At 44.5% G+C, this 250,328-nt stretch overlaps 2 protein-coding genes and 2 long non-coding RNA genes across 4 annotated transcripts; 2 read left to right on the forward strand and 2 right to left on the reverse strand.

Annotated features, from left to right (window-relative positions):
- Positions 1–13,909: 13,909 nt before the first annotated feature.
- On the forward strand, positions 13,910–41,676 carry ube2n (ubiquitin conjugating enzyme E2 N). Its single transcript, XM_033039418.1, has 4 exons — positions 13,910–14,084; positions 38,344–38,590; positions 38,708–38,848; positions 40,596–41,676. The coding sequence occupies exons 1-4, from the start codon at positions 14,046–14,048 to the stop codon at positions 40,643–40,645; spliced, it is 477 nt and encodes a 158-aa protein (XP_032895309.1). The 5' UTR covers positions 13,910–14,045; the 3' UTR covers positions 40,646–41,676.
- Positions 41,677–64,323: 22,647 nt separating this feature from the next.
- Positions 64,324–137,076, reverse strand: nudt4 (nudix hydrolase 4). Its single transcript, XM_033039419.1, has 5 exons — positions 136,687–137,076; positions 90,838–90,948; positions 76,234–76,278; positions 72,504–72,588; positions 64,324–66,510 (listed from the first exon to the last, which is right to left on the reverse strand). Exons 1-5 carry the CDS (start codon positions 136,783–136,785, stop codon positions 66,305–66,307), a joined length of 546 nt encoding a protein of 181 aa, XP_032895310.1. The 5' UTR covers positions 136,786–137,076; the 3' UTR covers positions 64,324–66,304.
- Positions 137,077–143,782: 6,706 nt separating this feature from the next.
- Positions 143,783–167,868, reverse strand: LOC116985054. Its single transcript, XR_004415200.1, has 3 exons — positions 167,848–167,868; positions 150,857–150,859; positions 143,783–143,899 (listed from the first exon to the last, which is right to left on the reverse strand). It is a non-coding gene; the product is annotated as an uncharacterized LOC116985054 (long non-coding RNA).
- A 26,437-nt stretch (positions 167,869–194,305) lies between these two features.
- On the forward strand, positions 194,306–201,277 carry LOC116984926. The gene is made up of 3 exons (XR_004415170.1): positions 194,306–194,462; positions 200,780–200,785; positions 201,242–201,277. It is a non-coding gene; the product is annotated as an uncharacterized LOC116984926 (long non-coding RNA).
- The last annotated feature ends 49,051 nt before the right edge of the window (positions 201,278–250,328 follow it).

Raw genomic sequence — 250,328 nt, forward strand, 5'->3', positions numbered from 1 at the left:
GTACGTGTTGCGTGTGTGATACTCCAGAAGGCTTGTGCATCACGCCTTTTGACCTTATGACCTTCCGCGCAACCCCTCTATTTAAATGCGGTCCTGCCCCTGACGTCACCCGAAGCTGGTGCCCGCCCGCCCGCTGCGGGGCATTGTGAAGGGGGTTGAAAGATTTCCCGTTTAAAAACTTGGTTTTGGTATTTTTTAAACTGTGTAACTTGTGAAATATAGCATGAAATGTGAAGTGAAGCAGTTTATTTTGTCAACGGGGTTAATGTGATTAATAATCTGTGAAAATCTCTGCGCTAGCGCGCGTCGTTTTGACGAAGGTAGAAAGACACATACGACACAGACACACGTATACATACATTCAAGATGAGACTTTTAATAGTATATAGATTGTGAGGAAGCAACTGGAATTAGTCATAGTGTGAATAAGCACTTCAGCAACTACAGGCAGATTGGGCAGATCTATTTTGACATAGTTAATGCACAAGTCACGTATGACTAATCTGATTTATTCTGTTTAGACAAATCACTAATAAGGTAGATAACAACGTGGTGTTGGGTGTGTACAAGTTAGCAACGGAGAAAGAACTTCTTCCTGTCGGGGAATCATGTGACGCATGATCTTACATTTAAAATCAGCCCATTCAGGAGAGCGCAAAACACAAAGTGCTGACTGGCCTATTGGGAAGCAAGTATTGTCTCCTCTTGATCCCATTGTTCCTGCTTTCCAGTTTCTAGAAAAAAATATTACTATCTGCATAGGAGCATTCACCCAGATAGTTGTGAATAGGTCATCCAAATTTCTTAAATATAAGTAGAATATCATCAGGGCATTAAGACTAAAACTAGGCCTTGCTATAACTAGAGCCAGTTATTCAGTAGTTGAGGTCCATTTGAGATGTCCAATGTAAGGTTACAGGGCATGATTGCTGGTGAATAATAGAAATATACTGTTCTGGACATCTCCAGCAATTCATATGGAATCATTTGGTACAAAGGTTTTCACAAAAACAAATCCATGTTTGTTGATTCTGGCCAAATTGGAGATGCCAAGACACTAACATTGAGTAAAGGCTTCTGGGCTGCTCGGCAATTTGATCAATTTAAATGTGCCTTCTGCAGAAATAGGACAAGCTGCTGAATGGTGCCAGTTTGTCTAGAGCCTAGATAAGAGCTGCAGGAAAAGAATAAAACATCTGCAGACCCTGACAATTATGTACAAATTGCATAGGATGGATTGGATGAATGCAAACTAGACATACACATTGTATATAATGTTGCAAAGCTTTACTTTGCTAGATGTTGATTGGATTAAGTATTGAGCCTTGTCTGGTTTTCTTGATTATCAAGGCATATGTTGCGATGTTTGCTTCCTTTCAGGAGTTCCGTTTGAATACAATGTATTAGTCACTGTATTATTGGGTTGGGGAAATGTTTATCATATACTGTGTTAATTGATATCTGTTATTGGACTGTAAAGAGACCACCCCCATGTGGTTCGGCACCTCAAGGTTCGGGGACCTGTAAAAGACCGCTACCACGAGGTCCTGTGTCGATCTTCTGGGAGAATGCTTGGGACTGCGTGACCTTCTGGAGTGTCTGCTTGAACGAGGCTGAAGAGGGCTTGATCAGGCAGATACGAGGATCGAACCCACGGTGGTTAGGTCCAGTAGTGGAACTGTAAATGTGTTTTGTCAAAATAAAGATTAGTGCGCAAGTGCTTGACTCAGTGATTTTTGACTGAAACTAGACTGGGGGGAAGCTTAGAACGAGCTATTTACATGTTTAGTGTACCATGTTAACCAGCCTAAATGACAATGTCAATTGTGAATGCAATTACCTGATAACATGTTTAGAAGTGGCATGAGTCTTTGGGGTAGTATTCTTTGCATGTACTTGTACATAGCAACATCTTTGTTTGCTGTCTCCATTTGTATAAGGCGATCACCAAGGCACATCGCCATATCTTGAGCATCCGAACAGAAATGAGCTGATCGACATGCCAGGCTGTAATGGACTTACTGATCTAGGATCCACGGAAACTTTGGGAAGCAATCTGGGCCTGTGCTTTTGTAAAAGCCACGATCAAGAGGTCAGACTTGAGACACTGACTATCTTTCCAGCACTTTTCCTCTTTGGACCTGAAATGTTGTCTGTCCAATACCCAAGTCAGAGATTCCCCCAGAGCTTCTACGCTTGTTATTTTCCTTTGGCAATCTTTTATGTGCAGGAGACATTAGATATGGCAACCTAAGACATAAATGGTTTATATGACTAAATAGCCCAATATAAGGCTTACATGATGTATGATAATGGTTGTGTATCACAATTGGATATGTCAGAAGCTGTATAATTCTTACAGCCGTTTCTCTCGTTTATAACTATAACTGCCATCTTGTGTTTCCATGCAGACTTCAAGTAGTCTGATGGAGGGTGTCGACCCGAAACGTCACCCATTCCTTCTCTCCAGATGCTGCCTGTCCCGCTGAGATACTCCAGCATTTTGTGTCTATCTTCAAGTATGGGGTGTCTTCTCTTTCTAGTATGCATGCAATGCGTAGCAGTTATGGTGAGCATCAAGAAAACATGTCATCCTGTGGCAACTACATCTACACTTGTTTGAACGCTGTATGGGTTGAGCTTGAAGAAGTCGTGTTGGGTCAGCTCAAGTGCAAATTGAACACTTTACTGACAGATCCATTCTTCATCACCGCTTGGTCATTTGAACGTCATGTATGTCTTATTAATGAATGACGATGTGGCCATTGTTTGCACCGTGTGTGCAGCCATGTCATTTTGTACTTGTCCTCTTACGTAAAGTTCATGATTGTAATAAATAAACTGTGTTCAATGCTATTACACAAGAAGAATCTTCTTGCTGTTAATCCCCAATCATAAGGGGCTTGAAAAGAGTTTATGAAAAGTTGAGATTTACACTTCTTGATGTTGAGAACCAGAGATCATAACCTCAATGCAGAGGTCAGTCATGCAGAACACAGCTGGGAACAAATATCTTCACTTTGCAATAAATCTTTGGAATTCTCTAGCCAAGAAGGCTGTAGAGGCTCAATTATTGAATCTACTCAAGAAAGAGATTGACAGATTTATGGATTTTAAAGAAGAAATATGGGGTTAGAGAAGGAAAGAGATAAAAGATCAGCCATGATCTTACTGAAAGGCACAAGGGGTTGAATGACCTAGGCCTGCTTCTCCTTCTTATGTAACTAGGAGATGGTGATGGTGCAGGGGTTGTTATGACTAATTCAGAGGCCTGGACTTAGACCAGTCCAGAGTTCAAATCCCACCGAGGAAACTGAATAATCTGGAATTTTAATGAAGCCCAGCTGTGATCACGAAAACCCTTAAAGGGTGAAAATCTGGCCTACATGTGGTTGACTTTTGCTCTCTGAAAAGGCCAAATAAGCCACTCAGTTGCAAGCTCAAGGCCTTGATTATGAAAGGCAATAGAAATGTCCAAATATCCAACTAATTACAAATCAGGCTAATTACAAATCAATAACATCAGCCAACTCCAAAACACGAAGTGCTGAGCATTGGGCTCCAGACATCACGGACAACTGGCTTCAGTTCCCTCTGGCAGTGCTCTCTGTCTGAACCAGGGGCTACGGAGCGTTTTTGAAAGTTGGGAGGCTGAGCGATCACTGATCACTGGCCTTGGGGGTACCCAGCAACGGAGTGGAGCAACAGAGTGGGGGGAGGGTGTGGGACTGTAGGGACTTTTTGAAATTTGATGTATTAAAATCATGTTTTAGTGCATTGTAGTATGATTTCAATGTTTTTTGTTTGAAGTATTTTTAAGAGGTAACTTTTTAAGGGGTTACTTTTTCCACACATTGGGTGGTGGGTGTATGGAACAAGCTGCCAGCGGAGGTAGTTGAGGCAGGGACTATCCCAACATTTAAGAAACAGTTAGACTGTTACATGGATAGGACAGGTTTGGAGGGATATGGACCAAAAGCAGGAAGTGTAGCTGGGACATGTTGGCCAGTGTGGGCAAGTTGCGCCAAAGGGCCTGTTTTCACACTGTATCGCTCTATGACTACATTATACCTCCACCATGCATGAATGCTTCAAAATCAAGTGGTCGAGTTTTCTTGCCATATGCTCAAGCATAGAAACATAGAAAATAGGTGCAGGAATACGCCATTCGGCCCTTCGATCCAGCACTGCCATTCAATATGATCATGGCTGTTCATCTAAAATCAGTATCTTTCCTGTTTTTTTCCCCATACCCCTTGATTTTGCTAGCCCCAAGATCTAAATGTAACTCTCTCTTGAAAACATCCAGTGAATTGGCCTCCACTGCCTTCTGTGGCAGAGAATTCCACAGATTCACAACTCTCTGGGTGAAGAAAGTTTGTCCTCATCTCAGTCTTAACTGGCCTACCCTTTATTCTTAAACTGTGACCCCCCTGGTTCTGAACTCCCCCAACATTGGGAACATTTTTCCTGCAGTTGCTGTAAGTGAAAATCTAGCAGGCAAGCAGGATGCTTTCTCCAACCACCTCCATTTGAAGGCCACAATCTTCCACCGTTTTTCCCCAGTGCTTGGTATCTACTTCCAGCAGCCAATGGTTGTCCTCCAGGATGCACCGAGCCACAGCCTGATCTATGCCAGTCACTGGGTGAATTCGGGACTCTTGCACTGAGGCTGCTCCATAGCCGGAGCTGCAGCGACCAACTCGCCAGTCCGGAAAACACTCGCCAGCCCCGCTCCCCGTCTGCATCTGTCCCCACTGCTGCTTCCATCCCTCCCTCAGCCCCGGCTCTCCAACACCCACAGCCCATGCAGTTGATATGAGTTTTGAAATTCTCGTTGATCACAGAATTTCTCCCGACAGAGCGTGAGAAATTTGTGATCAGCGTGAGAATTTGGCAAAATGTGTGAGTCTCATGCTCAATGTGTGAGAGTTGGCAGTCCTGACATGTATGCTACATTAACTGCAATTCCTTCATTGACACACACTGCTACTTCATTAAAAAACATACTGGTTTTCTCTAATAATTTACACATATTCAAGTGATGGTTAATCCTAAACCTGATTATGGTTTCTGGTCTTTTCCCATCTATGAGGTTAAACAGACTGGTGTGTATTTGCCCATTCATCTCTATACATGGGTGTAACCGTTACAATTTTCATGGGACAAATGCACCCTGTGTTCAATATATACCCATTATCAGCAGGTTCATCCTTTGATATATGAGACTCTCAAATATGTGTGAAGCCATATGTATGATGTTCGTTATGGATATAAAGTGCAAAACTTTGTAAAAATAAGAATGAAAATATCTCTTCCACTTGCAGCTGGTGATGTTGTCACAGATATTGATCCAGATCTTTTCAATTGAATTGAATACATTTTATTAGCCAAGTATGTATACATACAAGGAATTTGTCTTGGTGCTTTGCTCGCAAGTAACAACACGAATATTCAGTAGATAATTAAAAAGAAAACATTATAATTTAAACATGTGAAGAATTAAATAAAATACCAGAGCACAAAGAGGCTACAGACTTTTGGCTGTTGAGTAGAGCTACTGCTTGTGGAAAAAAACTGTTTTTATGTCCGGCTGTGGTAGCTTTGACAGTCCGAAGTCACCTTCCAGAGGGAAGTGCTTCAAAGAGTTTGTGGTCAAAGTAAGAAGGGTCAGAGATTATCATACCCACTCACTTCCTGGCCCTTGCAGTGTACAGTTCGTTGATGGGGGGAAAGGTTGCAGCCAACAACCTTCTCGGCTGATCAAACGATGCACTGCAGCCTCTGGATGTCGTGCTTGGTGGCTGAGCCAAACCAGACCATGATGGAGAAGGCGAGGACAGACTCGATGATGGCAGTATAAAACATAATTGCCTGTGGCAGATTGTGTTTCCTCAACTGCCACAGGAAGTCCTTTTTGACTATGTAGTCAATGGTGGCCGCCCATTTATGGTCCCTGGAGATGATGGTTCCAAAGAACTTAAATGACTCCACAGATGTGACTGTGGTGTTGTTGATGGTGAGTGGGGGGAGGGGGAGCTCTCCTAAAGTCTACAATCAATTCCACTGTCTTAAGAGCATTGAGCTCCAGGTTGTTGCGATAGCACCAGGACGCCAGCTGTGCCACTTCCTGTCTGTAGGCAGATTCCTCCACATCCTGGATCACTCCAATCAGGTTTGTGTCGTCCGCAAACGTGAGAAGCTTGATAGAGTCTGTGGAGGTGCAGTCATTGGTGTAGAGAGAGTAAAGGAGAAGGGAGAATACGCAGCCTTGCGGCGCTCCTGTGCTGAGGGTCTGAGATGTGCTTTCCCAGCCTCACATGCTGCTTCCTGTCTGTCAGGAAGTTGGTGACCCACTTGCCCTCCACTTTCTTTTTGCTCTCTTCCCTGATCCAGCAGTCCCCCAGAAGCTTGCCAAAGTATTCAGTATGCAACAGACCTAAACAAAGTAGGATACCGACTGGCCAGACAGCTGAAATGGCGTTGACAGCAATTTGGTAGTGTCTACCAACTGCGTTTATGTGGGGATGGTCAGCTGTATTGATTGGTGAATCCAGAAGGACATCCATCCATCCATCTGTGGAGTGCATCCACTGAAAGCTATTACAGCTTTCAAATGAATAAATCATAAGATACTGATAATTAAAAAGCCCCAATTTTTGAAGTGGAGCTTTAAGAGTTACATGAATGCAATTTATGAATAGTGGAAAACCCAGCAATGCTGGGAAATCCGTTCTCTGCTATGTCTCCCCTTCTGAGCTGAATTAAGAAAAACCCGAGGAAGTTGTGTTCTTTCAGATTTAGTACATCAGCAATCTTTGTACTAACATGGTAAGTAGCAACTATAAGATAGGTCAGCCATAGTTCTCTGGAATAATCGTATGGTTAGGAAGATACCGATCTCTCATTTGTAAACCATAGCTCGTGAGCATACTGGCTATTTGAGGGCTCAAAATAGGGATGGATGCCTATGTGGATCTAATAAGCATAAAGTTTTCAGTTATAAACTCTTCTATGTTCATTCCCATGAGGTGTGTATTTGTCTGCAGACACTCCAATGTATATGGTCCAGTGGCTCAATCAGCATCAATGCCATTGCCAGATGCAGCTGGTGGAACCACTGTCTCACAGCACCAGAGACCTAAGTTCGATCCTGAGCTCAGGTGCTGTTTGTCTGGAGTCTGCATGCTCTTCCTGTGACCATGTGGGTTTTATTCAGGTGCTCCCATTATATCAACATCCCAATGATTTGTGGGTTTGTAGGTTAATTGGGGTCTGTGAAATTGCCCTTAATTGTGTACATAGTGGGAAAACATAGAAGTAGTATGAACGGGTGATGAATGGTTGGCAGGCCCCAGTGGGCCAAAGGTCTTTCTTTACATCCATTGCACCATCCAACCAATACATTCTAGAGTCATAGAGTCTTACAGCGTGAAAACAGACCCTTAGGCCTAACTTGCCCACACTGACCAACATGTTCCATCTACACCAGTCCCACCTGCCCGTGTTTGGCCCATTTCCCTCTAAACCTGTCCGATCCATGTTCCTGTCTAAATGTTTCTTAAATGTTGCGATAGCAACTACCTCTTCTGGCAGCTCGTTCCATACACCTGAAAAAGTTACTTTTATAACTACTAAACCAGGTTCGCTTCTCAATAAACAGACACCACACAAACTGTTTGGTAGACCAGTTCAAAACTTTACTTAACATCGGCCGATGGAAGGGAGCGAGAATTCCAGCTAAGTGACCAATATAGACACTCGACTGTCCTCGGTTCCCTTCTCTGAACAACAGAATTACATCGCATTATATAGTGTTTCTTTGTCACATTAGCACATTCCACAGACATTAGTCATGGTCAGAGGTACAGGAAAAGGCATCACATCAAAGGCCTTTTGTTTACAGGTTATGATATACTAAAAACATTGGCCATTTGTTTTAAGTCATTTTATCTTTCTACTTCCCTTGTTCCTTTCTCGTCCTTCATAAACATTGGCTATTTGGATAAGGCCATTTTATCTTCACAGAGATCACCCTAGCTCTTTCGCTGCTTCCTCTCTGTCATTTGGTCCCTCATAAACATTGGCCATTTGGTTTATGGCATCTTACTTCACAGATATGACTAGCTGTTTCTCTCTTCCTTTCTCGCCTCCTCCCCCATAACATTGGCCACTTTGTTTACGGCATCTTACTTCAAAGAGATCTAGCTCTTCTCTGCTTGTCACTTGGGAGACAATGTTGTGGTATTTATTATCTCACACACCCGCAACCTAAGGCAAGCCTAATTTGAGACTAAATATAAGCTGTAAGCTAGCCCAGAAGCCAATTTAATATCTTCTTATATTTTAACTAAAATTCAGCTTCATAACACCTAGCAACAACTGCATGAAAAAATTACCCCACAGATTCCTATTAAATCTTTACCATGTTTAACATGTTCTTGATTCCCCAACTCTGGGCAAGCAACTGTGTGTCCACCTGATCTATTCCTCTCATTATTTTATACACCTCTATAAGATGACATAAGATTTTATTCACAATGTATCAATCCCATTTGTGTTTTCTCTTTTAACAATACGCTGATGAAACTCAATTGAATATTGCCCAGCAATGAAACCAGGCCCAACACCAGGAACTGGTAGACCTTTAGCATGTAGTTTCACTTGGTGTTTGTGTACTTGCATATTATGCACAGCTTGATGCAACCACATAAAAAGGTGGCCATCGGGACAGGTACTATGTTGGAGTGTGTGGGAAAGAACTGCAGATGCTGGTTTAAATCAAAGGTAGATGAGTATTTTTACAATACTGGTGAGATTTTGAGGAACAAGACTATTATTCAGATTTTTACACCAATATACTGTTCTTAACAAAAATCTACCCATCATGTGAGACCTTATAAATAACAGATATAAATTAGATAACTTCAAGACTGAAAGTCAAAAACTTTTTTCATGACAAGCAAATTTTCATCATTTTACCACCAATTTGGACACCAAAAATGTGACATTAAAAACTCTGCCACATTTAGTCATGAATATTTAATTCATAAATAAACTTCATATGGCCCCTCATACATATAGGTTTTGATAATGCTCTAGGGAAATATCTTCATCAATATCAGGAGAAAAATACAGTAACATGTCTGGTACTCCGCCTCACGAAGATCCCGTAACGGTCGTTGTGCTTGGTGTCCATTGTCACAACGACCGTTATCGAGGTCGGTATCTCCGTAAGTTAAACCACGGAGGCTCCAAACCTCTACAGCTTCACACAAAAACTCCAATGAGGTATCCTATGGTAGTAGTGATTTTTGGGCGAGTTAATTTTTTTTCTTATATTCACATTTAATATGTCAAAAACATCATGGTGTTAAAAACACAACGACCGTTTATGATATATTTTCCGACCTTTTAAAGTCAATTAAAAATAAATTTGGGACATAAATTGGTCATCAAAACTAAGAAACGGAGCCAATCTTCAATTTGGCAACACACTGTCTCGTTTACCTTTCGTACGGACCAACTAAAGTCGCCAACTTCATTCCTTCGCGTCAACCTCCAGAAGCTCCGCAACGACCGTTATGGAGACATTTAACTTACTAAAAAATCCCAAATCAAACCCTCTGACGAATCATCGGCCATCGATATAGCTCAAATCCATACGGTAATGTTTTGTTTTTTCTATCTATGGATATAATTTGGTTTTCTCTAATAATGTAACATTAGTTTTCTGGGACATCAACCCTTTTAGTGTCCACCGCATCGTACGTTTATGTGTATGATCGTGTAACGCGCGTTGAGGTGTCCACTCAGATGGATGCAGTATTCTGCTACATGATCAGGTGAATGAAGTGGAAACGGTGTTTGCAATTTTATTGCTCCATGTGGTATTCATAAACATAGAAAGGAATAAGAAATACGTGCACTTACTGTGCCAACCAGGTCACTGGTGGACACCACGTGACAACCGTTACACAAAATGTATTTGTGTATTCTGATGCCATTTTCAGAAACTTGTCATCAATATGCTATCTTTTCTTATATTTTTTGTTGATACTATGTTAGTCATGAACCCAATAAAATGCCTGTCAAGTTTTTGGAAGGAATTTTGTGCCAGTATTGTAAAAAGACACATACAAAATGCTGGAGTAACTCAGTAGGACAGATAGCTTTCCGTAGAGAAGGAATGGGTGTCATTTCGGGTCGAGACCCTTCTTCAGACAGATGTCAGGGGAGAGGGCGGTGCAGAGATAAAATGTAGACTGTGGGAGACCTGGGAAGGGGGAGAGGATGGAGAGAGAAGGAAAACAAGGGATACTTGAAGTTGGAGAAGTCAATGTTCTTACCGCTGGGGTGTAAGCTGCCCAAGCAAAATATGAGGTGCTGTTCCTCTAATTTGCGCTGGGCATCACTCTGACAATGCAGGAGGCCCAGGACAGAAAGGTCAGATTGGGAATGGGATGGGGAGTTAAAGTGCTGAGCAATCGGGAGATCAGGTAGGTTTAGACGGACTGAGTGGAGGTGTTCAGCGAAACGATCGGCGAGCCTGCGCTTAATCTCGCCGATGTACAGGAGTCGACATCTGGAACAGCGGTTACAGTAGATAAGTTGGAGGAGGTGCAAGTGAACCTTTGCCTCACCTGAAAACATTGTCGGGGTCCTTGGACAGAGTCGAGGGGGGAGGGAAAGGGACGGTTGCATCTCCTGCAGGGGAAAGTACCTGGGGAGGGGGTGGGAAGGGTGGGAAGGGACGAGTTGACCAGGGAGTTGCGGAGGGAACGGTCTGTGCGGAAAGCAGAAAGGGGTGGAGATGGGAAGGTGTGACTAGTAGTGGGATCCCGTTGGAGGTGGCGAAAATGTCGGAGGACTATGTGACAGCTGATGGGGTTGGAAGGTGAGGACAAGTAGGACTCTGTCCTTGTTGCGAATGGGGGGGGGGGGGGAGAGCAAGAGTGGAACTGCGGGATATCGAGGAGACCCTAGTGAGAGCCTTATCTATAATGGAAGAGGGGAACCCCCGTTCCATAAAGAATGCAGACATCTCCGATGATCTGGTATGGAAAATATCCTGGGCACAGATGCGGCGTTGACGGAGGAATTGGGAGTAGGGGATAGAATCTTTACAGGAAGCAGGGTGGGAAGCTGGATATAGTTTTCCCTGTATATCTCTGGAGACTGTACATTACAACCTATTGGGCACTGAATCTTAAGTGAACTGGAAGGTGGCTTGGGTGACAGCCACAGTACAGGAGTGGGGTGTGGCCCACAGGTTCTCATCGTAATCAAGAAGGTGCTACTCCAAGTTTTTGTTTAACCTTAGTTATGGGCGCCTTTCAAGAGTCTCAAGGACACCTTACAAAAATTTAGCAGGTAGAGGAAAAACATGTAAGGGGAATGAAATAAATAGTAGAGACATGACTAGTACACAAATTAAAGACAGAATTCAATTCAAAACACAATATGAGGCAATTCATGCACAGATGAAAAGGGAGGGGGACGTGGGGCTAAGGATAGGCAGAGGTGAGGAGATGGGTCTTGAGGCGGGACTGGAAGATGGTGAGGGACACGGAATTGCGGATCAGTTGGGGGAGGGAGTTCCAGAGCCTGGGAGCTGCCCTGGAGAAGGCTGTCCCCAAAACTGCGGAGGTTGGACTTGTGGATGGAGAGGAGACCGGCTGATGTGGATCTGAGGGACCGTGAGGGTTGGTAGGGGGAGAGGAGGTCAGTGAGATATGGGGGGGCCAGATGGTGGAGGGCTTTGTAGGTGAGGACCAGGATTTTGTAGGTGATCCGGTGGGAGATGGGAAGCCAGTGAAGTTGTTTGAGGACTGGAGTGATGTGATGCCAGGATTTGGTGTGGGTGGATCTACTCCAATCAATTCTTGCTGCACAGCCTAGCTCCTCCAAAACAATGTGATCTGGTTTCAGAATAAACTGAACTGTTGAGCAGTTGCAGTATTTTCTATAGGGAGGTTTCACGGCAGTCAGGTCACGACCCATGACCCGTACTGTTGCTACGCTACTCCAAATGGAGTACACGCGATGAACTGCAGGTAAGCACTTACCATTGTTTCCAGCGTAGCGGGCCCGTTAAAACCCGCTGAAAATGTCAATTTTTGCGCTGTAAATAATTATGGAAATCGGGATAAGCGTGTGAGACATTTATCCTACTTCAGAATTCCAAAAGTGAGGAGAAATTACGGTAGATAGAAGCGAGAGCTGAAGGGACAACAACAGCCAGTGTGCTTGGCGAACATTGGCCGTTCGCTTACTGCATTTCATCAATTAAGGCATTATTTGCGTTTTTCTTGATTCCTTTGGCATCTAAAAAGTTTCAGAAGTGATAAATCTGTCTGTAAATTTTTTTAATTGCCCTCATGTGGGTTTTTACATACAAAATGAAAACGCCTGAAGAAAAATTTACAGCCAGATTGATCACTTCTGAGACTTTTTAGATACCAAAGGAATCAAGAAAAAACACAAATAATGCCTTACGATGAAATGCAGTGAGCAAACGCGATAATTCCCAATATTTTCAATTCCGATATCTGCACAGCCAATGTTTACCAAGCACTTTAGCTGCTGTTGTCCCTTCAGCTCTCGCTTCCCTTTACCTTCATTTCGCTTCACTTTTGATTTCTAAAGTTGGGTACATGTCTCTCGCACTTACCCCGACTTTCAGCGCAAAAATTCAACATTTTGGCGGTTTTTAACAGGTAGGATAGTACGCGTTTCTTGCATTAATAACATATACCGGAAGTTACGGATGTCCTCCAGATGGATTGAGCGGCTCCGTGCATCAAATCCTATGACCCAGTGACCTTACGTGCAACCCCCCTATTATTTAATTACAAAATGTCAGCAACTTTTGCACTTTTGCTTTCACTTCCCAGCTACCACAATGTACTCACTTTCATTTCCCAGCCGCATATAAAAAGGCACACACAACAAGTAACCCTTGCTTTTCCCCTATCCTTCCCTCCCCCACACTCGTTCTCTGACTAGTTTCACTGTCCTGATTAATTTTACTGAATGTATGTCTCGTTGTCACTTTCCCCATAGCTAACAATGAACCATTGTACATTTCATTGATCATCGTCTGCTCGGATCTGTCATTTTCACATTTCCATATCTCTAGTCTCCCTCTTTCCCTGACTCTCAGTCTGAAGGGTCTCGACCTTAAATGTCACCCATTCCTTCTCTCCGGAGATGTTACGTGTCCCGCTGAGTTTCTCCAATATTTTGTATCTATTTTCATACTTCTAGTCTCCCTCTGCCTTGACTCTCATCAGGAAGAACGATCTCGACCAGAAACATCACTTATTCCATTTTCTCCAGAGATGCTGCCTGTCCCGCTGAGTTACTCTGGCATTTTGTGTCTATCTTCAGTGTAAACCAGCATTTGCAGTTCTTTCCTACACACTCCCCACCCCCAAAACCTGGCTTTACCTTACCGAATAGTGAAAGGCCTCGATAGTGTGGAGGATATTTCCACTTAGGGAGAGTCGTGGACCGGAGGTCACAGCCACAGAATGAAAGGGGGTACCTTTGGAAAGGAGATGATGAGGAATGTCTTTAGTCAGAGTGTGGTGAATCTGTGGAATTCATTGGCAGCCAGCTGTAGAGGCCAAGTCAATGGATATTTTATAAGGCAGAGATTGACAAATTCTCAATTAGAAAGGGTGTTAGGGGTTATGGGAAGAAGGCAGGAGAGTGGGGTTGAGAGATAAAGATACATTGGACATGATTGAATGCTGGAGTGGACTTGACGGGACGAATGGCCTAGTTCTGTTCTGCTCCTACAACTTAATTTATGGACTAAAAGTGAAGGAAGCCGCGCGGCATCCTGGGAGTTGTAGACACCCGCAGCCAGACGTCAGAGTGGGACTACATTCCCCGTGAGCCCGCGCGGCAGTGGCGCATGCGGACGTGGGGGGGGGAAAGGGAGGGAGGGAGCAGAGAACTAAGCCGCCGCCGCTGCTCTCGCACTTCCCCGGGAAGACAAGCAGAGGCCGGAGAGTTGGTGCACGGCGACGACGAGAATGGCAATGGCGAGCGGACTACCAAGACGAATCACCAAGGTACGTGGTCCGGAAAACGTGTTTGTTTTTTTAAATATTAAAAGGAAAATACCTGTTATTAATAATTCCGTCAGCGTTTCTTCTCCTCTGGCGCAACCACTTCCCCCTTCAGCGAGCGAAGCCCGAGAAGAGAAAAAAGCCTCATGGCGTCAAGATGGCGCAGGGCCGTGCAGGGCGTTGGGGTTGTTGGGGGGGGGGGGGGGAGGACGTTCGGTAGCCGACCGTCGGCTCGATGGAGGAGAAGGGCCCGAAAAGGCCTGGCGAAGGATCGCCGCCGCTTCATTGAGGTGTGCCGAGGGAAGGAGGCCGGCGGAGAGGGGATGGGGGAGGCAGGGGTGGGGAGAGGTCGAACGGCCCGGGCGTCGACTAACAAACCCGGGGGGGGGGGAGAGAGAGCTCGGTGCCGGTTGGGGTTGAGATGTGGGGGGTCCTACCAAGCACTGAGGGGAGGCGGACTGAGGGAGCGGCTCGGGCGGAGCGCGCCGCGTTTAAATGGGCGCTAACGGCCGAGGCCCGCAGCAGTCCGCCGTCGCTGACGTCACTGCCGGGGCTAGCCGCGGTGAAGGGGCCGAAGGGCCCGGGGAACTCATGAGGTGCGGCTAGCGCCCGCCTCCGTTTGCCGTCCAACTCCTCAACCGAGTGAAGGCCGATGGCGGCGGCGGCCTCCAGCTTATGGGGGTCCGTCGTGGCGAAGTATTTAATAACCAGGGGCGTGGATTCCAGGGGCGTAGCTGCCGCTTCAAAGTTAGATTGAGTGACATTTAACAGTTACTGGCTGCTACTACATAGTTTTACTGCTCAGGAAGCTTCTAGAAACAACAAGTCCAGTCTTATTTGCTTGTTTTTGACGCGAGTTTATTTGTTTCCTGGTTTATTTGCCCGGTCGCAAATCTAGTTTCGAGACGTGGGTTCATATGACAGCGATACTGGAAATAATTGTTGAGGATGATCATGATGTTGCACAAGAGGAAAATTTGACTATTAGTGAAAAGCTGTAAATAATAAACAAGCAGCTGATTTTTGTATTCCGCGATTTCAGTTTCTGATCAATTCAAAATCAACATAACATTAATCCCGTGTGAGCTGTAGCATTATATTTCAGAGATTTGGGGGAAATCCAAACTGACAGGCTACCAAGTATTAACATGACAGTTTATTCCATGCAGAGATCTTTGAAAGTACCTTCCCTTACATCGACTATTGTACGTTGGAAAGGCCCATCTGCAGTCAGCATTTTAATGTAATTTTATTCATAGAACGGGGTGATCTCACTATGACATACAAAATTCTTAGACGTGACTGGATGGATGCTCTCTGGGTGTGATCTCGGCCTTAAGAGAGGGTTAGCCATTTAGAATCAATGAGAAAAATATATTTTCCCAGGGAACAGTGAATCTCTGGGATTTACCAGACAAGATGGGAATGAGGCTTAGATGTGTTAAAACCAGTGATTTTTTGAGATATAGGATTGTGCAAGGAAGTGGTGCTGAGGAAAAATGTCAGACGTGATCTTATTGATTGCCTGCTTTATTGCTTCCATTTATGTTGTCTGCAAGGATGGAGCACGAGTGAGTGTTCCTTTTCAGCTGAGATTTTAACTGATTCTGATAAGTACAGAAATTTGAAAGCCTGTGCATGGAATGGTGGAGGTGATTAGTGTTCAATCTGATTGTGAAATAGTTTTTAAAAACGCATCACATGAAAAATAAAATTTGTTTCCTTTAATCTTTCAAAGTTGATAACCTTGGATCAATATGAGCGTGTTAAATAACATCAAATACACTAATCAGAAAACCTAGATAAACCAGCCTGCCAAGAATAATGTTTAAGAAAGAACTGCAGATGCTGGAAAAATTTGAGCTAGACAAAAATGCTGGAGAAACTCAGCGGATGAGGCAGCATCTATGGAGCGAAGGAATAGGTGACGTTTCAGGTCAAGACCTTTCTTCAGACTGGTGTGGGGGTGGGGGGCGGAAGAAGAAAGGAAGTGGCGGAGACAGTGGCTCCCACAGCCCACTGTCTCTGCCTCTTCCTTTCATCCTTTCCCCCACCCCCACACCAGTCTGAAGAAAGGTCTTGACCTGAAACGTCACCTATTCCTTCGCTCCATAGATGCTGCCTCACCCGCTGAGTTTCTCCAGCATTTTTGTCTACCTGCCAAGAATAACCATCGAATTGTGAAGTACAGATCAGCATCACAACAGCAGGATGGTTGGATTAAGATGACATTGAAACAGGGAAAATTGATAGAATAGTACAGATTTGAGATGTAATGAGTAATATTTGGAGAAGGAGACAAACCAAAGTTCACTAGCTGCAGGACATTATTTGGGCCTTTGCTTCCCTGTATGATATTTTGAAGAGTTGTCCACTTAGTCATTATTGTCATTTGTCATGTCATGCCATGTCGTTTTCACCAACGTTGCTTACAAATATTTATCCAACTTTCTTTTGAAAATTGCTTCCTGTTTCAGGTTATGCAATCCTGATCAATTACTGTATAATTTAAAAAAAGCCCTGCTTTTTTAATGTTGTAATTGATGCAGTTTTCTGCTTACAATGAATTTTGACTTCTGTTCAAATGTTTGGAACACACAACAGGAATTGAGTTGTACTGAAGAACTGAAGATTGCAGAAGTTATTTTAAAAATAGAAAAGGCAGATGAGGTTTGATGACAGCAATGCACCTGTATTGACTGAAAGTTAATGTTTAATGCGTTTTGTTAGATGTTTTGAAATAGCCTACTGTGAACTTCCTACTTAGTTTTCACAAACGTCACTCTTCCTGTCCCCCCCTTCCCCAGTTTAGTAGGCAGTTTGAATCAAGGAGTCTCCTTTGAAACTAGGCCCTTCATGATTGTATCAGAAGGTATTACTATATTAGTACTGGGAAATACACTAAAGGTGGCAAATCTGAACCTTGTATTTTTATTAAAGTGACTAAATAGTTAAAATCCTGTTGAGCTGATTGAATGTCAGATGGTAATTCTTTGGTTATACTTCATCTTAAGTAGCTTGTCCTGTTCTAGTTGCTAAGAAACATGAGTATTATCAGGTGTCAGTATCTAGATGACAATATCATATATTTTACCAGTATATCCTGAACGGAACACCACTCTTTCAAAGGATTGAAGATGAGTTTACCCTGCTACATATAATTTTAGAGATTAGCATCTCTTGATTGGCGATTAGTTATTTGTGAAGGTTTCCTGGTAAATTTTATTACCCGAGTTAGAGTATCCACAAGATGTAATTGAAGAGTGCAGTTTATCGTTTCAGTGAAGGAATGAAACCCAAATCTAATGTGCTGATTAAATGCATCAAGTTATTTTTGTTACTGAGAATCTGCTATGCACAAATGGGCTTCTCTGACTACAGCTTTTTTGTAGAAACAAGGAACTGCAGAAGCTGGTTTGGTAAGGAAAGACACAAAATACTGGAATAACTCAGAGGGTCAGGCAGCATCTCTGGAAAGCATGGATAGGTGACGTTTTGGGTCAGGAAGTTCATCTTTCAGCTGTTTCGTTTTTTGTTTGTCTTCTTACCTAAGCCCATCTTCACCTATACAGTTGAAAGATTTCTGTGCTATTTCCCTCATCTATTTTGTGCAGTAGCCACACCCACATGTTAATGCTTCCAAAAAAAACGTATTCCAGCAGGGAAAGGCATGTTAAACATAAGGCGTAATTCGCGAAATGCCAACCTTGTCCGTGTATCCTGGCTGCTTTCTTTGACACGTCTTCTGATAATAATCCTATTGCTAGAGAATTATGCAACATTTACATGACAGAGCTGTTTAGCCCAGCACTAAAACAACCTTCCTGTAATATGACAATCTGAGTTGTGTGTAGTATTCAACCTGTGTCTAAAATTGGTTTGTATGCTGTTCTGGCATATCTTCTCTGTTCTTGTATTCATTTTATTCATTTAAGAAGGGCTGCAAAGCTAAGGAACTAAGGACCAGTGAGCCAAACATCAATGATGGAAAAGTTACTGGAGGGTGTTTGGAAAAACAGGATCCTGCTGTGTTTGCAAAGGCAAGAACTCATGAGGCACAATCAGCATGGCTTTGAGATGAGAAATTATATGCAACAAATTTGTTTGAGTTTCTAGAAAAGGTGACCAAAAAGATTGACGAGGACAATCTATGTGGAGTTTAGCAAGACCTTTGTCAAACCAGTATGGTGGGCTAGTCTGGAAAGTTAAATCACATGGGGTAGCCCAGGGGTTCCCAACCTTTTACGTCCCGTTTACCCCTGGCAACTTTTCGAAAGTAAATTTACCCCCACCCTGTTGTTCAGTAATTTGAGTTTACATTTCTACCATAATAAAGCAACCGTCAATGGGGATATTTTAAAATACTGTTATTAACATTATTATTTTAAGTTCCATAATCAACAAATTTACCTCCTGGGGATGAATTTACCCCAGGTTGGGAACCCTTGGGGTAGCCGATCAGATACAAAATTAGCTTGGTGGTAGTGGAAGGCTGTTTTTCAGATTGAAGGCCGGTGACCAGTGATGTGCCACAAGGATTATTTGTTTGCCATATCTGTAACAATCTGGATGTAAATATATTTGGCATGGTTATTTTTTTTTTTGTGGATGACACCAAAATTGATGGCATATTTGATATTGAAGGAGGTTATCTCAGATTACAATACAATCTAAATCAACTGGGAAAGTGGGCCAAGGCTTGGCAAATGCAATTTAACTTGGACAAATGTCAAATGTTGCACTTTGGTAAGTTAACCCAAGGGAGGACCGACACAGTAAATGGCAATGGTCTAGAGAATGTTGTAAAACAGACAGACCGAGAGGTGCAAATAGCCTGAAAGTGGTAGATAGGGTGGGGAAGGTGGCATTTGGTGCACTTGCCATCATCAGTCAGAGCATTGAGTTGTAACTGTTGGGGGGACCACTGGAGGAGTTAGAATGATGCGAGGTGTGAGGAGTAGGGTGGGGGAAAGGGGGTTCCAGTGGGAGCAAGATGTGGGTGATGGGTGATTGTAATCTACAATCCAATGGCGTGAACGTTTGACTTCTACAATTTCAGCTAACCCACATCCCTTCTGCCCATTTCAGTTTAATTTAGAGATAGAGCGCGTCGGCCCATCGAATCCGCACCAACCAGTGATGATCCCCGCATATTAACATTATCCTACACACACTAGGTACATTTTTTACATTTACCAAGCCAATTAACCTACATACGTGTACGTTTTTGGAGTGTGGGAGGAAATCGAAGATATCGGAGAAAAGCCACGTGGTCACAGCGAGAGCGTACGAACTCCGTACAGACAGCACCCGTAGTCGGGATCGAACCTAGGTCTGCGGTGCTGGAAGCGCTGTAAGGCAGCAACTTTACCACTGCACCACCATGCCGCCCTCCCATCGAACAGCTCCTTTCATACACCCACTTCTTCCCACAATGCCCCCAGGCTCTCTAACCCTGTTTCATTTCCACCAGCTCCAAATGCTCAAAACTGACTCGCTCCTCCCCTCCTGCTCCTCTCATCTGCCATAACCCTTCCTATTTGGTTCCACTCTACGCCTTCCTTATCCATCAGATTCCAGAATCTGTGGCCTTTTGTTCTCCACTTATCACCTCTCAGCTTCTGTCGCTTTGTCCACCCTTCCCTCTTCCACCTGATTAGTATCTGTTGATCAAATTCTCACGTATCTATTACTTGCTATCTGTTGGCCCGCTGCTCCCTCTCACCTCATTACTTTTCCTCAAATCTTTCAGTGTAGATGAAGAGGCTCGACCTAACACATCAACTATCCATTTTTCTCCTGCTGTTTTACTCCAACAGTTTTTTTTAATGTTGCTGAAATCCATGTAGATTGCACCAATGCACTGTCCTCATCAATCCTTGTAACCTGCACAAGAACTCAGGTTGAGCTTGTCAAAAGTGACCTTCCAATAACAAATCTATGCTGGCTGCCCTTGATTAATCTGTATCCTTTCAAAAGCAGATTAACATTGCAAATTGGAGTAGGCACTGCATACCTGCTCTGCCATTTGAGTTCATGGCTGATCATTTAAGTTAGTGCAATTTCTAGCACAATTTCCATATCAATTGATTCCCTTGTTGTCCAGCAATTTTTTAAAATCTATCCTGAGAATGAAGCAAAGGAAAACTTCCAGGTTGGAAAATTCCAAAGCCTCGCTGCCTTCTGGGTTGATTATTCATCTTGGTTTTGAGCACCCTGTCCCTTAGTCTGAGACGGTCGCCTCTGGTTTTATGGTCCACATCCAGCGGAAACATCCACAATGGATCTAGCCTGTTAAGCTCTGGAGGAATTATGTATGTTCCTAATTTTCTTGAACTCTTGGGTAAACTAGGCCTGTATTCTTCATATGGCAAACCTGCTGTCCCTGGAAGCAGACTTGTGAATCTTCACTGCACTCCTTTGGCGAATATATTTCTTGGGTAAGGAGACAAGATTTTTTACCCACTCTGGTGTGATTTTTACCAAGGCCCTTTACAATGAAGTTATTATATAATTAATTCAAGGAATGTCAGCTTCACAGCTGAGTCTGAATTTAATTACCCGTCCCTAATTGTTGTTAATAAAGATGATGGCGAGCTCCTTTCTTGAACTTCTGCAGTCCTTGAGGTGTGTTTCAGCATAGTGCGGTTGAGAGAGTTGCAGGATATTTTACCCAGGGGTGGTGAAAGAATGGCAGTATATTTCCAAGTCTGGGTGGTGTGTGGCTCAGAGCAACTTCCAGGTGGTGGTGTTCCTATGGTTTTGCTGCCCTTGTCCTTCGAGCTGGTAGAGGTCTTGGGTTTGGAAGGTGCTGTTTAAGGAGACTTGGCGAGTTGCTGCAGTGCATCCTGTCTATGGTACTTCCTGCTGTATATAAACCCTCTTGTATTAAAGGTTAATAAGCACTTGCCTTTCTAATTGCTTTTGAATCTTTATGTTGACTTTGAATTTGACCTCTACATGCACATCTAGATCCCTTTTAACATGAACAAGGCCAATCTCTCCATAAAAGAAAATACCATATTTTTCTGTTTGTGCACTGAAGTGCGTGACCTTGCGCTTTATTCCATCTTTCATGTTCTTGCCCTTTAGTTTGTCTATACCTCTGAAGTTACTCCATCCTCTGTACCCTTGGTTTATTGTCATTAGCAAACTCGGTAATATGACAAGACGACACAAAATGCTGGAGTAACTCAGCGGGACAGGCAGCATCTCTGGAGAGAGACGTTTCGGGTCGAGACCTTTCTTCAGACTAGTCCGGGGACCCTTTTCCCTGACTGATCTGAAGAAGGGTTTCGACCTGAAACGTCACCCATTCCTTCTCTCCAAAGATGCTGCCTGTCCCTGCTGAGCTACTCCCGCATTTTGTGTCTATTACTGGGTTTATCTTGCCTTGAAATAATGGTACGACATTGGCAGTCCTGCAATTCCCTAGCACCCTTTCTATGGCCTGGGAGGATTAAAAAAATGTAGTCTGAGCCGTAGCAATTTCCTTTCTACTCTTAGCAGCCTAAAATATATTTCAAACAATGTTCAATGCACTGTTACATTGCTCAGTACGTAATTGACGCTCGTCCTTGGGAATGTATCCTGAGTACAAATTATATCATGAAATATAGAGATGCGTATTGCTAAAGTGGTGCTGTGCTGGGAATCACTGCCCAGCAGCTACTGCTCCAAGAGTTTAGAATGAAACCTACAATAAATACCTATACGGCTTGACGTGGAGAGATTGAGTGCATGATGAGTGTTTGTCATTCCTGGGGACTGGCAGCAGCTGCTCTGTATGGTGACAATATGCCAGGATCCTTTGGCCTCTCATTGCCTTCTATTGGATGTGTTGGAATCTGCATTGTTTCCCTATCGTTGTTTGGGACACAGTTAATTTCATTCTGGAGATTTCACCATGATAAAAAATTGTTCCAGCCCAGAGATTTATCTATGGCAAAACAAAAATCAATGACCACCATTGAGCTTCTTGCTGCAGATAAATCTCGGAGCTGGAGAGGTGGAGAGCTGCAGGTTGCATGCCGACAGATGGGACAATAGCAGCTTGCATCACATCCAACAGGAAGATCTGAAATATTGTAGGTTCCACATGATCAATCCACACGTTTCTGCAATGCAGCAAAGAAGCACTTGCTATACTGACAAGGGTGATTCCCTGAACTCTCATTCCAATGCTGATTGGCTGCACCACCTGTTCTGTCTACCCATTATCAGCCCTCGGAGGCAGTCTCTTCAGCAATCGATCGTGGGATTTGCATCAGTCACCTGACACAGCAGCATGCAGCCTGAACACTGCTCGTCGTGGGAGCAGATGTGGCATAGATGGAGAAATTGAGAGGAAAGATTGATGCGCTTGCAAGAGGTAGGGTGGGAGAAGGTGGTGTCATGCATCACAAAGTCCGATCAAAGTGCAAGGATGTTGTGAGCTAGATTCCATTATTTTACGGTTCTATGTAAACTGAAACAAGTTGCATGTTGCTGGCTGAATGTTTTTTCTGGTTTGGAGATTTGGTCTAGATTTGTCCAATTCTTTGAAGGGCCAAGATGTGTGTCTTTTCAAGGAGTTAAGATCATTTTCGAAGAATTAATTTGCGCCGTGTTAATTGCTTATGTGAACTGCAATTAATTGAAATGCTAAATCAGTACAAAATAGAGGGGAACAATTTAATTAAATGCTAATCATTAATATATCATTTTAATCAGCTACTTTAATTTAACATCAAGTTAAATTAACCTAATTAAGGAACATGGACCTTAAGTAATTAAACTTTTCAGAATATAAAATAAAAAATATGAGTTTGCGTAAGATGCTCAGGTTCTCAAGCATGTCCTAGTATTATGTTTTATATAGCCTCAACTCTACTTTTCTGCTTATAACCTGTAATATCCAAAAGACAATGACAAATTTTAATTCAGGGTTACAAATACATTTTGGGGAAAGAGGTTCACCGCTTCAGTGGAAATCATTCTTCATTTTGGTCTTAGGGAAGCATTACTTTAACCAAAAACAATGCTCCTAATTCCAATTTCCCAGCGAGGGAAAACATCCTCACAGCATCTACCTTGCCCAGTCCTCTTGGAATCATGTATATTTTGATAAGATCACAAAATATAGAACAGTACAGTATGAGAACAGGTTCTTTGGCTCATTGTGTCTGTACCAACCATGATAGAGTTAATATTTCAGGTTGATGACACTTTTGTTGTCAGTGCTTAAATATCTCATTGATGTTTACCTGGTCCTATTTTATTTGCATATTGACTGGTTATTAATTACTATTCTCTATGCCTCGTACAAAAAACAAATAAACCTAATAGAAATAGCAGGAAAGTGGTATTACTAAAGGATTGAGGAAAATATCAAATGATGAACTATAAAGAAGGAATAAGGACAACCTAAATGGTCAGGTTGGATAACATAGCAAAATTATCATTAACAACGATATTGTTTGAAAGTGATATGGATGAAATTGTCATAATTCGGGAGGGCATCTGCTTAGGCTGAAATATGAAAAAAAATGATTGTTAAATATTGCAGGATACAATGCATTTAGGAAGGAGAGGTAGGTTACAAAATTGGCAGTAGGGATAAACTGGTAACCAGTAAACACATTGGATGTAAAATAATTAAAAATAAAAGTTAAGGAATTGGAATAAAGCATGAATCACAATGATTGTGCCAGATTATGTAACCTGCTACTTGCAGAAATTCACTGCTTAGGTATAACATGTATTGCCACTCAGCTTTTATGCATTTGCCAAACTCTTTCATGAAGCAAATATTACGTATTGGTCTGTGGCATCTGTGGAAAGACACCATTAATGCACCTGCAGTGATTTTCCCCACTTTTCCAAGAGTTCTTGAGTTCAATGAGCTGACCTAGTGGTGGCTTCAATCCTGTTTGTATGGGGAAAGGCTGCGTGACTGACCCTTCTGCGGCGGTATCATAAATAAAGCCAGTGACCTTCCCATCTTGCTTGCCCTGCTCACTGCAAGGCGAATCATATGTACTAGAGCTATTGCTTATACAACAAAAGGGATTTATCAGCCAAATTCTTGTATAATTAAAAGTGCTATACAAATGTAAAAGTTTAATATTGAATGATTAGGTGTGGAATTCCTTGCCCTTGTACAATTTTCTGTTCCACCTTAACTTTATGATTTATGTTGCTAGGCCAGCCAACCCAAGGTAATAATCTGGAAAATATTATTTCAAATCCTATTATGAGAATTTGGAAATTGGTTAAAACTATTTCATCATCCTCAATTGTCCACTGTCAGATGGTGAATGGCCTGGAAGGGGCTTGTGGCAATAATTTATCTGAAAGATATTGTGCCAGCAAGAAATAACTCTGCCCCACCAAGGATTGATAATTTTACAATAAAGAATTGGTCTGACTGGTTTATAATATTTTTGTTGAAAATGTGTTTATTAGTCTGAACCTGAGAAATCTGACTGACTTAATCTCAAAGTGAACTGTAAAGTGCATTTTAATAACCAACAATAACTACGATCATTCCTGTTGAGACATTTTCTGGAGGTTAACAATGAGCACACACCTAGAATGGAGTTTGTTATTCTTTCAAATGTTGCTATGTGCAACACAGCTGAGTTTATCCCTGTAAGTTAAGGGTTTCCACAGCAGAACAACTTGCAACGCTTAAATTGAACTCGTTCTGCAAAGCCTTTTCGAGATACCTGAGATGATAAAATACATTACAAAAACAGGATAAGAATGGAATTATAAATCTCAAACGGGGTTACAAATAACAATTGAAGTGCAATGTCAGCATGCTTACCACACTCTGCTCAATTTAAGTTCAGATTTTAAAATTGAATTATTTTTCACTTGGAAGAAAAATGTATTGATGCAAGCAAAGGAAGAGACCAAAAGGAATCCCACCTATCAATCTGAAAATAAGTTAATATAAGCGGTTAAGGCAGTAATGGGTTGGAGGAGCCAACCTGGTGAAACTGGCAGCAATTTAGGGGCAAAATCCATTGATTTTAAAAAGAAAAGGCAAAGGGTTCAATGTCCAGCAAGGAGTATAATATAAATCACAAAATAGCGAATGAGAATTGTAAGGAATATGCACAAACACAATATTATAATGTATATTAAAAATATATAGGAATATGCAATGAACTTACGATATCAGTAAACGTCCCAACAAGTTGGAAAAGAAAGGCACGTTGACGTTTGCTGTTGGAATCCATTCTCACTCATCACAAAGAATCATCAATCATGATATAGGAACAGAAAATAACCTTGGTGGGGATGGAGAGCGCACATAACGAGCAGTTTACACAAAGGGGTAATATTGTGCCAGGTCTTTAATTTTCAAATGCTTTTTCATCCATCGCCCAGAGGTTGCGTGTGTACTTCACAAATGTTAAGCCATATTAATAGTTGTGGCAAATTATTGGGAACATTTGGCGGCTATTGTAAATTAATAGTAATGATAATGTAGTGGTCATTTACATGGAACAGAAGCCCTTATAAAATTACACTCTATTAATGAAAGAGCCTACCACTGATAGTTAAAATTCAGTTATTGAATTCTGAAAATTAAAAATTAATGATAGTAACATTAAGACTGAAAAACTATTGTATTATTGTTCAAAGCAATAACCTGGTTCACTTTGTTTCAAATCTGTCCTCCTTGGTATGTCGAAGATAGACACAAAATGTTGGAGTAACTTAGCAGGTGAAGCAGCATCTCTGGAGAAAAGGAATGGCGGACATTTCGGGTCGAGACCTTTCTTCAGACTGATGTCAGGGAAGGGGCGGGTCAAATATAAAATGTAGGCGGAGACAGTAAGACTAGTGGGAGAACTGGGAAGGGGAAGCGGGACATCAACCGCCTCAAATTTTCCTCTCCCCTTACTCACTCTAACCCCCCCACCCCTGAACGTACAGCCCTCCGCTCACTCTGCAGCAACCCCGACTCTTCCCCTATGCAGTTTGCATATCGGGCCAGTAGATCTGTGTATGATGCAGTCAACCTGGGCTAGCACTTCATCCTACAGCACCTAGACCGCCAGGGAACCTATGCGAGGATCCTGTTTGTTGATTTTAGCTCTGCCTTCAACACCATTGTGCCAGAGCTACTACACTCCAAACTTTCTGAGTTGAACCCCCTCTGTCAGTGGATCACCAGCTTCCTGACAGACAGGAAGCAGCACGTGAGGCTGGGAAAGCACATCTCGGACCCGCAAACACTCAGCATAGGAGCAAGGCTGCGTACTCTCTCCTCTACTCTCACTACACCAACGACTGCACCTCCATAGACACATCTGTCAAGCTTCTCAAGTTTGCGGACGGCACAACCCTGATTGGACTGATCCAGGATGGGGAGGAATCTGCCTACAGACAGGAAGTGTCAGCTGCCATCCTGGTGCCATCACAACAACTTGGAGCTCAATGCTCTTAAGACAGTGGAATTGATTGTAGACTTTAGGAGAACTCACCCCACTCACCATCAACAACACCACAGTCACATCTGTGGAGCCTTTTAAGTTCCTGGGAACCATCATCTCCAAGGACCTTAAGTGGGGAGCTACCATCGACTCCACAGTCAAAAAAGCACAATAGAGGATGTACTTCCTACGGCAGCTGAGGAAGCACAATCTGCCACAGGCAATGATGGTCCAATTCTACACAGCCACCTGTTCTCACCTTCTCCATCATGGTCTGGTTTGGCTCAGCCACCAAGCACGACACCTGGAGGCTGCAGCGAACCGTCCGATCAGCAGAACAGGTTATTGGCTGCAACCTTTCCTCCATTGATGAACTGTACACTGCAAGGGCCAGGAAGCGAGCGGGCAAGATCATCTCTGACCCCTCTCACCCTGGCCACAAACTCTTTGAATCACTTCCCTCTGGAAGGCGACTCCGGACTGTCAAAGCTGCCACAGCCGGACATAAAAACAGTTTTTTATCCACGAGTAGTTGCTCTACTCAACAGCCAAAAATCTGTAGCCTCCCTCTGACCTGGTATTTTGTTGGTTCATATGCTTGATCAATGGTGTTTTATTATTATTATTATTATTATTATTATTATTATTATTATTATTAATGTTTAGTGTTTTCTGAGTCATTCAAAACTGTCACTGTATGTCATATTGTTACTTGTAGGCGGAGCACCAAGGCAAATTCCTTGTATGTGAATACTTGGCCAATAAACTTACTTACTTACTTCCCAGTTCTCCTGTCCCCTCCTCTGACATCAGTCTGAAGAAGGGTCTCGACCCGAAACTTCGCCCATTCCTTTTCTCTAGAGATGCCTCACCCGCTCAGTTACTCCAGCATTTTGTGTCTACCTTCGATTTAAACCAGCATCTGCAGCTCTTTCTTACACACTCCTTGGTATGTCTTTGACTGCAGACTCTTATTTGTGTAGGTGACTCTCAAGTGATATAACTTGCTGTACTACTTGCTTTACTGGCAGCTACAAATAGGCATTAAATAATGGTATTTTCAGTGTATCAGGGACATCTGGCACAGATTTGTACAGTAGTTGTCTGCATTTAGAGGCTAGTTCCATTGATCCAATGTATGAGCAAGATGTCTCAGGGTCCCACATAGCAAACTACCAAAGAAGAGTTGGACTTGGATTCTCCATCAGAAAATGACTGGAGAATTGTACGCTGTGGATTTCTGAACGGAAATTTGTTCTATGCTTTTTTTATGGAATATATCAATGATTTAGGTTTAAATGTAGAAGCCATGATTAAACCTTTTGCAGATACCTTTACATGAAATGTGATAGTGAAAAAGAAAGCTGTAGTTTGCAGGATGCAGATTCATTGGACTAGGTGGGTATCCAGTAAAGACTGTCAACCAGGAGTTGAGCCTGGAGAATTAGCGAGAGCATATGACAGGAAATGAATATAGAAGGAATTTGAATTGCATAGTCACAGATAAAATGGTTCTTGGTTTTCCAGAGGAAAATATACAGGTGAACCTCTTATGCACTGGCCAAAGTTCCATTGTGACCAGCTGTTGGACAGCTATTTTTCTATAAGTAGACTAAAACCGTTGAACTATTATTTGTAATAGTGTGAATAGTGCTAGAATCTTTTTTTGCAAAAGTGAGTAATGAATATCCAGATGGCAAGTATTTTGAAGTGAAGATGGGTATAATAGATAATTTGGAATCTTGAACTAATAGAAGAAATAGGGTTATAGAGTACATTTATTTGAGATTTTAGAAGTCTATGTAGTAAAATCATGGTAGATTGGGGGTTTTGAATTAAGAAGCAGATTACTGAATGTAAAGAAAGAAAATAGGAGCAAAGGTTAGCTGCTAAGATTATAAAACACCCTCTTATTTTCTTGCAAAGGATTGGTTCTCAATACCTATTCATCATGCATGATGAAATTTGAGCCTGGAGGTGGTAAAGATTGTTTGGCATGCCACCCTTCATCAGTCAGGGCTTTGATTACAAGAGTTGGGATATTGTGTTACACCTACACATGTTGCAAACTTGAAGCCCTGTGTGCAGTTTTGCTCATCTAGCTCAAGGAAGGAAAGGGTGCAGAGAAGAAGATTCACAATGTTACTGGGTACTGTAGAGACTGGGTAGGCTGGGCTGTTTTCACTGGAGCTTAGGGGATTGAGGAGTGGCCTGTTAGAGATATATAAAATCATAGGGGGTGTAAATAAGGTGGATGGTCAGTCTTGTTGCCAAGTTAAGAGGGTCTAAAACTGGAAGGCCTACTTTAAGGTGAGAGTGGAAAGATTTAAAAGGGACATGAGGGTAAACCCAGAGGGTGGTGGTCAGAGGACGTCAAAGAGGCGTTACAATAATAGCAGTTTTTTAAAATGCTTAAACCAGTACTTCGATAAAGGTTTATAGGGATATGGGGCAAACACAAGCAAATCGAACTAGCTCAGATAGGTAGAGAAACAAAGAACTGTAGATGTAGATTTACAAAAAAGAGACAAAGCGGTGGAATAACTCAGCGAAGGTACACAAAAATGCTGGAGAAACTCAGCGGGTGCAGCAGCATCTATGGAGCGAAGGAAATAGGCGACGTTTCGGGCCGAAACCCTTCTTCAGACTGATGGGGGGTGGGGGGGAGAAGGAAGGAAAAAGGGAGGAGGAGGAGCCCGAGGGCGGGGGAATGGGAGGAGACAGCTCGAGGGTTAAGGAAGGGGAGGAGACAGCAAGGGCTAGCAAAACTGGGAGAATTCAACGTTCATGCCATCCGGACGCAAGCATCCCAGGCGGAATATGAGGTGCTGTTCCTCCAATTTCCGTTGTTGCTCACTCTGGCAATGGAGGAGACCCAGGACAGAGAGGTCGGATTGGGAATGGGAGGGGGAGTTGAAGTACTGAGCCACCGGGAGTTCAGGTAGGTTATTGCGGACTGAGCGGAGGTGTTCGGCGAAATGATCACCCAACCTCCGCTTAGTCTCCCCGATGTAAATCAGCTGACATCTAGAGCAGCGGATGCAGTAGATGAGGTTGGAGGAGATACAGGTGAACCTTTGTCGCACCTGGACAGTCAGCGAGTCAGGCAGCATCTCTGGAGAACATGGATAGATGACGTTTCTGGTCCGGACCCTTCTTTAGTCTCGGGTAGATATTTTGGTTGGCATGGATGAGTTAGGTTCACCTGCCCTTCAACTCCTTTGTGTAGTCTTCCTATTGTCTACTAGACTCTTTCACCCTTTGCATATCGCATCCTCTGTTCTGCTTCCTGATGCAGGATCTTAACTTGAATTGTCAACCATTCCCTTTGCTTTCACAATGCTACTTGACATACTGAGTTTTTTTGCTACTTATTCTAGCATCTACATACACTCGTGTCTCCGTTTGAAACGGTCCTTTTTGGCTTCTGTATGATCGTGTCAGGGCTCCTTTAAAAAGGGTGGATTTGCAGTGAATCATAATTTTGTGTGGGTTGGCACATTGGACAATGTTTTCCATTTAAAGGAGAATTCGGGTCTGTAGGTCCAAAGCAATAGCTACCGTATTTCCCGGCAATGAAGACGCTATTTTTTACCCAAAAATAAGGCACGAAAATTTACCTGCGTCTTGGAGGCCGAAGGTTAGGTTGTTAGCCAAGAAAGATAGACTTGGCTATCCCTCAGTACAGCAACATCAAGAACAATGTTGCTGTACTGAGGGATAACCAAGTCTATCCCTCATGGCTGGCAGCTGATGGGAAGCGGCTGTGAAGTGGGAAGTAAAAGGACAGTGCGGCTGGGGGGGAGTTCCTTTCACAGCGTGAGTGCGATCAAGGGACCAATTGAGGTTGTAATGTTTGAGACCACGTAAGGCCCTGTTGTGACTAGCACAAAGGACAGGTCCACACCGGGTTTGTGTTCCAGAGCAAGCGCTGTATGTATATGTAAATGCCAGTGCCCCTTTAATATAAAGGGCTGTGCCTCGTGATCGAGAGCAGGTGACCTTGGAGAAGTGTCCGTGGGTGGGGCAGAATAAATCATACTTACAAGATGTCGGACGTGTTTTCCTTCTGCTTGTGCTAGTCACAACAGGGCCTTACGTGGTCTCAAACATTACAGAGGTTAATCGCGCTGACACAGGAGTAAGCTCCAACGCCCGCTATCCTGTTATCCATTACCCGCTCCGTTCTATTATCTTTGCCCTTGAGCTGGTCCCCTCACTGTCTGGTCTACATTGAAAGACACGGACCGGGCAGTGAATGCCATACAGTGTCACCCAGCGCAGCAAGTAAGGCCATGTCCTGCTCCCGGCGACAGTCGGAATTTAAGGAACGACGGCTGCTCGCAGCCACCAGGGCTATTTCCCTCCTCGGCCACAATGCAGTGGCTCCGCGCCCGGAGCGCCGTGGCAGCGGTGAGTGAGTTGCTGGCATGATCCCCGACCCCCCTCCTTCTCAACGCTCCTGCCTGTGCTGACCCGGGCCAGACTCCCCACACGCTGTGAAAGGAGCTCTCCCCCCAATTTGTCCCTTGAACTAGTGTCATTCAATAAGATAACAACTGATTCTTCCAACCTTCTCTCCACCTGCCGTCACCCTCCACCCCCCAGTCATTCAGAATGGAGGAGATCTGGAAGCCTTGGACAAATTGAATTGTCACTCTATTTATTTATTTATTATTTTGAGCATGAGAAATTCTATGTCCCACCAGCCTTTTTTCAAAATTTAGCAACTCAAAATGGGGGTTCTTCTTCGACGCAGGTGCGACTTCATTGCCGGGAAATACGGTACTAATATTTCTAACATAGAAACGAGAGACATTTTACCTGGAATTATTGGAATTTGGAACTTATTTGACGAAGCAGCTGCTTTAAAATAATCTATTTTCCTTGTCTTTGTATACTGATGGTGAAAAGTAGTTAAAAAGGGAGGAGGTGCCATAAACATTATTTTGGGATAATTGGGTCTAATAACCTGATTTTCTACTGAATATAATTTTATCCCGTGTAACAGTTTACTGTTTCTTTTAATCCGGTAATAGACTGCAGAGATCATATTGCTCTGCCTTACCATTTTCCCCAAAGACTCTATGTATTTATGTGAATTTGGAATAGGAGTGTAGTCATAGTTTTGTGTTCGGAGTTGGAAGGATAACTTTAGGCTTCTCATTGTTGTGGCCAGCTAAGCTCCAATTTAGGTTATTCTCTAGTCCTGATGGGTCAGTTATGCTTTAGGGCTGGGTGTAATATAGCCTTCATGTACAGGATTGTAAAAGATGTTGGCTGTTTCATGTTTGGTTCCTGTTTGTAACTTGCTGTTTATTACTATAAAAAGTAAAATGCATACAATTAGGGTTTGCCTTGTCCTCAATAATGTATAGAATGAGTGAGGCAAGTAATTTCATTTTGTTTACGTTTTATATGTAGGTTTATTTGCTCAATTGAGTGACTCTTGGGTAAGTTATATACCTATTTTCATTTTTTAACGTTTTCTTTACCTTTGATCTTCATATATGGTTATTTCATGCAATGAAAAATGTGACTTTGAATTTGGATTTAATAATATTCTGCTAGCACTTCTGGGCACATCTTTATAATGTTTTGCTTTGTGCCATTAGCTTTTCTCAGTTCTGCTCCTCTAGGTTTATTCTCCACATCTTCTCTGCAATTTAAACCTATAACATTTTTCATTTTGATGAAAGCTCATGAAATATTAAATGTTCTTGTCCACAGATATGCTGCCGTACCTGGGCATTTATCACATGCTTTGTATTTTAATTTTGAATTTCTGACGTTTATTGTCCCTTTACCATCTGCAAGGTGCACTTTGCTCAACCTGGCCATGATTTTAGCAGCTACATACAATGACACCTAACTTGCCTTCCCATTGTTTCAGTTACCAGTTTGTTTATTCAAGTTCAGATTCTGGGTGAGCTGCAGTTTCCTATGTGAAGACCAAAGTTATCTGTGCTGCCTCACAAACTCCATAACCTTGCTTCACTCCCCTTCTAATCATTGTCTCAGAATTGTAAAAGGACCCATTTGACAATTGTATCTGTGCTGTCTATTAGTTCAATCTATTTTGATCCCATGTTCATCTTTGTTCAAAGTCTGGTACAAATGGCTCTTCATTTGCATCCTTCACCACACTTGTTTTGCAAAAATCTCTTAATTTCCTTGATTCCTTCTGCTAGCTAAGACCTGGGTTTCTTGATTTCTATTAGGCGAAATGGGCTCTACCTAGGCCCCTCGGTTCTATACACAGCAGCTGACTTTCTCCTCTATGACTAGCACAATCGAAGTCCCTTGGCAGTTGGAACCACAAGCAAGATTCTAACCATGGGTAACTGCCATCAAGAGTTTTGCATTGGCTCCTAACTGGTGTGTGCCTTGGCTAGGGGGAGTTTCAATTATGCCACCTTAACTACCTTGTATACCTGCCCCGGTATTCATTTTTCTCTATTTTGCAGCACCTCTTGGTATCCAACTCTTGATGAGTTTCTGAACAATTTAGGTAGGCATGATTTAATCCATGAAAATCAAATACCAAGTACCAGTCCCAGTACAAAATTTCAGTTTCAACTGAGCTGCAACGTTGGCATCTGCGAACACCCACCCCCCCCCCCCCCCCACCCCAAATCTCCCTCTACCACCCCACTCAACAACCCATTTCACTCATTCTCCTTTCCTCACTCCCATTCCCTGCCCCAGGACCTACTCCTCCCCCTCCCTCTCCTCCCCCCCTCTCTCCTCCTCCCCCTCTCTCCTCTCTCCCCCCCTCCTCTCCTCTCTCCCCCCTCCTCTCCCCCTCTCTCTCCCCCCTCCCCCATCTCTCCCCAAAATTAGGCCATTCATTTTATCTCTATTTTATCCCTCAACCCCATTCTCCTCACTTCTTCCCGTAACCTTTGACACCCTTGCTAATCAAGAATCTATCAGTCTCTGCTTTAAAAATACCCAACGACCTGGCCTCCACAGCCGTTTGTGGCAATCGATTCTAGGTTCCTCCTTACCACTAACTCAACCTGCAAATTTACCTTTTCTGATTCCTGCACCAGCACTCCCCAGTACCTTTGCACCTCTGCTCTCTGAATTTATATTTAGATAGTAGTTTCCTTTATTGCTGCTACCAAAGTGCATAACCATATAGTTTGCTATCCTATATTTAATTTGCCTAATCTACTCACTCTCACAATCTGTCCCAAGTCCTTTTGTAGCCTTCAGCCAATTAGTTTAGTTTACAGATACAGCGCGGAAACAGGCCCTTCGGTCCAACGACCAGCGATCCCAGCACATTAACACTACCACACACACACGCTCTTGTGACGATTTTCCATTTACACCAAGCCAATTAACCTGCAAACCTGTACGTCTTTGGAGTATGGGAGGAACGAAGATCTCAGGGAAAACCCATGCAGGTCACGGGGATAACCTATAAACTCTATACAGACAGCACCTGTATTCAGGATCGAACCCGGGTCTCTGCCGCTGTAAGGCAGTAGCTCTACCGCTACGCCACCGTGCCGCTTCTTCTATCTATGCCAGTACCCTGCTTCTAATACTATGGGCTCCTATCTTGTTTAGCAGCCTCTCATGTGGCACCTTATCAAAGGCCTTCTAAGATTCCAAGGAAACACCATCCACTATCCTGCATGTTAACTCCTCAAAAAAAAACTCCACAACAGATTTGTCAGGCAAGATCTTACCTTAAGAAAACCATGCTGACCATGGCCTATTTTATTATGTGCTTCCAAGTACCCCAAAACTTAATTCTTAATAGCAATATATCCTGAAACCCCATCCTTTATAATAGGTTTTCTCTACGGACTAAGGGCATCATGTGGCTGACGATAGTATTCAAGTTCAGCATGTGAATCTGAAGGCAGTGTTGGTCATCTAAACTGTAAAGTCCTCCCATCAGCCAGAAGTTTTCTAACTTTTAGCTGATTGTAAAAGGGCAGAATTCTGTATTTGAATTAAGATCCCACTGTAACACAAAACAAGAGGAACCTGGCAATATTACTTGTGCTGGAAACGCACAGTTAATCTTCCACACAATATTGCTACCTATTTCAGAAAACCTATCACATCATTGAATGTTAAATTTACAATCTTTTCTGCTCCGATCTACATCTAAAGTCAAGAATGTTTAATTGTCATTCATACCGGCAATGGAACAATGAAATTCTTATGTCGTATTCTTATGGGGCACAAGGATTGTTGTTGTGTTTCTTGTTTTTTTGTGCCACTGTGGGACTTAAATGCAAACATGCTCATATTTTAGCCAAAAGTAGGAAAGGCTATCTTTGATTTGTGTGGGAATATTGCTGAGTTGTAAATATCTTCTCTGCTCGGTATGTTCGCTGAATTAAAACCTACTGCTATCCTTGTTTTTAAATCATGTCTGAATTTTTACGATTCTATTTCTTCAAACCTCTGAATTATTCCTAAACCTATTTTAAAAACTTGCAGGTGTCAAGTTTGCAAAAAGTGCTGCGATTTTTAAGTCTGGGTATTCATCTGCACTTTGTGCTGACCTACAAAAGTCTTCACTTCTGTTTATGCTCTGGTGTCACTTTGCATTGCCAAGCCATCAATTCTTGTTAACCTTATCACTTGGAGACAAGTCTTACCCATAAAAAGGGTCAGGAAAGCGTGACAACTATCCAGGCCATACTCTGACTTAGCCAGACATCTGGTTTAAATAGTCCATACAGCAGTGAAACAGGCCCTTCGGCCCAACTTATCTATGTTTGACACTTGGATATACCTTCCAACCTTAATAATAATAATAATAGCTTTATTTATATAGCACATTTTAAGTCAACTTGCATTGACACCAAAGTGCTTTACATAAATTAAATAATAAATTTACATACAAACCATAGAAAAAGGTTAAAATTAAATAAAGAAAGAAAATGGACACAACACATTATAGAGTCCATTAAGTGTTCAAGCTATTAAATTATTGAATGAATTTATCATTGTAATACTTGGTCGGGTGTATTCAGGTAAAACTGCCTATTAAAGATACGGTTTAATGGCAGATGTAACCAGGCACAGATGGTTGGGATGGAGGTAAATAAGTGCAAGTGCCAGAGAATGGCCCAAGATCCAGTTTGAGTACTATTTCAAAACTTCAGTTTTTTAAATCAAACTGGATTTGATTTATCGTGCCATAAGCGTTTTTATTTCTCCTTTTCAGTATTTACCAAAAACTTATCAATAATTTCTCAATGAAAAATGTAATTAAAGAGATGGAATGTACATATTTGAAAAAATTGTCTGTTTTTGCTTTGGATTGTGTAAACTAACTTTTGAACAGATGGAATTAACCTAAAACAGCATTTAAGGCAAGTAGAATGAATGCATGCTTTCTTCACAAAACATGCAACATTTCATGTGCTTAAGGTGTTTGTATGCACAGAGTCTCCTGTTTCATACTGTGTGTATGTTGAAAAAACGCTTGCTCTCCTGAAGATTTCCTCACTAAGCCTTAAAACAACAGCTTTGAAATGTGACCACCAGCATTGTGTTGGCTGGTTCAATATGACTGTTGGGACCATTTGGAGTGAAAAGATCTAAAGTATGTAGTTTTATCCATGTCACAAAGATGTACATGTGGTTTGAGACTTGTGTATGTGGGATAAATTACATACAGACTGCTGGGAGGTAGTGACCATAATATGATACATTTTAATCTGCAATTTGAGAGGGGGAAGGTTAAATCAGAAGTGTCAATGTTTCAGTTGAACAAAGGGGACTATGAAGGCATGAGAGAGGAGCTGGCCAAGGTCGACTGGAAAAGGATTCTACCAGGAATGGTGGCGGAACAGCAATGGCAAGAATTTCTGGGCATAATCCAGAAGATGCAGGATCATTTCATTCCAAAGAGGAAGAAAGATTTTAAGGGGAGTAAGAGGCAACTGTGGCTGACAAGGGAAGTTAGGGATGGAATAAAACTAAAAGAAAAGGTGTATAACATAGCAAAGAGTAGTGGGAAGCTAGAGGATTGGGAAACTTTCAAAGGACAACAGAAGATAACAAAAAGGGCAATACGGGGTGAAAAGATGAAGTACGAGGGTAAGCTGGCCAAGAATATAAAAAAGAATAGTAAAAGCTTCTTTACGTATGTTAAGAGAAAAAGATTAGTAAAGACAAATGTGGGTCTCTTGAAGGTAGCAACATGTGAAATTAATAAGGGGAACAAGGAAATGGCAGAAGAGTTGAACAGGTACTTTGTTTGTGTCTTCCATAGTGAAGACAGAACCAATCTCCCAGATGTACTAGAGGACAGAGGATCTAGGGAGACGGCAACTGAAATAAATTTGCATTAGGTGAGAAATAGTATTGGGTAGACAGATGGGACTGAAGGCTGATAAGTCCCCAGGGCCTGATGGTCTCAAGGAGGTGGCTCTAGAAATCGTGGATGCATTGGTGATCATTTTCCAATGCTCTAGAGGTTCAGGATCAGTTCCTGTGGATTGGAGGATAAATTTCATACACTCTAGGTAACTCAAGGTAAAGGAACTGCTGGGAGCTAATGTTATCCCACTTTTCAAGAGAGGAGCGAGAGAGAAAATGGGGAATCATAGACCAGTTAGCCTGACATCGGTGGTGGGGAAGATGCTGGAGTCAATTGTTAAATAAGTAATAATGGCGCATTTGGATAGCAGTAAAAGGATTATTCCAAGTCAGCATGGATTTATGAAGGGGAAATCCTGCTTGACTAATCTGGAATTTTTTGAGGATGTGACACGTAAAATGGATGTAGTGTATCTGGACTTTTACGTGCACAACTACTGCCGGCTGTTCATGACACTACATCTTGAAGATACTGTTCTAAGAGGGTACAGTACAGATTTACCCAGAGTTGAAGAGATTAAATCATAAGGATAGAATAGATAAAACGACCTTGTAATATGTATAGAAAATATAAATGATGATGTAAAGCATTTATGCTTAACTGTTTCTTTCCTATTAACTTCTCCAAAATGTGTGAACTTGCCAATAAGGGATGTTCAGCATTATTTCTGTAAAACAATGCTCAGTTTTCACGACTCTGCTATTGCTGAATGTAGATGTTTGTTACAATTGCTAAACTGATGTATAAACTTCTTATATTGTGCAGGCATGTTTTGTATTGAACTTTTATGGTTTATAACTGCTGACGACAATTTTTTGTTCGCTCAGATAAGGAAGAATATTTTAAATGCTTTTATGACATAAAACACGAGTTTTAAAATTTAGCTGCCATTTTACAGAATGGTTATAGTGCGCAAGGAGGCTGTTTGGCCCATTATGTCCATGCTGGTTCTCTAGCAGCACTGCTTTGCAGTTCTACCTACCAACTTTACAATTTTTTTATTCCTATCATATATTTATCCAGTTCTCTCTTGAATATTACAATACACCACATTGACATGCAATGTGGAAATCAATTTATGCACAGCCACAAGATGGGGAAAAAATCCCCACAGAAGCTGTTCACCAAAATAATGTAATTGGATCACCCAAAGGCCGTGGAACCATGGTTCAACATCTTGCCCAAGAAATGGTATTCGACAGTAGAAATCCCACAGACCAGCACTGAAGTCAGTTTGAATAGGATTTTTACAGTGCAAATAATGCTTTTTATTTTGGATGAGTTTGAAGCATGCACTGAATCAGTAATTAATTCCATGAACAATTTGCTCTTTCAGTAAACAGAATTGTGTAATTCAAAACTTTGGGTTTAATTTGGGAATTTCTATGGGTAATTTAATTTGGGTAGTTCAGTTGTGAAAGTGTTATTTGGATGCTTTACTAACAGTTGTCCTTTTAATCATTTTCAGGAGACCCAACGTTTACATGCAGAGCCAGTGCCTGGTATAAAGGCAGAAGCAGATGAATTCAATGCACGCTACTTCCATGTTGTTATAGCTGGCCCACAAGACTCCCCATTTGAGGGTGGAACTTTTAAACTTGAACTATTTCTTCCAGAAGAATATCCAATGGCAGCCCCAAAAGTTCGCTTCATGACCAAAATATATCACCCAAATGTAGACAAACTGGGCAGAATCTGTTTAGATATTCTGAAAGGTAATCATTGCTTTCAATTTTTCAGTTTTATTTAACGTTCCATATTAAAAACATCTTTAATGCAGTTTCTGTAATGAGAGCTCTCATCTAATGTCTTGTAATGTTTTGATGCCGTAGATAAATGGTCTCCAGCTTTGCAGATCCGTACAGTACTGCTTTCAATCCAGGCATTGTTAAGTGCACCAAATCCAGATGATCCATTAGCAAATGATGTAGCTGAACAATGGAAAAGCAATGAAGCCCAAGCCATAGAGACAGGTACTTGATTGATTTGATGTTTTACTGCATGGGGAAAATGTAGAAATTAGAAAACTAATGGGGGGACCTATTCTGTAGTGCGTCATCTGAAATTTGTTTGACGTCTAGAATCTATTTGAATGCATGTAACATTTCAAAGTGATAATGAGTTGACTGTACAGATTGTAACAAAGGAATATGATCTAGAGTCATACAGCTTAGAAACAGGCCCTTCGGCCCAACTTGGCCACACCGACCAACATGTCCCATCAACGCGTCTCACCCCCCTCATTTGGCTCATATCCCTCGAAACTTGTCCTATCCATGTACCTGTCTAAATGTTTCTTAAACATTGCTATAGTACCTGCAATCTAATAGTCATTATGGAGACTGTTTGCAGATAGACTGTGGGTGATCAATATTCCAGATTGTACCTTTATCCAAAATAATAGGGGAGGGGCCACAATCTAAGAATAAAGGGGAGGCCATTTAATACTGAGATGAGAGAAAACCTTTTCACCCAGAGAGTTGTGAATTTGTGGAATTCTCTGCCACAGAAGGCAGTAGAGGCCAATTCACTGGATTAATTTAATAGAGAGTTAGATAGAGCTCTAGGGGCTAACTGAATAAAGGGATATGGGGGAAGGTAGGCTTTCTTACTGATGATCGGCCATGATCACAATGAATGGCTCGAAGGGCCAAATGGCCTCCTCCTGCAGCTATTTTCTATGTTTCTATGTAGAAGGGAAAGGAGGCAGGCAAGCATTGTTGATCTAGTGGTGTCGAGTGCTGATAGAGGTAGAATCAATTTGGGTGGAATGGCAACAAAAAGAAGATTGGGTATAATCTATCAGCCCACAAGGGAATCCTTCGATACGGTGGAGAATAACTTGAGCACCTATGAACTACAATTGTCATGGGAGATTTTAAGTCTCTAAATTGGATGAAGCATCGTGGCAAGGGTTTTGTAGAAGAATTGAGGAATGTGCCATGGATTGCTGTTTAGTGCAGAATGTCACGGGACCTGCACGGAATGTGCCACTTTATATTTTGTCATGCGTAATGAAGGATTAATAAGAAATCTTCTGGTGAAAGATACAGTGACCACTGAATGGTACAATTCCAGATACAGCGTGAGGGTGAAAACCACTGGAGCAAAACCCACTGTCTTCAACTTAAATGGGGACAGTCATAATGGTGTGAAGGTTTTTAACACATCTTGTTTGAATTTGTTTTAAAACTTACTAAATTCTGCAAAGCAGAAGATTGGAAAACAGCTAATGTGACTCCATTATTCCAAAATGTAGCAACACAGAAGATGGGAAACCATAGGCCAGTTAATATTGATTAATAACTAGTAACATGCCAATAATCAAAGAGGAAATAACCAATCCTTTAAGAAAGCTGATCATTAAACCTAGTCAGCATGATTTTATAAAAACAAATAAAGCTTGAAAAACTTGCTTGAATTTGAGAATGTGGCAGGGAAAATTGACAGGAGAATCTGCAAATATAATGCATTTGGGTTTCCAAAAGGCATTTGTCAAAGTGCCATATAAGAGGCCTGTGCACAGCTTTGAGGCCAAGATATTGGAGGGAGTGTGTTATGGTGGACTGAAAACTGGCTGTTGTGTCGAAAACACAGTTGGAAATAATGAGATTTAATTATTTTTGTTGTTATGTGCAACTGGAGAGAGACAGTAATGTGTAAACTGATGTCAACTGCAAGTATTTTCTGCTTTAAACAAAATATATTTTTATCTTGCAGCCAGAACATGGACTAGGCTATATGCCAGTGGGAACAGCAAATCGAGATGAAGTTGATGCACCTTACAGTTCTTGTAACTCTGCCAAGATCTTTCCTTGTATTCAAAGAACTGTCTTAGACAACTGCAAAATAAACCCAGACAAATAAAATTCTTGGTGTTTAAATGCATATTAGAGACTATTTGTCATGTTCAGATTCACTATTATAGCATGAGCAGAGTCTATACTACTTTGCTTTTTCTATTCCTCCTTAGTTAATTTGAAAGCAGTGGTGCACCTCAACAACATTTTTTCTTAGCATTGTGAATGAAAATAGGCTTAATTAGCTGCTTTATTGTAAGTTTTTTTATTTTTGTGATGCTGAAAGCATTTTTGAAAGCAGCTAACGTACACAGTAGATCATGCCCTTTGCCAAGACTAGCTTTTTTTTAGGTGCAGTAGATTAAGCATTATAGCTGATATAGTTCATCCAGTCAGTAAGGAGAAAGGAAAATGCATCATTATTGTGACACAAATATAGATCCTGAAAAGCTTGTGACTTTGTATAGCTTGTCTGGGTAGGGAATAAGGGAGGGACAGGAAAGGGGTGGTGTGGTTTTGGGGAAGAAAAGACTTCTGTAAGACTTTGATTTAGTAAACTTTTTTTGTTCTGGCTGGCTGTTGTACTGTGTTAATCTTTCTGCTGAGAACAATACAATTTAAAGAAAACAAAATCAATTTTTAGTCATTTGTTTTCTGTTCATTAATGGAAATACCTTTAAAAAGATGCGGTGTGTTTTCTTTTTTCATTTCAATGCCTCTAGTATCATGTTCAGATCTTGCATGCAAACACGATGAATAGACCATTTAAGAAGTGCTCCAAGACAGCGATTTTGTAACATTGAAACTGCGCGTGTAACCTTCTTTCGAGCTGATTAGCCTTTATTAATGGAGGGTTCGTATAATTTCTTCCTGTGAATTTGACCATTTGTTTTGGACCTGTGATCTGTCAGAGCATGTAAATATGTTGTCTATTTTGACTCTGTTACATATTAAAAAGGAAATTCACAATGTGAGAAATAAAAATTGGGTTTTAGAAAGTTTGCAGTGGTACATTGTTATTTGAAAGCAGCAATTTGTAATGTTTCCACACAAAGGGCCAGAGACAATGAAGCATATGTTGGGCAACTGTGGAATAGTCTGCGATTGTGAAAGGAAATGCAATACCAGTACTTCTGCTACATCGCAATAGTTACTTTCCTAAAAAAAACTTGTGTTATAAAAATATTATGTCAATGCGGAAAAGAGTTGTAGAGGCTAACGTTTCAGGCTCGCAATACGTTATTTTTCCTGCAAGATCTTCAAAATTAAAGTGTGTAGGAAGGAACTGCAGATACTAGTTTAAACCAAAGATAGACACAAAAAGCTGGAGTAACTCAGCGGGTCAGACACATTTCAGCCTGAAGGTTTCGACCTGAAACGTCACCTATTCCTTTGATACTGCAAGTTAAAAATATCCAATGCTCTCTATAACATTGTTTAATCGAGTATCATTGTGCGTGCCAATAGAAGCAATTGCTGGTCATTTTCAATGGCCACCCTTAGTGAAACTACAGAGGCTGCGTGGAGACTTTTTTTCTGTTTGTCAATTTCAAAATTAACTTATAAGTGGTTCTCCAGCTCTCAATCAAAATTTCATTATAACCAATTCTGCCTGCGTAATACAAATAGTGTTCCGTTCTGTCATGTTATAACTATTTAGTGTTATGGAAAACTCGCGTTATACCAGAGCTACTTGCTTGCACTTTAATCAATAATGGATTTGCTAAAACTACAACATTTGGGTTTAATGGATTGGTCAGTGACTTTCATGCAGGTTACAACCAGGATAGGTTATGGGGGGAAAAGTGAGAGCTGAGAAAGCTCCAGCCTGCTTTCATGTGGCTAGTTACTTGAAAGAACAATCTTCAATTTATACTTGTTGGTTTTAAATTTTAATTTCTAACCCAAGGGCCAACTTTTTCCACACATTGGCTAGTAGATATAGCAAACTAGCTGCAAGATTAAGTAGTTAAGGCAGGTACAATAAACATTTATAAGACATTTGAACAGGAACATGTATTTGAATTGTTTGGAGGGATAAAGACTAGACTGACAAATGGGACTAGCTTAGAAGAGGTATCTTGGAAAAGTTGTGCTGAATGATTGACTCTATAAACTCCAAAGACGTACAGGTTTGTAGAGTGCGTGCTGACCAGCCATCCACGTGCACCAACACCATTCGATACACACTAGGGACAATTTACCAAGTCCATAAACTTACAAACCTATAGATTTTTGGAGTGTGGGAGAAAACCGGAGAAAACGCATGGGGAGACTGTACAAACAGCACCTGTAGAACCCAGGTCTCTGGCCTGTGTGGCAGTGACTCTACCTTTGACTGTAAATTAGCCCAAGTGCTGTTGTACAAAGATCGCTGGTCAGAGTGGGCTGAAGGGCCTGTTTCCATGCTGTATCTCTAAACTAATCATCAAGGGCATAAGGGTATCCATTGGCCTGATAAATCCAGAAATGATGGAGATCAGAGGCAAGGATTGTTCTCTGGAGCTGAAACCCAATTATGAAATATTTTAGAGCACGCAGGGAAAATAATTTCCTGAGTCAAGTTGATCAGTATCCAGGCAGCCTGGATTTAATATGGCCAGAATAATTGGTGAGGATGTGAAGATTTTCTTCATGGCATTGATTGCTGTGATCTGGAATTCGCCATCTGAACATGTGCTGGAAATGTTTCTTTGCTGGTTCTGGGTGATGTTCTGTGGAAGTGTGTTTCCATATTTTAAGTGAATTCTGTAAATTTTAAGTGATTGATAATGACAGCATTCTGCTGCAATTAATATCCCAGTTTTTCGAGAGAAAAAATGGTTTTGTACATATATATCCAGATACACACACACTTGGTGTCTACCCTCCTATTCAGTTGCTCTGAAATTTGATTGGGTTTGAAATATCCCCAAATCATCTTACAAAAATTTTGCATAAGGATTGGACTGTACGTTACAGGGAAGACTGAATTGACTATATCTGAAATGAAGGTGCTGCAGTGCCCTGGGAGTATTTGGACTGAGGCTCTTTTTGATATAAAAACCTGCCCTTGTGGATAACACAGAAGGCTACGTATTAGGCCTTTACCTAGAATATTAGATTTGTGGAAGAGAAGAATTACTTCCCATTCTGACCCTGCACGTTTGGGAAACCGTCAATGCTAAATGACAGCGATGGATTGCAGGATGCTCTGCAACCGATTCAGCTTGGAAATGAACTTTGTACCAGCACTCCCAAGTCCCTTCGCCCCTCCATTTCCTGAATTCTCTCCCCATCCAGCGGCTCGATGGTGTAGCGGTAGAGCTGCTGCCTTACAGCGCTTACAACTCCAGAGACCCGGATGCAGTGCTGGCTACGGGTGCTGTCTATGGAATTTATACGCTCTCCCCGTGGCCTGCGTGGGTTTTCATCAAGGACTTTGGTTTCCTCCCACACTCCCAAAGATGTACACGTTTGTAGGTTAATTGGCTTGGTATGAATGTAAAAACTGGCCCTAGTGTAGGATAGTGTTAGTGCAGGGGGATCGCTGGTCGGTGCAGATTCAGTAGGCCCAAGGGCTTGTTTCCGTTCTGTATCTCTAAACTAAACGAAGCTTACATTTAGAAAATTGTTTATGCCTTTATTCCTATATTTGATGCTGGAATTTTGAGCAAAAAATAAAGTTCTGGAGTAACTTGGCAGGTCAGGCAGCATCTGAGGAGGGAATGGACAGATGATATTTTGGGTCAGGACTTTTCTTCTAACCTCCTACCCTTAATGTCATGTGTGAATCATAGGGCAGAGGTCATTCCTCAATTGCATGCATAACAGAATGGATCATGGACTTATTTATAATACTTGTCTGTTGATAATTAACTTCCAGTCAATCACTTTAGTTTAGATATACAGCACAGAAACAGGCCCTTTGGTCCATTGAGTCCACGCCGACCAGCGATCCCCGCATACTAACACTATCCTACACACTAGGGACAATTTGCAATCTTTACCGAAGCCATTTAATCTACAAATCTGTACGTCTTTGGAGTGTGGGAGGCAACTGAAGTACCCGGAGAAAACCGACTCGAGTCATGGGGAGAACATACAAATTCCCTACAGACAGAACCCGCAGTCAGGATCGAACCCGGGTCTCTGGTTCCATAAGGCAGCAACTCTACCGCTGCACCACCGTGCCACCCTTGAACACTTGGTGTCAACAATTTCTCCAACCTATTATCGATCAGTCTTGTGGGCCAGTCTTGTGCAAAACATGAAGAGACATGGAATAAAGTGAATTAAATGGAGTTGAATTACAGATCATCCAAGAGATGATTGAAGTGAAACATTATTAAAGGGTGAAGCAGCCACCCCATACTTGCTCCAGTCTCCTTCATCAGCTTCTAACTGTTTCAGAGTATCTGTTTGGTATAGAACATAGAACAGTACAACACAGAAACAGGCCCTGCAGCCTACAAGTTCTATACCAAATGATGCCAAGTTAAACTAATCTCTGCCTGCACATAATCCCTCTATTCCCTGCATATCCATGTACATATCTAAAAGCTTCTTAAATGTTACAAGCCTGTCTGCTTCTATCACCACTGGCAGCACATTCCAGGCATCCACCACCCTGTGCGTGTAAAAATAATTACCCTGCACATCTCCTTTAAACTTTCCCCCTCTCACCCGAAACCCACATCCTCAAGACCCTGACATTCCCACCCTGGGGACAAGGTTCTGTCTGTGGTAACGTTGATTTTCAAATTACCTGCGGCTCCTTGAACCGCAAGTTGCTACCAAACTAATATTCTGGAAATTAACTACTTTTGTTACCAAATATAATGACAGTTTCCTTTCAATGTAATCTTGTATTTCCCATTTCATTTCCAAATACCTCACATTTCCTTATTGACACACAGTAGCAGTGATTGATTACTTCTTTGTCCATTTAAAGAATTGGTCTTGCAGAGTAATAGCGACCGTACCCTGGCATCTGGGAAAGGGAGAGGAGGGGGCGTCTGCCTCATGGTCAACTCCGCGTGGTGCTCAGACGTGGCAGTCCTGTCCAACTCCTGCTCTCCACACCTCGAACATCTGGCGGTGAAGTGCCGTCCCTTCTACCTCCCGAGAGAATTCACCTCCGTTATCCTGACCGCGGTCTACATCCCACCCCAGGCAGACGTCCGTCTGGCACTGGAGGAACTGCACGCCGTGGTCAACAAACACCAGACGTCTTACCCCAAGGCATTTACCACCATTGCTGGGGACTTCAATAAGGCGAACCTCAAGATATCACTCCCCAACTTCCACCAACATGTCTCCTGCTGCACCAGAGGACCTAACACCCTCGACCACTGCTACACCACCATTAAGAATGCCTATCGTTCTATCCCTCGCCCTCACTTCGGTAAGTCTGACCATACCGCGGTGCTGCTTCTTCCTGCCTACAGGCAGCAATTGAAGAGCGCACCCCCAGAAGTGAGGACAGCACAGAGCTGGTCGGGGGGGGGGGGGGGGGGGGGGGGGGGGGGGGGGGGCAGAAGAACAACTTCAGGACTGTTTGGAGTCTGTAGACTGGGCAATGTTCAAGGACTCGGCAACGGACTTGAACGAATATGCCACAATCGTTACAGACTTCGTAAAGAAATGTGTGGAGGACTGCATCCCTACAAAAACCTTCCGAGTGTTTCCCAATCAGAAACCTTGGATGAACTTTGAGATCCGCACTCTCCTGAAGTCCAGACACAGGGAATTCACCTCCAATGATACAGTGGCCTACATGAAGACCAGGTACGACCTTGGTAAGGCCATCAAAAAGGCCAAAAGGGACTTCTGCTCCAAACTGGAGGACGAGACAGATGTTCGGCAGCTGTGGCAGGGCCTGAATGCAATCACCTCCTACAAGGCGAAACCAGGAGGCAGCTCGAATGTCGGTGTAACATCACTCCCTGACGAGCTCAATGCGTTTTACTCACGCTTTGACAGGGAGAATACTGATGTGCCTTCCCGATCCCCCATTCGCTGTGATGGCATTTCAGTCTCAGTCACAGAGGCCGATGTCAGGAAATCCTTCAGAGGGTTGAACCCCCGAAAAGCACCTGGTCCTGATGGTATACCCGGTCGTGTTCTAAAAACCTGTGCGGACCAACTGGCGGGAGTTTTTACGGACATTTTCACCCTCTCACTTCTGAGGTCCCCACCTGCTTTAAAAGGGCATCAATTATACCGGTGCCCAAGAAGAGTAAGGTGATGTGCCTCAATGACTATCGACCAGTGGCACTAATGCCGGTGGTGATGAAGTGCTTTGAGAGGTTGATCATGGAGCAAATCAACTCCTACCTCTACAAAAACCTGGACCCACTGCAGTTCGCATACCGCCACAACAGATCAACGGTGGATGCGATCTCGCTGGCCCTCCACTCTGCACTGGACCACTTGGACAACAAAAACTCATATATCAGGCTGTTATTCATTGATTACAGCTCGGCATTTAACACAATCATCCCCTCCAAACTGGTTACCAAACTCGCAGAACTGGGTCTCTGCGCATCCCTCTGCAACTGGATCCTCGACTTCCTCATCCACAGACCACAGTCTGTTCGTATTGGTGGAAATGTGTCAGCCTCGATAACAATCAGCACGGGAGCACCTCAAGGCTGCGTGCTCAGCCCCCTGCTGTACGCACTCTATACCCATGACTGCGTAGCGAACCACAGTGCGAACTCCATCATCAAGTTCGCTGACGACACCACTATTGTGGAGCGTATATCTGATGGGGATGAGTCAGAATATAGAAGAGAGATCGAGCAACTGTCCATATGGTGCCAGCGCAATAACCTGGCCCTCAACACCAGCAAAACCAAGGAACTGATTGTGGACTTTGGAAGGAGTAGGAGGGGGACCCACAGCCCCATTTATATCAACGGGTCGATGGTTGAAAGGGTCAAGAACTTCAAATTCTTGGGCGTGCACATCTCTGAAGATCTTTCCTGGTCCGAGAACACTAACGCAATTATCAAAAAAGCTCATCAGCGCCTCTACTTCATGAGAAGATTACGGAGAGTCGGATTGTCAAGGAAGACTCTCTCTAACTTCTACAGGTGCACAGTCGAGTGCATACTGACCGGTTGCATCGTGGCTTGGTTCGGCAATTTGAGCGCCCTGGAGAGGAAAAGACTGTAAAAAGTAGTAAACACTGCCCAGTCCATCATCGGCTCTGACTTTCCTTCCATCGAGGGGATTTATCACAGTCGCTGCCTCAAAAAGGCTGGCAGTATCATCAAAGACCCACACCATCCCGGCCACACACTCATCTCCCTGCTACCTTCAGGTAGAAGGTACAGGAGCCTGAAGACTGCAACAACCAGGTTCAGGAATAGCTACTTCCCCACAGCCATCAGGCTATTAAACCTGGCTCGGACAAAACTCTGATTATTAATAACCACTTTCTGTTATTTGCACTTTACCAGTTTATTTATTCATGTGTGTATATATTTATATCATGGTATATGGACACATTTATCTGTTTTGTAGTAAATGCCTACTATGTTCTGTGTGCTTAAGCAAAGCAAGAATTTCATTGTCCTATACAGGGACACATGACAATAAACTCACTTGAACTTGAACTTTAAGGGCCTGAGTCACTTAGGTGACTTCTTTTGCGAGTGCAGGCGACTGTCATAGTCTTGTTGAATCGCCGAAAAAGTGAATGTATCAAACGCACCCTACGACTATGTAGAAGACATCCTATGTAGGACAAGCTACGACTATCTATGACTTAATCGCCGATGGACTTGTGACAATTGGCGACCCAATAGTGGGGACTGAAGACGACCGCCTTCGACTTACAGACAGCTACATCCACGATCACAGAAAGCAAGTTACGACAAGCTACGTCTCTATAGTCGTACAATCACTTAAAAAAATGTTCTTTTAAATTCAGTGCATTGCTTGTTTTAATGTTAGATTTATCGAGGTGTATAAAAATAAAATCCTTTTAAATGCAGTGCATTTGAAGTGCTTGTGTCTTTCTTCATCAAAATCAATGTGAAAAGTCAAACATTAAATACAATGCATTCCTTCCTTGCGTTTGTGTGTGTTTCAACGACCTAAATATATGAGAAATGAAATATGAGATATAAGTGATGACATGAGGGACTACTATGAAAAAGAATGATATTCATACATCAATTTGAGGTGAAAAAGTCAGGGATTTCCTTTATTGGTAATGAAACATACAAAATTCATAAACAAACAAATGTTGATAACAGGCTGGTGGGTGGTGTTGAGGGTTGTGCCCTGCCCCTGCGCTGAAGCCTTCTATTTGGAGCCATGTCTCACACCGACCGTCTGATCCACGGAAAGAAAAATTGCACAATGACAGTGCATCACGTGCTGCTGTTTACATACCTTTTTTTCGCAATGAGCCAATGAAAATGGCCGGTTAGCAAAGGTGATTAACTAAGCCTACCTACTACCCCACTACGACTAAACCTACGACTACAAAAGTATCGATTTTCTCCATGGCGACTAATTTTTGACATGTTGAACATTTTTCGGTGACCATACTGAGGCCGCGACTAGTTCCCAGAATGCGGGAACTCCTCCCGACCATGAAGGAGAATCACCTGCGACCATGTGGCGATCTTGTGGCGAGCGCAGAATCTCCTAAACTCGCCAAAGGAGTCGCCTAAGTGGGACAGGCCCTTTAGTGTGTATCATCCTAACCAAATGAAAATAGGGAATGCTGTAAACAGGCCAGGCCGCATATGTTGAGGGAGTAAAAGTTAATGGTTTGAACTGGTCTCGTTTTATTTCAAATTTCAAGCACCTATAGTTTTATTTAAAAAACCATTCCTAACATCTGAGTATAGGTTGAGCATAGAAGTTGGGAGGTCACGTTACAGTTATACTAGATGTCCGTGAGGCCACATTTAGAGTATTGTGTTCGTTTTTGGTCGCCATGTTATAGGAAAGATGTCAAGCTTGAAAGGGTTCATTGAAGATTTACCAGGATGTTGCCAGGACTCGAGGGACTGAGCTATAGGGAGAGGTTGAGCAGGCTTGGACTTTATAACTTGGAGTGCAGGTGGATGAGTTGTGATCTTATAGAAAATGTATAAATTCACGAGAGGAATAGATCGGGTAGACAGACAGAGTCTCTTGCCCAGCGTAGGTGAATCGAGAACCAGAGGGCATAGGTTTAAGGTGAGGGGGGTAAGATGTAATGGAAACCTGATGGGTACCAGTGTGGTGGGTGTATAGAACCAGCTGCCAGAGGAGATAGTTGAGGCAGGGACTATCGTAATGTTTAAGAAATATTTAGACAGGTACATGGATAGGACAGGTTTCGAGGGATATGGATCAAACACAGGCAAGTGAGACTAGTCTAGATGGGACTAGATGTTGGTCGGTGTGGGAAAGTTAGGCTGAAGGGCCTGTTTCCACGCTGTATGACTATCTGTAATTTCCCTGAACCCATATCTCGTCCGTACTCAATGCCAGTTCGTATTGCAAAGTGCAAGACCAGCTGATGTACGTCATCCTCCAGCAGCCACAGTGTGATCAAATCCGGGTAGCGTCCGGGTAGTGGCACGACTCGGCGCTCCGGTGAGGGCGGACAGCGCGGGGCTGAGACACTCCCGTGCGGGCGGCACGGCTACCGGCTGGAAGGCGCTCCCGTGTGAGCGGCCTGGGTCCCGGCTGGAAGGCGCTCCCGTGGGGGCAGCCCGGTGCGGGGCTGAGACGCTGCCGTGTGGGCGGCCCGGTGCGGGGTGGAGACGGTGTTCCGGCGGCTGATGCGGCGTTCTGGCGGCGGCGACCTGGATCCGGGGCTCAGCGGCGGGCCAGTGGATGACAACGTCGGGAGCTCGCAGGTCACAGGCTGGTGCCTGTTTTCCGGAGCTCCCGTTGCAACAGCTGCGTCCACTGGACTGGAGGGCGGCAGCTTCGACCACCCCCGGGCCGTGGAGCTTGAACCGCGGGACTGATACCATCGCCCGGTGGGGTATCGCCTCGGCGAAGAGGAGGGAAGAGACATTAACTCTAAGACGTTTGCCTCCATCACAGTGAGGAGGTGTTTGGTGAACTCACTGTGGTGGATGTTAATTTGTGTTTATTGTGTGTTGTTATTATTACATGTATGGCTGCAGGCAACAACATTTCGTTCAGACCGAAAGGTCTGAATGACAATAAAGGAAATCTAATCTAATCTAATCTAATCTAATCACTAGTCACAACTACCCATCCCCTCTGCCTCTCTGTGTGGACCACTCTCACATCGACTCTGGTCCACTCATCCCACCCACAGGCACTTCCCTCTGCTACCGTAGGTGGCGGAACAATTGTCTTCTTACCGTCCGTTCCACCACCATCCAGGCTTCTACACAGCCCATGCTGGTGAGGACCCATGAACCTCTTCTAACCTCTAAGCAGGCTTCTAAGCAGTAGAGTAGCTGCCTTACAGCGCCAGAGACCCGGGTTCGATCCTGACCATGGGTGCTGTTTGTGTGTTCTCCCCGTGACCGGAGTGGGTTTACCCTGTGAGATTCGGTTTCCTAAGACATACAGTGCATTCGGAAAGTATTCAGACCCCTTCACTTTTCCCCATTTTGTTACGTTACAGCCTTATTCTAAAAATGTATTTAGATTTTTTTTTAAATTATCGTCAATCTACACACAATACCCCATAATTTAAAAAGCGGAAACAGGTGTTTACAAATTTTTGCAAAGTAATTAAAAAGAAATAACTGAAATATCACTTTACATAAGTATTCAGACCCTTTACTCAGTACTTCGTTGAGGCACCTTTGGCAGCGATTACAGCCTCAAGTCTTCTTGGGTATGACGCTACAAGCTTGGCACACCTGTATTTGGGTAATTTCTTTCATTCTTCTCTACAGATCCTCTCAAGCTCTGTCAGGTTGGATGGGGAGCGTCGATACACAGCTATTTTCAGGTCCCTCCAGAGATGTTCGATCGGGTTCAAGTCCGGGCTCTGGCTGGGCCACTCAAGGACATTCACAGACTTGTCACAAAGCCACTCCTGCGTTGTCTTGGCTGTGTGCTTAGGGTCGTTGTCCTGTTGGAAGGTGAACCTCCGCCCCAGTCTGAGGTCCTGAACGCTCAGGAGCAGGTTTTCATCAAGGATCTCTCTGTACTTTGCTCCATTCATCTTTCCCTTGATCCTGGGAAAATGCTGGCGTCAATTATAAAAGATGAAATAGCAGCACATTTGGATAGCAGTAACAGGATCGGTCCGAGTCAGCATGGATTTACGAAGGGGAAATCATGCTTGACTAATCTTCTGGAATTTTTTAAGGATGTAACTAGGAAAATGGACAAGGGAGAGCCAGTGGATGTGGTGTACCTGGACTTTCAGAAAACATTTGATAAGGTCCCACATAGGAGATTAGTGGGCAAAATTAGGGTACATGGTATTGGGGGTAGAGTGCTGACATGGATAGAAAATTGGTTGGCAGACAGGAAACAAAGAGTAGGGATTAACAGGTCCCTTTCAGAATGTCAGGCTGTGACTAGTGGGGTACCGCAAGGCTCGATGCTGGGACCGCAGCTATTTACAATATATATTAATGATTTCGATGAAGGGATTACAAGTAACATTAGCAAATTTGCAGATGACTCAAAGCTGGGTGGCAGTGTGAACTGTGAGGAGGATGCTATGAGAATGCAGGGTGACTTGGACAGGTTGGGTGAGTGGGAAGATGCATGGCAGATGCAGTTTAATGTGGATAAATGTGAGGTTATCCACTTTGGAAGCAAAAACAGGAAGGCAGATTATTATCTGAATGGTGTCAAGTTGGGGAAAGGGGAAGTACAACGAGATCTGGGGGTCCTTGTTCATCAGTCACTGAAAGTAAGCATGCAGGTACAGCAGGCAGTGAAGAAAGCGAATGGCATATTGGCCTTCATAACAAGACAAGTTGAGTATAGGAGCAAAGAGGTCCTTCTGCAGTTGTACAGAGCCCTAGTGAGACCACACTTGGAGTATTGTGTGCAGTTTTGGTCTCCAAATTTGAGGAAGGACATTCTTGCTATTGAGGGAGTGCAACGTAGGTTCACATGGTTAATTCCTGGGATGGTGGGACTGTCATATGCTGAGGGAATGGAGCAGCTGGGCTTGTACACTCTGGAATTTAGAAGGATGAGAGGGAATCTTACTGAAACATATAAGATTATTAAGGGTTTTGACACGCTAGAGGCAGGATACATGAGCCCGATGTTGGGGGAGTCCAGAACAAGGGGCCACAGTTTAAGAATAAGGTAAGCCATTTAGAACGGAGATGAGGAAACACTTTTTCACACAGAGAGTTGTCAGTCTGTGGAATTCTCTGCCTCAGAGGGCGGTGGAGGCCGGTTCTCTGGAAACTTTCAAGAGAGCTAGATAGGGCTCTTGAAGATAGCAGAGTCAGGGGATATGGGGAGAAGGCAGGAATGGGGTACTGATGGTGGATGATCAGCCATGATCACATTGAATGGCTGTGCTGGCTTGATGGGCCATATGGCCTACTCCTGCACCAATTGTCTATTGTCTATTGTCTGACTAGTCTCCCAGTTCCTGCCGCTGAAAAACATCCCCACAGCATGATGCTGCCACCACCATGCTTCACCGTAGGTATGGTATTGGCCAAGTGATGAGCGGTGCCTGGTTTCCTCCAGACGTGACGCTTGGCATTCAGGCCAAAGAGTTTAATCTTGGTTTCATCAGACCAGAGAATCTTGTTTCTCATACCTTTTGGCAAACTCCAAGCGGGCTGTCATGTGCCTTTTACTGAGGAGTGGCTTCCGTCTGGCCTCTACCATAAAGGCCTGATTGGTGGAGTGCTGCAGATATAGTTGTCCTTCCGGAAGGTTCTCCCATCTCCACAGAGGAACTCTGGAGCTCTGTCTTGGTCCAAGGCCCTTCTCCCCCGATTACTCAGTTTGGCCGGGCGGCCAGTTCTATGAAGAGTCCTGGTGGTTCCAAAGTTCTTCCATTTACGGAGGCCACTGTGCTCTTCGGGACCTGCAATGCTGCAGAAATTGTTTTATACCCTTCCCCAGATCTGTGTCTCGACACAATCCTGTCTCGGAGGTCTTCGGACAATTCCTTTGTCTTCATGGCTTGGTTTTTGCTCTGACATGCAGAGTCAACTGCGGGAACTTATATAGACAGGTGTGTGCCTTTCCAAATCATGTCCAATCAATTTAATTTACCACTGGTGGACTCCAATCAAGTTGTAGAAACATCTCAAGGATAATCAATGGAAACATGATGAACCGAAGCTCAATTTTGAGTGTCATAGCAAAGGGTCTGAATACTTATGTAAATGTGATATTTCAGTTATTTATTTTTAATTATTTTGCAAAAATTTATAAACACCTGTTTTCGCATCTTCATTCTGGGCTATTGTGTGTAGATTGATGGTAAAACAAATGAATTTAATCCACTTTAAAATAAGGTAGATTGATGGTAAAACAAATGAATTTAATCCACTTTAAAATAAGGCTGTAACGTAACAAAATGTGGAAAAAGTGAAGGGGTCTGAATAATTTCTGAATGCACTGTACAGGTTTGTAGGTTAATTGGCTTGGTAAAATTGTAAATTTCCCCAGTACGTGTAGGATAATGTTAATGTGCGGGGATCTCTGGGCATTGCGGACTCTGGGCCAAAGGGCCTGTTTCTCCATGCTGTATCTCTAAACTGGTCTACCTCATTCGATATCAGTGGTATCTTCTACACTGGTGAAAACCAACGTAGACTAAGTGACCATCCTTCTGAGCACCCGCACATGGCCATCTCCACCTTCTGGGTGCATGTCACTTTAACCTTCCTTCCCACTCCAATTTGTATGTTCTCACCCTCTCCATTGTTTTACTTTAGACTTTAGAGATACAGCGTGGACACAGGTCCTTCGGCCCACCGAGATCAAGCCGACCAGCGATCCCCCTGTACACTAACATTATCCTACACACTAGGGACAATTTACAATGTTACCAAAGCCGATTAACCTACAAACCTGTCCGTCTTTGGAGTGGGGGAGGAAACCGGAGCACCCGGAGAAAACCCACGTTGGTCACGGGGAGAAGGTACAAACTCCATACAGACAGCACCCATAGTCGGGATCGAACCAGAGTCTCTGGCGCTGTAAGGCAGCAGCTCAACTGTTATGTCACAATGCCAGTGTGGCCAAGTGCAAATTGGAAGAACAACATTTCATATTCCTCTAGGGTAGTTTGAACAATAGTATAAATAATGAATTTTCCCAATTACAAGTAACCCGCTCCACTGGTGTTCTTCCCCCACACCCACTCGCTTGTCCACCGGTGTTCTTCCCCCACACCCACTCGCTTGTCCACCGGTGTTCTTCCCCCACACCCACTCGCTTGTCCACCGGTGTTCTTCCCCCACACCCACTCGCTTGTCCACCGGTGTTCTTCCCCCACACCCACTCGCTTGTCCACCGGTGTTCTTCTCCCTTTGTGCATCGCATCCAATCCATTCCCTCTATTCATCAACCCCTGCCCATCCTGATCCACCCATTACCAACTAGCCTGTAACCCACCTTGTATCATCTACCTATGGGGTGGAAGATTGCAACCTTCACGTGGTCCGCCCTGTTTCGACGAATGCAATCAACCCGGCGTGCACAATCAAATAAGATCAAATAGAACAAGTTGAACTACAACTTTAGGCTGTGCACGCCATACGCAAGAAGATCTACCTATAGCCCCTTCCCCCTCGTTCCACCCACCAACAACTCTGTCCCCTTGTGCAGCTATGTACTAGCAATCTTCCCCATTCCATTTCAGTCCTGAGGTAGTGTTTATACCCAAAACATCAACTTGCACCTTTTGCCTTCACAGATGCTGCTTGACCCGTTTCAGCAGTGTTCTGCGACACACATCTGTCTGGTACCAAATTAACAATGTCAATATATTTCTCCCAGTCTAAGTGTGTGAAGATCCACAGCCAGACCAGGGCAGGTCTGGAGTAGCAAGAGCTCAACACTACAGACAATTTCCATCTTCTACACTTCCGCTCCCACCAATCCCAGGAGAGGACTCTCCTGACTTGTATTCCTCAATGATTCAATGGTTCATTGTTTGGGGAACTGCACGGTGAAATTATTTTTGCAGAGATCACCCACGCGGGCGCTGCCACGTTTTGGCGCCGTTATTCAAAGTCCGGTCGGCATGCGCGCTCGATGTACTGGAGCAGTTCCCTCGAACTGACATCCCTCTCCTCTCCTGGCCCGGCCATCTTTGTGTCCCGGAGGCACCTCCTGCAGCCGACATTGAAGGCGCTGGAGGCATTACCCCTGTTCACCCTCCCAACCGGCCCTTGCTCCTCGGGCTAACATCTCCAGCTCCCTCCCGGTTACGCCGACCGACCGACGCGCCTTCGGGCGGATTCCTGGTCCCCTATCCATCGACTTCACATTCGCTCCGTCCTCCTCCGCAATTTGATGCTGTGGGAATAGAATCACTCAAAGCAGCCGTGGTAGTCGGGGACTCCATCGTGTGAGGTACGGCCAGGGGTTTCTGTGGCAACAGGCGGGATTCAAGGATGGCGTGTTGCCTCCCTGGTGCCCGGGTCCAGGATGTCACAGACCGATTGCTGGGCATCCTCAAGGGGGAAGGAGAGCAGCTGGAAGTGGTAGTACGTGTCGGCACTAATGACGTCGGGAAGAAGAGGAAAGAGATTCTGACTTTAGAGCAAAGATTATCGAGCAGATATAATCTTTATATAACCGCTCTATATAACCTCTCTAGAATAATGCTCTATAGAACCGCTCTATAATCTTTGCTTTAGAGAGCTCAGAAGAAGGCTGAAAAGCAGGACCTCCAGGGTGATTATCTCCAGTTTGCTTCCAGTTCCTCATGCTGGCGAGGGCAGGAACAGGGAGATAGCGGATCCGAATGTGTGGCTGAGGAGCTGGTGCAAGGGGCAGGGATTTAGATTCTTAGACCACTGGGATCTGTTTTGGGGTAAGGGTGAATTGTACAAAAGGAACGGGTTGCACCTTAACAGGCGGGAGACCAGCATTCTGGCAGGCAGGTTTGCCACTGCTATACGGGTGGGTTTAAACTAAATAGTGGGGGGGGGGGGGGGGGGGGGGGACAGGCAGGTGGGCAGAGGAGGTGGGGTAGCTCTGTTGGTGAGGGATGAAATTCATTCCCTTGTGAGGGGTGACATAGGGACTGATGATGTAGAGTCGCTGTGGATAGAATTGAGGAATTGTAAAGGTAAGAAGACACTAAATGGGAGTTATCTACAGGCCCCCAAATAGTAGCCTGGATATTAGATTAGATTAGATTAGATTATTTAATGACCACACAGTCAAGTTGGTGGAATTCAGGTTCAGTACAGGATGTTACAAGGTAGGCTGATTCCCGTCAAACATAACATAAAACACAACATCATACAATATACAGTACATGCATGGGGAGGATATGTGCTGTTATCATAGTGTGTTCAGAATTCGGATTGCGTGTGGGTAAGAACTGTTTTTAAATCGAGATGTCTTGGCGGGCAGTGAGCTGTAGCGCCTTCCTGATGGCAGCAGGTGGAAGATGTGGTGAGCTGGGTAGGAGGGATCAGAGATGATTTTCTTCACTCTTGACACGGACCTTTTGTGATGGAGTGATTCTATTGATGGAAGGGGAGTGCTGATGATTTTGGATGCTTTGTTAACTATGCGCTGTAATTTATTACGGGAGTGAGTGTCTAAACTGCTGAACCAGACTGTAATTGATGAAGTGAGCATGCTTTGGATGATGGCTGTGTAGAATCGGATTAGGAGGTGTTTCCTTACTCTAAACAAGTTGCAGCAGGAGTTCAAATTGGCATGTACACAGGTAATGCCATTGTGGTGATGGGGGATTTCAATACGCAGGTACACTGGGAAAATCAGGTTGGTTCTGGACCCCAAGAAAGGGAGTTTGTAGAGTGCATCCGAGATGGATTCTTAGAACAGCTTGTACTGGAGCCTACCAGAGAGAAGGCAATGCTGGATTTAGTGTTGTCTAATGAACCAGATATAATAAGGGAACTCAAGGTAAAGGAACCACTAGGAGGTAGTCACCATAATATAAGTTTGCAATTTGAGAGGGAGAAGGTTAAATCAGAAGTGTAATTGTTGCAGTTAAACAAAAGGAACTATGAAGGCATGAGAGAGGAGCTGGTCAAGGTCGACTGGAAATGGATTCTAGCAGGAATGATGGTGGAACAACAATGGCAGGAATTTCTGGGCATAATCCAGAAGATGCAGGAATATTTAATTCCAAAGAGGAAGAAAGATTCTAAGGGGAGTAAGAGGCAACCGTGGCTGACAAGGAAAGTTAGGGATGGAATAAAACTAAAAGAAAAGGTGCATAACATAGCAAAGAGTAGTGGGAAGCTAGAGGATTGGGAAACTTTCAAAGGACATCAGCAGGTAACAAAAAGGGCAATACGGGGTGAAAAGATGAAGTACGAGGGTAAGCTGGCCAAGAATATGAAGAGGGTAGTAAAAGCTTCTTTAGGTATGTTAAGAGAAAAAGATTAGTTAAGAAAAATGTGGGTCCCTTGAAGGCAGAAACAGATGAAATTATTATGGGGAACACGGAAATGGCAGAAGAGTTGAACAGGTACTTTGGTTCCGTCTTCACTAAGACATAAACAATCTCCCAGATGTACTAGAGGACATAGGATCTAGGGAGACAGAGGAACTGAAAGAAATTTGCATTAGGCGAGAAATAGTATTGGGTAGACTGATGGGACTGAAGGCTGATAAATCCCTAGGGCCTGATGGTCAGCATCACAGGATACTCAAGGAGGTGGCTCTAGAAATCGTGGATGCATTGGTGATCATTTTCCAATGTTCTAGAGGTTCAGGATCAGTTCCTGTGGATTGGAGGGTAGCTAATGTTATCCCACTCTTCAAGAAAGGAGCGAGAGAGAAAACAGGGAATTATAGACCAGTTAGCCTGACATCGGGGGTGGGGAAGATGCTGGAGTCAATTATTAAAGAAGTAATAACAGCGCATTTGGGTCGCAGTAAAATAATTGGTCCAAGTCAGCATGGATTTATGAAGGGGAAATCCTGCTTGACTAATCTTCTGGAATTTTTTGAGGATGTGACAAGTAAAATGGATGAAGGAGAGCCAGTGGATGTAGTGTATCTGGACTTTCAGAAAGCCTTTGATAAGGTCCCACATTGGAGATTAGTGGGCAAAATTAGAGCACATGGTATTGGGGGTATTGGGGGTAGGGTATTGACATGGATAGAGAATTGGTTGGCAGACAGGAAACAAAGAGTAGGAATAAACGGGTCCCTGTCAGAATGGCAGGCAGTGGCGAGTGGAGTGCCGCAAGGCTCAGTGCTGGGGCCGCAACTATTTACAATATATATTAATGATTTAGATGATGGGATTAAAAGTAACACTAGCAAATTTGCAGATGACACAAAGCTGGGTGGCAGTGTGAACTGCAAAGAGGATGCTAGGAGGTTGCAGGGTGACTTGGACAGGTTGAGTGAGTGGGCGGATGCATGGCAGATGCAGTATAATGTAGATAAATGTGAGGTTATCCACTATGGTGGCAAGAACAAAGAGGCAGATTATTATCTCAATGGTGTCAGATTTGGAAAAAGGGGAGATGCAACGAGACCTGGGTGTCCTTGTATGCCAGTCACTGAAAGTAAACATGCAGGTACAGCAGGCAGTGAAAAAAGCTAATGACATGTTGGCCTTCATAATGAGAATTTGAGTATAGGGGTAAAGAGGTCTTTCTGCAGTTGTACAGGGCCCTGGTGAGACCACATCTGGAGTATTGTGTGCAGTTTTGGTCTAATTTGAGGAAGGACATACTTGCTATTGAGGCAGTGCAGCATAGGTTCACGAGGTTAATCCCTGGGATGGCGGGACTGTCGTATGAGGAAAGACTGGGCTTGTATTCACTCGAATTTAGAAGGATGAGAGGATATCTTATAGAAACATATAAAACTATAAAAGGACTGGACAAGCTAGATGCAGGGAAAATGTTCCCAATGCTGGGGGAGACCAGAAGTAGAACAAGGGGCCACAATCTAAGAATAAAGGGGAGGCCATTTAAAACTGAGATGAGAAAAAATATAATATAAATAAATAAATAAATCACAGAGAGTTGTGAATTTGTGGAATTCTCTGCTGCAGAAGGCAGTGGAGGCCAATTCAATGGATGAATTTAAAAGAGAGTTAGATAGAGCTCTAGGCGCTAGCCAGTGGAATCAAGGTATTTGTGTAGAAGGCGGGCACGGGTTACTGATTGTGGATGATCAGCCATGATCACAATGAAGTTCAAGTTCAAGTGAGTTTATTGTCATGTGTCCTTGTATAGGACAATGAAATTCTTGCTTTGCTTAAGCACACAGAAAATAGTCGGCGGTGCTGGTTCGAGGGGCCAAATGGCCTCCTCCTGCACCTATTTTCTATGTTTCTATGTGAAGTGCCACTAACACGATCCCGTATCTGTGCATCCTGCTAATAACATGCACAATTCATAACATGCACAGTTCTCATTAAAATATCAATCTTCTTTGAGTGATGATGGTAGCAGCAGTGCATGGTCCTCAATACATATCTGCTCTGCAATCTGAAAATGCGTCCTACCATAAGTCGTAGGAAGGGTCTGCAGATGCTGGTTTATTCCGAAGATAGACACCAAGTGTTGGAGTAACGCAGTGGGTCAGGCAGCATCTCCAGAAGTAAAGGAATAGTTGACATTTCGGGTGACACGAAAAGTCACCTATTTCTTTTCTCCAGAGATGATGCCTGACCCGCTGCGTTACTCCAGTACTTTGTGTCTATCTTCTATAAAAAGGCCACGGAAAGGGAACCCAAGTGGATATCACACCAACCAAACCCACTGTAAAAGCAACAAGTTCCTCTAATTTAAGCTGATCGAAGAATCTCTGCTGCTCCACATGAAGTTACTCAAGTTTTCACAGAGTCAACCTGTGGCAGATGCATTTGTCGACGAGTGTGACAATCGTGATTCCTTGTGAAAATAAAGTCCAATCTACACAGTAAGGATACATTCCATTGTTAACAGATTGGCATCTCATGGTGCCAGAGGTTATGGGGAGAAGGCAAGAGAATGGGGTTAGGAGGGAGAGATAGATCAGATTCAGATTCAATTTTAATTGTCATTGTCAGTGTACAGTACAGAGACAACGAAATGCATTAGAGACAACGAGATCAGCCATGATTGAATGGCAAAGTAGACTTGATGGGCCGAATGGTCTAATTCTACTCCTGTTCCTTATGACCTTATTGTACTGTACAAAGATTGGATTTTGTCTGGTCATTACGCTGTCTTTCCTTAATTGTAAGACCCGTATCCACAATGCACACATCATTTACAGTCGTTGCTAGAAACTCATCAAATTGCATCCACATACCACCTCCAAACACTACTTGGTGCCTTCTTAGCAACCACAGTACACTCAGCTACACCTTGCTTCATAGTACTGTTCTGTTTAAAAGTGGTGGAATAACTCAGCAGGTCAAGCAGCATTTCTGGAAAACATGGATAGGCAACGTTTCAAGTCAGGACCCTTCTTCAGACTGCGGCATCTGCAGTTCCTGGTTTCTACATTTCGACTGCTTCGCTGTGAAATCTTCTCAAGGTATGCAGACTTTGTAGAAGTTCTTCTCCTCTCTGCCTGAAGGGTCCAGATCCAAAATGTCATCTCACCATGTTCTCCAGCGATGCTGCCTGACCCACTGAGTTACTCCAGCACTTTTGTGTCCTTTTGAGGTTGTAGACTCTGCTGACTGTTTTCCATCTAAATAGGAAAGATTTGGCACTTGCAAACTGGGTAGCTGCAAGCTGTTATCGTCTACAGGCAGCACAATCATATTCTAGTACAATCTGTGACTTGTCGGTCGGGCATAATCCTCTCTCCATCACTAACATTATGGCAGTGGGCTGACCCTGACTCAGAGGGTGGAGAAGGGCAAATCACATGTAAAATGAGATGCCAATCTGGTAAAGCTTCCTACAATCCTGTGGCGTGGGACATTTTGCAACGTTAGGTGCACTATAAAACTGTGAATGATGTTTAGTTTTAGTTTAGTGATATAGCGGGGAAACAGGCCCTTCAGCCCAACCAGCGATCCCCGTACACTAACACTACACATAAACTAGGGATCATTTACAATTTTACCAAAGCCAATTTACATACAAACCTGCGAGTCGTGGGAGTGCGGGAGGAAACCGGAGAACCCGGAGAAAACAAGCACGATGGTCACGGGGAGAAGGTACAAACTCCATACAGACAGCACCCATGGTCGGGATCGAACCAGAGTCACTGGCGCTGTAAGGCAGCAACTCTACTGTTATGTCACAATGCCAGTGTGGCCAAGTGCAAATTAGAAGGACAACATTTCATATTCCTCTCGGGTAGTTTGAACAATGGTATAATGAATTTTCCCCAATTACAAGTAACCCGCTCCACTGGTGTTCTTCCCCCACACCCACTTGCTTGTCCACCGAGTATTCTTCTCCCTTTGTGCATCCAATCCATTCCCTCTATTCATCAACCCCTGCCCATCCTGATCCACCCATTACCCACTAACCTGTAACCCACCTTGTATCATCTACCTGTTACCCCTTCCCTAGTTCCACCCACCAACTACTGCTTCAACTCTGTCCCCTTGTGCAGCTATGTACTAGCAATCTTCCCCATTCCCTTTCATAGAAACATAGAAACATAGAAATTAGGTGCAGGAGTAGGCCATTCGGCCCTTCGAGCCTGCACCGCCATTCAATATGATCATGGCTGATCATCCAACTCAGTATCCCGTACCTGCCTTCTCTCCATACCCTCTGATCCCCTTAGCCACAAGGGCCACATCTAACTCCCTCTTAAATATAACCAATGAACTGGCCTCGACTACCCTCTGTGGCAGGGAGTTCCAGAGATTCACCACTCTCTGTGTGAAAAAAGTTCTTCTCATCTCGGTTTTAAAGGATTTCCCCCTTATCCTTAAGCTGTGACCCCTGTCCTGGAAGCACCGTCCTGACCCACTGAGGTAGTCCTGAGGTAGTGTTTATACCCAAAACATCAACTTGCACCTTTTGCCTTGACAGATGCTGCTTGACCCGTTTCAGCAGTGTTCTGCGACGCACGTCTGTTTGGTACCAAATTAACAATGTCAATATATTTCCCTCAGTCTAAGTGTTTGAAGATCCACAGCCACACCAGTAGCAAGAGCTCATATCAGTAAATCATATCACCCTACCGCTGCGCCACCGAGAGTTGATGTTGTTCACAGTCAGGAATGAGATGTCTATCTGTGAGCAGCAGTTCTTGCCCGTCTACAAGATGCTGAGCAGATGCACACCAGGTGCTAACCATCTTAGACAAAGTTGCATATGGGACAGCGTGTAAAATGGTTGGTTCCAAAGTAAAGTGTCAATTAAACATAGTCCTTGGTCAGGTCCAAATTGGAGTATAGTATGAGCCCTATGGGATCCTTTCAACAACAACAAGATCACCCTGGAGAAAGTACAACGCCGAGCAGCCTGCTTTTGTATGTAATGACTACAAGCAAATCAAGCGTGAATAATATGCTGACTTCTCTCGGATTGGATACGCTTGAGTTCCGCAGAATCAGGCTAATGGGGCTGTCCCACTGTACGAGCTAATTCAAGAGTTCTCCCGAGTTTCCCCTGATTCGAACTCGGAGAATTACGGTAATAGCCACTCGTAGGTACTCGGGACTATCGTGGACATTTTTCAACATGCGGAGTTGAGGCGACGTTCTGGCGGCGGCGACCTGAATTCAGGGCTCAGCCGCGGGCCAGTGGACGACATCGTCGGGAGCTCGTAGGTCACAGATTGGTGACCTGTTTTTCTGGAGCTCCCGCAACTACAGCTGCGACCGCTGGACTGGAGTGCGGCAGCTTCGACCACCCCGGGCCACGGAGCTTGAACCGGCCCATTCGCAGAGCTCACCATCATCCGGCAGGGCACAACAACGGAAGCCTGGATCGCCTTAGCGCAGAGGGAGAACAAGGAGGGAAGAGACAGAGACTTTAAGACTTTTGCCTCTATCACAATGAGGAGGTGCCTGGTGAACTCACTGTGGTGGATGTTAATTTGTGTTTATTGTATGTTTTGTTATTTATTATTATATGTATGACTGCAGGCAACGAAATTTCGAAAGGTCTGAATGACAATAAAGGAATCCAGTCCAATCCAATATCAGGCCATCAAATCTCCCGTCATCCCAGAGCAGCAACGGCCATGAGACAAAATAACAGTGCCTGCATCATCAACTCGCTAAATTTCAATAAACTTTGCTACCAATATTCCCTTTACCCAAGGACGATAAGGGAATGGAATATGTTACCACCCAACACACGTCATTTAAAAAGGGGATTGAGCAACTGGATCTCCTCAACTTGGTCAAAAAGGCCCACTTCAAAATTGAATCACTACTCTATTCACTCCGACCTGCGCGAGATAACCACTGATGAGGTGTTTGCGCAGTAATCAACCTGAACCAGATTACACCCAGAATATTGAAACTTTCATGAAAACATTCAATCAATTCTGTTCATTCTCTCCCCTTGCTCAGAGGGCACCTGTTCACACGTGCATACATGCAAGTAAATCAAACCACTCACAGAAGCAAGTGACATTGTTCAAAATTCAGTTTTATTCAAGACTATTAGTCTCATTAAGAAAATGATTTTTTTAAAATCAAATACAGTAGACTCTCTCAAATGGTGTCTTTGGGACCGTACAGAAAGATTGTAAGGTGATGGGTTTCTAGGACAGAGGTAGAAATCAACCGACAGTGAGGCACTGCAATGAAATGAAGCAATATTGAAAACTCGAAGACTGCAGGCTGAGAGTGGAGAAGGCAGATTCATTCCCAGAAGTGATTTGGCTACTGTTTGCAATCACAATATTACAATTAAAATGCTTGTTGGCCACAGCGGAGATGGGCGTTTGGGGAAAGTAATGGATTATTTCCATTGATACAAACCGGGATAGTGCTACATATTAGAAGGAATCTCTGCAAATCAACAGTGCTCCAGATACACACTGATGACAGGGCAAGTCTGTACTCCAGGCCTTTACTTCATTGGAAACACTCCACCTCCATTTTAATGGGGACTCCTGTAACCAGGAGGGCAGGTTGCTTGGGTCTGGATTACGATAATCCATAAAAGACAACTGCAAAATCTGCAGCATTGCCTTGCTTTTTCAAACAAACAAAAATAAAAATCTTCCTAGCAACTGTTGAAAACAAAAAAGAAAACGATACCCCAATTCGTCCAAGCCACTTTAGCCAATTCCTGGCAAATCTAGCCTCCTGGAGTGTTACTTTGTGTAAAACAGACCACCACCTTTTGCAATGAGCAAGGTACATGCATGTCAAATACAGACTTGCAAGCTTGCAAATTTAAACAAGACACATGAAAGGGAATTGAATGTTCAGGCGAAGGATATTTGAGGAACTTCCATTTTGCCCAGGCAATAATTAGATTCCATTCATCTTCTGAAGCATCCTCCACATAACAGGGTGGCAGTTCTTTCATTCAAGAGGCAGAGAATATTTATAAAGACAAGCTGGACTTCAAAAGGAAGCAGCAATTTTTGCATCGCATGGTGAATTTGGTATGGGATAATTAGTTTGTAGAGAAGGCAAACAAAATAAAGAAAGCAGGAAGATAAAAAGGGGGGAAATTTTTTTTAAAATAAAATCTACGCAGTGTAGAAAGTTACAGATTTGGTACAAAAGCCAAAGTGGCTGTTATTTTATGTGTAGGAAAGAACTGCAGATGCTGGTTTAAATCGAATGCAGACACAAAATGCTGGAGTAACTCGGCGGGACAGACAGCATCTCTGTCGAGAAGGAATCTTCTCTGCAAAGATGCTGCCTGGCCCGGCTGAGTTACTTCAGCATTTTGTGGCTGCTATTTTAATTAGTAATAGGATTGGAGAGATGAACATTGCAAATAATCGCTGGAGATATTTATATTTTCAACTGCAGTTCAGTGAAACCTTGAAATGAAAGCCCATTGCTGCATCACATCAGGTCAAGGATTCAAGCATTTCATTTCAAGATGATTTTAGTGGGGATGGTGAAGAAATAGGGTAGAGGAATTCCAATCAGTTATCCAAATAATTAAAAACGGGCAATTCATTTCTCAAGGCATACACTTTGAAATCGAGTGTTGAACAAAACCACTCTTAGTGGATCTTTCAGTGTTTATTCCGAGCCTTTCTCAGAATTTAAGTGGAGAAACATTCATCAGCTACCACATTACCATTGTAAAGCACCAATGGAGAAAGTAATTTTCACATCTGTGGCTTGTTATACATATTAAAATTGAAACAGGATTAAAGATATTCTCCTGTGCAATGCAATCTTAAAACATTTAGTAGCCTGAAAGGCACGTCTAACAAAATGATGCTAACATAAATCAATGTATGGCTTTGGTTTTCAACACTATCTTACATATAAAAAGTATCATATCAACACTGCAAGTATTCATGCAAAAGTATTTATACATGTACAACCTAAACTAGACCACTCTGCTTGCAAAAGCAGAGTGCAATCGATTAACGCGCTGCACCATCTGCAAGGCCACGCCAATGTCCGTTTCATCTGAGGTCAGACGGCATTCCTGGAGACTGCGACGAGGTCACGTACAAAGTGGCTGTGTCGCCTGTGAGTGTGGAGACCACCGAGTTCCCGTTCGTGCTGGAGCAGGCCAGTTTCAGCTTTTCCAAGTACTCCGCGTGTACCGGCTTGTGACACTGCAAGATCTTGATGGCATCTTCAACTTTAAACCATTCCCTTTTCCTTCCTGCAGAGGTAGGGAAGCAGCGACAAATGCAAACGTTACTGGCGGCAACGCAAGGGCATCCAACATATTTGTCAACAAACCACCATTGAATTCTCCAATTTTAGGTCATCCCCGACAATATGATGATCGTTTAACGGCACTGGGCTTGTACTCTCTGGAGTTTAGAAGAATGATGGAGGGGACTTCATTGAAACTTTTCAAACAGTGAAAGAGTTGGATAGAGTGGATGTGGAGAGGCCGTTTCCACTGTGGGGGACCAGAAGTCATAGCCTCAGAATTAAAGGATGTTCCTTTAGGACGAGGAGGAATTTATTTAGTCCGAGCGTGGTGAATCTGTGGGGTTCTTTGCCACAGAAGGCTGTGGAGGCTGTCAATGGATATTTTCAAGGCAGGAATAGATAGATCCTAGATTAGTATGGGTGTCAGGGGTTATGGGGAGAGGCAAGAGAAAGGAGGGAGATTTAGATCAGCCATGATAGAATAGTAGAGCAGACTTGATTCTGCTATCACTTATGACCTTATAACAAATCCCCCCCTTTCTCTCCCCTCCTCTGCACACCACCTAGACTCTCACTCTCCACCCTCCCCTCATGCTACTCTGGCTTCACAATCCTCCCTGGCCTTTGTTCTGACTATCTGTCTATCAAAAATTGGTGTCTACCATTTGTGTACAAAATCATGAGAGAAATAGGTAAACGCACAGTCTATTGCCCAGAGTAGGGGAATCGAGATCTCATTTACTCAATCACATGCTAGGCAGTCAGATAAATATGAACCTTATCTCAACCCATGATCTTATACTGACAGCTCTGAGATCCAACCGTTTTGAGTTTGAGATATTATTCACAGTATCATACCTCTCACAGCAATTAAATACAAATCAATGCAAGTCAAAGTGACCCACAGCACGAAGATCCCTCCACAGTTGTTCTTGTTTAAGGCGGCACGGTGGGGCAATGGTAGAGTTGCTGCCTTACAGCGCTAGAGACCTGAGTACGATCCTAACTACGGGTGCTGTCTGTATGGAGTTTGCACATTCTTCCGTGCGACTGCGTGGGTTTACTCCGGGTGCTCTGGTTTCCTCTCGCATTCCAAAGACATGCAGGTTTGTAGGTTAATTGACTCCCTAAATTGCCCATAGTGTGTAGGATAGAACTGGTGTACGGGTGATCGCTGGTCGACGTGGACTCGGTGGGCTGAAGAGCTCGTTTCCACACTGAAGATAGACACAAAATTCTGCAGGACAGGCAGCATCTCTGGAGAGAAGGAATGGGTGACGTTTCGGTCAAGACTCTTTGTGTCTATCTTCGATTTAAACCAGCATCTGCAGTTCATTCCTACACATACCGTTTCCACACTATATCTCTATTGCCTAAAGACCAGGGGAACTCAGTCCCTTCTACCAGTACGTTCAGGTCCTAAATATATATCGCAAACAGCAGAGGTCCCAGCACGGATCCCTGTGGAACTCCACTGGTCATGGACCTCCAGCCAGAATATCTATCTTCCACCTCACCCTCTGTCTTCTATGAATAAGCCAGTTCTGAGTCTACATGACCAAGTCATCGCAAATCCCGTACATCTCTTCTGGATCAGCTTACCATGAAGGATCTTATCAAAAGCCTTATATCCATGTATACAACATCCACCGCCCTACCTTAATCAATTCCCTTCGCCACCTCCTCAATAAAAATCAAGTTAGTGAGACATGACCTGCTCTTCCAAACTCTTCTCTACCTCGAGATAGACAGATCGAGAAATGAACGTGTCAGAGATGGAGCAAATAAATGAGAGCAGTTGACGGCAAATGTAATGAAATTCAAGTTCTGTAAAGATGCAAGATGCCATACCAATGCAGTTGGCAATGTATCAGAGAAAAAGTTGGGGGAGTGGTCCCACAAGAGAACGTTCTAAGCATCTGACAAAAAGACAGTTTAACTGAAGTTCCCATAGCTACATCTCTATTCTGGAGAAAGGGAACAAATAGGAGAAGTTGTGAGTACAAGAACAAGTTCCAGGAATTGAATGCGTGTTTAGTTCAGAGATACAGCATGGAAACAGGCCCTTCGGCCCACTGAGTCCGCACTGACCAGTGATCCCCATGCATTAGCACTTTCCTACACTAGGGACATTTTTTACATTTATGCCAAGCCAATTAACCTATAAACCTGTATATCTGGAGTGTGGGAGGAATCTGAAGTTCTCAGAGAAAACCCATGCAGCTCACAGGGTGAATATACAAACTCTGTTCAGACAGCACCTGTAGTCTGGATCGAACCCGGGTCTCCGGCACTGTAAGGCAGCTACTCTACCGCTGCGCCACCGTGCCGCCCCCAAACAATGGTTGGCGGCACGGTGGCACAATGGCAGAGTCGCTGCCTTACAACACCGGAGACCCGTGTTTGATCCAGACTACGGATGCTGTTTGTACGGAGTTTGTATGTTCTTCTTGGTGTATGTGTAAATTGTCCTGAGTGGGTAGGATAGTGTTAATGTGAGGGCTGATCACTGGTCGGTGCGGTGTCAGTGGGCCGAAGGGCCCATATCCACACTGTATCTCTAAATTAAACTCCGAGTGTGTTGCAGAGTGGTTAGGCCTACGTTTGAGGAAAAAAGGGAGGGCCTCCGATCTTTCTGATGTGGGATGGAGGTGTAAAGGGAGTGAACATTACGATGAGCCAGTTGGGACCAGTGAATCGGAAACTGTCAAAGGTCATCGGGAGTATCACGGAGGGTAGAAGGGACTGGACCTTGGAAAACAGGATCGAGTCAAGGCAGGAAGTTTGCCAGGGCAACAGTAGGCTGAAGCAACGGGACAATGCTGTATATGGACCTCAGGTAGGAGGTGGAGCAGTCAGTGCAGAATTGGGGCACCACTAGGCTGATTACCTAAACATTCAGTCTGATCAGCTTTGATCCAAAATGTTAACTGGCTTCTCTTTCCACAGATGCTGATTAATTGACTTGAGATTTAGTTTAGAGATACAGCACTGAAACAGGCCATTCGGCCCACCGAGTCCGCGCTGACCAGCAATCCCCGCACATTAACATCATCCTACACACACTAGGGACAATTTTACACATACACCAAGCCAATTAACCTGCACGTCTTTGGAGTGTGGGAGGGAACCGAAGATCTCGGAGAAAACCCACGCAGGTCATGGGGAGAACGTACAAAATCCATACAGACAGCACCCGTAGTCAGGATGGAACCCGGGTCCCTGGAGCTACAAGGCAGCGACTCTACCACTGTGCCACCAACATTTCTGACTTGTTTCACCAGGAGCATGATCCAGACTACGGAGTAGTCTTTAAGAGTAGGAAAGTCATTAAATTCAAAAACTTGTACCTAGGACCAGTAAAGTGCAATTAATTTGTCTCCATCTCCACACATTTCTGGCTGAGCCAGTTCCATCTCAGGTTAATGATCTCACCGCACAATACTGGCAGGGAATTCAACAACATTCATTGTCTTTAACAAGCAGAGGTTGTATGCATTGTCGACTTAGAAGGTACTGCATGCAGGTACAAACTACTATTAACTGAAGCATTTAGAATGGCACTGTACAGTTCCCAAACGAGCCACCACACTTCACTATAAAATGGAGGGAAGTTCATCGATGACACAAGGGAGATGCTTGTGCTAAGATTGTCCTTAATAGGCGAGTCTTTCAAGATGTCACACGAAGAAAAATAAATCAGGATGGAATAATTCATTTCAAGCTCAATCCATCAAATCAATAATCTTTCATTGGTGTCTTCGGACCTTGCTCTCATTATCACTGCTAAATTATATTATGCCAAGTTCTGTTTTAATTACAGCCCAATAAAAGGCTAAGCGAAACCTGAAGTTTTGAATGTGTAGGAAGGAACTGCAGATGCAGGTTTAAACTAAAGATAGACACAATGCTGGAACAACTCAGTGGGTCAGGCAGCATCTCTGGAATAAAGGAATTGGTGATGTTTCGGGTCGGAACCCTTCTTTGAAACTGAACCTGAAACGCTACCGATTACTTTTCTCCCGAAATGCTGGCTGGTCTGCTGAGTTACTCCAGGGCTGTGTATCTATCTTGAACTTTTGAATGCTTTTAAATATCCTTAATAATTTCACAACCCACTTGGTATTACAGAGTGCAATCAACCAAAACTATTTGGGGATCACTTTACAAGGCCAAGATAAAGCCATATTTTTTGTGGGCTTCTCAAGTTTCATCCTGAATGCATTATCTTTTTGATAGCAGTTATTTTTACATACGACCCCCCTGAATACAACTGCTAAATACTGAAGTCTAGGATGGTTTGGAAACATTATTTAGGTAGTCACCAGCAATACTGCTACAAGCTGGAAATTAGCCCAAAAGAGCACTTCCTTTCAGTGTTAGGGAGATGGTGGTAGGAAGAGCAAGGTTGCTGATCATGTCAAAGAGCAAGTTTGCTGCCTGATACTTTGGCCAGTTATTAGGTAGGATTTTATCGCATTAGGTTCTGTGCTTTTGAAACTGTGCCACAGATAAACCAGCACCTTGATCATCTGCACTTAAAAAAACACAGCACTAAAACAAATATGATTGTTGAGTTTAGTTTCTCACGCTTTTGTTGCGTGCTAACCAGTCAGCGGAAAGACAATACAGGATTACAATTGAGCCACCCACAGTGTACAGATACATGATAATGGGAATAACATTTAGTGCAAGATAAAGTCCAGTAAAATCCAATTAAAGGTAGACTGAGGGTTTTCAATGAGGTGAACAGAAACTCTAGTTGGTGATAGGATGGTTCAGTTGCCTGATAACAGCTGGGAAGAAACTGTCCCTGAATATGGAGGTGTGCGTTTTCACACTTCTGTACCAGTTGCCCGATTGGAGAGGGGAGAAGAGAGCATGGCCAGGGCTTGATTACGCTGGTGGGCTTGGGTTGCATCAAAATCAGTGATGTTTTCTCCAGGTAATAACTTGATTTAACAAGCTGCTTTAGGCAAGTTCATAAGAAATCGGAGCGAGCTACATGGCTTAAGCTGAAGCTTGCTTCGCCATGCTACAAGGTCAAGGCAGATTTCATCTTGGTCTCAGACCATACCACACTACAATACAGGCACACGCTCTTTGGCCCACAATGTCTGTGCTGAACATGATTCCAGGATAAACTAATCTCATCTGCTGCACATGATCTTTCTTCCACTTTTGTAGCGCTCCCTGTAATCCTTTGACTGCCACAGTCTATTTTGACCCCAAATCTATCGGTAACTCAGCTTCCACAACTCTCAGGGATAGTGGTCCAAAAACATATGATTTAATAATTTACCCCCCCCCGTCCATTCTGAACTTTTATCCTGAAAAATGTGGCTTCCCCTTACGAGAGGGAACATCCTTTCAGCATTAAAGCTGCATCAAAACCTCATGCTTCAAAAAGATCACCTCTGATCTGTTTTAAGTCCAGTGAGGTTAGGCTTAACTTACTCAACCCTTTCATCACAAGACAGTTCCAGGAATCAACCGAGTGAAGCTTCTCCAACCATATCCCCCCATATTCATCCTCCAGAAAGAGGATCATGATGACTGGGTTTGAATTGAACTCGGGGATTTTTCTTTGTTCCAAGGTTCTGCATTTATTTCTGCTGAAAATCCATCTAGCACACCGCCTGTGGATGCGATATTATTCGTAAATCAACCACGTTATCTTGGAGAGCGGACACAAAGTGCTGGATTAACTCAGCGAGTCAGACAGCATCTCAGGAGAACATGGATACATGATGTTTTAGGTCAGACTGATCATGAATGCTCCAGGGATGCTGCCTGACCCACCGAGTAACTCCAGCATTTTGTGCCCTCTTTTATAAGCCAGCAACTACAGTTACTGGTCTCTAATCTGATCTAGGAATGGTTTTCTGGAGGGCTGTATGTGATATCTTGAAGCTTGGAGGTACAACAGCTCCAGGGTTAATGTATGATTGTCTGTTGCATCATCAGCTATGATAAAAAATATTTGACACTTACCAATATTAACCGAATCTTCCCAATCTTCTAGAATCTCCGTCACTATGAGAATATACACGTAGGTCCTGTGCTTTCGGTCTCTATTCTATTGGAGAGAAAGACAGTAAAGAGCAATCGTACAGAATCTACACATCATATGGCCAACATGCTGCTAATGTTTCTCTGTGCATCTGAGAGCCAAGTCTCGATCTCCAGTTACTGAATGCCTACATATATAAAGATGCATTTTGTAATCAGATTATACTGTCTTCAAACATTGGTCAGAAGAACTGATCTAAAAAAGAATAGGGCATGAGGAGGGGAGAGAGAGAAGAACAAAAAAAGTGAAAAATGAGAGCAAGAGGCAGCAGTATTTGTCGATATATTTTCATTCGCACATCATTTTAAATTTGATACGAGTCAGTGACAGATCTGCCCCATAATCACTTCAATCATGGAAAGTCAAGCCAAATTACTTGCAATTGTTGTCCAAGTTCAAGGATAAGGGGGAAATCCTTTAGGATCGAGATGAGAAAAACATTTTTCACACGGAGAGTGGTAAATCTCTGGAACTCTGCCACAGAAGGTAGTTGATGCCAGTTCATTGGCTATATTTAAGAGGGAGTTAGATGTGGCCCTTGTGGCTAAAGGGATCAGGCGGTATGGAGAGAAGGCAGGTACAGGATACCGAGTTGGATGATCAACCATGATCATATTGTATGGCAGTGCAGGCTCGAAGGGCCGAATGGCCTACTCCTGCACCTATTTTCTATGTTTCTATGTTTCTAAATGCAGAACTCAAAATGTTTGTTGTGCAAATGGACACAACTAGGTAATAGTTTTCCACAAGTAGGTAGTTATACATTGCTTTTCTGAACATACGCTTCTTTCAAGGATTTGATAGAATTCTTTGAACATAAAAAGTTGACTAGAAAATAACTGCACAAAGTTAACAGAAAAAAGGGAAAGAGACATGGATGCAACAGTTCAGAATATTATTATGGAATAAAAGTGATCATGTTATTGAAAAAGATTTCAAGTTGAAAGAAAGAAAGAGGTCTTAGAATTAACATCTTACTATCTTTAGATAACTAGGGCACAGAAATGAAAACATGGAGTCTCCAGATTCAGATGGTACACACCTCAAAATAATTAGAGACAGCAAAAGCCAAAAACGCCAGCAATCTGACAATTCGAAAGAAAACACAAAATTGAAATAAGTGAGATGTTCAATGCAGATTTTAAAAAGGCAAGACAAAATTGAAAATAAAACCTGCAGATGCTGGAAATCCAAAATAAAAATAGATAATGGCGGCACGGTGACAGCGGTAGAGCCAGAGTCTCAGGTTCGATCCAGACTACAGGTGCTATCTGTACAGAGGTTGCATGATCTTTCTGTGACCGCATGGGTTTTCTCTAGATGCTCTGGTTTCCTCCCACACTCCAAAGCCATGTAGGCTTGTAGGTTAGCTGGCTTTGATAAAAATTGTAAATTGTCCCTAGTCCGTACAGGGGATCACTGGTCAGCACAGACTCGGTGGGCTGAAGGACATGTTTCCGTGCTGAACCTATACTCTAAACTTTGCTGGAAGTGCTGTGTACCAGGCAACCTCCATTTCTCTTTTCACAGATGCTCTCTGACCTGCAGATTGCTCCCAGCATTTTCTGCTTTTAAGGGGTAGAATTGTTGATTAGATGTTCCAAAAGAACAGTTGCAAGGATTGATGGGGGGAGGGGGAAAGGACAGGATTGTTTTGAATTTTGCGGTAATTGTAATCTTACTACCACATTCAGAAAAGAGGGGCTGGCCAGGTTTGTGGCATTAAAGGAGTGGGTAAAAAATAAAATAAAAAATGATGAACGTGTTAGTACAACTGGCAGATGTGATGGAAATCTTAGCATCCGATATCCAGAAAAGTTATCAGTACAGTAAACCCTCGTTATAATGGACCAGGGGGGAAGGGGGTGGGGAAATTGCGATTGTCCACTATTGCCTAGTGAGGGATTATCATTGTATGTGGTTGAAACAAAGAACTGCAGAGGATGGTTAGTCTCCCCTCCCACCCATCGCTTTGTCCGCTCCACTGCCGCATCCTCCTCGGTGGAATATTTCAGTAACCCCGGGGACAGAGGGAAAAGCAAAACAAAAGATGCCAAGTGGACAGAGCAACAGGAGACGGGGAAGGTGGTGGTAGAGAAGAGAGTGGCAGAGTGAACAAAGTGTCGGGAGAAGGGGGAGGAGGCTGCAATGGAGAGGCAGAGGACAATGCGATGACCAACAGAGAGAAGTGATAGGGGGCGAGAGGGGAGGGAGCCCCACGATGCCCGAGCCCTTCCCGTCAGAGGCGGCGGCCTGAAGAAAGCGCTGTCCCCAAGGGCTACAATGCGAGCCGCAACAACAGCTGCATCAACTGGACCATGCGGCGGGGCAAGAAGGGCTCGCTGGTGCACCATGCGAGCCTGAGGCGGTGTCAGAAGCCAGGGCTGGACAGGCCGTGCAAGACGGGGATGGGTCAGCAAGTCCGTCCACTGTGGCCAAAATCCGTTATAAAGAGGTCCATTAAAACAAAGGTTTATTGTACATTGATTTTGAGAGCTTCAGCGAGTGACAGGAAGGAGGTGGTTGCAAATAATTTTACTTTGAAGAATGTGAATATACAGTTTATTACAAGTGTTAAGGCAAGGAAATTAATGGACATATTCTGAATGATTTATACCACATTGATGTGCAGTAATGAAATCAATGTACAGACAGACTAAACCGAAAACGCCGGTAAGGCAACAAATGAGGTGATGAAAGAGAATCAAACACAGATGACCGAGCAAATGCAATGGCTTGGTATTAAGAGAACAATGTGATTACTCTGCAGTTTCTGCTTGCTGATGACAATGGTTATTACTCCTACTATGTGCGTTCAGAATGACCACGCCGAGAACAAGTTCCCTTGCATCGCCTGCTAAATACCAAGGCAAGATTTGGTAAAACTGAGCAAAATTAAACATTAATACAGTGACTGCTGAAAGTACAAGGGCACCCAATGACGGTCACAAGGTACACATTAGAGAAAAATCTTTGAATTAAGAAGCTGGTTGTTAGGATTTACGAATGCTTTGGTGCGGTTAATGTTCTGGACATTTTTTTTCAGCAAATGAATATTGAAGTTGGGAGGTCATGTTGCAGTTATACAAGACGTTGGGTGAGGCTGCATTTAGACTATTGTGTTAAGCTCTGGGCACCATGTTATAAGAAAGATGTTGTTAAGATGGAAAGGGTACAGAGAAGCATTACACGAATGTTGCCAGGACTTGAGGGTCTGAGCTATAGGGAGAGGTAGAGCAGTAGGATGAGGGGTGATCTTATAGAGGTATACAAAATCATGAGAGGAATAGATCAGGTAGATGCACAGAGTCTCTTGCCCAGAGTAGGGGAATTGAGAACCAGAGGACATGGGTTTAATGTGCAGGGGGAAAGATTTTATAGGAATCTGAGTGGTCATTTTTTCACACAAAGGGTGGTGGTTATCTGGAATGAGCTGCCGGATGTGGTAATTGAGGCAATGACTATCACAACGTTTAAGAAACATTTAGACAGGTACATGGATAGGACAGGTTTAGAGGGATGAGGGCCAAACGCAGGCAGGTGAGACTAGTGTAGATGGGACATGTTGGTCAGTGTGGGCCGAAGGGCCTGTTTCTAAGCTGGTATGACTATGACAAGATAAATGCAAGCATTGAAGAATAACAAACTCACCTCAAATATCCCCAGTAGTCTTCCCAACTTTCCTGTTACTCCAGCCTGCACAATTAAAACAAAAAGTTGAATTATCTGTATCACAGGCCCTCTAAAAACATATTTCACAAATTCTGCATAGCGAGAATGTATAAATCTAAAAAACATTACAGTTTCCAATAAACTAGATTCACCTGGCAACGCTGGACTGATGATCATTTACTGACTTTGAAAGGGATGTATATGATATAAGTACGCAGTTACTGTGAGGTAATGGGATGGGATCAAGATATTCACTGCTCTGGAAGTCTCTGCTTCAGTGTGCATGTTGTGCCAACTCAGAGAGGCTTTGGCTAGTCAGAGTCTTATAGCATAGAAACAGACCCCATGGCCTAACTTGCCAACATGCCCCATCTACACTAGTCCTACCTGCCTGTGTTCTGCCTATATCCCTCTGAATCTATCCTATCCGTGTACCCGTCTAAATGTTTCTTCAATGTTGCAATAGTTCCTGCCTCAACTACCTCCTCCAGCAGCTCGTTCCACACACAAACCACTTTGTGTGAAAAAGTTACCCCTCAGGTTCCTATCAAAATCTTTTCTCCCTCACCTTAAGTCCATGTCCGCTGGTTCTCAATTCCCCTACTCTGGGCAAGAAACTGCGCATCTACCCCATATTCCCTCATGAGAAGAGATGGGGTATTCCTCTCCTTTCATTCCTCTCGTCACACTCTACAATGCCCAATAACTTTCTTTCAGTTCACTTTTGGATCGTACATTTGAATTTACCTCCACTACTACTGCAGCCCCAAGTTTGCTTAGATTTAAAAAGTTTCCTCCTGTTATTCTTGGTTCTATAGCCAAAAATCCTTCAACCCAAGATCTCCAGTTTGTAAACCCTTGTGCCTAGATGAGTGGTTTATTTTTATCCCCCATCGAATCAAAATCTGAGCAACTTCCTGCGTAATCCAGCATTACCAGGAGAACCACCCTCACCTCTCTAGTTTACTTTTGTTTATTGTCACGTGTACCCTGGGTACATTTTGGTTAATCTGCACCCTGTCCAAGGCTTCCATATCTTCCCCAGTGTGTCGCTTAGTATAGTAGTAGAATACTAGCGGCCACAGTACTCCAGTAGCAGCCAAGCAATTGTTTTACACAAGTCATACATTACATTGTGCAGGAAGGAACTGCAGATGCTGGTTTAAACTAAAGATAGACACAAAAAGCTGGAGTAACTTAGTGGGTCAGCGGAGAAAAGGAATAGGTGACATTTTGGGTCGTGACTCTTCCTCAGCCTGAGAGTCAGAGAAATGACAGATTATGGACGGCACATAGAACAAATGAATGAAAGATATGCATTGCTCATCGCAGCTTCCTTGCACTTGTCATTTACACCTTTTTATAAATCCATAAGCTTGTGTTTAAAAAAAAAAAAAATTCTCGATCAACCCTACCAATTTTCATAGATGAACATAAGAACATATACCCCACAGAGGCTGTGAGCAGTGCGGCTAGTTGAGGTGCTGCCTCAAAGCTCAAGCAACCTCGGCTCAACCCTGACCTCTAGTGCTGCCTGTGTAGTATTTGCACTGTCTGAAGAAGTCTCTCTGAAGAAAGTTCCTGACCCGAAACATCACTTATCCATGTTCCCCAGAGATGCTGCCTGACCTGCCGAGTTACTCCAGCCCCCGTCTTAAAAAAAAAATACAAACCAGCATCTGATGTTCCTAGTTTCTCCATTTGCACTTACGTGTTTGCACAGATCCAAAGGTACTTTATTGTCACCTGTACCCTAGAAGAGTTCTTTTTTTACATACTGTTCAGAGACAAACTGTTTGGGGGGGGAGAGGGGGTGCTTAGGTGTTGCAATACTTTATAGCACTGTATGCAAGTGTGTGTGTGGGCGTTGCGACCGATGTTGCAGCGGCCTCTGCAGTCCGTCTGCATTTTTTAAATTAATTTTTGTCCCGTTGAATGTAGTTTGTTGTGGTTTTTATATTGTTTTTAGCTGTGTATATGCGGGGGAAACTTTTAATCTCTTCCCTGTACGGGTGACCCAACCTTTTCCCTGTCGGGTCTCCATTGTCGTTGGGGCCTAGCACCGTGGGGCGGCCTCCAACCGGAACGACCTGGGGGCGCCAGTCGCGGAGCCTGCGGACTTACCATCGTGGGGCTGGCCGGCTTCGGAGCGGGGAGAGCTGTGGTGACAAGACTTTGCCTTCTATCACAGTGAGGAGGAGATTCACTGTGATGGATGTTTGTGTAAATTGTGTTGGTTGTGGGTCTTGGTTCTTTTCTTGTTGTATGACTGCAGAAACCAAATTTCATTTGAACTTCATTTGAGGTTCAAATTACAATAAATAAATTGTATAAGAGAATTTCACTGGGTGCTAGCACACGTAACAATAAAGCACATTTGACAATCCTATTATACATTGGGCACAATCATACCAAGTATAAGAGAGTAAGAGAGTAGACTACAGAGTCCATGCACAAGAGTCACCACGTTTGGGCAACATCTTACATGGATGTTAGCTTAGTTTATTGCTGGTGTATCGTGGTACAGTGAAAAGCTTTTGTTGTGTGCTAACCAGTCAAGAGAAAGATTACAATCGAGCCATCCACAGTGTACATGCTCGCCCCGCCTTACCTCTCTGAGCTGCTCCACCTATATGCTCCTGCCCGGTGCCTCAGGTCAGCTGATCAGCTGCTCCTTGAGGTACCAAGGTCCAAGCGGAAGCTCAGAGGGGATAGAGCCTTTTCTGTTGCTGCTCCGGCACTCTCGAACACCTTGCCGCTGCACATCAGACAGGCCCCCTCACTGTCCATCTTCAAATCCTCCCTAAAAACACATTTTTATTCCTTGGCTTTCGACACTGGCTGAGGCATTGCTCCTGTTTTTAGTGCTTTTAATGTCTTTTAATTTTTAGTGTGTTTTTTATAGTCCTTCGTTTTACGGTTTTTAATGGTTTTTAATTGTTTGTAATAGCTTTTTGTTCATGAGTTCTCATGTACAGCACTTTGTGGCAACTGCAGTTGTTTAAAGTGCTTTATAAATAAAGTTATTATTATTATTACATTTGCATGATAAAGGGAATAAGTTTTAGTGCAAAATAAAGTTGAGTAAAGTCCAATTAAAGATAGTCCAAGGGTTTCCTGAGAGATAGATAGTAGCTTAGGACCACTATGTAGTTGGTGATACTATGTAGTTGGTTCAGTAGCCTGATAGTAGCTGGGAAGAAACTGTCCCTGAATCTGGAGGTGCGCGTTTTCATAATTCTGTACCTTTTGCCCCAATGGGAGAGGGGAGAAGAGGCTTCCCTCAGGTCCTCCAATTTCTCTCACATCCCAAGAGGTAGATTGTTAATTGGCCGTTACATTTATACCCCCACCCTTCCTGCAGGAGGGTGGTAAAATCCGGTGGAGATGAGGAGAATAAAGTGTTGTAGTGTTTGCCAGGACATAGACTGAAGGGGCCTTTTCCATGCTGTGCAACCCCATCATAATCTTTGCTCCTGCACAATTTTAGATTTGTCCACCAGCATACATTCTCTGTTCAAATCCTTCCGCCCACAAGGCAAAAGCCCTGTCCCACTGTACGAGTTCATTCAAGAGCTCTCCCGATTAAAAAAAGTCGTGGAAGCACGTAGAATGTATGTAGCGGGTACGTCGGAGCTCGGGGATGTCTCTTAGCAGCTCGTAACGCTAACGTCAAGTACTCGGGAAACGCGGTAAGCTCGGGAAGACTCGTGAAGATTTTTCAACATGTTGAAAAATGTCCACGAGAGCCCCGAGTACCGATGAATGGCCATTACCGTAAATCTCCGAGTTTGAATCAGGGCAAACTCGGGAGAACTCTTGAATGAACTCGTACAGTGGGACAGGGCTTTAACACTTCAAAACATTGTTTCACCGGCCACCTTTTTGCCCAACCTTTACAAAGATTCAGCACCAGTGAAGAGGGATGCACACATTTAGTACCTCAGCTCTGCCCTCTATCTCCACAAGTACATTTATTTTGGTCTCCAACTTGCCATACCTCACTCCTTACAGTCCGTTTAATTTCCTTCATATATTATTTGGAATTCCCTTATTTGCATCTTCTACTAAGTTCTCACTTTACCCATCATTGGCCTTTTTGGTTCCTCTTCAAACTTTTTATATCCAGTCAGGGTACATACTAAGTGTTACAAACTCTTTTCACTCTGTATCTTCATACATGTAGCTCCAGTTATCATTTTCCCCCAACTCTTCCCGCTTTCACACAGAGAGTGGTGAATCTCTGGAATTCTCTGCCACAGAAGGTAGTTGAGGCCAGTTCATTGGCTATATTTAAGAGGGAGTTAGATGTGGCCCTTGTGGCTAAAGGGATCAGGGGGTATGGAGAGAAGGCAGGTACAGGATACTGAGTTGGATGATCAGCCATGATCATATTGAATGGCGGTGCAGGCTCGAAGGGCCGAATGGCCTACTCCTGCACCTATTTTCTATGTTTCACAAGCTGAAATATTTCCCCATTGTTCAAACACTAAGCTTTGATTACAATTTATCCAGGACATATCTGTGCAGTCAGGATCGTACCTGGGACCCCGGCGCCGCCGAAATGCTACTGGACCATCCCTGTCTGCCCCTTCCCCCCCGCCACTCGAATGTCCCATCCCTGTTTTGGCGACAAGTGCCAGTTCGCCCACGGCCTGGCAAGCTGCGCTCCCTCAGACGCCACACCAAGTACAAGACGGAGCTGTGCCACACCTTGCACACCACTGGCTTCTGCCCCTACCGTACCCACTGCCACTTCATGCACAACCCCGAGGAGGAGCGAGGGCTCTGGCCTTGCCTGCACCAGAGCGCCAGCCTGGGCTCGTCCTCCTACGGCCCGGCACTCAACTGGGCCCCGCTGCGGGCAGCCTCCAGCCCCGACCTGGAGTTGGAGCTGGCCCGGACACTGGGCTTGGGGCTGGGCAAGGGAGGGGGAGGAGGTTGCTGCTGCCGCCAGCACCCCCATCACCAGCAGCACCAGCAGGCGCCCACCTGTCCATGGCTGGCAGGAGACAATCCGCAGACTCTCTCTCCGACCAGGACGACTCCAGCAGCAGCGGCTCCGAGTCGCCCGTCTTCGAGCAGGGCTGGCGGTTGCCCATCTTCAGCAGGATATTGGTGTCGGACTGAGGGGAGGGGGATGCAGGTGGAGGGCTGCCGGCCAACCCCGCGGGACAGGCAGAGCTGAGCTGGAGCCAGCGGTTGCAGCACCAGCTGCAAGTCCGGGGCCTCCCCACCAGCCCAGGGCCACCCCGGACAGGAAACCCAGAAGGGGACGGGGACGACCAAACAGCAAACCAACAGTGCCCGCAGCGCCAGCCCCGACCCCAGACAAAACGCAAGCCTGCACACACCATTACTGAGACTGTTTATAGCGAGTGACTAACGACCTGGGCATGCGTAGTCGGAATACTGAACTCGCTTTCACTTGTGTAGGAAGAAACTGCAGATGATGGTTTAAACCAAAGATAGACACAAAATGCTGAGTATCTCAATGGGACAGGCAGCATCTCTGGAGAGAAGGAATGGGTGACGTTTCGGGTTGGAGCCCTTCTTCAGACTTCTGTCATTTGATCTGATATCCAATGCTGAGCAAAGATTACAGTTAGAATACAAAAATAAGTAGACGTTGGCAGTACAGAATGTGTAGGGCCAATGTTGTTACTTACCAACCTATTAAACCTGAAGAGAAGTGTCTTCACATCTGCCTTGAAGACAGTCCCTTTATTTTGAAACTGTGACCCATGGTGCTAGACATTCCAACATCTACCCGGTTAAATCCCATCAGAATTTGTTATGTTTCAAGGAGACAATCCAATTCATTGAACTCAGAAGTATGGATCTGATCTGATCAACCTATTTTCATCGAACAACAGCCTCCCCCCACACCGGCAGGAATCAAATCTTCTTCTAGACTTGAGGTACAGGATGGTCCAGTGGCACTATGGGATGGTACAATGACACAGCGGTAGAGATGCTGCTCTACAGTGCCAGAGACGCGGGTTCCATCCGGACTACAGGGGCTGTCTGGACAGAGTTTGTATGTTCACCCTGTGACCGTGTGGGTATTCCCCAGGTGCTCCGGTTTCCTCCAAACACTCCAGTCACATGCAGGTTTCAGTTAATTGGCTTCTGTTAAAGGCAAATTGTCCCTTGTGTGTAGGATAGTGCTCGGGTGTGGGGCTATCGGGTGTTGGGATGGAGGTGGTGAGCCGATTGGCCCGTTTCCAAGCTGTATCTCTGGAAATAAAGCATGGAAACAGGCCTTTTGGCCCACCGAATCCGCACCGACCAGTGATCACCCCGTACACTAGCACTATCCTATACACAAGGGACAATTTACAATTTTACCTTAGACAATTAACCATCAAACCAGTGCGTTGTGTGTGGGAGGAAACCAGAGCACCCGGAGAAAAAACGTTTCATATGTGTCTGAAGCAGTTTTTAAATCCTTCCATTCTAAGGATGTCTACATAGCCTTTTACAGATTCACTCTAAACATTTTCTTAAAAATATTTTGGCACTCACAATTAACTGCAGACACTAATAAAATCCAGTGTACATAATCCAAAATTGCAGCACAGAAAAGCTATTTTTAGCTATCACATTTACATCAGCTGGTGGAAGGTTCAGTACCTTGCAGCCCTTCAGCTAGTTACGTTTAGTTCTTATAATTAGTATCCTCATCTCTAGAACTAACAGAAGAAGCATGCTACTAATGTGGCACAAATATTATGTCAACTGAAAAGCTGAAAATCAAAATACATGACGCACTATACACAATGCACTCACGTGTAAACATGTTTGTAATAGATACAAAGATTCGTATTTTTGTTGTACTATGTTTAGTAAAAAGACAGGGCGTAACCAAAGGATTTCATCAACATTTTATCCTTGTCGCACACCCCTCTCACCTCCCTTCTGTCACAATTCTCAGAATTCAGGGCTACCTTTCTCACTTACGATTCAATTGAGTTATCCTGGTGATTAAGCCAAAAAGTATGAGGTTTTGCACTTTTTACGGTCAAATAAGAACAGGGCACTGATAGTAAAAGGTAGTGTCAAGGGGAGTGTTGACTGACTAAGGGTGGGATTACAGATCAGTACATCCCAGAAATGGGTAGCATGTCAAGAGAGTGGTGTAGGAAGCACATGGGGTGGGATGTTTGTATTCTATGCCACAAGTTATGAAGGCAAGAACAGGAACATAATTTTTCAACTATTGCGCAGTTCTGGGTGGCACACTATTTTATGGAGAGGAGATTCACCGGGTCCACGTTGCCTGATATGGGGTGTTTCAATTATGAAGCGAGATGAGGTTGGTTTTCCTTGCAGAACAAGAGTTGATGGTATTCATAATTAGAAGGAACGATGGAGATTAATCTTTTTCCAATTATGGGAGTGTAAAAACAAGAGAGCAGTGGTTTAAGAGATAGGTTAAGAGAGGATTTGGGGGCTTTTGTCTCCCCTGGAGTGTTTAGAATCTGGAATGTGGTGCATGAGAAAATAAAGATAAAAGGCTAAGGGGGCACAGAGGTGCAACGGTAGAGTTGCAGCCATACAGCGCCAGAGACCCAGGTTCAATCCTGACCATGGGTCTGTCTATATGGAGTTTGTACGTTCTCCCCTTGACAGCATGGGCTTTTTCCAAGTGCTCCGGTTTCCTCCCACACTCCGAAGACGTACAGGTTTGTAGGTTAATTGGCTTTGGCAAGTTGTAAAAATTGTATAATTATCCCTAGACAATAGGTGCAGGAGTAGGCCATTCGGCCCTTCGAGCCAGCACCGCCATTCAATGTCATCATGGCTGATCATCCTCAATCAGTACCCCATTCCTGCCTTCTCCCCTTATCCCCTGACTCCGCTATTTATAAGATAGGTATGTTGCAAAGCCTACCTGAAGCGTCGTTGAAAATCTGCCGCTGTGGGTGTGCGCGATTTTGGCGCCGTTTAGAGGGGGCGGGTTTAAAACGCGATTTTCTCTAGGCTGTTCAAATCGAAGATGTTCAGCCTAGTTAATTATTAACGAAAAATCGCTGGAAGACCCCGTCGCAAAAGCTATTATTAGGTTTAAAGGCCTTGAATAATAGTTATAGTAGTTTAAAAATCAATCTCTAAACCCGCGACCGCCAGCAACCGCAGGGTCTCATAAAGCAAACCACAGAAGATATGCTGTATATTTTTACATTAAAAAGGGCTTCTAAAGATCCCTTTATACAAAGTTTAATATTGCGAGTAGCTCATTTTGGGCCCATTATATCCCGCAGTATTTTTCTGGGCATTTGGGGCACAAATCTACCGCAATGTGAACGTTCTAAACCAGCGCGTTCCACGGGGACCCACTGGAAAGCTGATTTAAAATGGGCATTTATTTACAGCAATTAAACACTGAATTCCTTCCATTTGGTCTATAAATTAATGTAAATGAGATTTAAAAATCATGTTTTATCGTGAATTATTTGTGAATATTATTTGGACATTTAGGCTATTTAAAAATGTTAATCATTTATTAAGAAATGGATAGATGTTTAGATCTAGTAATTGAAGTCTGAAATTAGCTACAATTAGGTAACTAACTAATTATATGCTTTAATTTCAGGTCATACAAGTAAGATTATTTTATATTTGTTTCAGAATGCTTCAATCTATGATAACTGAAAATGTCATTCAGTTCTCTTAATTTTTAAGAAAGTTATGGGCTTTTGACTGTTCACGATCACAGCTTTTTTGTTATGTCCATAGAAAATCAATAGGGAACAAGATGCTCATTTCCGAGTATGAAAATGGCCATAACTTTTTAAATACTTGAGATATGAAAGTGAATTAGGTGTCAAATTAAACTTATTTTTATGCTTTATCTGATGGGATAAATTACAGACTTGATTTTTAAAATCTCAAAATTTTGTAACATTGCTATATAAGAGCCCTATCTAGCTCTCTCTTGAAAGCATCCAGAGAACCTGCCTCCACCGCCGTCTGAGGCAGAGAATTCCACAGACTCACAACTCTCTGTGAGAAAAAGTTCCTCGTCTTCGTTCTAAATAGCTTACCCCTTATTCTTAAACTGTGGCCTAGTGTGTGCAGCTTCGGGATCGCTGGTCAGTGCGGACTCGGTGGGCCGAAGCGTTAGTTTCCGCACTGATCTTTAAAGTATAAAGACCATCACAGTTTTAGTATTTATACAAGCACTTGAAGTGGCCAATGTATAGTCGGCAGCAAACCACATGACGACAAATAGGACTGGCATTGTTAAGTACAATGATTGGCATGGACATGGTGGGCCGAAGGACCTGTTTCTCTGCTCTAGGATATATGGAGAAGGTAGGATCATGTTTCTAAAATGGATGAGCAGCCATGATCACAGAATGGTGGGATGGCCCTGTAGGACCTGCTCTTTCCCCCCCCTATATTTATGTATTAATAAGTTTCCACTAGTGGCATTCATCTAGCATCAATGTTAAGGGACAAATATATTCAGCATATTTGTAAATAGATGATGGAATAGAAAACTAAGTTTCAAAGTTTGCTGGTCATACCAGAAGAGATTATTTTACAAGCAGAATTGATAGAAATTGTCTTTCCACTGACTGGTTAGCACGCAACAAAAGCTTTTCACTGTCCTTGAAATAAACTCAACTCAATGTTAAATTATTGCGAGAATGGGTAAAACTGTGGCGTCAATGGCAAACGCATGGTCGCTCATTCTGGATCCAAAGAATAGATCGGCATACTTTTTAAAATGTTGTCACTTTATCGATGCCAGAAACAAAATCTGGTGTCCATGGACAGATACAGAAATGAACCAAAAAGGCCCTAGAAAAATAACAGCACTTTAACATCTCCAAGGATTAACAGAGGGATAGATGCTCCAACCATGCAACGTTAAACTCCCTCCCTCCAAAAATAAACTTTACTGAGAATAAAAAAATGTACAAAACAAGAACTGTGCAAAAGCTCCTCCGACATTCTCAGCAGCTATACATACATTCATTAGTGCTGACAAAAACTATCTTTATACCAGGCTCACTTGGCCCCCCAACCGGTGATATCCATTCCCTTGTTTAAGGGGCATCTTTACCTACCCTGCCCCTCCAATGTCCAGCTACGGAAGGACCCTAGACTGTGATCCTCCCCCACAGAGCCTTAGCTTTAGCGAGTCCCTCAGCACGTACTCCTGCAGTCTGCAGCGGGCCAGTCGGCAACATTCCCCGACGGACATGTCGCTCTGCTGGGAGGCCAACGTGTTTCGGGCAGACCAAAGAGCTTTTCACCTAGTGAATGACCTTCCAGCCGCACTTGACGTCTGTCTCCGAATGTGTCCCTGGGAACAGCTCGTAAATCAGAGAGTCCTCTGTTACAGAGCTGTTCGGGATAAACTGTGACAGGGACCCTTACATCCTTCTCCAGACTCTCTTCGCAAACCCACTCTGAAGAGGTGGGCAACCGTCTCCTCCCCATAGAATTAAAGGACGTTCCTTTAGGAAGGAGATCAGAAGGAATTTCTTTAGTCAGAGGGTGGAGAATCTGTAGAATTATTTGCCAGAGAAGGTTGTGGAGGCAGTCAATGGATATTTTTAAAGCAGAGATAAATTCTTGATTAGGGGTTATGGGGAGAAGGCAGGAGAATGGATTTAGGAGTGAGAGATAGATCAGCCATGATTAAATGGTGGAGTAGACTTGATGGGCCAAATGGCCTAATTCTGCTCCTATTACTTATGACCTTATAGCAGCCATTTTGAGGGCAGCGTGCACTGGTAGTGAGGTTCCGACGGTACAGGAAGGATCTGACTGGAAGGGCCCTTTTCACCGCAAGTCAAGCCAGGTTTTGGTGCTTGTTGGTGAGTCCTGGCGATGAGGCATTTAGCCAGACAATCTGGGCAGGCTGCTCAGAGAACTACGCCACAGGATCCATGAGTCCTTGTCCTGCCTTGCCTGTAGGATGTTCTGTGCTGACAACAGCCCAATGGACATGCGGTCAAAAGTGTTGGTCCGGAAGAAACTTTCCACAAAGGACAGATAGTGCAGCAATATCCAGTTGACTGGCACAGGCCCACCCTTCGCAACACTGAGGACAGGTGGAACCTCAGTAGGTAGTGACGCTTAGTGCCCACATGCTTTGTCTCTACATAAAGCCTGATGCAGCCACATACGAGCATGCACTGTCTAGCCACATCGATGATATAGTTGTCTGCAGCAGCGGTGGAGGCTACTGGAGGACGACCAGCCATTCGCTCCACATAGATAAGTGACACTACAGCCATCTTAATTTCAGCTGGTAAAAGGAATTAGGTTGATCACCCAACTAGCATGGATCCATGTCCAACTCAGAAAACTGATTCGAATAGATGGTAGCATTGAAGGCATGGTCCATGAGAGGACCCAGTGATCCGCCTTTTTGATCACCCCTCAATTTGACTTGTGCCAAGCACACCTTGGGAAAGATAATAGAAACACGAGTGGCCCTAATGGTTCATCAAGCCTGTTTCACTGTTCAATAAGGTCATGTTTTCAATACTTACCTCCATCTTCGAGATTAATCGTGGACTGGATAAAATAAAATATTTCAGCACAAATTCCTGCAGTTGGTTTCTGCAATCAGCAGAACCCATACTTTTTCTATTCATCCAATACATTTCATCACAAACGGGATACCCTGTTTTATTCCCACTGAAGTGAGCATACAATTCAGTAACACCCCGTGCAGTATCTTCAATTACAATCATTCCACACATTTCCCTTTTTACCAAATAGCAGGAGCCGATTAAATTAAATCCTTTGCAGCAGATCTTTCTCAAATCTACTAAAGTCAACAAATCATCCAGCCCCACGAAAGCTCTGGGCTAGTCCGTGATCACCAAGGTTCCTATAAAATTGCAGCAACTTTAAGTTCATAAGTGACAGGAGCAGAATTAGGCCATTCGGGTCATCAAGTTTACTCCGCCGTTCAATCATGGCAATCCATCTTCCCCTCTCAATCCTATTCTCCTCATAACCCCAGTCACCCTTAATAATCAAGAATGTATCCATCTCTGCCTTAAAAATATCCATTGACTTGGCCTCCACAGCCTTCTGTGGCAATGAGAATTGCACATGATAAATAAATACTCTTGATATTTTGAAAGCAATGACTGATAATGAGAAGGAAAGGAATAGATAAACATGATTATAGGGCGAGGTAAAGCCATAAAATAAAATCATGGATAGAGATTAATGTGCACTATTAGAGCAATTAGGCTGCAAGTCGAGTCATTTTTAGTTTAACAGCGCGGCCAACAGAGTCCGCACTGACCAGCAATCCCCATACACCAACATGATCTACACACTAGGGACAATTTTTACCAAAGCCAATTAACGAACAAACCTATAAGTCTTGGACTGTGGGAGAAAACCAGAGCACCTGGGGAAAAACCACGCAGTCACAGAGAGAACATACAAACTGAGCAGACAGCACCCGCAGTCGGGATCGAACACTGGGCTCTGGCACTGTAAGGCAGTAACTCTACCGCTGTGCCACCTGTGTTGTATACCATATGGAACATCACATCATCTATGTCTTTCCCAGTTTTTTCCAGCTACCCAATACTCTCCATTTCAATAAAAATTGGAAAAATAGGAAGTAGTGATTTGGTTGTCACTTACAATCATGGTGGTATCATGAACTATTTTTGCCTGTTTGCACTTGAACCTTAAACTTTCATTAGCAAGTTAGATCCAATAAATCTACTTCCTCAAAACAAAAGATGCTATCAAATTCCTTAAGATTATGAAATACACACTTCCTCAATAATAATCCTGATATCAAATTAAACAAACTTCCTGGTTGAACTTTAAGAAAATCTAAAACTTATCAGCAAACTTCTGGACCTAGAAGTCTGCACCCCACCCACCTCTGCAACTGGATTCTCAATTTTAGTTTAGTTCAGGGATACAGCGCAGAAACAGTCCCTTCAGCCCACTGAGACCATGCTGACCAGTGATCCTCACAAACCAAGACTATCCTACCCACACTAGGAACAATTTATAATTTCATCAAGCCAATTAGCCTACAAACTAAACCTGTATGTGGGATAAATCAGAGCACCTGGAGAAAACCCACGCACGTCACAGGGAGAACGTTCAAACTTCGTACAGACAGCACCCACAGTCAGGATCGACCCGGGTCTCTGGCGTTGTATAGCAGCAACTCTACTGCTGTGCAACCGTGCCGCCCTTCCTGACCCATAGACTACAATAAATGAGGATAGACGTCAAAACATCCTCCATGATGATTGCCAACACTGGTGTCCCGTGAGGATGTATACTCAGCCTTGTACTATACTCCCTATACACTCACTACCATGCAGTTAAATCCCGCACTAACCTAATTTAGAAATTTGCAGATGACACCATTGTAGTGGGCTGGATCTCGCACAATGAAGGGATGGAGTACAGGAAGGAGATAGAGGGCTTAGTAAATGGTGTAGACTACCTCTCCCTCAATGCCAGCAGTACAAGTGACAATAACAAACCTATACCAAGCTGCATTTTCTTTATAAAGTTCTTTGTAAATGAAAGTACACCAAACTACTGACATAAAATTTCAAAAGGAATTATGTTTAAATTGTTGTTAGAGCATTTTGATCCAAACCAAACTGTGGCATGGAAATAGTATCTGGCACAGCACTCTGTTTACTGAAAATAAATAATTCGGCCCATTTTAATCTTTGTCAAAATTACAAATTTCAAGAAATATTCTAGAAATAGCACAGATTTTGGCCAATTCATATGGTGGAGCACCGAGAAATTATGGAATGATTATTACAATCAAATTATAAAGAGTCCTGTAAACGTCAATGATGCTTGTGGGAAAGTAGGATTTAACGTTGAAAAGAACGTGCATTAAAATGAGAGGCAAGATAAATAAGTGACAGATTTATTAAAAAAGACCTCGTCGAGATTTGGATTAAAGCATACCACCAATCCATTCTTGATTTCATCACTCAAAGATTTAAGGGAAAGCCTACACCCTTAATGTAGCCATGATAACACTTACCAAAAAAATGGTCATTAATAGCAATCAGCAAGATGGGTGTAAATAGAACTTCCCATGCAGGGCAGTTAATCCCATATCTTGACACACTGCATAAACTAAGACAATGAAACAACATTGTCACTGCATCTGACATGGGTGGTTGTTGATGTATAAGACACACCCATTTTAAAATGAGCAAATCTTTCCCACACGTTTCAGTCAAAGCACATCTTTAAACACCAATTATATGATCAGACAGACTAATCTTTCAAATCAATTCTGATGGAGTAGTCTTCAAAGACAACCCCCGTTTATGCAAGGTTTTTCAGGAAACGACCGCATTGCCACAGACGGCTGTGGAGGTCAAGTCAATGGATATTTTTTAAGGTGGAGATTGACAGATTATCGATTGGCACAGGTATCAGGGATTAAGGGGAGAAGGCAAGAGAATGGGGTTAAGAGGAAACTATAGATCAGCAACGATTGAATGGCAGAGTAGACTTGATGGGCCAAATGGCCCATTTCTGCTCCCATAACTTAAGAATTTGAGAACAATGGAAAATGGTACCAACCTCTTCATGGACTTCTCTCACAGCGGCACTGCCTGGTTCCTCATCAGGTTCCATTCCTCCCCCTGGCACAATCCATTGGTCTGGATGGCGACTACTACTGACTAACAGCACCTGTGGAAGGAGTAGAAACAGACAATGACTACTTATGCCCGGGAACAAACTGCAGCATTCCTATTACGTGTGCACACAAAGACTGCTATGTTTTGCAGAATCCTGCGTGGTGAAATGCATGAAACACACACAAATTGAATGCCTTGAATAAATACACACTTGGTGGTCAGTTTGAGCAAGAGGGGAAAAGAAAACTTTCCAAGCAACGCTCTGTACTGGGACAGAATGTTCTCAACCAAACATGCATTTGAAAGGCAGCTTCTGCGTTAACCACTCAATGAATCCAAGATTTAAAACTACAATTCTTTCAGCTCCAAAATAATAACGCACAATTTCAATTTCATTTCAAATGCAATTCCCTCTGTTAGCACAAAGCTAACATGGTTATTAAAATGCTTGATGTTGCAATTATTTCATGGTATGCCCACAAGGAGCAGGAGATGGCAAGGTTGAGGTGGGTTGGGTGCAAAAGGAGAAAATAAATTCAGAATAGCATGTCTGGATAAATAATGCATGAAAAAAATATCCATGCAATTCTGTACGAATGTAGAAACTGCAGATGCTGGTGAATACACAAAAGGACAAAGCGCTGGTGTCACTCAGCAGGTCTGGCGGCATCTCTGGAGAACATAGGTGATGTTTGGGGTCGAAATCCTTCTTCTGAAGAAGGGTCGCGACACAAAATACTACCCATGTTCTCCAGAGATGCTGCCTGACATGCCAAGTTACTCCAGCACTGTGTCCATTTCTATAGTAAAATGATGCTGGTCAAGAGTGGCACTGATGGAGTGTGCAAATTTGTGGGGGGGGGGGGGGGGGGGGGGGGAGGAAGGAAGGAAGAAGAAAAAACACACACAAAAAAAAACTTTCTTCACAAAATTCCAGTTGTTTACAGGAATTACTAAATGACCAAATCAATAACTGATTGAGCTGGGTGCCTTGGAGAATAGTACCACAATGCAGAGGATAGTTAAAAGCACTTGACGATCGTACGTAGAGCGATATAGCAAGGTCTGCACTTAACGACAACCCAATACAATGAAAACAGAATAATTGAATGACAGACTAGCAGCACCAAAATCATTGAAGACAATGAAATAAAAGAAAAATGGATCAGAATTCTTGAATTTAGAAGACTGCATAGTAAAGGAAAAGAAGAAGAAGGAAAAAAAATGTCATAAGCTACAGCAAGTGGGGGTCAGTCATAGAGCACAGAAACAGGCCCTTTGGTGCAACCAGTTCAAGCTGAGCAAGATGCTCCATCGAAGCTAGTTCCATTTGACTGCTTTTGGCCCTGTAAATCTTTACTATCCAAGTGTTGTTTAAATGTTGTTATAGTACCTGCCTCAACTTCCTTGCCCCCAGTAGTAAAACATGTATTAGGTTGTGTTGAAAATAAGCAGTTCGGTACTTAACATATGCAATATACACCATTATTGTGTAGCCTGCTATGTTGGATCAACAATTACAGAACAGAATACCAGACAGATTTTATACAGAAATGATCTGGAGAATCAGTCTGAAGAAGGGTCTCGACCCGAAACGTCACCTATTCCTTCGCTCCCAAGACGCTGCCTCACCTGCTGAGTTTCTCTAGCATTTTTGTCCACCTTGGAGAATCATTCCAATGGATAATTCAGAAAAATGGCGCACATCTTAATCTAGTCCATAAATTAATTTTGTCAAAGCCTCAAGGTATTTCTTTTATACATGTAAATAGTTTGGACTTTGGTAGAATTTTAAATGAAGGAGCAGTGGGAGTATAGATACTTTTAAGAACGGATGCACAATGTGGCAAGTTTTTTGATACATTGGTGGACATGGCCTTGGTGTTTATTGAGATTTTACAGACTTTGTGCTGTTGGCTGTCTGTAGAGAAAGCAACAAAAAAAGAAACCCCAGACACCACAAGGTGCGATGGAATGAATACACTCCACTTGTCCGGAGGAGAACAGCTCCATCTCAAGAAGCTTAACACCATCCAGGACAAAGGAGCCTACTTCATTGACAGCCCAGCCACCACCAACACTGTGGCTGCAGTTTAGTTTAGTTTGGAGATACAGCGCGGAAACAGGCCCTTTGGCCCATCGAATCCGCATTGACCAGCGATCCCTGCACATTAATACTACCCTACACACACAATTTTACATTTATACAAGGCCAATTAAATCAATTAAAGTCTTTGGAATGTGGGAGGAAACTGAAGATCTCGGAGAGAGCCAACGCATGTCACGGGGGGGGACGGGGATGGGGGAGACGTACAAACTCCGTACAGAGAAGCACCCATTATCAGGATCTAACCCGATCTCTGGCACTGCAACTCGCTGTGTCCAAAACACATTACTATTACTTCCCTTGGTTACTTCTTAAACCAGAGATTTCTACGACCAACAACAAGGGCAGTAGCATGTAGGATACCAACACAGATTAGATTAGATTAGATTATTTAATGACCACACAGTCAAGCTGGTGGAATTCAGGTTCAGTACAGGATGTTACAAGGTAGGCTGATTCCCGTCAAACATAACATAAAACACAACATCATACAATATACAGTACATGCATGGGGAGGATATGTGCTGTTATCATAGTGTGTTCAGAATTCGGATTGCGTGTGGGTAAGAACTGTTTTTAAATCGAGATGTCTTGACGGGCAGTGAGCTGTAGCGCCTTCCTGATGGCAGCAGGTGGAAGATGTGGTGAGCTGGGTGGGAGGGATCAGAGATGATTTTCTTCACCCTTGACACGGACCGTTTGTGATGGAGTGATTCTATTGATGGAAGGGGAGTGCTGATGATTTTGGATGCTTTGTTAACTATGCGCTGTAATTTATTACGGGAGTGAGTGTCTAAACTGCTGAACCAGACTGTAATTGATGAAGTGAGCATGCTTTGGATGATGGCTGTGTAGAATCGGATTAGGAGGTGTTTCCTTACTCTAAACTTCTTGAGCTGGCGGAGGAAGAAGAGTCTTTGGTTGGCTTTTTTGTAGATGTGATTTGAATTGATTTTCCATTTGAGGTTATTGCTTATGTGAGTGCCAAGAAATTTGAATGAGTCAGTGGTGGATATGGGTTCGCCTGAGATGAGTAGGGGGGGTCTTGGGTTGTGCCTTACGTCTGAGATCAATGATGAGTTTGTGTGTTTTTGATAGAACATGCCCACCCATCGCACCTGGAAATATGTATCACCGTTAAAATTTCATTACTAGCTCTTAATGCTGGGACATGGCCCAGCAGCAATCTGAGAGTACTTTCATCAGAAGGACTACCTTCTCAAGGGGAATAAATGCTGACCTTGCCAGCAACACTGGCATCCCGAAAAATAAGATTAGACCTAGCAAGCTTCGACCCAAATTTAATGATAGCTTTGAGGTGAGAGAAAAGCGCACATCAGTGGTACAATGGGTTAGCAGCAGGTTCTGAATGCAGAATGGAAACCAGGTATCTGATAAGCCATCTGTGGGCTATAGTGACAACAGTACATCCAGTTGCCAAACACTAACTCCTCCTCCCATTCTCCTACTCACCTTTCGGTCCTGGGCCTCCTCCACTGTCAGAGTGTGGCCACACAAAAATTGGAGGAACAGCACCTCTTATTTCGCTTTAGCATCTTACAACTCAGCGGTATTAATATTGATTTCTCCAATTTTAATTAACCCTGGCATTCCCTCTCCCTCCTCCACATTAGATGTCCTGTTCGTTTTCCCTCATTATCACCTCCTACACAGCCAACAATGGAACATTGTGAGCTCCTTGCCCATCGGTGCCAGCTCTCATTGGTTCTGTCCCTTTGCATACCTCTAGTTTCCCTCTCCAGACTCTCAGTCTGAAGAGTCTCAACCCGAAAAGCCACCTATTCCTTTTCTCCAGAGATGCCGCCTGACTTGCTGAGTTACTCCAGCATTTTGTGTCTATCCTCGGTTTAACCAAAACTCAGGCCTGTAACTGCTCCTCTGACCAGGCAGGAGGATCATTGGATCAGAGAAATTTAAACTTGAACAAATACCACATTTAGATAGACACTTAAATAGTCAGAACACAGAAGAATACAGTACTCCTGCAGGTAACTAGGATTAGTGTAGCTGGGCAAAGGTCAGCATGGACAGGGTGGGCCAGAAGGTACATTTGTGCTGTATGGCTCTGACACAGTACATATTGTACTGTTTAATGAGATATTGTTTAGTTAAGAAAACAGATGAGTTGAAAACCGAGGGAGACCGTACGGGTTACTCTTGGCAAAATCAAGTGCAAAACTGAACATTTTACTGAAATGAGAGCATAAAATTCCTCTATCCATTCAATATAGATGCTGAATGAATTGAAAGCACAAAGCAAGTTTCGTATGAATATACAACATATTCTCAGCCATCCAGCAACCATGGGGGATGGCAAGAGCCGGATGCGTGAGAATTGCTTAAACACTGTACATACCTATAAATTAAAGTGAACCGTATATCCTGCCTTTTTATAACATACAATTGCATAGTAAAACTATTACAGCTAAACAGTTTTAATGCAAAATACAGCCAAAATCTAATGACTATCACATGTGGCAAAACTTCAGAGGACATTATTACTAGTTAGCTTACAACCACACAGTACTTTTCTATAAAAATGTCCTTTCACACTTATTTTGTATAGTACATGGAAAAAACAATCACTTAATTAAGTGATTGCTTACCATTCTTAGAATTGTTACCGGCTGTATGAGAACTTTGGATGCAAATAAGAATTTACTGTAGTTGTAAATACAACTAAGAGAGCTGTAGGTTTATAGGCATATAAAAATCCAATTGTTCCGGTCCTGTGCCAATGATAATTAATGTCCCTCAACCATATTATAGTTGTGTTTATAACTATAGTAAACTTGTTTATCTGCAAGGAACTGGCAAAACACTCAGAATAAATATTAAGCAATTACAAATAAGCAAGTGATTTTTCAAGTATTATACAAAATAAATGTGAAAAGTCAGTGTTAGTGTATATTTATACACAAGGATTGTGCAGTTACAGGTCAGATATAGACAAGAGTCAAGAGTGTTTTATTGCCATTTGTCCGAAATGAAAGAGGTGACAATGAAGGGATTCAAGGATGCAAACAGTGGAACCAGGACGACTAGAGAGGTGGAGGGAAATGGAACGCAAGAGTTACTTGAAATTAGAGAAATCAAAGTCCATACCACTGGGTTGTAAGCTGCCCAAGTGAAATACGAGGGTCTGTTCCTCTAAATTGCTTGTGGCCTCACTCTGGCAGTGGAGGATCAGGACAGAAAGGTCAGTATGAGAATGGGAGTTAAAATGTTCGGCAAGCGGGAGATTGCGTAGGCCAAGAGTCATATAGCATGAAAACAGGCTCTTTGGACCAGAATCCCCACCGCTGCCAATCTACACCCATCCCACTATTCCTCCCACATTCCCATCAGCTCCTTCATTTACAAACACTCACCCACCCACCCACACACACATATATACAGTTGGGGCAATTTACAGTGGCCAGTTAACTTACCCTCACTGTGATGCCCATCAACAGATTCTTAGACAATCGCGATGAGGGTCAAGTCAAAACAGATGGTGATACATGAGCAGCAGAGAAACAGGGCATTGCAAACTTGATGGCCTTCATGACCAACTTTATTACAGATTGAGTGAGCTCCTGTATTATTCTATCATGGACGTGCCAGATCATTGAAAGAGCGAGTTCCATTTTCTTGCACTTGTTGCAGTCCTGTGGAATATCTTCCACTCATACAATTTCCTTTTAAGCGATACCACCAAAACATTTTCTACCAACCTTTAAAAGCTGTTTATTTTGGATCATGAAAACCACCTTGAACACAATGTTCTTTCCTGCAACAGCTGATTCTTTTGTCACTCACCTTATGGTCAAAATTAGAACGATACAGCAAAGAAACAAGCCCCTCGACCCTAATCATTCACATCAGCCAAGGTGTCGATCCAAACGAGTCCTAACGAACTGCACCTGCTTCACATTCTAGTTAAACCTTTCTATCAATGTGCCTTTCCAAATGTCTCTTAAACATTGCCCTTTTAAATCTTCCCCCTCTTGCCTTAAAGCCATACCATCTAACTTTAGACATTTTGGGTTTGGACCCATCTTCAGACTGAAAAGTCTTCTTCAGTCTGAAGAAAGGTCCCAAACCCAAATGTCACTTATCCTTTTTCTCCCAAGCCACTGAGTTGCTCCAGCACTTTGTGTTTATATTAACTGCTGGCTGACTTCAGAAAGGGGAAAGCTAGGAGACCACATACCAGTTTTCATTGGCATGTTGGCAGTGGAGAGAGTTAGCAGCTTCAAATTCCTCGGTGTTAACATCGCAGAAGACCTATGCTGGGTCCAGCACATACATGAAATCTCAAAGAAGGCATGCCAGTGTCTCTACCAAAGATACTAGAGCACTCTATGATCTTTGGTCTCCACGTACAATATTGAAGAAATGTTGTATTTCAATGAATTCTAACCAACTTCTACAGATTTAGTTTAGGTTTGAGATACAGCGCGGGAACAGGTCCTTCATACCACCGAGTCCATACTGACCAGCGATCTCCTCACATTAACACTATCCTACACACACACTAGTAACAATCTGGAATGTGGGAGGAAACCGAAGATCCCGGAGAAAACCCACACATGTCACGGGGAGAGCATACAAACTACGTACAGACAAGCACCCGTAGTCAGAATAGAACCCGAGTCTCTGGCGCTGTAAGGCAGCAACTCTACCGCTGTGCCACTGTGCCGCCCTGATGCACTGGAGAAAGTAACCGGACTGGTGGAAGGATGCTTCTCAGAATGGAGGCCTGTGACTAGTGGTGTGCCTCGGGGTTCGGTGCTGGGCTCGTTACTGTTGGTCATCTACATCAATGATTTGGATGAGATCATACAGGGCAAGATTAGCAAGTTTGCTGATGATGCAAAAGTTAGTGGTTTTGCAGATAATAGCAGGATCCGAATCGATAGGCAGGGTGGGCAGAGGAATGGTTGATGGAATTTAATACAGAGAAGTGCGAGGTGTTGCATTTTGGGACATCGAACAAGAGCAGGACCTACACAGTAAATGGTAGGCCTCTGGGCAGTGTTGTAGAGCAGAGGGATCAAGGAGTACAGGTACATGGTTCCATGAAGGTCGAGTCGCAGGTAGATAGATGGTCAAAAAGGCTTTTGGCACTTTGGCCTTCAGTCAAACAATAGACAATAGGTGCAGGAGTAGGCCATTCTGCCCTTCCAGCTAGCACCACCATTCACTGTGATCATGGCTGATCATCCACAATCAGTACCCGGTTCCTGCCTTCTCCCCATGCCCCTCGACTCCGCTATCTTTAAGAGCTCTATTTAACACTTTCTTGAAAGCATCCAGAGAATTGGTCTCCACTGCCTTCAGAGCCATAGAATTCCGCAGATTCACACCAACCAGCATACCTAGCACCACTGTGCACTTGTTTTTTTTAATTATGTATTTTGTACCAGTGTCTGTATTATTCCACAAGTTATTTTTTCTTTAATTTTTTTTGCAGTATGTGTGTAATTCATGCACAATATGAATTTTGCATTTTCCAAGTCAACCTGTGAAGCTGCTGCAAACAAGATTCCCCCTCCCCAGGTGCTCTAGCTTCCTTCCACAATCTAAGACGTGCAGGTTTGTAGGTTAATTGGCTTCAGTAAAGATTGTAAATTGTCCCTTGTGTGTAGGATAGTGCTAGTGTACGGGGTGATCGCTGGTCGGCACAGGCTCTGTGGGCCTAGTTCAGTGTTGTATCTCCTAACTCTAACCATGCAAAAACCTCTCAAATTTCTGAGCAAGCATTGAAGATTTTTTTTTTTGAGACTGCATTCATGTGCTGGGCACAGGACAGGTCAGAGATATGTACGCACGGAATGTTGAAGTTGTTGACTTTCTCCACCACTGTCCCATCGATGAAGACAGCGTCATGGACCCTTGGTTTTGCCGTCCCTGAAGTCAACAATCAGCTTCTTGGTCTTGCTAACGTTGGGTGCAAATTCATTATTCAGGTATCATTCAACCAGATTATCAATCTTCCTCCTGTACTCTTGACTCATGGTTAGCTGTTATTCACCCACCAAATCATGGTACCTTCAGTAAATTTAAAGATGGCTTTGCATACAAACACAGTTGTGGATATAGAGAGTAGAGCAGGGGGCTGAGTACACAGCCGAGCTGTGGTACCATGCTGATGGTCAGCACAGCATAACACAATGTGCTGATGGTCAGCACAGCATAACACAATGTGCTGATGGCCTGGTACGCCATCCCTCACACTATAAACAACATTCCATTCCTTACAGGACCTGCATGCTAACTGATTCTTGTACAAGGGCACCCAGATCACAGAACATCAATATTTAGTTTTGAACCATTAAAAAATGCCATTTGATAGTTCTTCCCCACAACTTGGATCACTTCCTATAGCCTTCACTATACTCCACTCTTGTACGCTGCTTGTAAATTGTTTCTTCCTCACTACCTACTTTGCAGCCACTTTTATAATATTAATTTTAACTGTGGACTAGGCATGTAAATGTATCAGTAAACAGAGCGGCACAGGGGCGCAGTGGTAGAGTTGTTGCCTTGCAGCACCAGAGATCTGGGTTCGATCCCGGCTACGGGTGCTGTACGTATGAAGTTTGTGTTGATCTGCGTGTGTTTTCCCCAGATGCTCCGGTTTCCTCCCACATTCCAAAGACATACAGGCTAGTAGGCTAACTGGCTTGGAAAAAGTGGAAGTTGTCCCTGGTGCGTAGGACAGTGTTAGTGTGTGGAGATCGGTGGTCGGCGCAGACTCGGTGGACCCGTTTCTGCAGTATCTCCAAATTAAAATACTTAGAAACATTTACACTCATTCCCAGGTCATAATCAATTGCAAAGAAGGTCACAGAAATGATCCCTGCTGCACCCCACTAACTACAGCTCGCCAACTTGAAAACGACCTAGGAAATGTCACGGTACATTTTTACGACATAAATGGAAGTTGCTTATTCACCAAAATTCCATCAACAGGAATCGAGGCCCAAGACAGCAATGTTTAGTTTGCGTTACTGAAATAGAAAGCAACCAAAAGCGTGGCGGTATTAATTGCACCAGCTGTGCTGCAGTGGTCCTGTATGCGTCAGAATGGACACTAAAATAGTCACGCCGTTTATAGGATACATTAATCCACATGTACGCGAGGAGAGTCACAACCACACGCACACCCCTTGACTCTTTGGCCTGTAGCGCTGGTAAATGTCAGTCATTAAACAGAACCACCAATTGCTATTTAGTACAGTGTTTTTGTTTAGAGATACAGCGTGGAAACAGGCCTATCGACCCACCGAGTCCACGTCGACCAGCGATCCCCGCACACTAACACTACAAACACTAGGGACAATTTTACAATTGTACCAAGCCAATTAATCTACAAACCTGTACCTCTTTGGAGTGCGAGAGGTAACCGAAGATCTTGGAGAAAACTCACGTGGTCATAGGGAGAATGTACAAACTCTGCACGGACAGCACCCATAGTCAGGATCGAGCCCGGGTCTCTAGCATGGCAAGGCAGTAGCTCTATCGGCACGCCACTGTGCCGTCCTAACAATTTAACTAGCAGCATGTTCAGCTCTTCTACACAGTCATGACCAGAGGCCCTGATATTGTGCTTTATTTGTTGTGGACTTATCAATGCAGTCCCGTGGAGTGCCATCTTGCAGCGATTCCTCAACATTTACTCGACCACATTGATTTTCATACGGATTGTGGTGCAAGGTTGAGTGGACAGGCAAGTATGGAAAGTTCTTTCCTTAAATGTTCAAGTATTTTTAATTTTCCAAACCAAGTTTTAAAATAGTTTAAATTTTTTTTTTAAATCAAAAAATATTTCTAAACGTTAGAAGCAATATAGAAGAATTTATCTTAGAAATAAGAATATAAACATAATTATTGGAATATTTGAGAGAAAAATTGTTAGCGTTTCACTGTGATGGCGAGTCATCCAACGCATTTTTGTGCAGACATACCGTTGAGTATAGTCACCCATCTCAGTCTTTATATCAGATAACTGCAATATTTTGCTTTTAAAAGGTACCATCCCCTGCTTGGTAACTACAATAAACAGCGAGAGCTAAAATTTCCCATAGAACAGAGTGCTGGAGTAACTCAGCGGGTCCAGGCAGCATCTCTGGAGGATACGGATGGATCCCGGCACGAGTCATCATCTATCCACGTCTTCCACAGATGTAGTCTTGATCTGCTGAATTACTCCGGCACTGGTGTTTTATGCAAAATTCAAGTATCTGGGTGGCATGGTGACGCAGCGAGTTCATGGTGACGCAGCGATAGAGTTCATGCCCTGCAGTGCCAGAGTACTTGGTTCGATCCCGACTACGGGTGCAGTCTGTATGGAGTTTGCACGTTCTCCCCGTGACCTGTCTAAAGTTTCTCCGGGTGCTCCATTTTCTTCCCACACTCCAAAGACATACAGGTTTATAGGCCAATTGGCTTGGTAAAATTGTCCATAGTGCGTGCGATAGTGTTAGTGTGCAGGGATCGCTGGTCAGCCCACCCAGTCCACGCTTAAATCTAAACTAAACTAACCTGCAGTTCCGTGCCTCTGCACTGAACTAGAATTTCTTCCAGATATTGAAATCTGTGCCCGACAAAATTAAATAACGTTGTACATTTGTTGCACCACATCAACCACAAGGACCAAAATTCCATTTCAACATCTGCAGGAATAATTCTTCAATCCTGTTTTTTTGTATATAGAAGGCACAATTTATATGGAAATGCCATGCATGTAAAATTAGTGAGTAAGAAGCATGTGCAACAGATAAATCTGTGTGCATGTTACTTGTGATGCACAGACTATAAAACGTCTAAAGTAACTTGTCTACACGCGTGTGATGCAGCATAAAAATTCAGTTCTCCAAACCTGCAGCACTGTAGGTGAAGAGGGCACAACCAGTGAATCACCTCAATGCACGCTGTCATAAAGCATTATTAAAACACACAGATAAGCGTAATCAGCAACAAGGCTCAATAAAGCCTGTGCAAACCATTCGCGTATCCGCCACGGATTTTTTTCCCCCCTATTCTGAATGCAGTGACTCATTCTGGTTTAGGGATTGGCAGAAGTTTCTCAACCTCGCCCAACAGCAAGCACATCCTTTGAAATTTGAAGTGAACATCAGATCGTTTATCAAAACGCCCAGATCTGCTCCCATCCTGTGCCAAAGTCAGAACCACAATTTTCTGAGTAGGCACAGGAAAGATAGACAAACAGAATCCGAGACGTTATTAGGAAGTCCATGTTTAGTGCCGTCATTTACTGCACTTGCACCACATGGGGAGAGAACAGAATGGTAAGGTACAAATCTCTACTCAGGGTGCAATAAGCGAGTTCGGTATCTCGCGCGGGCAATGAATCATGGGATTTGTCAAAGGTAATTCGGGATAATCTTTGAGATTTTTCCCCATCTTCAAACTATTGAAACATTTTCTTTGGCATCAACACAAGGATGTATTTCACAAATTTCAGAGGGGGCTTGGATACTTTCTCACGATATATTTCAATACCCACACTACATGTCTGTTCTCTTCCGATTCTGCGGTTTACTAAATAAAGGATATTTATTGACAACACTGTGTTACCCAATGAGTGGGAGATATTGCAAGGCATAGTGCTCTCGATCAATGGTCTACTAGAGAGGAAATTTACGCAAGAAAGTTATTTTGAAGGTGAAGGGAATGGGGTTGAGTCCGGCATCACCTGCCAAATCACTGCAGGTGGTCACTGAGTAATCACCTGGCTGCCTGGCTCCGGCAGCAACTATCGCCACAGTGGCCAACGTCAGGCAGCAACTATCCCCACTAGGGAGCCTACAAACACCACCCCCCGCAACCATGTGCAAACGTGAACAGCTCTGTGGGGCGAGGGAGGGATACAACACCCTGTCCATCTCCACACGCTGATCATTAGGTTCAAAGTCAACGAGGCAAAGCGGGGGGACCTGTGACCTGGGTTGGCAACCTTTTCTGCCAAGGGGTCAGGACATATGTCTGTGAGCGGATGGCGGGCCACATCTATCACGTGTACACATAGATCCCGCCCCTTCGAGGAAGCCACCCGGAGCACCGAGCTCAAATATCACACTCACTTGTCCCCGGCCTACTGACAACCCTGATAGTGAAACCCAGACACAGAAGGTGCACAGCCGTGCCGGCGGCTTTGTGCAGGAAGCTGTACAGCCAAATCACCTTCCAGGTACCGTAGGTAGAAAAAAAAATGCTGGAGTAACTCACTCCAGCATTTTTTCCCCTCCCTTTGACTTTTCCAGCATCTGCAGTTCTTTCTTAACCATTCCAGGTACCGGAGATGACAGAAGTCTGCAGGGTGGATGATTGAAGGGAAAAAAAGAGAGAAAAAAAAAAAAAACACGCCTGCAGGCCGGATGATTATGGGTTACGGGCCGGATTCGGCCCGGGGGCCGTAGGTTGCAGACCCCTGGTCTAAGTGGCTCCCATGAGAGTGGAAAAGCGGAAGCAAATAGTAAGTTAATGTAGCAGTTAAGTCTCTGGGAGCAGAGCTCATTCTCCACATCTGTAAGCTCCTGCTGATTGCTTGCCTTCATGGTTAAATATTTACTCTGCTGCAGCAGCCACTGTAGGTATTAATCAGAAGTCCGTGTGATTTGCCCAACTAATTTTCTTCCAAGTCTTGACCAGCCCTAAGCTAATTGTAGCCAATCAGCTGATTAGTCAGGAGACTCGTGACTAAGTTTTGTACTACACAACTTTACTTACACATGTACATGCTGAACTCATTCAGAAGTCAACAAACGTGTACACAGCCCGTGGACTAGTATAGTAAGAAGTGAAAACCCCACAAATACTTTTCATATTATCTATTGATAGCCAGAGCAGAGAAATCCTACATTTCATTCTCCCCCCCACCCTCCCCTTAAAACTAAAACAATAAAAAATGGTTGTTATTCATCGTCATGGTCTCGCTCACTCACCAAAGTGGGCCAGCAAGCACCCAAGGAAAAGCCAATAAAACCACGAAAATCATCGTAGTTTTGTACAAATGAGCCATAAATACACCTAGTTAATGGTTTTGAAAGCAGTATTTTCTTACCTCGTAGAAGCAAAACTGGAAAATACTTATGAAACGCAGGTCAAAACAATTATCGATCGTAATCAGCTGGCCAGAATGTTTATCCCAAATGACCCATGACCTGGGCAAACTCACACATGCACAGTTGTAATACCGAACTCATTTATAAGCACCAAACCTGCTGTTACTCTCAGAATCCAACATACGCTGCCCCAAGAGGCCGCAGTAAAAGCCAGGCGACACAAGAGACTGCAGATGCTGGAAACTGGAACAAAATGTACTGCTGCAAGAACTCAGCAGTGTCTGTGGAGGCAAAGGATTGGTTGACGTTTCAGGTTGAGACGTTACATCAGCACTGAGTGTAGAGGGAATGTAGAAAGTACACAGAAGTGAGAAGGAATCTAATGACTTGGGGCAGGAGAATAAGTGCAACATGAAGAATTGGGAGGTGGGTGTACTGAGACAGAGGCTTGTAGCCAATAGATGGAAACAAAAATAATATTAGGCGGGGAAAGGATAGAGACAGAGGTTGGTAGGTGAAAGGTGGAGACATAAGAAAGGGATAATGACCAGATAGAACCAGATGAGGGAGAGCGAGTCTGAGTAACAAATGGAGGGAGCAGGATAGAAAGAAGGAAAAAGGTGAAGCGGGAGAGAATTTGGGTGGACTGGTTGGAATGAGAGGGGATCACCAGGTCCAAAGAGTGGAAAGCTCAACACTCATAGCACTGGGTTGTCGGCTACCCAAGTGGAACAAGAGACGTTGTTCTTCTGGTCAGCGTTTGATCTCACCATGACAGTGTGATCAAATGCTGATTAGAGGATAGACTGTTCAGTGGAGTAATAGGCGAGAATTGAAACGACATACAACGGATGTTTAACGCAAAGTGAAGGTGCTTTGTGAAATGGTTGCCTCATCTCCACGTGGTCACCCAATGTAGAGACCACCATAATCACACAGCGTGGAAACAGGCCCTTTGACTCAACTTGTCCACACCGACCACCATGTCCCAACTACATCAGTCCCACCTGCCTGTATTTAGCCCATATCCCTCTAAACCCATCATATCCATGTACCTGTCTAAATGCTTCTTAAACGTTGCATGTTCCAAGTAAAGCATGTATGACACATGACAAATGCCTGCAGACCACATAATTGGACCAACCGCCAAACAAACCTCTCAGTTACCCTTCCTTGAAGTCTCCACCTCGCTGGACTCTAGAGCAAGTGAGGCAAACCCTTTTTCTTAAAGTGTTTTAAAGGATTCATTCTTTAAGTAAATCCAAAACTGAGATCAAGTGATTTCAGTACACCAAAAGAAAGGGGGCATGAGGACACTGGAGGAAAGGAACTTGCACGATGCACCATGATGTTACTAAATGGCACATTATCTCCAAGTGTTGCGTGGCCTATTCCCATTTCCGTTTTGTTTATTTTAAGCTTCCAAAATCTTCAATAACTCTGGCTCTTTCCTACACCAATTTTAAGGCTCTGGGCTAAAAATAGTTATCTGCTAAAGTGAAGTGGCTCAATAGCTATTTAATGTTCTCGTAGAGCAATAAATCATACATCTGTGTCTAAACACTGCCTGCCCCACCCTTTAGGCCAACATCTCCGGTTCACAAAACTGGCAGCCGAACAGATTTAATACCAGGATGTTGGCATCAGATGCGACTTCTGGCATGAGAAAGATCTCATAAATTCATGTGTCATAGGAGCAAAATTAGGCCACTCGGCTCAACTCTACTCAGCCATTCAATCATGGCTGATTTGTCTTTCCCTCTCAACCCCATTCTCCTTCCTTCTCCCCGTAACCTTGGACACCCTTACTAATCAAGAACCTGTCAATCTCTGCTTTAAAAATACCCAAAGACATGGCCTCCATAGCCATCTGTGCCAATGAATTCCTCACGTTCGCCACCCTCTGGCAAAATAAATTCCTCCTCCTCTCCTTTCTAAAGGTACATCTTTTTATTCGGAGGCTATGGCCTCTGGACCAAGACTCTCCCACGAGTGGAAACATCCCCTCCACATCTACTCTATCTAGGCCTTTCACTATTCCATAAGTTTCAAGGAGGAAATAAAACCTGGAGAAATCCCAAGCGATATCTGGAGTAAATGCTCTTCAGTGCTTGTGCCTGCAACCTTAGTGCATGCTAGATTGAGCAGAGTCATTAGACGATTTTGAAATGGGTAGCCAAATTTCACATGATATCCAAGTAAATAGACACCAAATATGAAAAACAACGCACGGGCTACAACGTGCGATCGATTGTTGCGTCCTGGCTACTTTGCTGTGCTTTCATTTTCCATCATGTTTCATAAACAGACGTAGTCACCCTATTGTTACCAACTGATTTTTCCCCAATGCAAGTAAAAGAGCATACTAATAGTGTCTCCTTTTAGATTAGTTTTTAATTTGCATGCGATGTTCAACCCTCACACATTATACCAGGCTTTAATTTGGCCTGGCTCTTAAATGACTGACGCATTTTATTTTGAAATGGTGGTGTTATCTCAGTGCTTATGAAAATATTAATACTTGAATTGTAAAAGTAAATATGCAAATAAACCACAAATTTAAAGCACACATGAATTCACGCCTGAAAGGGTTAGATCCCAATATTTGCTTTAATGACTTGAAACTAAACATGTGCACATACAATTGATGCATTTATCCAACATGTCCCAGTCGATTACAATAGCTGGAAGTACAAAAGTCAAGTCAAAAAAGAGTGCTGAAATTATCTAAGGCAGGCAGTATTTTTTTTGGGGGGGGGGGGGGGGGGGGGGAAAATGTTTCTTTCATCAACACTCAAGAAAGATCAACTTAAAACAAAAAAGACAAAGTGCTGCAGTAACTCAGCACTCTGGAGAACACATATATTTCAGGTCTTCAAATGTCACCTATCCATGTTCGTCAGAGCTGCTGCCTGGCCCACAGAATTACTGCCGCACATAATGCAGTTTTTTGTGCACCAGCATCTTGTTCCTTCTTTCTTCAAATTTAAGTAAAATCCATTTCTCACTTCAGAAAGTATGATACCTCCAGTATTTTAAGTAATTTCAGCTACAGTCTAGATTAAATCCAAATGGCCAAATACTGCATACATAGATTCTGCACTGCAACTACCGGTACTTCTCATACTTGTGAGTTTGCCTGCCTGGCTTAACCTGTTCACTGCCACCCCCAAGTATACTCGGGTCATGGCCAATAGTGGGGGGAAAAAAACAAACCTGGCAGCAAAAAGGCTCATTGTAACAATTTGACAGGATAAATTCGAAGTCCCACAACAGAATGGAAAGATACAACCTAGACTGACACAGTGCTAAATTAGAGACACAGTCCTTCTGACATAAAAGGCGAAGCAAGAAGGTTGTGTAGCAACCTACACCAAAAATTACCCATCACATTACAGTTTGTGACCTTACTATGCACAGAGTGTCATGTTTCCCCATGTAGCATCAACAGTCTAAAAGGTACTAATCATCTAAAGACATGCAAAGCACTATCAGCTCGATTCATCACTGTCACATCCAAGCTGCAACCACTCCAAAGCCTCTCATGGCACAAGATGCCCATTCTTGAATTCCCTGTCTATTAATTAATGGAAGCACCACCTCCACTGCAACAGTTTCACTGAGAGCCAATTATCACTCTAGGGATGAGCAATAAATGAAAAGTCAACATCCTGGATCAAATGGAGAAGCAAGCACAGGTATTAACATCAGCTTTGTATATTGAAGGACAGGTCACACAGAACAGCAGTGTAATTCAATTTGCTGCAGGAAACACGTTAATAACCAAAATGCCAGTTTTTTCAGACAACAGCTGCCAACCATTCTTGCACCTTCTTCCTTACACAGCTTTAACATTTTAAATATCAATGAGCAGCATACCTTTCTTTTTATGAATTGAATATTAGACAGTGCCCTCCATAATGTTTGGGACAAAGACCCACCATTTATTTATTTGCCTCGGTACTCCACAATTTGAGATTTGTAATAGAAAATAAATTGTGTTGTTAAAGTGCACATTGTCAGATTTTATTAAAGGCCATTTTTACACATTTTGGTTTCACCATCTAGAAATTACAGCTGTGTTTATACATAGTCCTCCCATTTCAGGGCACCATAATGTTTGGGACAGATGTTTGTGATTGCTCAGGTGTGTTTAATTGCCTCTTTAATGCAGGTATAAGAGAGCTCTCAGCACCTAGTCTTTCCTCCAATCTTACCATCACCTTTAGAAACTTTCATTGCTGTTTATCAACATTTTGTTTCATTGCGGAGCAGGGCAAACCCATGCCGGGGTCACCAGAAGGTAGTGCTCTTTAAGGTGGTACAGGTGCACAACCTTTTATCCGAAAGCCTTGGGACCAGACACTTTTCGTAATTCGGAATTTGTCGGCCTTCGGAATGGAAATTTTTTAGCGTAGATTTTAATGGCTGGCTCAGTGGTAGAGTGCTCGGCTCATATCCGCAAGGTCGCGAGTTTGCGCCTTGATCCCGGCAGTTCCTCGGTCGCGAGTTTGAGTCTTCAATGTAGTTTTTTCTTGCAGAATAAATGTCTGTATGAAATGCAGTGTGTTGAATGAATTCCTGAATTTGTAAATGTGACCACAGCATTGAATCACCTCTCGCACTCATGTCACCCTAGCGGGGCTACATGCCCTTAGGCGGCCTAAGGCGACATTTTCACACTCTTATATCCGTGTGCAGCAGAGGCGACGTGCGTTTGGCGCCAAACGTGAGCTTTGGTGTGCAGACGACATCCTGAAAAAAATGTCCGGTTTCTTCCAGGTAGGCGATATACCCTCCCGGGCAATATACCCTCCACTTCTCTTTTATGAAGGGGATTTAGTTCCCCTTTCTTCCAGGACCGACCGGAGGTTCCGCTGTCACCTCTGCGGGCCGCCCTCGGTGAACGTCCTGTCTCCCTGTCCCTGGGATAGTAGGTGGCGATCAAACAGCACAATACCCCCCTCCCCCTCCAACTCCAGAGGAATCCGCTCCCCGATGGGCCGCTACGGCGACAAGTGGCAGTTCGCCCACAGCCCGAGCTGCGCGACCCCAAGAACAAGACGTACCTTGCACACCATCAGCTTCTGCCCATACGGGGTGCATGTTCCTCTGTAGTTGGAGCGGGGCTGGAGTTGCTGATCTGGGATCTCCGTGCTTGCAGTGGGCCTGGGAGTCGGTGTCCCGATGAGGGGGCACAGCTCGGGCTGTGGGCGAACTGCCACTTGTCGCCGTAGCGGCCCATCGGGGAGCGGCTTCTAGTGGTCCTGACGTCTCCGGCCAGTTTGCAGTTTTCCTCTGGAGTTGGAACGGGTCTGGGCTGCTGCTGGCTGTGGGTCTCTGGGATCTCCGTGCTTGCAGTGGGCCTGGGGGTCGGTGTCCCGTTGGTCCTGGCGTCTCCGGTGACTGGCACTGACCTGCTAGCATTGCCGACGTGAAGACAGTGCAAAGCCCCCGCGCCGGTGCAATGGGCAGGGAGCTGGAGCGGGGAGGGAAGGGGTCACACACATGGCCGGGAAGCAGAGGGGTGTAGGTGGGGTGAAACTGAAGGGAGCGACAATCTGCTGCTGCCTGCCCGCTGAGTTAAAAAGTTCCCATGCAAGACTCACGATACACTGTGTATCGTGAGTCTACCGTGGGAACTTTTTAACTCAGCGGGCAGGCAGCAGCGTATTGTCAATTATTAACCCTCCCGCGCAATATACCCTCACCTTCGCTTTTATGAATGGGGATTTAGTTCCCCTTTCTTCGAGGACCGACCGGAGGTTCCGCTGTCACCTCTGCGGGCCGCCCTCGGTGAACGTTTTCAAGGACCTTTCTTCAAGGACCGAAAAAATGTCCGCTATTCGGAGGTTTTCGTTATTTGGATAAAAGGTTGTGCACCTGTACTTCCATTAATTGATAAACAGGAAATTCAGGAATGGCCTTTAATAAAATCTGACAATGTGCACTTTGTCACAATTTGTTTCTACTACAAACAACACAATTTGTTTCTACTACAAATCTCAAATTGTGGAGTACAGAGGCAAATAAATAAATGATGGGTCCGTCCCAAAGATTATGGAGGGCGCTGTAGCTGAAACAGTTGAAAGGATTGGGTTCAGGAATAATTCAGCCATAAACCCATCAGATGCAAATCACCGGGTGGCACAGCGGTAGAGTTGTCGCCCTACAGCACTTGCAGCTCCCGAGACCCGGGTTTGATTCAGTCTACGGGTGCTGTCTGTACGGAGTTTGTATGTTCTCCCCGTGACCACATGGGTTTCCTCCCACACGCCAATGACGCAGATTAATGGGGGGAGGTGTGTGTGTGTGTGTGTGTGTATGTGAGAGAATGAGTGTGTGTGAGTGTGAGTGAGAGAATGAGTGTGTGTGAGAGAATTAGTGTGTGTGAGAGAATGAGTGTGTGTGTGTGTGTGTGTGTGTGCGTGTGCGCATGTGAGAGTGAGTCTGTGGTCTTTGCCAATTCATACAATGGAGATAGCAATATGAAGAAGCGCTGCTTGAGTATTCAATACCAACTGGCGGCAGTACTGGTATAGAATAGAAAGTTTTTTTTCCCACCTTCAGGCCTGCTTTAGGTGGCATTATCCAATGTGCATCAATTATTGCACATTCTTGGCATTGACAAGTGAAAGGTTCATTCTGAGAGATCAAATCAAAAACGTTTCCAGATCTTGTGAATAAACAATACCACGTATGTGTATTTTGCATCTACTTCAATCTGGGGAGAACATTTAAGCATTCCAATGTCATCATTTTACAATGATAAAACAGAGGGAACTATTAGTAGCCTCCATTATACTAGAACATTCAAATGAGCCAAAATATTCTGACATTAACATTTTTGGGCTTCAAACTATGCCATAGTACTTACAACAATTCTGAAAATTAAAAGTATAACATTATTTCTTGAGAAAATAGAGATTCAACACAATTATTTTTGGATTGCTATTGATATGGTCTCTGAAACAAATATGCTAACTATCTGAATTTGCAAAGTGTTTCACTGCAAGCAGATGCATTGAGAGGACATACTGTATTTCCTGGCAATGAAGATGCTATTTTTTTTTTAAAACCTAAAATAAGGCCCGAAAAATTACTTGCGTCTTGGAGGCTGAAGCAGGTGTGTCAAACTCATTTTAGGTCACGGGCAAAATGAGACTTCATGACCACTCTGGCATCGGGGAAATCATCCCGCGGGCCGGATTGGAATCTTTCGCGGATCGGTTGAGGCCCGCAAGTTTGACACCCCTGGCATATAGAAAGCATTTCAGTACAAAAGGGCAATCCAATCAGAAGCGACATGCATTCGCATGGGGATTTTCACCATTTTAAACACCTGGTCTAGGTAGGAGCTGTGTAAATTCTGCTTAAGTTGTTTAACTCTGTAAATTGTCGAACAGCAGTAATGATGCTGATGAATTACCTGTATTATGCTTTCAAGATTCGGATGACAGTATTGAATTTTTCGGATTTGAAGATTAGAATGCTTTCAGTTTTTGTAATCTCTGTAATCTTTGTTCCGTGCACAATTAAATGTTATTTTATTCCGAACGCTGTATTTTTTTTAATTACCGCACCGGTGTATACATTATCTGTGTTTTGCATGGGAAATGGCGGTGAATGGAAATGACCGCCACCACAGTGAATGTCTGTTTATTTTCCAAAATTTTGAGACTCAAAATGGGGGTTGAGTCTTCAACGCAGGTGCGTCTTCGTTGCCAGGACATACGGTAATAACCAATTTTTTCTCAACATATTTATGTTAAATCAACCCTGCTTGCAACTGCTAAATGCAGTGGATCTTATAAGCAAATACCAACATTTTCAGAATTAACACTTTGGCTGTAAATGCCAAGAATCAGGAATAATGGATTCAAAATTCTGTCCTCTTACTTTCCCCCTTTCCCACCATTTCTGATCCCAAAACAATCTTTATTGGGTGAAGTAACAATTCACTTCCACTTCATCCAATTTAGTGGCACTCAATTGTGTGTTGTAAGACAACTGTAGACCAGTGGATTATTTTGCAGAATATCTCTGCCTAGTGCACAAGGACAAAGCCATAAAACACGAGTAGAAATTAGGCCATTCAACCCATCCGCCATTCGATCACAGCTGATCTAGTTTCCCCTTCTCAATCCCATTCTCCTGCCTTCTTCGCATAACCTTTGATGACCCTTCTAATCAAGAAGATATCAATCTCTGCTTTAAAAATAATCAATGACTTGGCTATCACAGCCATCTGTGGCAATGAATTCCTCAGATTCACCACCCTCTGGGCTAAACAAATGTTCCTCATCCCTCCTTCTATTCTGAGACTGCCCTCTGGTCCTAGATTCTCCCACTACAGGAAACATCCTCTTCCCATTCATTCTGCCTAGATTTCACATCCACTCTGCCTTTCATTATTCAGTCGATTTCAATGAGATTCCTCCTCATCCTAATCTCCAGCGAGTGCAGGCCCAGAGCTATCAAACAAAAACCCAATTATCCACGGGACCATTCACATAAACCTTCTCTTGTCCCTCTCATCACTGACACATCCTTACTCAGATATGAGAGCCCAAAAGTGCTCACAAAACTCCAAATGTGGCCTAACCAACATCTTATAGAACCTCAGCATTTTACCCTTGCTTTTATATTCTAGTCCTTTCAAAATAAATGCCATCATTGCACTTGTCTTCCAGATGTTCCAGAGCAGAACCTGCATCCTTGGCTTTCTACACTGTTCACATATCAGCATAGGGTGGCAGTGGTAGTATTGCTGTCTTATAGCGCCAGAGACCCGGGTTCGATCCGGACTACGGGTGCTGTCGGTTCTCCTTGTGACCGCGTGGGTTTTCCCTGGGTGCTCCGGTTTCTTCCAACACTCCAAAGACGTGCAGGTATGTTCATAAATTGGCTTCAGTAAGTTGAAAAATTGTCCCTAGTATGCAGGATAGTGTTAGTGCACGGGGTGATCGTTGGTCAGAGCAGACCCAGTGGGCCAAAGCACCTGCTTCCACATTGCATCTCTGAAATTAAAAATCTATTCAAGGAACAGCTTTGCCTTCCACCCAGACAATCTGAAGCTCCTGGGACTTAATGATGAACTCAATCAATCAAATCAGTTTTATTCGTCACATAGACATATAAGTGCAGTGAAATGAATTGGCCAGCAGCGGTACAATCAAAAATAAAACACACAATACACAATAAGATTTAACACAAAAATCCACCACAGCATCCTTTACTGTGGTGAAAAGCACAAAGTACAGTCAGTCCTCCTCCATTGTTCACCCGTGGTCAGGGCCATAAAACTCCACAGTCGCCGCTACGGGCGGCCGCATGTACAGGTCCTCTCGTCGGGACGGTCGAACACACTCCGCAGCTTGGAGGTCCTGAATCAGAGCTTTCCTACCGCAGACCACGGCTTCAGGATGTTATAGGCCGTGGGCCGGCGGTCGGAGCTCTTCTCCAGGGATCCCCAACGAGGGATCCCAGGCTCCAGACGCCGCACCCGCGGCTAGAAGCTCCACAGACCGCGACTTCAGGACGCAACAGTCCGCAGGCCAGCGATCAGAGCACTCCCTTCTGGCGACCCCGGCAAGGGCTCGCACGCCCCACGATGAAAAGTCCACGCTGCGCCCGCTGTTGAAACTCCGGGCCCGACTCCGGGAAAGGCCGCTCCAATCCATGCTTTTAAGCCGCGAGGGAGGCGACATGGAAAAAGTCACCTCTCCGTGGAGGAGGCAACCAAAAGCGGTTCCCCCCTCACCACCCCCCACAAAAGACACACCGAGACACTAAAACAAACATTTGGACACACTAAATAATGAACACGCTGCTGGCAGGGCAGCAGTCTCACAGCGCCCCCACTGACCACCTCTTCCCCTCTCAATAGTTTTATGCACCTAACCTCTCTTGTTTGTACAACAAGCCAGACAGGGTTATCCGCTCAGGTTTTTCTCTCCACAGATGGTTCCTGACTGCAGAATATTTCCATCAACAGTAGTGTTCTGGATCTCACTATTGTAACATCTTTTGGCATTTTTTCTGCTCTCATTTATCTCACTCCATTTACCTCTTGCAGGCAGATCAGCCATGATTAGCAAGCTTTCATCATCCTGCTTTTAGGATTCAATGCTCTAAAGATAGGTCTTGGACCAAAAGTGTTAACTGTTGCTCTCTGCATTGATGCTGCCACTGCCATTTCCAAAACACACATAACACTTTGCAAAGTGAGCACGGCGGGGTTGATGATAATGTCAGGGTTGATGCAGAGTGAGAGGAGGGCTATACGTTCAGAGGGGGAGAGGTTAGGGTAGGTAAGGGGAGTGGACCATTATGTGCTCCACTTTTTTTTGATCATCATCATTGCTCTATGCACATCTTTCATTCATTTGTTCAATGTACCTATATCTCTCGATTCCTTCTCCCGACTTTTCTCTTGGAAAAGTCATAACCCAAAACGTCACTTATTCCTTTTCTCCAGAGATGCTGCCTGACTTGCTTAGTTGCCCCAGCTTTTTGCGTCTGGCCTGGTCCTTCTTGTCAGCTTCTCTTGCTCATGTAAAAAAATCTACCTTCCTTTCAGTAGTTTAGTTCAGAGAAACAGCTTGGAAACAGGCCTTTCGAGTCCACACCAACAAGCGATCCCAGTACACTAACGCCATCACACTAGGGGCAATTTACAATCTTTCCCGAAGCTAATTAACTTGCAAACCTGTGGTTTGTCAGAGTAATAATTAATGCTCATCTGTCTGCTCCATAGAGACTAGGCTCAGGCAGCTCTCCAGAGCATCCAGGCCATTCATAATCTAGGAATTCTGTCATTGCATAATAGTCTTACAGCATGGAAACACGCTTTTTGGCCCAACTTTACCTCCCCAGCCAACATGTGCCATCTATACAAGCCCCACTTACCTGCATTTGGCCCACATCCCTCTAAACCTGTCCTATCCGTGTACCTGTAAACATCTTAAAACGTTGCGATAGTACCTGCCTCAATTACCTCTGGCAGCTCGTTCCATACACCTACTATCCTCTATGTGAAAAAGTTACCCCTCAGATTCTTATTAAATCTTTCCCCCTTCACACGAATCCTATGTTTTCTGGTTCTCTTTTCCCCTACTCTGGACAAGAGACTGCGCTTCGACCCAATTTATTCCTCTCACGATTTTATAATCAAGCTGTCACCAAAATCAAAATTTAAAGATGGTTATCTGGATTTGCCACTGTGGCACCAATTATAAAACCTATACTGCTTTCCTGACCAAACAATTGTGTGCAAAAACCATGGGCCTTGCTCATTTGCAATGCAGAGTTTAACACCCCAGGCAATTCTAACAGGTTTTCCCAAACATCTATTATCACATAAAAATTAAGATTTACATTTACTCCAAAAGATTACATACAAAAATGTTGATTTTCATGCTTTTATGAAAAAAAAGTACGAGGAGGAGCAAGTAATGTATTTCCAGTCTGTGCAATTGACATCAAGATGGAGAAGCAAGATTATCTGAAGTGTACTGTAGTAAATTAGTAGTTAAACTAAATTACTGATGTTTGGAATTGTCATTACCACAAACATACACTCACCAACAGAAGATTATAGGATTTTACTTCACAAATTTTGATCTTGAGCACAGAGGGTTTTTAATTAGGATGCGGAATATTTGGCTTACTTGGTTTTGCTTAAAATGTTACAGATCAAAATAGCTCAGATTGTGAACCAAAGTCGATTAAAACATTACCAACAACTGGTGAATTTTAAACTAGAGACAGACACAAAGTGCTTGAGAATAGGATGGGTGACGCTTCAGGTCGGGACCCTTAAACGCCACCCATCTTTTTTTTCTCCAGAGATGCTGCCTGAGCCGCTGAGTTATTCCAGCACTTTGTGTCTATCTATCTTTGGTATAAACCACCATCTGCAGTTTCCCCCTACACACAATTTTAACCTAAACTGCATTTAAGAGATAAGCATGTAGACATTCAGAGGCCACAAGATCAACTGTGGATAAGAAATACAAGGAATGCAGATGTTGGTTTACACAAAAACAAAGTGCTGGAGTAACTCAGCGGGTCAGACAGGACTGCTGGAGAACATGGGTAGATGATGTTTTGAGTTGGGTCCCTACTTCACATTCCGACTGCATATGGGTGGAGGTGGTGAACATACGCATCTAACATTGCTCAATGTTCACCCTGCACTCAAATTTACTTGGACCATCCCCGACACCTCCCTAGCCTTTCTTGATCTCAGTCTCCATCACAGGAAATAGACTATTGACTGACAACTATTACAACCCTACTGACTCCCACAACTATCTCGACTACACTTCCTCACACCGTGCTTCCTGCAAAGACTATCCCCTACTCCCAATTCCTCCGTCTACAACGCATCTGCCCCCAGGTGTTCCATACTAGAACATCCGAGATGTCCTCATTCTTTGGGGAACGGGGGTTCCCCTCTCCCATCAAATATGAGGCCTCCATTCATGGCTCCTCGGTACCCTGCAGCTCCGCCCTTGCTTCCCCTCCCCCTAGTCGCAACAGAGACAGAGTCCCTAGTCCTTACTTTCCACCCCATCAGCCGTCGCATACAACACATAATCCTCAGAAATTTCCACCACCTCCAACAGGATCCCACCATGAGCCGCATTTTCCCATCTCCACCTCTTTCCGCCTTCCACAGAGACCGTTCCCTCTGCAACTCCCTGTTTAACTCATCCCTTCCCACCCAAACCACCCCCTCCCCAGGTACCTTCCCCTGCAACCGCACAAGATGCAACACCTGTCGCTATACCTTCTCCCTCGACTCTGTCCTGGGACCCCGACAGTCTTGTCAGGTTAGGCAGAGGTTCCCTTGCACCTCCTCCAACCTCATCTACTGTATCCGTTGTTCAAGAAGTGGACTCGTACATCGGCAAGACCAAACGCAGACTGCGCGATCGTTTCGCAGAACACCTTCGCTCAGCCCGCGTGAACCAACCTGATCTCCCCGTTGCTGAACACTTTAATTCTCCTTCCCATTCCTACACGGACTTTTCTGTCCTCCGTCTCCTCCATTGTCAGAGTGAGGCTAAACGCAAATTGGAGGAACAGCATCTCATATTTCACTTGGGCAGCTTATAGCCCAATGGTATGAATATTGATTTCGCTCACTTCAGGTAGCCCTGGCATTCCCTCTCTCTCTCCCTATCCCTCCCCTACCCAAGTCACACTAGCTTCTCATTTTGACCCTACAAACAGCCCATTTCCTTTATCAGCATACTTTTTTACATACGTTTCATTCATTGTTCTTTATCTCTCCGCATCACCGTCTATATCTTTAGTTTCCCTTATCCCTAACCACTCTGAAGAAGGGTCTCGACCCAAAACGTCACCCATTCCTTCTCTCCAGAGATGCTGCCTGTCCTGCTGAGTTACTCCTTTGTGTCTATCTTCGTTTTAAAGGTCATCTAGTGTATGGAGACGTGTTCCACCCCACCTTAAGGACACTAATCAAAAATTCCTTCTGGCAAGCAAGTCATCCATAACCCCTAATCTAATTTCCTTTTTAGAAAAACTTATTTATTTATTTATTTTTTTATAAACAGACAAAATTACTTTTGAACCTATAATTTGCATGCAGCACATTCAATGAAGTTCTAAAAAAAGTATTTAAACCAATAGCAATTAATTTTACATGACTGGAATGAGATATTTTACCTCAAGATTAATATTTTCTACTTGCAATAAATCATTGAAACAACATAGTTGTTCTGCATCCCTGAGAGAAATATAATCCATTTACGTTGTTCAAGCTGTCAAAAGGATAGTTACCCCCTTGGAATTTAAAAGCAACCGTACCAACAGTATCTCTAGTTTAGTTTATTGTCACGTGTACAGTGGTAGGGAAATGCTTTTGCTGTGTGCTAACCAGTCAGTAGAAAGACAATACATGATTACAATAGAGTCATCCACAGTGTACAGATGAGATACATGATACAGGGAATAACGTTTAGTGCAAGATAAAGTCCAGTAAAGTCCGATTACAGTTAGCCCAAGGGTCTCCAAAGAGGTACGCTCTCGGGGTCGCTCTCTAGTTGGTGATAGGATGGTACAACTGCTGGATAGTAGCTGGGAAGAAACTGTCCCCGAATATGGAGGTGTGCGTTTTCACACTTCTGTATCTCTTGCCTGATGGGAGAGAGGAGAAGAGGGAGTGGCCAGAGTGAAACTAGTCTGTGATTATGCTGGTGGCCTTGCCAAGACAGGATGAAATGTAGATGGAGTCAATAGGAGGTTGGTTTGTGTGAGTGTCTGGGCTGTGTCCACAATTCTTTGCAATTTCTTACTCCAGCATGAGACTATCTGGTGCAAGGGAATCTTTCACAGTGGCATCTAACTCCATACAGTGTCTGGATATAATTAAATGTTTGAGTATTCAGAGTCAAGTTTTATTCCATGTATTGACCAATGTTTTTTATTGCCAATCCAAATCCACACACTTTCTTTTGATAATGGCAAAAGTTTAACATCTAACTGCTGCTGATGATCGATAATCAGTTTTAAAAAAAATACATCTTTAGACTTGAGATACAGCACGTAAACAGGCCCTTCTGCCCACCGACTCGTGCTGACCATCGTTCACCCCATACACTAGCATCCACCAGGGACAATTATTTTTTTTACAATAGGCAAATAAACCTACACATCTTTGGGGTGTGGGGAAGATGCTGGAATCAATTATAAAAGATGAAATAGCAGCACATTTGGATAGCAGTAGCAGGATCGGTCCGTGTCAGCCATTTACGAAGGGGAAATCCTGCTTGACTAATCTTCTGGAATCTTTTGAGGATGTAACCAGGAAAATGGACAAGGGAGAGCCAGTGGATGTGGTGTACCTGGACTTTCAGAAAGCATTTGATAAGGTCCCACATAGGAGATTTGTGTGCAAAATTACAGCACATGGTATTGTGGGTAGAGTGCTGACATGGATAGAAAATTGGTTGGCAGACAGGAAACAAAGAGTGGGGATTAACAGGTCCCTTTCAGAATGGTAGGCAGTGACTAGTGGGGTACCGCAAGGCTCGGTGTTGGGACCGCAGTTATTTACAATATACATTAATGATTTAGATGAAGGGATTGAAAGTAACATTAGCAAATTTGCAGATGACATAAAGCTGGGTGGCAGCGTGAGCTGTGAGGAGGATGCTAGGAGGATGCAGGGCGACTTGGACAGGTTGAGCGAGTGGGCAGATGCAGTTTAATGTGGATAAAATGAGATTATCCACTTTGGTGACAAAAATAGGAAGGCAGATTATTATCTGAATGGTGTCAAGTTGGGAAAAGGGGAAGTGCAACGAGATCTGGGGGTCCTTGTTCATCATCACAGAAAGTAAGCATGCAGGTACAGCAGGCAGTGAAGAAAGTGAATAGCATGTGGGCCTTCAGAACAAGAGTTGAGTATAGGAGCAAAGAGGTACTTCTGCAGTTGTACAGGGCCCTAGTGAGACCACACCTGAAGTATTGTGTGCAGTTTTGTTCTCCAAATTTGAGGAAGGTAATTCTTGCTATTCAGGGAGTGCAGCATAGGTTCGTGAGGTTAATTCCCGGGATGGAGGGACTGTCATATGTTGGTAGAATGGAGCGGCTGGGCTTGTATACTCTAGAATTTAGAAGGATGAGAGAGATGAAACATAATATTGAGGGTTTGGACACGCCAGAGGCAGGAAACATGTTCCCAATATTGGGGGAGACCAGAACCAAGGGACGCAGTTAAAGAATAAGGGGTAAGCCATTAGGAATGGACATGAGGAAAAACGTTTTCACACAGAGGGTTGTGAATCTGTGGAATTCTCTGCCTCAGATGGCAGTGGAGGTCAATTCTCCGTATGCTTTCAAGAGAGTTGGATAGAGCTCTTAAAGATAGCGGAGTCAGATAGGGGATATGGGGAAAAGGCAGGAACGGGGTACTGAGTGTTGATGAGCAGCCATGATCAGTGAATGGCAGTGAATCGAAGGGCCGAATGGCCTACTCCTGCACCTATTGTCTATTGAAACCAGAGAAAACCCATGCAGTCACAGGGAGAACGTACAAACTTCATACAGACAGCACCCGTAGTCAGGATCAAACCCAGGTCTCTGGTGCCGTAAGGCAACAACTCTACTGCTGCACCACCATGTCACTTAATCTCTGGACTACTCATTTGTTTACCAGCAAGATGGATACATATACAAATAGAGCCACAGTGAGAAAGATTAGGGAAAATACTCAGCGTAGGATTTCAAAACTGCCTAAGATGCAACTGTAATACTAGTCAATATATTACTATCAAAACGTGGGGAAATTAGACTGCTCAGTAACATAAAATAGAACCTAAATTCTTATTTTATCCCCAAATCTTTAGTTGCTGGTGACAGTATTCTGCACCCTTTCTGACCAGGAGCTACAAAATCACATGCTAACTGAATCGTTGAAGTGAACAAATGACAGTGTGTCTCTTACAAGCTGCAATTGCAGAGGAAGACTCAATCTGGAAAACCTCCAAATTTAGTGTTGCATCAACACGATCAAGGTGAAGCAGAACTAACAGGATTATGCTGGAATTTTGGTTCTGGTACAACAAAGTGCAGCATCAGAAGTGCAGTACTACCACGTCATCACTTTCAACACAGACTAGATTTGGATCACGTAGTTTACTACTTGGCAACGAACAATCCCATTTTAAAACAATCTAGCACACCAACTAATTTATCTCTACCGTTATCTACTTGGACAAAGTAGTGCTTTAAATTGAATTTAAAAAGCTCACACCGTTAAAATTTAAAGCTTCGATAGCACGGCCAAGGGGATTTAAAAAAATATTGGTGGATGCAACTTCTGACTTTAGGGATACAGGGCGGAAACAGGCCCTTCGGCCCACTGAGTCCGCACAGACTAGCAATCACCCCATACACTAGCACTATCGTACAAACGAGGGACAATTTTACCAAAGCTATTGAACCCACAAACCTGTACGTCTTTGGAGTCTTCTGCCGTCAAAAGGGGTACAGTACAGAATCCACAAATGCATTGCAATCTGCTATTTATTCAAGGGCATTTTATTCAGACAGCTTTAGTTCAAAATAATGAACAGGCTTCATTTGCTACCCAGAAGCCATTTTCTCTGATCAAGGAATCAAGAACAAGGTGGCACACTTTCAAGATTACTAATAGGTGGAAATTCATCCTTTCACAAAAGGGGGTGTAGGTTTAGAACTAGACTGAGACAGTTATTTACTGTGTGTTCATGCATTCCATGGCATTTTATCCAGGATTTTTCAGATTTTATAGAAAATAAGAACCTAATTCTACACCTTAATTCTGTCTGAAGCCCTTCACCAAATTTTCATAAACCAAGCTGTCAGCTCGGTATTTTGGCATTCCCCCAAGTTTTATCCATTACTGACATTTGAAATGCAGTATAGCATTTATCATTTATCCCTAAAGTGTTTGTTTAACTTCCAATCCTCCAAAATCTATTAAGATTTGAGACTTCAAATTGGCTCCAACATCATTGTTCATCATTATTAATATTTCTCAAGATTCTTTTATATACTCAACAGGATGCATTTTACCCAATTTATCATACAATTTCCTTTACACTGATTTATCATCTCAGAAGCCTCAAATCATGCTCCGAAAGGATTTACACCCTCCGGCCAATTTATCCTTTCAGGAAAAAGAATTTGATATACACAAAAAATGTCATTGCTCCCCCTACTATCTCCAAGTCACTCGATCCCTCCACCTTCACATTCCCAATAAATTCCACAAAGTTTAGCATTCTTCTGCACTTAATCCACAGTATACATTGGTCCCTTACATTATTTTATTCCCTCAAATCACTCTTCCTAAACTTGGATTAGTTATCTCAGCCAATATACTTCAACCTCTTGATCAGACTTGATTGTTGATCTTAATATTTACTGTTATCTTTCCCACTCAATTTGTTATTCATTGCTCTATAACTGCCCTTGCACAACTGCCCAATAAATTAAATGGTATACTCATTAAATAAAAATAAAACTCCCAATAACAAGTAAAACATTATTTATGTTACTGTTTATAAAGCAAACAAGGGAGCTGTTGAAGAGTTAAGAGTTGGTTTTAGGTAGACATTTTGACTGTATTCAATAAAGAAATTAATTTTTCCAAATATGCCATTTTAACCCATTTCTTAGCAAGTGCCATTTTTCCATGACTGCATTTTGACCTTCACATCTTCAGCTCAGGCGATTTATACCTTGCATCTTTTTTAGTTCTTTAATTCCCCATATCCCCCAGCACTCACTCGCTCCCCTTTCCCCTCATCTCCTCCCCCACCCTCTCCTTTCCCCTACCCTCAGTCACTCACTCCCTCCTTAACTCCTCTCCTATCCCCCTCACTATCCCTCCTGACCTCCCACACTGCCCTCCTCTCCCTCTATTCCCCACTCCCTACCTCACTACCCCCTCCTCTCCCACTATTCCCCCTCCTCCTCCACTCTCCTCACCTCCCTCACTTTCCCCTTCCTTAATCCTCCCCACCTCCCCAGGATCTTTTTCCTCTCCTCCTCTCCTCCGTCATTCCCTCCCTCCATAAAAAGCAGCATCTGCCGCTCCTTCCTCCACACGTCATTCATTGTCAGCTGTGGTTCAGATCCCGTTCATTCGACGTGTGTGTGTGCTCGGCCACTCTGAAACCAGACTCTCCCTCCCTTCCTTCCTCTGCCCACTCCAGCTCAGCCATCGCTCGGCCCGTCCCTGCCCACTACTGCCGCCGCTCGGCCCTTCCCCCCCCTGCCCACCCACCCACTGCCGGGGGGGGGGGGGGGGGGGGGGGGGGATGGAGTCAGTGTTCATCATAGCGGGCACCACGAGTTTCAATGAGCCGGTGGGAAGATGTCTCCCGAGAAGGCCGTGAAGGAAAGTTACCACAACGGCGGCGGCGGGTAGACGGGACCGCCATTGCCGCAGAGGGCAGGCAGGGGAGAGGGGTGAGTGATGAGGGAGAGAGAGACGGGACGAAGGCCTCCACTGAACCACCCCACCCCCCCGCCGGTGGTGGGGGAGACGATAGACAAGTTACTGTAAGGAGGGGACAGAGAAGTTTGTGAGTGAAGCGGGACAGGCTGCCGCCAATGGGGCAGGAAGGGGCGTCGCCATCCTGGCCGTGGCATTGACTGACAGGAGAAGAGACAGATCTGCGTGACACTGACTGAAGGAATCTGTGCACGTGCGTTTTTTAAGATTTTTAAACCTCGATAACTTTTACAATATGCCACCGATCGGAACGAAACTTGTTGCACTTGCGTTGAGTAATCTGGCGAAAAATCATAGTGCTATCGCATACCGTTTAGCTCAAATTGAAAAACTGCCAAACCACAAGAGCACAAGATATGTTTTAGTTATGTTTAGATTAATCTACTTGTAATCTCCAGACTACCATCCCCTCTACATTAATTTCCCCCATCTTAATTTATTATTGTTCAAGAAGGAACTGCAGATGCTGGAAAATCGAAGGTAGATAAAAGTGCTGGAGAAACTCAGCGGGTGCAGCAGCATCTATGGAGCGAAGGAAATAGGCAACGTTTCGGGCCGAAACCCTTCTTCAGACTATTATTGTTCTCCTTTTAGGGCAGCTTAATTTACCACAGGCCATTTTTCATTCAATTCCCCAAATTTCTTTTTCCATTTATGAGCTGGAAAGGCACATATAGGTTAGCCTGGGGAAGGGTGGCCAATTTTCTCCCACAAATGCCAAACCACGGGGTTTTTACAATGTTGCGGTAGTCTTGTGGTTATAACAATTAAAATCAGTTTATTAATTTCAAAAGTAAACTTTATTTGGAATAAATATATACAAAACAAAAAAAACAATACATTCAGTGTCTATAAATTCAATATTGCAATATGCAGTAAATTTTAGCAACTCCCATTTTCCTAAAAAATGTAGCATCATTCCCACTGACGAGTTTAGTTTAGAGATCCAGTGTGGAAATAGGCCCTTCGGCCCATCAAGTCTACAAGTGGGAAGTGCACAACTGCTCGGCAAGTGCAGATATACACAAACATGCAAATTATTATAACAAAAACAAGCATTAAAATTTTATTTTCAATTGAGGGGAGAGTAAAAGATGGTAAATTTGACTGAAATAAAATATGTTTGTTTAGTGCCAGGTCTGCCTCATGACCCTTTTGTTGATAGGGAGAACAACAATCAGCTGGTGTAGGCCATGCTGCCTTGAGCTTGCCCTGAAGACGCTAGCTGAGATTTTTACCTCAGCCTCACTTTCCAACACCGACCCCATATCTCACGATTCCCTCATATCCAAGGATCACTGGTGATTTTGAGAGGGCGGTTAGATGTGGTTGGTGAGAGGACAGGCTGCTGTCCAGTGTTATGTCACTTAGCAGTGATGATGAAACAATTCTAATGTGGGATTGGGGAAATGCTGCTTGTGTTATACTTTTATCCCATTCCAGTTTCCCTACAGCTTTTTATTTTGTTCAAAGACTAAAGGTAGAATTTGCTGTGAAAATATTCTATATTGCATACAAATCACACAGGTGCTGAAGAATGGTCTTGACCCGAAACGTCACCTATTCCTTTTCTCCACAGATGCTGCCTGACACGCCGAATTACTTCAGCTTTTGATGTCTATCTTCAGACAGGTACTTCAGCTCACCCAGTTCAATGAGAAACTGTCAGATGGGCTGCTCTCCAGGAAGCTGGGTTAAAGTGACATTTTGCCACATGGTAAGGCAACTATAAACCAAACTCAACTCAGCTACTTTAAAGAAAAATTAAACACATACACCACATGTAATGTCAAAAGTCTTAATGACTGCTATGACTCGAGTTGAAATTAACTTCCAATTGTAAAGTTATCTACCAATTATTGAAAATATTATTAATAATCTTTTTCCAGTCCAACTTTTTCTCCTCTTTTCTATACTTTATTAGACATTATACGATTCTAAATCCCACTATAGTACTCCTTACCAATAATTTTTTGACCTATTTGTTTAGAAGACTTGCAAAGTCATTTTCTTTACACACACAGATCCAAATACCCTTCAGACAGTGCCTCACCATTGACCTTTCATTAACAACTTGCTGTGCAAAAGCTAGTGGACATTAAACAGGCAAGAGGAAACCAAGTACATTGCTTTTCTTTGCATTTCCTATTGCCGGTTGAGCATGTATGTGTACTTACCGCTCTTAAAACTGCAGATCTTGTGCACTACTATACTGCAGTCTCTAGTTTCACAGTTGCAGCGTTGATTTTGTTCTAACCACAAGACCAAACTACAGTCATTCTTTTGGACTACTTTTGCCAATGCCTCACTAAATATTGAGAAAATGGTTCTGCTTAAATTTGGCATTTCAAACTGTCTTCTGATGATAAGGCAGCTGTCTTTTGACAATGCAACTCCAAGAATGTTGTTGTTTTGCAACACTATAATATACAACAAAGATACTTGGCATCGGATAAACCTAACTTAATGCAACTTCATCTGTAGCGCACATCAAGATGTCGAAGAACACAAATAGAAGCGTGAATTTAAGATTTTTTTAAAAAACTCGCAGCAGATAGAGTGTAAAGTTAGATGGTTCAATGGTACTTTGTCACATGTACCTAGGTATAGTGCCTTTTTTTTTTTGCACAGTTCAGTAAAAATTTTACCACACACAGCAAAGGCCAGGGAAAGCAGGGGAGCGCCGTCTGAAATTCACACGGTGCAAAGCCAAGGTGATACCCTCGATGAACAGGAAGGTAAAAGACGGCTGGCACAGTGGAGAAGGGGGGAGGCACTTTTAAGACGCCAGACAACTTTTAATAAAGTTTAGTGGGCATTTAAGATTACCGGTCGGTTTTCCTTGGTTCTGAAAATTCGTGATTACGTTTTCTTTCCCCAATGAGCCAATTAAAATGCCCAGTCAGCCAAGGAGATTGCCTATGGCTACCTCGACTACATGGCGACCCCACTACCACTGCACTAAGAGTTCAAAAGAACCATGCCGACCAATTTTTACTCGCGGAAAAATTTTCCTCGGCCAAACTGAGGCCACGGGAATGCAGGAACTTCTCTCGGGCATGAAGGAGAGTAACAGTGACCTCCTAGGACCATGTGCGAGTTTGTGGCGAGCGTAAACTGTTCATAACTCGCAAATTAGGACACCATAGTGGGACAGGCCCTTCAGTCTGAAGAAACATAGAAAATAGGTGCAAGAGTAAGCCATTCAGCCCTTCGATATGATCATGGCTGATCATCCAAAATCAGTACCCCGTTCCTGCTTTTTCCCCATATCCCTCGATTCCATTAGCCCCAAGAGCTATATCTAACTCTCTCTTGAAATCATCCAGTGAAATTGCCTCCACTGTCTTCTGTGGCAGAGAATTCCACAGATTCACAACTCTTTGGGTGAAAACCAGAAGAAGGGTTCTGACCCAAAACATCACCTATACCTTTTTTTTCCTACAGAGATTCTGCCTGACGTCAAGTTACACCAGCATTTTGTGTCTATATTTGGCATGAAGCAGCATCTACAATTTCTTACCATGGAAACGTAGAAAATAGATGCAGTAGGCCATTTGGCCCTTTCAGCCAGCTTCACCATTCAATATGATCATGGGTAATCATCCAAAATCAGTACCTCGTTCCCGTTTCCCCCCTATATCCCTTGCTTCCTTTAACCCCAAGAGCTATATCTAACTCTCTCTTGAAATCATCCAGTGAAATTGCCTCCACTGTCTTCTGTGGCAGAATTTCACACTATACATCATGTTCCCTCATTAATTGTCTTCAATCTCATTGACAACATTGGTTTTGGCAGCAATACCAACATCTGAGCAGACCTACTCCTAAATGAACATAGCTGCAGAATGGGTGGGCTACAAACCATTAAGGAACAGCATTAATCTACATGTTAAGAGACAGCCGAGTCTCTGACATCTTTAAGGAAGAGTGATCATCACAGAATTTTTGAAAACATGTTGGCCTGTCCACACCGATCGCTTCATGAGCAATACCATAATGCTAAAGTGGGACCAGACACCAAATGCATTTGGCAGCTCAAAACTGAACACTCAGGGGAAGTACTGTGGACGGCCAACGCAACATCTGAAACCTGTAACCTAATGGCTCAACCCATTCTCCACTCCACCATTAGGACTAAACAGGGAACGGTATCTGGGCCCCATCAGGTACAGAAACAAATTCTAGGAACTGCACAAAGTGCACCCAAACATGTGGTGCTTACCTCGCAAAGCTGCAGAGGCTATATCCCTGCTAAAGACAAGTGAACACCAACAGGAAGCAGCAGCCCCAAGAACAATCATCTTCAATGGTGGGGTTCACCATGCCAGCAATAACATTACAAGGGAATATTTCCAACCATACCTAAACAGAAGTGCCCACTTGAGGAGCCATCTTGGCCTCCTCCCAAAATCCCCATCCTCACAGAACCCAATCTTCAGCCAGTTGGATTCACCAGCTGCACTAGTGGCACCCCCAGCCAAAGGTATTATAACACTGGCAGATATCCAACAATGTGAAAAATTCCATGGGTATATTCGGTTTATGAAACACAAGACAAATCTATTCCATAAAATAATCACCGGGTCTATTCCCAATATGAAAAGCAATGGAAGATATTGTCAGTGTTAGCAAGCAGCATTTATTCGTTGTGGCTATTCCTCGAGGTCAAGGATGATGGTCTACGTTGTTTTTATGGACTCTCGGGTGGCTTAAGAGTTCAATCCTAGCAGAGTTTTGTGCTGCTTATAGAACGAAGACGCGTGTTTGTTTAACGTGTACTTGATGTTGCACTCCAAGAAGCACACGGTCCAACTCATTCCAATGGCAAGGAAACTAAGACGATTGGAGCCAATAGACCTGTTGCAGCCTTCATCCGCCATTGAGTTCAAGATAGCTTCGTCCACACGGTCGGCCGTTGATGTCTTATAGGTTGGATCGTTCTTAGTCTGGACCCTCATCCTTGACCTTACCGCAGGCACGTGCCGTCAGGGTGGGCAAGGTAGGCACTGCCTACCCCGACTAAAATTATAACATGGTAATTACTAAATATAAATAGTAAAGGCATGGGAGAATTATGCCTATCTAAGAGATCGATCTTTTAGATAGGCATAATTCTCCGTGCCTTTCATCCGCAGCGCTTGTAACCCTTGAAGGTCTGTGCAGCCCACGTGCCGTCAGCGCTGCTGGAAGCCGTCAATTTCAAGCGGGGCTGAAGGCAGCTGAAATTCTGCCTTTGCAGCACTGCACAGCGCTAGTTTCTTGGCGGGATTTTCAAATGCGGATTGCCATTATTTTAAGTGTATCTCAGGAAACAGAGAGAGAAGAATAGAGCTCGTGTACCAATGATATGGTAAGTACATTTCTAGATGATGTTTTTAAAATACCATATTTCCCGGGGTGTGGGGAGAGCCCCTTTCACAGCATTTGGGGAGTCTGGCCCGGGGTAAAGTTGCGGGGAGGGTAGGAGCATTGTGAAGCAGGGGATCTGGATCATACCAGTAACCTACTTGCGTCGCTCCTTGCACGGAGCCACCGCATTGTGGCCGGGGGGGGGGAAGAAAGAAGTAGCTCGGGTGGCTGCCAGGCCGGACAGCGGAACCGGCTGCCACCTCAGCGCCTTCTGCCGATCCCCGCTCACCTCTGGCAGCTCTCCGTCTAAAAACCTCTCTCCTGCCGCTGTGGGAATTTAAGGATTTGCAGGAAGCGACTGACATGAGCGAGGTGTTCAGACGGAGAGCACTGCCAGAGGTGAGCGGGCCAGCAGAAGGCATTGAAGTGGCGGCCAGTTCTGCTGTCGGGTCCCAGCGGCCGCTCGCAGCTCCCCGAGCTGCTTATATCCCCGGCTACAATGCGGTGGCTTCGCGCCCGGAGATCTGCAGCAGCGGTGAGTGAGTGATTGGCATTATCCCCGACCCCCTCCTTCTCAACACTCCTGCTCTCCCCGCATCTTTACCCCAGGCACAGACTCGCCACACGCTGTGAAAGGAACTGTCCCCTCAATTGGTTCCTTGAACAAGTGTAGTCATTCAATTAGATGACAACTGATTTAACTTGTCCCTGAGCTCCCGTTTTTCCCACCCTCTCCACCTGCCATCACCCTTCACCCCCCCACCGTTCAGTAATTCAGAATAAAGGAGACTAGGAAGCCTTGGGAAAATTGAATTGTTACTGTTTATATTTTTATTTTTTATTTTTACGGAGAGAACAATCTGCGCATGCGCTGTTTAATTTCTTTATTTTTTTATTTATTTATTTTTTTTTTTAAGCCGACTGCCTACCCTGAGTAATTACTCACGGCACGTGCCTACCTTACCGCCATGGGTGGCCCTACCAGAAGCTGGTGCTTCCGACGGCATCGCTCTCGGAATCATGGGGTCACGCAAGCCTCTTCACCACGACAAGGTAAATGATCACCTACTTACTCATCAATACACCATTGGTTGCTTGCCAGGCACCAGATCTTGCAGCCTTGATCCCAACAAGAACAAGCAGCTGAATTCAAGAGGCAAAGATAAGGCAACAATTCCTCGTGTGACATCCAGGAGCATAGGGAAAAGTTAAGTTAAAAGCTTCAAGGAGAAAATACTCCTTTGAATGTAGTTGTGTATAAAGAAAGGAGATTGATCACCCCAGCCCTAGGACATCACTGCCAGAATTCCCTTGGGTTGTATTCTGATCCCACAACATCATTGCCAGAGTTCCTCTGGATTGTGCTCCAACCCACAATCTGTATTCACGATTAATGACAATCTTGCCTCACAAGGTCAAAAGTCAGGATTTTCACTGATAATTGCGCAACATTCAATTTCATTTGCAGAAATGTGGCAGGTAACATTGCCAAAGTGCCACAGTTCACTTCCAACCAGAGACTAACCATCCACTTTTGACATCCAAATGCATTATCATCACTGAGTCTCATGTCAACATCCTGTATTGACCAGAAAGGGAATTGGACTAGCAAAATACATAAGAAGATTATTACAGCAGGTCAGAGGCAAGTGACTCACCTCTTGACACTCCAAGATCTTTTCACCAGCCACGTGGTACGTCAGGCTAGGCAACACACTGCTTTCTGACATTTTGGAAACATGTTGCCCGAGTGATAAATGCCTCTTGATAGCACCCAGGACAATGTAACACTCGTTTACTGGCCTACCTACCACCAAAAACATTAATTCCTTCCACCACTGTCACATCATGGCTATTGTATGCATAGTTACTCAACAACATCTCCCAAAGCCACACCCAGGACCACCAAGCAAGTACATGGGTTCGCCACCACTCGCACATTTCCCTCCAAGTAACACACCACCTCGACTTGGGAGCATGGCTTCATCATTGGCCAGATCCTGGAGCTCACTGCCCAACATCAATGTAGGAGTCTCTTCAATATCTTTCAAGATGGTTCAGAAGATTTATTAGATTGGGAGGAGAGGATTGTCATTTGATAGGAGATAGAAGAGAATGGTGGTGTCTACAAAAGTAGGAGACAATTTCATTGCAACGTATAAAATTCCCCAAATGATTTGGATGGATAGATGCACAGAGCCTGGTTGCCCTGGATGGAGAACCCAAAGCGACCCTAAAGCAATCCTGGGACCTCATCTCAGCAGGACAAAATTACTTCACTCACTTTGGAATTCAACTGAAGGCTATGGACCCAGTCAAGGAGTACATTAACAGTCAAGGTCACCTGATTTGAGAAAACTGAAGGGTGGCATTATGTCAAAGCTCACACCAACTTTATTGCATCCCATTACAGACTTCATAGCCTACCGCATTTCTTAAGTTCCAGACAGAGTGCTTTTCTTAAGCTTGATATTGGTTTAGCTGAATGAGACCTGCTTATCTTGGGTTCCCCCCTCCCATGCCATAAACAACTTGTCAAGGTGAAGATTAACTCCACACAAAGAATTCATTTTCAGACAAAGGAGGAGCATGCTTCTTCACTGGCTGTTGTATGGACACGATAGTCAATCTCTCACCACCATATGGACTCAAGTCAAATCCTTGGCTGCACTAGAGAAAAAGTATTTGTTCTTATACCTCATGCCCAACTGATGTCTCAGCTCATGCATACAACTCAATTTGCCACAAACTGACAGCCCAAAGGCAGAAAAAGCTTAGTTTCTTGATACTTACGATGCATTACAAAAGCTGATTAAAGGGATGGCATGGGTTAAAATGGTCTCAGTGTTTTACTTGATGAGATTGTCACAGTAACGCCATTTGTCAATAGCTCCTTGTTTAATGTTTCAAAATCATGAGGTACAAATTAAAAGGCAATTCCTGCTCTTTCCTCAGGCAAGCCAGTAATTTATAAAAAGGTCAATAAAATGTTATCAAAGTTCAAGGAACAACTTCTGAAATCTTATCTAGTGTAATTACATTGTAAAAAAGCTTCTTTGTGAGACTATAATCTTTCATGATCAAATGAACCTGGATGGTTAAAAAGGTCAACTGACAGTAAGGTACTTTAAATAAATAGCTATACACTTCGTACTCCTGAAACACCCATGCATAAATCACATGCCAGTAGTGGATGACATGAATAAAGACATTCATTGCCATAAGTTCAAACCATATTATACCTCTTGGTCTTCAAGATTGATGCCAGTCCTGGCTTCGTCTTTTCCTTAAAGGACAGGTGCTTGGATGCATTCAACAAAATGACTACAAATGAGTGAGCAACTGAAGCACAAACTTATTAAAAAAAAAACAAAGTGCTGGAGTAATTCAGCAGGTCAGGCAGCATCTCTGGAGAACGTAGAAGCTTTTTGGGTCGGGGCCTTTATCTTACAGCTCCATGATCACCAAAGTTGATTCTGTGCCACTGTTTAAGTTTAGAGATACAGCACAGAAACAGGCCCTTCGGCCCACTGATTCCACACCGACCAGCAATTCCCATACACTAGCATTATCCTTCACATTAGGGACAATGTACAATCGTTACTGAAGCCAACTAATCAGTACGCCTTTCGAGTGTGGGAGGAAATTGGAGCACCCGGGAAAACCCTGCACGGTCACGGGAGGAACGTACAAACTCCGTACAGACACCATCCGTTGTCAGGATCGAACCTGGATACCTGGTGCTGTAAGGTAGCAACTCTACCGCTGTACTGAACATTTGAATTTCCTCCAATGGGCAACAGCAATAACCACAATGCACTTTTCAATTAATCAGACATTGCTCTGCAATGATGACAGCTTGCCAAGCTGCCACACTGGCAGCCAGAATTACTAAAATAACTGGACCAAGGACAGCAGAATGTTGCATGAAGTGCCAAGCACACAACATGTGCAAGTCTTGACCACAACTTCAAATCTACAATTACTGTTTAAAATACAATCAGATGTCAACTGCTCACAACATTTTCATGTAACCAAGAAAACATGACAGTGACTTGATCAGTGCATAGCTTGATTGTATTCACGTATAGTCTTTTCTTTGACTGGATAGCACAGTAAAAACATTTCACTGTATCTGATAACATGTGGCAATAACAATAAATTAAACTAAAAAAACTTCCTCAGAAGACAAAAGAATTCAGCATGTGTCAATAGACTGACCAATTTCTACAGATGCACCACAGAAAGCATCCTAATACATATGCACCACAGCTTAGCTCTGCCCAAGAGTTGTGAACAGAGCCCAATCCATCACACAAACCCATCAACATTTCATGTCGTCTGGAGAAAGCAGCCAACATAATAAAGGACAACAAAAACTCCAGTCACTCCCTATTCTCCCCTCTACTGTCAGGCAGAAGACATTGAAGTGTGAAAGTAGGTAGCGCCAAATTCAAAACCAACTTCTTCCCTGTTTTTTTATTATCAGATTCTTGCTTGGACCTCTCATATGCTAGGGATGAATTTCCCAAACTTCCTCGTTGTGGTTCCTTTTTACTAATTTGCACTTTTTCTGTAGCTGTAACACTATATTCTGTACTCTGTTCATTTTCTCTTTGGCGCAATTTTTTATGACATTAGCATGGAAAACACAAAACACGGTTTTTCACTGCATCTTGGGGCACATGACAATAAACCAATACATCCACACAGTTACCAACTTCAATGATAAGAACAAATAAATGGAAATAGTATAAACAGGGACAGGATTGTGCACTCAGTGGTCATAAAGAAACCACCTACTGCAAACCTATATACAAGAATGGTATTTGAACAAGCACCATATCAAAAATAGGGAAAAGCATTTGGTAGCAACATTATCCAAGATATCTAAAGTGGTAGAATCAGAGTCAAAGAGCTAGACAGCATGCAAATAGGCTCAAAATGCTGGAGTAACTCAGCGGAACAGGCAGCATCTCTGGATAGAAGGAATGGGTGATGTTTCGGGTTGAGACCGTGTCTGAAGAATGGTCTCGACCCAAAACATCACCCATTCCTTATATCCAGAGATGCTGTCTGCCCTGTTGAGTTAGTCCAGCACTTTGCTTCTATCTTCGGTGCTAACCAGCATCTGCAGATCCTTCCTTTGCAAATAGGCTCTTTGGCTCATCTTGTCCATACAATACAATACCATTTATTTGTCATTTGAACCTCACATGAGGATCAAACGAAATTTGGTTACTGCAGCCATACAAGAAAAGAACCAAGACACACACCAACACAATTTACACAAACATCCATCACAGTGAATCTCCTCCTCACTGTGATGGAAGGCAAAGTCTTGTCTCTCGCCTGCTCTCCATTCTTCTCCCGATGTCAAAGTCAAAGCCCCCGGCAGGCGTTAGCAAGTCCGTGGCCATTTAAAGCCACGCCGGGCGATGTAAGGCCCTGCTGGTTAGCATTCTGGGCTAGTCCCATTTGCAGCATTGAGCCCATATCCCTCCAAATCATTCCTATATAAACCCAGTCAAATGTATTTAAAAAAAGTCATAATTGTAACCGGTTCGCTAGCTTCCTCTAGCAGCTCATTCCAGATGGGTTCTTCTTAAATCTTTCCCCTCACCACAAGCCTATGCCCTCTTGTTTAAGCCTATATATCTTCTACCGTAGGAAAACGACTGAGCTTTCACTTTATCTATAACTCTCGTGGTCTTGTACACCTCAACAAGATGACCTCTTAGCTTCCTACCAGCAAGGAAAAAAGTCCCAGCAAGCTCAAGAGTGATACAAGATAGATCCTTGCCAGTTTCTATATTTGCAAACACTGACAGAACAGCTCTGTATTCCCAGCAATTATAGGTAGAAAATTATCGGGCAGATTTTTTTTCTCCCACTTCATCTTTGACATTGAATCTGTCCAAATTCAGCAAACTACCACTATCAATGTGTTTCAGAATGGTCATTAGGTGACAGGTGTCAGGAAGAAGGTACAGGAGCCTGAAAACTTTAACGTACAGGTTCATTGAAGCAGCTTCTTCCCAACAACCATCAGACTATTAAACATAACAACCTCCAATATGCTCTGAACTACGTACACTTGGGGGCATTAGTTATGTCTTTTTGCATGATTATTGTTTACTTGTTTTTTTATGTGTGCGTGTATGTATATAAATGCGAATATGTACTTGTGTATATGTATATATGCACACACTGAACTTTTCTCTTGTGTATATTGTTTACAGTGCACTGTTTACATATTCTGTTGTGCTGCTGTGAGTAAGGATATCATTGTTCTATCTGGGACATATAACAAAACATTCTTGACTCTTGAGGTTTAAGATGAAATAACTCACAGGTACAGCTAGGAATTACTCACCTGAAAGCAGCAAACTGTTTGCTTTTGGATTGATGAGCAGTGTTGACATTTATGGGAGACGGTCATTATTAAATCAGGACTTCTTGACGGTGATGATGTCCCTGTCCTTGTAGGTAACAAAGACATTGGGTTTGACAGGCATTGCCAAATAGGCCATTGCAAGCTCCTTGTAATTGATACACACTGTAGGTGGCAGGAGTGATTGTTTGAAGATTTGGATGGGATAAGGCCAATAATGGTCAATCTTTTTCCAGGGTAGGAGAGTCTAACATTAGAGGAAAGGCTTAAGACAGGACCAAAAATATTTAAGATAGGCAGGGTTTTCCACATAGGTTGATAGGTATCTAGAACAAGCCACCCGAGGAAGTTGTAAATGCAGATTAAATTCCTAAGTTTAAAAGATATATTTACAGGTTCCTGGACAAGAAAGGTTAACAGAGATATTAGCCAAATTTAAACAAGTGGGTCTGGCTCGTGAAGGCACCTTGGTTAGCATGGATGAGTTGAACCAAAGGCTCGGTTTCCATGCTGTAAAATGATGATACCATGAGCCTCTCCCTGTAATTCAAGCCTGCAATTTTAGGGATCATCCTGGTGGATCTCTTTAGCACACTTTAAACTGTCAAATTTCTGAATATAGCCACCAGTCAGATTTCATTTGTTAACAATTAGAGGGGCAAAATAAAATATGCCAAGTTTTAAATGTTGACCAATATTGAGAATGCTGACAAATTCTCTCTATGTATTAATGCACTGCAATTTCCATAAAATTAAAAGACAGGCACTGACAACATAAAATCCTCACAAGTTACCACTGTCAGTAGGTCAAATTGCATTCCTCTAGTTTCTCAACAACAAGCGGCACAAACTAACAGATCCCACTTTGTAACATCTTCAATCGCTTGTGGATGCCAAAACGGAGTTACTTTCCTCCTTTACTTTTTTAAACCGACATCTGCAGTTTCTGGTTTCTACATTTCTCCTGTCCTCCTCCAAGCGAGCTTGACCACCGTCTGTTTTACAATGAAATAATTTGATCCCCAAGTGACGCAGAGGTTGATTTTACTTCTATCTGACTCAATTGACACCCATACAATGCAGCGTTACTTTCGATCATCCTTCCAAAGTAACGTTATGACTGCTACTATAGAAACGGGTACATCGGATCACACGATTTAGAGTCTGAATGAGACAGGATTAAGGGACAGAACTCAGCCCAAAGCTCTCGCTTTGTTTCCTGCCAGGCAGAATCTACTGGAAATAACTTAGCAGCTGGAAATACCTCAATCTCTGACGTGGAGATAACATCAATTGCACATTATTATCCGGAGTGCTAACAGGGACTCGTGTAGCCACGTTACTGGAGCCAACTGCCCTGTGGCTGAAGAGAGAACCCATGGGGAGGGAGATTAGGGTGCCCTTCGGCCACCGCCTCATGGCGGGGACAGGGAGAGAAAGAGAGGGGGAGAGAGAGAGAGAGGGAGGGAGGAGAGAGAGGGATGAGCGTTTTGGCACCCCACAACCAGGCCGAATCGCATTCACTCCCAGGGCAGCGGGCGTCAGACGAAGGAAACAAAAGATAATCAGAGAGAGAAAGACAAGAGGCCATCGGGGATAGTGGCTGAACGGTCCTCTCTCCATACAACCTCCATGATGGGGTGTGGGTCAGTAAAAGCGGAACCAGCGGGCGGCCGGGAGGGAGGGGAGTTGGGGAGTGGGCACCCCCGGGGTCAAGGCAACGAGCGGCGGCTGCGATGGCGGCGGGATCTCTCTCCACCCCCCCTCCCCAGACACCGTCTCCACCTCTCCTCCCTCACCTCCTCCTCGCGGTCGTTCTTGAAGCACAGACACGCCGCCCGCTTCTTGTAGCCCTCGCCGTCGTAGGTGCGTGTCTGGTTGTCCTTAATCTTCATCATCTGGCTGCGGGAGGGCGGCCGCCGGCGACACTTGGCGCGAAGGGTGAGGAGGAGCGGAGGAAGCGAGCGAGCGCACCTCAGTCGCAAAACGTCTTAAATAATCACTATTTATAAACAGAAGCGACGGGCGCTCCCCATCCACGCAGCCACCTCGCTAATGCTGCTGTTGGCGCTGCTGCCGCCCACTGTGTCGCTCCGAGCTACCGGCTTCTCCTATTTAAAAGGAGCCGCATTCGTCCCGCACGCCTCCGCCATCTTGTAGGCAGGACGCCCCCGCGGCAGGGGCGCATGCGCGGCGCACTGCGGCATGGGAAATGTAGTCCCAATGTCAACCCCCCCCCTGCTGGTCATTTCAATGATGCTCTCTGGCTACAAGTGTATGTTTGGGTCTGACTTCATCCCTCCCCAGTCTTGCTTGCCCTGCCTGCCCTGTCAGCACTGACAAAGTGAGAGGAGGCATCATCTAATCGCACATCATCTGGCGCCTCTTGTGTGTACTGCCTCTGTGTAAGCCACTATTCTTACACTCTTGGACTTGGGTGTGATTGTCCTATTAATTAATAGCCTTGAAGATAGACACACAAAGCTGGAGTAACTCAGCGGGTTAAGCAGCATCTCTGGAGAGAAGGAATAGGTGACATTTCAGGGCATAAACATCACCCCGAGTTCCCCGCCGAGTTACTCCAGCATTTTGTGCCTATCTTTGGTGTAAACCAGCATCTGCACTTCCTTCTTACGCATAATTAATAGCACATTGAATGAATTCATGAATACGTTTATTGGCCAAATATATTCACATACAAGGAATTTGCCTTGGTGCTCCACCCGCAAGTGACAACATGACATACAGTGACAGTTAGGAATCACACATAAAACAATAAACATTAATAATAAAACATTATTGATTAAACATGTGATTTAAATAAAATACCAGAGCAAAAGGAGGCTACAGATATTTGTTTTTTGAGTAGAGCTACCCCCTGTACTACTCGTGGAAAAAAGCTGTTTTAATGTCTGCCTGTGGCAGCTTTGACAATCCGGAGTTGCCTTCCAGAGGGAAGTGATTCAAAGAGTTTGTGGCCAGGGTGAGAGGTGTTTCCTCAGCTGCCGCAGGAAGTACATCCTCTGTTGTGCATTTTTGACTGTGGAGTCGATGATGCCCCCCCCATTTAAGGTCCTTGGAGATGATGGTTCCCAGGAACTTAAAAGACTCCACAGATATGACTGTGGTCTTGTTGATGGTGAGTGGGGTGAGGGGAGGGGGAGCTCTCCTAAAGTCTACAATCAATTCCACTGTCTTAAGAGCATTGAGCTCCAGGTTGTTGCGATGGCACCAGGTCCCCAGCTGTGTCACTTCCTGTCTGGTTTGATGCTACATGTGACAATAAAATACGGTTGAACTACAACGTTTATTAATCAGACAGTGACATCCGGTGAAAATAATATTGTTAGGAATGTACTCTGTTTGAGAACGAATGACACATAGAAAATGTTTGGGATTGACCTTAGAATAAGAACAGCGCATTTGTGTGGATGATCAAGTTCCCTACACTACAATACCTTTACAGTGTAACAAGTTTTACCCATGCTGCCTGTACAACTAATAAAGGAACTAAAGTGCATTTTCATCACAAAAAACAAAATCATAATATCATTGTTTGCAATGACATTCACATTTGAATGTTCAGGTGATTCAAATTGATTCTATTATTCAGTTTGGACATACGGCGTGGAAACAGGCCCTTTGGAAAACCGATTCCACACCGACCAGCAATCCCCATACGTTAGCACTATCCTACACACTAGGATCAATTTACAGTTTTTATCAAACGCAAATAACCTACAAATCTGTACGTCTTTGGAGTGTGGGAAGAAACTGGAGCACGGCGGGGAAAACCCACGCAGGTCACGGGGAGAGGGTACAAACTCCGTACAGGCAGCACCTGTATTCAGGATCGAACCCAGGTCACTGGCGCTGTAAGGCAGCAACTCTACCGCTGGGCCACCATGCTGCCACAAAGTTGAAAGTTATACCATTCACTGCTGAACAGACGATACGTTCCATTTTGCACACATATGGAAGTTTGGGAATAGCCTCGATTTTTGGCACATGACTGCTCTTGGATCTATTGGAATCGGGGAACACTGTGAGAGAGAACAGTCTTTTTTTTTTCTTTGCTCCAAATGTTATGTATCTCTGAAATGTGTGCTAGAGCACTCCTTAGTTTAATCTTCTCCAAAGGCTTCATGATGGAAATATCTTTCAAGAAAATCCATTTCGTAATTATGTGATGTGCTGTCCCTAAGTATTTTCCAATTTCATGAATAAAGCCAATGTCCATCTAAATATGTCCACAGGCATGATGCTTCCTATTGTCACAGTGCAATGATGTAGCTAGTGGGAGAGTCTAGGACCAGAGTACACAGCCTCAGAATAAAAGGACGCACCTTTAGAAAGGAGATGAGGAGGAATTTCTTTAGTCACAGGATGTTGAATCTGTGGAATTCATTGCCACAGACGGCTGTGGAGGCCAAGTCGATGGGTATTTTTAAGGCAGAGATTGACAGATTTTTGATTAGTGAAGGGCCTGTCCCACCAGCACCTAACGTGGTCGCTTGAGCCATATGGCCTCGCGGGGCTGGTCCCACTTCGATCGCCGGAGCCGTATGGAGTTGTGTGGGGCTGGTCCCGACATCGCGCGGGGCTCTGAAAAACTGACACTGTCCAAAAATTCCGCGCAGCAACGGCATGTGGGGTTACGGGGAGAAGGCAGGAGAATGGGGTTGAGAGGGGGTGGAAGATTGCAAACTTCACGTGGCCCGCCCTGTTTCGACTAATGCAATCAACTCGATGTGCACAAACGGAAGATCAAATAGAACAAGCTGTCCAACAACTTTAGGCTGTGCACGCCACACGAAAGAAGAAGAAGGGGTTGAGAGGAAAAGAAAGATCAGCCACGATTGAATGGAGGAGTAGACTTGATGGGCCGAATGGCCAACTTCTGCTCCTATGACATGGATATATGATGGCTTTATGAACCAGTAGAGCTGCTCTCTCACAGGATGATTCAGACCTCAGATGATTTCTGTGTGGAGTTTGCATGTTCTCACTATGGCTGCATGGTGCTCTGTTTTCCTCCCACAACCCAAAGATACATGGGTTAGTGGGTTAATAAAACTACTGTGAATTGCCTACTGTGGAGGTGAGTGGTAGATTCTGGAGGGAGATGATGTGAACATGGGATTAGTGTAGGATTAAAGTGAATGGTCGATAGTCAGCATGAAATGGGTGAATCGAAGGTCCCTTTTCCATGCCGTGCCTCTATCTTGAATTCCCAGTGATCAATAATATCTTGTGTTGGTGAGTAACGCGTAGTTCATTAAACTCTGAGGGTGTTGGTCTATCTATGAAAAGTCAAGTCATGATTATTAATCTGTCACGCTTTCCGCTCGCAGGAATACTACTCAATAATCTGCACACTGCCGTCATTACACAAATAAGCACCCTATTGATAACCTTCAATATCTCACTACAATAAATGCGGTGATGTCACTTCATCACAGGAAGACAGGAGAGTTAATTGGGTGGAAATTATTGTCCAGTTTCATTCAACAATGCTGAAGGCCATCTCAGTCTTCAATTAATAGAATTGTACGCTTTGAATAATTATATATGAAACTTACGTATTAGATGCATGAAGCGTAGGCATGTTCTGACAAAAGGGTTTTTGATTTTTTTTTCCTTGAAATTTGAAAACAGTTCAATTTATTTTATTGTCACGTGCACGTTATTTATTGCCCATTTCCTGTTGTGAAACAAAATAAGTACCGAACCCCTCTTCCTTTGAACCATGAGCAAAACACAAAGTGCTGGCGTAACTCAGCAGGTCAGACAGAATATGTGGAGGAAATGGATAGGTGGTGTTTCGGGCTGGGACATTTCTTTATTCTGTCTTCTGAAACACAGTCTGTCCATTCCCTCCACAGATGCTGCCTGATCCGCTGATTCCTCCACTGCTTTGTGTTTTGCTCAAAATTCCAGCATCTGCAGTTTCTTGTGTCTCCATCATAACCTTTAATGTAGTTTCCTAATCATTCTCGTCTCGAGTCTACGCCTTTGTAATTTGTTATTGTTTTGCATTTAAGACCCTTGTTTCAGACAAGTATCATAATATAACTTTTCAATTTTACTTTAACATTTGCTCATATTATGGTCATTCTTCTCTTGAAGCTCTTGGGGCGGCACGGTGACGTGTCGGTTGAGTTGCTGCCTTACAGCACCTGCAGTGCCAGAGACCCGGGTTCGATCCTGACTAGTGGTGCTGTCTGTATGGAGTTTGTATGTTCTCCCCGTGACCTGCGTGGGTTTTCTCCGAGATCTTCGGTATACTCCCACACTCTAAAGACGTACAGGATTGCAGGTTAATTGGCTTGGTTTTGTATACTTGATATGTGTAAATTGTCCCTAGTGTGTGTAGGCTTGTGTTTGTGTGCTGGGTCAGTGCAGACTCGGTGGGCCGAAGGGCCTGTTTCTGCGCTGCATCTCTAAAACTAAAGCTTCACAATTACAAGATTATTGATTAGCCCCTTCTCAAAGACCAGAACACCTCTTGACCTGAAACTCCTTTTCTCTCCGCAGATGCTGCCTGATCTGCAGAGTCCTTTCTGTGTTTTCTGTTCATGTTTGAGATGCACAGCATTGAGTTTCATTGATTCTCACAGTATTTCCAGTAGATGAATAAAAAACCTAACTGTTGCATCCAGTAAGATGTATTTTACACCAGAGATGCTGCCTGACCCGCTGAGTTACTCCAGCACTTTGTGTCTATCTTCTGTGTAAACCAGCATCTGCAGAAAAAGGGTCTCGACCCGAAACGTCTCCTGTTCTTTTCCTCAAGACCCGCTGGGTTACTCCAGCCTTTTCTGTCTATCTACAGTTCCTTCCCACACAAGATGTCTTCTAATTTTGAAAAGATTCCTTCTTTGACTATATAATAATAATAAATTTTATATTTAATGGGCGCCTTTCATACAAAATCTCAAGGACACCTTACATAGTAAACATATAATCGGAATATAACAATAAGGACATCACAGAGACACAAATTAAAAACAGGATTCAATCCAAAAACAGAAAATCAAAAACACAGTGTGAAGAGGGAGCAGCGGCAACCAAATCGCGCCAGCGTTCACTCTCTCTTCACGGCAGCCATCTTGGACACAGACCTACAAGACTACAAATAGACAAAAAAAATCATCCCCCCACAGTGGATAGCACTGTGGAGGAAGGCACAATGTCCAGTCCCCACCCCATGTTCACCTCAAAGTCAGGCCTATTGAGGCCACCGCAATTGCCTCTACGGAGGCCCGATGTCCCTGGCCGTTCTCACCGGGTGGTCTTGCCCCGGCGTCGGGAGAGTTCTCTCGGCGGCTGGGCCACCTGGAACGGCCGCTTCCTGGTTGGAGCCCGCGGCTGCCGAAGCCGACAAGGCCGCGCCGGTTTGGAGCTCCCAGGCTCCCGTTGTTGAAGTCGGCGCCGCCTCTACGCTCCGCAAACCCGCAGCCCGGAGTTATTGCTCTCGGCGGTCCAGCTCGCCAGAGCTCCAGCGCGTCGCCCCAGGCAAGGGATCGCCCGCTCCACTCCGCTCCGCTCCAGCGCTCCGATGCTGTGCCGCCGCCGAGGCCGAGGTGCTGGGCGGTTCCCGCCAGGAAACGGCGCTCCAAGCCCGCAGGTAGGCCACGAGGACGGATCGACGAGCAGCCCGGAGAAGAAGCTGCCTCACCGACCAGGTAGGGACCTAGAAATAAAGTTGAGACCTACCCCCCCACATTAAAAAGTCCATATCCCCAACAAACGAAAAACAGGACTCACTAAAAACTATTAAAAAAAACGAATTAAAACGGACGGCTGCTAGCTAGCAGCCGTTCACCAAGATGGCTCCTCCTCCATATAGTTGTGTTTTGCTCAAGATTTCAGCATCTGCAGTTCCTTGTATCTCCCTTTGAACTATTCTACCTTGTGTGAAAAAATTACATCCACTGGGTTCTTAACTTCACAACTTCACTTAAATCCTGGGAAAAAAATGTGGATTGGAGGAGATTGTGGAGGTGATAGTATTGGTAATCAAAATTAAAAATATTTCAGATGCAGTATACTGCAATGTTGTATAAGACGTTGGCGAGGCCACATTTGGAGTAATGTGTTCACTTCTGGACACCGTGTTATAGGAAAGATGTCAAGCTGGAAGGGTACAGAGAGGATTTACAAGGATGTTGCCAAGACTAGTGGGTCTGAGCTATAGGCAGAGTTTGAGTAGGCTGGGATTCTATTCCTTGGAGCGCAGGAGGATGAGGGGTGATCTTATAGAGGTGTATAATATCATGCGAGGAATAGATCAGGGAGATGCACAGAATCTCTTGCCCAGAGTTAGGTGAATCAAGGACCAGAGGACATAGGTTTAAGGTGAACTTTAGGAGAGCTTTAGCAACTTTAAGGAACTTTATGAGCGCTCCCCCTCCCCTCCCCCCACCCACCATCAACAACATCACAGTCACAACTGTGGAATCATTTAAGTTCCTTGGAACCATCATCTCCAGGGACCTTAAATGGAAGGCCACGATCGACTGCACAGTCAAAAAGGTCCAACAGAGGATGTACTTCCTGCGGCAGCTGAGGGAACACAATCTGCCACAGGCAATGATGGTCCAATTCTATACGGCCATCATAGAGTCTGTCCTCACCTTCTCCATCATGGTCTGGTTTGGCTCAGCCACCAAGCACGACATCCGGAGGCTACAGCAAATCGTTCGATCAGCCGAGAAGGTTGTTGGCTGCAACCTTCCCTCCATCGGCGAACTGTACACTGCAAGGGCCAGGAAGCGAGAGGGTAAGATCATCTCTGACCCCTCTCATCCTGGCCACAAACTCTTTGAAGCACTTCCCTCTGGAATGCGACTCCGGACTGTCAAAGCCGCCACAGCCAGACATAAAAACAGTAGCTCTACTCAATAGCCAAAAGTCTTTAACCTCCTTTTCCCCTGGTATTTTATTGCATTCTTCACGTTTAAATTATAATGGTTTATTCTTAATTGTTTACTGTATATCGTGTTGTTACTTGCGAGCAAAGCACCAAGGCAAATTCCTTGTATGTGTACATACTTGGCTAATAAAATGTATTCAATTCAAAAATGTATTCAATTCAATTAAATTCAAAAGATTTAATAGGAATCTGAGGGGTAACTTTTTCACACAAATGATGGTGGGTGTATGGAACAAGCTACTAGAGGAGGTAGTTGAGGCAGGGACTGCCCCAACACTTAAGAAGCAGTTAGACAGGTACATAGATAGAACAGGTGAGGAGGATATGGACAAAATGCAGGCAAGTAGGACTAGTGTAGCTGGGACATGTTGGCCGGTGTAGGCAAGTTGGGTCAAAGGGCCTGTTTCCACATTGTATCACTCTATGACTCAATACTGGAAATCAAAAATACAAACAAAAAATGCTGGGAGACTTCAGTAGGTAAAGCAGGTAAGGCAGCATCTATGGAAAGAGAAAGATAGTTAGTATTTCCGGTTCAAAATCCATCAAAAGAACTGGGAAAGAGAAAAAAAAGTCGTTTCACTTTGCCACAAAGATGTGGGAGAAAAGTTTAAGGTAACGGGTAAAGTTTAAAGGTGATGTGCAGGGCAAGTTTTTTTATGCAGAGGGTGGTGGGTGCCTTGCACATGAGGTCAGGGGTGGTAGTGGACACAGAGATGGTAGTGGTATCAAGAGGCTTTTGGATAGACAATGCAGGGAATGGAGGGGAATTACAATATGTGCAGGCAGATAATAGTTGGTCTTGGCATCATGTTCTGCAGAGGCATTGTCGGCTAAATGGTTTGTTCTTATGCTGTACTATTCTATGAATAGGGCAAAGAGAATACCTGTGATAAAGTGAAACCAGGATTGCTGTGGGCTATGTTTAGTTTAGTTTAGCTCTACAAAGCCGTGAGTGCACTGGGCATCAACGGAATGGAGAGGAGAAGAGCCATCAAGAACTCCACAGAGGCAACGGAGAAATCCTCGAAATGGCTCTGGATCAGGAGAGGAGGTCCATGGGGAGGAGCGATTGCCACCTGAACACAAGTCGTGGTCTGATCAACCACGCCTGGGTCGCCTGGGTGAGGGTGTCTGATGTTGAAAGACCCGAAACACCCAATGAACCCAGCTTACATCACTGATTATGTGTTCATCAGCATCAAGAGATGTTTTTTAAATTAAAAAAAAGAGATACAGCGTGGAAACAGGCCCTTTGGCCCACCGGGTCTGCGCCAACCAGCGATCCCCGCACACTAACACAATCCTACACCCACTAGGGACAATTTTTACATTTACCAAGCCAATTAACCTACAAACCTGTACGTCTTTGGGGTGTGGGAGGAAACCGAAGATCTCGGAGAAAACCCATGCAGATCACAGGGAGAACGTACAAACTCCGTACGTCAGATCGAACCCGGGTCTCCGGCGCTGCATTCGCTGTAAGGTAGCTACTCTACCGCTGCGCCACCATGACCACCCCTTGTAGAGATTCTCCAGCCAAATTAGTTAATAGCCGTTAGATTATAATTATTATTAGCCAAAGAAATGTACCATGCTACAAGTAGTTGGGTTATGGAACATGACCAGCAGATCAGACTGTACTAAAGGACGGAGAAAACTAAGGCTATATCATCGATGGGTGATTAGAGCTGTAGGAGCCTGTTCTAATACAGCGAAGGTTAGGTGCCTGAAGTAGAAGATATTGGTCTTGAGTCCAGAAGGCTGCACCTTGCCCAGATGGAAGATGAGATGCTGTTCCTCAAACTTGGAGGTTCGGCCACGGGCCCTGTGGACGACAACATCGGAGGCCTGGATTGCTTCAGTGCAGAGGGAGAACAAGGAGGGAAGAGACAAAGACTTGTTATTTTATTATATGTATGACTGCAAGGCAACGAAATGAGAATAAAGGATACTTTTTTTGTGTTGAGCCTCATGTTAACAGCATAGGAGAACAGAAAGAGAGAGATCAGAGTGGGATGGAGAATTACAGTGGCAGCCTGGGTCACCCCTGAACATCGGTGTACAGTGGCCAACCAATATGAGTTTGGTTTCTCCAGAGGAGACCAAGTTATGTATGCTGGGTTGGAAGAATTGCAAGTCAATCACTGCCTCATCTGTGAAGATTATTTGGCCGCCTGCATGATGGGAAGGGCAAAGGAGAAGGAACAAGTATTTGTAACTTCAGTGGTTTTATGGGGAAATGCCATGAGTTGGAGTGTAGGTGGTGGTGAGGGAAGGTAGTCATAAAGAGAATAGTTGCTCCAAAAATGGTGAAGAGTTGGCTTGGGGAATATAACCCTCAACCGCTTGAGGACAGGCGTCGGACTATATGGAGTAGCGATGAAGAGGTGGGGCCTCGCGGACAGCGCCTCCTGCGAGTGCGGGGACCCAACACAGACAGTGGAGCACATAGTTATAATTTGCCCCAAACACCGGCCACCGAATGGTGAACGAGGTCTGGTTGACCTGGACGATGACACGTTGGCCTGGCTCGCCTCAACGGAGCTGCAGGTCTAAAAGACATACGACAGAAGAAGGGGAATATGCAACTATTGGTGGAATACCATGGAGCTGGTAGAAATTGCAATGGATGATTCAGTGGGTGGGATGGAAGTAAATGATCAGAGGAACTGTACATTGAAGAAAGGTCCTGACCCTACGCGTCACCTATCCATGGCCTCCAGAGATGCTGCCTGACCAGCTGAGTGCCCCCAGCGTTTTGTGTATTTTTTCTTGAAAGCCAACATCTGCAGTTCCTTGTGTGTCTACACTGAACTCTGCACCTCCTCTGCACAGGAGGAGAGGCGGTGAGAGGAGAGGTGCAGGAAATGAATGGTTTGCGGCCAAGGGCAGAGGAGAAGTCACGATTCAGGAAGAAGGAAGACATTTTAGTAGCACCTGCACCGATCATTGCTTCACCAGACCAAATAACAATAGGGAAAGAGGAAGCGGAGAGTGGAATGGAGTTCATACGGGAGGCAGGGTGGGAGGAAGTATAGTCAGGATAGGCGTGGGAACTGAGTTGTTATTGATGGTAGTACTCAGCTTTTTAGTTTAGTTTAGTTTATAGATACAGCAGTTAAACGGGTCCTTTGGCCCATCGAGTCCGCGCCGACCAGCGATCCCCGCACAATAACACTATCCTACACAATAACATGAGGGACAATTTACATTTTTTTTTTACCAAAGCCAATTAACCTACTAACCCGTACACCTTTGGAGTGTGGGAGGAACCCGGAGCAAACCCAGACAAAACACACGCAGATCACGGGAAGAACATACAAACTCTGTACAGACAGCGTCTGCAGTCAGGATCGAACCCGGGTCTCTGGTGCTGTAAGGCAGCAACTCTACCGCTGCACCACCGTGACGCCCTCTCTCGCCTCATCTATTTATTTCTCGCCAAATAGAAAATCCTCTTGGATCTACAGTAGTTCCACGCATTGATCTCTATTTTCATTAGTTCTGCTGATGAAATGAAAACAGAAAATGGTGGAAACACTCACCCAACCACCTGTGGAAAGTGGAACCCAGCTAACACTGGTTTAGAACCCAGCTAACACTAGGAGTAGAAGATCCTGCAAAGCCTTTCTACTATTTTCTCTTTTTATTTCAGATTTCCAGCATCTACAATTTTTTTTAAATTTTCTTTTATCGTGCAGTTGCCTCTGTTGGCTATCCAGACGTGGGACTCATGCGTCTTGGTGGAGATGCCAAGGAAAATGTAATGCATTGTTGCTATGCATTCTGCATATATTGCACAGTGCAGCACAGGAGGATGTTGAAAGGTTCAATGGCTCTTCATTTATTTATTTATCTATCTAGTTATTTATTTATTTTATCACCATTTTAAAAAAAAAATTATTAAAAAATAATATTTACCCTACAATAAAACAAACCAGAACCCACCACCATAATACAATACAAACTACCCCAAATAAACTACCATACAGCTATGTTACAATCCTTATTGAGGATGCATTCAACACCCTGCGGTGCCCAGCGGTCCCGAATATCCCCAAGGGTGCCCGTGGATGGGGCGTATTCCCTTTCTAACCACATCCGGAAAAGGGGAATGGTTCTTTATTGTCATCTATGCACTGCGCAGTGAAATTACTTTTTGCATAGCTCACACATCATGTACAGTCGCTATATTTGAGTGCCATTCACAATGTCCACTATGCGTATGCTGGATGTACTGGAGCACCAGAGGAGGTAGTTGAGGCAGGGACTGTACCAACGTTTAAAAAACAGTTAGACAGGTACATGGATAGGACAGGTTTGGAGGGATAAGGACAAAACACAGGCAGGTGGGACTAGTGTAGCTGAGACAAGTTGGTCAGTGTGGACAAGTTGGGCCGAAGGGTCTGTTTCCACGCTGTTTCACTCTATGACTCTATGACACCCTTGGTCCAGGTAAGCCACAGGCTGCTGCAGGGGCTCCTCCGTCGCCCTTGAATGGCTCGGCCCGCCAACCAACGCCCCTCCTCTCGCCCGACCGCCTCCCGCAGCCAACCTTGAAGGCGCAAGAGGCAATACTGTGATCCCTCTACTGCCTGCCCAATCCTCACATCCGCCATCGCCACTCTCTCCCTCCTCCTCCACTCTCCGGTCTTTGGGGCCGAGCTCGGTGGCGTCTGAGCTTCCCCTGCAGGTGGGGGCTCACTGGGTCCTGCTCTGTGGTTGCAAACCAGGCCTGTCGCCACATGTGGCCGTGGGCGACCCACGAGGTCTATGTACTCAGCTGCCAATGGTCTGTCCTTATTCCCAGCAGCCCGCCAGGTCCTTCAGCAGCTAATGTACAGCAGGTATACTGTATTAGCAGCACTGACCTCAAGGTCCTAAAGGTCCTTCTGCCCTGTAGACCTATTGCACCTTTAAGCCAGTGCTGCTAATATACCTGCTGTACATGTGATGCTGTACTAAGTTTCATGTTAGACAGGTGAACATCATTTCATCTGATGTTACACAGAGTTGTGGCAACAGTTCAAGAGAACCAACGAGGGAAAGCTAAGACCGTTACACCTCGTGTTGGCTGCTCTTGTGCAATAAGAATGTAAATACAATTGGGTAGATTGTAGAGAGATTCAGTAAAATGAAACATGGTGATTCAAGTCTTCTGCTTGGAGGAAAGATGATAAAAACCGGGGTCGATTTGCTGGAACGCACATGGTTCAAACGAAAGGAAATGGACGTTCAAACTTACGAATGGGTAACAAAGTGAAGAGAGACAAAGCTGAGATGGACATACTAGGTCAAATGGTATCCTTCTATTATGTGAAGCTCTTTGACCTCTTACTGCTATGAAATACTGAAATGTATGTAAAGATTGTGTATCCATTTCTCTCCATAGATGCTGCCTATCACTCAGTTCCTGCAGCAGTGTGTTTGTTTCAATTAAGGTATAACACATGTTTTAAAGGTGACATCCTTTCATTTATTATCATACTAATCACTACCTTGCAATGGAAAGAACCATCTATGTCCTATAAAGACGAGCGGGCATAGCTTTAAGGTGGGAAAGGCAAAGTTTAAAGGAAGACACAAAGTGCTCAGGGTTGTGCTGGAGGCAGATACAATCGTGGCATTTAAGAGGGTTTTAGATAGGCAGTGTATATACAGGGAATGGAGGAACATGGACCACGTGCAGGCAGAGGAGATTAGTTTAACCTGTTATCATGTTCAACACAGACATAGTGGGCCGAAGGGCCCGAAACGTCACCTATTCCTTTCCTCCAGAGATGCTGCCTGTCCCGCTGAGCTACTGCAGTATTTTGTGTCTTTCTTCGGTGAAAACCAGCATCTGCAGTTCCTTCTGACACTCTTATGTTGTACTGTTCTATGTGTTTTAGGGGCATAACAGGACATTTATACAAATCACTTAATTAATACATTGATTAGTACAGGTGTCAGGGGTTATGGGGGAGAAGGAAGGAGAATGGTATTTGGAGGGAGAGATAGAACAGCCATGATTGAATGGCGGAGTAAACTTGATGGGCCAAATGGCCTAATTCTGCCCTTATCACATGACCTTATGACCTTAAATTCAACAGTGACACAGATACGCAGGGCTGAAATGAGACACACTTTATCCACTATATAAGAACAAAAACGGTCTTGCAATCTATGTGCAGTACCACAAGCCACAATATCTTCATTGGACACTAGACAACTCTCTTGAAATGAAAATCCTTGGTCAAGGTCCAGGGACATTTTTGGTGGCATTTTCTACTTATTTGACTATCAATGAAGGTAAGCAGTGCAAGACCTTGAGCCATTATCTGAGCTAACAGAAGATATCTAGTCATGTCCTGACTGAACAATTTGGAAAAGGCAACAACATTGCACAATTGATCATTAGTGGATAGAAGGTAAGATTCAAAATAATATAACAGGCCGCTGTGCCTGGATGGGGGAAATCAAACACCTCAACTCAAAATACAAAATACTCAAATTGCTAAGTTCCACAGAAGATTTCTTTTGTAGAGATACAGCAGGGAAACAGGCCCTTCGGCCCACCGAGTCCATGCAGATCACCCATCCCCACCAGCTAGCACTATCCTGCACACACTAGGGACAATTTACAATTTTACCGAAGCCAATTAACCTACAAACCTGCAGGTCTTTAGAGTTGCAGAGGAAACCATTGTTCCCGAAGAAAAACCTACGCAGGTCATGGGAAGAACGTACAAACTCTGTACCGACAGCACCCACTGTCAGGGTCGAAACCGGATCTCTGGCGCTGTAAGGCAGTAGCTCTACCGCTGGTGTGTACAAGATGTCCTCCAAGCACATCATACAGGTTTAGAAATAACTTGCCTTGCAGGATTTAGGATCATCTCAAAGCAATTTGCAGCCAATGAAATACTCCTGAAGTTTAGTTTAGTTTAGAGATATAGTGTGGAACCAGGCCCTTTGGCCCACCAAGTCCATGCACCAGCGATTCCCATACACTAGTTCTATCCTGCACACTAGGGACAATTTTACACAAGCTAATTAACCTACAAACCTGCGCATCTTTCGGGTGTGGGAGGAAACCGGAGCACCAAAAACGGAAAAAAAAGAGAAATTGCTGGAGTAACAGCGGGTCAGCAGAATCTCTGGGGAATGTGGTTAAGGCAACGTTTTGGGTCAGAACCTTCTTCAGAGTGACTGTAGTGCACAAGGAGAAAGCTGGAAGAGAGGTTTGGGGCGGGCCAAAGACTGACACAAAGTAAATAGACACAAAATGCTGGAGTAACTCAGCGGGTCAGGCAGCATCTATGGAGAACATGGGTAGGTGGCGTTTCGGGTCAGGACTCCTCCTCAGTCTGTAAAAGTGTCCCGACCCGCAACACCACTTGTCCTTGTTCCCCAGAGATGCTCTCTGACCCTGCTGAGTTACTCCAGCATTTTGTGTCTATTTTTGTCACTTGCCAGCCTTTGTCCCACCCCTACATCTTTTCTTAGCTTTCGCGCCCCTACTGCAATTGGCCGGAAGGATGCTGACCCAAACGTCATCCAGAAATGCTGCCTGATCCGCTGAGATGCTCCAGTACTCTTATTTTTTGCAAACCGGTATCTGCTGTTCCTTGTGGTTACATTTGTTACAAATGAACAGTTGACTTTGAGAAGATGTGGTGGACCTCCTTCTTGAGCAGCTGCAACCGATGGGCCAGACATCTTACCACAGTACCATCGGGTAGTAAGCTCAGGGTTTAGACACAGTGACAGTGAACTAAGATACACACAGAAAAGCTGGAGTAACTCAGTGGGATAGGCAGCATCTCTGGAGAGAAGGACTGGGTTGTAGTAGCCATTTAGCTTAACTCAGTACCTTTATATTTTATCTGCCTGTAATTATGTGGGTGGGATTTAGTACTTGGTCGGAGGCGTGTTTGCGGCTGGGATTCTCACACAGACGCTAGTCGTTTTTAGTTTGAAGAAGAAGCATGGGGGAGAGGTCACAGCTTTCGACCATGCACGGGTTCCACCATACATGATTTGACGACAAGTAAGATCAAAAAGTACTTAAACAAGAAGAAGTTTGGATGAATTTCTTACGGTTTTTACTACGACAATAAAGAAACTGGTAATTAAGAGACTGTGTTTTGAAGATTTATTTTTTGATGGCATTGAATGTCTCGTGGAGAGCTCGTGGATGTGTATCGATTCTTATCTCCTTACCCCTGTCTTCACTCATAGTGGCTAGAGGAAAGATTCCTTGAACGATATAATAATCTGCCACTACATGGGTGACGTTTTGGGTCGAGACCCTTCTTCAGTGAAGTAATTGGTTTTGAGGTGGCGTCAATGAAATGAGGCATTTATTGCTAATGCTACCGCAGCCCCCTCCCCCCGCACCTTCTCCCCCAGCTCTTCCCTGTACCCCATGCAGATGAGGGGCTGGTTTCTAACTTGGAGCAGACCGTGTTGGATGTGGTGCTGTGGTGCAGCCACTTCTCTTGTTCTGCCAGATCATGGAACCACAGGTTTGGAAGGTGGACGGGATAGACCAAATAGCCACTAACTGAGTGAGTCATAGGGTGACACAGTGCCGAAACAGGCCTTTCATCCCAACTTGCCCACACCAACCAACATGTCCCATCTACACTAGTCCCACCTGCGCATGCGTGTCCCATATCCCTCCAAACCTGTCCTATCCATGTACCTGTCTAACTTATTTCATATTTTCTCCCATTCCATTTATATTCTGCTTAGCCATCTTCTAGGTTGGACCATTTGTACCAAAGATCCTATAGCGGATGCTATAAGATCTTTGATTTGTACAATCTCATTACTTGTCTTTTTACGTTGGTTGTTTAATAATTCAGTTGGGCTTGCTTTACGTGCCTGCTAATTGAGTACTCCAAGTCAAGTCAAGTCAAGTTTATTCGTCACATACACATACGAGATGTGCAGTGAAATGAAAAGTGGCAATGCTCGCGGACTTTGTGCAAAAAGACAAACAAACAAACAACCAAACAAACGACAAACAGAATGTAACAGAATCACATTCCTTTTCATATTAAATATTGTGGGCGGAAGGAAAAAGGGAAAAAAACAGCAATTAAAAAAAAAAGCAGTAGTGGTACAGTACAGTTAGTCCCTGGTGAGATAGGAGTTTAGTCCTAATGGCCTCTGGGAACAAACTCCTTCTCAACCTCTCCGTTCTCACCGCATAGCAACGGAGGCGTTTGCCTGACCGTAGCAGCTGGAACATTCCGTTGCAGGGGTGGAAGGGGTCTCCCATGATTTTGTTGGCTCTGGAGTTGCACCTCCTGATGTATAGTTCCTGCAGGGAGGCGAGTGAAGTTCCCATAGTGCGTTCGGCCGAATGCACTACTCTCTGCAGAGCCTTCTTGTCCTGGGCAGAGCAATTCCCAAACCAGATTGTAATATTTCCGAACAAGATGCTTTCCACAGCCGCTGAGTAGAAGCACTGGAGGATCCTCGGAGACACTCTGAATTTCCTCAATTGCCTGAGGTGGTAAAGGCGCTGCCTTGCCTTACTCACAAGTGCTGCGGCATATTTGTGTCATATCCTCAGAGATGTGGATCACCAGGTATTTAAAGCAGCTCACCCTATCCACAGTTTCCCAATTTATCCTCAATGGTGTGTACGTCCTCGGATGATGTGCCCTCCTAAAGTCCACGATCAGCTCCTTAGTTTTTTTGATGTTCAAGTGTAAAGAATTATTCTTGTATCACGAAGATAGACACAAATTGCTGGAGTAACTCAGCGGGACAGGCAGCATCTCTGGAGAGAAGGAATGGGTGACGATTCGACCCAAAACGTCACCCATTCCTACTCTCCAGAGATGCTGCCTGTCCCACTGAGTTACTCCAACATTTTGTGTCCATCTTCAGTTTAAACCAGCATCTGCAGTTCATTCCTACACATTTATTCATGTATCACAGTGTATAACAACATCATTGATCAGTTCGAGGCTTACTTTGGTCCTTAATTCTAACGTATTGGTGCAAAGCAAGCTACCAGTCCAGGGGAATGATTATTTTTAGTTAGCTATTTATACCAACAAATTGTTGGACTTGTTGAAAATAAGCCTAGCATCTTCATTATCTCTCCAGCAGACTTGGAGGAATGCATTCCCTTAATGGAAAAGTGGCAATATTAGATGGATTGTTGAGTGAACTGGAGGGGTTGTGGGGTGGGCAGGGGTTGTGGGGGGAATGGTGGGAGGGGTGTTGGGAGGGGGGATATTGCTTTATTCTTCACAAAACCAGTCTTTGCCAAAGTCAAGGAATGGGAGAACGATGGGAGCGGTGCCAAAATGAAATGAGAGTCAGAGAGTCAATAATGTGGCATTCGACACGCTGCTTTGTGGCTGAAACCACAGATGGGAAATTGCATCTTGTGGTGGGTCGGCATGCACGGCTTTGGTGAGGAGAGATTGAAAAATGTCAGCTGCTGAAGGAACTCTGTGGGTCAGGCAGTATCTGTAAAGAGAAATGGCCAGTCGACGTTCCGGGTCAGGACCATTCACCTGGAGTGCTAAGAGAGATGTCCTGCTTAACACTCCACAAGTTCACAAGTTATAGGAGTAGAATTAGGCCATTTGGCCCATCGAGCCCACTCCGCCATTCAATCATGGCTGATCAATGCCTCCCAATCCCATTTTCCTGCCTTCTCCCCATAACCCTTGACACCAATTCTAGTTGAGAATTTGTCCATCTCTGCCTTAAAAATATCCACTGACTAGGCCTCCACAGCCCTCTATGGCAATGAGTTCCACAGATTAACTATCCTCTGACTAAAAATGTTTCTCCTCACCACCTTTCTAAAAGAGCGCCCTTTAATTCTGAGGCTATGACCTCTGGTCCTACCAGTGGAAACTCCAAATGAATGGCCCTGAGCTGAAACATCAACTGTCAATTTCTCTTTAAATACACTACAGGAGGTCCCAATGCCTCACCAACAAACAAGTGGGTTCCAAGACTTGGCATCGGGATGGGTAAGAGGATGGCACATCATATGGAATCTGGATTCACACAAAGTTGGGTGGCAGTGTGAACTGTGAGGAGGATGCTACGAAGATACAGGGTGACTAGGACTTGTTGAGTGAGTGGGCAGTTGCATGGCAGATGCAGTTTAATCAGGATAAGCTGAGGATAATGAAGCTCTCCCGGGAGAAAAATGTGCCCCTTGAGTACAACAGAGCTCGGGTTCATATCTACCCGGACTTCAGCGCTGGTCTTGTCCAGAGACGCCGGGAGTATGATGCGGCTAAGAAGAAGCTACGCGACCGTGACATCAAATACGCATTGATCTTTCCCTGCACACTGAGAGTTGTCCACGCTGGCAAGACACAGTTCTTTCGCACTCCTGATGAAGTTGAGACATTTCTTGGTGAGCTCTCCTCCATTAACTCCTCCATGGACTCTGATATAACAGCCTAATGTTGGTGGCCAGTGGCTGGTGATAGCGTTAGCACAATAATGTTGTCTGCCGATGAACTTTGTGTTTAGCTGGTTTTTGTTGTATTTTTTCTATAATTTTCCTACTCAACTTTTGATTTTGATAAAAATGATGCCGGCAGCTCCTCTTGTAATTATTTAACCGCTGGACCAGCATTGATTTTTCTGTCTTATTTGCAAAGTTGTAGCTGGCATGAGAGTTGTTATGATTGATGCTGCTTTACTACTGTTGCCGTAAAAAGTGTCGCAATTGCCGTAAAACGTCGTAACACTAAGAGTTGAATTTTCTTTTTCTATACGAAATGTAAAAGGTTGTTTGAATGGTAAAGGATTGGTCCCTATAAACAATTGATTATAATCAATTACCAATTATTTGAATATTGAAATTTGATAAATTGACAATTAAAGGCATATGAAGTTTAATCTAGATTTTTTATTTTCATTTTTTATTTTTTATTAACCATATGCGATAATATGAGTTGTTATTTTGGGCTTCATAATGCCCCATTAATTTAAACATAAATGGTCCAGGACCTCATACTTTGATCTATTTGCATAAATATGAGCTATGCAGACTGAGGTGTGTATGCTCGCTTTTTTTTTTCTTTTTCTCTCTCTCTCTCTCTCTCTCAATGACGCAGCCTGATCTTGTGTGCTTTGTCTGTCCTGTCTTCTGTGTGTGTGTGTTTGTGTCAATCTGTGTATGTGGCTCTCTCGTCCCCTTTCTCATGCTATTTCCCTGCCCCACTCCCCCAACCTTATCTACACCCAATTGATCCACAATTGATACAGCTAAAGGCCTAAAAATCATCCATTTGAACATTAGTAGGCTTCTTCCAAAGATAGATTTAATTAGAGTTTGGATTGCACAGAATAAACCTGACATAATAACATTTTCAGAAACATGGTTACATAGTGAAATTTGTGACAATGATATTCATATTGATAATTTTGCATTATATAGAGCAGATAGGCCTACGAGAGCTGGAGGTGTGGCTTGTTATGTGTCAACTCGCTTTATATCTGAACCTGCCATCCCTAAAGTAACCTCATCTCTCTTTGGAAGCCTTTTCATTAGGTTAAAACTTCATGAGAATAAACATCTAATTATCGGCACTCACTATCGATCCCCCCCTGTTCATCCTGACTCAACTAAGTCCCTAATTTCCACTCTCACCTCTATTGAACACCCATGTGAATTAGTGCTTCTTGGTGACTTCAATAAAAACTGGCTCGATCGCTCCTCTTCTAACGACAAAAACTTGCTTAAAAGTATAAACCTGACCCAGTTAATCAACGAACCTACCAGAGTTCATGGCAATTCTACATCACTATTAGATTGGATTCTTGTTACCCATCCTGACCGAATCTTAACATCTGGTGTTTTGTCAGATTGCTTTAGCGATCATTCTGCTATTTTCTGTGTGTGGAAGATTAAACCTTCCCGTCTCCCTCCTAAACATATCCGTGTTAGACAATGTAGAAAATTTAATTATGATAATTATATGCATGACCTGATTGCAATAAACTGGGACAGGTTTCAACTTATACCAACTGTCGAGGATGCCTGGAATTATTTATACACTGAAGTCACAAGAGTTATCGATAAGCATGCCCCCTGGAGAGAAATAAATGTCAAGGGAAAACATTTACCATGGATTAGTGCTGATTTGATCAACCTTTTTAATGAGCGGGATAAGTCTGGAAGACTTTCAGGGAAACAAAGGACCCTGCTGATTGGGAAAAATATAGGTCCTTAAGGAATCAGTGTATGACAAAAACATGTAATGCTAAATCAAGTCATTTTAAAAAACATCTTTCTGAAGACATGCATAATCCAAAAAAGTTCTGGAAAAGACTAAATAATGTTCTTAATAAATCAAATCAAAATATCAGCACTCAGATTCGGGTCAACAATGACATCATTCAGGACCCTGCTGTTATATCCAATGCTTTCAACCAGCACTTCTCCACTGTATGTAGCTCTACTGTATTTGACTCATCTATTATATGTGACTTTCCAGCTACCTCTACATGTAGAAGCTCTTTTTCTTTTCAAAAAATATAACCTGTTGACGTTCAACATGCTATTAATGAATTAAAGGATGATTGTGGATCTGGACCAGCTGGTATTGAGACTAAATTCATTAAGTTAGGAGCTAATATTCTAATGTACCCACTATGCAACCTGTTTAATTTGTCCTTCTCAACTTGTACCCTCCCTTCCGCATGGAAGTGTGCCAATGTTACTCCACTGCATAAGGGAGGCGACCCACACGATATTAACAATTACCGCCCCATCTCAATTATCAACTCGGTGGCTAAAATCCTCGAGAAACTAGTGTTCAACCAGCTATCACATTATGTCTCAACTTTCAACATTCTATCTCCATGCCAGTCTGGGTTCAGACCCAATCACTCCACAACTACAGCTCTGTTAAAACTCACCAGCGATGTGTTCACTGCTTCTGAGGATGGTAAACTCACCGGTGCATTCTTTCTTGATTTAACCAAGGCCTTTGATGTTGTTGACCACTACCTACTGCTTGATAAACTTTACTCTAATGGTCTTTCTCAAAACAATCTACTGTGGTTTAACTCATACCTTCATAACAGACGCCAATGTGTCACCTTTAATGGAAGTCAATCCAATTCCTTAATTGTTGAGAAGGGGGTCCCGCAAGGTTCGTCTTTGGGACCACTCCTTTTCTCTATTTTCATAAACGACCTCCCTAATATCTGTTCTGACTGCCAAACACAACTATATGCCGATGATGCAGTGCTATATACATCTAGTACTAACAAGTCTGAAATTGAAAGATCCCTTCAATCAGATCTTACTTCTGTTCAGAAATGGCTATTATTTAACAAATTAATTTTAAATAAAAATAAATCATGCAGTATGTTATTTGGTACCAGACAAGGCCTTGGTAATTCTGTAGATCTGACTATATCATTTAATGAAGGATCACCATTAGAACAAGTATTGAACTTCAAATATCTTGGTGTTTGGCTCGACCCAACGCTTTCATTTACGCAGCATAGTGAGACGATTACTAAAAAACTCAGCTGTAATCTAGCTATTCTTTACCGCCATATAAATTGTTTCACCTTTCAGATGAGAAAAAGAATTGTCTCTCAACTACTACTACCAACACTGGATTATGCTGATATTGTCTATCAGAATACATTTGATACACATCTTCAACCCCTCAATGTAGTTTATAATAGTCTTTGCAGATTTATTTTAAGGTGTCCATATATAACTCACCACTGTTCTATGTACGAAACTCTAAACTGGTTATCCCCCCCACGCTCGAAGATGCTACCACTGGTTCCAGTTCATCTTTAAATGCATCCATCTCAATTACCCTTCTTATTTAAAACAAGACCTATTACCATACACACCCTCATATTCACTAAGACATATTCAGCAACCCTTCTCTTTCATTCCAAGAACTAACAAAGAAATTGGGAGACGTGCATTTAAATTCAAAGCTCCTTCTGTCTGGAACACTCTGCCTAGTACCATAAGAACTATTAGCTCATTTCGTCTATTTAAAAATACACTTTTACCCTTCCTTATAAAACCATGTACCTGTTTCTAGTATTAGAATCTTCGAGCTCCTTTATCTAGCTTGCTCTGTGTGTGATCATTTGGCATAACTATTGTATATGCATGGCCATTACACTTATGTATTATTGTATTGCATAGTGTAACAAGGTCTTATATTGTATTATGTCACAATATCATGAAATAATATATCATGTAATAATGTTGATAGTATGTATTAACGTACGATGTATGATAGGTGGTATATGGTATTATGCATCAACATTATGCTGTAACACATAACTATTATTATTATTGGATATGTAAAGCCAATTAACAATTGTTATAAACTATAACAAGTGGGGATGGAGAGGTTTTGGGATTGGTGTGTGGGTAGGTGGGTCAATGAGAGCCTCTATGTATGTTATGTCTTGTGCTGTATGTTCTATGTTGGACCCCCTCGAAAACGAGATGACTGTCCATCTCAAGGGGTTATCCATGAATAAACTTGTTTCAAATGTGGATAAATGTGAGGTTATCCAATTTGGTGGCAAGAACAGGAAGGCAGATTATTATCTGAATGGTGTCAAGTTAGGAAAAGGGGAAGTACAACGAGATCTGGGTGTCCTTGTACACCAGTCACTGAAAGTAAGCATGCAGGTACAGCAGGCAGTGAAGAAAGCTTTTGGCATGTTGGCCTTCATAACAAGAGTATAGGAGCAAAGAGGTCCTTCTGCAGTTGTACAGGACCCTGGTGAGACCACAACTGGAGTATTATTTGCAGTTTTGGGCTCGAAATTTGACGAAGGACATTCTTCCTATTGAGGGAGTGCAGCGTAGGCTCACGAGGTTAATTCCTGGGATGGCGGGACTGTCATCTTTTTTTTTTTTTAATTAAAAGCATTGTACATACATTTTAATCATAATATGCAATATAATACATTTCGTGTGCAACTTCTCTTTTTTTTAAACTTTAAGCTGTAATAGTAAAAGAGAAAAGAGAAAGAAGAGAAGAATAAGGATAGTGGTGAAGTGTAGTCTGCAGTAATTGCCGTTAAATGAATGATGATGTCTAAATAAACTGCGTGTTTGAGAATGTGAGAAGAAGAAAAAAAAATGGAAAGAAAAAAGAAAAGAAAACAGGCCCCAAAGAAAAGAGGGCCTTAGAAAGGGAAATGAAATAAGTAAAAAATCCAAAGAAGGTAGAGCTAAACAAAAAAGAAAGGGAATGTGCCTAATTCATAACGATTCACAAGCATCACCTAGTTCTAAAACAATTCCTTTCCAGGGTTGTGTTGCACCATATTACACTTGTAATAAATCAATAAAAGGTGACCATATTCTTAAGAATTATTTGTTGTTTTCCTGCTAGAACGAGTCTCATTTCCTCGAGATGTAGTATTTCCGACATATTTGTGATCCACATTTTAAACGTTGGGATAGGAGCATTTTTCCAGAATTTAAGTATGTTTTTTTGCCGATATCAAACCATAGTTTAGGAAACATCTTTGAAATATAGTTAGTTCGGAACAGTCTTCCCTTGCTCCGAAAATAATCAATTCTGTATTTGGGTCCAGTCTTAATTTAAATATTTTTGAAAAGCTTTCAAAAATTTCCTTCCCAAATTTCTGAAGTTTTGCATAGGAAACAAATGAGTGTGCTATTGTTGCCTCTTTAGTTAGGCACTTATCACAGATGGGAGAGACATTTGGAAAGATTTTATTTAGTTTTGTTTTTGAGGAATATAATCTGTGTACAATTTTAAATTGGGTCAGTGTGTGTCTAACTGGGCTTCTATACACTGGAATTTAGAAGGATGAGAGGGTATCTTATTGAAGGATTAGACACGCTAGATACAGGAAACATATTCCCGGTGTTGGGGGAATCCAGAACCAGGAGCCACAGTTTAGAATAGGGGGTATGTCATTTAGAATGGAGATGAGGAAAAACGTTTTCACTCAGAGTTGTGAATCTGTGGAATTCTCTGCCTCAGAAGGCAGTGAAGGCTGATTCTCTGGATACTTTCAAGAAAAAGTTAGGTGGAGCTCTTAAAGATAGTGGAGTCAAGGGATATGGGGAGAAGGCAGGAACGGGGTGCAGATTGTGGATAATCAGGCATGATCACAGTGAATGGCGGTGCTGGCTCGAAGGGCTGAATGGCCTACTCCTGCACCTATTGTCTATTGTCTATTGGTTTGATAGAAATACAAAGCATTGGAGGGATTGTCCACATATTAAGTTGTTCAGCGTGGGTACTGTGTGTCCCAGATGGGACAATTAAATTCTTGCTTGCTGCAGCACAACAGAATATTTTAGACATAAATACAGAACAGATCAGATCAGTGTGTCCATATACCATAGAATATATATATACACACATAAATAAACAGATAAAGTGCAATAGGCTGTTATAGTTCAGAGTTTGTTTGAAGTTGTGTTTAATAGTCTGATGGCTGTGGGGAAGTAGCTGTTCCTGAGCCTGGATGTTGCAGATTTCAGGCTCCTGTACCTTCTACCTGATGGCAGCGGTGAGATGAGTGTGTGGCCAGGATGGTGTGGGTCCTTGATGTTGCTGGCAGCCTTTTGAGGCAGCGCCTGCGATAGATCCCCTCGATGGTAGGGAGGTCAGAGCCAATGATGGACTGGGCAGTGTTTGCAACTTTTTGCAGCCTTTTCTGCTCCTGGACGCTCATGTTGCCGAACCAAGCCACGATGCAACGGGTCAGCATGCTCACTAAAGTAACAATGCAGCAAATGACTGGCTGCCAGGTGTATGGCACCTGAACTACTCCAATGTGTCAAACGACACTGTTGCTTTTCACTCCAAAAATCCAAATGACATCTGGTTATGCCCATTGTGCGATGTCATCAACCTTGCTAGCTCATTTTTTGACTCGTCAAACGACCATACAACTATGCTCAACTTGAGCAATTCATTTGAAAGTCTTACATCTCTGAGTGAGGACTCTGATTGTGACGTATGGAATCATGAGAATTTAAGACCATCCAGCCCAATTTGTGCTGGTCACTTACCCAAAATAACGCTTTAAAAAACTGCTTCTGTGTGGTCTTGTGCAACGACATCCAAAGCAGGGAAAAACCCTCCTCCGTTGAAATGTGTGAAGGCAAAGGATGGCTGGACCGTTGTTGGGAAAGATGATAAGAGTAATACCCCCGATGATGACAATTCCCCGTCCTCCCCCTCCACCAGCTCTCGCCACCATCATAGAAACATAGAATCATAGAAAATAGGTGCAGGAGTAGGCCATTCGGCCCTTCGAGCCATGTTAATGGACGAAGAATTGTGTGTAACGGTGATGCTCAAAATGAGATTCATGGTATCAAAAAAGATAGTGATCGCAATGATATCAGCAATAAACATGGGTTCAAAATTGCTGTGCGGTATAAAGGAAAATCTGCTGTGATAAATTTATTTATTGAAACTGAAAACCCTGATATCCTTATCGTGTCCGAATCTTGGCTAGACCCATCAGTCAAATCTGCTGGGATTTTCCCTCCTCATCTCCAATTTTTTGGAAAGGACAGAAACTCGCATGGAGGTGGTGTCTTCATCGGAGTTAACAATACCATTCCTTGTTTTGAAAGAACTGATATAGACAGCAACTCTTTTAGATCTTGGATCGAACATCTCCAAAATTAACGCCTCGCCTCTTATCATCCTGGGGGGGTGATTTCAATGTAGATTGGTCTGAAGGCACACAAAGAGAATTAAATGGGGCTCTTCAGGAAGCCCTAGCTGGCCTTATTCTGGAAAATCACCTGTCCCAAAAAGTCACTTTCCCAACCAGGCGTGATGAGACAAGTGGCATCGAAAATACTTTAGATTTATTGTTGACTACGCATCCAGATTTAATTTCGGAGGTTTCGTCGTGTGCTGGAATCAGCGATCATTTTATTATCCAAACAAAACTGCACACAAAGATTAAAGTTCCTTCAAAACCACCGCGTAAAATTTCCCTCTGGAGAAAAGTGAACAGCGAGGAATTTTATAAGACTTGGCAAAAAAACTGGGGAAAGTTTTCTTCAACCTGCAACCAGATAAAAGAGCTGTAAAAGGCAACTGGGTGTGACTGAGAGACTTTTTAAATAACATTGTTACAAATCATGTTCCTCAAAAACACATTAAGGGCCGTATGCGTCCTCCTTGGTTTTCGGCAAAACTGAAATGCCTCTGCAGTAAGAAAGAGAAGTTTTATATCCGTGCAAAAAAAGGGGTACAAACTCTTCACCGACCACTGCACACCTGTACATGGCACTAACACCATCATCAAGTATTCAGATGATACAATGGTGTTTGGCCTCATCAGCGACAACGATGAGTCGGCCTATAGGGAGGAGGTCCAGCTCCTAGCCGCATGGTGCGCTGACAACAACCTGGCCCTTAACTCCAAGAAGACCAAGGAGCTCATTGTGGACGACAGAAGGTCTAGGGGCGGCACGCACACCCCCATCCACATTAACGGGACGGAGGTGGAACATGTTTCCAGCTTCAGGTTTCTGGGGGTCAACATCTCTGATGACCTCTCTTGGACCCACTATACCTCAACACTGATCAAGAAGGCTCACCAGCGTCTCTTCTTCCTGAGGAGACTAAAGAAGGTCCATCTGTCTCCTCAGATTCTGGTGAACTTCTACCGCTGCACCATCGAGAGCATCCTTACCAACTGTATCACAGTATGGTATGGCAACTGCTCTGTCTCCGACCGGAAAGCACTGCAGAGGGTGGTGCAAACTGCCCAACGCATCACCGGTTCCTCACTCCCCTCCATTGAGTCTGTCCAAAGCAAGTGATGTCTGCAAAGGGCGCGCAGCATCGTCAAGGACTACTCTCACCCCAACCACAGTCTGTTTACCCTCCTCCCATCTGGGAGGCGCTACGGGTCTCTCCGTTGCCGGACCAGCAGGTTCAGGAACAGCTTCCCTGTGGCTGTTACCTTGCTTAACTCTGCACCTTGGTGATTGGCAATCACCCTCTCCCCCCCCCCCCCCCCCCCCCCCCCCACCACCTTCCCCCAGTGACTGAACTCCCCCCCCCCCCCCCCGCCCCGAAAATTGCACTACATACAGTATATATATTTTACTGTTCCATTATTCTGTGTTCGCACTTCTGGGTGAGATGCCAACTGCATTTTGTTGTCTCTGCACTTGTACACTGCACAATGACAATAAAGTTTGAATCTGAATCTGAATCTGAATCTGAATCCAAACTGGATTGGGACAATTTTACGAGAGTGCGAAAGCAAATTGATCGTGCTATTAGGAGTGCTCATAAACAACATGTTTCTTCTATTCTTGGTGGAGAGCAACCCAAGGCTTTTTGGAAACATGTGAAATCTAGACAGACAGACAACACTGGTGTCCAGATGCTTAAAGTGAACAACTGTCTGATCACTGAGGACCAGGCAAAAGCAGAAGCTCTTGCAAACCAATTTCAACACGTTTCACCCGGGAAGATACAGAGCCTTCATCATTTCCAGTTCTACCGCCCAGCCCGTGTCCTGATATGCCTGCTATTAAAATTGAGGTTGAAGGTGTCAAGAAGTTATTGCTCAACATGAATACAACAAAGGCTATTGGACCAGACCAGATGCAGAATCAAGCCCTCAAGATCGCGGCCGAAGAACTGGCTCCTGTTTTGCAGTTCATTTTCCAACAGTCGCTTGACTCAAGTGATGTTCTGCTGGATTGGAGGAAGGCTAACGTCACTCCTCTCTTTAGGAAGGGTTCAACCACCAACCCGGCGAATTATCATCCTGTTTCATTAACAAGAACTTGCTGCAAACTGCTGGAGCATTTAATTGATAGAATTTGATGAGACACTTTAGCAAACATAACATTCTTGCTGCCAAAACAAAGCATTTACGAGGCATAGATCATGCTAGTCTCAGCTTATCCTGACGACAAATGGCCTGGCCAAGAACCTAGATGGCAATGTCATCATGGATTTAGTAGTGCTAGACCTTTCTAAAGCATTTGATGTCATTCCACACCAGAGACTGCTTCGGAAGCTTGACTTCTACAGTGTTCGTTCCAACACAAAACGATGGATTTCCAGTTTCCAGTGTGAATGGAAAAAGCTCTGATCAGTGTTGAGTGGTACACCTCGAGGCACAGTACTTGGCCCACATCTGTTTTTGCTTTACATTAATGACATCCATGAAAAAGTCAAGCACGACCAGACTATTCGCTGATGATTGTTTGCTGTACCGTCCAATTAAGTCAGCTGATGATAAAGATGCTCTCCAAAAAGATCTTGATACTATGGTTGAGTCGTTACAACTATGGGCCATGCAGTTCAATCCATCCAAATGTGAAACTATGCGTGTCACCAGGAAAAGGAAACCAGGTGAAACATCATACAATATACTTGGTGCCACCCTTGAAGAATCCAAACAGACCAAGTATCTTGGCATCAAATTACAGAACGTTCTACGTTGGAATGGTCAGACTCATCATGCAACGGTGAAAGCAACAGGTGTCCTAAATTTTCTGAGACGCAACTATCATCATTGTTCAACTTCTATCAAGGAGAAGTTATACTTCACCCTCATTAGACCACATTTGGACTACGCAGTTGCAGCATGTGATCCATACACAAATAGAAACATTTCTTCCATCGAACGAGTCAAAGACAGGCAGCTCAATTTGTTACAAATACCTATGAGAAAGAAGCAAGTGTTACCAAACTTCTGAATTCACTGGGGTGGAACCCTCTCCAAGACAAACGTAAAGTTCACCATTAGACCTGTTTTTACAAAATGTTAAATGGTCAGTTCGACATAGATTACCAAACCCAAACCTATTAGGAGCAGACGAGGGCATTCGATCCAATTTGAGATACCAGCTACCAAAACAGATGTGTAGACAATAGACAATATACAATAGGTGCAGGAGTAGGCCATTCGGCCCTTCGAGCCAGCACCACCATTCAATGTGATCATGGCTGATCATCCCCTCTCAGTACCCCGTTCCTGCCTTCTCCCCATATCCCCTGACTCTGCTATTTTTAAGAGCCCTACCTAGCTCTCTCTTGAAAGCATCCAGAGAAACTGCCTCCAACGCCCTCTGAGGCAGAGAATTCCACAGACTCACCACTCTCTGTGAGAAAAAGTGTTTCCTCATCTCCGTTGTAAATGGCTTATCCTTATTCTTAAACTGTGGCCCCTGGTTCTGGACTCCCCCAACATCGGGAACATGTTTCCTGCCTGTAGCGTGTCCAATCCCTTAACAATCTTACATGTTTCGGCAATTCATTCTTCCCCCGCACAATTAAAGCATGGAATAGTCTTCACCCTACCATAGTTACTCAACCAGATGCAACTAAATTTAAAGTAGCTCTTCTTCTCCAACAATCCTTTTTTGCTTAAGTTCACCCTCTGCCACCTCCAGTTTAAATTCCATTTGGAATATTTTGGAGGTCCAAGAACCCGGGATCGATCCTGACTACGATCCTGATGTTTGTACGGAGTTTGCACGTTCTCCACGTGACCTGCGTGGGTTTTCTCCGGGTGCTCAGGTTTCCTCCCACACTCCAGAGACGTGCAGGTTTGCAGGTTCATTGGCTTCGGTAAATAGCAAATTGTCCCGAGCGTGTGTAAAATAGTGTTAGTGTGCGGAGATCGCTGGTCGGCACGAACCCGGTGGGCCGAAGGGTCTGTATCCACACCGTATCTCTAAACTAAACATGCTGAATTTCCTTAATCTTCTGAGGTAGTAGAGGCGTTGGTGTGCTTTCTTGGCTGCAATGTCAATGTGGTTAGGTCAGGGCGAATCATCGGTGATATTTACGTTCAGGCACTTGAAACTCTTGAGCATCTCCACTTCAGCACCATTGACGTTGATTGGGGTGTGTACAACTCCCATTTACTGAAGTCATTGACTATCTCCTTGGTCTTGTTGACACTGAGGGAGAGGTTGTGGTAGTTATTGTATTTATCATTACTGTGTGTTTACAGTCTGTGAGATTCGTGTGGGAATGTAATTGTTCACATGAATGGTGCATATGGTAATAAACAAATCCGAGTTTGAACCTTAATCCACATCTGATGCCACGGCATCAATGCAAACTTCTGTTGTTAGATACGAGACAAACATAATATCTTTAGTTAACTTGTATCTGGTATTTAGATTCCTTGGTGCAGGTCAGTTTATATACATTTATATAGGTGCGGCACGGTGGCGCGGCGGTAGTTTTGTTGCCTTACAGTTCTTACAGCGCCAGAGACCCAGGTTCGATCCCGACTATGGGTGCTGTCTGTATGGAACTTGTACATATGTTCTCCTGTGACCTGCGTGGGTTTGATTTGAGATCTTCGATTACCTCCCACACTCAAAAGACATTACAGGTTTGTTGGTTCATTGGCTTGGTATAATGTAAAATGATCCCTAGTGTGTGTAGGTGAGTGTTAATGTGCGGGATCGCTGGTCGTTGTGGAGTCAGTGGGCCGAAGTGCTTGTTTCTGCACTGTATCTCTAAATTAAGCTAAACATTAATATACAGTACCACACAGTGCGCAGATTATTCCGATCTGTCTGTCTTTACACTTAAAGCTTTAGTGCAAACAAACATAAGCGAGGTATCACTTTCTAAATCTAACGAAAATGTGAAGTCTATTGTACATTGTAATTGCTGTCGTTTGTTTATTGAATGTTGAATGCATTCTGATAAAAGCCCATTTCACCTAAAGATCTTGTTGATCATTGGCAGCAGATTCTTCAAAGAGAATGCGTCATGCTATACTTAGAGTATTTTATGACATTTGCACTCTCAAGGCCAATCTACTCATTATAGATAATAATAGCACCTTGCCTTTGGAAGGTGAGTCAAATAAAACTGCTTGGATGTTACTTTTAAATTTCTCAGAAATCTGGATGAACTATGTGTATGTAACCAAAGAAAGGGTAAAGTTCAGCTAGGGATAAACCGGAATGCCTGATTACTGTGTGACAGTCGTTGAGAAATGACTATGGACAATAAAATGGGGACACAAGGAACTGCAGATGCTGGAATCTTGAGTAAAACACAAAGTGCTGGAAGAACTCAGTGGGTCAGGCAGCTTCCATGGAGGAAATGGAGAGGCGACGTTTCGGGTCAGGATCCTTAGTTTTGTTTAGTTTAGTTTAGTTTAGAGATACAGCGTGGAAACAGGTCCTTCGGCCCACCGAGTCCGTGCCGTCCGCTGATCCCTGCACATTACTACACACACTAGGGACAATTTTACATTCATACCAGGCTAATTAACCTGCAAACCTGTACGTCCTTGGAGTGTGGGAGGAAACCGAATATCTCGGAGAAAACCCACGCAGGTCACAGGCAGATCGTAAAAACTCCGTACAGACAAGCACCCGTGGTCAGGATCGAACCCAGGTCTCTGGCGCTGCAAGGCGGTAGCTCTAACACCACCTTCAGACTCAATGAAAAGGGACGATCCATCCAACTCTTGACATCCATCTTATACTTTTCTCATATTCAGTATTCAGGGTGTGAGCATTGCTGGAAAGGACAGCATTGTTGCCCATTGCGCAATGTCCTTGAAATGATTGGAATGCCCATCATCATGAAGTTACATTTCAATATCGTTGCGTTGGAAGTTACAGGATTTTGACCCAGTGATGAACAAGGTGAAAAAGTTTTTCCTCATCTCAGTCCTAAATGGGCTATCCCTTAGTCATAAACTGTGACCCCTGGTTCTGGACTCCCCCAACATAGGGAACACTTTTCCCGCATCTAGCCCGTCCAATCCTTTAAGAATTTTACATGTTTCTAAAAGATCCCCCTCATCTTTCTAAATTCCAGTGAATGTAAGCCCAGTCGATCTATTCTTTCATCATATGTCAGTCCCGCCATCCCAGGAATTAACCTGGTAAACCCACGCTGCATTCCCTTAATAGCAAGCATGTCCCTCCTCAAATTAGGCGACCAAAACTGCACACAATACTCCAGGTGTGGTCTCACCAGGGCCCTGTACAACTGCAGTAGGGCCTCCATGCTCCTATACTCAAATCCTCCCGCTATGAAGTGGTTCACAACCGCTCTCTAGATGTCGGTAGGGTGGTTCACTTGCCTGATAACAGCAGGGAAGAAACTGTCCCTAAATCTGGAGGTGTGCGTTTTCACACTTCTGTATCCCTTGCCTGATGGGAGAGGGCAGAGAGGGAGCGACCAGGGTGTGACTCGTTCTTGATTACGCTGCTGGCTTTGCTGAGGCAGCGTGAGGTGTAAATGGAGTCAATGGAAGGGAGGTTGGTTTGTGTGGTGGTCTGGGCTGCGCCCACAATTCTCTGCAATTTCTTGGGGTCTTGCCTGGAGCTGTTCCCAAACCATGCTGTGAAGCATCCCAATCAAATGCTTTCTACGGTGCATCTGTAGAAGTAGATGAGAGTTGTTGGAATTACATTATGTACATCTCTATACTTATAAAACTCTGATCTTGGATGTGTATTTATTTGTGTGTTTGTGCGTAATCTTATCTTCGTGAAAAAGCGACGCAGTAATCTCCGGTAGAGATTTTTCCCGTGGAGTCCAAAATCGCCTTATCTGAAAATTTCATGCCCTATTTCTCAAGTTATTAATGAAAATGTTAACAAAATCTGACTAAACTTTGAATTTAAAAACGACTGTCTTTCACTGATGACGTCACAATGGGTCTGCTCCCCGTGCCATCTTCCACAAGCTGTGAGTGACGTCACCCCATGACCACTCACCCCCCCCCCCCTCCCCGGTTATTCAAAAGACGCAGAAAGAATGAGCAAGTAGGACCCTGTACTCGCCTCGGGCCGGCGCATGGTGGGGAGGTTGCTGCCGCAGGCAGAGCCCGCTGACTGGACCTGGGCAGAAGCGGAGCTGGAGCGAGGGAGTATTGCGTTTGGGAACCAGCCCCCCCTGTGACACCGTGCACCCCCCCCTCCCCATGCTTCTGCCCTCTGTCTCTGCCCCACCCTCCCTCTGCCCCCACATTCCCTCTTCCCCCACCCTCCCCCTCCCTCTGCCCTCTCTCTGCCCCTGCCCTCTCTCTCCCTCTCCCTCTCTAGCTGCACCTGCGAGTTGGGGGTTATGCGTGAGTGGATAGGGTGGGGGATGGGGTAAAAGGAGCGAATGAATAATATTATTATAATATCAAGGGGGGTGGTTAGTGTGTGTGTATGGGAGGTGGTCAGTGTGTGTGTGGGGGGTGGTTAGTGTGTGTGTGTTGCAGCAGGCCACCCCCCCCCCCCCACCCCCCCAACCATGCGTTGAGGGTACGGGACCCAACGGCTCCCACTTGGTCTATTCCCCACTAAAGGCCTGACCAAGGGTGGCCATTTTCCTTCCCCAATAGGCATTAGTCGACCACACAAGTTCTTACAAGAAGAATATAGAGGTTTTAAGGTTATCAGTACTAATAAGTCATATAGAAATGAGATGGTTCCTTTTAAATTCCAGATTATTTACAGAATCAAAAATCCGCAGGAACCATGGTGGGATTTGAATTTAGGTCTCTTGCTTGTTTATCTGAGTCTCTGGTTTCCCTAACTGGTACCTTTGCCACTATTTCCTTGCTGGGGTAAGTCCTGCCACTTATTTGAATCCCCGCAGAGTTAGTCATTGATTACCCATCAGGGTCTTTTCCTTATACGAGACTGCAGCCTTCACTCTTCACTGCGAGTGGATAGATTGTGAGGGAATTAGAAACTGAATCACTGGTGCAAAAATCAGGACCACCAGAGATTAGTTCAGGTCTCTGTCAATTTATCAGTTCAGTTTATTGTCACGTGTACCGAGGTACAGCGAAAAGCTTTGGTTGCGCGCTAACCAGTCAGTGGAAAGACAACACATGATTACAATCAGCCTGAAGAAGGGTTTCGGCCCGAAACGTCGCCTATTTCCTTTGTTCCATAGATGCTGCTGCACCCGCTGAGTTTCTCCAGCATTTTTGTGTACCTTCGATCTTCCAGCATCTGCAGTTCCTTCTTGAACACATGATTACAATCGATGCCTTTTACAGTGACTGTCCTGACTCTAGGTCCGATGGACATTAGTTCACGGCCTTCTCTAAGGACTTGAGCACAAAATACAAGATGGCTCGCCTGAGTAATACTGAGGGAATGCTGCACTTTTGGAGGTGGCATATTTCTGATGAGAAGTAAAGGGCCTGTCCCACTTGCATGCATTTGGTGCGACGAAATGGAAGCGGAGTTCGTGCTAAGTTCGCGGTAAGTCCGCGCTAAGTACGCGCTAAGTACGTGCTAAGTACGCGTGACGTAGTTTGCGTCATACTTACCAATCAGCTGGGCAGGAGATGGGCCGACTGAATTTGGGCGTCGCACGGCGTCGGGTGGTGACGTCATCACGCAACGCCACGTGCTGTCCAGACGCTGCATACGCCGTCAAGATGCTACGTACGACCGCAATGCGCCTGAATGCCGACAGGCCGTTGGCGCGCAAAGATTTCGAACACTGACAGTTTTTCGGAGCCCCGCGCGATCTCGGGACCAGCCCCACACAACTCCGCGCTTCTACGTGGGACCGGCCCCGCGCGGCCATACGGTGCCCGTACGCCTCAAGCGACCACGTTTGGTCGCGTCAGATGCATGCAATCGCATGCAAGTGGGACAGGCCCTTAAGGCATTGCTTGCTTTCTTGGATGAATGGACATGTTCCCAAGACAGTATTGTGAAGAAATTATCAAAAGCACTGTACCGTATGCTTGGCACTGAAATAACACAATTTTTAGTTTTGCCAAGACCTGCTGGGTCTCCTGGTTGCGAACCATTTTATCTCCCCTTCCCATTTCCATAGTGACCTTTGTCTCTGGCCCCCTCCACTGCCCGAGTGGGCCTCACACAAAAATTAGAGGAACAACACCTCATATTCTGCTTGGGTGGCTTGCAACCCAATGGTATGAACATTGAATGCTCCAATTTTAATTAGCTAATCAACAAATACCCTTTTCCCCAGTCCTCTTCCACCGATATCTGGCTTCACGTTTTGTGTCTCTTCCCTCCATACCTCACAGCCTTTTACTTTATTCCTATCTCTGGCCTTTGTCCATCCATCTGCCATTGAAAACCCCTCTCACCTGCATCAACTGCAGAACACCTGTGCTCAGTCCGCCTTGGCCTACGCGATCTCCCGGTTGCCAAACACTTTAACTCCCCTTCCCATTCCCACACTGACCTTTCTGTCCAGGGCTTCCTCCATTGTCAGAGTGAAGCAATATGCAAATTGAAGGAACAGTACCTCATATTTCGCTTGGGCAGCTTACAAACCAGCGGTTTGATAATTGATTTCTCGAACTTCAAGTAAACCTTGCATTCCCTCTCTGTCCGTCCCTCCCCCACTCTAGTCACCAAACTAGTTTCACTGTCAGTCTGATGAGTTTCACTGTTTGTATCACTCGTTATCAACTTCCTCACAGCCAACAATGGACCATTGTGGGCTCCACCCTTCCTTGATCATCATTGCTGGCTTTGTTCTGTATTTTTGCATACCTTTCTTTAATTTGCTCTCTATAGCATTTCCTATCTCTTGGTTCCCTGTCCCCTGCCCCTCTGAAGAAGGGTCTCGACTCGAAACATCACCTACTCCTTTTTTCCAGAGATGCTGCCTGACCTGCTGAGTTACTCCAGCATTTTGTGCCCATCTTCTTTGTGTCAGTCTTTGACCTGCCCCAAACCTCTCTTCCAGCTTACTCCTTGCGTGCTTAAGTAACTCTGAGAAGGTTCTGACCAAAAACGTTGCCTTAACCACTTTCCCCGGAGATTCTGCTGACCCCCTGTTACTCCAGCAATTTCTCTTTTTTTTCATTTTTGGTCATTTGTCCTGAAGTTTCTCGTCTTCGCTGAGTGTTCCCCACTTACAACAGTTGTTTTGTAACAAATGAACCCATACTTAGAAGCGTACAAAAGAGAGCCAATGGATAATTGCACATTTAGTGCTGGGGATGAAGGAACATTTCTAACTCATTATAAGTTAATTAACTGGTCATTTGGGAGTTTTGCTTTGTGCAAATTGCCTCTCATGTTGCTATATTATAGCCATGGCTACACAGTTGCGGCACGGTGGTGCAGCAGTAGAGTTGCTGCCTTACAGCACCAGAGTCCAGTTTGATCCTGACTATGGGTGCTGTCTGTACGGAGTTTGTACGTTCTCCCTGTGACTGCGTGGGTTTTCTTCGGGTGCTCTGGTTTCCTCCTACACTCCAAAGACATACAGGTTTGTAGGTTAATTGGCTTCGGCAAAATTGGAAATTGTCCCTAGTGTGTGCAGGATAGTGCTAGCGTGTGGGGATGGATGGTCGGCGCGGACTCGGTGGGCCGAAGGGCCTGTTTCCCTGCTGTATCTCTATTAAAAAAATCTTCTGTGGAACTCAGCAATTTGAGTATTTTGTATTTTGAGTTAAGGTGTTTGATTTCCCCCATCCAGGCACAGCGGCCTGTTATATTATTTTGAATCTTACCTTCTATCCACTAATGATCAATTGTGAAATGTTGTTGCCTTTTCCAAATTGTTCAGTCAGGACATGACTAGATATCTTCTATTAGCTCAGATAATGGCTCAAGGTCTTGCACTGCTTACCTTCATTGATAGTCAAATAAGTAGAAAATGCCACCAAAAATGTCCCTGGACCTTGACCAAGGATTTTCATTTCAAGAGAGTTGTCTAGTGTCCAATGAAGATATTGTGGCTTGTGGTACTGCACATAGACTGCAAGACCGTTTTTGTTCTTATATAGTGGATAAAGTGTGTCTCATTTCAGCCCTGCGTATCTGTATCACCGTTGAATTTAAGGTCATAAGATCATGTGATAGGGGCAGAATTAGGCCATTGCATACTGTAGCGAGTCTTTTAACTTACATTGCATACTGTAGTGAGTCTTTTAACTTACACTTGAATGCAATATTTATGCTTTAAATTGGATTGGCTATGAATAAGGCTAGACTAAATTACATTCCTAATTACATTCCACAGTAGGGCCAGGCTCTGATCAACAGGTGCAGCACATGATGATCTTAGTGTATTCATGTATGGAGATCAGATTGTAATCAAACACTTGGCCCATGTTGACCAACCTGGGTCTCACTGCACACCTGGTACTACTCCTGACCCTGATTCCAGTTGCATACCTTCTCTCATTCCTGACCCTGAGTCCAGCCTTACACCTGGCCCCCTATTCTAAGCTGCTTACCTGCTTAGGTTCCCAGTGCTGAACACTCCCATTGTCCCAGCATTGACTGCACACCTAGTACTATTCCAGACCTTGACTCTGGATGCACACTTTGCCTTGCTCCTAGCCCCTCTGCACTGACAATATATCTGGCCCACACATAAAGCCGCATATCTGACACCCTGGACTTAACCTATTACGTTCAAGTTCACAGATGCTTATCTATTGCGGTATCTTTTATGGGGCACTTCACAGACCAAATTTTGTATAACAAAATTTGCTACATCCATTGGCTTCCTTGTTATCTAACATGCTAGTTACTTTGTCAAAGAAGTCATCAATTGGTTGAACACAATTTCTCATCCATAAAATTATACTCACTCAGTATTCTGTTACCATTTCCTTCATTTTCTAACAAACTGTCCTGAAGTCATTTTCATCCCCAATATTTTCAGTATTTTGCTGTCTTCGTCTCAGCTGGGACTTTTCTGAAATGCAAAGTCAATAACTATATATTTAAGCAATATTATTCGATTAAATGTGATCTTGAGAGTACATAATATTGTCTGTGGTATTCATAACACAACAATGATAAAAAGATCTTTGTTTTGATTGCACCTACCAACATGCATACATTATTATATTACAGTTAATATGACCCGAGGACAAATTTTTGTTCCATTGCTCCCCATTCCCAATTACTTTTACATTGAAGTGATTGAAATCAAGTGAAGTTTAAATGGCATCAGAAAATAAAACCTCCGGAATGGATGATATTTATTAGGTGGTTGGTTGGAGTCAGTATCAGCACAATTAGTATATTAAACTTTGAATCTTCAGATGTCCTGGTTCAAGCTAAAACTAAAACGAAAAATGACCTCCTCACACATTCCCCAGCAAATATCTCTGTCACTCCTTTAAAATATGCCCCTTCTTTGAACAAGCTCTTAAACATTACATCTGAATCCGTTTCCATCTGATTACACTCCTTGATGATGTTCATCTACATGTTCAATTAATAAAATATTAATAAAATATGGATGGGAAAGGAATGGAGGGTTATGGTCTGAGCGCAGGTATATGGGACTAGGGGAGATTATGTGTTCGGCACGGACTAGAGGGGTCGAGATGGCCTGTTTCTGTGCTGTAATTGTTATATGGTTATATGGTTATTATTAAAACAACGAGATTGGGGACATCTCTATTCAACCTGTCAAAGGAATTTGGGGGGGGGTTAGAAATAGTCAGTGAGGTAAACAAACATAATAGTTGAGTGGCAAATGACAATAGTACTACCTTCCCAATATTTAACTGAAGGAAATAATGGGTTATCAAGGCTGTATGTTGTGACAGACAGCCTGACACCTTGCATGTCATTTTAATATTACACTTATCCCATCACCCTGGATATTCCGGATTAATAAATTAAGGTTTTGTCAACTCATTACAAATCAGGCTAATTACAAATCAATAACATTAGCCAACTCCGAAACACGAAGTGCTGAGCATTGGGATCCAGACATCACGGACAACTGGCCTCAGTTCCCCGCTCACATCTGACAGTGCTCCCTGTCTGAACCAGAGGCCACGGAGCGTTTTTGAAAGTGGGAGCCTGAGCGATGACTGATCACTGGCCTTGGGGGTACCCAGTGAGGGAGTGGAGCAACCGAATGGGGGGATGGTGTGGGAGGGAGGTGCTTTTTGAAATTTGATGTATTCAAATCATATTTTAGTGCAATGTAGAAGTATGATTTCAATGTTTTTTGTTTGAAGTATTTTTAAGTGGTAACTTTTTAAGGGGTTACTTTTTCCACACAAAGGGTGGTGGCTGTATGGAACAAGCTGCCAGAGGAGGTAGTTGAGGCAGGGACTATCCAAACATTTAAGAAACAGTTAGACTGATATATGGATAGGACAGGTTTGGAGGAATATGGACCAAAATCAGGTAGTGTAGCTGGGACATGTTGGCGGGTGTGGGCAAGTTTGGCCGAAGGACCTGTATTCACACTGTATCACTCTATGACTACATTATACCTCCACCATGCATGAATGCTTCAAAATTGTGGTAGAGTTTTATTGCCATATACTCAAGCATAGAAACATAGAAAATAGGTGCAGGAATAGGCCATTCGGCCCTTCGAGCCAGCACTGCCATTCATGGCTGTTCATCTAAAATCAGTACCTCTTTCCTGTTTTTTCCCCATATCCCTTGATTCCGCTAGCCCCAAGAGCTAAATGTAACGCTCTGTTGAAAACATCCAATGAATTGGCCTTCACTGCCTTCTGTGGCAGAGAATTCCACAGATTCACAACTCTCTGCGTGAAGAAAGTTTGTCCTCATCTCAGTCCTAACTGGCCTACCCTTTATTCTTGAACTGTGACCCCTGGTTCTGAACTCCCCCAACATCAGGAACATTTTTCCTGCAATTACAGGATGTGAAAATCTAGCAGGCAAGCAGGACGCTTTCACCAACCACCCCCATTTGAAGGCCACTATCTTCCACCATTTCTACCCATTCCTTGGTACTTACTTCCAGCAGCCACTGGTTGTCCTCCAGGATGCACTGAGCCGCAGCCTGATTCATGCTGGTCATCTGGGCGAATTCGGCACAGAGACTCTCACAGCAGCGGCGCAATGCTTCCTACGCCTCTGACAGCCCTGAGGCTTGCACTGAAGCTGTTCCATGGCCGGAGTGCGAGCCTCCAACGGCTCTGAGGATTGCACTGAGGCCGCTCCATGGCCGGAGCTGCAGTGAACGACTCGCCAGCCCGGCAAACACTCGCCAGCCGGGCAAACACTCGTCGGCCTGGCAAACACTCACCAGCCCCGGCTCCCCGTCCGCATCTGTCCCCGCCGCTGCTTCTGCTTCCATCCCTCCCTCAGGCCCGGCTCTCCAACACCTGTGCACTTGATATGAGTTTAGAAATTTTCGTTGATCACAGAATTTCTCACGACAGAGCATGAGAAATTTGTGATCAGCGTGAGAGCGTGAGAATTTGGTCAAATGCGTGATTCTCACGCTCAAGGCGTGAGAGTTGGCAACCCTATAGTCACTATATCTGTGTCGGACATGATACCAGGTTAAACTAATCTCCTCTGCCTGCACATGGTCCATGTTCCTCCATTCCCTGCATATACACGTGCCTATCTAAAACCCTCTTAAATGCCACAAGGTAGTGATTAGTATGATAATAAGTGAAAGGATGTCACCTTTAAAACATGTGTTATACCTTAATTAAAATAAACACACTGCTGCAGGAACTCAGAGGGTTAGGAAGCATCTGTGGAGAAATGGATGGAATTTTTATATGCATTTCAGTATATGATAGCAGTAAGAGATCAAAGAACTTCACATAATAAAAGGATTTCATTTGGCTGAGTATGTCCATCTCAGCTTTGTCTCTCTTTACCTCGTTACTGATTCATAACTTTCAATGTCCGTTTCCTTTCCTTTGAACCATGTCTGTTCCAACAAATCATCCCCGGTTTCTATCATCTTTCCTACAAGCAGAAGACTTACAATACAATACAATTCAATTTATTGTCATTAAGTGGGCGGCGCGACTTTCGTCAGCAGCGGCCTCTGCAGTCCGTCTGCGTTTTTATTATTTTATGTCTATGTTTTTATGTAGTTTTTGTTATTTTTGTTGGGGTATGTGTGTGGGGGGGGGGGGGGTGGGGGTGGTGTGGGGGGGGAGGGGGTAACTTTTAAATCTCTCCCTGCACGGGAGACCCGACCTTTCTTTGTCGGGTCTCCGTTGTCGTTGGGGCTGCAACGAGGAGCGGCCTCCAACAGGAAGACCGGGGGCTGTGGTGCCGACTACTCACCTCACCGTCGCGGAGCTGGCCGAGTCCAGAGCGGGTGGAGCTGTGGTGGACGCTGCTGCGGCCCGACCTCCGGAGATTCGGTGGCTGCAACTGCGGGTTTGGCGGACAGTGACACCGGGAGCCCGCGGGTCCCTGGAGGGAGACCGCTTTTCGGGGCTTCCGCAACGGTGATTTCTCCCGCCCGAGTTGCGGGGTTGAAGAGCTCCTGGAGCGGGGCCTTACATCATCGCCCCGCGCGGCTTGGAATGGTCGCGGGACTGCGAGCGCGCGCCGGGGGCTCTAACACCAAGACCCGGTGCGCGACCTTGCATCACCCGGCGTAGGCTTTAATGGCCACGGGACAATCGCCATCGCCCGCCGGGGGCTTTGACTTTGACTCTGACATCGGGGGGGGGGGAGTGCAGTGGAGAGATAAGTTTTTTTGGCCTTCCATCACAGCAATGTGATGGATGTTTATGTAAATTATGTTGTGTCTTGGGTCTATTTGTTTGTAATGTATGGCTGCAGAAACGGCATTTCGTTTGGACCTCAAGGGGTCCAAATGACAATAAATTGAATTGTATTGTATTGTATTGAATTGTATTGTAACTTGATGTAAGATCAGATGAAATGATGTTCAACTGCCTGAAAAGTAGCCTGGCACATTTAAAAAAAAGTTTTAAATGTTAATAACATAAAATATAACATCAAACTGAACCAAACATGATACAAACCACCACATGATAATTGTGAGCAAGTTGGTCCAAAAATTGTAGCGCTATCGTATACCGTTTTGGCGTATTTTGAGGATACCACCAAATCAGAGATCACAGACACGCACAAATAGAAACAAACAAGATAAGAGTTTTAGTAATATACTAGACCAAATGGGACCTGTTGGGTCCCTGTCACACGGGAGGCCTGATCCCCCAACGCAACCAATGCAATATTCCACCACTCGCCCATAACCCCCACGGAGGCCTGGTCCCCCAACGTAACCCGTTCTCCAAGGCAATATTCCACCACTCACCTGTTCCCCCAATGCAATCCGTTCTCCCAACACAATATTCCACCACTCACCCATAGCCCCCAACTGCGCTGGGGCAGCTCATTTCGACGTATTCACCCTCACTCATTTTAAACTTGAAAGAAAATGCAATTGCACTTGCTGGGCTGGCAGGACTCAGTGTCCTGCGATAGAAAGCAGGGCTACAATCCCATTGTGACATCATAGCTGTAAGTGCCAATGCAGAGGGGAGAATGTTTTCTTAAATTGCGATTTTGTAAATTAAAAAATGTGAATAACTTGTACAATATGACATCATCTAAACGAATCTTGATACACCACACCACAGGACAGGTGGTGAAAAAATTGTAGCGCTATCTACCGTTTTGCTGTAGTTCCGGGATCACATAGGCACGCAGACAGACACAGACACAGACACACATAGAAAGAAAAACAAGAGGAGAGTTTTTGTAATATATAGATAGATGGGCCAAATGCTGGCAAACAAGACTAGCTTAAATGGGGCAATTTTGTTGAAAAGGAAGGGTTGGGCGGAAGGGCCTGTTTTTGTGCTATATGACTATGACTCTACTGTTCAAAATATAACTGCTTGACTCTCTGCTTATCGGACACCTCAAATTTAACTGTGCCCGGTAATATTGTAGCTCGGACACCTACAATGTAGGAGAGGTTTAGGGGGATGTAGGCCAAAACGTGGGCAAATAGGATGAGCTTAGATGGGGCATCCTGCTCGTCATGGACGGTTTGGGCTGACGGGCCTGTTTCCGTGCTGTATGACTCCATGACTCAATAACAAGAATTCCTGTTACAAGCAAACCGAACAATTCTCCATTTGTGACCCGATTTACTCAGTATGAAGGTTATATCCACTTGATCCATTACTGGTGTCATGAAGCTGTTGAATGCAATGTGTTGGCAGATGATACTCACAGCGTCAGCACTTTTACATGCCATACTCCATGTTGTAACTGGTTAAAGGGTATATACTGTGACCCCAGTGTCCTTCTTCCCCAGGGTGATCAATGGGTAAGCAGTTTAAAGAGGTTTGTTCTATGTGTTTGTATCATGTCTGGGTAATATCATTACTTATAGTCGCACTGAAGTCACCAGGAGATAATTACAATCTGAAATCACCCAAAGACTGTACATCGTAGACTATTTATAATTCGTGAGTATACTTGCAGAGTTTAAGTGATTCCAAATAGAGTATGTTGACATTGTAAGTTGTTATATTTATTTGTGACTCCTGCAGTGAGGCGTGTAACGTACACTGACCGATATACAGCCATAAAAGCCCCGCAATTCATACGCAAGGTACTGTTTCAACAGCACCTTGTAAATGTGGAAGGGTTATCTCAAGAGAGGAACATGACGGCGATGGTTTGCAGGGTAAGTTGCGGCACTCTGAAAATTGGACTGGACGTTTCCAGCCACAAACTGTGCTTGCTCCAACACAGATCACAGAGTCACAAGTGATACGGATAGAATTAGGCCATTCGGCCCATCAAATCTATCCCGCCAATCAATCATGGCTGATCTATCTCTCACTTCTAAGCCCATTCTCCTGCCTTCTCCCCAGAGCTTCTGACACCACCGTACTATTCAAAAATCTATCTATCTCTGCCTTAAATATATCCACTGACTTGGCCTCCACAGCCTTCTGTGGCAAAGAATTCCACAGATTCACCACCCTCTGACTAAAGAAATTTCTCCTCACCTCCTTCCTAAAAGGACATCCTTAAATTCTGAGGCTATGACCTCTAGCCCTAGACTCTTCCACTAGTGGAAACATCCTCTCCACATCCACTCTATCCAAACCTATCACTATTATGTATATTTCAATGAGGTCCCCCCTCATTCTTCTAAACTCCAGCGAGTACAGACCCAGTGCCGACAAACGCTCATCATAGGTTAACCTACTCATTCTTGGGATCATTCTTGTAAACCTCCTCTGGACCCTCTGCACATCTTTCCTCAGATATGGTGGCCAAAACGGCTCACAATATTCCAAATGCGGCCTGACCAGTGCCTTATAGAGCCTCAGTATTACATCCCTGTTTTGGTATGCAAGCCCTCTTGAAATAAATGCTAGCATTGCGTTTACTTTCTTTACTACCGATTCGACTTGCAGATTAAATTTTTGGGAATCCTGCACCAGCCAAGTCTCTTTGCACCTCCAATTTCTGGATTCTCTCCCCATTTAGAAAATAGTCTACGTCTTTATTCCTACTACCAAAATGCATGACTCCACACTTTGCTCCACTATATTCCATCTGCCACTTCTCTGCCCATTCTCCCAACCTGTTCAAGTCCTTCTTCAGATCCCTGCTTCAGACATAATTCCCCTGACCACGATGTTCACGAGCCTTGCCCAGATTAGGAGAAACTGCAGATGCTGAAATCTTGAGCAAAACACTGAGTGCTGGAGTAACTCGGCAGTCAGGCAGAATCTGTGGAGGGATTGGATTCACAAGTTCACGTTATAGGAGTAGAATTAGGCCATTTGGCGCATCGAGTCTACTCCGCCATTCAATCATGGTTAACCTCTGCCTCCTCATCCCATTTTCCAGCCATCCCCCTCATAACCCTTGACACCCGTTCTAATCAAGGACGTGTCTATCTCTGCCTTAAAAATAACCACTGACTTGGCCTCCACAGCCCTCTGACTGAAGAAGTTCCTCCTCACCTCCTCTCTAAATGAACACCCTTTTATTCTGAGGCTGTGACCTCTGGTCCTAGACACTCCCACCAGTGGAAACATCCTTTCCACATCCACTCTATCTATGCCTGGATCATGGTGCTGCTCTGGTATGAGCTGGTGTGAGCCTGGATCTGGAATCCACGCTATTTATCACACTCGATGAGTGCACAATCTCGAAGTTTATTGCGCCTGGTGCGCGAGCTCATTGTCGTGGAAGCTGCGATCTCACCTATCAAATGCCATGGCATGGTTCCTAATTGACCTGACCACCATGTAAAAGGCCTTGCCCACTGTGATGAACCTATGCCTCAGTCTCAAACGTTTTCACGTATATGTACATCAGCTCTCACGGAGACGTTCCCTCTGGTGTCGGGGGCAGAGCAGGGTGGAATCACAGCCCTGGTTCAGATGCTCCCTGTCCCCTCTGGGCAATGGCAACTGTCCACATCCCTGGCAACTTCCCACGACTGCCTCTCTGAATTACCCTTCACCATCAGTGAGCCGCACTGTTGGAGCTGGTGGGTGTGATTGCCAGATGGAGATTGGATCTGGCATAAGTTCATTAATTCATATGATAGGAGCAGAATGAGGCCATTCGGCCCATCAAGCCTGCTCCACCATTTAATCACGGCTGATCTACCTTTTCATCTCAACCCCATTCTCCTGCCTTCTCCCCCTATCCCCGGACACCCGCACTAATCAAGAATCTGTCAATCACTGCCTTAAAAATATCCACTGACAAAAATATCCTCCACAGCCGCCTGTGGCAACGAATTCCACAGATTCACCACCCTGAGACTGAAGAAATGGCTTGGAGGTTGGGAGTCCAGGAGAGACGTAAGGAAAGAGAGTTTCTGTAAAAGTGAAGGGCATAGATACGGTAAGTAGGCAGGGAAGCGAAAAATACAGTGGATGCAAACTATCAGATTCTTATCAGACAAAAGAAAGTATGAAGTATTGACAAAATTGTATTGGTATTGGTGTATTATTGTCACATGTACTGAGAGATACGGATAAACTTTGTTCTCTAGAGTGCCAAGAGTTAGTGGTGTTTAATTGTCTTAAGGGCCTGTTCCACTCTACGAGGTAATTCAAGAGTTTTCCTGAGTTTTCCCCTGATTCGAACTCGGAGAATGTCCGTGGCAGGTCTGTAGGAGTTTGTGCATGTCTTGTAGTGGAGGAGGAGCCCGAGGGCTGAGGGAGAGCTAGGAAGGGGAGGAGATAGCAAGGACTAGCAGAATTGTGAGAATTCAATGTTCATGCCACCAGGATGCAGACTCGCCAAGTGGAATATGAGGTGCTGTTCCTCCAATTTCTGGTGTTGCTCACTCTGGCCATGGAGGAGGCCCAGGACAGAAAGGTCGGATACGGAATGGGAGGGGGAGTTGAAGTGCTGAGCCACCGGGAGATCAGGTTGGTTATTGCGGACCGAGCGGAGGTGTTCGGCGAAGCGATCGCCCAGCCTGTGCTTGGTCTCACCGAAGTAGCCTACTAACTGTGCAACTGTACTGGAACATGACGGCGATGGTTTGCAGGGTAAGTTGCGGCACTCTGAAAATTGGACTGGACGTTTCCAGCCACAAACTGTGCTTGCTCCAACACAGATCATAGAGTCACAAGTGATACGGATAGAATTAGGCCATTCGGCCCATCAAGTCTATCCCGCCATTCAATCATGGCTGATCTATCTCTCACTTCTAAGCCCATTCTCCTGCCTTCTCCCCAGAACTTCTGACACCACCGTACTATTCAAAAATCTATCTATCTCTGCCTTAAATATATCCACTGACTTGGCCTCCACAGCCTTCTGTGGCAAAGAATTCCACAGATTTACCACCCTCTGACTAAAGAAATGTCTCCTCACCTCCTTCCTAAAAGGACATCCTTAAATTCTGAGGCTATGACCTCTAGCCCTAGACTCTTCCACTAGTGGAAACATCCTCTCCACATCCACTCTATCCAAGCCTATCACTATTATGTATATTTCAATGAGGTCCCCCCTCATTCTTCTAAACTCCAGCGAGTACAGGCCCAGTGCCGACAAACGCTCATCATAGGTTAACCTACTCATTCTTGGGATCATTCTTGTAAACCTCCTCTGGACCCTCTCCAGAGCCAACACATCCTTCCTCAGATGCCCCGCTCCCTGCCATGGATGCCCTCCACCGAAAACGGTGTCTGAAACGAGCTGGGAAGATCATTAAAGACCCCTCCCACCCCAACCATGGACTGTTTGCCCTCCTCCCATCAGGGAGGCGGTACAGGAGCCTCAGGTCTCGTACCAGTAGGATGAGGAACAGCTTCTACAATCATACCGTTGCATTGCTGAACTCGGAGTCCCGCCGATAGGTTCCTCCGATCCCTCCGTCCCCATTGTTTAATTATTCTGTATTTTTTATTATTCTGTATCCTCTTTTTTTTTAAATTTCTATATTGCACTACTACGGACTGACGCAAAACTGCATTTCGTTGTACCCATACTCAGTATTTGTGCAATGACATTAAAGTTGAATTGAATTGAATTGAATTGAAATATGGTGGCCAAAACGGCTCACAATATTCCAAATGCGGCCTGACCAGTGCCTTATAGAGCCCCAGCATTACATCTCTGTCTTGGTATGCAAGCCCTCTTGAAATAAATGCTAGCATTGCGTTTACTTTCTTTACTACCGATTCGACTTGCAGATTAAATTTTTGGGAATCCTGCACCAGCCAAGTCCCTTTGCACCTCCAATTTCTGGATTCTCTCCCCATTTAGAAAATAGTCTACGTCTTTATTCCTACTACCAAAATGCATGACTCCACACTTTGCTCCACTATATTCCATCTGCCACTTCTCTGCCCATTCTCACAACCTGTTCAAGTCCTTCTTCAGATCCCTGCTTCAGACATAATTCCCCTGACCACGAAGTTCACGAGCCTTGCCCAGATTAGGAGAAACTGCAGATGCTGAAATCTTGAGCAAAACACTGAGTGCTGGAGTAACTCGGCAGTCAGGCAGAATCTGTGGAGGGATTGGATTCACAAGTTCACGTTATAGGAGTAGAATTAGGCCATTTGGCGCATCGAGTCTACTCCGCCATTCAATCATGGTTAACCTCTGCCTCCTCATCCCATTTTCCAGCCATCACCCTTGACACCCGTTCTAATCAAGGACGTGTCTATTTCTGCCTTAAAAATAACCACTGACTTGGCCTCCACAGCCCTCTGACTGAAGAAGTTCCTCCTCACCTCCTCTCTAAATGAACACCCTTTTATTCTGAGGCTGTGACCTCTGGTCCTAGACACTCCCACCAGTGGAAACATCCTTTCCACATCCACTCTATCTATGCCTGGATCATGGTGCTGCTCTGGTATGAGCTGGTGTGAGCCTGGATCTGGAATCCACGCTATTTATCACACTCGATGAGTGCACAATCTCGAAGTTTATTGCGTCTGGTGCGCGAGCTCATTGTCGTGGAAGCTGCGATCTCACCTATCAAATGCCATGGCATGGTTCCTAATTGATATGACCGCCATGTAAAAGGCCTTGCCCACTGTGATGAACCTATGCCTCAGTCTCAAACGTTTTCACGTATATGTACATCAGCTCTCACGGAGACGTTCCCTGTGGTGTCAGGGGCAGAGCAGGGTGGAATCACAGCCCTGGTTCAGATGCTCCCTGTCCCGTCTGGGCAATGGCAACTGTCCACATCCCTGGCAACTTCCCACGACTGCCTCTCTGAATTACCCTTCACCATCAGTGAGCCGCACTGTTGGAGCTGGTGGGTGTGATTGCCAGATGGAGATTGGATCTGGCATAAGTTCATTAATTCATGTGATAGGAGCAGAATGAGGCCATTCGGCCCATCAAGCCTGCTCCACCATTTAATCACGGCTGATCTACCTTTTCATCTCAACCCCATTCTCCTGCCTTCTCCCCCTATCCCCGGACACCCGCACTAATCAAGAATCTGTCAATCACTGCCTTAAAAATATCCACTGACAAAAATATCCTCCACAGCCGCCTGTGGCAACGAATTCCACAGATTCACCACCCTGAGACTGAAGAAATGGCTTGGAGGTTGGGAGTCCAGGAGAGACGTAAGGAAAGAGAGTTTCTGTAAAAGTGAAGGGCATAGATACGATAAGTAGGCAGGGAAGCGAAAAATACAGTGGATGCAAACTATCAGATTCTTATCAGACAAAAGAAAGTATGAAGTATTGACAAAATTGTATTGGTATTGGTGTATTATTGTCACATGTACTGAGAGATACGGATAAACTTTGTTCTCTAGAGTGCCAAGAGTTAGTGGTGTTTAATTGTCTTAAGGGCCTGTCCCACTCTACGAGGTAATTCAAGAGTTTTCCCGAGTTTTCCCCTGATTCGAACTCGGAGAATGTCCGTGGCAGGTCTGTAGGAGTTTGTGCATGTCTTGTAGCGGAGGAGGAGCCCGAGGGCTGAGGGAGAGCTAGGAAGGGGAGGAGATAGCAAGGACTAGCAGAATTGTGAGAATTCAATGTTCATGCCACCAGGATACAGACTCCCCAAGTGAGGTGCTGTTCCTCCAATTTCCGGTGTTGCTCACTCTGGCCATGGAGGTGGCCCAGGACAGAAAGGTCGGATACGGAATGGGAGGGGGAGTTGAAGTGCTGAGCCACCGGGAGATCAGGTTGGTTATTGCGGACCGAGCGAGGTGTTCGGCGAAACGATCGCCCAGCCTGTGCTTGGTCTCACCGAAGTAGCCTACTAACTGTGCAACTGTGCTGTTTGGAAATAGAAACATAGAAACTTTTTATTTTTTTATTTTTATTTATTTAACTTTAATTGTCATTCAGGTATACACATAGACACAGTGCACATTGAACGAAATTTCGTTGCATTGACTCTTCAAAGTTGCATCAGGCGATCAGTAAAAGTGCTTAGTGTGTCCATAAAAAGTGCTTCATGTGCATAGTTCTGTAAAATAGATATGTAGGAAAGTTTTTAAAAGTGGCAATGTATAAGAAAGTTCTAGCCTCGGTTTGATTGTGAGTTCAATAGTCTTATGGCCTGGGGGATGAAGCTGTTGCAGAACCTGGTTGTTCCGCTCTTCATGCTGCGGTACCTCCTCCCAGAGTTCAGCAGTGTAAACATAGACAATAGGTGCAGGAGGAGGCTATTCGGCCCTTCGAGCCAGCACCGCCATTCATTATGATCATGGCTGATCGTCCCTAATCAATAACCCGTGCCTGCCTTCTCCCCATATCCTTTGATTCCACTAGCCCCTGGAGCTCTAATCTGCTAACCCTAATCCTAACTCTCAACCTAGCTTGCTGCCAATGATCTGGATTTCAGCGTTTGATAAGGCTCTGCGAATTTCTTCTCCATAAGATTCCTCGGAACACTGGAGAAATCTTCAAGAGAGAGAATGAAAAGCGTTTCATTGATATTTGTCGGCACTGGGCCTGTACTCACTGCAGTTTAGAAGGATGAGGGGGGGGACCTCATTGAAACTTACCAAATCGTGAAAGGCCTGGATAGGGTGGATGTAGAGAGGATGTTTTCACCAGTGGGAGACCCTAGAAGCCGCAGTGTCAGAATAAAAGGACGTACCTTTAAAATGGAGATGACGAGGAATTTCTTTAGACTGAAGGTGGTGAATCTGTGGAATTCATTGCAACAGAAGGCTGTGGAAACCTTCAAGGGATATTTTTAAGGCATAGATAGATAGATTCTTGATTAGTACAGGTGTCAGGGGTTATGGGGCGAAGGCAGGAGAATGGGGTTGAGAGGGAAAGATAGATCAGCCATGATTGAATGGTGGTGTAGACTTGATGGGGCCGAATGGCCTAATTCTGCTCCTTTAACTTATGTACTTATGAACTTATGACATATGTCCCAACAACTGTACAATGACATTCTTACTTGATGGGTATAACGTTTGAACTTCTGAACTTCTGAAGACAGTGTGTGTCGAAATCCACCGACCGAGTGCCAGAGCACCCAAAGCCGCAGCTGCCTCGTGATGGAAAATAAGCGTTGTCAAGTGTTTGCCTTGCACCTTGTATGACGCATGCTGCTGCCATTGAAATGTGACAGGGCGCTCGCTGCATGGTGGACAGGTGGATGTTAGGAGCAGCTATAGTGCATTCAGCCTTCCAGCCCGCTCTATTGTTCAGCCAAGTCATGATTGATACGTACTGCATTGTAATACCTACCTTAGCTCCATCTCCCATTGCATGGACACACACACACTCGCCCGACAAATCGTATCACTATCACTAACAAACATTTGAATGGATCCCCGACGTTGCACAGACATTAAAGAGGTTCTGCATTTGCCGAGGCAGCTTCCATCCTAAATGCACATGTGGAAATTTATTGTAGCGAACAAATGGCAAGAAAAGAATAGAGATGTAAGATAACTAATATATTGTGTTTAGGTTAGTTGTTAGTTCAGAGATACAGCGTGGAAACATGCCCTTCGGCCCACCGAGTCCGCACCGACCAGCGATCCCCACACATTAAAACTATCTTTTACACACTAGGGACAATTTACAATTTTACCAAGCCAATTAGCATACAAACTCGTAGTCTTTGGAGATTGGGAGGAAACTGGAGATCCCGGAGAAAACCCGCGCAGGTCACGGGGAAAACGTGCAAACTCTGTACAGACAGCACCCTTAGTCAGGATCGAACCCGGATATCTGGCGCTGTGAGGCAGCAACTCTATAGCAGCGCCAGCGTGCTTATTGTGCTTAGACAAATATCTCATACTTTAGCTGATATAAAGGGGCTGTCCCACTTGGGCGACCTAATTGGCGAGTTTAGAAGAGTTTGAAAAAAATGACATGTTGAAGACCTCCTTCGACTATGTTGAAGACCAGCTTCGACTAGCTACGACTAACTTCGGGAAAATTGGACACCGAATAGTGGAGAGTGAAGACGACCTCCTTCGATCTCCTTCGACCTCCCTTCGACTATGATGAAGACTATCTATGACTACCTTCGACTACCTTCGACTACCCTTGATTACCTACGACTAACCTGCCGACCTACTACAACTAAACCTACAAGTAAAAAAAGTACTTCAAACTTGTGTGATTACAGAAATGTGGGTGCCATGCTGAGGAGAGAGGCTTAAAGATTAAATGTTTGTCCAGGCGTGGGTTTTAAGCAGTATCTTAATGGAGATGCATGAGGTAAAGGGAAGTTGGGAGTTTTAAGGGGGAAATTCTGTAGCAGAAGATGGAGAATAAAATGCAGTGGATGTGCTGTACATGATGCCAGACACATTTGAGAAACTCAGGGTTCTTGGTAAGTTGGAGTATTAGAGAGATAATCTGAACCAGAACCATTTGATTTTGGTCGCCATGTTATAGGAAAGAAGGTCCATCTGTCTCCTCAGATTCTGGTGAACCTCTACCGCTGCACCATCGAGAGCATCCTTACCAACTGTATCACAGCATGGTATGGCAACTGCTCTGTCTCCGACCGGAAAGCACTGCAGAGGGTGGTGAAAATTGCCCAACGCATCACCGGTTCCTCACTCCCCTCCATTGAGTCTGTCCAAAGCAAGCGATGTCTGCGGAGGGCACGCAGCATCGTCAAGGACTGCTCTCACCCCAACCACAGACGGTTTACCCTCCTCCCATCCGGGAAGCGCTACAGGTCTCTCCGTTGCCGGACCAGCAGGTTCAGGAACAGCTTCTTCCCTGTGGCTGTTATACTACTTAACTCTGCACCTTGGTGATTGCCAATCACCCCCCCCCCCCCTCCGGACATTCCTTCCCCCAGAAAAATTGCACTACTGCTACAGTATGTACATATATATATTTTACTGTTCCATTATTCTATGTTCGCTCTTCTGGGTGAGATGCTAACTGCATTTCATTGTCTCTGTACAGTACACTGCACAATGACAATAAAGATGAATCTGATCTGATGTTGTCAAGCTGGAAAAGGTGCAGAGAAGATTTACGAGGATGTTGCCAGGACTCAAAGACTTGAGCTATAGGGAGAGGTTGAGCAGGCTGGGAGTTTAGTCTTTGGAGCGCAGGAGGATGCGGGTTGATCTTATAAAGGTGCACAAAATCATGAGAGGAATAGATTGGGTAGACACACAGAGTCTCTTGCCCAGAGTAGGGGAATCGAGAACCAGAGGACATAGGCTTAAGGTGAGGGGGGAATGGTTTAATAGGAACCTGAGGGGTAACTTTTTTAGACAAAGGGTGGTGGTTGTATGGAACGAGCTGCTGAAGGAGGTAGTTGAGGCAGTGACCATCACAACATTTAAGAAACATTTAGACAGGTACAAGGATAGACCAATGCAGGCAGGCAGAACTTGTGTTGGTCAGCATGGGCAAGTTGGGCCGAATGGTCTGTTTCTGCGCTATGTGACTAGGACATTATGACTATGATTTAATAGGAATCTGAGGGGTAACATTTTTATACAGAGGGTGGTAGGTATATGGAACGGGCTGCCAGAGGAAGTAGTTGAGGCAGGTACAATAACCCCATTTAAAAGTCTTTTGGACAGATAGGAAAGGTTCAGAGTTAAATGGGCCAAATGGAACTAGGGGGCGCTGTCCTGTGCACGGCTGCCCAGCCAGCAGCTGTCCGTCTCTTCATCTTTTATTTTTTATTTTAGTTAGTTAAATGTTTTGTTTGGAGGTCTAAACTTTTTTATGTGGGGGGTGGGGGGGGGGGGGGGGGGGGGGGGGGGGGGGAGGGGGGAAACTACCTTTCAGGGTCCCTACCTGGTCGGAGAGGCAGCTTTTCTCCGGGCTGCAGCTTCGACCCGTCCTCGCGGCCTACCAGCGGGCCTGGAGCGGCGTTTCCTGTCGGGGACCGCCCAGAACCTCGGCTTCGGCGGCAGCACAGCGCTGGAGCGCTATCGCGGAGCGGGCGATGCCTTGCCCGGGTCGCCGCGCTGGAGCTCCGGTGAGCTGAGGATCGCTGGGGAAAACATCGCGGAGCTGCGGGACTGTGGAGCGACCAGCTGCGGGCGGCGGCGCTGAACTTTACACCGGGAGCCTGGGATCTCTAGATGAGATCGCCAGTTGTGGAGCTCCAACCGGCGCGGCCTTGTTGGCTTCGGAAGCCGCGGCCTCCAGTGCGGAAGCGGCCGTTCCAGGGTTCCCAGGCCGCTGGGAGGACTCTCCCGACGCCGGAGCAACATCACCCGGCGAGAACGGCCTGGAACATCGGGCCTCCGTAGAGGCAACTGTGGAGGCCTCAATGGGCCCGACTATGGGTGAACTGGGGTTGGGGACTGGACTTTGTGCCTTCCCTCATGGTGGGAGCCATTGTGGGGGGATGTTCTTTGTGTTTAAGACTCTTATTGGTGTTATGTCTGTATTCTTTTTTTTGTGTGCTGCAAAATGGCAAGAAGCATTTCACTTCACTACACCTGGGTGTATGTGAATGTGACTAATAAAATACTTTTGATACCTTTGATACCTTTGGAGGTAAATGGTTGGCATGGGTGAGTTTGGCTGAAGAGACTGTTTCCATGCTGTAAAACTCCATGACTCTATGACCCCATATCCAATCTCCCTCAAGGGGAAACAGTCTGTCTGCAAGACAGAAACACAATGCTGGAGTAACTCAGCGGGACAGGTAGCATCTCAGGAGAGAAGGAATGGGTGACTTTTTAGATCGAGACCCTTCCTCAGACTTCTTTTCACCCAAAACGCCACCCATTTCCCCAGAGATGCTGCATATCCCATTGTTACTCCAGTTTTTTGTGTCTATCTTCAGTTTAAAGCAGCATCTACAGTTCCATCCTACACATTGCATGTCTGCGTTTACCCGAATCAAATATTTTTAAAGCAAAATATAAAGCCCCTGTCCCACTTTCACGACCTAATTCACTACCTTTTTTACTCGTGGACATTTTTCATCATGTTGTAAAAACGCCCCGACCTACTTGAAGCCGATCTACTTTGAGGGAGTTAGATGTGGCCCTTGTGGCTAAAGGGATCAGGGAGAGAAGGCAGGTACAGGATACTGAGTTGGATGATCAGCCATGATCATATTGAATGGCGGTGCAGGCTCGAAGGGCCGAATGGCCTACTCCTGCACATATTTTCTATGTTTTCTATGTTTCTACGCCATGAGTACCTACGACTAGCATCACGACCCACCTACGACCTCATGACGACCATGCTGCGAGTATGAGTCACGGGCAAACTCGGCAGAGGTCGTGAAATAGGTCGTGAAAGTGGGACAGGGGCTTAAGGAGGGCGAGGAATCTCTTACAATCAAAGTTTTATTCTTAGTTTTATTCTGCCGTTAAGTGCCCTTTCTGATTTGTAGCATGCTTTCTGAAAGTGCATTTTGTTCTCGTTTAAATAGCCATTGTGTAAATAAAAGGACATGTATCCTCATGCTCCATGACAAACACTTTGTTTTATGGTCCACAATTATATTAGGAACAGCGGGAGATCATTCATTCTCTTGAACTTGTTTCAACATTCAATTACGTAGATCACGGTCGATCTGTGTTCCATTTCATTCACCCACCTTTGCTTTTAATCTCTTCTGAGTCGAGTAAAGAGTGTTTTATTGTCATATGTCCCGAAATGGAACAATGAAATTCTTACCTGTATCAGCACAGCAGGTTCGGAAACAAATTACTCAGTAAATACATTAATAAACAGCAAAAAAGTTCAATAAAGTAATAAAACAATAGAGAGCAGAAACAAAATTAAAGCCCAAAGTTCCTAGTATAACCGTGGCAATTTGTAGTCGGAGTTTAATTGGAGTTTGTACTGTTCAATAGCCTGATGGTTGTCGAGAAGAAGCTGTTCCTGAACCTGGACGTCACAGTTTCCGGCCACTTATACCGTCTTGCCGATGGCAGGGGTGAAATGAGAGCGTGGACAGGATTGTTTGAGTTTGATGATGATTGGTGCCCTTTTGAGGCAGCGCCTCCTCTGGATCCCTGCGATGTAGAGAGGTCAGTACCTGTGATGGACTGGGCAGTGTTCACCACTTTGTTTTGTAATCTCCTTCGTTCCTGGGTGTGTGAGTTGCTGAACCAGGCCGTGGTGCAGTCAGTCAACATGCTCTCTACCTGTAGAAGTTCAAGGGAGTATAAATGAGATACCGAATCTCCTCAATCCTCTAAGGAAGTAGAGCAGGGGTGGGGAACCTTTTCATGTTGGAATGCCGCATTAAGTTAGCTGTAATCTAATAAGGCCACATCCAAGAAACTTCAATTAGACACACTTCAAAATGTACATTATTTTGTAAACATCTAACTACGATGTACTAACTTTAAGAAAATAAGTTAACTAACCTTTTCATGACTTTGTTGTGACTGCTTTTTGTGGGAAAGCATTTGAATATTCGGTTGCAACATGGAGGTACGCAGTTTCAGCTGATCTTCTAGATGGGTGTCCGTCATTTGTGACCTTAAGGGCGACTTGATTTGGGTTAGGTAGGAGAATGTAGATTCACAGCAATAAGTGGCTGAAAAGCAAGAAAGCAGTTTTCGTGCATGTTGTCGAAAACGTGGGTATTCTATTACATTTTTCCATATTTCAATCGGATCTTTCTGAGCGTCAAATAAGGACTTTAAAATGTCATCTTCTGGGAACTCAATCAATTCCTTCTGTAGCTCTTTAAGAGCCTTGGAGACATCAACTAGGCAAGGTGGAAATGCTAATTTGAATGCTAAAAAATGCTAATTTCATTGAATCTTCTTTTACTCTTTGGTATTTTAAATACTTTCATTTTAAGATTTAAATGAAAATAATAAGACAAACAAAAACATATTAATGAAAATAAAAGGATTTGTTCTACAAAATTTGGATTCATTCAAAAGGCCGCACTTAAATGGCCTAGAAGGCTGCATGAGGCCTTAAGGCCGCAGGTTCCCCACCCCTGAAGTAGAGCATTGATGGGCTTTCTTTTAGACTGCATCAGTGTGCTGGATCCAGCACAGATCTTCAGAAATATGCATGAGGTATGTGTCTATCTAAAAGCCTCTTAAATATCTCTATAGTATCTTGTCCCCCACCAATACTCCTGGCAGTACATTTCAAGCACCCACCACTGTGTGTAAAAAATGTGCACCGTACATATATCTCCTTCACCTGAAACCCCATCTCATCTGAAAGCCCTATAATCCTTGACGCTGGATAGAAGGACCTGTCTGTCTATCGTATCTATGTTTCTAACCTATTCATACATTTACACAGAATAACCACATCGTTTGTTTATCTTCACACCACAGACTATCCCTGGGTTATGAACGTCCGACATGAATATCTGTACATATGAGCAAACTCTTATAATATTATTAACTCAGAAATCTGACATATTTACATATGTTCGTTGGTAAGAATAAAGTTTCCTCTCAAGTCGTGAAGTCTACACATATTCATTGAGGTCCAGGTACAATGAATGTCTTGCTTGTGGCTGCATCACGGGCACATAGACTCAGACAACATACAAACGACAAATGGTACGTAAATTACACATTAGGTTGAGCATTGTCACCTGTACTGAGGTACAGTGAAGAGCTTTCTTCTGCCCGCTAACCAAACAGATCAGATACACCATACATAAATAAAATTGAGTCAGGCTCATATAAGATGGAGGCCAAATCACTGGATGGATTTAAAAGAGAGTTAGATAAAGCTCTAGGGGCTAGTGGAGTCAAGGGATATGGGGAGAAGGCAGGCACGGGTTATTGATAGGGGACGATCAGCCATGATCACAATGAAGGGCCAAATGGCCTCCTCCTGCACCTATTTTCTATGTTTCTATGTTTCTAAGATAGATTGAGCAAAGGGGAAGATACAGAGTGCAGTATATAGTTCTCAGCATTGTGGCACGTCAGCTTCAGAGACAAAGTCCAATGTCCGCAATGGGGTAGAGGTGAATCGGACTGTGCCCTGGCTTATGGAAGAACCGAGCAGGAGCCTGATAAAAGAGGGTAAGAAGCTGTTCCTGAGTCTGGTGGTGCGCGCTTTCAAGCTTCTGTACCTTCTGCCGGGCGGGAGCAGCAAGAAGGAACAAAGGAGGAAGATGACTGAACTTTCTTGCCTTCCATCACAGTGAGGAATGTGGATTCCACTGTGGTGGATGTTTATGTTAAACTTTATTTGATGTGCTGTGTGTATTTTTTGCTTTTAACTTAGTATGGCCGTATGGCAACTCAAATATTACTGTACCTTAATTGGTACATGTGACAATTAAATTGAAACTTGAATCTCGAATCTTGAATGACTGGGGTGGGACGAGTCTTTGATTACGTTGGCTGCTTTTCCGAGGCTGCGTGAAGTGTAGATGGAGTCAATGGTGGGGAGTCTGGTCTGTTTGATGGACTGGACTACATCTACAACCCTCTGCAGTTTCTTGCTGTCTTGGGCAGAGCTGTTCCCAAACCAAAACATTGTTTTTTTCTTTTTAGTAATTTTATTTATTAGAAGTAGTGTACATTACAATAAAAGAAGTCAAAATTAACATAATACATTTCCTGTACCACTTCATATTTTAGACTTTAAAAAGGAGAAAAGGAAAGAAAGAGAGATAGGATAGCAAGTGTGTGAAAGTGATCAAAAAAAGATCCTTAGACACAAAAAATTCGAACAAAAGTTAAGAAGTAAGCCATAGAAAAAGAAAAAGAGGAAAAGAAATACATTAAAAGTAAAAAAAAGAGATAAAAGGGATATACCAACTTCATATTTTTCCTCCCCCCTCACCAGGTCCTGAAACCATTTATTTTCAGAATTCTGTTGCACCTTATACTTGTAGTAAGTCAATAAATGGAGACCAAATCTTTTGGAATTGGTCTGGTTTGCCTGCTAGAAGGAATCTCATATCTTCCAGGTGTAATGTTTCGGACATATTTGAAATCCACATATTTATTGTTGGTGTTGGGGCGTTTTTCCAGAATTTAAGTATGAGTTTTTTTCCCATTATTAAACCGTAATTAAGTAAGTTCTTTTGGGACAATTTGTTTAAGAAGGAACTGCAGATGCTGGAAAATCGAAGGTAGACAAAAGTGCTGGGGAAACTCAGCGGGTGCGGTAGCATCTATGGAGCGAAGGAAATAGGCAACGTTTCGGACTGGCCCGAAACGTTGCCTATTTCCTTCGCTCCATAGATGCTGTCGCACCCGCTGAGTTTCTCCAGCACTTTTGTCTACCTTCGAACCAAAAAGCATACTCTCTATGGCACGTCTGCAGAAGTTTGTAAGAGTCATTGCTGACATGCTGAATTTCCACAATCCACAAGGAAAGTAGAGGTCTTGATGTTTCTTCCTGGATGTCGGATCAGTATAGTTGGTCCACGACAGATGATTGGTAATATTTATGCCAGGGAACTTGAAGCTCTCAACCATTTCCACTTCCAACGCATTGATGCTGTTAGGAGCAAGTACTCCAGCACGCTCCCTGAAGTCTATAACTAGCGCCTTCATCTTGCTGATGTTGAGGGAGAGGTTATTGTCCTGACACCATTTCACTAAGTTCTCGAACTCACTCCTGTAAACCATCTCCTCGTCGTTCATGATTCGGCCCATCACACTGGTGTCATCTGCAAACTTATAGATGGAATTTAAGCTGAAGATGTCTGTACTATCGTGAGTGTACGGGGAGCACAGCAGGGGATGGAGAACAATTCCTTGCGCAATGCCAGTGTTGAAATTTATGCCCCTGTCCCACTTAGGAAACCTGAACGAAAACCTCTGGAGACTTTGCGCCACACCCAAGGTTTCCGTGCGGTCCCCGGAGGTTGCAGGTGGTTGCCGGAGGTTGCAGGTAGTGGAAGTAGGTAGGGAGGCTGACAAAAACCTCCGGGAACCTCCGGGAACCGCACGGAAACCTTGGGTGGGGCGCAAAGTCTTCAGAGGTTTCCATTCAGGTTTCCCAAGTGGGACAGGGGCATTATTGTGGAGGAGGTTGTTGTCAACTATCCGCAAAGATTGATGTGTGTGGGTCAGAAAGTCGAGGGTCTAGAGGCAAAGACAAAGATTTATTTGTTCTTAAGAGTTTAAGAAGGAACTGCAGATGCTGGAAAATCGAAGGTAGACAAAAATGCTGGAGAAAGTCAGCGGGTGCGGCAGCATTTGTTCTGTTGTTGCCTTAATGGGCCGGTAAAGCTGCAGCAGGATGTTATTGTTCCGTTCTTGGTGCATACAACAAATAGACGGCCTCAACACTTGACTTGAATCCACTAACCAAAAGGTTTCAAACCACGGGTCACAGTCACAGAAGACTAGGTGAAACATCAGGACTGAGATGAGGAGAAATGTCTTCACATGGAGACTGGTGAAACTACAGCATTCAATACCACAGAAGGCAGTGAAGATTCAGAAGATAAATCGATATCTAGACATAAGGGAGAGGGAGTGAGTGAGTGAGTGAGTGAGTGAGTGAGTGAGTGAGTGAGTGAGTGAGTGAGTGAGTGAGTGAGAGAGAGAGAGAGAGAGAGCGAGATTATAGTATTGAGAGGATTGCTCAAGTAGGCCAGAGGGGCTGAATGGCCTATTCCTGCCGCTGCTTTTCTATATTTCTATGTTTTGTTTAGTTTAGTTTAGAAATACAGCGCTGAAACAGGCCCTTCGGCCCACCGAGTCCGCGCCGACCAGCTATCTCTGTACACTAGCACTATCCTACACACACTAGGGACCATTTACAATGATAGCAAGCCAAATAACCTACAAACCTGCATGTCTTTGGAGTGTGGGAGGAAACTGGAGATCCCGGAGAAAACCCAGTGAGGTCACGGGGAGAACGTACAAACTCCGTACAGACAGCACCCGCTGTCAGCATCGAATCTGGATTCATGAAATCTTCTTGAGTCATGAGAAATGGGAGGTAAATCTTAGACTCCCTGGTAACGCCTAAAAAATTGTAACAATCTGTCAAGACTTCGCCACTTTCAGGTATGTGCTATTGCTTGTAACTTTAATAAACTCATCACCTCTGACTCAGAGGAAAGATTACAGCACTGAGCTGTTAATCGGTCCGCCCCTTGGTGGCACGCCTGGCGTGAGATTCAGTTCCTGTGTGTTACTTTATGCTTGTGAATCAGACTTCCTCACACGTCCTTTCTCACCTACGCACTGATATCATCTCCCATCGGCAGCCCTTTAATAAGATAGCTTGTCCAGTTTAGTTTAGTTCAGAGATGCAGCGCGGAAACAGGCCCTTCAGCCCACCAAGTCTATGCCGACCAGCGATCCCCGCACACTAGCACCATCCCACACACACACACACTAGGGACAACTTATATTTATGCCAAGTCAATTAACCTACAATCCTGTACGTTTTTGGAATGTGGGAGGAAACCGAAGATCTCTGAGAAAACCCATGCAAGTCACGGGGAGAACGTACAAAATCCATTCAGCCAGCTCACATAGTCAGGATCGAACCCGGGTCTCTGGCACTGTAAGGCAGCCACTCTACTGCTGTGCCACTGTCCCGCAACTAATGCAATCTGCCAAAGGATAACCTAGATAAATAACAGGCCTGTCATTGTTTGGGGATTACATATAAACTTTCTGCTCTGCTGTCATCCTGATTCAGATGATAATTAGTAGCAGTCACACTAGATAACATCACAAGAAGCTAAACTACTAAACACATGTATTCCCCGAGAACCATTTACAAAATGCTAGCAACAAAAGAGTGTTACAGAAAAGTGTAACCCAGCAAATCGCAATAAATTAAAATAATAGATGTTTCTTTATCTTAGAAACATAGAAACATAGAAAATAGGTGCAGGAGGAGGCCATTCGGCCCTTCGAGCCAGCACCGCCATTCATTGTGATCATGGCTGATCGTCCCCTATCAATAACCCGTGCCTGTCTTCTCCCCATATCCCTTGACTCCACTAGCCCCCTAGAGCTCTATCTAACTCTCTCTTAAATCCATCCAGTGACTTGGCCTCCACAACTCTCTGGTGAAAACGTTTTGTCTCACCTCAGTCTTAAATGACCTCCCCTTTATTCTAAGACTGTGGCCCCTGGTTCTGGACTTGCCCAACATTGGGAACATTTTTCCTGCATCTAGCTTGTCCAGTCCTTTTATAATTTTATATGTTTCTATAAGATCTCCCCTCGTCCTTCTAAACTACAGTGAATACAAGCCTAGTCTTTTCAACCTTTCCTCATTTGACAGTCCCGCCTTCCCAGGGATCAATCTCGTGAACCTATGCTGCACTGCCTCAATCACAAGGATGTCCTTCCTCAAATTAGGAGACCAAAACTGTACACAATACTCCAGATGTGGTCTTACCAGAGCCCTATACAACTGCAGAAGAATCTTCTTCTTCCACTGTTTATGGGGCCTCACCTGGACTCCCTCTCATTTCTCCCATCCCCCCCCCCCCCCCACTTATATTCCATCCTCTAACTTCACAATTTGTCCCTCTTCTATCCTTATCTCGCTATTTTTGTCTTTTCATCCTCGGCCTTTGTCCAACCATCATGCCTATTAAAAACCTGCTGCACCTGTATCCACCTATCACTTGCCAGGCTCTGTCCTGCCCCATCTCTCTTCCAGCTTTCACCTCCTCCCCAACCAACATCAGTCTGAAGAAGGGTCCCGACCCCAAACGTCACCCATCCATTTTCTCCAGAGATGGCAGCCTGACCGGCTGAGTTACTCCAGCACTTCGTGGGGCTTTTTTTGCAATAAATTCAATGCAGCCCCACCATTTGCATCCTCCTCAATTGACTTGCAAAACTCTCTGAAAACCTATTCTCAACTTGTCGTCTCATCCCAAATTAAAAACACCCCCGTACCTCGTATTCACTGGAATATCCCGCATATTCACTGGAATTTAGGATGAGAGGAGATCTTATAGAAACATATCAAATTCCTAAGGGATCAGACAGGGTAGATGCAGGAAAAATGTTCCCAATGTTGAGGAAGTCCAGAACCAGGGGTCGCAGTTTAAGAATAAGGAGTAGGCCATTTAGGACTGAGATGAGGAAAAACCTTTCCACCCAAAGAGTTGTGAATCAGTGGAATTCTCTGCCACAGAAGACAGTGGAGGCCAATTCACTGGATGTTTTCAAGAGAACGTTAGATTTAGTTCTTAGGGGTAATGGAATCAAGGAATATGGGGGGGAAAGCAGGAACGGGGTACTGATTTTGGATGATCAGCCATGATCATATTGAATGGCGGTGCTGGCTCGAAGGGCCGAATGGCCTACTCCTGCACCTATTGTCTATGTTTATATGTTTACCTATCCAATGCCTACCTCCACATCTACTGCATCTAATACACGATCAGTTATGAAACCTGAGATCCACAGCCTTGGGAACCTTTGAAATACGTTTTCACTTTAACTTAGCTCAAGGGATAAAGAATATTTTTCTCAAACAATGAACAACCAACCCTGTGACTGCACACAAACAAATTGCTGACTGCCTTCAGTGTTTGCCAAGTGCTATCTTTGTAAGACCAACTGATCAGATTACACCGTTGAGTTTCTAAGGCCGTGTTAACACTGAATGTACTGTGGGTCTTAACTAACTCGTGCGTTAAACAGTAAAATTCTCTCCAATTTCCACGCACTCGGAAGACTATTAACATCGATGAGAATGAAAGGAATCAAGTCTCTCTCCAGAATATCCCAACCATGGGCTTCCCAAAAAGATCTTACGAACCACCTTGTATTACGGTAAAATAAAGACACAAAAAGTACTGCAGAGCAGCATGGTGGCGCAGCGGTAGAGTTCCTGCCTTCCAGCGTTTACAACGCCAGAGACCCGGGTTCGATCCTGTCTATGGGTGCTGTCTGTATGCAGATGTCTGTACGCTCTCCCCGTGACCTGCATTGGTTTTCACCGAGATCTTCTGTTTCCTCCCGCTCTCCGAAGACGTATGGGTACGTAGGTTAATTAGCTAGGTATAAATATAAAATTGTCCCTAGGTTTGTGTTAATGTCACTTGTCGGTGTGGACTCGGTGAGCCGAGGGGCCTGTTTCCGCGCTGTATCTCTAAACTAAACTAAACTCAGCGTGTCAGGCAACATCTCTGGAAAACATGGATAGGCGATGTTTCGGGTCGGGCCACTTCTTCAGACTGATTAACAAGCGGAGGGGTGGGGGGAGTGGGGAGAAGAGGAGCAGGACAAAGCCTAGTAAGCAATAGGTGGAAGTACACAAAAATGCTGGAGAAACTCAGCGGGTGCAGCAGCATCTATGGAGCGAAGGAAATAGGTAACGTTTCGGGCCGAAACCTTTTTTCAGACTAGGGACTTTCCAGAATCTGCAGTTCCTTCTTAAGCAATAGGTGGATTCAGGTGAGGGTTTATTTTGGATGGCCAGATGTTTGGACAATGACCAGGGATGAAAAGGAAATAATATAAATATCTTTTAATTATGGTCCCTAGTCTCTTGCAGCCTGGATCGCCAGGACAGCTGCATATTAATAATATAGTGAAGCTTTATTAGTTACTAGACTAAGTTGGGTCCCAGTCACATGGGAGGCCTGGTCCCCCAATGCAACCCATTCCCCAATGCAATATTCCACCACGCATCCGTTCCCCCAACGTTACGGCGGGAGCGTTCTGTATGCTTTTGGAGTGTGGGAGGAAACTGAAGATCTTGGAGAAAACCTACGTAGAATATTGAGAATGTACAAACTCCGTAAAGGACCATAGACAGGATCGAACCCAGGTCTCTGGTGCTGTAAGGCCAGCTCTGGAGGGAATAGAGGGATATGGAGTACATGCAGGCAGATGAGTTTATCTTTGGTATTGTAGGTAGACACAAAGTGCTGGAGTAACTCACTGGGTCAGGCAGCATCTCTGGAGAAAAAGGATGGATGACGTTTCGGGTCGAAATTCCTCAGAGCCCCAACACGAAATGTCACCCATCCTTTTTCTCCAGAGATGCTGCTTGACCCGCTGAGTTACTCCAGCATTTTGTGTCATTGGGTATAAAGCAGCATCTGCAGTTCCTTCCTACACTGGAAGTTTCATCGTGTTGTCGTCATTCTTCCCCAGAGAGCCTTCACTGTGAGATCATTAGTTCATTCTGTCTCATTACACAGGGCAAGATCTAAATTAGCCCGCACGATAATTGTAGTCTTCAAAGAAACTGTGCTCCTCTAGGATATCTTTGCAATTTGAGTTGTCCAGTCAAGTAAAGATTAAAGTCCTTCAATGCTTTTCTTGAAAAGTTTCCAATAATTCTTGATATATATGGTAAAACTCCAATATTCTATCTAATAGCCCTGTCCCACGGTACGAGTTCATTCCAAGAGCTCTCCCGAGTTTGCCCTGATTCGAACTCGGAGATTTACAGTAATGGCCACTCGTCGGTACTCGGGGCTCTCGTAGACATTTTTCAACATGTCTTCCCGTGCTTACCTGCCGTTCGCGAGTCTTCCCGAGTACGGGCCGTTAGTGCTACGAGCCGCTAAGAGACGTCCCCGAGCTCTGACGTACCCGCTACGTTCATTCTCCCTGCTTACCACGAGTTTGATTTTTTTTAACCTCGGGAGAGCTCTTGGAATGAACTCGTACCGTGGGACAGGGCTTTAACTATTCAGAAATTCTGATAAATGGTAAGTGTGAAAACACACACGACCAGATTCAGGGACAGTTTCTTCCCAGCTGTGAACAGACAACGGAACCACCCTACCAACAACTAGAGAGCGGTCCTGAACCACTATCTACCTGCCTAGAGACCCTTGGACTATCTTTAATTGGACTTTATCTTGCACTAAATGTTATTCCCTTTATCATGTATCGTATATTGTGGGTGGCTCGATTGCAATCATGTATTGTCTTTCTGCTGGTGGACAAAAGTGCTGGAGAAACTCAGCGGGTGTGGCAGCATCTATGGAGCGAAGAAAATTGGCAAGGTTTCGGGCCGAAACCCTTCTTCAGACTGTCATTCTTGTCTTTCTGCTGACTGGTTAGCATGCAACAAAAAATCTTTGCACTGAAAATGAACCAAACTAAAACTAAACTGACTCAAACTAAAACATTGGAGATTTGCCAATGTTGGCAAATGTTTGCAAACTAACACTAAAATATTTGGAGTGAAGCACCTCATGTTGGGAGACTTTTCTATTCACTACTGTTTATGCCATGCATGTGATTTTAATAATAATAATACATTTTATTTATAGGGCACCTTTCAGGACTCTCAAGGACTCCTCACAATTAACACAAGCATGAAACAAAAACAACATATACAGCAATGATACACAATTCGGAGAGAGAGCAGCGGCAGCCAATCGCGACAGCGTTCACTCTCACCTCCAGCAGCCATGTTTTCCGAGCCATCTGCAGCACACCAAAAATAAAACACAACATTAAAGAATTTAACATAAAACATAAAAACATCCCCCACAATAGTTCCCACTGTGAGGGAAGGCAACAAAGTCCAGTCCTCTTCCTCTTGTACACCCATGGTCGGGGCCTATTGAGGCCTCCGCAGTTGCCGCAACGGCGGCCCGATGTTTCAGGCCCTCTGGCCGGATGATGGAGCTCCGGCATTGGGAGAATACTCTCCGCGGCTTGGAGTGTCTGGAACGGCCGCTTCCTCCCCGGAGACCGCGGCTCCCGAAGTCCACAGGCCGCGGTGGTCGGAGCTCCGACACTGGCGATCTCAGCGAGAGATCCCAGGCTCCGCGGTGTTCAAACCCAGCGCCGTCACAGCTGGACGCGCCGCAGACTCTGCAGCTCCGCGATGTTGGAGTCAGCGCTCCGGAGCTTACCACACGGCGACCCGGGTAAGGCATCGCCCGCTCCGCGATGGTGCTTCAGCGCTGTGCCGCCACCGACGAAGCTGAAGTTCTGACTGGCCAGTCCCGGTAGGAAACGCCGCTCCAGGCCCGTTGGTAGGCCGCGAGGAAGGGGCGAAGATGCAGCTCGGAGGAAAAATGCAACTTCCCCCCCCCCCTCCCCCACCCCAATACAAAGGATTAGACCTCCAAAGCAAAACTATTAGGACACGAAAAACAAAAAAAAGGGTGAACAGGACAGACAGCTGCAGGCAGAGCAGCCATACTCGACGGCCTTTTAATGCTTCTTATCGGTGTTTTGACTACATATGATGTTGTGGAAAAAAATATTGAATAGAATTTACTTAAACGGAATCTCAAGCATTGAACCAAGGCCAAACATGTATTGTTCTCCTGTTAAGGACATTCCAACAAATGATTGCTGAACAATTGTTGGTATCAAAAAGATTAGATAAGTGCCCTGAGATATCTGCATCTTTTAAATTACAATCCAGAAACAAACAATAATGGCTTATGCCCACGAGCAATAATTGGCAAAGAAATAAGATCAATGAGAAAAATCAATGCTCTCAAACATCTTTCGAATACCTCACTTTTGCAAGTTTTAGAGCCATTTCCTGCAACTTACAGTTGGATGAAGACATTTTAATCTTTAATTGGAACGTGGTTGTTTGATGCATGCCATTTTTTTAGCCATATACGTACGGGTCAATTGACGTCGAGAAATTGCGTGGCGCAGTTTGATCAAACGTAATCTGAAATCCAAAGAGGCAAGCAGGTACAAACGTCTCCTCACTGAAGGTTGTTGATAAGGGCAGAGGTTTGAGGAGGAGTGAAGCCTGATCAGTCACCTGCAGATGTACGGCCACATTCACAGAAAAGCAAATTGTTCATCACCTCCGCTCAGTCCGCCTTGGCAAACTCAATCTCCTGGTTGACACACACTTTAACTCCCATTCCCATATTGACTTTTCTGTCCTGGGCCTCCTCCACTGTCAGAGTGAGGCCTCATATTTTGCTTGGGTAGCTTACAACCCAGCAGTATGAATATTGATTTCTCTAACTTCAAGTAACCCTTCCCCTCTCTCTCCATCCCCCACCCCAGTCACTGAACTAGTTTCACTGTCTGTATAACCCGTTTACACCGTCCACAACCAACAATGGACCTACTCCTTGATCTTCGTTACTTTTTTGCCTATCTTTCATTCATTTGTTCTATATCTCTCTATATCTCTTGTTTTCCTTTCCCCCGACTCTCGGTCTGAAGAAAGGCTTCGACCCGAAACGTCACCTATTCCTTCTCTCCAGAGATGCTGCCTGACCCGCTGAGTTGCTCCAGCATTCTGTGTCTATCTTCGGTTCAAACCGGCATCTGCTGTCCCTTCCTACACAATGTCCATTACACTGATGAACATGGCAATTACAAGGTCACCCCAATACTCCGTCTCCAGCCTTTGTTAATATTCTTTCGTGCAATCAAAGTCCAACAGAATATTGTAATTTTGACACTGGATATTTATTCATTTTGACCCAGATTTGAACTGCTTATTCAGTCAGGGCTATGAAATGCCTCAATAATACCCCAGCACTTCCACAGGTAGAATCACTGAGGTTGTCAATTATACAAAATGGTGCCGGAAACATGGTGACTTGTGTACTGTCTCAGTGGAAGTCACCATTCCACAACCTAGTACTTAAGTATGATTGTGTTTAAGTATAGGAAGATTCTCGCTGAACTGTACGTAAAAAATGAATTTCTCTGTTGTTAGGCACATGTGACAATAAAGTACTATTGACCCATTTTACCATGTAGTATCTTCATGTAGTATTATCATGTAGTATTATGTAGTATCTTCATGTAGTATTACCACGTAGTATTATTATGTAGTATTATTATGTAGTATTACCATGTAGTATCATCATGTAGTGTAATCATGCTGGGCAAATGGGGCTCGTCAGTCTGGGAAGGCAGTCCATCTAGGAGAGGGAAAACTCTGATTTAAAACATCCACTGCCTTGTGGCCATATCCAGTCATGGAAAAGGCTCCAGGAGTAAACCTCAAGAGAAATCCGGAGTCGGAGCTCCTAAGGCAGTTTGTCGTTGTCTACAACCTCGCTCTGGCAGCTCCTGCGACGGCGCTGGTGCCAAACTGTAACGGCCCTGCTGTTACTTTGGATCGATCAGCGACGTGGAGAGGGGGGACGTGCTGCATGGGCAACAGCCTGTCCTCCATATGACATCGCCCAGGCTTGCATCCGACTAGGATGCATCACCCATGGTCAGTCATGACCGAGAGGGGCCTACTCATACTCAATCATGCAGTATCGTGTAGTAATACCATGGAGTATTATCATGTAGTGTCGTCATGTAGTATCAACATGTGGTATCATCATGCAATGTCATATTACCATGTAGTAGTATCATCATGCAGCATTATCATGTAGTATCAACATGTATTATTACCAAGGAGTATTATCATGTAGTATCATTGCATAGTATCATCATTGAGTATTATCATGTAGTATTATCATGTAGTATCATGAAGAGATTCAGTAGCCATTGGGGGCAGAGTGAGATAGATGTGGACAACAGCATCACCTCACATCTCAGTCAGAGGACTGCGAATACAAACTGTTTTGCTGTAGCAATGTCTGCATGAGAAATGAAGACATTTTATGCCCCAATTTGAATATGCAATTAAAAACCAATGCCAAAAATAAACCCTTTTGCCAAAATTACAATCTTCAGTCTGGATGGAAATAAGCCAAAGAGGAATCTGCAGGAGAAGTTTCTGAACACTCTCTTTAATAACCTCATCAATCAAATTGGTGGATAAATTGCTAGTCTGTGAATGTTTTTGATAATTTGAGCGAGCAGTTTGGTCAGCATTTGCTGAATGTTTCACAAAATCACTAATTTTGAAATTGGACCGATCATATTTGCCTCCACAAAACTGCACAAAAAAACCTATAAAGAAAACCCCATAATACATAGTGGAATACGAATTTGGAAACAAATAAAAAAAGATTTAAAATTGAATAATATACCACTCTGCCTTCCCATTGTAAATAATCCTTTATTCAAATCATCCTTTATGGACAAAGGTTTCACACAATAGAAAAATTATGGAATCAAAAATATAGGACATCTTTATGGGAAAGGTACTTTTCTTTCATTTCAAGAGTTACAACAGAATTATGGACTGCACTCAAATAATTTCTTCAGATATCTACAAATTAGAGATTATGTTAAATCTAATACACAAGTCTACAGGAATAGGGAATCAGAAATTCTTGATGAATGTCTGAACAAGCATCCTAATACTGAAAAACTAATAGCTTATATTTATAACACCCTACTAAACAACGAGGTACCACCGACCAAACCATACAGATACAAATGGGAAAATGAAATAGGTCATCCTATCACGAAAGATATGTGGGACGAAAGTTTACAACAAATACATCAATGTTCATTAAATGCCAGACATACTTTAATACAATTCAAGGTCTTACATAGACTACACTACTCTAAAATAAAACTAAATAGAATCTTCCCACAAATCTCTCCTATTTGTGATAAATGTCTACATCTAGAGGCTAATTTAACACATACGTTTGCAAACTGTATAAAACTTAAACATTTCTGGACTGATATTTTTGAAATAACTTCAGAAGTTATTAATACAAAACTGGACCCAGACACAAAATTAATAATACTTGGAATATCAGAACAAAGCTTAACACTCACAACAAACCAAAGAAATTTCATCAACTACAGTATAATAACCGGAAAAAAATTAATATAAAAATTTTGGAAAGGCCCTACAACCCCCACAATTAAAATGTGGATTACGGAAATGTCGGAGACCCTATACTTAGAAAGAATTAGACTGGTCTTAATGGACAAACAAGATCTTTTCCATAAAATTTGGGCTCCATTCATTAACTATCTGAAGGGATAGATTGGCACAGCACGAGGACCCAACTGAAACTTGAACTCAGGAACAGATGAAAAGCTATACTTTATAACCTACGAACCTATCTCCATTGACGTATTACAGGTAACCCATTCCACCTCCCTTGTTTTTCTGTTGTGTTTTTTTTTTTTTGCTTTCTTTTTTATTTGTAACTTTCTACCCTCTCTTCTTCCCTCTTTCTATAAAAAATAAAAACACTAGAAGCAGAAGTAATTGATAATGGAAAATGTTAATAATGTATGTCTGATGTATATGAAAAGTTTTTTTACTATAATATGTAACTACATTTTATAATATGTCTACTTCTAATAAATAAATTTAAAAAAAAAACCTTCTTCTCCAATGTTAGGTAGACAAAAATGCTGGAGAAACTCAGCGGGTGAGGTAGCATCTATGGAGCGAAGGAAATAGGCGACGTTTCAGGTTGGACCCTTCTTCTCCAATGTTCATCAGCAAACCTCCGAGAAGATCTTTGAGCAAGTTTGTTGGTTCCTCTATGAGAAATTTAAGTATTTGTGTCCGATCCACAACTCAAGAGTCCAGAGACCACAGTCGAGAGATATCGTTCAACTGTGGTGCTTTCTCCGTTGTTTCTGGAATGTCCAGGGAACTTACAGTGAAAATATAGCAGCCTTTTGTTTTCTAATCAACATTTTAGTTTTAGTTTTAGAGATACAGCACGGAAACAGGTGTCCAGGCCCACCGAGTCCATGGCAACCAGCGATCCCCGCACAGTAACAATATCCTACACACACTAGGGACAATTTATATTTATCCCAAGCCAAGTAACCTACAAATCCTTTGGAGTGTGGGACGAAACCGGAGCATCCGAAGAAAACCCACGAAGGTCACGGGAAGAATGGACAAACTCCACATAGACAGCACCCATGGTCTCTGGTGCTGTGAGGCAGCAACTCTACCACTGCGCCACCGTGCCGCGCATTCAATCAACAATTGGGAGGACTTCCCGGGGTGCCCGCCTGGAGGACCCGAAAGCTTGGCGGACGGTGGTTACAGGAGGGGAACCACTGGAGACGCCGGACATGAGGAGCAAGGGCTGGTAGGAGGGTGAACTGGGGTAATGCTTCCAGCGCCTTCAAGGCCGGGTGAGGAATGCGAATGTCAGTTCGTGAGCTGATCCTGTCGAAGGCGTCGGGGGAAGGCCCTGCATCACCCTGGGGCTTTCCTGGAATGGGGGTTGCTCGAGTAGACCGAGACTTTGCACTTTGGAAACAGTGCCAAAACATGGCAGCACCGACAAACGAGGCAACATCGAACCATTGAACATTTACCCTCAACCAACTCGCCCCAAAACTCTCACTCTTCTCACTGAGTTTTGGAACTTGGTACAGTTATAGAATTACACTTCACCAGGCAGCACAGATGGTTGTCTCAAACCCCATCGACCCAGGATCCATCCTGACATTGGGTGCTGCCCGTGTGGAGTTTGCATGTTCTCGCTGTGACTACGTGGGTTTTCATCGGGCTCTCCATTCTCCTCCCGTTGCATGTATTGGTTGCTAGGGTTAATTGGCTGCTGTAGATTGCTGCGGGAATAGGTGAGGGGGAGAGTTTGAAGTTGATGGTAATGAGGAGAAAGTAATGTGGATTGCTGCAAAAATAAATGCCCGATGGTTGGTCTGGACTCGATGGGCTGAAGGGCCTGTTTCCGCACTGTATGTCATTATTTATGGTGAATTCAAGGACCCAGTGGCGCAGCGGTAGACTTGTTGTATTACAGCGTCAGAGGTCGAGTTCGATCCTGGCTACGAGTTCTGTCTGTACGAAGTTTGTACGTTCTCACTGTGACCAGCGTGGGTTTTCTCCAGGTGCTCTGGTTTCCTCCCACACTCCAAACGTACATGTTTGTAGGTTAATTGGCTTGTTATAATTCTAAATTGTCCCCAGTGTGTGTAGGATAGTGTATGTGCGTGGGGATTGCTGGTCGGCGCGGACTAGGAGGACCGAAGGGCCTGTTTCCGCGCTGTATCTCTAAACTAGACTAAACTAAACTAAGACATCTTATAGGTTCAGTGTTGCCAAAGTTGTGGATAAATATTTCTGCGCCTCTGGAGATGTGTATCAATTATCTTTCTTCACTTCATGCTGACTCTGGACAAAACACAGTCCAAACCCCATTTCATTGCAACTCTATAAAATTACTCAGTCTGAAGAAGGGTCTCGACCTGAAAGGTCACCATTCCTTCTCTCCAGAGATGCTGCCTATCCCGCTGAGTTACTCCGGCATTTTGTGTCTAGCCTCGATTTAAACCAGCATCTGCGGTTCTTTCCTACACATTTTATAAAATTAATGTTCAGTTCAAAACATGTTTGCGACATTGAATTAGCACCAATCATATTTTGCAATGTAATTGGCTATTGAACAAAAGCAGAGCCACCCAGACTGCACAAGGAGACAGACACTGGAAAAGCTGGAGTAACTCAGCGGGACAGGCAGCATCACTGTAGAGGAGGAATGGGTGACGTTTCAGGTCGAGACCCTTCTTCAGACTGAGAGTCAGGGGAAAGGGAAATGAGAGACATAGATGGCGATATAGAGAGATATAGAACAAATGAATGAAAGATATGTAAAAAATTAACGATGATCAAGGTACAAGAAGACCCTGGTAGGATCCTGCCCTAGAGATGAAGACTGAGGAATGGAGAAAAGAATGGATACTTCTCAGCTGTTATCAGGCAACTGAATTATCCTACCACAAACAGAGAGCAGTGCTGGACTATCCTTGATCAGACTTTGTAGATTGTAAGCATGTATTGTCTTTCCGCTGACTGGATAGCACGCAATGTTTTTCGCTGTACCTTGGTACACGTGACAATAAACTCAACTGTGGTATAATGAGGGAACTGGATACATTAGAATTGCTTCCTTTGGAACCAAAGTGCCTGTAGTGGAATAACTCGGGAAGGCCTGTGACCGTTCTTTGGAGGTATCAATAACTAAGAGGCAGACATTGGTGGGATTAGAGGAATGCTGAGAAATATATATTTTACCCAGATGATGAAGGGGAGTGAAACATGTTCCCATCAACTTCCCCAAACTACCCCTCAGCCACACAGTCACAATGGCCAACTTACCTGCCAACCTGTAAGTCATTGGGCAAAATAGGATAGATAGTGTCAAGCTTGAAAGGGTTCTTAGAAGATTTACCAGGATGTTGCCAGGACTCGAGGGACTGCGCTACAGGGAGAGGTTGAGCAGTCTGGGACATTATTACCTGGAGCCCAAGAGGATGAGAGGTAACCTTACCGAGGTGCACAAAACCATGAGAGGAATAGATCGGGTAAATGCATAGCTCTTGCCCACAGTAGGGGAATCGAGAACCAGAGGACAAAGGCTAAGATGAAGGGGGGAAGATTTAATAGGAACCCGAGGGGTAATTTTTTCACACAGCAGGTAGTGGGCGTAAGGAACGAGCTGTTGGAAGAGGTAGTTGAGGTAGGTGCTATTGAAACGTTTAAGAAACATTTAGACAGGTACATGGATAGGACAGGTTTAGAGGGTTATGGGCCAAATGCAAGCAGGCGGACTAGTGTAGATGGGACATGTTGGTCAGCGTGGGCAAGATGGGCTAAAGGGCATATTTCCATGAATCTGTGACTCAATGAGAACTGTACATAATACTCCAAATGTAGCCTAACCATTGTTTTGGAAAATTACAACACTTATATTCCCAAATCTTACATTCTGTCGAGACACAAGAATCTGCGGGTGCTGGAATCTTGTACGGAAACCAAGATGGTGGGAGTTCAATAGATCAGGCAGTATCTGTGGAGGGAAATAGATAGACAATAATTTGGTTAAGAAGGAACTGCAGATGCTGGAAAATCGAAGATAGACAAAAGTGCTGGAGAAACTCAGCGGGTGAGGCAGCATCTATGGAGCGAAGGAAATAGGTAACGTTTCGGGCCAAAACCCTTCTTCAGAAAATATTTTGCGTTTACACTGAAGAAGAGCCCCAATCCAAAAACACGTCTGTCTATTTCTTCCACGGAAGGCACAGTGGCGCAGCGGTAGAGTTGCTGCCATACAGTGCCAGAGACCCGGGGTCTATCCTGACTACGGCTGCTGTCTATATGGAGTTTGTACGTTCTCCCCGTGACCTGCATGGCTTTCCTCCAGGAGTTCTGGTTTCCAAAGACATACAGGTTTGTTTAATCGGCATGGTAAATTTGTAAATTGTCCCTCGTGTGTATAGGATGGTGTGAGTGTGCGGGGATCACTGGTCTGCGCGGACTCGGTGGGTCGAAGGGCCGGTTTCCGTGCTGTATCTCCAAACTAAAATAAGATGCAGTTAGATCCTCCAGCAATTAGTGGTTGTGCTGCTTTTATACAGTCCTATCCTTTGAAGGCAAGCACGCTATAGCTTTCTCATTACCCTATCAACTGGAGTACAGTCTAGTACAATGCTACATATCTCTCACCCTATCACCGTTTTTTCTCTGCACTGCTCTGTTCAACAGTTAAGAGACAAGAGTCAAGCGCGTTTTATTGTCATGTCCCAGATAGTACAATGAAATTCTTACAACAGAATATGTAAACATAGTACTCTGTAAACAATATAACAAAGGAGTGAAATAAAGTTCAGTGTGTGCATATGCACATACACATGCAGACACACACACACACACACACACACACACACACACACACACACACACACACACACACACACACACACACACACACACACACACACACACACATTTATATATATGTATATGTGTGTGTAGGAAGGAACTGCAGATGCTGGTTTACACTGAAGATAGACACTAAAATGCTGGAGTAACTCAGCGGGGCAGGCACCATCTCTGGAGAGATCCTTTGGGTGACGATTCGGGTCGAGGCCTCCACTGCCCTCTGTGGCAGGGAATTCCACAAATTCACAACTCTCTGGCTGAAAAGGTTTTTTCTCACCTCAGTCTTAAATGGCCTCCCCTTTATTCTAAGACTGTGGCCCCTGGTTCTGGACTTGCCCAACATTCGGAACATTTTTCCTGCATCTAGCTTGTCCAGTCCTTTTATAATTTTATATGTTTCTATAAGATCCCCCTCATCCTTCTAAACTCCAGGGAATACAAGCCTACAAGCCTAGTATACAAGCCTAGTCTTTTCAATCTTTCCTCATATGACAGTCCCGCCATCCCAGGGATCAATCTCGTGAACCTACGCTGCACTGCCACAATCACATGGATGTCCTTCCTCAAATTAGGAGACCAAAACTGTACACAATACTCCAGACGTTGTCTTACCAGAGCCCTATACAACTGCTGAAGAACCTCTCTACTCCTATACTGAAATCCTCTTGTTATGAAGGCCAACAATTTCTTGATTTTGCCATTTCCCATTCTCCACTCTTTTTTACAAAGGAATGTTGTTTAATTTAGCAACTTCCTTTTAATATATTGGTTTAAAATCTTTCTATCCATGGTTTTATATTTTCCTATTAACTCTTCTTATATATTTTTTGTCTTTTTGAATTGTTGTGTTTTTCTGGTTACAATCAGATCATCCGTGATTCTGATTAAATGGCGGGACAGGTACGGTGGGCCGCACGGTGGCGCAGCGGAAGAGTCGCTGCCTCACAGCGCCACAGACCTGGGTTCAATCCCGAGTACCAGTGTTTGTCTGTATGGAGTTTGTACGTTCTCCCCGTGACTGCCTGGGTTTTCCCCAGCTGCTCCCGTTTCCTCCCACACTCCAAAGACGTACAGGTTTGTAGGTTAATTGGCTTCGGTAACATTGTAAATTGTCCCTAGTGTGAGTAGGACATTGTTAGTGTACGGGGATTGCTGGTCAGCGCGGGCTCGGTGGGCTGAAGGGCCTGTTTCCGTGCTGTATCTCTACACTAAACTCCAATAAAGGTATTAGCACCCTGGTCCTGCTCTCACTTCCAATGCTTCTACATTCATCTTTTCTTTCCATTCAGTTTAGTTTAGAGATACAGTGTGGAAACAGGCCCTTCAGCCCACCGAGTCCATGCTGACCAGCAATTTTGTGATTGTCTGCTTTCACCTTACAACACTAACTTCAGGCCGTGACTTCTCATTCTCAAGCCAACTATGAAACTCTATCATGTCACAATCCTACCTCTCTGGAGGATCATTTACTCTGAGATCATTCTTTAATTCTGACTTCAGATCTAAAATAGCCTGCTCTCCAGTTATAGTCATAGATTCACTAGACTAAGTGGGAACCGTTGGGCCCCTGTCATATGGGAGGCTTGGTCCCCCAACGCAACCCGTTCCCCAATGCAATATTCCACCACTCACCCGATCCCCCATGCAACCCGTCCCTCCAACGCAATATTCCAACACTCATGCATAGCCCCCAACTGCACAGGCGCGGCTCATTTCCCCTCATCCCCCAGCATTCCCTCCCCCTCTTCATCCTCCCTCTTCTTTCCCTTCTCCTCCTTCCCTCCCCCAATCCCTCCCTCTCCTTTCCCCTACCCGCAGTCACTCCCTCCCTCCCTCCATAACTCTTCTCCCCTTCCTACCCCCCTCCTATCTCTCTATCCCCTACTCCTCATCTACCCCTATCCCTCCTGACCTCCATCACTCCTCTCCTCTCCCTCTATTCCCCACTCCCTACCTCCCCCCTCCACTCCCTCTATTTCCCCTCCTCCCAGACTCTCCTCACCTCCCCCACTTTTCCCCTCTCCCTCCCTACCCCTTCCTCTCCCTCAATCCCCCCCACTCTCCCTCTCCTCCTCCCCTCCCCCATTCCCTCCCTCACCTCTCCCCCCCTCTCCTTTCCTCTACCCTCAGTCACTCCCTCCCTCCCTCCCTCCATAAAAAGCAGCATCCTTCCTCCACAGGTCATCATTCATTGTTAGCTGTGGTTTAGATCCCGTTGAATTGACGATTGGACCAGTTTGCATTGTGTGTGTGAATGGGCTGCGGAACCGGGGGGTGGGGGGGGATGCAGCCCCCCCACTTTTTGGGCTAGACATATTTCAACGTCTCCAGCTTTGGACGAGGCACTGCTGTATGGGCCGCGGAGTGTTTTTGAAAGTGGGGAGGGGGGGGGGGGGGGGGAGGCTGAGCGATCACCGATCACTGGCCTTGGGGGTACCCGGCGAGGGAGTGGAGCATCCGAGTGTGGGGAGGGTGTGGGGGTACCCAGAGATGCTGCCTGTCCCGCTGAGTTACTCCAGCATTTTGTGTCCATATACGAATGGTGTTTGAATTCAGTTAAAAATAATTCAGTTAAAAAAACATCATCGCCTGCCCTTCAGTCAGCATTCCATGAATCTGAATATGATCATTACATCTTGCAGTTGCCATTTATAATCTTTAGTTACAATAATAATCTAGCTTTAGGATAATCAATTGTATTTATGTTTTCTCTTTTTTATAGTTTAGACTGAATCACTTTAAGATAGAGAAAAAAATTAACTCACCAGCATTTACCACCCTGATTTTACTTCGGAGTCACGTGAGTGACTACGTGAAGAACTCCGCCAGGACCCATGCGTGCCATATCGCTACACTACAACGAGTCACAGCAGGGGGAACGACCTCCCCTTAGCGGCAACATTTGAAAGCCGGGAACAGCAGGTAAGAAGACTCTGCGTTCCTTCCACTTACCTTTCAGGTGGAGACATGGACCAGATCCACGAAGGCTGCGGAAAAGCTGGCGGGGAGAACCGCGGAGTTGCGGGCAGCCGGCAGCAGCAGCCAAAGGCACGCCAATCTCCCGTAATGGGAACAGCAGTGCCCGACTTCGCTCCCGCACCGGCCAAGCCGGGCGGGAGAGCGAAGCAAAAACTAACAAGGTCGTTGACTCCGAGGAGTCCGACTCTGAATAGCCGCGAGCGGCCAGTGCCCTTGCGCATTGGAGCCGGTTTGAGCGGCTTGGAGCGGGGAACAAAGCAGCAGCGACGGCCAGTGCCCGTGAGCATTGGAGCCGGTTGGAGCGGCTGCAGGAGGACCAGCTTCAAGCAGCCGCGAGCGGCCAGTGCCCGTGAGCATTAGAGCCGGTTGGAGCGGCTGCAGGATCAGCAGCAGTGGCCTATGCCCGAGAGCATAAGAGCCAGTTGGAGCGGCTGCTGGAGGAAATACTCCAAAGTGGCAGGCTCCGGGAGATGGAGGGTAGCCACAGTGGGCAGTTAGTAAGCCCCACAGCAGTACCTCTTGTAGGGCTGCACAGTGTTTCTCCCTCATCAGAGGGGAACACGGAGGGTCAATCCTGGGCTGGCTGCAGGAGCTGGAGCAGGAGAGGCTTCAGGAGCAGCCGTGACGGCCAGTGCCCATGAGCATTGGAGCCGGGTGGAGTGGCTGCAGGAACTGGAGCAGGAGCGGCCTCAGGAGTAGCGGCTTCAGGAGCAGCCGCGACGGCCAGTGACCATGTGCATTGGAGCCGGTTGGGTGCCCGAGAGCATCGGAGCCAGCTGGAGCGGCTGTTGGAGCAGGTAAGTGGTAGGCTCCGGGAGATGGAGACTAGTCACAGGGGGGCAGCTAGTAAGTCCTACAGCAGTACCTCTTGTAGGGCTGCACAGTGTTCTCCCTCATCAGAGGGGAGTATAGGGGGTCAATTCTGGGCTGAACCTGAACAGGGGTGCAGAACATACCCCTAGTGCACATGGGGTGCAGAAAACCTATTGGAAGACACTTACCATCAGGGAACTGCAAAACACTGAATGTTCCCAGTATCAACCAGTGTATTTGAAAACATGGCAGGGCAGGGACTTGAAACGAAAGAAAGTTCCAAAAGTCCTAACAGCGGGTATTACGGGTTTCGCCCGCACAATAAACAAAAAAGACATGACACTAGATCACCAGGATGCACTGGCCTTATTTTGCAAACTACCAATACGAGTAAACAGGATTAGGAAGAAGTACCATCCAACCGGCTTTAGACCCTAATTTGCAGGCCTATGCAAACCTGGAACCTCCATACCACCAATATTAAAATTTGGAGGCAATTTATCTAAACAGGTAAAGAACTTGACATAGAGGGAAACCCTGGGGTTAAAGCAACGTCTAAAAACTACTTCCTGGGGAATGCGCTAACCCTCAACACAGACCCAACTACAGATCCAGACACCGGCACCTCAAAGTCCACGGAGGATGCCGAAAAAGTAACAAACCTACTAATAGTAACCATGGAGGAAGAAGTATAGGGTTACACCATAGAATTATTCAAAACATAATCCTCCAGTTCAGCATGTACCGAACTGAATGTTCATGCTTACAGGCAAATAAATAATCAAAAGCGTATACTGAACTACTGTGCCCAAATAAAAAAAGGAGTAATGGAGGACATCCAACACGAATCACAGGAATTCGTGTCCAAAAATCTTTATCATAAAATAGATGGTGGTTGCCACATCATCATAGATTTGACTAATTTGAATACTTTCGTACTTTATATTAATTACTAGATGGGAACCTTTGTTACTGCAAAGGTATTGATCCTAGGTTACTACATGGCAAGCATCGTATTAAAAAATGCTTACTATACAGTACCCATTAGAGGTGACCACAGATGTATTTAACACAATGGATCATCTGCGGTTTCACTCTTAACTCAGCTCACATGTCAGTGACTTTGCCGTAAGAAAAGGTTACAGCCTTAATGGAGGCTTGCAGTAAACTAAACCATCCATCAGACTGGTAGCAAGAATATTGGCATTATAGTGGCTGTGTTCCAGCCACATAAATCGGACCTTTACATTATCAAATTACTGAGCGCAAACATGCGTGCACTCAAAAATTATGGGGGTCATTCTGACAGACCAATGAACCTACCAACAGAGGCCACAATGGTACTAAAATGGTGGAAACATAACATTAGGCATTGTTCCAATCCAAACATTAACAGCTACCCGTCTATGGAACTACATACTGATGGGCACTTGGATGGGATGCTACCTATTCCATCTCCAGCTGTGGGGGAGATGGAATGCACAGGAGGCATCATTACATGCGCTGGGCATAAATACCTGGGAAAGTTGAGTGCATTCCATGGCTTTAAGTCATATTGTTCTGGGTTATATCACCAGTATGTTAGACTACTAATTGGTAGCATATGTCAACCATATGGGTGGAAACATATCGACATCATGTGACTATCTGGCCAACACAATTTGGCAATAGTGTATCCAGAAAGATATTTGGATATCAGCTACCAACTTACCAGGTAAACTGAATTTAGTGGCAGACAACAGGTCACGCTAAGTCTATGAAAACACTGTATGGATGTTGGATAAAAAATGTATTGCTGGAATTACAGCACGGTATGGAACACCAGATAACGACCTATTCACATCCATGCTCTCACCAGTTATCGAATTAGGTTCTTGGGAACCAGAACCTGGGGCAGTGGCTACAGATGCATTTTCGCTGCATTGAAGGATTATTTATGCATTCCCTCCTTCTGCCTCATCAGTCGGGTATTTAGGAATAAACAGTAGGCTCCGCGTCTGGTATTTTGATAGTACCCGATTGGCCTACTCAACCATGGGTCCCGGTGATATCGACATGGTTTTAGAACCATGCATCACCATCCATCATAGACCTAATTTACTGGTTCTTCCCGCAACAAGGGGAGTTACCCATGTCATAATTATATAAACCTATTAATTTATAGAGTTGAAAGCACCTCTACTACACCTGGGACTGACGGACCGAACAGTGGAATTATTTCAGCGGGCCACAGACAGTCCACCAAAAAATCAGTACTTGGTGTCATCAAGAAATGGGAAGTACTGTCACAACAATAAACATCACCCACAGATCTATGAACATCCCGTCTGTTCTGGAATTCCTGGCAAGCCTCCATTACGATGAGAGGCTCAGTCATAGTGCCATCAACTGCGCCAGAAGTGCTCTGTCAACATACCTGTCGCAAGGAACAGAGCGGCATTCTGTTGGGACACACCCTGGTAACCAAACTCATGAGGGGCATTTTAATATTAATCCCCCAAGAACCAGGTACTCCCAAATATGGGATGCGAGCATTGTACTGGCCATGTTATGAAACTGGTCTCCAGCTACAGCTCTGTCCCTACAGAAACTGACTATGAAAACAGTCATGCTGATGGCCTTGGTCACGGCACAAAGGGTCCAGTCACTACAGAAACAAAGGTTGGACAACATGATTATTTCAACTGGAAATTTAACTTTTCACATCAATGAAATAGTCAAACAGAACAGACAGGGGTCAGCAGGCCTAAAAACAGAATTCAGGGCCTACCCGACAGATGGTTGTCTCTGTATTGTAACACACTTACTATTATATATGGAGTATACTAAGATCATCAGAGGGAAAGAAATGTCACTTTAATCAGCTACAAACAGCCACTCAAAACAGTGACAGTCCAGACCATCTTTAGATGGCTAAAACAGGTCCTAATAAAGGCTGGAGTAGACACTAGCATTTTTAAATCTCACTCCACCAGGGCTGCAGCTACATCGGCAGCTATGAAGTTGGACGTTCCTATGGACCAAATCCTCAAGACAGCAGGATGGTCAACGGAGGAAACTTTCCAACGACTTTATAACAATCCAGTCATTGAACCTGGAACATTTGCAGAAACAAATTTAAGTTCTGTAATATAATTTACCCCATAAATAGGGGCAATAATTGGTGTTAATATTTTTATCGTTGGGTTTCAATATCGTATTGATGTCTAATGATGTTAACTCTATTCTCCCCATAATCAAGGCAGATGTGATGCATGGACTCGTTTCCACGGCAGGAAATCACAGAGCTTTAAAATCTTCACGTAGTCACTCACGTGACTCCAAAGTAAAATAGTAAGATTAAACGAGAACTTACCAGTTTGAAGTTTGATCGTTATTTTATGAGGAGTAACGTTGAGGGAATACGTGCCCTCCGCTCCCACCCTTGATCATATACTCAACTGGTATCTCTTCTCTAATCTTACTATGTTTAGTCATTACAGTTATCTGTGATTTCACACCGCTGCTTTGAAGAATGACACGCATGCGTCCTGGCGGGGTTCTTCACGTATTCCCTCAACGTTACTCCTCATAAAATAATGATCAAACTTCAAACTGGTAAGTTCTCGTTTAATCTTACTATTTTATTATTTCTAACGTTTGTTTTGAGTTGCTGCTGGTGGTGTTTCTCATTAATCCTATTCTCAATTTTTTTTAAAAATATACACTTCGGCTCTCCATTTCATCCGAGTCTGCAGAAAGGTCCAGCCCCAACACGTTGTCTGTCCATTCCCTCAGCAGATGCTGCCCATCCTTCTTCTCCCCGCTCCCGCCCAGCAGAAGCTTGAAAGCGCGCACCACCAGACTCAGGAACAGCTTCTTCCCCTCTATTAGAAACTTACAAACATAGAAAATAGGTGCAGGAGGAGGCCATTCGGCCCTTCGAGCCAGCACCGCCATTCATTGTGATCATGGCTGATCGTCCCCAATCAATAACCCGTGCCTGCCTTCTCCCCATATCCCTTGATTCCACTAGCCCCTAGAGCTCTATCTAACTCTCTCTTAACTGCATCCAGTGACTTGGCCTCCACTGCTCTCTGTGGCAGGGAATTCCACAAATTGACAACTCTCTGGGTGAAAAAGTTTTGTCTCACCTCTGTCCTAAATGGCCTCCCCTTTATTCTAAGACTGTGGCCCCTGGTTCTGGACTCGCCCAACATTGGGAACATTTTTCCTGCATCTTGCTTGTCCAGTCCTTTTATAATTTTATATGTTCATACAAGATCCCCCCTCATCCTAAACTCCAGTGAATACAAGCCTAGTCATTTCAATCTTTCCTCATATGACAGTCCCGCCATCCCAGGGATCAATCTCATGAATTCTCAAGATTCTGAACAGTCATTGTGGACATTGAGTTTTATCTCTGGAACTGATGTACTACAATACTGAGAACTATATCCTGCACTCTGTATCTTCCCCTTTGCTCTACCTATTGTATTTGAGCTTGACTTGATTGTGTTCATATAGTGTTATCTAATATAATTGGGTGGCATGCAAAACAAAGTTTTTCACTGTGCTTAGTTTAGTTTAGAGATACAGCACGAAAACCGGCCCTTCCGCCCACCGAGTCCGCGCCGACCAGCGATCCCCGCACACTAAAGGGCCTGTCCCACTTGGGCGTCATTTGCGTGTCACACAGATGGTGCGCGAAGATTTCGTACATCCCAAAATCCTAGTGCGCCGGGGGCGACCGTGCGTCACTGCCTACATCACCACGCACCATGTGCGCATGGTGCGTGGTGACGCTTAAAGGATGTTGCGTGAATGACGCGCAAATGACGCCCAAATGGGACAGGTCCTAAACACCATCCTACACACACTAGGGACAATTTACAATGTTACCAAGCCAATTAACCTACAAACCTGTACGTCTTTGAAGAGTGGGAGGAAACTTGAGCACCCGGGAAAAACTCACGTGGGTCATGGGGAAATACGTACAAACTCCGTACAGACAGCACCTGTAGTCAGGATCAAGCACGGGTCTCTGGCGCTGTGAGGCAGCAACTCCACCGCTGTGCCACCGTGCCACCCTAACACTCGACAATAATACACCTAAATCCGCTGAGTTCCTCCAGTATTTTGTGTTTTGCTCATTCAATTCCTACTACTGCCCTCTGGTGGACGTGCACTTGGTGAAGTGAACCCTCTCTGTGCCAACAGAATCTCCTGGACTCTGGTCTCTATTCTGATTGTTTCCCATTCACTCCCCTTGTGGCACCAGTTGAACAGGAACAGCAGGTTATCTGATAGTGTTGAATCAATGTTTATTCCCAAAGGCTGCAACATGCCTCGACAGAAGATGAAGCGCTGCTCTTCTGACTTATGTTCAGCCTCGTTGTTTCAGCGTGGGAGGCATAGCTTTAGTAATGTCACGTGTACCGAGATACAATGCACGCTATCCAGTCAAATCATACCATCCCATACATGAGTACAATCAAGCCACACAGGTTGTGTAAAGATAGAAATACCAGAGTGTAGTTACAGTTGCAGGTAAAGTGCAGATTTTAAAAAGCGCATGGGCGGCAATGAGCTAGGTTGGAAGATCGAGCCGACACCCTTTGCTTAGGTGAGGTCCGTTTGGTAGTTCTTTAACCGTGGGGAAGAAGCTGTTGCTTTAAGTGGTGTTATGTGCATTCAAACATTTGTACCCACTGCCCAATGGGAGAGGAGGGATGTTGGAATGGCTGGCGTGTAAATAGTCCTTGATTATGTTGGCTGTTTTCTGAGCCAGTGTGAAAAATAGTTCAAGTTCATATTTATTGTCACATGCACCAATTAAGGTACAGTGACATTTTTAGTTACCATGCAGCCATGCAATCAAAAAGAACACAATACACAATAGAATTTAACATAAGCATCTACCACAGTGGAATCAACATTCTTCACCGTGATGGAAGGCAATAACGTTCAGTCAGTCTTCCACCTTTGTTCACCCGTGTTCGGGGCCTTGGATCCTCCATAGTCGCCCCTACGGGCGGCCCGATGTACAAACCCTCTCATCAGGATGATCGAAACTCCGTCGTCGGGAAGGATCGGAACGCTTGGAGTTCCCGAATCGGCCACTTTCTTACCGGAGACAGCGGCTTCACGATGTTATAGGCCGTAGGCTGGCGGTTGGAGCACTTCTTCTGGCGATCCCCGGCAAGGGATCCCAGGCTCCACGATGGAAAGTCCACACCGCGCCCGCAGCTAGAAGCTCCGGAGACAGCGGCTTCACGATGTTATAGGCCGTAGGCTGGCGGTGGGAGTACTTCTTCTGGCAATCCACGGCAAGGGATCGCCCCGCTCCACGATGTTAAAGTCTACGCCACGCCTGCTGCTGAAGCTCTGGGCCGGTCTCCGAGAAAGGCCGCACCAATCCAGTTGTTAGGCCGCAAGGGGGGGGCGCAGATGTGACAAAGAGAAAACTCGCCTCTCCGTCGAGGTAAGTGACTGAAAACGGTTTCCCCCTAATCCCCATCACCACCCCCCAAACGAAAACATACATTTAGACAAACTAAAACCCAAAAAAAGTCGAAAGGACAAACACTGCCGCTCGCGGCGCCACCTGATGACGTATCGATGAAATTGATTGGAGGGGAGCAGGGTTGTGTATCAAGAATTTGACGACATGGGTTTAAAATGAGAGGGGATAGATTGGAACCTGAGGGGAAAATTTTCCACTCAGAGGTTGGCGAGTATATATGGACTTCAGTAAGGCCTTTGACAAGGTTCCTCATGGAAGGTTGGTTAAGAAGGTTCAATGGTTGGGTATTAATGGTGGAGTAGCAAGATGGATTCAACAGTGGCTGAATGGGAGATGCCAGAGAGTAATGGTGGATGGTTGTTTGTCAGGTTGGAGGCCAGTGACTAGTGGGGTGCCACAGGGATCTGTGTTGGGTCCACTGTTGTTTGTCATGTACATCAATGATCTGGATGATGGTGTGGTAAATTGGATTAGTAAGTATGCAGATGATACTAAGATAGGTGGGGTTATGGATAATGAAGTAGATTTTCAAAGTCTACAGAGAGATTTATGCCAGTTGGAAGAGTGGGCTGAAAGATGGCAGATGTAGTTTAATGCTGATAAGTGTGAGGTGCTACATCTTGGCAGGACAAATCAAAATAGGACGTACATGGTAAATGGTAGGGAATTGAAGAATGCAGGTGAACAGAGGGATCTGGGAATAACTGTGCACAGTTCCCTGAAAGTGGAATCTCATGTAGATAGGGTGGTAAAGAAAGCTTTTGGTGTGCTGGCCTTTATAAATCAGAGCATTGAGTATAGAAGTTGGGATGTAATGTTAAAATTGTACAAGGCATTGGTGAGGCCAATTCTGGAGTATGGGGTACAATTTTGGTCGCCTAATTATAGGAAGGATGTCAACAAAATAGAGAGAGTACAGAGGAGATTTACTAGAATGTTGCTTGGGTTTCAGCAACTAAGTTACAGAGAGAGGTTGAACAAGTTAGGGCTTTATTCTTTGGAGCGCAGAAGGTTAAGGGGGGACTTGATAGAGGTCTTTAAAATGATGAGAGGGATAGACAGAGTTGACGTGGATAAGCTTTTCCCACTGAGAGTAGGGAAGATTCAAACAAGGGGACATGACTTGAGAATTAAGGGACAGAAGTTTAGGGGTAACATGAGGGGGAACTTCTTTACTCAGAGAGTGGTGGCTGTGTGGAATGAGCTTCCAGTGAAGGTGGTGGAGGCAGGTTCGTTTTTATCATTTAAAAATAAATTGGATAGTTATATGGACGGGAAAGGAATGGAGGGTTATGGTCTGAGCGCAGGTATATGGGTCTAGGGGAGAATACGTGTTCGGCACGGACTAGACGGGTCGAGATGGCCTGTTTCCGTGCTGTAATTGTTATATGGTTATATGGTTATATATGAAACAAATTGCCAGAGGAGGTAGTTGAGGCAGGTCCTATAACAACATTTAAAATATATTTGGACAGGTACATGGATAGCACAGGTTTAGAGGGATATGGGTCAAACGCAGGCAGGTAGGTCTAGTGTAGTTGGGGCATCTTGGTTTGCATGGGCAAGTTGGGTTGAAGGGCCCGTTTCCATGCCGTCTGACTGTGCTGTGATAATAGTAAACCTAAACCCCACAAATCCCCAAAGGCACTGTCACCACGAGAGGACTGAGTGAAACCATCCGTGAACTCTAAGGAAATTGCTGGTGTTTTAGAGCAGAGTTTGTAGAAACACCATCTCATTTTCCACAACCAGTGACGCAGATATTCTAGTTTAGTTTAGATTTCAGATCCAGCACAATAACAGGCCCTTCGGCCCACCGAGTCCGCGTCGACCTGCGATCCCCACGCACTAACAGTATCCCACACACACTAGGGACAATTTACCATTTTTACGAAGCCAACTAACCTACCAATCTGTACGTCTTTGGAGCATTTGAGGTACCTGGAGCACTCGGAGAAATCCGTCGCAGGTCACGGGGAGAACGTACAAACTCCGTACAGACAGCACCCGCAGTCAGGATCGAAACCGGATCTCTGGCGTTGCAAGGCAGCGACTCTGCTGTTGCGCCACCGTGCCATCCTAGTTGGGCGAAAATTGCTGATCTTGCAGTTTTGCGATGAGAGCAAGAAATACATTCCTATAGCGACAGTCATCACCTTGGAACAAGCTGGCAATGGGTTCGTCTTCGAAGTGTTCTTGCAATTATCTTGTGGCAATCTGGCGTTCGGGGTTTATGCAGCAGCCTTGTAACTATAGTTCTGGGGATCTGAGGGCAGCTAATCTGCACTCCAGAATATACACAGTTTATCATATGTTATATTTGTGCTTCAAAATATTATCTACACTTCGCAATCATATTTACAGCAACTGGTGGTAGCATTTACAGTTGTTGAAATCAATAGCAAAGATTGCAGCACAGTGGATCTTGAAGTTATTGGCAGCAGCTGCAAGTAAAGTGTGCACTTTACTTGCACAGTTAATGATATAACCTTCCCTGCTACTGTTTGCATTGGATAGATCTGCATGCTACCGCAATTCAACTCTCAAAAGTGACAATTAGGCCTTTCTGCGAGATAAGAGGGCAGCACGGTGGCGCAGCAGTAAAGCTAATGCCTGACAGCGCCAGAGACCCGGGTTCGATCCCGACTACAGGTGCTGTCTGTACGGAGTTTGTACGTTCTCCTTGTGACCTGCGTGGGTTTCCTCCGGGTGCTTCGGTTTCCTCCCACACTCCAAACATGGCCGTCCGAAGGGGGGTGCGTTGGATGCGACCGCACCCCCCTTTTTTCCCCCCAGAGTAAAAATCCAAGCCAGTTCTCCGTTCTCCCGTTGCCGGGCGCGAGTGGCTGAATCTGAACCCAGCGGCTGTAACCCCAACACCAGACGATGCTGCGGCGGGGCCCGCTACCCTCGACTTCCCCCACCGCCGGGGCCCAAGCCATCTCCCACCCACACCACCCCTGCTGACCCCCCGCTGGGCCCATGCCACCCCCGCTGGGCCCACGCCACCCCCGCTGGGCCCACGCCATCCCCGCTGGGCCCACGCCACCCCCTCTGGGCCCACGCCACCCCCGCTGACCCCACGCCACCCCCGCTGGGCCCACGCCACCTCTGCTGACCTCCGCTGGGCCCACGCCACCCCCGCTAACCCCCACGCCACCCCCGCTGGGCCCACGCCACCCACGCCACCCCCACTGACACCCGCTGGGCCCACGCCACCCCCACTGACTCCCGCTGGGCCAATGCCACCCCCGCCACCCCCACTGGGAGGAGATTGATAGATTCTTGATTGATACAGGTGTCGGAGGTAATGGGGAGAAGGCAGGAGAATGGGTTTGAGAGGGAAAGATAGATAGAGTCATAGAGTGATACAGTGTGGAAACAGGCCCTTCGGCCCAGCATGTCTCATCTGCACTAGTCCCACCTGCCCACGTTTGATCCATATCCCTCCGAATCTGTCCTATCTATGTACCTGTCTAACTGTTTCTTAAATGTTGTGATAGTCCCTGCCTCAACTACCTCCTCTGGCAGCTTGTTCCGTACACCTACCACCCTTTGTGTGATTCTATTAAATCTTTTGCCCTTCACCTTAAACTTATGTCCTCTGCTCCTCGATTCACTTAATCTGGGCAAAAGACTCAACCATATTTATCCAAATCATGATTTTATACACCTCTATTAGATCATCCCTCATCCTCCTGTACTCCATGAAATAGAGTCCCAGCCTACTCTACCTCTCCCTATAGCTCTGGCCCTCTAGTCCTGGCAACATCCTCATAAATCTTCACTGTACCCTTTCCAGTTTGATGACATCTTTCCTATAACATGGTGCCCAGAACTGAATATAATACTCTGAATGCGGCCTCACCAACTTCTTATGCAACTGCAACATGACCTCCCAACTTCTATACTCATCCTGACCCGCTGAGTTACTCCAGCACTCTGTGAAACGTCATAGAACTGGGCAAGATTAGCAAGTTTGCTGATGATACAGAAGTGAGTGGTTTTGCAGATAGTGAAGATGGTTGTGAAAGATTGCAGCAGGATCTGGATCAATTAGCCAGGTGGGCAGAGGAATGGTTGATGGAATCTGAGGGGTATGTTTTTCACACAAAGGGTGGTAGGTGTACGGAACAAGCTGCCAGAGGAGGTAGTTGAGGCAGGGACTATCACAACATATAAGAAACAGTTAGACAGGTACATGGATAGGACAGATTCGGAGGGCTATGGATCAAACGTGGGCAGGTGGGACTAGTGCAGATGAGACATGCTGGGCCGAAGGGCCTGTTTCCACACTGTATCACTCTATGACTCTATCTATCTTTCCCTCTCAAACCCATTCTCCTGCCTTCTCTCCATTACCTCCGACACCCGTATCAATCAGGAATCTATCAATCTCCTCCTGAAAAATGTCCATTGACTTGACCTCCACAGCTGTCTGTGGCAATGAATTCCACAGTTCACCACCCTCTGACTTAAGAAATTCCTGCTCATCTCCTTCCTAAAGGAATATCTTTTAATTCCGAGGCTGTGGCCAATGGTCCTAGACTCTCCCACTAGTGGAAACATCCCACGCCACCCCCGCTGATCCCCACTGGGCCCACGCCACCCCCACTGACTCCCACTGGGCCAAATCCAATCTCCAAATCCACTCCACCCAGGTTTTTACCAGGCTGGGACAGATGGCAACAGCTTCACACTGTGCCCCAAACCTTGTGTCCTGTCCTGCATCACCCAAGGCTGCAGAGACGTTATAGGAGAGGGCAGGCACCGTAACAAAGTAGCTCACGATGGTTTGGGTAACATTCAGGAATGTCTATGCATGCCACATCATGAATATTACTGAAGAACGATCTTGACCCGAAATATAATCTATACCTTTTCTCCAGAGATGCTGCCTGACTCACTGAGTTACTCCAGCACTCTGTGACATGTCACCTATCCATGTTCTCCAGAGATGCTGCCTGACCCGCTGAGTTACTCCAGCACTCTGTGAAACGTTGCCTATTCATATTCTCCGCAGATGCTGCCTGACCCACTGAGTTACTCCAGCACTTTGTGACTATTTTCCCTTCACCCATCTGCCCAAGTCCACTCTCCCCCCTCCTTTCCTATGTTCCTTTCCACCCATAAACCTCTTTCTGCCTTTACATTTCACTCCTCTTTCAAATCTGCTCTACTTATCTACATGCATTTTTCTTCTTAACTTTTTAGTCATAGAATGATGCAGTGTGGAAACAGGCCCTTCAGCCCAACTTACCCACACCGACCGACATGTCCCATCTAAACTAGTCCCACTCACACGCGTTTGGCCCATATCCATCTGAATCTGTCCTATCCATGTACGTGTCCAAATGTCTCTTAAACATTAGGATAGTCCCAGCCTTAACTACCTCTTCTGGCAGCTCGTTACATACACCCAGATTCCTGTTAATTTCTGAAATATTGGTCATAAATTTGGTGCAAAAATGCTCCAAAATAAGGCCCAGAATGCATCAGAGTGCATCTAAAACCCTTGAGCTTCCAGGGCCCACTTAAGGGCTCTGGACCCCGGCATCGAGGGACTTCACGCTCCGCGCTCGTGATGTGCGCAGCGCGCACATTATTTCACATTAAGTTTTTTGTAATCCTGTCATGCCACCCCCCTTTTTAAAAAGCTTCGTACGGGCCTGCCAAAGACGCACAGGTTTGTAGGTTAATTAGCTTGGTGTAAATGCAAATTGTCCCTAGTGTTTGTAGGAAACTGTTGGTGTGCGGGGATCGCTGGTCGGCGCGGACTCGGTGGGCCGAAGGGCCTGTTTACGCGCTGTATCTCTAAACTAAGCTAAACTAAAATAAGAGTGGGATTCATAACATCCTTTGCCTGCGCCTTGGTAAATGCTCCACTGATGTCCTGTTGACAGGTGGAATGTTTTCCGAGTGTATCGTGTAGCGATGCAGTGACAGAGCACGTGAGGCCTTGGCAACGTGGCTGTGCCGTCAACACTGGTGGCCCGGGGAGGCCAGGGCTGAAAGGAGTTCAGCAGCTGCTCCGTGCAATGTTACTTTATTGAAGTATCAAGACTCTGCAAATGTCCCTTCAAGGTTACAGATCGGTGACGGGACTGACAGCAAACAAAGCGAGACGCAATCTTTCCCATTCTCCCTGGTACATCGTTCCGAATTCATCGACAGAGTTTGCTGCCTATACCTTCCAATATCAATTGGCTATTTTTAAGAAGGAACTGCAGATGCTGGAAAAGTCGAAGGTAGACAAAAATGCTGGAGAAATTCAGCGGGTGAGGCAGCATCTATGGAGCGAAGGAAATAGGCGGCGTTTCGGGTCGACACCCTTCTTCAGACAGATGTGGAGGTGGGGGGGGGGGGAAGAAAGGAAGAGGCGGAGACAGTAGGCTGTGGGAGAGCTGGGAAGGGGAGGGGAAGGAGGGAGAAAGCAGGGACTACCTGAAATTGGGGAAGTCAATGTTCATACCGCTGGGGTGTAAACTACCCAAGCGAAATATGAGGTGCTGCTCCTCCAATTTGCGGTGGGCCTCACTCTGGCCATGGAGGAGGCTCAGGACAGAAAGTTCGGATTTGGAATGGGAGGGGGAGTTGAAGTGCTGAGCCACCGGGAGATCAAGTTGGTTAGTTCGAACTGAGCGGGGGTATTGGGCGAAGCGATCGTCAAGCCTACGCTTCGTCTCACCGATGTAGAGCAGCTGACATCTAGAGCAGCGGATTAAAGTGGCTGGGTCATCTGGATTCAGAACTGGTATTCTTTAAGGAAATGTGCTGGAACCTCTGATGTTTGTGATAAACCTCACCAGGTCTTGTTAGGGGCATGACTCAACAGTGCAACATTGCATATAGATCTACATATATACACACACATCACGTATATCTATATCTACATATGTGTGTGTGTGTGTACAATTTCCACATACCTCGACTCCATCCTATTCACACTGGTCCATTCCTTCCCGACCGATGTCCAAGACCTCATAGGCCCTTTGTGTCTTCAATGACCCGTTTTCCAGGCACCCACTACCTCATCTTTACTATGGATTTCCAGTCGCTCTACACCTCCATCCCCCACCAGGAAGGTCTTAAAACCCTCCATTTTCCCCCTGACTGCAGAACCAGCCAATACTCTCCACCGCCTAGCAGAGCTGGTCCTTAACAACCTCTCCTTCGAATCCTCCCGCGTTCTCCAAGTCCAAGGCGTAGCTATGGGCACTCGCATGAGCCCCACCTATGCCTGCCTCTTTGTAGGGTACGTCGAACAATCCCTGTTCCAGGCGTACACTGGCCCTATCCCCGAATTCTACCTCCGCTGCATTGACGGCTGCATCGGTGCTACCTCCTGCACCCATGCAGAACTCACTGACTTCATTAACTTTACTACTAATTTCCATCCTGCACTCAAATTTGTTGTAAATATGACTCAGATACTGTATAGTATCTGCGGGTTTTTTCTTTTCTTTTTTTCTTTTTGTATGGCTTTGTAAATATTTGATTAGTGTTCAAATGTAAATAATTTGGTGTACATATAGTGGCTGGTGTACATATGGTGTACATATAGCTGCTAAATTTGTATGAGATAATTACAAGCAGTTGAATAAGGGGTGGAAATTAATAAGCTTTGGCCTATTCCTGCTCCTTTTCGGACACATATGATTTCATTTATTTATAGATATTGTTTATGACACTTTATAAATATTTGTGTTTTGTTTTTTGTATGCTGTTTCACATTTGCTTTTTATTCTTTTATTCTGTCCGAAATAAATAACTAATAAATAAATAAATAAAAATAAATTCACTTGGACCATCTCAGACATTTCCCTACCATTTCTTGATCTCACCGTCTCCATCACAGGAGACAGACTAGCGACTGACATTATAAACCCACTAAACCCATTGGCTGCCTCGCCAACAGTCTGTCTCGTCCTTTCCTTTTTGTTGTCTTATAGTCTGTGTTAAGTTTATGCTTTAGTGTTCTTTAGCTTGTTTTAAGTGGGGGTGGGGATTTGGGGGATACCTTTTTTAATCTCTTACCTCGACGGAGATGTGATTTTTGTTTCTGTATCGCATCTCCGTCCGAACGGCGGCCGAACATCGTGGAGTTGACGGCCTCTTGCTGGAGGTTGACTTCAAGAGCACCAACCGCGGGAGCCTGCTGACTTCAACATCGGGGAGCTAGCGGTCCATGGTTAGAGACCAACTCCAAGAGCTCCAAGCCGCAGGAGCTTCGATCGCCCTGACTGCGGATGGTTCGACTGCCCCAACTACCTGAAATTGGGGAAGTCAATGTTCATACCGCTGGGGTGTAAACTACCCAAGCGAAATATGAGGTGCTGCTCCTCCAATTTGCGGTGGGCCTCACTCTGGCCATGGAGGAGGCTCAGGACAGAAAGTTCGGATTTGGAATGGGAGGGGGAGTTGAAGTGCTGAGTCACCGGGAGATCAAGTTGGTTAGTTCGAACTGAGCGGGGGTATTGGGCGAAGCGATCGTCAAGCCTACGCTTGGTCTCACCGATGTAGAGCAGCTGACATCTAGAGCAGCGGATTAAAGTGGCTGGGTCATCTGGATTCAGAACTGGTATTCTTTAAGGAAATGTGCTGGAACCTCTGATGTTTGTGATATGTTTGAGAATAAACGGGAAGAAGATTAGACTTTATTGCCGTCCATCACAGTGAGGAATATGTGGAATCCGCTGTGGTGGATGTTTATGTTAACTTTTATGTAGTTGTGTGTCTTGTTGCTTTTTTAGAATGGCTGTACGGTAATTCAAGTTTCATTGTTCCTTAATTGGTACATGTGACAGTAAATAGACCTTTGAACCTTTGACTCCCATAGCTATCTAGACTACACTTCTTCCCATCCTGCTTCCTGTAAAGACTCTATCCCCTACTCCCAATTCCTCCGTCTACACAGCACCTGCACCTAAGATGAGGTTTTCCATACCAGGGCATCTGGGATGTCCTCATTCTTGAGGGAACGGGGGTTCCTCTCTTCCATTGTAGATGAGCCCCTCACTCGGGTCTCCTTGATATCCTGGGGCTCTGCTTTTGCTCCCCCTCCTCCCATTCATAACAAGGACAGAGTCCCCCCCTTGTCCTCACTTACACCCCATCAGTCTTCGCATACAGCATAAAATCCTCCGACATTTTCGCCACCTCCAACGGGATCCCACTACTAGCCACATCTTCCCATCTCCACCCCTTTCTGCTTTCCACAGAGACTGTTCCCTCCGCAACTCCTTGGATAACTCGTCCCTTCCCACCCAAACCACCTGCAACCGCAGGAGATGCAACACCTGTCCCTATACCTCCCCCCTCGACTGTGTCCAAGGACCCCGGCAGTCTTTTCAGCATCTCCTCCAACCTCATCTACTGTATCTGCTGTTCCAGATGTCGACTCCTGTACATCGGCGAGACCAAGCGCAGGCTCGGCGATTGTTTCACTGAACACCTCCGCTCAGTCCACCTAAACCTACCTGATCTCCCGGTTGCTCAGCACTTTAACTCCCCCTCCCATTCCCAATATGACCTTTCTGGCCTGGGCCCCCTCCATTGTCAGAATGAGGCCAAGCGTAAATTGGAGGAACAGCACCTCATATTTTGCTTGGGTAGTTTACACCCCAGCGGTATGAACATTGACTTCTCTAACTTCAAGTAGCCCTTGCTTTCCCTCTCTCTCCATCCCCTCTCCTTCTCAGTTCTAACCACCAGTTTACTGTCTCCGACTACATTTTATCTCTGTACCGCCCACTCCCCTGACATCAGTCTGAAGAAGGGTCTCGACCCGAAACGTCACCCATTCCTTCTCTCTAGAGATGTTGCCTGTCCGCTAAGTTACTCCAGCATTTTGTGTCTATCTTTGATTTAAACCAGCATCTGCAGTTCTTTCCTACAAATTCTGTGTGTGTATACTGTATATGTGTTATTACAGTATATACAGTATTACAGTATATATATGTGTGTGTGTGTGAGCATGTGTGTGTGGTATATATATATATGTGTGTATATATGTATATCCATACGTATATCTATATTTAGACAACAGACAATAGGTGCAGGAGTAGGCCATTCGGCTCTTCGAGCCAGCACCTCCATTCACTGTGATCATGGCTGAACATCCACAATCAGTACCCCGTTCCTGCCTTCTCCCCATATCCCCTGACTCGACTATCTTTGAGAGCTCTATCTAACTCTCTCTTGAAAGCATCCAGAGAACTGGCCTCCACCGCCTTCGAGGCAGAGAATTCAGCAGATTCACAACCGTCTGTGTGAAAAAGGTTTTTCTTCATCTCCAATCTAAATGGTTTACCCCTTATTCTTAACATTTGCACACACACATGCATATCTATATTACTAAAAGTCTGATCTTGACCGCTTTAAGCCCACTTTGGTGCAATTTCCGAGAGAACAACGCCACCTACGGCCGTCATTTTGGGCCATCTCGCTCAGAGCCCACGTTCGCCTTCCTGGACCAGAGGATTTTTGCCATCGATGAAAAATCAGAGAGATATTAATGTTTTTAAAAAATTCACCATTCTCTCTGCTGCCCCTGCTGGAGGGAGGGGGAGGGACTATAAAACCAGGAAGTGGTGTGCCTCACTCAGTCTCTGCAAGATGGAGGAAGCCAGAGGGTCACGTCTCTCTGAGCTCTGAATAACACTGAACACATGTCTACTCAACGGTGAGTCCCCTTAATGTGGTTTGAAAATGAAAATATGGTTGGTTTGAAGTAAAAAGGCACTGCCTGCAAATGGTTGTTTGGGGGGTTTGGGTTGAAGTAAAAAGGCACCTGCAAATGGTGGTTTGGGTGCTTTGGCTTGAAGTTAAAAGGCACTCCTGCAAATGGTGGTTTGGATGCTTGAAGTTAAAAGGCACTACTGCAAATGGTGGTTTGGGTGCTTTGGGTAATAATAATAATAATAATAATAAATATTTTATTGACCCCCTGAGGAAAATTCAGATGTCCAGAAGCCCCCAACCAACAAACCCGCAGATTCAAAACGAACGCAGACAGAAAATACATAGAATACAATGTGGACACTACCTGAGAGCAATAAATACTTAAAAAGACCAATAATTAACAGTTAAAAATTAAAAATTGCAGAATGCATCCCCCTACAGCCTAACGGTCCGAATTATAAAATCTAATGGCTGCAGGGGTGAAGGATCTCCTGAACCGCTCCGTTCTACAGGGCAGGGAGAGGAGCCGGTTGTTGTTCCGAGTGCTCTTTTGACTCTCCAGAATTACATGGAGAGGATGCCCGGGGTTTTTCAGGATGACCTGCACCTTGTGCCTCATACGCCTCTCAAGCACATCCATCCCAGAGTCTACTCTCCCCTCCAGCACTGAGCTAGCTCGTTTAACCAATTTGACCAGCTTCTCACATTGACGACTGCTTTGGGGCCACCTCCTGCACCTACACACAACTGACTGACTTCATCCACTTCACCACCAACTTCCATCCGGCACTCCAATACACCTGGACGATTTCAGACACTTCCCTACCATTCCTTGACCTCACCATCTCCGTCGCAGGGGACAGACTCCTGACCGACATACATTACAAACCCACTGACTCACATGGCTATCTGGACTACACGTCTTCCCACCCTGCCCCCTGTAAAGACTCCATCCCCTACTCCCAATTCCTCCGCCTACGCCGCATCTGTTCCCAGGATGAGACATTCCATACCAGGGCATCGGAAATGTCCTCGTTCTTCAGGGAACGGGGATTCCCCTCCGCCACCATAGATGAGGCTCACACCAGGGTCTCATCCATACCCCGTAACACTGCTCTCTCTCCCCATCCCCGCACTCGCAACAAGGGCAGAGTCCCTCTGGTCCTCACCTTTCACCCCACCAGCCGGCAAATACAACACATAATCCTCCGCCATTTCCGCCACCTCCAACGTGACCCCACCACTCGCCACATCTTCCCATCTTCCCCCATGTCTGCCTTCCGCAAAGACCGCTCCCTCCGCAACTCCCTCGTCAATTCTTCCCTTCCCTCCCGCACCACCCCCTCCCCGGGCACTTTCCGTTGCAACCGCAAGAAATGCAACACCTGTCCCTTCACCTCCCCCCTCGACTCCATTCAAGGACCCAAGCAGTCGTTCCAGGTGCGACAAAGATTCACCTGTATCTCCTCCAACCTCATCTACTGCATCCGCTGCTCTAGATGTCAGCTGATTTACATCGGGGAGACTAAGCGTAGGTTGGGCGATCGTTTCGCCGAACACCTCCGCTCAGTCCGCAATAACCTACCTGAACTCCCGGTGGCTCAGCACTTCAACTCCCCCTCCCATTCCCAATCCGACCTCTCTGTCCTGGGTCTCCTCCATTGCCAGAGTGAGCAACAGCGGAAATTGGAGGAACAGCACCTCATATTCCGTCTGGGGACCTTGCGTCCGGATGGCATTAACATTGAATTCTCCCAATTTTGCTAGCCCTTGCTGTCTCCTCCCCTTCCTTAACCCTCTAGCTGTCTCCTCCCACCCTCCCATCCGCCCGCCCTCAGGCTCCTCCTCCTCCTCCCCTTTTCCTTCCTTCTCCCCCACCCCCCATCAGTCTGAAGAAGGGTTTTGGCCCAAAACGTCGCCTATTTCCTTCGCTCCATAGATGCTGCTGCACCCGCTGAGTTTCCCCAGCAATTTTGTGTACCTTTGACCAGCTTCTTGTTGTTTTTTGCACTAATGCTGTTGCCCCAGCAGACAACAGCGTAGAAAATAATGGTAACTTCCTGTTTGCACTGTATATTGATTTTATTTATGTTATTTTTGGCCATCTTACTCAGTCCCCCTCTGCTCAGTAGGTGCAGAGGATTCTTCCCATCAATGAAAAAGAAAAGTGTTATTAGTGTTTGAAAAATGTTGAGAATCTCTCTCCTGTCAATCACGCTATGAAGGCCACACCTTTTCCGGTGGGAGGGGGAGGGGTTATAAAACCCGGAAGTGTTGGTGTGGCTCAGTCTCTGCATGATGGGGGAGGGAGAGGTCACGACTCTGTCTGAGCTGTGAATCAACTGAACACACTGAATGTCTACTGAACTGTGTGTTTGGTGTTTTGTGTGGTTTTATGGTGGTTTCACCCTGCTTGAATTGGTATGTAACTGCATTTGAATGTGGTGGCCTTGCACCGTGCATGAAATGGTATGAAACTGCATTTGAATGTGGTGGTGTTGCACCCTGCATGAAATGGTATGAAGCTGCATTTGAATTTGGTGGCCTTGAACCCTGCTTGAAATGGTATGAAACTGCACTTGAATTTGGTGGCCTTGCACCCTGCTGAAAGTGGTATGAAACTGCACTTGAATTTGGTGGCCTTGGATCCAGCTTGAAGTGGTATGAAACTGTGCTTGAATTTGGTGGCCTTGCACCCTGCTTGAAATGGCACGAAACTGCACTTGAATTTGGTGGCCTTGCACCCTGCTTGAAGTGGTAAGAAACTGCACTTGAATTTGGTGGTCTTGCACCCTGCTTGAAGTGGTAGGAAAATTGATTTGGATTTGGTGGCCTTGCACCCTGCTTGAAATGGAATTTCAAGGAATAGCCATGAGTCAACTGCCATCCCACCAGCCGTGAGGGAACTGCCAGCAGATCAGGCTTGAGAGACTGAGCTGCTACCCCAAAAACCCATACCAGCGCTCCAGAAAGCCCCCCCATTGGCCACCAATATTGGAATTGGTGGAGAGGTGGAATATTGCGTCGGGGGACCAGCCCTCCCGTGTGAACATGGGACCCAACAGGTCCCATTTAGTCTAGTACATATATATGTATGTATACACATACATACACACATACTATATATATAAATGTGCACGTACACACGCACATACATATACAATCACATATATACATATAGTGCAGAAGGTAGATACAACAGTGGTTTTTCGATAGGCAGATGGATATGCTGGGAATAGAGAGGTATGGATCATGTGAAGGCAGAGATCAGTTTACTTGGCATTATGTTTTGCACAAACTTTGTGGGGGGAAGAACCTGTTCCAGTGCTGTACTGATCTATGGTAGACAAAAATGCTGCAGAAGCTCAGCGGGTGCAGCAGCATCTATGGAGCGAAGGAAATAGGCAACGTTTCGGGCCGAAACCCTTCTTCAGACTGATGGAGTCTCCACCCTCCATCAGTCTGAAGAAGGGTTTCGGCCCGAAACGTTGCCTATTTCCTTTGCTCCATAGATGCTGCTGCACCCGCTGAGTTTCTCCAGCTTTTTTGTCTACCATCGATTTTCCAGCATCTGCAGTTCCTTCTTAAACACTGTACTGATCTATGTTCTATGTTGCACTGTTGAGTCATGCCCCTAACAGCCCTGGAAATGTTCTTGAGCATCCTACAAACGTACCTCACAAGACCCGACTACACTGAAGCTTTGGCTGAATGAAGCCCTGTTTACATTCGAAGGAAACTGTTGGTGCCTTGGGGCAGGGATTGTTCAAACAGCAAAAATATGTTCTAATTGGGCAGAGCCATTTAGTGGTCTTGCAGGGCTTTAAGGAAGCAAGTCATCGCATTCCTGCGGTAATGTTCACCACCTTGGGATACTAGGCAGGCGACTCTGTCATTGTAAAGCAAAATGGCGTTAGGTTTGAGTCATGTAGAATACATGATAGACCAGCAGAGTTACAGACCAACTGTCTATATATAGAGACTAAAAGGCAAGACAGGGTTCTCTCAGAGTTATTCTACTGCTTAGCAGGGTTGTGAAGATTAGGGGACAGGTCTCCATATTAGGTGTAGGAAGGAACTGCTGATTCTGGATTACACCAAAGATAGACAGAAAGTGCTGGAGTAACTCAGCAGGTCAGGCAGCATCTCTGGAGAAAAGGAATGGGTGACGTTTCGGGTCGAGACTTTTCTTCAGACTGAAGACCCGAAACGTCACCTATTCTTTTTCCTCCAGGGATGCCACCGGACCCGCTGAGTTGCTCCTGCCTTTTGTGTCTGGAATGAAATGGTGTTAGGTTTGAGTGAAGCAGAATACATGATATACCAGCAGATTTACAGTTCAACTGTCTATATAGTGACAAAAAGCAACGATGGCGCCCGACCCAGGCGACTCCGTACGTGCCAGCCACAGAAGCAGATCTACAATCACATATTACAATCGCTCCACACTCTTAAATCTTTATCTGTCCACTGTGAATCAAAGATCCTATAGCAAACAAGATAGATCACTCGACGAAAAAGACGTAGTACGGTCATGGGCAGATTCATGGGTAGTTTTCGGCCCCATTTCCGTAACCGGCTTCTGTCCCCGCACCAAAGATCCCATAGCGGAGCAGATACTAGTGCGGAGACGGAAGCCGGTTACGGAAACACCCTCGTAAAAAAAAGTTATTTGGTAAAAATCTTCCCCTCATTTTCAGAATTATAATTTATTAACATAAACTGTTCCCCCGCAACGTTGATTACACTGCGAGTCGGGTTGGGTCGGGTTACTGAAATGGATGAAAAAAAGGCCCACGTTCTGCTCCGTTGTGTACTACACGTCAGCCCATTGCATTTAGAAGGAGTGGTCTATCTTGTTCCGCTATAGGATCTTTGCTGTGAATGGCTCTATTGTAATCATGTATTGTCTTTCCGCTGATTGGTTAGCATGCAACAAAAGCTTTTCACTGTACCAGTGACAACAAACAAAACTAAACCTCATCCATTTTGTGTCTATCTTCAAAGCCTCCATGTTATGCAGGAAGATGAACTTAGTGTTCTCTCCTCTCACAGAGGGGAGTGAGTCTCTGGAATACATTGCCGGTGTGTGTGTGTGCGCACGTGAGTGCTTCACGGCAGGCCTTCTGAGGTGCTAGAGGGAGGTGGGCAGGTGTTATACTCTGGGCAAGTGTTTCCTGTACCTGTGGCATGGGGCAGCCATGTTGGTTCCCCAGGGTGTGTGTGTCCGGCCTCTCCTCACTGTCCAGCTCATAGAGCCACACAGCATGGAAACAGTCCCTTCGGCCCAACTTGCCCACATCGACCAATATGTCCCACCTGCCTGCGTTTGGCCCATATCTCTCTCAACCTGTCCTATCCATGTACCAGTCCAAATGCTTTTTTTTTAAAACGTTGTCATAGTACCTGCCACAACTACCTCCTCTGGCAGATCATTCCATATACCTTTCACCATTTTGTGTAAAAACATTACCCTTCGGTTTCCTATTAAATCTTTCCCTCCTCGACTTAAACCTTGGTCCTCAATTTCTTGATTTCTCTACCCTGGGCATTTACCCGATCTATTCCTCTCGTGAGCTTCCTCCGCAGATGCTGAAACAAGGAACTGCAGATGCTGGTTTCCAACAAAAAAGACACAAAGTGCTGGAGTTACTCAGTGGGTCAGTGTTACAAGGGAACAGGTTCAAGTAGTGACCAGTAGAACAGAAAAAGGCTCACTCATCTGTTTAGTTGCAAATCAGTTATATTGGCAAGAGAGGACAGAGAAAAATACGTCTTGGAATGCGCGGGGTCCAGTTTTACAGCAGCACATCTCTCTCTCTGCCTCTATCCACGGCGCTGATCGTGACTCAAACTGTCGGTGAACCCCTTTCGTACATGAACTTGAACTAACTTATGGCTTCCTGGTGCCTGCCTTTGTACAGGTAAGAAAATCAGCTGTTGAAATAACCGTTGATAAGTCCTGGCCAATACCACTGCACCCAAATTGAAAATATAACCAATGGCAGGGGACTACATCCCACCTAGCCCCCCCCCCCCCCCCCCTTTGGGAACAAAGCGCTTTCAACCGCAGACTGGCGCTTAAAGCAATACAACGCGCAACAGACATGGAGCGCAAATCAATACACAACGTTACGGACTGCGCGCAAATCAATACACAGCACTACAGACTACAAAGCTAATACACACAGCGCTGCCAGTTTGGCGTGCAAAGGTTTAAACAGAGCGCTGTCGGCTTAGTGCGTGGGAATTTAAACAAAGAGCTGCCAGCCGCAGCGCTATGGGTTCTAAATGTAGCGCTATGGGTCACAGACAGTTCGGGCAAAATTCTCGTATAACAGTCAGGCAGCATCTTTGGAGAAGATAAGACCCAAAAATCTGGAGTAACGGAGCGGGTCAGGCAGCACCTACGGGGAAAAGAAATAGGTGACTTTTCGGGTCGAGGCCCTTCTTCAGACTGAGAGTCGGGGAAAGGGAAACGAGAGTTAGAGACGGTACATACAACAAATGGATTAGATATGCAAAAAAACAACAATGATCAAGGAAAGGTGGAGCCCACAATAGCCCATTGTTGGCTGTGGGGTTGGTGATAACAAGTTATACAGACAATGAAACTAGTATAACTAGTAAACATACAGTATAACTAGTATGACGACTAGGGTGAGAGAATAAACATAGACAATAGGTGCAGGAGTAGGCCATTCGGCCCCTCGAGCCAGCACCGCCATTCAATGTGATCATGGCTGATCATCCCCAATCAGTACCCCGTTCCAGCCTTCTCCCCATATCCCCTGACTCCGCTATTTTTAAGAGCCCTATCGAGCACTCTCTTGAAAGCATCCAGAGAACCGGCCTCCACCGCCCTCTGAGGCAGAGAATTTCCCAGAAGAAACGGAGAGAGGGGATGAAGTTGGAGAAATCAATATTCATACCGCCGGGTTGAAAAATGACATTTTGGGTCAGGACTCTTCTTCAGTCTCCCAAAACGCTGCAAGACCAGCCGCATTACTCCAGCACTTTGTGTTTTACTCAAGATTCCAGCGTCTGCAGTTCCTTGTGTCTTCAATTAACTCAATCAACAAACATTCTATTGACAACTCAGATGGGGGGAAAAAACATCCCCTACTCTGGAAAATACAGATGTCCAAAAGAAACTGAATGAGAAAGACAGCGGGAAAGAATATCAAGAGTTTTACACATTTTTGATTTAAATCATGTGATCAGTGTTGCCTCTGGGTGCCCCCTCTGGCCAAAGGTGGTAAGTGCAGCCTATATTTTTGACCTAAAAATGTAGTTAACAAAGATATTTTATTACAATCCCATGTGCCACAAGTTTCCACATGAGTGGAGATTTTCCCAGGATTTTGTTTTTAATTTTACCTCGTGGTTGATGCAATTCCAATGTTTAAAATACATTTGGATAGGCAGATGGTTAGGAAAGGTTTAGAGGGAGATGGGCCAAACATAGGAAAATGGGACCATCTGCCTAACAAAAACTTTCCTTGCCTCTGATCACCTGTAACTTGCCTGGCCCCTCCTCTCTTCTAGTGATCTTCCCCACCCTCCCACACTCAGTGTGAGGAAGGGTCCTGACCCAAAATGTCACCTATCCATGTTCTCCAGGGATGCTGTCTGACTTAAGATAGACACAAAAAGCTGGAGTAACTCAGGCAGCATCTCTGGAGAGAAGGAATGGGTGACGTTTCGGGTTGAGACCCTTCTTCAGACTCAATGGGTGACGTTTCGCGCCGAGACCCTTCTTCAGAATTACTCCAACACTCTGTGTAATTTTCATTTTTTGTAAAACAGCATCTGCAATTCCTTGTTCTACAGGAAAATGCGACAATCTTGCACGTTGACAGACAGACATCTTGGTCGGCATGGAAGGAATGGGCCAAAGGGCCTGTTTCCATGCATTATGACTTTATAAGCGTGTCTCCTGAAACTCCATTGACATTTCCATTATCAACTATCAGGAGCTCATGGATAGTCATTAAAACAAGGTGGTAGAATGTCAAAATCCATTATTCCTGCAACTCCAAGATGACACCCAAGCCAGGTGACTCTTTGTATGCTGGTCAAGGAAGTGGATCTGCAATCACGCCACCTTTTTTTAATCTCTACTCCAACATCAGATCCACATTAGCCCCTTTATCTTGTATCTGTACATTGTGAATGGCTTGATTATAATCATGTTTCTTTTTTTTGCGCTGACTGGTTAGTGCACAAAAGCTTTTCTCTGTACCTCGATACATGTGACAATAAACTAAACTAGATTAACTAAATTAACTCCACAGTTGGATCCTTCCAGTCAGGTCTATATACCGCACTAATACTGTGTCCCATCTCCACAACCAACTCTTCACAAAGTCTTAGGATCATACAGCATGGAAACCAGCCATTTGGCCCACCACCCCATTGACTGGTGGGTGGACTGCCACCCACCCACCGATATTAATCACACCCTCCAGCACTTGGTGCCTTTCCAGCATCTTACATCGTACCACCTGCCTTCAAAGTCCTCCCATATATCCCTTTGTTATCACCTCATCTACAACCAACAATGGACCATTGTGGGCTCCACCTTGATCATCTGTGCCGGCTGCTTTATGCTGAACCTTTTCATACCTCTAGTTTCCCTACCCTCTGACTCTCAGTCTGGAGAAAGGGTTCGACCTGAAACGTCACCTATTCCTTTTCTCCAGAGATGCTGCCTGACCCGCTAAATTACTCCAGCACTGTGTCGATCTTCCCTCTTGTGTTGTTCAGGTTGGTGGCATCATGCTCTCCCACGTAGCTGGGAAATAAGCTCACTGGCCACTGTCCCTTTGACCTGGTGTCCTTCAGGAATATGTCCCTGCTCCTTCCCCACTTTTTTTCTTCTTTACTTGCCGTCCCTCAACAACATCAGCCAAAAACACACCGTCGGTCTCCCACATATGCACTGAAACCACTCGGCTCCACCCCAGACAAGCGTGCGCCCAGGAATGGCGAGGTGACCATTTCTGGAGGGGCCATCTAGCTCCTCACGTATGTGGTGAACAGACACACTCATAACTACAGCCTCACGTCTTTCTTGAACAGATTGTTATGGGGCCCCATACTCTTCCTGACTCCCCTCCATCCCTTATGCCTCCCCCATGACATATACCAACATCTCCCCCTAATCTTTCCACTTGCTCCAGGTTCCATGATGCCCAATGCTACAGCAATGTGTGGGGAAGAGGGGGTGGTAGGAGCAGGGGGGTGGGGGTGGTGTGGCGGGAGAGGGGTGCGGGCGGCGGGGTGTGTGGGGGGGGGGGGGGGTGTGGGCGGGGGCTGGGTGTCTGTGGGCGGGGGGTGTGTGGGCAGGGGGCTTGTGGGGGGAGAGGTGTGTGGGCAGGGGGATTGTGTGTGGGGAGAGGGGTGTGTGGGCGGGGGGGAGCTGTGACGGGAGAGGGGTGTGTGGGCGGGGAGGAGAGTGAGCTTGGAGCAAAGACGGGGGAAGAGACATGGGGGAGAGGGGGGCATCACGGGGGAGGACCCAGTGAGGGGGACCAGAGGGGTTGTGGCTGGAATTGGCCATGCGATGGGGACTCACAGCGGGCGCTGGTCGTTCTCCGCCGGGATCAGAGTCTCCGCTTTCCGTTTGGCGACATCTCCGACTCCAAGCTGGGTCTCCGACTCTGGGCTGTCTCCCATGCTTGGGGCTGGGCTGGGCTGCTTCAGGTCCCTCCGAAGGTCCGGTTGCAAACCTCCGCTGGACATCCTCAGCTCCAGTAAAGACGCGATGGCACAGGAAGGGGCGGGGCAGACCCTTCCGGGGAGTGACAAGGGAAGAGACTAATCCGCGCCGCGCTGACTGGCAGGAGAAGAGATCGATCTGTGCACGAGCAGTTTTTAAGATTTTTAAACCTCACTACCTTTTACGACATTCAACCGATCAGAACAAAACTTTGTGGACTCGCAGCACAAGAGAACGGTGAGTGAACTGGCGAAAAATCGTAGCATTATTGTGAACTGTTTTTGGTCAAATCGGAAGACCGCCAAACCAGAAGATCACAAGATCAGAGTTTTTGTTATGTATATAGATTATTATTGTTGCACTACCATTGTCTGTTTTTGTTTGTACATATGTGTGCAAGTGTGTTTATGTGTATATGTATATATGTGGACGTATGTGTATATATACACACATGGAACATTTTTTTCTCTCGTTTATCATTTTGTTTACAGTGTACTATGTTTACATATTCTGTTGTACTGCAGCAAGTAAAAATTTCATTGTTGTATCTGGGACATCTATATAACTAAAAGTCTCATCTTGACCATTTCCTGTGTGCTTTATATCGATTTTAGACAAAAACGCTACCCTATATCGCTATGATTTTTGGCCATCCTACTTACAGTCCTCCTCCGCTGAGGCAGCCCTGAGGATTTTTCCGATCGATGAAAAATAAAAATTTAGGAGAGTTTAAAAAATCTTGAGATCAGCTGATTGGTGCTCTCGCCTGTCAATCACCATGATGAAGGTTAAAACCTTCAGGGGGGTGGGAGCAGGACTATAAAATCACGGATGCCTGAACATGAGTGAGTCACCCTGGAAGATCGCGAGGGAGAGGTCACAACTGTGATTCTAAGTGGTGAATCAACTGAACTGTGAGTCTGCAATGTACTTTCAATAAATGATTTGTTAGCCCTTAATGAATATGCAATGTTGCTTGGCCTGTCCTGTGCTTGAAACTGCAATGCAAAATTGGAAATGAAATGACAATGCCATGAGTTGTTTGGCCTGCCCTGCCTGTGCTTGAAACTGCAATGCAAAATTGGAAATGAAATGACAATGCCATGAGTTGTTTGGCCTGCCCAGCCTGTGCTTGAAACTGCAATGCAAAATTGGTAATGAAATGACGATGCCATGAGTTGTTTGGCCTGCCCTGCCTGTGCTTGAAACTGCAATGCAAAATTGGAATTTAAATGACAATGCCATGAGTTGTTTGGCCTGCCCTGCCTGTGCTTGAAACTACAATGAAAAACTGGAAATGAAATGACAATGCCATGAGTTGTTTGGTCTGTGCTTGAAATGGATTGACTTGACTAGAAATGGATTGACTTGACTTGACTTGAAATGGATTGACTTGACTTGACATGTAATGGATTGACTTGATTTGAAATAGATTGACTTGATGAAATGGATTGAAATGGATTGTTGGCCCTGCACTCACTGTGCTTGACTTGACCCACAATACCAATGCTAGCGCTCCAGAACCCCCCCCCCCCTCCACTGATCAACAATATTGGAATTGGTGCAGAGGTGGAATATTGATTTGGGGGACCAGCCCTCCCTTGTGAAGCTGGGACCCAACGGGTCCCACTTAGTCCAGTATGCCAAAAAAAACTCTTGACTCTTGTTTCTGGCTCCAGACCCATCCTGGGAGCAGCGAGGCAGTACTTAACCGTTTGTGTTAATGTCCCATTGATACTGAGATGAGTTGACCTTTCTTTAAGAAGCTGCAATCTACCTCTTTAACACAGCTTTTGGTCACTGCTCTAGCCTCTTCTAATGGCTCATTGTCATGAGGTTTGGAACATTAAAACCATTTAAAGTATTGTATGAATATAATAGGGTGGCAGAGTGGCGCAGCGGTAGAGTTGCTGCCTTACAGCTTCCAGAAATCCAGGTGTGAGCCTGACTATGGGTCTGTCTGTACACACACCATGACCACGTGGGTTTTTTCTGGGTGCTTGGGTTTCCTCCCACACTTCAAAGACGTACAAGCCTGTAGATTAATTGGCTTCTGTAAATTGTCCCCAATATGTAGGATAGCAAGTGTACGGGGTGATCACCGGTCGGCACGGACTTGGTGGGCTGAAAGGCCTGCTTCCATGCTGTATCTCTAAAGCCTAAATGTAATAGCTGCTCTTGATGCAGTCAGTATATTTTCTTCCTCTTAATTTGTTGTTTACCAGCTATTTTGTCCACAACCATCTTCTGGAATGGCTGTGAAATGAATGTGAAGCTGAAACAATCCTTCAACTGTTTGATTATAAAAAGAAGTATTGAATGGCGGTGCAGGCTTGAAGGGCCGAATGGCCTACTCCTGCACCTAATTTCTATGTTCTATGTTTCTATATTTCTAAGTGCTGGAGTAAAGGGGATGTCCCACTTGGCCGTCATTTGCGCGCCATTTACGGGACCTCCAAAAATGTGGTCGTCACGTTGTGATACACGGGTAGGGTGTGGGTAGCGCGGGACGGGCCCATGGAGACGTGGAGGAGTGTGGAGTTGCGAGCAGTATTGCGCGCCACCTGCGTGACGTATCGCGTATGCACGCTGATGCATTGGGTACGCATGTTGACGATTGGCGTCGCAAGCTAGCGTCCCGACATCTCACGTGAATCGCGTGGTGATGCATGGTTACATCACCGTGCCTAACCATGTGTCGCTGCGCGCCGCAGAGTATTTTAATGACGTCACGCGCACCAGACGGCATGATGATGCATGATTTGTGCGTAACGATGCGTCGACCTATTTTACGTATGACAGGTCAGGTCAGGTCAGGTCAGGTCAGGTCAGTTCAGGTCAGGTCTGGAAGCATCACTGGAGAACATGGATAGGTGACGTTTCTGGTCAGGACTTACCTCTTTGAAACTTACCGAATAGTGAAAAGTCCAAAAAGAGTTGATGTGGAGAGGATATTTCCACTAGTGGGAGAGTAGGATCAGAGGCCATAATCGCAGATTAAAAGTACATACCATTAGAAACGAGATGAAGAGGAATTTCTTTAGCCAGAAGGTGGCAAATCTGTGGAATTCTTGCCACAGACGGCTGTGGAGGCCATCATTACATATTTTTAAGGTGCAGATTGACAGACTCTTCATTAGTAATGGTGTCAGGGGTTATGGAGAGAAGGCAGGATAATTAATTTGAGAGGGAAAATAGATCATCCATGATTGAATGGCAGATTAGTCTTGATGAACTGAATGTCTTAATTCTGTTCCTATAACTAATGAAAGTTTTTTTAAGATTGCTCCCAGAAATGTCACCTGACCACGTTGAGTTTAGTTTAGTTCCGTTTTAGATATAGCACGGAAAAAGGCGCTTTGGCCCACCGAGTCTGCATGACCAGCGATCCCTGCACACTAACACTATCCTACGCACGCTAAGGGATTATTTACAATTATACGAAGCCAATTAACCTACAAACCTGGACGTCTTTGGCGTTTGGGAGGAAATCGGAGATCCCATAAAAAAACCTACGCCAGTACCCTCACGCGGAGAACGTCAAACAGCACCCGTATTCAGGATCAAACCCAGGTCTCTGGCACCATAAGGTGGCAACTCTACCTCTGCACCACTGTGCTACCCAGCTACTCCAGCACTTTGTGTCTTTCTTGCTTAACCAGCATCTGCAGCTCCTTGCGTCTACAACAAACCATCTGGTTATCCATCGGTGCACTACATTTCCTCAGCACATGGTCTTGGCACATCCATTCCAGATCAGTAGGTTGTTATCCACAGATCAGTGCTGCCCACAAGAGATCACTTGATCAGCAACCGGTGAGGCAACACCTTGATTAACATGCACGGACTTTCAGACAAAGACGATGTGTGCACTTACACAATGTGGGTAAATCTACTCTGTATGCCTGTGTTTACTGAGCAAACATATCCCATATATCTTTTGAAACCAAGGAAGTAGAATAATCAAAAGACACTCCCTGCTTTACGAGCTGGAGTTTTACCACAAAACATTAAAAAAAAGATTAAGGTTCACAGTCCACATCAGTGATTATGAGTGCTGAGATCACAGGCTGCTGGCTGATGTCTAGAATCATTGTTTAATTTATTATTTAGAATAATTTACCTCACTTGAATTTCAAAACACCCACGTTACGATTAATATGTTGTACAACATCATCCTTGGATGACTCAGTGGGGTGTAACTAATTTGTGTTGAATCTCTGGTCTTAATATTCATATTGGCTGGTGATTGTTAACCTTTGGTCTGCTTATTTGTGGATTACCACGACAGAAAGACCTGGAAGTCTGAATGGGTGTTTGACTCTTGAGTGTTCCCTAGTGTGAGTCAGGCAGAAAAATTATCTTTCCACCTCAAGAGCCTGCCCCACTTTCACGACCTAATTCACAAAATTTTTTACTCGTGGATATTTTTCATCATGCTGAAAAAACGCCCCGACCTACTTGATGCCACGAGTACCTACACCTAGCATCATGACCTGCCTACGACCTCATGACGACCATGCTGCGAGTATGAGTCAAGGGAAAACTCGGCAGAGGTCGTGAATTAGGTCGTGAAAGTGGGACAGGCCCTTCAGCATCATTCTTCACTAAGAATAGAAAACTCCATCATGGAATAAACCAGTGCAATTCAATGTCTCTCCATGAATCATTGTTGATGTTGGATGCCTAAAGCAAGCATTTGAAGTTGTAACCAGTAGCCCTTGTTAAAACTATGAAGAAATCTAGACCATGTCACCGATTTGACCCGAAACAAACCTATTCCTTTTATCCACAGATGCTGCCTGACCTGCTAGGTTACCCTAGCATTTTGTGTTTATCTTACAATACAATACAATACAAATTTATTGTCATTTGAGCCTCAGTGAGACTCAAACAAAATTTCGTTTACACAGCCATACAAACAAAGACAATGTCCTACAGACATACACACAATTAAATTCACACAAACATCCATCACAGCGAACCCACTGTGATGGAAGGCAAAGTCTTTTCTCTCCCCTGCTCTCAATTTCTCTCCCGATGTCCAAGCCCCAGGCGGGTGATGTACATCTTCGGTGTAAACCAGCATCTGCAGTCCCTTCTTATACATACGAAGATATCTACTTGTATTTCATAAAGCCAATTCCTTATGAAGGTTACTGCAGAGTATTTAGTATACTCTGTGCAGATGGTTGTTTAGTTTAGTTTAGAGATACAGCGCAGAAACAGGCTCTTCGGCCCACCGACTCTGCGCAGACCAGCAATCCCCGTACATTAAAGGCCCTGTCCCACTTTCGCGACTTAAATTCTTTCATCCCGCCCATTTTTTTACTCGTGGGCATTTTTTAACGGGCTGGAAAACGTCCCGACTTACCTGATGCCACGAGTACCTAGGGCTAGCATAACGAGCTGCTATGATATATCTACGAACTCCTACGGACTCGTTACGTACATTCTGCGAGTTTGAATCAGGGGAAAACTAGAGAGAATTTGTGAATTACCTTGTGAAAGTGGGACAGACCCTTAACACTATCCTACACACACTAGGGGCAATTTACAATTATACCAAGCCAATTAACCTACAAACCTGTACGTCTTTGGAGAGTGGGAGGAAACTGGAGCACCTGGAGAAAACCCAAGTGGTCAAGGGGAGAACGTACAAACTCCGTACAGACAGCACCCGTAGTAAGGATCAAACCTGGGTCTCTGGCGCTGTGAGGCAGCAACTCTACCGCTGCACCACCGTGTTTTAGAGCGAAAAATTGTGTACATTTTCAATCAAAACAGAAAATGCTGGAAACCCACAGCAGGACAGACGGCACCTGTGGAGAGAGAAACAGAATGAAGGTGTTTTTTAGATCAGTGAACTTTCATTGGCATTTTTGAAGTTCTCTTGAAAATGTATAACGATTCTGATGTAATATCAGCAACCTAAAGCTTTGAGTAGTTTCTCCATCCTCAGATGCTGCCTGACTTGCCGAGAATCTTGGAGACTCATGAAGCTGCAGATGCTGGAATCTTGGGGACAATGCAAAGTACTGGAGGAAGTCAGCGGGTTAAGCCGCACCTGTGGAGGGAATGGACAGATGACGTTTTGGGACCCTCCAGCACTTTACCTTTTGCTGAGATTGTCAGCATGTTCAGCACTTATCATGTATGGAAAGGAGCTTGTATTTGGTATTTTCTGCTTTTCAAAACTTGAAGAGTAAATTAACTTGTTTTAATATAGAGTATGTGTCCCAGATAGGACAATAAATTCTTGCTTGCTGCAGCACAACAGAATATTGTAGGCATAAATACAGATCAGATCAGTGTGTCCATATATATATATACACACATAAATAACCCGATAAAGTGCAATAAGCTGTTATAGTTCAGAGTTTGTTTGAAGTTGTGTTTAATAGCCTGATGGCTGTGGGGAAGCAGCTGTTCCTGAACCTGGATGTTGCAGATTTCAGGCTCCTGTACCTTCTACCTGAAGGCAGATGAGTGTGCGGCCAGGATGGTGTGGATCCTTGATGATGCTGCCAGCCTTTTTTAGGCAGCGACTGTGATAGATCCCCTCGATGGTAGGGAGGTCAGAGCCGATGATGGACTGGGCAGTGCTTACAAGGCATTTATGTGGCTGTGTGTTTTGGGTCATGGAGTAACTAGTTAACAGTTGTGCGAGGGCTATATGTATGTAGTGATGTTTGTATTTAATCTATAAACCACTGTTGTTTGTTATACTATTCTTATATCAATGTAAAGCACTTTGGCCAACGAGAGTTGTTTTTTAAATGTGTTATATAAATAAAAGTGACTTGATTACTGTAGATAGCTTGTTTGGAATCGCATTTTCATTCACCATGTACAGTTGGGAACGTTGTTCTACAGATATGAACAACAGACAAGTCCAAATTTCACCAGTTTAGTGAGAAACTTCTGTCCGAGATATTTAGTTTTATTTAGGCCTAAACAATTTTGTTAATTCTTTAGACTTTAGAGATACAGTGGGGAAACAGGCCCACCGAGTCCGTGCTGACCAGCAATCACCCCGTACACTAGCACTATCCTACACACTTGGGACAATTTACAATTTACAGAAGCCAATTAACCTACAAACCTGTACATCTTTGGAATGTGGGAGAAAACCTGTAGCATCCGGAGAAAACCCATGTGGTCACAGGGGGAACGTACAATCTCTGTACATACAGCACCTGTAGTCAGGATCGAACCCGAGCCTCTGGCACTGTAAGGCAGCAACTATACTGCTGCGCCACCGTGCTGTCCCAAATCTATTTTCAGAATGAGTAGGGAATTATATAAGGATAGTTGATGATTGGTAATATTGTTTTAAACCACTTTCCTGCCCAATGGCTCTCGGAAGCTGACGGGGGCGGGGGGGATGTTTAGGTAATCCTTTTCAAGGGTGAAGGGAGTTTAGGCAGAGTGTGACCAGACTTGTCTCGCTCAGGGTGAAGCAGCTGACCCTGTGGCACTGCAGGAGCCATAGTTGCATTTGCTTAATGGCTGTCTTGCCACTGAATGAGAAGGCTATGGGTTGGTTCCACTCCAGTGAAGGGATTAGAGAATTCATACTAATAGTCCGGTGCAGGGAGCGTTGTATTATTGGACAGAAGTAAATAGGAGTAAGAGCCGGCTGCCAAGTCACTCAGGCCTGTCCTGAGTTTCAATGTGACCATGACTGATCTGCCCCAGACCTCAGTTCCTCCTGTCTCAGCTGTACACAGCCACCATTTCCCTGATA

The sequence above is a fragment of the Amblyraja radiata genome, chromosome 21 (genome assembly GCF_010909765.2).
Source record: "Amblyraja radiata isolate CabotCenter1 chromosome 21, sAmbRad1.1.pri, whole genome shotgun sequence".
In the NCBI taxonomy this organism is placed as follows: Eukaryota; Metazoa; Chordata; class Chondrichthyes; order Rajiformes; family Rajidae; genus Amblyraja; species Amblyraja radiata.

What these genes read in the sequence shown, in the direction of transcription:
- ube2n (XM_033039418.1), top strand. Translation starts at nt 14,046, where the DNA reads ATGGCAATGGCGAGCGGACTACCAAGACGAATCACCAAG. An exon ending in CTGTTTAGATATTCTGAAAG is followed by an intron (nt 38,591 to 38,707) that starts GTAATCATTGCT and finishes TTGATGCCGTAG; the next exon opens with ATAAATGGTCTCCAGCTTTG. An exon ending in AGCCCAAGCCATAGAGACAG is followed by an intron (nt 38,849 to 40,595) that starts GTACTTGATTGA and finishes TTTATCTTGCAG; the next exon opens with CCAGAACATGGACTAGGCTA.
- nudt4 (XM_033039419.1), bottom strand. Translation starts at nt 136,785, where the DNA reads ATGATGAAGATTAAGGACAACCAGACACGCACCTACGACGGCGAGGGC. An exon ending in AGAACGACCGCGAGGAGGAG is followed by an intron (nt 90,949 to 136,686) that starts GTGAGGGAGGAG and finishes CTCCTTCCACAG; the next exon opens with GTGCTGTTAGTCAGTAGTAG. An exon ending in GACTACTGGGGATATTTGAG is followed by an intron (nt 72,589 to 76,233) that starts GTGAGTTTGTTA and finishes TCTCTCCAATAG; the next exon opens with AATAGAGACCGAAAGCACAG.